Here is a 288,358-nt window from a genome sequence, read left to right as displayed (position 1 = left end):
AAATCTTCTTTTCAGGGACACTTAAAGTATTTATAAAGCATTTTGATTCAATTGGTACAACACAATTTCCTCAACATAAATGTGCAATATATTAATCTATACTATATAACACCCTCCATTACCACTCAAAAAGCAGCTCTCCGCATCATCTAATCTTCATCTAATAATGTGTCTGCAATCAGATTTTTATTTCAGGGGTTTACTGAAGGGTGATATGTGGTGATTATTGACTTTCTCTTTGCCACCTCGAGCAGCACAGCCTGTTATTCGTCTCCCAGAGTCCATGGCAGCCTTCAACAAAGTTCAGACATGCGTATAAGCATGAACACAAACACATCTACATGTGACAGAGGCTCAGCAAAACAATTAAACAAGTCTCTAGGCAGCCGATGGGTCTTTGAAAGACAGGTGTGGCGAGGAGAGAATGAGATTAATTCGTATTAGATGGTTTCAAACTAAGCTCCAAATCAAGAGAAGCCTTATCCGACACTGAGAAAGCAAAAGAGCCAGTAATTATTTTTAAATAATTGCAAATTACAGTTTTTAGTTCCATTTAAACGTTCACCTTTCTACTCTTTTGGGCAATTGCATTCAATGGAATGGATGGCTCTCTGTGTTATTACAGATCCAATGCTTTCTACTGCCAATGGCGTCAAAGCAAATTAAATCACAATCATATTTTTCCCCTTAGAAGAAGGTATTCACTTTCAATAACCCATTAAAAAGGATTTGTGCATTCCTAAAATTGATTACTGCAGATCTGCAGTCTACCTTCTGGCTGCCCTCATACTCACTAATAACCGTTCACATCAAACTCAGCAGCCAAACTCTCAGGTGAACCAGTGAACACGTTTCTCACAATCTCAGTTTAAGTCTCTTTTTCTTTTTTTTTGGCTCACAGTAAAGGCACTAGCTAAACCGCTGACATAAAAAGCATTGTATGGCCTTGCTCCATAGTGACTCACTAGTTTACTTAATCCCTAAAAAAACCCTAATTTTACATAAGCTAATGAACAACACATCAGTTCCACCCAATTAATGCCAAGATGCTCATAGAAAGAAATGTCTAAGCAAAATCACAGATACAATCATATGGGAGCCTAAAGGTTACAGAGGAGGCTGTAAAATTGAGCAGCAGTGTTCGCTCAGGAGAAACATTTCTCTGTGTAAATAAAGGTTAATAAGGGAGGCCGTCTTCATAGATTGTTATGGAATACAAGTAAATCCTCTTTGAGACCATGGCTTGTGGTTTTTACTTTCTGCCACGTTCACATTACAAATCAATATGTTTTGACACAAGTGAAAAAATATAAGATCTGCCTCCATGCATTACTGTGATCCTCATCCTTTAGCTGACCAGAGGAATACAATTCTCACTTTATGCATTATTCTGGATGACACTGAGTTATTAGTTTAAAAGTTTAACTTTAGAATCGGCAAATACATTTCTAAGCATTCACATAAACTTTGTTAAAGATGAAAATAATCATGCTAATTTGTCTTTTTGACATGTAATACATGCATCAATATGCTCCCTATCGCACTGATATGTATAAGGAATATTGTATTCCTAATATAATCCATCAACAGAGGTTTGTGTCTCCATCTCCATGTCCCTGTGCTCTTTTCACTGGAGTAAATCTCATCCACATTGACATGACTTTGTGGATGTACTTGATAGGTAATGTAAGGTAACGCTGGCATCACGAGTGTCGTCACTTTGGCATTTAAGAGGTGATAAATTAGTCTACGCTGCACTTGATCCAAGACAGTACATAACTGTCTACGGACCTATTTAATCAGTAGATGAGACAGTGTCATGCTCCCTCTCAGGTCTTCTGTAATTATAAAATATTATCAGGTAAATATATACATTTGAACCAGGATACATCTAAACATATTCAATTATTCTGGTAATATACATTTATGAAATATCATATAAATATAAAGTTTGTTCACACAACGCATTATAGACAATTAACACTTTGCATGTATTAATTCCTAAATTCTTGTATCCTTGAGGTTAATCTGGTATAATTATCATTATGGACTGATATATGATGATGCTCAAGGAATGCTGATATGGATATGTTTCATTGGGGAAATATTTTCCGTATAAGATATTATAGAAATACAGATTGCACAAATGACCAAAAATATTTTCCAATATTTTGTTTGTTATGCTTATAGCCAATACTTTGCATCAGTGATAGTTTCTGTTTGTTTTTGGGTGCGCTACCACAAAATAGTGCGCTTGTGTCATTTCAAAAGCCATTTCCTTTTCCTCTGGGGTTAGAGCTTTCTTATTTTCCTCATTACTTCCCAAGGAAATGTGGGGGGACATTTGCATACTGGTGAAATTGAAAAACAACATTGAGGAACTAATACGCCGGCTCACTCAGAGAGGGGCTTTGATCGTTCTCTAAATGAGGGTGGGATTGCAGGCCCCTTCATTGTGAGTAATTGTGTTCTGAGCGAAAAAGGTGTGATCTGCTCATTGTTTCACTTTATAATGAAATTAAATTGTTGCAGTTAGCAGTATTTCTCTTTGTGTTCCTCTTCAGCTTTCCATCTGTATCTTATAATCTAGTCCTGTCATTTGTCTCCATAGAAATCACCGCGTCATATGTGCATTATTCCAGGCAAAATAATGTTGAATAGCTTGCTCAACATCTCCACTAAAGTAGCTTTCAGTCAAATTTCATACTTCTAGCACACGATTAGGCTTTTCATTCAGCTTGGTGGCTTTCTGTGTTGTATTCACTGGCTCATAAATACAGCTAATGTTTGATATCAACCGCACTTTGGTTTATTAAATCTTAATGTCAAAGTTTGCTCAATAGAATAGAATAGAATAAACTTTTTTGTCCGGCCGAGGCAGGAACATTATCTTTTGCCTCACCCAGGAGGATATAAACACAAACCCATGTAGCCTACACCAGATAAAAACATTGCACTAACAAACAAAGATCTCTCAATTGTACATGTACACAGGGTAAAAATATCACATAAAACATCACATACGAGAGAAGAAAAATCTCCAACTTGTACAACAGACATTGCATTCAAACCTAACCACTGAAACGTATCATTTTTAAGTTGGGAAATTAACCAATAAAGCCACAGATGAGGTCCTTGAATCACTTTACATCATACCTTAACACTATGTAAGCAGCTCATTCCTTGTGTTGTATGTTTAATATAAAATATTCTGAAAAAACAAAAACAAAGTAATGTCTCACTGAATTTCACAGTGACAAATAATTCCTCTAATTCTTTCCCATACCTGTATGCATACGTTGCTGTTGTATTTTGTATCTTATCTCAATCTTGCTGATCAAGTGAAAAATAACAGAGTTGCCTTTAGGCTACTACGGTGTGTCCCTTGGATTTATTGTTCAGGCTTTGATTCAGAGTGTGTCACCCACCCAAAACCTATACTCATATACCTCACCCACCTGCTGAAATTATTAATTCATATACACCATAGTAGCTACATATATGTTAATGTAATTTATATGGTTACACTGTACGACAATGGAACACAAATTTTACTCTGACAATATTTTAATATTCCCCAAACAGAGGCAGATATAAAATATCTACTTCCTGAAATAATCATTTCTACATGCTCTGCTGCTCCACCTCCAGTAGATTGTATCTGGCTGTTCTGTCTTCATCTGCCCTACTGAACTAACTCTTGACGCTTTGGAAATAGAAAACCAAGGGCCCATAATAATTCCTATAGGGAAAGGGCCAAAACAGCATTAATACATTCAAAGAATTGAAATATTGTTTTATGGTTTGATACATGACTAATGTATTACACCTTTGTATTTATTTATTATTTGTATGGGAGTGCCCACTCCCATTTACCTACATGGTGTGGGCAGAATATTTAAAAGACAGATTGGAATAGGTTTTTATTGTTTCTTAAACCCCCTTATATCCAAAATTATAGTTCAAAAATGTAAATATAAAAAATACTGGGGATAGGAAAAAGGTCTTCAGTTGTTATACTGTTTAGGTGACAGATACAGTATACATTTTTGGCAATTAGCAGTGTTTCGCAGCAGGGAAACCTTTGCGTTTTGCGTCTTTGACTTCTGCTGTACCACCTACATTGCAACACTACAAAGTCGGTTGAAAATTTGGCAAGTTTTCCCTTTAATAAACCAGGGCACAGGCACATTTCTCTTCACTAAGTGGGTGTCACTGTCAGCCAATCATGAATTTCAGTCATTAATAATTAAATATCAATATGTAAATGAATACTAACAGATTCCAGTGACAGACTGAGCATTCCACTGACATGTTTAACCTTAAAAGTAATACTTTTTTTGCTGCCTTCAAAAAACCACAATATACCCGATATAAAGTGACTCAAATAATTTAAGTTGATGGCAGTGGGTCTGTCAGCAGTGGAATCTTGTTTTGTCTTTGTCCGTATGATCGCTGTCATTTTAGTCAGGAGGAACACTAGCTTGTTTGTATTTTATATAGCTTTGTTAGAGTCCTAACTCAAGAAAGAAGAGAATTCAAACATGTATCTTTCTGAGCAGCATTTTCATTTGACTGGGATATTCTGCTTTTAGTAAAACCCACATGCTTGTTAGTTACAATAAAAGGTACCTTGCCAAGAACAAAACTCCATGAACCATGTTACAGCCAGCAGGCATCTGTGCTAGTGCAAATTATTTACTCGGAGAAGAATGGTCAAGGATACAAGTTTAAGGAAAAAAAAACATATCCAGCAGGAGCATGGTGCTCTGAATCTGAAAATTATATTTTAATAATTGGCCACAAGAGTATTCTACAGTTTGAAAACATGTGACATGGGTTTTACAAATAGCCCACATGTACATATAACCTTATTTAAATCAAGCAGAAATACTAAGAATGCTTAAAAAAAATATGTTGTTAAAGTATTGGGGGTAAATTGAAATTAAAATTAAGAGTCAACAGCCATGCCTCTGTGGTGCTTTGAGTCAACTGCTAACATGCTCACAATAACAACGCAAGTAAGCAGGTTTGATGTTTACCATCTTCACACTCTTACGTAGTTTATAAAATTTTAATTTTATAAAAAAGCTTGCATGCTAATTTTATAGCATGCAAGCATTGTTTAATTAACACCAAACACAAAGTTCACCTGATGCTGATGGTAATGTCATCAATTTTGCAGGTATTCAGTCATAAATAAAAATCATGGACAAATTGAACTTTGACCTTATGGTGGCGCTAGATGAAAAGTCAGAGGATCACCAAAGTCAGTAGGATACATCGTCTAGGAACCATAAATGCCGCTATGAAATGTGTGGCAATTCATTGACCTTGAGGTATTTCACAGGATAGGTAAAAACATTGCCCTGCTGGTTGCACTCAAAGTCGTTTTGGGAAAACCACTGTTTTGCAGAATACTAAATGAAAAAGGCTTACACTTACACATGTTACGCATATTTAAAATACAAAATAAAATTATCAAAATAACAAATAATAATAATAATTGCCCTTACATACAACTCTTTAGCTTGAGGTAAAAGTAACATTGGCTGGATTTAAGTGTTTTGTCAAGTTTTTGATCAGGGTCATGAACTAACCATAGCCTGACTGGCTATGGTTAATGTCAGGCAACTCATACCACTTGGTAAATGTAGGGAAAATAGCATGGTGTTACATTTTTTAAAAGTCAGCACTGACTTCCACAAAGAAACATAATGTGAACCTGCATGGGCCTGTGTCAAAGTCAAGTGGATTGCACACCCATCCCACACCCCCCACCCTGACCTTGACACTATTATTTTCTGCTGTGTGATGTGTCACACTACTTTCAGCCCTGGCACTGTCCAGTGAATCTAAAGCGGTATTGGATTTAGTTACATATCAGTGTGGCTCTTATTAGAAGGACTCACTTGCTGTTCTGATAAAAACTAGCTTCGAAATAAACACAATAGACAGTAGCTACATTATTAATGTTTGTATATAAACATATGGTTGGTAGGTGATTGTTTCTGAATGCTGTGACAGCTGAAATACTGAGTTACTTTCAGAGTTTTCTACTAAAATAGTCGACTGTGATGAAAATGAAGTTACTAACAGGTAGTGGGCCATTACTGTATATATGCAGTGCAAGCAGTGTGTTGAGTGTGTTGTGATTCATGTTTGTTTGAACCTGATTGATATTTGTGTGCAATGGGGAGTCCCGTAAACACACCCTGCTCCATTCACACACTGAATAAATCACCAAAAGTCACATAAAATACTGCTGTTGCATCGACTGTCTGCAAAATTATGTCAAATTGAAGTTTTTGACACTTGGTTTTGAGGATTACAATTCAAGAGACAACAACGTTTGCGTTTTTCTCTGACTGTGACCAGTGCAGAGGCTTGTACTACAAAGCAGGATTTGTGGTTTGCGAGGCAACTTCAGCGTTAACCCTACTGGGTTTTCAGTCCTAAAACGATGCCTCACTTCTTCCCTGATTAGATCACCGTGGTAACTTATGCTGAACATCTAACCTGCTGCAGAGCAGGTTTTGTTCCAGATAATTAACTTCTGTAAAATAAATGCCTGCTGACCAATCACAGCTCGATGCGCGGATCGTAAAATAATACGTAGAAGTTATATGCTAAATAAAGTAACACAGTCTAAACTGCCAAATGAAAAAAATATTTTGACTGTGTGAATGTGTAAATTAACAGACTTATAATATCACTGCTCCATATAGGGCGCGTATCTATAATTACATGAGTGTATTCCAGTGAATGAATGTGTTGCTCTATTCTTATGGCACATGTGATAATATTTTAGTCTTATTGTTCAGCCGCAAACCCGGTGGAGCGAAACGGACTTGGGAGCAAATAACAAATAAATATCAGAATGTAATTCAAATGGGTAAATAGGTTTACGTTCATATCTCAGAAACACCAACAGCATACATTAAAGTACCCGGAGCAAAGTAACGCAAGGCAATGCATTCAGCCTATGCTTCTGTAAGCACACTTATATCAAATCATATCATATATATTCACTTTGTGCCAGTTTCTTGAGCCGTGTGTTGCGATGCGACACATCAGAGTCGTGTGCTTACAGTCACACAGACTGTAGTGTAGGCCTATGCTGTGGATTTTTATTTGCTCCTAAATGCGTTTTACACAGCCGGGGTTGCAGCTGAAAGAATAAGACTCAATTATTATCATGCAAGTCATAAGAATACATCTAACCAAGTAATTATACCGAGATCTACTCATCCCCTAGATGGGAAGTGATCTAATAATTCACACTTTTCTACCTGTACTTTCTGCATTTGGCAGTTTAAACGTTGAGCCTAGATTATTTGATGAACTTCTTCATATATGTCTAATATTATAGTCCCCGTTTGTGATTGGTCATACGATGCAAACCCCGCCCCTTTTATATGAACGCGCTAATAGCCATACTCAGAAACCTTGAATTGATTTGATAACCTCTGTCGTAGGAATGCTAAGCGGGATTGCGTTTGTTAGGGTTAGTTAGGCCCAATAACACAAAGATATCCTGGGTATGTTGAACTTGTTTCATAGTACAGGCCTCTGGTGTAAATGTGTACTACAACAGACACACTTGTCCACCCATCGCCCCCATCCTATCCCCTTACGTTATTTTCGCCGTTTACAGATTTGGACTGGGAGCAAACAGTTACTTTAGGTTTCATCACTTTTTATTCAGAATTCATGGGTTTCACAGCGATCAAAATAACCACATCAGCATTCAAGCATTTTTTCAGTGATTTCAAGTATGCAGACAAACATTACTTTATGCTTTGTCAAGCATTTGGAGTTTTCTGCAAAAACAGGATTGGAGATTCCAGTGAATGAATTGCTAAAGCTCTCACACTTCTCGCTCTCTCATATTTGAAGTGCAGGTCATTTGTCATTTAAGCAGTGAAATCGTCTGTCTCGTCTCTGTCATTTTCCCTCTTATTTATTCTTTGTCGACCTATTCTTTCTGCTCATTTCATCACATTTACTCACTTCCTCTTATGTGTGTCTTTGCATTGTTTTTGATCTTTTAGACCATAACATGACATTGTGAGAGATGCGTAGATTAAACATTATTTAGAAATGTGCTTCCATATCATAGAGTAAAGGAGAAATGGCCTAAAATAACAGCACTGCAGCAAAACTACAACCGAAAGTACTGCAGAAATTACTACATATAAAATTCATGATGTATTCTTAAGTTGCTTTAGTTTAAAAATGGCCTGCTTTGCCTGTAATCTTGTAAGCAATGACTTTCTTTTCAAAGCAGTGAATTTGAAGTCCAAAACAAACTTTAAATAATGGATTACTGGAGCTTCCTCCTTCTTAACCCACATGGTGTAATAACCTGTCAAGATTTTCCCCAATTTGTTTATTTACCCTCTTAGTGACACACTCTCTTGGAGCATTCCAGCATTTGTTTGGGTCTCAAAGCGAGTGCAAATAATCTCTCAGAGGAAAATTAAGCAGACAACAACCAGTGATGCTGCTCTGCCGAGGGCCAAGCTAGTGGGCATGTGCTTGGTCTGACTAATACTTGTATTGCATTGCTTAGACAGCTTCTTTCTTTGCGTATTTGTAGATATCAACGCACAAAGGCTTTGAAGTATCGGTCTCCTACTAATCTCCTCTAGGTCTGCAAAAGGCTATTATAATAACATGGTTTAAGTACATAGACTGTCTTCTTGGGTGGTGGCAATATGTGTAATCTTCTGGATTCATTTGTCGATCATGATACAATTTAAACAGAGGATGCGCTCACTGCGTGCACTGCGCATCGGAAACCAAGACAACATAGTGGGAATAAGTTACATTATTGTACACTGTCACATACTCGACAAATTGTTTTTGTTTGGACATGGAAAAACAGATTTACTGTATGAGATCAACACAAATAATTAGTACAATGAACATTTAGAGATTGAGAGTTTTGTTTTACTTTCAATGTTCACATTGGAATGTTTAAATCTATTTTTGCTCAATGGCCTTTGTTAATGTTAAGTGGACACTGCTGCTGGTAAGTGACATTAGTAGTGCTGTAAATTACAGTATGTCAGTATGACTGACGTTGGTTAGAGAGATTGTCCCAAAAATAGCAGCTCATAGGCGCAATCTCAGTGGCAGTCCATGTATGTCCACAATAGCAGTGTGTCCTTGACAAAAAACATTGAAAACCTACGCACTACCGCAAAAACATTTTTAGGCGAGCATTTGCAAAAGGTAGAGAATATATGGAACAGTGCCACAGTTCAGAATAACTAGTGTTTATTATATGTTAGTTAACAGTTAGTTTATAATGAATTAACATAACATTCATTGTTCATGTTACCAGTCGATCTCCATGCAGCCTCAGTCATGAGTACTGGGTAGTGATCAAAATTTTGAGATCAGGGATGCAACGGCTGAAATAAATTTTCTCAGCAGTATTTGGGCTGCTCAGATTACAGTTTGACCCGCTTGTACCTACAGGTTGAAAAGACCCAGTTGAGGTGTTTCAGGCATCTGCTCAAGATTCGTACTGAACACCTCCCTGTAAAGTATTCCAGGCACATCCAACTGGGATAGTCGATGCATACCCAGAGCACGTTGGAGGATTTACATATCCCACCTGACCTGGGAACACCTCGGGATCCCCCACAAGGAGCTGGAGGTTGTGGCTTGTCAAAGGATGTCTGGGCCACTTTGTTTAGCCTCTTGCACCAGGACCCAGAGGAGTGGCAGACAGTGGATAGAAAGTGTTTTTTTAGTCTATTTAAAAACAAATTGTAAATAATTGTTGCAAGCACCTGAACCAAAAGTCTACAGTTTATTGTTCACATTCTACACATGAGACACTGATCTGAACAGGAGACACTGGTGAACACAAATAACTTTGAAGACAGTAAGCCTATCGACATAGTCTCCTAAAGTCTGCACACAACAGTCCATACAAAATGTACTTGCACATTGTGGCTATAAAAGCAACACATCAACTTCACACTACAGGTAGGAGCCGGAAATGAGCATCATCCAGTGGCAGAAAGCAAGTCTCTGAAAAGTCACAAAGGAACTGCTCCAGGGGCCCATTGTGATATATTTTTCTAGTGTGTATGATGCAATAAAAGCAAAATGCTTCCTCAGCAAATCTGCTATATATAGTTTTCCTTCACTGCCCAGAATGTGCCTTTCTATGTTCTCTTTCTGTGTATTGAGTGTGTGCTGTTTGGACATCTACATCAGATACATAGTATTTAACAGTGTAATGTGAAGTGTGAAGTACTGTAGGCAAATGTAAAATCCTCTTACTGCATTGTGAGCTTCTTCCTCCGTATCCTGTTTTTTGGTAGGTGAGGAATACTGTTTACATTTTTTCCACAAAGAAGTGTTACATACACTGGAAATTACTTTATTTTTACTTTATATATTCTTATATATAACATATCACATATGAGGATAGAGGAAAAAGTCCAATTCAAGTATAGTAAGTACGAGTAAACATGAAAAAACACCATTGAGATTGTTAAAGGTCTAAATAAAAGATGTGGAAGTAAAGAACAGGAAACAATGAATTCCCAGGCCTTTCTGTGGCATCCAGTGACTCTTCCTACCTCTATAATCCAATGTGTATGTCGAGCAAAAGATGCCGATCGTAGTTTTTAGACAACAGTTTTAAAGGAATAAAGCACAATATCAGTAGCATATATATTGAATGTTCAACTATTTGTCCAACCCATATTTAAAGTAATAGTTACAAAGTTCACCTCTGTGATTCATCTCACTGACATTGTTTTAAATTCTAGGTCAGATAGTTTTCAACAACTCTTTGCTTACCCCACAAAGCCCTAAAAGGCTGAATTATTCAGAAGAAATAAGTTACATAAAAAACTAAGAATACAAACTGTGCTAACTTTCATATAAGTAAACATTTTAACTTTGGCAGCCGGACTGAAAACCCAATGGTTTTATGTCTAATGTTTAATGTCAGACTTGTTGCATCTCTCTGGTCTCTGTTATGACTGGGTATGTGTCCATATAATAAATGGAGGCTAGATAAATCAAGGTTATCCAATAAATACCTATACTCAAACCATAATCACTATCTGTACAGTAGCCAGAATGTAGAAAACAATTTTAGACAATTGGTTTAACAGTGGGGACATTATTTGTTCATAGCACATCTGTGATTTAATTACTTGAGGCATTCTGTGCCTTTTGTTTGCACTGTTAGTCACTGTTAGTGTGTTGTTGCAAGGTTTCAGTCAATTTAGGCTCACTTCTCTAATCATTTGTTCCTTGCATTTGGATGAGGCTATTGAGTCGATAGGAACACTGCCCAGAAGTGTTGTTTTGTATTTGCTTGAGCGTTGCCAAGACTGGCTTGGCTGTAACCAAACTGTGAATGGTTCTGTGCGTGTTTCCAGAATACAGCACAGTTCTTTCTCTTTTATTTTCACATGTTCAGCAAAAAATGACAGAAGTCAACAGTAGAGTATATTAATATCATAGAAGACGAGCAGCAAATTTCCAGTTGTGCCATTGACATGGACATAGTATGTTTGTATTATATTCCAATTGTGCCACTAATTGTTGTACATTGTTAGAGTAAATTAATGCATTTTAATTTGATTTGGGAGTAGTACACAACAGTGATAGAGACTGAAACCTTATGGATAAAAAAGTGCATTGCAACAGGTTTACTTGGCGTATCTGAGGAATATTGTACATATTGTACATATTGTACATTTGTCTTAACAAGACATTGACCTCTTTTGAGTCTGATTGTATTGTACAGCATTTGTCGTTATATATTACATTTTTTTCTCCTTTTGTCTGGCCCATGCCATTTGAGATTGTATTGTCTACGCATGAAATAAGCTATTCTACATGTATAGTAATGTAATCTATATGTAGTATATTTTCATGTCACTTTCTTTCTTTTTAAAACCCATTTAGAATTATTAGTCCTTTAAAAATTAGGTTTGTTTGTAAGAGTAATTTCCCAACTTAATTCATAAGCTCTTTGATAAACCAAAAGACTCAACATGATGTTCCTTTCCATGTTCCATAGTCCACAGTTAAATAGATGCTAGTGTTTTGTAATAATTTCAATCATGCAAAAAAATCTAATTATAGCCATATTCAAATTATGGTGGAAAAACATCTTTTGCGCGACCCTCCTCCATTAGTGTTAACTTGGTGTGTTGCGCGAGTCTTTGGCAGATGAATGCGCGGCACAGAGCGGTGTGCAAACGTTGATGAGCTTAGCCCCACAGGCAATGGCTGAAGGCTACTTACTGCCTGTGCTGCAATTAAAGATAGAGGAGATATTAGATAAATAGCATTTCTGAATGAAACTGTTTAATAACAAATCATCTTATTGAGTAAACTGAACATGTCTACTGGGTGAAATATCAGCCCTCAGATTCAGCTACCAGGTTTGTTACAAAATTAATTTATTCATTCAATCACATTGCAAGTTTTTGAACGTGTACTCAGAACATGAAGAACATTGTATACAACCTAACCTTAAGTATTATGTTTGCTTCTCAAACTTCCCCAATCCTATACAACAATGCACAAGAAAGCATAACAGCGAGACCATGCTGCAGACACGTCAGTCACTAAAACAGGTATATGCCTTCATTTCCAATCTGGAAGGTGAGGGTTGTGGTTCATATAATATTTCACAATGACAAAAATGAACAGGCAAAAGCCTGTTTCTTTTGTAAAATATGTCGTTGTTTATTGTCCTTTGGGTGCTTTGATTGCCTTCTACAGTCTGCATGCCAGGTGGGTAGGAGAGTTTAAGTTGCCCGTACAGTAGGTACGATTGGTGCCCTGTATACTTTTGCTGTTTAATAACTAAGGTTATTAGTTATTCTCTTTAAAGTACTGGGGATCCAGAATGGATGTTTCCCCGCTGTTCAACCAATGCCTGCCCCTTGCAAGTCTGACTGGCAACGGCTTATTTTTGTCTTAAAAAAATGGATGAATTTGGCTCCTCATATGGAGGCTGTTATCTGTACTGGCCCAAATGAATGCATATGTAATGAAATGTAGTAATGGATTGGTGTGCTGTAAACATATTTATAACTTTGACACTGAAGACTTTTAATAATAACAAAGAACTTTAATAATGAATATTTACCTATTTTGTAGGTAAGGTATGAGTTCTTGTTAAAACGACACTAAATGAAGGTATGAAAGTATTAAGTAGTGAATGGAGATCGTCCAACATATTTTTTCTTTATAGCTGAATGGTAGCTAACTTTATTCCTTGTACAAGCATGGAGATGTACTGTATATTTGGGAATATTGATATACAGTACAGAAAAAAGCATGCCCCTACAATGAAGATCTCTCTCTCTCTCTCTCTCTCTCTCTCTTTCTCTCTCCCTCTCCTTGTCTCTCTCTCCCTCTCTCTCTCTCTCTCTCTCTCTCCCTCTTTCTCTCCTTTCCTTTGTTTGTATAAGAGGGCTGTTCTGAGCCAATTAACCTGATTCATGGACAGGTGTACCAACTGGCAATGTCAGGAGAAAACCAATTCCTCTCTGCCTCCAGCTGGTGCTCATAGCACACCCACCCATCCAAAAGTATTGTGGCTTGTGAACTACTCCCTGGAGGGTTTTGCAATATGGTTTCCATCAACACACTGAAGTGCCCTTCAACAAGAAACTGAACCCTAACTGCTCAAAGTGTGCTGTGCTGGTGATCCTGACCTATAGGATATGATTTATGTCTGGCTACTATTTATGTTTTTGCATCAGAGAAGGATGAAGATCATAGAATTATTTAGAATTATGGTTTGCACATTTAGCATTATTAATGTAGCTTACAGATAACAACAGATGCTATAGCCTACATACTTCTTATCACACCGAGAATGAAAATGATTTCATTCATATGTAACAGAGGAAGTGTAAACACCTTTGAAAACATTAAATGATTTAACGCCATGTGAGATGAACTGCAATCAAATGCTTGAACAACCCATTACAAGATGATTGTGGTGTAAAATCCAACATTTAACCCCCCATGAACATTACAACGCTTCTAAGTTGTTTTTAAAATGGTATAAAAGGAAATCTTTCCGCAGTGTTAACAAGACTTAATACTGCTGCAAACCATGTGGTCTGTATTTGTTTAGGTGTGTTTAGAACACATAGCATTACAGATTAGTACATTACACATTATATTTAATAATGTATGAGTGTGCGCCTACTCATTTAATCTTAGTTTGCATGATTGAATGTTACTCAAGACAATTGTTTGTACAGTTTGCACACACACACACACACACACACACACACACACACACACACACACACACACACACACACACACACACACATACACACAGTGCACAATAGATTCATATTTTTCTGTAATTTTGGGATGACACATATTTCAATGTAACAATCAGTCTCCGTTCATACAATAATCAGTTTCTATTATATCTGAATGGCCACTTGAACTAAACGTATGCATCTATTTTTATCTATCTATAGTCTATATCTATATTTAGATTTTTAAATATGTGAACAATCTCACTCTCTCTGTACTTTGTTCAAATGTCACAAAACAAATAACAATAGAATAGCCACTAGATCAGGGGTATTCAACTAAAATTCAAAGAGGTCCAGTTAAAGAAAATGTCCTCTAGCAAAGGTCCGGAACATCATAATGTCTAACTTGTGTTATGAATTAATGTGATATATATGGAAGTAGCCTAGTAGCTGTATCAATGTCTGCATGTCATCAACAACTGACTGTCAAATCTAATAAAGAAAGTACAATTCAAAAACATTTTGACAATATTTATTCTCACTTAACATTGAACTATACAGATATATAATACTGCAGATATGTATCTGTATATGGGTCAGGATCCTGCTGGATTGATTATATTGGGCTCTGAGGCTGCTTATTTTCTGTGACCTCAGTTCAGACTTGAGTGGGTATGTTTGGTCAAAAACTTTGTGCTTTGTCTTATAGTGGCATTTCACATTGCCACTGTTTTCACTGTCTACTTTTCTCTTCTTAGAGAGCGCCATGTGTAGTTATTTTTATCTCCCTGTCTGCCGCTCACTCGTCTCTCAGTCTGTGTTTCTCTCCCTGTCTACCGCTCACTCGTCTCTTCGTCTCTGTTTCTCTCCCTGTCTGCAGCTCACTCGTCTCTCCGTCTGTGTTTCTCTCCATGTCTACCGCTCACTCGTCTCTTCGTCTGTTTCTCTCCCTGTCTGCAGCTCACTCGTTTCTCTGGCTTCTCTCCCTGTATCGCTAACTCATCTAATCGCTTTCCGTCTGTCACTCGCCTCTCATCTCATCTGTCTGTGTTCAGAGTCGCAATGTTTGTCGCCTGGAATGTACAGATTTGATTGGCTGAGTAGGATCACGTGAGATGTCTTAACTCGCATGCAATTGGTCTGTAAGTTTCCTGAACCTCTAAAAGTGGCACAGTGCGAAACTACCTTTGGTTAGTCAACCTTTTCAGTAAAAGGAATACAATTTAGGAATGCCCTAACAATGGAAATAAAAACAAAAAAAGAATCTGAAAACATTTAATGAAAAGGTGAAACACTGCCTGTAACCAAACCTGTGATCATTAATCTCTGGTCATGCACCTGTGCATGCACACATGGACACGTACACACAGTGAGAGAAACAGATACTCAAAGATAAACGTACATACTCATAAAGACTACATGTATGTAGGCACAATGACCATAAAAAGATGTACACACACATATACTGCTGATAATTAGGAGGCATACACACATGCACTACATGTCAAATGATTGTAATGTGATGAACATATTGTAATTTTTATGGTCATGTCAAATGTAGAGAATGTCACTATTTATTATTTGTCCATATTAACTATTGTTCGATTGGGAATGATGACATGTTCGGACCTTTTTAAGCAGAAAAGTCTAACCAGGGAAGTTGTTTAGCCTTGGCTAGAAATCCTATATGCAACAAATCAGTATCATGTTATTGTAAGCTGCAACAATGTTTTTCTTTTTGCATTGCCCACTGAAAATAAACAAATAAATGAACATTAATATCTAATTAATTATTATAATATTTTCTTTCTTATAGACAAGTATAAGTAATTATAACTGAGGAGCACTTTAAACAGATTGTCTATTATTGAATTCACAAAGAAACACATTTTACATATTTTCAACTAAACACTAAAAACAACTTAGAACTGGGAACTGGGAACGTCTGGAGGAAGCCCCTGTCCTGGAGATCTTCAACTCGCATAGCTTTTCAGCCCCTGTCCTGGAGATCTTCACCTCCGGCGGAGTTTTTCAGACATCTCTGTGGAGGTTGGGGGCATTGAACATTGAGTGGGCGATGTTCAAAACCTCTACTGCTGAAGCTGCTGTGATGAGGGGCGGTAACCCTCGAACACCGTGGTGGACCCCGGTGGTCAGGGAAGCCGTCCGACTGAAGAAGGAGTCCTTCTGAGCTATCTTATCCGGGAGGACTCCGGAAACAGTTGCAGGGTACCGAAGGAGTAGAAGGGCAGCAGCCTCTGTCGTAGCAGAGGCAAAGCAGCGGGTGTGGGAGAAGTTCGGAGAAGCTATGGAGAAGGACTTTCGGTCGGCACCAAGGTGCTTCTGGAAAACCATCCTGCACCTCAGGAGGGTGAAGCGAGGAACCATCCAAGCTGTATACAGCAAGGGTAGGACCCTGCTATCTTCGACTGAGAAGGTTATCGGGCGGTGGAAGGAGCACTTTGAGGAACTCCTGTATCAATTTCCCTGATGGAAGTCACTGAGGTAGTCAAACAACTCCACAGTGGCAAAGCCGCAGGGGTTGATGAGATCCGTCCAGAAATGCTGAAGGCTTTGGGTGTTGAGGGGCTATCTTGGTTGACACACCTCGTCAACATTGCGTGGAAGTCTGGGACAGTTCCTTCTGGGTGGTGGTTCCCTTATTCAAAAAGGGGGACCAGAGAGTGTGTGCCAACTACACTTCTCAGCCTCCCTGGTAAAGTCTACTTCAAGGTACTGGAAATGAGGGTTCGGCCGATAGTCGAACCTCTGATTGAAGAGGAACAATGCGGATTCTGTCCTGGTCGTGGAACAACGGACCAACTCTACCCCCAGTACAATTTTTCTTTTGATGCCCAGCTCCCATGTCTGTCCTCCTCAAGCCTTTGGTCACGTGTTCAGGTCTCTTTCTTACCTCCATGCCCCAAAAAAAGCTTAACAAACACACCCGAGTTTAGTTTTTGTTCCTTCTTACACATACTGTTTATTGTGCTTCTACAATCTACATGTGTTTTGTGGATCTGGAGAAGGCGTATGACCGGGTCCCCCGGGTGATACTGTGGGAGGTGCTGGGGGAGTATGGGGTGAGGGGGTCACTTCTGAGGGTCATCCAATCCCTGTACGCCCAAAGCGAGAGTTGTGTCCGGATACTCGGCAGTAAGTCGGACTCGTTCCCAGTGAATGTTAGCCTCCGCCAGGGCTGCGCTTTATCACCAATCCTGTTTGTGATTTTCATAGACAGGATATCGAGGCATAGTCGTGGAGGAGAGGGGTTGCAGTTCGGTGGCCTGATGATCTCCTCACTGCTCTCTAGTCTTTGCCTCATTACGAGTGGCAAAAAAACGCCTGTTTGCTATCCTGGCTCCAAAATGGTGGAACGACCTCCCCATTGATGTCAGGACAGCAGACAGTCTTCATACCATCCGTCGCAGACTGAAAACTCACCTGTTTCGACTGCATCTTGGCGAATGAAGAAAACAAAATGACTGTTCTTTGTATGTTGCACTTATATTGGTTTGGCTTATTTATAGCTAATAGTTGAATTTGTATTCTATTATTTCTGTATGTTGCACTTGTGTTGCACTTCAAACTGGCTTATTTGAAGACAGTGTTCAATTATACAATTGTACCTATTTGAAGCTATTGTACTTACAAGATTCTTGCTGTTCGGAGTTGTATCTCCATGATTGTTTGCACTTTTTGTACGTCGTTTTGAACAAAAGCATCAGCTAAATGAACTGTACTGTACTGTACTTGTGGTCCTTATGGCATCATCGGTCTATGACCTTCAACAGTCACTGGATCGGTTCGCAGCCGAGTGTGAAGCGGTTGGGATGAGGATCAGCACCTCAAAATCTGAGGCCATGGCTCTCAGCAGGAAACCGGTGGATTGCCTTTTCCGGGTAGGGAATGAGCCCTTACCCCAAGTGAAGGAGTTCAAGTACCTCGGGTACAAGCGGCCAAAATGGGTTTTCTCAGACGGGTGGCTGGCGTCTCCCTTAAAAATTGGATGAGAAGTTCAGCCATCCATGAGAGACTCTGCGACTTTGCGTTGAAAGGAGTGAGTTGAGGTGGTTCGGGCATCTAGTAAGGATGCCACCTGAGCGCCTCCCTAGGGAGGTGTTCCAGGCACTTCCAGCTGGGAGAAGACCCTGGGGAAGACCCAGGACTCGGTGGAGAGATTATGTCTCCTCACTGGCCTGGGAACGCCTCGGGATCCCCCAGTTGGAGCTGGCGGATGTGGCCCGGAGAAGGAAAGTTTGGGGTTCCTTGGAGTTACTGGAGCTGCTGCCACCGCGACCCGACCCCGGATAAGTGGTAAACGATGGATGGATGGACTAAAAACAATCATCATAGTGTGACTAGCCAACGCTAGAGATAAATCCAGCATATAGACGACCGGATTAGAAACAAACTGCAACCATAAAACCTGGTATATAGTTGGACAATGTTTCTATATAAGTGTTATGTTGTTTCAGGAAGATTTTATATAATTACCAACCTTGAAAAAGTGAACTCCATGTAGGCTCTTGAGGCCTTTTTGGCAGGACAAATAGACTGGAGAGGGGGAGAGAGAGGGGACGACATGCAGCAAAATCAAGTAAAAAAATTGGTCGGGTCAAAACTTCTAGAAACATCTATTATGATTAAACAATCACTAGGTTCCCTTTTTTTATCAGATCCAATCGGTGAAACTTCAAATGTTGCAAAACACAACAGATACGTGCCATGTCATTATACAGTATATCTCAAAAGTGAGTACACCCTTTAGATTTTTGCAAATATTCTGTTATATCCTTTCAGGGGATAACATTATCCTACTGAAACTTTGATATAACTTAAAGTAGTCAGTGTGCTGCTTGAATAACAGTATAGATTTATTGTCCTTTGAAAATTACTCAGTACACAGCTGTTAATGTCTAAACAGCTGGCAACAAAAGTGAGTACACCCCATAGTGAACATGTCCTAATTGTACCCAATGATGTTGTTTTCCCGCCCTGGTGTCATGTGACTCGTTAGTGTTACAAGGATTCAGGTGTAAATGATAAGCAGGGCTGTTAAATTTGGTGTTTTGGGCACAATTCTCTCTGAATGCTGGACAACATGGCACCTCATGGCAAGGAACTCTCTGAGCGGCTGAAAAAAAGGATTATTGCGCTTCACAAAGATGGCCTTGGCTATAAGAAGATTGCCAACACCATGAAAATGAGTTGCAGCACAGTGGCTAAGATCATACAGCGGTTTTCCAGGACAGGTTCCACTCGGAACAGGCCTCGCCAGGGTCGACCAAAGAAGTTGAGTCCACGTGCTCAGCGTCATATCCAGAGGTTGGTTTCCAAAAATAGACGTGCGAGTGCTTCCAGCATTGCTGCAGAGGTTGCAGAAGTGGGATGTCAGCCTGTCAGTGCCCAGACCATACGCCGCACACTGCATCAAATCGGTTTGTATGGCCGTCGCCCCAGACAGAAGCCCCTTCTGAAACCGATGCATAAGAAAGCCCGCAAACAGTTTGCTGAAGACAATGAATCCAAGAACATGAGTTACTGGAACCATGTCCTGTGGTCTGATGAGACCAAAATAAACCTGTTTGGGTCAGATGGTGTCCGGCGTGTGTGGCGGCACCCTGGTGAGGAGTACCAAGACAAATGTGTTTTGCCTACAGTCAAGCATGGTGGTGGCAGCATCATGGTCTGGGGCTGCATGAGTGCTGCCGGCACTGGGGAGCTGCATTTCATTGAGGGACACATGAATTCCAATATATACTGTGACATCCTGCAGCAGAGCATGATCCCCTCTCTTCGGAAACTGGGCCGTAGGGCAGTTTTCCAACATGATAATGACCCTAAACACACCTCCAAGATGACAACGGCCTTGCTGAAGAAGCTGAAGGTTAAGGTGATGGACTGGCCAAGTATGTCTCCAGACCTAAACCCAATTGAGCACATGTGGGGCATCCTCAAGAGGAAGGTGGAGGAGTGCAAGGTGTCCAACATCCGTGCGCTCCGTGATGTCGTCGTGGAGGAGTGGAAGAAGATTCCAGAATCAACCTGTGCAGCTCTGGTGAATTCCATGCCCAGGAGGGTTAAAGCAGTGCTAGATAACAATGGTGGTCACACAAAATATTGACACTTTGGGCACAATTTAGACATGTTCACTATGGGGTGTACTCACTTTTGTTGCCAGCTGTTTAGACATTAACAGCTGTGTACTGAGTAATTTTCAAAGGACAATAAATCTATACTGTTATTCAAGCAGCACACTGACTACTTTAAGTTATATCAAAGTTTCAGTAGGATAATGTTATCCCCTGAAAGGATATAACAGAATATTTGCAAAAATCTAAAGGGTGTACTCACTTTTGAGATATACTGTATGTATTGTATTAGCAAACATTTCATTGTGAACCAGCCAACAACTTTGGGCTAAATTTGTTACATAAAATGAGACATGGCAAGGACATTCTATAATGGGAAAGTTATCCACCAAATTTCATTGCTGGAGGATGATTTTTTTAAAGTCTAGATTGTTTTTAAGTTTGGACAAGGAGTGGAAGTTTTCTAACAAAAAATAAGGTCTGATCAATGACCCTCCTCCATCGCATCACTCTCTATAAAGTCTTGTTATGTGTGGCAATGTTATTGAGGTTAATGTCTATAGAACCAGGGGAATGCTTGCTTTGATGGATGAGGAGAACAGGCATTTAAACCATGAATGCTAAGACCGACAAGACAATCCTTTATTGAAAGAAGAGCATGCAATAGCTCCAAATAGGATGGCAGAGAATTAATGTGTATGTTTCCTTTCAATGTGTTATCTAGCGTGATGGTCAAGATAGTATGTTTCGCTCTTCCTCATCCGTCTTCTTTTTTTGACTGTGCAGAGTAATCCATTTCCCTCAATTTCAGGTCTTGAGGCTTGTCACTGAGGGCCATGGAATCAATATTTGCCAAGTTAAAACCACAGGATTATCCATCTGTCAGAGCTCCCAACAGAAGCTCTCAACTGTGACATAAATCTTGGACTGTCCTCCACCATTTGAGAAGGTCACACCTCCAAACAGCCTTTGTTATATTGTACACCTAAAGGACGGATTAAGTAGTCGATGCTGTCACTCCTACACAAACACTGTACAATGCCACGCACAATAAGCCTTGAAAGTACTATTATACATTTACCATATATGATTTAATATGACATTTCATGCAGTCAAATTAACTACTTTCTGTTGTGGGCTGGTTTAATGCAGTCAAAACATTTATTTTCATAACTGTAATAATGCATTATGCTACTTATTTTGAGTACATTGAAGGGGTATGCACATTTTTGCTAATTAGCCCAAACATATCACAGTTTGAAATTCTCTGAACACAAGAAATGTTGTTTTGTTATTTCTATGTTTGTTCTCAAATAGTGTCAACAGTGACTTTACTGTATGTAAATACTAAGAGCATTAAATAAATGAAATGTATTAAAAAAAGGCTTAATAGTGTCTGACAACATTAGGCTTATCTAATATGTCTGATTTAGTCATGCTTGGTTAATTAATATTTTGCAGATACAAATATTGTTCTGCATTGTTAGTCACTATTAGTGTAGTAGCTGTCAGTACAACATGGATCGCACATGAATACTAAGTTATACACAAATAAATTTGTGAGCAGAATTACACAGAGCAATATCTCTAAAATTAGGCCCATCTCACAGGGCAGTGTCCTTGCTCAGCAGCGAAGGTCACCTGTAAGCTGTGCATTAATCTCCCAAAGTGCAGTTATGGCTCCACTTTGCCCTTGGTGAGTAGCATGGCACATTTGGGTCCCCGTCTTATGTTGCACTGTCAACATGCATCGCTTGCTTTTCCACATTGGTTTAATACATATAATTTACTTTAAGTAATTAAATAAATATGCCCCACAGATTGTCATCTTTAGTGGCACAAAACATGCATGACAGAATCATATACTATATTTCTCATTTTTGTTGTTTTGTTGGCTGTCGGTGAATGTCTGGCTGTCGGTGAGCATCTGTTGGCCTTGTTTTTGCGGTGTGTCCCACAGTGTCTGCACTTTTCAGCCCTTTCGGACAGGAGACCGCCGGTAAAATAAGTCACAAGTGAATCAGTGCACGAGAAGAAAGATGGACGTGAGGAATACAAACGACTAAAGTGAAGAGGGCACACACGGAGTCTCTTTCCATTTTTCATCTTCATTTCATCTGATCATTTATAAACACAGATATTTTCACACCGACATGGCCACCTGGAATGAAGCTAAGTGTTAAGCGAGAGTGGTGTGAAAATGGTTGGCAAACCCTGCTTTGTTTTAATATGTGTATCTTAACAACGGCTTGTATATTTACAGTCATAGGTCTTCCAGTTTCCCTTTTCTAATGACAAATACAGACTACCGTCGCCAACTATTTTGGAGAGTTATTTTCCTTCACGCAGACGCAGAACGTAAGTGCTAGTTTGCCATTGGCCGTAGTCTTTGCAGTGTGTTCAAATGCAACTTTTTGGCCAAGACGCAGGCAACGGTCGGCTCCGTCGCTACTTGTTCTTTGATGACTGTTTGGTGTGTCTGGGCATTAAGATGTACAGTATATCTCAAAAGTGAGTACACCCTTTAGATTTTTGCAAATATTCTGTTATATCCTTTCAGGGGATAACATTATCCTACTGAAACTTTGATATAACTTAAAGTAGTCAGTGTGCTGCTTGAATAACAGTATAGATTTATTGTCCTTTGAAAATTACTCAGTACACAGCTGTTAATGTCTAAACAGCTGGCAACAAAAGTGAGTACACCCCATAGTGAACATGTCTAAATTGTGCCCAAAGTGTCAATATTTTGTGTGACCACCATTGTTATCTAGCACTGCTTTAACCCTCCTGGGCATGGAATTCACCAGAGCTGCACAGGTTGCTTCTGGAATCTTCTTCCACTCCTCCACGACGACATCACGGAGCGCACGGATGTTGGACACCTTGCACTCCTCCACCTTCCTCTTGAGGATGCCCCACATGTGCTCAATTGGGTTTAGGTCTGGAGACATACTTGGCCAGTCCATCACCTTAACCTTCAGCTTCTTCAGCAAGGCCGTTGTCATCTTGGAGGTGTGTTTAGGGTCATTATCATGTTGGAAAACTGCCCTACGGCCCAGTTTCCGAAGAGAGGGGATCATGCTCTGCTGCAGGATGTCACAGTATATATTGGAATTCATGTGTCCCTCAATGAAATGCAGCTCCCCAGTGCCGGCAGCACTCATGCAGCCCCAGACCATGATGCTGCCACCACCATGCTTGACTGTAGGCAAAACACATTTGTCTTGGTACTCCTCACCAGGGTGCCGCCACACACGCCGGACACCATCTGACCCAAACAGGTTTATTTTGGTCTCATCAGACCACAGGACATGGTTCCAGTAACTCATGTTCTTGGATTCATTGTCTTCAGCAAACTGTTTGCGGGCTTTCTTATGCATCGGTTTCAGAAGGGGCTTCTGTCTGGGGCGACGGCCATACAAACCGATTTGATGCAGTGTGCTGCGTATGGTCTGGGCACTGACAGGCTGACATCCCACTTCTGCAACCTCTGCAGCAATGCTGGAAGCACTCGCACGTCTATTTTTGGAAACCAACCTCTGGATATGACGCTGAGCACGTGGACTCAACTTCTTTGGTCGACCCTGGCGAGGCCTGTTCCGAGTGGAACCTGTCCTGGAAAACCGCTGTATGATCTTAGCCACTGTGCTGCAACTCATTTTCATGGTGTTGGCAATCTTCTTATAGCCAAGGCCATCTTTGTGAAGCGCAATAATCCTTTTTTTCAGCCGCTCAGAGAGTTCCTTGCCATGAGGTGCCATGTTGTCCAGCATTCAGAGAGAATTGTGCCCAAAACACCAAATTTAACAGCCCTGCTTATCATTTACACCTGAATCCTTGTAACACTAACGAGTCACATGACACCAGGGCGGGAAAACAACATCATTGGGTACAATTAGGACATGTTCACTATGGGGTGTACTCACTTTTGTTGCCAGCTGTTTAGACATTAACAGCTGTGTACTGAGTAATTTTCAAAGGACAATAAATCTATACTGTTATTCAAGCAGCACACTGACTACTTTAAGTTATATCAAAGTTTCAGTAGGATAATGTTATCCCCTGAAAGGATATAACAGAATATTTGCAAAAATCTAAAGGGTGTACTCACTTTTGAGATATACTGTAGATTGACACAGGATCAACAAGCAGATCAACAAGGCACCCCTTAATCTCTTTAATACTCCCCTGGAAGAAAAACACATTGTAAGGTTAAATGCATCAAACTGGTGCACTATGAGAACAAAATTAGGAAGCTAGATCTAAGAAGAACATTGTGCTCTTGTAAACCATTTATGGTTAATAATTATGTGCTCTTTAAACAATTTGAACATAAATACATTGGTTGTAAATATATACAAATCTAATCCACTGCCCCGATATAACCCACCTCACACATACACACAGTCAGATACATACACACTCCTCACTGCACATCCTCTGTATATTTTATGTACATTGTGTTCTGTATTTATTATAGTGTATTTATTTCTATATTTCAAGTTCCCATGTAGTTCAGAGTGGAAGGAAAATAAAGAATTTCATCGTACAGGGGAACTCGTTTTTAAGTTTTTAACTGAGCATATGACAATTAACACTTTGACTAAAAAAATCACACCATCAAAGCATGTTAAACGAGGATTAAAGGCAGGTTTTCAGGACATCGGCGAAGACCCCTGAAGCAATGATTGTCCGTCGCAGTTGCACTGGGAGGGATGGAGCTTCCGGCACAACCGTGAATCCACTTCACCCCAGGCTGCCAAGCCTTAAAAGCCGACCTAGTTTCAGTCCACCCATTGAAAAGTGTGAAATATTTTCAGATAATTTTGAAACTGTGGCTATACAAATTAGACTATGGTGGCCTGCCACAGTCTAGGTAATAATTAGGAAACACTGATGTGTCACATGTGATACAGGTTTACAACAATGTACTTCAAAGCAGTTTCCTAAAAAACTTATTTGAAAGCAAAAATGAGAAAGTGAACAATTATAAGTAGATAACAATTCCATCCATCCATCCATCGTCTACCGCTTATCCGGGATCGGGTCGCGGGGGCAGCAGCTCCAGTAAGGAACCCCAATCTTCCCTTCTCCGGGCCACATCCTCCAGCTCCGACTGGGGGATCCTGAGGCGTTCCCAGGCCAGAGAGGAGATATAATCTCTCCACCGAGTCCTGGGTCTTCCCCGGGGTCTCCTCCCAGCTGGACGTGCCTGGAACACCTCCCTAGGGAGGCGCCCAGGTGGCATCCTTACTAGATGCCCGAACCACCTCAACTGGCTCCTTTCAACGTAAAGGAGCAGCGGCTCTACTCCGAGTCTCTCACGGATGGCTGAGCTTCTCACCCTATCTCTAAGGGAGACGCCAGCCACCCGTCTGAGAAAACCCATTTCGGCCGCTTGTACCCGTGATCTCGTTCTTTCGGTCATGACCCAGCCTTCATGACCATAGGTGAGGGTAGGAACGAAGATCGACCGGTAGATTGAGAGCTTTGCCTTCTGGCTCAGCTCTCTTTTCGTCACAACGGTGCGGTAAAGTGACTGTAATACCGCCCCCGCTGCTCCGATTCTCCGGCCAATCTCTCGCTCCATTGTCCCCTCACTCGCAAACAAGACCCCGAGGTACTTGAACTCCTTCACTTGGGGTAATGGCTCATTCCCTACCCGGAGTAGGCAATCCACCGGTTTCCTGCTGAGAGCCATGGCCTCAGATTTGGAGGTGCTGATCCTCATCCCAACCGCTTCACACTCGGCTGCGAACCGATCCAGTGACTGTTGAAGTTCACAGACCGATGATGCCATAAGGACCACATCATCTGCAAAGAGCAGCGATGAGATCCTCAGGTCACCGAACTGCAACCCCTCTCCTCCACGACTACGCCTCGATATCCTATCCATGAAAATCACGAACAGGATTGGTGATAAAGCGCAGCCCTGGCGGAGGCCAACATTCACTGGAAACGAGTCCGACTTACTGCCGAGTATCCGGACACAACTCTCGCTTTGGGCGTACAGGGATTGGCTGGCCCTCAAAAGTGACCCCCTCACCCCATACTCCCGCAGCACCTCCCACAGTATCACCCGGGGGACCCGGTCATATGCCTTCTCCAGATCCACAAAACACATGTAGACCGGATGGGCGTACTCCCAGGCTCCCTCCAGGATCCTTGCGAGAGTGAAGAGTTGGTCCGTTGTTCCACGACCAGGACGGAATCCGCATTGTTCCTCTTCAATCAGAGGTTCGACTACCGGCCGAACCCTCCTTTCCAGTACCTTGGAGTAGACTTTACCAGGGAGGCTGAGAAGTGTGATACCCCTGTAGTTGGCACACACTCTCTGGTCCCCCTTTTTAAATAGGGGAACCACCACCCCGGTCTGCCAACCCCTAGGCACTGTCCCAGACTTCCACGCAATGTTGACGAGGCGTGTCAACCAAGACAGCCCCTCAACACCCAAAGCCTTCAGCATTTCTGGACGGATCTCATCAACCCCTGCGGCTTTGCCACTGTGGAGTTGTTTGACTACCTCAGTGACTTCCATCAGGGAAATTGACGATGATCCCCCATCAGCTTCCAGCTCTGCCTCAACCATAGAGGGCGTGTTAGTCGGATTCAGGAGTTCCTCAAAGTGCTCCTTCCACCGGCCGATAACCTTCTCAGTTGAAGTCAGCAGGGTCCCACCCTTGCTGTACACAGCTTGGATGGTTCCTCGCTTCCCCCTCCTGAGGTGCCGGATGGTTTTCCAGAAGCACCTTGGTGCCGACTGAAAGTCCTTCTCCATAGCTTCTCCGAACTTCTCCCACACCCGCTGCTTTGCCTCTGACACGGCAGAAGCTGCCGCCCATCTAGTCCTTCGATACCATAAAACTGTTTCCGGAGTCCTCCCGGATAACATAACCCGGAAGGACTCCTTCTTCAGTCGGACGGCTTCCCTGACCACCGGGGTCCACCACGGTGTTCGAGGGTTACCGCCCCTTGAGGCACCTAAGACCTTGAGACCACAGCTCATCACCGCAGCTTCAGCAATAGAGGTTTTGAACATCGCCCACTCAGGTTCAATGCCCCCAACCTCCACAGGGATGGCTGAAAAGCTCCGCCGGAGGTGTGAGTTAAAGATCCCCAGGACAGGGGCTTCCTCCAGACGTTCCCAGTTCACCCGAACTACCCGTTTGGGTTTACCAGGTCTGTCCAGAGTCTTCCCCCACCCCTTGATCCAACTCACCACCAGATGGTGATCAGTCGACAGCTCCGCCCCTCTCTTCACCCGAGTGTCCAAAACATGCGGCCTCAGGTCAGATGATACGATTACGAAATCGATCATTGACCTTTGGCCTAGGGTGCTCTGGTACCACGTGCACTTATGAGCATCCTTATGTTCGAACATGGTGTTTGTTATGGCCATTCCATGGCTAGCACAGAAGTCCAATAACAAACGACCGTTCGGGTTTAGATCAGGGAGGCCCTTCCTCCCAATCACGCCTCTCCAGGTGTCTCCATCGTTTCCCACGTGTGCGTTGAAGTCTCCCAGCAAGACTATTGAGTCACCTACTGGAGCCCCCTGCAGGGCTCCATTCAGGGTCTCCAAGAAGGCCGAATACTCAGAACTGCGGTTTGGGGCATAGGCACAAACAACAGTCAGAGTTTTCCCCCCCATAACCCGAAGGCGTAGGGAGGCGACCCTCTCGTCCACCGGGATAAACTCCAACATAGCGGTGCTCAGCCGGGGGCTAGTGAGTATCCCCACCCCGGCCCGACGCCTCACACCTTGGGCAACTCCTGAGAAGAATAGAGTCCAACCCCTATCCAGGAGTACGGTTCCAGAGCCAAGACTGTGCGTGGAGGTAAGCCCCACCAGATCCAACTGGTAGCGCTCCACCTCCCGCACTAATTCCAGCTCCTTCCCCCACAGAGAGGTGACGTTCCATGTCCCCAGAGCCAGCCTCTGCTGCCCGGGACTGGTCCGTCGAGGTCCCTGACCATCACTGCCACCCATGTGACAGCGCACCCGACCCCAGCGGTTTTTCCCATGAGTGGTGGGCCCACAGGATGGATGGATCGGAGGCACCACATAGCTTCTTCGGGCTGTGCCCGACCGGGCTCCGTGGCAAACCCGGCCACCAGGCGCTCGCTGTCGGGCCCTCCCTCTGGGCCTGGCTCCAGACGGGGGCCCCGGGCTTCCTCCGGGCAGGGTCTCTCCTTTCCTTTTCCTTTCTTTCATGAAGTTGTTTTTGAACCATTCTTAGTCTGGCCCCTCACCTGAGACCAATTTGCCTTGGGAGACCCTACCAGGAGCACTAGGCTCCAGACAACACAGCTCTCAGGTTCATAGGGACACACAAACCTCTCCACCACGATAAGGTGATGGTTCCCAGAGAGGAGGAATTAATCATTGTATATCTTTGTGCTTCAACTTTGACCCACCATACTTTTTCCACCCAATTACCCAGTCCCTGTGTACTACAGTCTTCCACCGTTAGCCTGTGGAGTTATGAATGCAATGTGTCTTTTCCACACATGGAGTCACCAGCTGCTTATTTGTGCTGCTTATTTTTACCTGTCACAGAGCACCTTCACGAGGAGGAGTAGGACACACAGATGTTAACAAAGCATCCACTAGAACAAATAAATAAATGGGGAAAATAGATGGGGGTTTTAATATATGGGGTTTAACATGCTATAACACTGGTATGGTCCTTTACAACTTCATTTTGTAGGAACCACTGATGTAACATTTGCTTTACTGTGCTACTCACACACACTCAAAGGATGTCACTGACAAAGCTGATTGATAAACGACCGTTTTGTCCAACCACTGACTTCCCGTACTGGATTTGAACTTAAATTGAATTTCAAGCTCCAATGAAATGTCAGTGTTAACACACTAGAAACCCTCTCAGGGAAAATGTTGCTGTCAATGCAGAAAGACATTTTGGCTTTTCCCCCTTCTTTCTTTGGCCATTACCCAAACATCCTCATTCATCATTCATTCAAATACACTTGGACGGCGGCGGCGTTTCCCCCAACTGGTACATTCTAAAAGGATAATATTCACCTTATAAAGAGATTGCTTATACTCACATCATGTGATGTTTTCTTTCACAGATGTCCGTGTTCTGTGGGTAGATTAAATTGGGAACTTTATGATATATGTAATAAAATGATGCATAACACTTGTTATGTCATGGGCATGGGTACTTTAGGAGTAGTTGTAGATCATCCATATTTCTTATAACGTGTGTGTGTGTGTCTGTCTAACATTTTACAAATGCAATTTTCACCTTTGAACAATATTACCAGTTCTGTGTTATTTAAATAAAAAATATTTAATATGGCTGGAAGATGGGAGGATTAACATCAAGTTGTGACATTAAGCGCATCAAAGATTTTGCAGAGCATATCATTTTACAAGTTTACACTAAAGCCCCTTTGGCCCCCCATGTCTATGCCCTCTCATATAGAATATGAATAATGTTAAGCGTTATCAACATTGCACAGTCCAAACATATATACTAATTCCAGACAAGTCTCTTATCTGATGGTAAGGCCATTTCCTTTTTATTATTGCAGCTAAAATAGCTTCTCTACCATTCCAGAGAGCTAAATTGCACGGACAGTTTTAATGTTCTAAATGAGTAACAAGGATTCTCGGAGATGAGTGCAGTTATTCTTAGAGGTTAGATGTTAGACTCCTGAAAGGAGCTAAAGTAATTGATAAATGGTTGTATAGCCTAGAGATGTATTTGGGGTTACTGGGTTGCAATATGCCTCACAAAATGTATTTCAATATTTGGGCAACCTTGGGATTGATGCTGCATGACCATGCATCAGGAGATAGACTGATCCACATATGTATGCATCGCTTTGTCCACCTATTGGATTTAAAAAATAAGTGATCAACACTTCACAATGTCTGTGAAAGCACATTTTTACTGGAAGAATGTATAGTCATCATTTCCAACAAGAGGCCAAGGCAGGCTATTTGAGAGCATTCTTCTCAGTGTCAGATACAACTGAGACTGCCCTCCTCGCTGTCACTGAGGAACTCCACACTGCTAGAGCAGCCTCCCTCTCATCTGTTGTCATCCTTCTGGACCTTTCTGCTGCGTTTGACACAGTGAACCACCAGATCCTCCTCCACACCCTCCAAGAACTGGAAGACTCAGGCTCTGCTCTCTCCCTGCTCGCATCCTACCTAAAGGATCGCACCTACAGGGTAACTTGGAGAGGGGCTCTATCGGACCCCTGTTAACTCACCACCGGGGTACCTCAGGGCTCTGTCCTGGGGCCTCTCCTCTTTTCACTGTACACCAACTCAATTGGCTGTGTCATTCACTCTCATGGTTTCTCCTACCACAGCTACGCAGATGACACTCAACTGATTCTGTCTTTTCCCAGATCTAAAACCTAGGTGGAGGCACGGATCTCGGCTTGTCCGGCTGATATCTCTCGGTGGATGGCGGCACATCACTTGAAACTCAACCTTGACAAGACTGAGCTCCTTTTCCTTCCAGGTAAGAGCTCTCCCATCCAAGACCTTACCATTAACATCGGCTCTGTTGTTTCCCCGACTCTGACTGCAAGGAATCTGGGTGTGACGCTGGACAACCATCTGTCCTACAGTCCCAACATCGCTGCAACAACCCGCTCCTGCAGATGCACTCTGTACAACATCAGGAGGATACGGATGACTCAGAAGGCGACGCAGGTTCTTGTTCAGGCTCTTGTCATCTCACGCCTTGACTACTGCAACTCCCTCCTCGCTGGACTGCCTGCATGTGCCATTTGACCTCTACAGCTCGTCCAGAATGCAGCAGCCCGACTGGTCTTCAATCTACCCAAGTTCTCCCACACTAGACCGTTTCTCCGCTCCCTTCACTGGCTACCAGTGGCGGCCCGAATCTGCTTCAAGACTCTGGTGCTGGCCTACCGTGCTGTAAATGGATCAGCCCCTTCCTACATCCAGGCCATGGTCGAACCATACACCCCAGCGCGTTCACTTTGCTCTGTGTCGACCAATCTATTGTACTTACAAGATTCTTGCTGTTCGGAGTTGTATCTCCATGATTGTTTGCACTTTTTGTACGTCGCTTTGGACAAAAGCATCAGCTAAATGAATTATAATATGTAACAATACAAGAAATATTCTTTATTGTTAAGTGTTAAGTGCACACTGTAAACAAGATCTCTGAACATTTCAATTCATATCAAAAGGGTCTGAATGCACTGCAGTGTTGCAGTTCTCAAAAGTAAAAGAAATGCTATCACAACCTGATAACCGTTGTAATGATTTCAAAAGAAACACATTTTATTTTGAAAAGGCTGAAGAGAAAGACAGTTTTGTCACTTCAATTTGACATTTTTTAAATATTTTATGCCCTAGGTTGCATTCATCACTTCTCATTTGATGTTAGCTCTCTACTGCCTTCTAATAAAGTAAAAAATGGCCAAAGAAATACTTGAAAATAGTACATAATAGAAGGCTTTGGCTATGAACATTATTATGCTCGGTCCAGGAAGCCTGAACACGAGATGACTGAGTGAGAGGAATGAAAGATTGACTGACTAAAACCACTTCATCAAAACTGCAGTTAGACTAATTGTCAATCCACTGCCTGGAGTGAGGAGCATCTGTAAGGCAAAATAATATAACCTAAACTTTCCATAGAACCATCTTTGACTTTAATGCATGCATGCTCTGCAGTAGTACATACTCTTTCCAGGAAAATGCCCCTCCTACTATAAATCCACAACAGCTTTTCCTGGATTGTTGCTTTACCACACCCACTCATGGCTTCTGTGCATTACCAGTGGAAATATACAGTCAATTATTTTGAAATAGAGACACTACTATACTTAATTCAGTCTAGACAAACTCACTCTATGTATCTAATGTTTGACAAATCGCAACTTCTTTTCAACCGTGTGGGCGGTGGCATGTTCTTGAGGATTCTCATGCAAACTCAGATGCACTGTGCTGAGAATAAGTTCAGTACTGCAACAAAAATAGGCCATACACAAAAAGGTGAGGGTTAAAAACAAAGGCTTAGTTAAGATAGGATTGCCAACCAACTTTACTTTATTTCCTATAAATCTATGTTCATATGTTTTATTCAATGTATAAATACTATCAGCAAACCTGGACAACTCCGAGGGCACACTAGTGCCTTAAAAGATCATTGCTTTATATGGCCAGGAATGCTGAGATGAACACATCATACAGCTTTCACCTCAAAGGTAAAATCGATCTGAAGAGCACCTACAGGGTGGAAAGGGGAGAGGGAGGGTATTAGGGTAAGTGTCCCTCATGGCCCTTGACATTTTTCTGTGATGATGACCAGGCACACTGTGTTACCTCCATGCTGCTTCAGGAGAGGTCAAGATTTATGCCACAGCTGTGAACCTGAGGTTATGCTATCTCCTTCCCTCAACCTGCCAACTTCACAAGTTTCAATTTTCAGAAGGAAATAGAAATGGGGAGGACAGAAATGAGGTCCACGTAATGCATTTTTCAGTTTGAGAACTGTAGTTGATGCAGGTTTTTGAAGAGCTTACGTAAAATTTTAATTTGACATCAACGCATACTGTAGAGCGGACTGCTGCTGTACTGCTGTGTGGATTGAGTATGTAAGCATTTTGTTTCATCTTGTTGAAAGCAGTGCACAGCGGTTTACTGCTACAGCTTAATGACCATTTAAGTGAAGTGTCAGTTCAACCAAAATCCAAATTCAAGAAAATATATTTATTTTCTTTAAATAAATCTAATTTATGATTGAGTATCTATTATATTTTCCTGGATTGCTGTATATCAATCATTGTCTGTCATCACAGCAGTGCAGTGAATCTAAGTGTCATTTGATGTGTGGCACTCAAAGCACCAAATCTTTACCTTTGAACAACTCAACAGTTATGTCTCTTTTCACAAGCCACAAAATCAGTATGATGATCTACATAATCTCCTGGGAACAGTTTAATAGGGAGCTACGGGGGGTCGGCATACAACAACTCTAGGCTACATACATATAATGTAATCTGATGCAAAAGTCAAGCACTGACAAACTGTAAATTTCAGTGTTTTACGGGCCTGTGTCAGAAAGGTAGTGCGGCGGTGTGGGAGTGTCATTCAATAAATGACCCATTTACACCAAGCAATTGCATGTCGATTAAGGTCTTTGTATTCCCTCATCGCAGGGTACAGCTCTGTATCGCCGGCTACGTTATTGGCAACTGCAGCGTGATATCGGGCTGCCTTTCTGCAAAAGTTTAGACTGTTTCAACCTTTTTAGCCACAGGCTGATATGGTTTGTTCGGCATAGCCTACCCTGCAGTCCCTATCGGCGCAGCCCAAACGCACTATGTACATTTAAATTAATGGGAGGACCGGTGTTTTGGCCACAACTGATTTGGTGAGAATGCAGCCTTACCCTGTCATAAATACATCAAATAAGCAAAGATCATTTTCTTAACATATATCCTGAAATATCCCTTTTAGGCTTCCTGCCAGTGGGGGGCTGTGGAGACCGGCTCAGCACTTAATGAATATTCAGTGAGACATCTTGAGTGTCAGCTCAGCAGGTGGGGAGAGGGTAAAGTGGTGTATGTTAACCTGCTTTGCTGTAGCTTGCAAAGGAAGTCATAGATTTTAATTAAAACACTTTTTCTGTTTCACTATACACAGCATTACACACCGCAATATAGTGAAAGTCTATTGACTATAAGCACACGTGGGTCTTGATAATCTCAAATACATCATTACCCATTTATTAGCTGATTGCAGTGGGATGTTGATATAAACACTACTGTACAGTTACCTAATTATATTTTACCCACATTTATTTTCCTTTCCTTTCCTTTTACTCCAAGTTCCTTAAGGCAAACATTAGCTCATCTGGCTCATGGCGTTAAGTTTGTACCTTGTAGGGGACAGCTACTTAAGAAAACGCTGCCGGAGCCATTGTCTTTGTTGTTTTGTTTGTGAAAAACAGACACAAACACTGAGATAACGCAGCCAGTGCATTCCATGCACAAGTTTTGCTTGCCTAAAAGTTTTTAAAAGTACCTTTTTCTTACTCTTTATTTGACGTTATAACAATGCCTCTCTGAAAAAAAGTAACCTTTACTGAAATTGAAAATGAATACTAAAATTATAAAATGTGTTCATTATTTTTAGTGGTATTAGTGTATTGTTTGTTTTATTGTCTATGATGCATGTTTTAAATTGTTAAACAATGCTAACTACCAATTCACCCAAATCACAAAACAACAAAGAGAAAATTATGCCGGAGTAACAGGGTTACTAGTTTATTGACTTATTGGCTTATTGACCCCTAACTAAGTAAATAAATCTGTATGCACATAATGCTACTTCTCTATATTGATTTGTATGACAAATGTGGTAGATGCTCATACAAAGTGTAAAGAAAATCAAAACAATTGCACAATGCACCTAATCCAATGGAATACAATAGCCCTGCATTAATTGTTACCTCGTTAAAATGTCCTTAACTAGTTTAGTTAGGTTAATAACAGGACTGTTGGTATTTGATTCCATTACTGTGTACAGTGTTTCTAATGCTTCTTTAGGAGACCAAAACATATATTTTTTTAAATATGCTTTTTTACCTCATTTTGGACATTAGATGAGAGAGGAAGTCACTGTTGTTGGAGAGACTGTTACTACACTGTTACTAGTCTCTATTCTAGGCCTTTGTTATCACAGTGATACTGAAAAATGTGTTGTATATTTACTGTTGCCATTAATGGGTGCATTAAGAGACAAAATATGGATCTAATATACTGCAGTTATCTGGCAGTAAGTCCACTCTCCATGCTGACCAGTAACAGTGATGTCCAGTAACAGTCATGACCTTTCATTTTGTTTGATTTATGTTTTTGATAGCGCTGCCCTCTTTCTCCATGCCCTGGCCTGAGCCTGTTTTTACATAAAAATATAAAGTAATGCTAAAGAAACCATAAGATGAAGGCTTACAGTCTTCATTTTATGCTAAGCAGTGTCTTCAAAGCTTGCCTTCTGCAAAACATCCACATGTGAATATTAAACAGTAACATCTAAAGGTTATATTAATGCAGTCGCCTCTATCAAAACACATGGTGCAGGTGCATGCTCACCGGATCTGCCCTGTCTCATATCTGCAGAGACACATTTCAGTCAAACTCCCTCCATGTATTTTGGGATATAATGAGGAGAGTGTGATCATTTGTTTCTTGTTTCAAACTTGAAAAACAAAGTCATCTATTAGTAAACCTCACATTGGACATTAAGCACATGTTGTCTATTTTGCATCCATCTTACAACCAAGATTGATGGAGATTTCACTCACACCTGTTCTCAGTTTTTGGCTGAAAATAGGAATACTAGAGCCAAGCAGCATAAGACTATTTCTGAACACAAAACCTGATTTCAGGGATATGCAAACCTTTGCACCCTATTTTTCTTTTTCACTGCACTCAACTAGTTCACTGTGTTTGTCCTGTATTGATTTGGCAGAGGAAACTGGCTGCTTATACATCCTGTACTTCTGAATTTGAAAGTTGTAAAAACCACTCGACTCACAATTAAGAATATATAATGTTGACCATTAAAAAACTTTCTGGTAACTATTTTCCACCGCCTCTTGCTCTTGCCTATTACATTTGAGAATATCTCTACTGAATTAAACCGCAATACAATAAAATAAGTATTTATTTCCATCATATTCATGCTATGACAAATTTCTGTAATGTGGTGTGTGATGGTATAAATATGCAATGAAATATAAAGAAACTTAGATGTAGTATACTATATTATAGTGTTGATGGCTGCTGTGTTTACACAGTCTTTACAAACCCCTCCCTCTAGTTGATATTTTCCTATCCATACGGGACTTTATGTACATCAAAAATTAATGCTGTACCAACAGAAAATGGCCGCTCCAAAAAGGGATGACCTACTTCCCACATTTAGCCCCAAAGGAACTGTCTTTGGAAAAACATGAGAGAGGGATGTTTAGCCAACAGGGCTTCTCTTTTAAGCCTCAGCTGAAAATGGTTTTTAATCACAAACTGGTTCTGTCTTCTCTTTTTCCCCTTACAGGCCAGTGAGAGGACATGACATTTGATAGCTGAAGTTTTGTGTCAGTTAAAACACAACCAGGGGGAAGATTTTGAAAGCAGAATCTCCAAAAAAATTATTTCCAAAAATATTCATATAAATAGATTTTAATCCCAGATGTCACATCCCAGACATGGTGAGATGGGGTGAAAAATATTGCAACATGTTAAGACATATCTTCAATAACTAACTACTGACACAAAAAAAACATGTTATCTCCAGTTGAAAATTGAGACATATCGTTTGGATAATCTCTTACTTTGCGAATATAAACACCGATTATTTAGAAATGGCACACACTATGCCTTACACTAACAAGGTTTTTTAGTCAACATTTAGCTGTAAAAGCTTTCCAAGCCTCACAAAAAGAAAGACAAAGATGAAACCATTATTTAAATCAAAGCCCCAGACAAGCTGTTTTTATCTTAATGTTGCAGTCAGAGATGTCACTTAAGGGAGTGGGAGTCCCTGACTCTGACACAGCACACTGTGCAGTATTACCTTAGGTGTAGTGAGTCAACTCTGACATATACATATAAACATAAAAAGTGATTTGCTACCGTGCTGTGTGTAAACTGGAGATATGGAGGAACAAAATACAGAATATATAGTCCTGATCTATGAAAGAGTCATTTTAAAAGGACCTTATCTTAAATAAGATAATAATAATAATCTTAATGAGCAAAATGGCACTTGTTTATTCAATAGTGTGTCCATGAAAACACTGAAGCAGGGAGTTATTATTTTATTTTCATGCTGACTGAATCCACTGAATCCTTATGTAAACATTACATTTAGAGTGATGAACTGTTTCAACAGTCAAAATATTTCAAAGATAATTTATGACTCTCCAACGTTTTAGGAATAAATATAGCACACTTGTTCTGCACACAGCAGACTTGTAAGGATAATAGTTCGGAAATAAAAAAGGTGATCAATCATTCATAAATATACTGCAAAGCTATATGTGCATTTGGGGAAGTTTTCAAGTGGATGCCATACTTAACTTCACAATTTAACCCCTTCCAGAACAAAAAGCTCAGCCTTAGCCTCTCTAGCTCCCCTCATCTGCTCTTTCTTTATAAGCTGCCATGTGAACAAGGCTGAAATTAAGACTAAATTTCTGCAGGCTATGTTTCAGCCCTATACTCCAGCCTGTGTTCTTGTACGTTTGGGCACTCATCACTTCATTCCCTGAGGCAACATGGTCATCAGAACCATATCATCCCCTTATAACCCTGCCTAAATTACATTTGTTTCTCTCAGATCCTGCTTTTATGTTGGCTGTCACATAGATGCAATGCACTCAAATGGTATTTGCCACCTTTGACCAACACCTCCACTTGTGTTGTTGTTGTTCTTTTAAAAATGACTTTGCCCATGATTTTATCCGCCAAAGTCTAGAGAAGTTATTACTGTTAAACAGAATACAAATGCAGTGAATTTGGTGTGAAAATATCAAGTTTGACAAACACAACTTAGCTCAGGCTTAGGGAATCCTCTGGACTGCAATGTTTTCAGATATTCCATTGTCGATCTTCCCATGACATACTTAAGTAGTTTGTGGGCTTGTAAGTATCACATTAATATACAATAACTTGGTAGTAATGAAGCTCGTAGGAAAAATTATTCCTGTGGAAAACCCCATTGGCTAAAAACTGGGCTACAGCTTGAGAATTGGTACGTGGTCTCATATGTTAGTGATCCCCATGTGAGAAAAGAAGCTCGGATGCCAACTGAACACTTAGGTGCATATGTGCGAGCCGGCACAGGTGTTAACCCACATAAACAGGAGAAATAAACGAGATAATCACCATGCAGCCATAAAAAATGTTTTACATAAAGCTACAAATGACATCAAAATAATTAATTTGTTTCTGTTGTGAACGTTCATCCTGTTTTGTATCTGATTCAGACATTGTCTTTGATTATTCCATTTCAGGGTCCTGCAGCCTATCCAGTATGACTTAGGTGGAAGCCATTGAAAACCCTGAACAGGTCGCCCATCACAGAGCTAACAGATAAACAATCATTCTCACTTCAATCAACAGGCAACAGTGTGAGCACCGATTCACTGGCAGGAAATTCATTACTGATTCATGCCAACACATAGGAACTACACATGTAGAGCACAGCTTCAGCCTAACAGTGAAATTGTGTGCCACCAATACACATTTTCATTTGTAAAAGTAAAAAAAATAACATGAAACTGAACAGAATGATTTGATACCAAATGAGTAGTCACAAGGTGAGTAATGACATGAAGAAATATGTTTTACATAGATATATATATATATATATAATGCATGAATACTTGTGTGCACTTACATGCATACATGCATAATTCTAACTGAAAAACACTAATTCACTTCAGTGTGTATGATGTGTTTATTTCTATGTGGGTGAAGGTGCAGAGACTACTACCAAATTGAAAGCAAAGGCTGCTAGAGGGAAATATTAAGGCAACTGTGATGAATGAGCTGACTGCAGTTTACAACATGTAAACATGCACTGCCAACTTGCCATATCTCCAATCCATTAGCTTTCCTCCGACTCTGCGTAAAAGCTGTTTGTTTGTTTTGTTCCCCTTTCCCCCATTTTGTGCCCCTGCTTGCCTGCAACCCTCCAAGAATCACTACCTTTTCCGTTTTCCAATTTCAGCCGCTTCCTCTGGAGCGAGGTTTGATGAATGTCGCTCACATTAGGGTGACCTCGGAGATAACCCCTCCTTTCTTTCCCAAGAAAATTCATCAGGCAGAGTCGGCCAGCCCCAGGGATGTGTGATTCAGCACTCAAGGTGAGTGTTTGTCACAGAGGCCTCAGATGGCCAGATATTGGTGAGGAGTGAGAAGGACAGAGATGTGCTGTTTCTGGAGCTCTTATATCCTTACAGACTGAGTCAAGACATACATGCCTTGTGTAAAAACATCACCATTCAGAACTTAGAAACTAGGTTTAAAGTTGCACTTATCAATACTTTATATTAACAATGGAAAAACATGACTACATGTATTGTAAAAGATGTCGCTTCTCGAAAACAACCTAAAAACAATAATCACCACATTTGGATGTGTTCATAGCTTTTGTACATCAGGAACTACAACGCAATATACCTATCCTACATGTATGTGAATCTGGGTATATTTTAAGAACCTAAAGATATAGGGTTATTGACAGCACTACCTTTGCTAGTCAATAGTTGGGATGTTGCTTGAGGAGCAGTACAGGGTGTGGTTTCACACATACACACACATGTCTTATTTCTTTCTAGAATTTCAGGGTCAGAGCCAATCAGAGGCAGAGTAGGGGTTGGGTCTTCGCAGAATGCGACCGGGAAAAAAAGATTACTCTACGCACACACAGACAGACCTGCTAAATGTTTGTCTTTCAATCCAGCGAACCATGAATTCTAAGCACAATAGGATATGAAATGTAATTTGTTTGTCACTGATAACAAAACAACTCCACATTTGATACATAGCACAGTTTCTGCTCCAGCCATGAAACCTCACATCTCACCTCTAATACCAAGTGGGCTACTTGGAACAGCGAAACGACAGGTGTGAGCAGTGACTGCACTAACACCTGTGTGACACACCAGCAACAGGATCTGCAACCACATCATCACCTCAGTGGGTCAATCCCTGCCACAATCCACTGAATCCATTCTTGAACCCAGAAAGCAATCCAAGAACTCAGCCGTGATGCCTTTTTGGTGAACCCAAAGTCCAAGTGATATGAAAACTAGTAGTTTTTTTATTTCAGTAACAGATTGACATTCATTGATGACGTGGTCGGAATTTGAATATTGTAATTTTATATAGTTAAGATAATGGTTTAATATCCAAATAAAATAATTATTTAAAGCAGGTGTTTAACAAGCCGCCGACTCTGTGGAAACAAAGAAAGTTGAGAAGTGGGTTTGATCTAAGAAAACAATATAAGTGTCACATCTTCTGTCCTTTGTCTGTTTATGTTGGGTCATTTATGGTACTCCACATTTCCCTCTCGTGGGCCAACAAGCTGTGGAGAATGCACCATGCCTTCACAAATATGCATTTACTCTGGTTTGTATAATGTTCTCTACTAGTTTGATTGAAGCAACTGAATATCGCTGGACACCAAGGTACTGATGTAGGACCAGTTGTATCTTTTTCTTTTGGATTGATGACCAAAAGCCTACACACAACAAAAACTAAAGCTATATACTTCACTATACTGCACTATGGCTGTGTCACATGTTAGAAGAAAAAAAACATTCATCGAGTACAACATTTCTGATGTGTATAATCCAATTGATTGTTCTTGAAGAAAGAGATGTATTTCTAACAGTGACTGACTTTGTGTGTTACGTCAGGTGTTAATTGAAGATGCTTCCCATGAACTGTATGATGCCAATTAACTAGAGAGCAGTTGGCTATGTCCACAAAGTTTTTATTGTATTGAATGGCTTTTTTAAATTGAATATTGAATATATTCATTGGTTGAGAACAAATTAATCTATCTGCTAATGTGCCGTGGGAGTGCAAGCAGCATTTAAAGGGCACAACAAACTGGAAACTGTGATAGTCCAGCTGAAGCGGCATGAAATTATCCAGATACGAGATAGTAATGTAATGTTATGTAACAAAAAGCTTGTCTTTTGTTGGTTTGAAAAGGTACAAATGTGTGGGAGGTTCAAGGTTGCCTTCCTTCCAGAGGTGTATTTATGCAGTTCCTGTATCCATTGTTTGAAGAACTCATCTTCATGTTTCATTTTCTACATACCCTTTCACATTCACACCTGCTATTTTTAAGCAGATTTCATGCAAAAACCAACCCTCAGTAATTGTGTGAACTGTAGTAAAATTTTACTGAATACATAATCAACCCCACTTCTTATTTTTCCACGCATCCTTTGTACAAACGTCCTTTAAATGTATGTATCAAAGAGAAAGTGCATATCCTGGTGGCATTAGGGTTTTAGAAAGTGCTCCTTTCAAATAAATCGTATGGAACATCCAAAATTAATAATTTATTATTAATATACTATTATTAATAATTAAACAAGCGTGTTCCGAGCAACCCCCCACCTTGCTCGGACCACTCCCGTCTTTCACTCAATATTTACTTTGATCTTAATTACACACCTGTAGAGTTTTGTTGCTGTGTCTTGCAAGGTTTGGATACTATTGCGTTGAAAAAAATCTGTCCCCAGATACAAACATAAGCACCTGGCAAATTAAATCAAAACAATTTCTGTGGTAGTTCTAGGTAGGTTTCTCCAGGAGCACATTTTCCCATGATGATACACACACAGACTCACAAGCTGAAAACATTACCGCGGCTGGTAATTTTAATGGACTAATGATGCCGCTTTGTTAAATGTTGAGGGATCACCAAAAGTTATTAGAGTTCATCTTTAGGGGAACATGAATGTGTATAGCAAATTGTATGGCAGTCCATTCAAGTTCACTCAAATCCACAAATATTAACCTAAAGGTGGCAATTAAAAAAAAGAGGCATGCAGATTCATCATCTTGGCACCATGTATAACATTTCATGGACATCCATTCTTTAATTGTTGATGGTGGTCAGGTATTAAATACCTCATGTCAGTGGTCTAAGGTGCATCATGTGACGGTCACTCTCTCCCTTGCCCCTCTGATCTGAAATACATTGGAAATGTTAAGATGCTTGAGGTATTTACTGAACATGCTTGCTCTTGACCTCGTGCCACTGTGTAATTGGCTAAAATGGAAACCCCAAATCAAAATTTAATGGATTTACGTAAAAGTCATTACACTGCACTTACCCAATTCTAATTTTAACACCATTTAATTACGTTGAAATAGTTTGCTCTCAGTTTTGTGTTTGCCACAAGTAAGGCTTCTACTCTTAGTCTAATGCTGGTTTACCTTAGTCTTAGTCTTAGTTTTAAAGAAATTAAAATACAATGTCCCTTCTGCCCACACACAGACATACGGTATATGCAAAGCTTGTTGTGTGTATCACGCAAGACTCACTGAAAAGGAACAAGCCACCTCACTGCACTCTCAGCTGCTTATATCTGGCAGCAGGTTGAGCTTTTCCTAAGTGTGTGGCCAATAGTTACAACAAGTCTTTTGTCCCTGCAACTAATGAGTTGTTCAATATTTCTTTATTTCTGAGTCGCCTACATTGGCAGAGGATAGTGCAGTAGAGTAAAGTGTGAAGACACTCATTCAAATAAGAAATAGGGACAACATTTGTTCATGTGAGTTCAAGTAACTCATTGTCAATTAATGTAAATCCAAAATCACATATACAGTCGGCCTAGATTTTTCTCCATTCTGTACCATAATAACTTAAAGATAAGGGTGAAGATAGACCTCTGTGCCACGATGACTTTGGACAATGTGCTTGTGCTGTTATCCACTATAATTGTACGATGGAGGAAAAAATAATTCTATCAGCCCAATATTTAATGAAAGTATGCATTTGGATGTATTTCAGTTTTCATAATCTCTCAGGGAAAAAAGTGTGACTTGACCTTTTAGTTTAGGGTTGGATTTGAATGTTATTCCAGTGCGCTGTGTGCTGGACACATTCACCAACCTTTTGTTGTGTCTTATGCAATATAAAACCAATATATATAAAGTCCTGATGAAGGACAATGTTTGACCGAATAATTCACAAATACGGCAGAGAAAAGTGTGTGGGAGCATTTCACGTAACTGCAAACATTTTAAAATCTTACTGGCCGCCTTCTGCAATAATGTAGACAATGTGGTTTTTAAACAAAGAATTACATTTATTTGTAATGAATCGTGATCCCTGGAAATCAAAAGACTCCCACATCTAACAGTAACATTAACAGGACTTCACCATTAGTAAGAGTATCATACTCTAACTTTCAGAATTATAAGTATATGTACAGTATTCGAGATCATTTAAATCAGTTCTAAAAAAAACTTTGCACACTTGCACAGTTGTTTAGCCTTTCAGAATGTATTAATCTATAATATTAATTTGCATCAAGATTAATTTGGGCCAGGGCAACATGCCATTAACAGTTCTGTATTATGGTTTTATGTTTTACTGGGATGTTATTGTTTCATGAAATAGCTGCATAAAAATAATCAAATTTAATGTTTGGTAACAATTGAACATGTTTATTTGCCTATTGTGAGGCAAAATGCAGTAGTTACTAGTTCCAAAGGTAATGTAAGGGTTTGTGCTCTCATTCAATCTCCCACTCAGATTTTAACTTTATGAACTATGAATGTTGTTTTCAAAATGTATTTCTAATCATACAGATTTGATCCTGTGCTCCAGGAGTAAATCAACCAATGTTATGCATGCGATGATATTCTTGAATACAAATAATCTCACCCACTCATCATCAGTCAAGAGACATTGGGTCAGTCCAATTAAACATGAATATGAATAGTACAAGAGGTGAATGGAAACTTCATTCTAGAAAAACAGTCTAAATATTCACATTCAGGGTAGTCTAATAATAATAATAATAATGATAATAATAATAAGAAGAAGAAGAAATGGACTGAAATATGTGCAGATATGAGTTATGCAGCCTCATAGAAGGCTGTTGGTTATTGAGAATGTATTAAGCATCCATCTCTTAATGTTTACATTTTGCTGTTTTAGACGTGATCTCATTTTGTCTGTAAGGATTTGCGTCTCCTTCCCTTTATTTTTTATTTTTTGCTCTTTCTCCACAATCTCTGAAGTTCTCGTTAAAATATGTTGTTTTTCAACCCAGGCCTTGGCAGAGAGAGCACCACTCTGCTCTGCATCATGTTATTCTTCTCCTCCTCGTCATCAATCATTTCCATATATCCTTCCAGTTATACAGTGGCAGCCTGTTACACATATGAGACATTTTGGGAATCCAGTAGAATGTTAAACATATGGTACCCCTTCCTTGCCTATTTGGATTGTCATCCTGCATACACTTTATGTATTTATTAATTTATCTATTGAACTAGTTTGTTTATTTAACTGAACACTTTGTGCTATCACCTTCTCACAGTTCAAAATGGTATCATAGATATGTGAATGGGCGTATTTATAACATTCGAATGCACAAAGGAAAGCATTACAGTTGGCTGGACAGTACTATCTAGTAAGTGCTATGCTTGGACATTTTATATTAACACAGTGAAAAGGTACACAGTGTCTTAAATATTTAGGTTAAACTAAATGTGTTGTAACAGTAATAAGTTCAACTCAAACAAGCAACAATGTCAATCTTCTAATATCTTGTAATATTTCTGAATGGTCAGTCGAGGTAGAATTCCTAATGATTATAAATAGAATAAGAAGAAGAAAAAGAAGCATGCCAATGATTAAAAACAATAAAAAAATTAAAAATAAAACAGGAAATACGATATACTGGAAACAATAGTCACTGAGAGTATTTAACTGATTTCCTGCAACGGCTTAATAATTGCATGATTTAACACTTTTAAATAAAAGATAACCCCACAGACCTAGAGAGATCACCAAACAGTTTTTTTCACAAAGATTTGAAAGTTTACCCACATAAACCATCATCTGGCTGCTGTTCAAGTGCTGCGATCACACATTTTGGGATATTTGCACTTACTTAATGTCTGTGCTCTTACTTGCTCCTGGATTATCCCATGTCAAGGGAGGTTTAAAAAAGGGTGCATCAATTTCACTAAGCTGTAGAAACAGTATTGTGTGCGTCTGACTTCCTGTCAGCAGTGTTTTTTGTCAGTGCAGTGAAGTCAGGAAAAGCTTGTTTCGTGTGTCATTCACCCAAGCCATGCCATGCTGTACTCTGAATGTGTGAAGTTAGCCCTGTTAGAGACTGTTACTGCAAACGATGCTGAGAGAAAAGTCTTGGTCGCATATAGCTGCTATGCAGCCACTTTAACGTGCACAGCATTATTAAGAGTTATTGAAAAAACACAATAAATACACAATAAAAAGGAAGGTAAGTTAGTTGATAATTCAGCGAAGCAAGATGCATAAACAGCTCCTCTGCCATACCACTAATGAGGCTATGTTGCATTCATGCAGACAGGTGGTCTCCTCATTAACACTTGTATTTCTGATGGAAAAAGCAAGTGCCAGAAAGGCATTTATTTAAAGAAGAAGAAGAATAATCACTCTGTAAGCAAACCAATGCTGTTAATAGTTACAAACAGTAAAGTTCTACTAAACTGCACAATACATAAAGACCATAATAATAATAATAATAATAATAATAATAATAATAATAATAATAATAATAATAATAATAATAATAATAATAAGCTTTATTTGTATAGCACCTTTCATACAAGAATTGCAGCCCAAAGTGCTTCACAGCAAAAACATAGTACAAGATTAGACAGAGCATTTACAGTACAATAATCACAGTGTTGATGTAAATGAGTCTGAAGTATCATTAAAAATAGAATACAAATAGCAGAATTAAAATAGTATAAAATAGCAGAATTAAAATAGTATAAAATAGCAGAATTAATATAGTATAAAATAACATTTGAAATCACGTCTAGTTTCCCTATCTGTGCCATACTTAACGAACCTCCTGCCGGGAAACCACATTCATCACACCATTCTTGTAAATTCATTAAACTATCAGAGCCATATTTTGAAAGCATGAGATCAACAATGGGCTATGGGCTTTTCACATGTTTCATGATTGATCATCCAACCACATCCGCGGATGTTACAGATGTTTGAATGCCCCTTAAGGCCAATTAGTGCCAACAAATATTGCACCTTAGGGATAAGATCATCCAATCACATCCATTTACAAAATCCAATATAGTTACTGTATAAGTATATGTATTGTGTATGGTGGACAGACCATTACATCATGGCTGATCCATAGTTTTTTCCTTGAGTTCATTACGAGAAAAAACAACATGGCTGACATGGCATCAAGCTAATATTATTGATAAATACTAGCAAACAGTTTAACACTAGCAAAAGTTGATGTGTATGGTTTCGTCTGTGTGTCGATGTGTCGATGTGTGCCAACATTTGTGGGTGGGCGGGCACACGCAGATAAGTCACATTTTCATCCGTCGATTTGGGTACATGCTAGTTTGAATACATACAGTATATTGTTTCCATCTGTGTAGTACTCCTGGAAAAATGCTCATTAGGTCTCCATCTGCTGGATCCAGTAAATGCTACAACCCAAGCTGCTGCAACGCCAATTGAGCAGTAAAATTATGGAGTCTTTTTGGGAATTCATTATCAACAGATTTCCTCTAAATCAACCCCTTATTTTATTTTCTGTTTATTCAATCACCTAATTTTCATCACTATTTTCCAACAGAATGCACATACAGAATGCAAAAATACACATAAAAGGATATACACAAATTCTACGAAACGCAGCTTCAATGGGATGTCAGTTTGTTTTTTGTGAATGTTGTGTCCTTTAATAGGACATTGAGCAGCAGTACACTTATCTGTATAGTTTTTAATTCACCCAGAGTGTTGTGAAACAGAGAAGAAGACACATTAGAGGAAACACAAAAGAGGGCTTCTCTCACAGGTAGCCACTACACTCTCATTTTGTGTTACAGATTGCCATCCACAGGATACGGTGAAGCTTGAAAAGGTACATCATTCAGTACCGTACCACCATACAGTGCTTAAAATAAAACTGGTGATTCAAGATAGTGGAACATAAATACATCAGGGGGCATATGGCATAGGCACCCGACGCTCTCATAACTGGGAATGAGCCTGGACATCCCTCACAATGATACACACAGTTTCTCATTACAAGGCTTTAGTAAAAGACCAGATGGGAGGGTGAAAGTGTAATCCATGGTTAATACTAAACAAAGGCAGGCTGTCTGGGGGAGATTTTCGCATCTGGGTGGAGGCGTAGATGCTAATGTAATGCTAATTTAAACAAGGCTTCATTACATTATTTTTAGTTGTTAAGTTTGGTATATGAAGGGCAAAGAGACAAAAACTGTAAATATATATAGAAAAGTATATGAGTTGTTCTTGTATCCATTGCAATCAAGATGCATTGAATTGAGTTATTTTAAGCCCAACATTTGCTTTTGTTTCCTGCCCTCCACAGCTAACAGCAGCATGTGCTTACTCAAATAAATTGCTATTAGGGCACATTTTACATACCTACCCAAAAAATAAATCTAATAAACTGCAAAAAAACAATAAACTGTTCTGTGTTTAAGCAAGCTGCAACACATCAAATACAAAAATAAATATAACTGCATCAAAATGAGTAGAGTCCCTTTTACAGAAAAATAGAGTAATAACTTTTGTTTTAGGCCATTGCCAGAATGTTTTTGTGTTCAAGGAGTCAAGGATTATTTATCGTCATTCCGCAATGCAGGCTTGCACAACAAAATGCAGTTGTAGTCCATTTATGCTACACAAAAAAAAAAAAGAGAAAAGAAAAATTATAAAGGGCATACAGGGCATTCCTTTATTGGATTGTATTTGAATTTGCATCTGGATGAATGTAAGCTGCAGCAAGAGAAACACTAGTAAATTATCTTTGCAGATAATTTGGCCAGCATCTAAACATGAAAAAGTCAACCTCAGGGAAATTTTGTCCATCAACTTTGACATTTGAGCATCAAGCTTCATTGATGTAAACACAAGTCTGCCTCAATTTGTCCCACTGGAGTCCAGCGCTCTGTCCATGTGCAACAGCTTGATCCGGGATGTCACAATGGAGCCAGGTCTTTTTAGAGATGTGGGCTCAACAGTCTCTAATCTCAAGTTGCTGGGTGAGCAAGAAGTATTATTTCCTCCATCTTATTTCCCAGCGACCGGACTTGCCGTACTTAACGACCCTACTGCACAAATCACATTCATCACACCATTCTTGTAAATGTTTTAAACTATCAGAGCCATATTTTGAAAGCATGAGATCAACAATGGGCCCCTGTGGCCTTTCAACTGGTTTACTCCCTTAGGTAGTGGAAAAGCTTTATGTCCTAGGCTGTGTTAGTATAGCTCCATCCCAGCTCTGTGGCGTTTGGTCCGGCAGGTCTGGCTGGGTGGTTGGAAGATGCTGTTGGTCGTGATCGTCTCCATGTCCGCTGCACCTAATCCAATCACCACACAATGTTGATGAGTGTATCTCTGTCATAGGTCATATGTGCTCCAGTAATCAAGGCGGAAAGGCAACAAATTAAAACAAAAATGCAACAAAGTCCGTTGGAGTTACCGTTATAATACAAATGTTATTGTATTATATGTTATAGACGGTGTGAAATAGTCAGAAAAAATAGGAAAACATAATACATGGTAAGCGATTGGGAAGATTTTGAATTTAGTTGAATATGTAAAACAATACATTATATCCATCCATGTTCTCTGTGTCCGTGGCGATAGAGATGGCTACAGGTTGAACAAGGAAACTCAGATGTGCCTCCCCAACATCATCATCTAGTTTATCCAAGGTGGTCCTTGATCACATGAGATATGTAATCTTTTGAGCTTCCAGATCTTTGTCTGCCCCAGGGTTTCCTTCATTTTGGACTTCCCTAGATATCTAGGAGGCATCTGTAGATGCCTAAACCACCTCAGCTGGCTTCTCATGATGTGGAGAATCAAGTTCTACTCCAAGCTCCTTCTGGATGCCTGATCTCCTCACCCTTTTTTTCTTGTAAATCAACAGTCTGTTGTTGGCACCGCACACATCCGCCTGTTGATCTTGTATTCCATCTTAACCTCACTCTTGAATTATTCATTATACTTGAACTTCTCCTCTTGAGAACTGACTTCCATCTCAAAGGAATTTGATGAGTGTCTCACCCATCAAATTCCGGCCGAGTGGCATGACTAAAAGGTAAACCATTTACAACCATTTGTGTGATAAACCAATTCCAGTTTCTAGTTATGGTTAGATAGGTCCAAATACATTTCAAGTGTGTTTAGTGTCTTAGTGGGCAAATGCTGGCTTTCAAATTGACTTTCTCAAATAGGATAATGCCACATCCTGTTCTTGGGATTAATACTACTGAGGACCACAGCATGAATTGCCACTGACCTACCAAGTGACCTAAAAGAAACACAGGTATTAGATCTCTGTATCCTATGGTTTATTTGACAACAAAGGTTTTTAAAGGTGTTGTGACACAAAACAACCAACTGTGAATGTTGAGTGTACATAAAAATATTGGAGATGAAAAGCACAAAGTAATTTGTTTTTAGTTTATTTTAGTTGTTGATGATGTAAATGTAGATTAAGCTCAAAACATTTTTAGATTCTTCCATTTATAGTGAGAAATTAAAATATAATATATCTTACATTTGTCATTGGGTAGACTTCCGCTTCTTATTTTTCTGTCTTCGATGTATTTTGTGAAGAATAGCTCCTGCACAGCATGTTAGTACGCTAGGACTAGGGGGGACAAACATTATCTGCTGTACTAAACACATGCTCAGAGGACATGGTTTCTTAATTCACTCCCAGCTGTGTATCAGTAGAGCAGAGGAGCAGAACTGCTGGGATAAAAAAAGTGAAATAATTGGCCCTAGGAATGCTAAATTAGTGATCAAAATAATTAGTCTATTCCCTTTGAGAGTAAAATGAATGTCTCTCTGTGTATTGCAGCCCACTGTCTGACAGGCAATAACTAGTGCACTGACTGAGAAACACAAATAAACGGCTAGTCAAGTTCATTTAAGTTAAATGTGTTTTAAATATGACTGTAAGGATATTGTTAAAACAGCTGAGCAATTCTGATAAGGATACAAATAAATTTTATTTTGGAGTCCTTATATACCTTCAGGTTTCCTCACATGAAGATTGCCATATAATCTTTGCACCTTTTAAAGGTATACAGCATACTTGGTCAATGCATTATTTTACATGGCAGGTTAGGGACTTTACATGATTGATGTTAACCTTCTCTTTCTTGCTAAAAGTCCTTGAGAAAGCAGTCACAAAACAGTTGTGTGATTTTTTATATAGCAATAGTTTGTTTGAGGTTTTTCAGTCTGGATTTAGAATAAGTTATAGCACAGAGACGGCACTGGTGAAAGTTACCAATGATCTTCTATTGGCATCAGACAAAAGACTTGATCAGGACATTCTACTACCGAGACTGGAACATTTCATTGGCATAAAAGGAACCGCACTAAGCTCGTTTAAGTCTTATTTATCTGAGCGATCTCAGTTTGTACGTATTAATGATAAATCCTCCATGCCAGCCAAAGTCAGTAAATGATTTTGTACTTATTCAATTCACCTTATATATGCTTCCTTTGGGCAAAATAATAAGGAACCAATCTAGCCAGATGAAACCAATCAATTAGCTAAACTTCAAGCATGACTTAAGGACATAAAAACATGGATGTCCAGCAACTTCTTGATGTTAAACACAGGCAAAGTCAGTTTGTCTCAAACAATCCGTTAAGACTCTTCAGTTGATCCAAAATGCTGCGGCACGTGTATTGACAAGAACTAAGAAGCTCCTGTGTTAGCTGCTCTGCACTGGCTTCCGGTAAAATATAGAATTTCATTTAAAATCCTTCTCCTGACCTACAAAGCAATTAATGGTCAGGCTCCAGCTTATCTTAAAGATCTCACAGTACCTTATGCACCAACTACAGCATAGGTCTTCAACAGGGGGTCCACGGACCACATTAGGTACTGCAGGGGGGTCGCAAAATGGTTAAAGCAAAAAATAAATAAAAATGTTTTATTACTATTTGTTTTTTGTTGCTTTGCTCATTCACATTCCCTCTTCCGCTGTACTTTGCGAAGGGTGGCGACACACACCTACACTGAGAGACAGAGTGGAGGAAAGGAGAGGGGTAAACAATCCCCCCGTCGCACGGACCTCTTCAGGCCTCTTGTGTAGAATATATACAGTAGGGGGTCCCTGCACCACGATACACCAGTTTGGGGGTCCTTGCCCCGAAAAACGTTGAAGACCCCTGAACTACAGCATTGCACTCCCAGACTGCAGGGTTACTTGTGGTTCATAAAGTCTCTAAGAGTACAATGGGAGCCAGAGCCTTCAGCTATCAAGCTCCTCTCCTGTGGAACCAGCTCCCAGTTGTGTTCGGGAGGCAGACACTCCACATTTAAGAGCAGGCTAAAGACGTTCCTCTTTTGATAAAGTTAAGTTAAGTTAAGATAAGTTAGTGCTGTCTCAGGTGTTCCTTGGACCAGTCCTAGTTATACTGCTATAGGCTTAGACTGCCGGGGGACACCTCTCTCCTCTCTTCTCCTCCTTTCCCCATCTCTCTCTCCTCTTCACCCTCTCTATCTGTATGCATTCATGTCCCTTACACATGTTACTAACTCAGCATACGGGGCATCATCCTCAGAGTTTCTGTGTCTCTCATCTGGGAGGTTGCCACTATGAATGGTTACGTCTGGATCATAAATTGTGGCTGTGCCTATTGCCCTGGTCCTGAGAAGCTTTTTTGACATCATCCTGGATTCTATTTTTAAATACGATCATATCATCATTTCTGTCACATAGATTTTATTTTTACTTTGTTTTTTATTCTGTACACACGTCATCTATTGTGCGTCTGTCCATCCTGGGAGAGGGATCCCTGCTCAGTTGCTCTTCCTGAAGTTTCTTCCATATTTCCCCCTTTAATTGAGGGGTTTCTTTTAGGAAGTTTTTCCTTGTGCGGTGTGAGGGTCTAAGGATGAAGGTGTCGTATCCTGTCTGCAAAGCCCACTGAGACAAATGTGTAATTTGTGATATTGGGCTATATAAATATATTTGATTTGATTTAATTTAGAGTAGGATGAGCTGTAGTCCAATAAAATATTTTAATTAAAACTGTCCAAATTCTAATTGTGTACATGGTCACACTTTTCTGTGGTCAGTATGTGACCTTCCAGTGAAACAGGCTGGATGCACCCCTGTCCATTCCCTTATTTTATCCTCAACATTTTCTAAACATTCACTGCAGCCTCCAACATGGCCATTTAGAGAATATGTGCTCAACTTTAAAGGTTCAATGTGTAATTCTGAGCCACCTTCTGCAAAGAAATAGGGGGAAGTATTTCACTTATACTACTGGGTCCATACAGTCTAAATTCATAAATCATCAAAACCATCAGTTATTAAAAATATATATATATATTTTTTAAATAAAATAATAAAAAATAAATAAATAATAATAATAATAATATAAATATATATATATATATATTTTTAGAGTTTTAGAGTATTCTACTGTATTTTTTATATTATGTATTGTATTCTACAGCGATATATCACTCTCTTCTAGTATTGTTAACTCCTGTGTAAGCCTGTCTGTCTGTCTGTCTTTCCTTTCAGTCAGTCAGTCAGTTCATTAGACCAGACTGGAGCTGTAACTCTGTTGCTGCTGAGAGTCGGTCTAAATAACACTACTATCTTGTAATCTTCTCGTGGGGCTTAGATATCTGTGTGTTTACTGTGGCACTGGGGGCTGTACAGTCCGTGTAACGTTAGATTTTGATAGTTTGTATGTTGGCTTGGGTCCGGGCGGCAGAGACCAGTGAACAAATCGTGTTATTGTTTCCTCTTCTGCGCCGACATAGTACTGCTTCCCGGGAGGAGAGCGTGCAGCTGCTCTGGCAGCTTGGAGACTGCCCGCGAATATTCCAGTACCGGGAGTAACAGCGGGCTGATGGAGTGCTGGGTCTAACCTGTGTAATGGCAGCAACAGAAAGTTTGACAATCCAGCGGGGAGTCGGCAGAATCAGTCCCATTTGCTGACTGCTAACAGTCCGTTATCTGTCCGTCTCCCGTCTCTCTCACACACTCTACTGCCAGCAAAGTTGCCTCCCATGAACGCTGAGTAAGAGGCGAGGTCACGAGTCATTTTCTCATTTATGCCACTTTGGATTTAATCAAAACAAACTATCAAAACATTCAGGGATCATGGATGTAATGTTGAGAAGCCCTGAGTGCCTGAGTCAGACAGATCTACTTCTTGGTCCTCTGGTCTGAGGGCAGACTGGCGCTAAAGTGACTCACTGTTGCCTCTAGAGGAACAAGTGGTATTACAAGACTGGACGGAACGCAGCTAGTCAGTTAGACTTTTAATTTCAGTAGATATCTACTGACATAACGTCAACTTTGTTACCTCTTCACATTATATTGATGATGTTAGTTAATTCTCTTAATATGTTAATTTTAAATTCAGGCATATCTTACACGTTGAACCTTTAACAATGAGATTGGAGTGCAACATGCTGAGTTTTGCATACATGGACAGTGAACCTATAAAGTAAAATTGGCATCTTGAAGACCTCAGAGGCTAGAGCAATAGAACCCCAACAATTCATATCTACTATAAATTGAATGTCAAGCCAGCAACAATTATTTTTGCACATGTCCGCAACAAGCACGTTAGCAAACATGAAAATGAACAAAGAACCTACTCATGTAGCTTACTGAAATAATAATAATAAGCTTTTTAACAATACTTTCTATTCATTTCATTTTGAAATTTTAATTCTTAAGTGGCTATTGCCCTTTATAGCATGTAGAAAAAAGTAGTTTAATACTATCCTTTAAAACTTCCATTGTTGAGCTTTTAATAAGGAATACTGCACTGCTGGTAAATGACTAATGGTGAACCCACATTGTCTTGAAAGATACGCATGGGAGTTAACCTTTCTACTGCATGTTTACCTGCTGTTGGATTATTGCAAATCCCAGCATGGATTTCCACTGCTTCTACCTTTGTGTGAGTGGTGCTGCATACTGAGAAGCTAATAGAGCCTTCTTATCCAACTCTAGGAAATGTGCACTTTGGTTGGCCTTCCTGTACCGTTATGAAACCATGAAACAGTTTTCCTTTTGGAAACTTGTTATAAAAAATTGAATAGAAATAGTAAGACAAACTAATGCTTTTTATTATGTTGGGAGTAACTCTTTAGCACACTAGTGCAAAACAAAGCTGAGTATATGACCCTGTTGACGCAAAGGATTTCAATGCTATGGCGATCAAAAAAACAATCTTGTTTAGGCTCCTAAAGCATCTTAATTAAAGAAAAGCATTATAATTAAAAACACTTGTAAAAATATTGTATATTTACACTACTTTATAATATACAATAATACTACTCTAATAACTCATAGTAGGCTAGCATACTCTACGCAATTACATGCATGAGGAAGCTTCACCCTTTTAATTGTTTCCGTTAAAATATTTTTCGCCACTACTTAAAGCTACAGTTACTTAGCTAACACAGCTGTCGCTTCTTCTACAGTTTCAATCTTTCAAGTAACGATAAAGCTGTCCTGTTTGATGTGTTATTCTGTCTTTCACCATCACAATGGGTTAGTTTGGTAAGTCTATAGCTGTATTGCTACTTCAGTGCCCATTCTTTTGCAATGTATAAGCTGATCATTGTTATTTGTCTTGCGTATTCTTGCATCATCGATCTTAAAAACACCTCCCACAGTCTGTTTTGTTCTTCCCTTTAAAATGTAGCTTAAAGACTGACCTCAAATGCTCCTGGTGAATTAAAGTGGCATTTGATGTGACATGGTTGATAATCATAACTGCACTGTAAAATAAACAGCCTCACATGTTATTATAGTAAAATAAGAAGAGGAGAGACTTCAGAGGGGAAAACATTTCCTTCTACTGAGAATCTTCAGTAAAATTCATGACTGGCCACAAATTGTCCCCGTGATGTGCTTCTTTGCTGAATTACATCTGCCAATCTGTCGCCATCCTTCTCTTCCACGTCGCGTCCTCTCACATGGGTGCCATTGCCTAGTCAGCAGTGATGCAGAGCATAGCCATCATAGTGATGACTGCACAGCACTTTGATGGAAAGAAGTGAAGGCCTTAACTGGACTTTTATGTCATTGTCATCCTGTACTTTCATTGTATCCTTATTTGTCAGCATGCCCTTGAATCAAGTAGACAAGATGTTTTTTTGTTTTGTTTTTTCCTCTACTTTCTAAAATATTATGCCGATCTAATCCGCCCCTGTTTCTTGATTTTTTTATTTTAAGGTTCCATATTTCCTCATTGTTTTGGTATGGTAGTGTGTATATGTATATATTTTTCTCCTTTGACAGATGATGTCCAATTGCAACAGATACTTGTATGATAATTGTTGGCACGGTGTCAAAACCTGCATGAATGGATGCCATTTCTATTCTATAAATGCATATAACGACTATCACTGCCGTTTTTGAGAGTGGTTCTCGATTTGTGCTTAAGGGCTGCAGGTCATACAAGCTAAATTTAAATTTAGCGAGCAGAAAAAAAATATTTTCCATAAATTATTATTCTATATTTATGTAAAATCTATCCAATTGCATGATCAAATGGATGAGGATACTTTTACAGTTTTCAGCAATGTTTCATTGATATGTTTAGTATAATGAAAAATAGAAATATGTGTGTGAGATATTGTTGAAAATATAAATCTGATTTTAGTTGGTCTTACGATTCCACAACTAGACTTCAACAAAACTGGTTCACATGCTCGTGTCCAAATTCTGGGACAACAAAAATGTATTTAATTTTTTTTTTTTTATAAATGACTCATATTGTTTTCCCAGCAAGCAAACAATAGATAATTGTTCAACTAAAAATATGTACGTTGATTTGATCAGTTAAGTAATAACTGTTGCGTTGTAAACAGTTATAAGGTACTGCAACTGAACTGTAGAAACTAAGTGTACTGGTGGTTATTTAGGTAAGGCCAATAACTGTGTTCAGAGTAAAGATTTACTCATATTACAAGTAGCAACAATTACAACAGGTTTTTTTGTTGAAGTAAATCTTTTCTTAGTGGCCCTGAAGGGATCCATTCTCAGATTTCAATGTAACTGCACTTTAATGGCGCAATTCACAGTGTTGGATGTAGCTCTAAAATGATTAACATTGAATTCATCTTTCACAGGGAATATTTATTGTTTTGTTTTATTGAGCTGAGCAAAAGTTAAATTAAGAACAGTACTTCATTAATTCTCGCTCTAAGCCTCACCTCCTGGGTCTATCCATTAAAATGTATTCTTGCTTCTTCTATAATCCAATCATATTGAAATAAAGGAGACAACTCGTTTAATTCATCCAATCAATAAATCATTCATCTCTATCAAAAGATTCTGCATATGAATGCAAGCTGTAGGTAACGGGTCAAGATTTTGGCATCGGAAGCCTTCTGGTTTTAGTTTGTAGTCCGTGTAGTATTGACCAATCATGTGCGTGCGGGCTTTGATTGAATGCAGGCAAACAGTGCGTTTGGCTGGAAAAAGAGGCCAAACGCATTGGCCGATATGCAATCTTGTAACCCAACGCACACATATATACAGTATATATATATATATATATATATATATACAGTATATATATATATATATATATACACACAAGAGTTTCAATCAGGTTACTTTTTACTGTGTCATTTTATGAAATAGTTTCAATATAATCTTTAAAAAATAAAAAATAAATATATTTAATAATTCTTAGAATTTTTTTGCACCTAAATTGTTTTTATTATTAACAATGCTTTATGTTCATACACTTTTACCCTCAGCTTTACAGTAACTTATTGTTACAGACTGTATAAAGACAGGATTAGAAGATTATGAATAGGTCACTTTCAGAAAGGAATTGAAAGACAGTAAATGATTACGTTTCTTTCCATTGCACTGTAATCCAAAGTTGAAAGAGTTCTATCTTGTGAATCTACTCAGTCTTAATTGTATTTTGGAAATTTCAGTTGACCCCTCTTTGACCTTTGGGTTTGCAATTATTTTTGTGCACATATCCACCATGTGCACACCTGGTAATGTACATGAGATGACCTTGGAACCGCAGGGAGAATGACTTTCAATAAGGCTCTCTAATGACACTGCTCTCTGTACAACCTTAAAATTGTAATCATCGTTAATGTATTCTTGAAGGGTAAATTATTTCATTGCTGATCATTAAAACAATATACTGAAGCAAATGCGTCTTTCCTGCATGTAATTTTAACTTTTGCATCACATTTCCGACCTGACACGGTAGTCTTTAATGTACACTATCTTTCACTGCTTAAATCAAAGTCACTTGGGGAAATATTAATATCAAAGTGCTTGTAGATTGCGGTCATAGGACATAGAGAGCTGTAGTGGAGAACCAAGAATAAGGGTCTTCTCTCCAATAAATGCTTCTAGATCAATATGTTCCATGTCACCTTATAAATAGCGTTCACATTTTGCTACTCAAACTTGCACATCTCATCCTCAAGTTGACAGCAGCTAATCTCGAAGCGTTGTTTTTCAGAGTGATCCACTGCTTATTTGAGGCGGGTGTGTATTGAATCTATCAACCTTTAAAAGTTAACAAGTTGTCTGGGGAAATGTCATTTGTACCAGTTCAATAGGAAATGTCAGACTCTGATAAAATGGTGAAGCCTTATACGTACTTGAGGATCTGCACAGAAGTGAGAGTGAACTGATAGGCTTTCTTCCTTTGTGACATAGATGTTAAGAACTGCTCTTCTTGTTTGCCAGGCTTTCAGTAATGAAAACGGAGAGGGGAAAACACAATTTGGGGAGAAAAAGCATAAGAAATAATCTCATGTAGCTCCTAATATTTCATCTTAATGTTAATATAAAGCTTTCCTGTTCTTGACTAGACTGACTGACTCTTTATCCCAAACAATCTTGCTGTTTTGACACTGCCTACAGTGAAACTATCGCTGCTAATGAGAAAGGCGTTGTTGCTCTAAGTATTTTCTTTCTGATTGGTTTTGTCACTCAATGATTCACGGCCCCAGATCCTATTTGTCGTCTTTTGTCGTTTTCTGTGAACAACTTAAACAGGCACACATACAAGAACACACACACAAACAATTGTTTAGTATGCAGGAGCAACATGCAAAACGGAGCAAGAGGTGTTGCTCCACAGTTAAAAAATGCTGGTTTCACCATATACGGTATATTTTGAGATTAGGCCTACTCCATATCCTTACAGTTGTTTCTACACACAATATGATGAGTTCACTTGCACCTTATAACATTGTAACTGTACATTTTGCATTGTTCAATGTGTGAGCTGGGAATGCAGTGTTAAGATCAACAGTGCAATAACACGCCATGTCAACTGAGGGGCTCTGAAGTATCCCATGAGGTGTTTATTTGTCAGAGCTGACTCTGATGTTCATTATTTAGTGTGTGTGTGTGTGTGTGTGTGTGTGTGTGTGTGTGTGTGTGTGTGTTTGCTTGTGCGTGCGTTAAGTAAGATATGACAAATAAGAGATGTCCTATCCCTCACAGCACAGAATTATGTTATTTACTTGTGAATGCTTAGAATATATTTTAACAAAGATGATGCAAGTTACCTACAATACAGAAGGCCATTGTTTGCTCTCCTGTTTCAAGAACTATAACATAGAGAGAAGCCATTATGATAATGAGCACTTGTTGTAGTAGAGTTACGAAAACAAGTGAAACGCTATTATGAAATATCTGTGGCCATGGGATTTTGTACTTTATTTCTGTTTTAAATTGGGCAACAGCTTTGCAATTAATATGAATATATTATATGTGCAAATTATGTAAATAATTGGAAAAATCATTGTTGAGATCTGCTTCACTTCCAGTTTGTGTCTTTACCATCAATATAGGTATTTAGTTAATTACATGAGTGTTAACGACAAAACTGCATAATGTCAAAAACAGTGACATTTAAAAGCCCATTGTATTGTGACAAGTATTGCAAACCATGCAGGCATGCACGCACTCTTCATTTTTAGTTTGTCTGACATGGCATATTGAACATCAGCATGGTAAAACCATAAAGCTCATATTTGTAGAGAAAATTAGTTGTTGAAAAAAAAATGGGGAATTACCTTCCAGGCTTATCTCTCACTCAGAAACACACATAATCCCAAACACACACACACACACACACACACACACACACACACACACACACACACACACACACACACACACACACACACACACACGCACACACACACACACCCCAAGATACCAACTTTCCTCCTATTTCTTCCCCTCGTCTTCTCCCTTGACCTTGATCCATGAGCTCTGTAGGTCACCTAGCCCACAGGTCACCATGACAGAATCCCAGATGAGCAGATTTGTTACCATTCTGCGGTCGGATCACTGTTGTCCAATGGGATCTGGTTTGGAAGTTGATATGCAACTGGGAGTATTCAGGATCTCTGGCTCCATGCCATGTCCCTGAGTTTCCTTTTCTCTTCACACACATAAGACTTTTGTTTTCCTCTTTTCTTGCACATAGTGTTTCTTATTTCACTTTATTGCCCACCAAAGAGCCAGTGTTTGTTTTATTCTTCACAGTATGCAATATATAAGTAAGTAAACAAAACCAAAATATTAAATCAACACTAAAGCTCAATTTCTGCTCTCCACTCTCCACAGACAGCTAAAATGTATGCACAAAATGTCAGAACTTTTTTGAAGCTGCTATTCAACATTACAGATAAGCTCTTCAACTTTAGAGAATATTTGAAAATGAACGCTTTTAATGTGAGTTATAAAGGCAGAATCCTTTAGCCTATAATACGTCCATAAATCAAAAACGACTAACACAAATGAAGAACGTCAGTCTCAGTATCCTCTGCAGGAGAGACATGTTCATTTACATAAGTTCATAAGAGGCTTATTTTGTGGGCTCTGAAAACTTTATTCAGTACATTAATTATGTCCCTGTTGTTCACTTTTTATTGAGATATGCCTATCTTGATCACTTTTACCTAATTTGTGTCGTAGTTTTGTATAACGGCAGTGTCGTGATCATTTATTCTGAAGGGTAAATATTTTGAAGCAATGACAAACCGCTAATATAAATCACTGTTGGTTCGCCATCTGCCTGTGACATCTGATATCTGCCTCTCACAGTCGGTCGCAAAAACTATAAGATTTCACTCTGCACATGTCACTGCAAGACACAGCTTTAAAAATATCATGAGCCTTATTGGCATTTAGCTGTGATGTGAAAGCAGTACATTGCCAAACCTGAGATCCTTTGTTCTAATGCCACTAAGTCCTTTAAGCAAAGCCATTTTTCCAAGCGCAATGGCAGGCATGGTTCATAAAAAAATAAAAATAAAATTGGTGACTGTCACAAAGAAAGTAGAAGATGGTTGGTGAAACTGTAATTCGGACATAAAAATTACATATTTAGGATTGTGTCATGTTGGCTTATTGTTTAAGGCGCCACTGCAGAACCTGCAGTATCTCCTGCATGAAGAATTGTCTGCTCTACTGAGTCTCATTAATCACTTGCAGCTTAACTTAATTGTGTAACCGTATTTGGTCACTGAGATGAATGTTTAAATGACAATGTTCTTGTCTTTTAAATTTTTTATGAGAGCATTATATCTCGTGTTTAACTGCAAAGTACCATTTGATTGAATTTATCATAAAGAACTATATTTGAATCAGAGGAAGACAGCGCTTGGAAAATAAATTATCCTTAATTGACGAATTACATTGCCTCAATTAGTCTCCTCCTGAATTTGTCTTTGTAATGTGTAGCTTTCTACATATAAATGGTCTTGCCTCTGCTATTTTCAGACCTATTTCAGCCCTGTCTTGGAATATGAACATTTTAATATTCATGTGATAATAGGGGGCATTACAACTCAAATTAATCATAACAGGTCAAAATCATGCAGACCAAAGCAGATCAGACACTGTACTGTCTGAGAACTTACGTTTTTCAGGTGCATTTACTTACCAAGATATTATTTCTATTCGACATTCTTCTCTGGTTTGTGCTATAAATCAATATAAAAATGCATAAGATGCTCATGTTTAAATTATTTATGTTCAGACTACTTCTTTATATTGTATGCCAAGTATGTAATGTGTGTTGCAAATTTGATCCACAACCAATGTTATTTTGCCCCAGTTTAAATATTTGACTTATTGGGCAACATCAAAACTTTTTTGGCATATTTCAGAAATCTACTGTAGACTGACATGACCCTACCACTTAATATAAATATAAAACCACTTAATTTCTATCAAACAGTACCATATGTATTTAATTTAAACACAAATCCTCAATGAGAGATTTGTGTCTGATGATGAGATTTAACAGCAACAGTGTCTTCGGAAACACCGATAAAAAACAAAAAACAGAACATAAGCACATACTTCTTTCTGCTTTCTTCTTTAAAACTTAAAGTCTCCACTAGTATTTTATGGCTTTTATCTGGAGTGAAACTGCTCCCTTTGACTGAAGCCTAGACTAGTGCAGTCCTAATTAATAGATCAAACAGATAATGTCTGATCCCTCCACATCAGTCATAACTCCAAGTTCAGGTATTTTACAGGAGTTGTCGGTCTATGCAGGGTTTCTAGAATAAGCTATAAAAAGGTAATACTTTATCTTGTTCTTTTTATTCCAATATCGTTTGAATTTAGTTTGAAATACAAAGGTTTAAGCAAGTCAAGACGTATTATAGCTGAACTACTGAAATGACAAATGTTTGCGTGCATGTGAGAAATCTAAGGATTTAAAAAATATATTTTATATCACAATTGCACAACCACCACTCAGTGCTAAGGCCTGAGAGAGCTGTCAATCATGACGCTTCTCTGAGCCATAATAATGTCTTAATGGAATAGTAATTTTCAAAAGTGTCACCCTGATATATATTAGGGGAAATAAAATCGGCTTTTGAGATTTTCACAGAAAGAATATATTGACTTTCAATTCCAAGAGAGAAGTCCCCACTGACTTCCATACAGTCTTTTTTTGCAGACAGCATCTAGCTCCTTAATTTTAAAAACTGTTTCAAATGCATAACATATCACATGCAACGGTATTCATTAAATGTGCCGTATGTACTGTACATGTCTGAAAGAATGCCTCTACAGAGACTATCATGAACACCTGTAATGCATTTCTAGCCATGTAATACAGCATTTGTAATGCTTGTAATGATCTTTGTCAAAGAGATGTCATTTAAGTCAATGGTAAGTTTTGTTTGTGGCGACTTTAAAGGTGCAATGTGCAACGCCTGGCAACTGCTATCTTATAATCTTAACATGTGGCGTCGGCCTATAGTTATAGTTAGTTTGGTATAGCTTGCTTAGCTTGGTTTTAGCTAAAACAAAGTAGCAAAAAAACTCATCAAAAACATATATGGACGCAATTTGGAATGTTTTTCAGTACGGTTTTGGGTTATCATTACTTGAACTAAAGATGCATTTAGCTAAATAGCCATGGTTAGATGTTACTTAACAGTCTAAAAGAAAGGTTGAGAGTTCAGCATCAAACCTCATGTCTTCACTTGTCAAGAGCTGTCTCCAGCGGTGAAAAGCCACTTCTATACGGCTCTTCTTTTCTTTGCCGCCAAACATGTTTTTTCTGCCGGAATAGGGCGGTTGTGATAGTGATAAACGTGTCACTTGCGAAGAGCTTCCGCTATCCTTGTGTTTGCTGTACATTCAACTTGATTGACCAGCCATCAAGGCCATCAGGGAAACCTTCTTTGTCATCTCATGTCTAGCTGAGGGCAGACTGGACGCTTAAGTAACTCACTATTACCTCTTGAGGTACAAGTGGTATTACAAGACAGGATGGGCCGGGGCCAGCTGCTTATTTGAGTAGATATGCTCTGCAACACAATACATAGAAGTCTTTGTCATGACGTTAACACAGTTACTTAAATGTTAGTTGATTTTTTTGAATGTTTAAAAAAAAAATATATGTTTAAATTCCGGCCATTTCGTACAAATTGCACCTTTAATTATCTGAGGTGACAGATTTGATGACCTTTCTTCAGAAAAGTGACATTACTTTTTATCGCCAGTAACTGCTATTTTCCTGATCTTGCAGTAGTATTCCAGCTCACACAACATATGCTCATTATGCAAGTCAGAAATTGAGGTACAGTGTTTCTGAAATATGAACATTTCTGGTAAAACCATGGAAAACATTTTGAAACACATATGATTGTTATGAGGTAATTAATATGTAAACGAAGACTCAAGTTTAGCAGTTTGGATCTTTTTAAGGGTGATTTATCTTGTTTTCCCTAAAGTTGCCAGTTTTCACTGATATATCTTTATTACATCGCAATATGTTTTAGAGTGAATAATATTTGTCTCTAACTATAATTAGAGGCAGCGATTATACAGTTTACATACATTGATGTAATCTATATATTTTAAACTTACTGTAACATCATCCCAATGTACAGTATGTATATCAGCTTAGTTTAGCGTATAGCAGGGGCAAAACGGCTAGCCTGACTCTCGCCAAAATTCCAACCTTTGACTATCAGCATCTCCAAAGCTTAATAATTAACATGTTGTTTGTTTAATCTGTAAATAAATGTATGTACGACAGTTTGTCATTTTACCAGGAGCTACGTGATGACCTTACAATGATGACAATACTCCAGGCTCTAGTTTCATATTTAGTATAGGCTACAGTGGTATCGATCTTCTCATCTAATTTTTGGCAAGAAAACAAAATAGTTCCTCTCTTCCAAGCATTCGGGAAATATTTGTATTGGATAAGAAAACACAAAACAATTTGAATCACCTAAACTTACCATAAGCAAAAACCAAAATCCAAAACAAAACTGATGGATTGAAAAAGAAGATCCACAAATTATTTTTTTCTGCAGGCATAACGTATTAGGACAGGGGTGCCCACACTTTGTTGGCTTGTGAGCTACTTTCAAAATGACCAGGTCGAACTGTCTGAGGTTCGTGCGACGGGGTGCGGCGGGGTGGGAGCGAAACAGAGGGGAGGAGGGAATGTGAACGCGCAAGGCAAGAAAAAAACAAAAAACTTGAATTTCACAGGGTTCCGTTGGGGGAATATATATATATATATTTTAACAGTGCGCGATCTACCGCACTACCGTAGGGTAGTTCGAAAAGGTCGACCTTTTGGGCACCCCTGTATTAGACTATATGATGTTAAAACATTTAAGAATTAGAAATTAATTTATCTTAGAAACAGAATTGGTAGGTACTTAATTCACTAAAAGGAGAGCTGCTTTACACAGCATGCTCCTACCCAGCATACATACAGTATGTGGAATGTACAAATACAAATGTATGAATGTAAATGAAGAGTTTCCATGTTCAGTTTCAGGGCCAATGTGAACAGTGAATGTCCACCAAATGCCATGTTGCATGTTGCAATAGAATCAAATGAAATATTTCATTATACCATGCTGAAAGTTTATTATGATACTGAGACAGAATTTCCAGAGCCATACATCTAATTGTTGGCATATGTTTAATAATAACATACAAATCTTTGAATATACTTCTTCCAGCCTTTTAGCAGACAGCAGCTTGTTCTAATTAAATGTACACATTATACAAGTGTTAATAACTGCACAATTGGGGTGTGAACAATCACAAAATAACTGATGGGGCTTCTGTGTTGATGTTGGAATGTGAGATGTAATGCATTTTATTTTCAGAATAGACTATCAAGACTGAGGCTTGCTAAACAATATACGTACATTTTCATAATACACTATTCATAAAACCCACATGCATGCCTTCAGATAGAGAGCAGGGTCTTACACGGTTTGATTCACAAACATATTATACCTAAAAAGGGGTCATTTGTAGAAATGTCTGATGTCATGCACAGGAAAAAGGTAATTCAGAGGGCACAGAGAAAATAGCAGAAAATGTGTGAAATGGTTCATTTAGTTATATTTTTGGTTGATACAAACACATTCCTGAACTAAAATGCCACAACTTCTCAAAAAGAATTAGATCCTTTTCAAGTGGAAGTATTAAATACAGATTATTGTGAAGGAGTTAGAGGTAAAGGCCAAGTCAAAGTGATAATCATTCCTCAACAACTCATGGCCATCAGGTCACAGTGACGTCTCTGCACTGTTTGAACTGCATTATTTTCTACAGAACTCAGTTTGTTGCTCAGTGAGTTGGTGTTTAATTTCAACTGAATTATTACAGGATTCCCCTGTGTGGTGAGAAATTTCTACCTCCCTCTGGCTGAGGAAACACCTTTTATCTTTCAAGTTACACAAGTTTGTATTTCAGACATACTTTCATCCTTACTTCAAGCACCAAAATGCATAGAATAAGAAAGGCATTCTCGTCAAATCAACCACACAATATACTGTAAATGTATTCAGGCCATTAAAATGTTCTTGGCTGCGCATAGGCTATTAATGATACATTACATTTGCTTCTGTGGAAATGCAGAGTAAATAAGTACTTATGTATAGTACAACCATGTTAGTAGTTCAAGAGGCCAATCTCTAATATCAAAGGACCCCCTATGGGATCTTGACCCCAAGGGTAGGAAAGTTTGAGCTTTGGGTTTAGAGGAGAAATAAAATGGCATAGCAGATTTCCAAAGGCAAATTTAGCAGTTCTCGTAAATATGAGTGCACCCTCTGTCCTCTGAATGTGAAAGAGGGAGTGCAGCGCAGCTGAGATTCGAAGATGGTACGATTGCCCACAGCAAGTAACTGCATCAACTCTCCCTTCAAAACTTGAAAGGCCTGCTGGTCCTCTCTCATGTCTCCTGTCATCACCGTAGTACTCAATGGCAGGGGGTCCCCTCTACATCCATGTCATTAGCTCAGCCCTCAGCATGATGCTTCTCCACTCTACTTTCCTTTCTGTCTAACCGGCAGTACACGATAGGGGGGGTTGAAAGATAGTCGCTACTTCTATATTTGTATTTTTGTTTAACTTTGAAAGGTCATGAACGCTATCGAAGCCATTGGTTTCCACTAGATGTATAAATATCTAGTAGAGTTGAGACTTGCCAGACAAACTGATGATAATTCAATACAGTGTTTTATTGTGATCAAATTTGTATTAGCATCACGTGACAAAGCTGCACACACATACAATGCAACAATATCAAAAATAAAAACAAACAGGATGTTCACTAGGATGGGTTACATATAGCCAAACATTTATAAATGTGTACTTAACTCTAGTACTGACACAGTGTGTGCTCTGTTAGACTGATTGACCTGTCGTGCATATATTATGTTGGTATTAGCATAACATTCAGATAAGAGTGCAAGCAGCCTGGTTTTGAAAGAAAGTAGCTCACTCTAACTTTACCACTAATCTCTTTGTTCTAAATGGATGATAAGTTACAGTTGATAAAAATGATTTCCGAACATTAATGACCTATACTAAAATTACACTTTTAATTAAACTTGCACTCTAAATAGAGTGCACTCTTCATTCAGCATAAGTGTAATGACTAAAATATTTAACAAATGTTGATTAATTGGACATTAAAGTAGTAAGGGACAGTAGATAAAAATGTAATTTAAAAGAAGCTTTGGTTGAGCTGGATGTAAAAAAAAAAAAAAGTCATACAAATCAGGATAAACACAATAATCTTTGAGCTACAGAGCTGCTCACTGTGCGATTTTCATTTGAGGGTGCTGTATTTCAATAATACTATGTATTATTAACCAACTGATGTCACTATTAGAGTACATCCAAAATGCCATGGATTCTGATAATCACGATAAATAGCTGTAATAGTGGCAAACATTTAGATATTCCCTAATGCCAACTTTGAATTTTTGCCAATCACAATCCTCTTTTAAGGAAAGTGATATTAACATCTTGCTGCATACATGTCTGCCTTTCTTCAGATCTCAACACTGTTCTTACTCCTGTCAATGATTTTCCAAGACAATCATTGAGAAAGTCAAAGAGGTAAGAACAGTTATATAATGTGGCATTGCACAAGGATTTGTCTCAGCTGACTGAGGACAAGACTTGCTGTTCCTTCTTTCAACATTAGCATAATCTCCTGAGATCCATCTGACCCAATGCAGTGCCCTCTCATCTACAGAAGAGTTCTGAGAAATGACTGTGTGCTTTGACGGTTCAGATTATTGAGCATGTCAATTGATATTTTTCTCGCTCTAATGTATGGTAGATGGTGCTTCAAATAAATGTGTTTCATATCTCACTATAATGGAGGCATTCACACCAAGCCCATTGATCTCTCCTCCAACTCCCCCCTCTCCCCCTCTCTCTGATTGTGAAACAGAAATGTCAAAATTTAGAGAATATTTGACCTCATTTACATATGGTGTACCTTGATGCTAGACACAGACTGTCTTCCCAGCATTTACATTTCTTAAGTGTACTGGGTGGCACCAGACCTCTGCAAGCTGCTTTGTCTTTCCAACCATATGGCATTTTGACAGTATTTTCCTCACTAATTAGTCTTTAACACATATGCCAAGTCCAAATGACTGTAATGTCAGGGCTGCACTGAGGATCCTTGTTGCATCAGAAATGAGATGCCATATATTAACAAAAGACAACACTTATATTGGCTAATTTGTATTTACATTTGCATCCATATACTATAGGCAGTAACTCTAATTGAATCCCAGGAATCAGTGAAAGCTGTTTGTGATGGATGTAACCCAGCAGCTTCAAAGATCTGTGCTGCAAGTGCCAAAGATCTTTTGAGAAAGATGGTTGGCAGACCACATAGCTCAGTCTCTCTGCAGAGATACACAGTGCATACACACAATGCACTTAAACTACAGGTCGTTCAATCTAAACAACAGAATATGTTGTTTCTGATTTGATGCTCTTGGGACGGCTGGGCTCAGGTGGTAGATCAGACCATCTAGTATTGGTGGTTTGATCGTCCTGTCCACATGTTGAAAAACCCTTATGGTGATAATTGGGTGTCCCAATGGGTAGGCCAGCGCCTTGCATAGCAGAATGTTTAATGGTTGAATGAGAGGAAGTATTGTGAATCGCTTTTTCTGTTAAGATAAAAAAAAGTGCTGTCCATTTACCATTTGCACAGGAAGGCACTGTTTGGTGATGCCTTCCAAATGCCCTTTAAATGAATCATATAACCATTTGCTTATCTGCCACCAGAACATAACCTTGCTATTGCTGTAACGATAGCAGTCGTGACATTTTACTACATTTGTGCGATGCAACGTTGAAACTGCAGGTGAACTGATCTCTTGGATAATGCATGATCTCTGTATTGCTTTTCGGTTTGCGGGTGCAAGAATAGCATTACAATAGACACACTGACATGAGAGGACTTTAAAAGAGGAACAAAAGACGGTTGGACTCTATCCTTGACCAGGGTGCTAATGTGAGTTCAAATCCAGAGAACCTACCGACAAATTCATCTTTTTCCTCAAAAGATATTCACAGAACGGTGCAGATTGCTTTTCATTTTAAGTTCCATTCTCTCTGCACCACATTGTGCAGCTTTGTCTTATTGTTCTCAGTGTTGCACTTCCCAGTACTTGAAAATGGTTTGAGCACTCACATACTCAGCAACAAATTGCTGAAATGAAGATCTCTTTCCTGTCAAAAGCAGTCTTTTACACCAAATCCTTTAGAATAAAATTAACATAATGGTCATGTTAGGGAAGAGCACAAGCTTACCAGACTCATGTCACAGTCACAAACTATGCTGTGTTAACTGATTGGTTTGCTAAGGGTGTCTTGGTGAAGTTTTCTCATCCTAAGATAAGTGGGGAGATGCTGCATGCTGACTGACCTGTGTGAAGCAGCTTTCAGTTCAGATATCTCACTCTTGGCACATCCAAAAGATAGAAGCTAATTGTTAACCCCAAGCAAATATCTCACTGAATCCAAGCTTATCAGTTTGGTCTTTTATAGCAAATAAGTAAATATAGCCTTGTTATATAAACATAGGGGTTTTACCTAAAGTAGGCCTACTTAAGAATAAAACATATTATAAAATGAAAAATAATTAGATTAAATCTTCTTGACAATTGTTCTATTTTTAACAACATAACATATATACAGTAGTCTATTTAGCATACAAATGTTTAGTATGATTATACCAAGTTAACAATTAATTTTAATAGATTGTTCCATTTCTATTTAGTTTTTTCAATCGTACAGACAAATGATTCAATGCACATGAAGCTTTAAAACAAGAACATCTCATCACTGTGCAGTGCTGATACTCAGCAAAACTATCAGGTGAAAAAGATTATATTACTCAACACATGAACCTGATCTTATCTAAACCCTAACTGTAACTCCAAAATGCATCCATACACTCAGATCCAGGTAATAATACCTTTAGTGTTTACATTTTAGTGACACATTCCAGTTACTGTAAGATATACTGTAAAGTATACAGACCCAATACTGTAATATGTTTGTTTAATAAAGCTACATATGAAATAACAACATTCTTAATGAAAAATGGCCCTGTTTGTTATGTGTCTTAGAGAAAACTATGCGTATGTGTGAGTATGTGTGCATGTGAGTTTAAGAGAAATAAATGCTGTGTGGACAGTCTTCTTAATTCTCGTGCACTATCTTTCTATACGGTTTTGCTTAGTACTTTACAAAGCTAAACACTCAATTAAAATTGTAATCCATACATAAAGAACCTGTGAAGCATTTAATGTATGTGGTTACTAATATAACATTCAGTGGCTGTGATTAGATGCTGCTACTGCAGTTTTACAATTATAGTATGTTTTAAGTTAATTAGCGTTTTAAGACGGGTTAATTATTTGAACCCCGGCTATTTTTACCTGTTATTCACTCCATTCATTTTTATAAGCAAAAATAAAAGAAGAATTTTATCACTCTCTTTCAGTGAGCCATCCAACACCAGTGTCCAGGACTTCAACTGTCTCAGTATTGGTATATCACAGTCTATCTTACTCACATAAAGTATCTTGTATTATAAATAAATAGCTAAAATCCATCTTGGTTTAGCAGTGGAAGTCTCGACTGCGTTAACAGTGATAGAGAAATGTTTCATCCAACTGAAAACAATTATTTTAATGAGCATTTATGGTGTATAAATATTTTACAAAGAGGTTATGGTTTATTTGGAAGTAGCCTCAGGAATAGATTGAAACAAACAGATTTGTTAAATGATTTGGAAGTAAAAATAGGCCTATGTGAAGAGAGCCGGTGTGATGTGGCCTTCCTTTTGCTATAAAGCATCATCACTATTAGCCACTAAGCAGATAAATTAGAGAAGGCAGCCGGTGTACACATGTCCGTGCAACATATTACTCTGGAAGAACCAACCTGCATTTAATGACCAGGCAAGATTAATCTTTGTTTGGGACAACAGCACAGTCTCATCTGTGGTTTACTTTACAATTTGCCTTGATGTCAGGAAGCTGTGAGTACATTAAGAAAGGAGAGGAAGAACCTACATTAAATGCTGATAATATAGCAAAGTGACCTCATACAACCGTTTGTATGATATTTTACAAAAAGTTATTCCTCATTTTTCATGCGTTATCCTAAGAATATTCAGCAACTTCTCAAATTAAACTTCCGTCTTCGCAGGAAAAAGCTTAGTGAAGGCAACAAATCTCCTTGCGTAGGTTTTGGAAATGATTGTGCTTTAGGTTAAAAATAACTTCAGAAGTGGCAAAGTTACTTGACAAATAAGCAAGTAGCATTACTTAATACGAAAGTTATGTAATGAATAAAATAACTGTGGTTTCACACAGGACCCTGAACAACGATCTCCTGGGATCTACGCGGACTACGTCACTCTTTATACTTTCAGGTTCACAATTACGTTGAATACATACAAATTGATTCCCTGGGATGTACTGTACTGTATACAAATTCCAGTACATTACCCTTCATAGGTATAGCTACAAACAGTGTATGAGAACAGACTGCATATAGCAGAGACCTATTCAGAAATGCAAACATATTGCCTGTTTCCTTTGTGTTGATCAAGCTCTCTTTTACCTAGCACAGAAGAGGAGGTAAGAAAGTACACAATTCTACCAATGGACCACCCAGCTGCTGTTGTTTTTGACCATAACACATGCACACAGTGATGCCTGGAGGGGACTTACAGGCTTAAAGAACAGCGAACAGTCAAAAGTAAAAGAAACACAAACACAGATGCCATCAGTTTGGCTTTACACATGCACTATCTGTAACAACACTCATAGTTTCCAGACTGCAGTGCGAGTAAAGAGGTGGAAAGGTTAGAAAGGAAGTGTGAGACAGAGATGGCAACCATACCAAGAAGACCAGGACAGTCCAAGGAGGACATTGTGTATTGACCATATAAGTGAAGTGAAAAGACAACTTTATGTTACTTAGGTCCACTAACTGAAATACATTCTAAAAAAAACAAATCACAGCTACAGTACATTGTTATTTTAAAAAAAACAATATTGGTTACATGCCAGTAAAGTATATAATAAAAATGATTTTTCATGTAGAGGCTTGTCAGACAAGTTTAGAGATTCTAATTGCTCCATTAAATGTCTCCCTTAGACCTTGGATCAATGTGAACATCCTTGAATAAAGCACAGGGAAAGCATCTATACATAAGACTAATATTTAATTATATGTTGTGTTAAAAGTGCCAAAGTCTTGAAATATGTATATTCTGGAGCCAAATTGTGTGGCTTTTCTTATAAGAGAGTTTAGATGCTGGTATGTATTGTAGCAAAAAAAAAGTTAATTCATAAACCTTATATGGATTTAAAAAAAAAAAGCTAAATGTATAAGCCATTTAAAATCACAACAAATCACAAAAAGAAATGACATGGAAGAAATGAGTACAACAGCATGACCCACAGCTGATGAAAAGTATGTAATATTATCAATAATGCCAACTAAATGATATGCCAGCATTAAGATAGACAAAATTGTGTATGTGAGCTCCCAGGTTCATGAGTCAAGTCAGCCCATCATAACTAAAAAGGGTTTTTAAACATTGATATTATTTTCAATCCAGGAATAAGTCATCATCTCCACAATGAACTCTGATTAGGCTAGAGGAATGAGATGATCAGACACATTGTAATCAAGCCAAGAATTTTGCCAGATCATTTACTAATGTCAAAGTTAAACCATGAAGTTGAACTATAAACTGTGGTTGAAGTTTTCACAGTTACAGTGTTTCAACACGGGGGCACAATACTGTACATATGGATGAGCCCTTAGATACACTTGAGTGTAACCTTTAGGATACGGCCATCCTGAATCTGTAATTTGTCCCCTAACACTTCTGGCAAGGTTGCAACCATGTGGTCAGGTGTGCAGGGGCTCGACCGGTCGATGTTGAGCTTCCTTGCACACCAAGGAGTCTGGCACTCAGGTCAGTGGTAATGACCGCAGCCAGATGGTACCTATCCACTGGGGACGAAGGACACAGACATGCTGGTCACAGTTTAACTTTGGAGGTTGCATATTCTAGCATTATTTAATGCTTGATTACATGCATCATTTATCACAATTATGTCTTGATAAAAGTTTGATGCAAAACACAACAGAGGCATGCTGAATATTCAAACTTTGCCCTCTCCTGTCTAATCAAGCCCAAAGAGCGGAGCGAGGGAGCGGGAACAGAAAGACAGAAAGTGAGAATTTTACAGCAGCGAATAACACTTTGATAAAATGATAACATTTTGTTTTTCAAAGTAGAGCAGGATACAAGTGCACAATGAAAATGAAACAAGTCATAAGGTTAAGACCAAAGATTTAAAAAATAGGAATATCTTAATGAAGCTTAGTGATGATGTATCTCCTACAAATAGATTATTATTGTTTATTTTAGTAATGCTCTGGTACTGAAGGAAAACATTGTTCTTCACTAAGAATAAGATACTACCAAATAGTATTGTGGCCCAATTGCATTATGTTAAGCAACATTTGTATTTTCCTCCAAATCTTATGACTGAATTTAGAGTGAAATATGTTATCAGGGATGTGTTTTTATTATTGTTTGTGGCCTTTTGCCTTTATCGGATAGTTTTGACACAGTGACAAGAAATATGAGGACAGAGACGGAGGGAGGAGATGACATGTGACAAAGGTCTCCAAACAGGAAACATTGGGATTTTAATGATATGCATTAGACGCCGTTGGTTGACCAGGAATCCCAGCAATAGGTTTCAGACTGACAGTGAATTAAAGATCTTGACACAAAAGTGACAACTTAGGAGAAGTAATACATAAAAGGCTGACACTAAGGGTCAGGTTTACTAAGCCTTATGCGCCTCATTTCGGCGTGAGATATGCATGTTATTTATCAAACAGACACACCAGCCTGGGAGATCACTTTGTCTGCTCTGTGTAGTGCTCCGTGTCTATCATCAGTAAAGTGCTCTTCAGATTTATGTGGAAAGTGATCTTGCATGTTAAAGAGCAGGTACAAATTAGCAGCGTTGTATTAAAAGCTGGTTGAAATGGTCTGAAGAGAAAATGTATCTGAATTTCAAACAAAAAGGTTTGCACAACAAAAGAGGTGTGCTGGGAAGCCTTGATGAACTCCAAACACCAGATACAGCTTCTGATGAAGAAAAAGAGTGATGTAGCAAAATCATTGGACAAAACATCAGACTATTTAAAATATCAAACAAAGAAAGGGCATTTACTGAACTGCTAATGCATCATGTTGATTGCATTCTCTAAACAAAACATTTACACCTGTGCACTAGGCAGAAATTATCTTGTATTTATGCCAACTACATTCTACGCAGTAACTGTTCTGTTATAAGCCTCTGCTAGATTGGTTGCTTTCTCTACCTCGAGGCATCATCGTTTTAGTAGTTCATATTTAAATATGGCTACGCCACCTCATGTTTATTCTATCAGGAAATAGTTTCATGACCAAAAATATTGTTAAATAAATGTCTGTTCCTGTTCTACTTTTAATAGTTTAACTTGCATTACATCCTTCCAAAACTGTATATGTGTGCTGGTACTTCATTAATCACAATATTTCGTTTTTTTATTCCAAGCTTGTTTATGGCTCCAAGTTGCAAAAATCCTGGCGCTGAAATTCATTTTTTAAGCTCTCCTTTGCAAAGTGTGATTAGTAAGCAGTGGCAGTCACTGACAGTTACATTAGCCTAGCATTAGCCTAGGAAGTTAATTTGTTTGCAGATTCTAACACAAACTGCATGAAACATGCAGTGCAAGCTGCATGGCACCTTTCATGTGCTGTAAGGCAATTATGGCCCAGAGTTTCTGAGAGTGAAGCCTACTTAATGACAGCTGTGCTTTAGCCTATACTACACCTTGACCTCCCACCCCTTTAACTGAACTAAAAACAATAAATTGCCTCAAGGTGAGCACCCATCCTGAAAGGTAAATAAAAATCATGATGATACACTTTAAAAAGAGGCAAACTGAACTCTCTTTGTCCTTGCTTCTCTCTTAATATATAGTGCAGGATATAAGATAATAAAACCAATGGATGTCAAACTGTAAGAATACCAGACTCGGCTTTGCAAGCACCAGGGGACTGATCTGTTTGAGGATGCATCCACATTTTTGATTGGATTATGTAAAATAAAAATTGAATTCTAAATCCATTTGACTGAGACTCTGTGAAGGCTGTCCAGGGACGGAGACATCATTATGAATATTAATTGTTAATAATTATCCTTCTCCTCAGGGTAACTCGTATTTCAGGACAGTGGAAGTTGATTTAGAGAGAAAAAAAAGAGAATGAGGGAGATGGAGAGAAAGCAAGAGAGTGCAGAAAATAAGCAAGAGGGGAGAAGTGCATCAGTATCTTTTCTGACACCCACCGCAACTTGTCATAAAACCTCTCTGTTGTATACATTGCTTAGTGACTTGAAGCATTAACATGGAATCCAGATTAACGTCAGACCATCTGCTTTTGAATATTTGTATTCACTCAGAGGATTTCATTTAATACCAACACAGTAAAGAGAAGTGTCATGAATTTTTTGGAACATTTTGTAATAACGGCTGTCTACATTACATATCCAAGTTCATTTCTACGTCTTCACAACATTCATTTCATTTTTCGCGCAGTTGATGATTGAATCAACCTTTGTCACTGTGAGACTATTGTCTGAATGTGTGTGCACGTGTGTGGTGCAGCTTTTTAGAATGATTCAGACTTTACACAAATGTACTAAAATGTTATATAAGTTTTAAATGAATGAGTTAACATGAATACAGTGAAGTAAAATAATATATAGCATATAGTTTGGTTTGCCTCACTTTGAATTTCCACACAATCACTTTCAATAAAGTGTCAGGATGTTGCAATAGAGAGGAAACTTCAACAATCAACCTAATTTCCTGTCAGACATCACAGTAAAAGGCTCAATAATGCCAAGCACATGGGCTTAACAAGAGCACAGTCTTCTACGAAGTCAAATGATCTCCCTTGACTGTTTCCAGGAAATTGTTTCCTGCATCGTCTTCAATCAGTAGTGTGCAGAGCAGATGAACATTATGGAGGAGTGAACTGACAGGCATTTATCTACACTGAATAGCATCTCTCTGAGATCTCACCGCAGACTACGAAACACACTTTAGAAGTCAATCTGAACAGCACTTCAGCCTTATTGGTAGGACTTTCTGGGAATATGCTGAAGACTTCATGATTTCCTCACTCAGTTGACAACTTTTGGAAATTCTACTCTAAGAATTTATTTTGCAAAGTAAAAAAAACTATTTTCTGCCATGAATCTATTTATATTGATTACTGCATTTCCTGCATACTGACAAAAAACATAAACACACTGATATTTAAATACATAAAACACATTTACCCTTGTTAATCAAAATGCAATCTCGAAACCCATCTGCTATGGGTCTGATGAGGACAAGCCTCTGGGGGCAAGGGGCTATATTTCGGGGGTTTGGATGTAGCCAGCGGATATCAGGTGCAAGACTTCCTTTTCCTTGCGCTGCTCATTGTTTATAGTTCGATTAACAACTTGAGACGCAAGATTGGAGTGTAGCGAAAAGTCTCTGCATGTTTTCGAATGCAGACATAATAACCTTCAACCTACAAGACCCACTCTTTCTTCAATCCCCAGGAAGACTTCTTGGATTTACAACCTCCTGCAAACAACAACGATCAAGATTAAGAAGAACCCTTTTCTCCTACGTGGCCAGTAAACCAGACCACTGACCCGAACCACCTTTGATCCTTCAAGATATTCTAAGAGCAAGCAAGATAAAAAACATAAAACAATCCACACCCTAGTGTTTGCTCTAAATACCACTTGGATAAACATTCCCCCCAGCATAGGCCATCATAACTCACCTCTAATAGCCAGTCACCCTCAGAGATTTGTTGGCTTCAACTTTAACAATCCCACAGTGGACTCTGATCTCTATTAGAACATAGTTTGGATTTGTCTATGGACAATTAATATGTGTGTGTGTGTGTGCGTGTGTATTCTCTTATCTGAGAAACCATGCTTGCTTTTCTTTGCTCTTTGGTATTCTAAAGATGTGATTTGGAACAATAGAAGATGAAGCCTCAAAATCTACTCATGAGTTTAGAATGAAATGTAGCAGAGACTAAACCAGCATCTCTCTTGCGAAAGGAACTTTTCAAATCTGGACCGGCCGATTTACTCAACATAACAAGACTTCAGCTTCTCACCCAGCGCACTAGCCATAGCCTTGTGTGCCAGTTTCTCTTTCCCTTTTGTGCCTTGTTTGTAAAATGTTTTAATTGTAGTGTTTAGTACTGTTGCTGTAGTATTAGTACTGAAGGTTTATGCAACTGTTTTCATGTGCTTGCATCTCAGTCCCTTAACCTTAAAAGACCTATGCCCTTGTAAAATCATAATTAAGATTAATAACAATCACAAGTGTAACTGACCTTCCTTGTGTTGCCTACAAGGAAGGCTATTTTCCTGTTCGTACACAGGACTGCAGTACATAGGGATTTGGACATTCAGACAAGGCGAACAATTAGCAAAATGAAATAAATTGTTAAACCAAAAAAGCTTTCAAGGTAGTACCTTGAAAGGACAACAATAAAAGAACATTTGTTTTTGTGTTGTTGCTTTTACTGATCAGTATAAAAAAACACACAACTGGTATGCAGCATAGCTACAGTATAGTTTTATAACAGTTGTCTTTTAATTTCAAAAACAAAATTCTGCATTTTGTACTGATGAAGGAAAAGTAAAATAAATACTATTATCTATTCACAGTAGTTTTAATAGACACGAAGGTGTAGCTACACCTCATTTCCAGGTATTGCTTCTGCTCATTATAGCTACATGTACATAATGAATATTCAGTAGATTTGTATTGTTCTACCTCAAATCACGGAAGTAACCAAAGGCAAGTTTTTAGTCCTTATATTTTGTACAAACAGATCAGGACACTTGATTGGCTGCGCAGGTAAATGCAAATGTTGTGGTAAAGCTCAGTGAAAGCCTATAGAGCCTGTTACAGGTCAGAGCAAAATTCAACCACGGTGTGTCTAATCAAAATACAACACATAATCAGAGACACTTATAAATACATAACATAACATAGATAACATAAAGCTTGAACGCAGACTAATGAATAATCAAAGAAAATAACAAATATGCAATGCTTTATTTAACTGGTTGTAGGCTGGAGTCTGGTTGGGTGCAGAAAGTGTTTTTCTTCTACACCAGGTTTGTGTTCCACCTACTACCAACAGTCAATGTTGGCTTCTTTAAAACACGATGGTAATCTTTCCCTGCATGGTTATGCCTTCCACAAGGTTTACAAAACAGCAAGATGAGCCTGCAGCAAATTTTAGGTGAGGACAAATTGAGGTTTAAGTGCTGCATTCATTTAGAGAACAGGTTATCCTAAATGTATTTAATTTGAAAAGAGCACACAAGCATAATCTAGTTAGAGACTGGATTTCTCACAGTAACTGCAATCACAATTAAAATAAAGCTGCATCATGACTCTGAATATGTCACATGTTTAATTGGCCTTAATTGGCTTTCACAAGGACTCCACAAGAAAATAATGTGGAAAAACAAATATGAAGAAAATAACCTCTTTTGCCACCAGTGTGCCATTTTGCTGAAACAGTTTCAAGTCAGAGCTTCATCAAAGAGTGTTGTACTTCATTCTCTGAATCTATGTCAAATGAGTGGGGCACACAAAAAACGCAGGACCTTGAGAGAATTACAGACTACAATAATTAGAACATGTTTTATCACTTGGAGGATCTTCCACCACCCATGCATCTCACCTCCACAGCGCTTTAGTTCTGACCTTGAACTAAAAACAGTCTTTACAAGAAAAAGTTCCCAAGAAACTTGTTTTGAATCAATACATTGAAACTTTAACCTCTTTACCTAATTATCTTCTTTTTTCTGTATCTACTTAAGCAGGATATCTAGGCTATCTGAGTGTTACATAGTTTTGTTAAATGTTTTTAATTACCAATGTCATTGTTATTTATGAATTAATGATATATGAGATTATACATGCAAATGGGTTTTATGTAAGATGTTTTGCTGTGTGAACGCAGAGAGATACAGGAATACCTTATATAATAGCTTTGAAAACTTCACTTTTTTCACTTCTTGTAAGGACAAGCTGGGCTACTCAGAAATGTCATTATCTGTCATGTAACTGGTCGTAGAACATTTTCCGGACACATTTCTTGCACATGACATAGAAAGAGTTGCACCGGCGTGTTTCCCTGTATGTTGAAATCCTTTTAAACTGTCACCTGCAGGAAATGCATTTGGACCATTTGCTTAATCATTTATTAAAAGCCATTTATTATTTTATAGATATATGTCAGAAGTGACCCTAAATAGGTTGGGTCACAAAAATAAATCATCCAACGATAGTGATAAACTTCAAGCATATCTTGCTTCATGATGTACAATATTTTGTGACATTGTCGTGTATTTCTTAGTGGCTTCCTGTAGTTTTATTTTAGGTATATTCTTGTTGTTGTTGATTGTTTGTTAAACATTGATGGTTTGGAATACTTATTAACTCTCAACTGATTACCAAATACCCTATTAGCACACATCCTGAATGAATGTATAAGGGGTCACGCCAGGTATTCATTTTCAATTGAAACTCTAAATAAGACCGGTCATGGTCGAAACGATTTTTTTATTCTCATGAACAAGCCATTTAACTAATAAAAGCTTTGTATGAAAACTCCACATACTCCTGCTCCTCCACAAATGAGATTTGACACAATGTAACTCATTACTGATATATCTCAAAATTCACATTGTCTTGGAAATGCAGGCAAAAAGTGTGTTCTGACGGGGTATTACCCTCGGGTAGTGAGGCTAATAGCAGTGTCTGAACCCACTACTCGTTAATATTCTCAGGAGTAGTGTAAACAGCAACTTAAATGGGATTTTAAAATGCTAATTGCAATGATCTATCTAGCAATGAGCTGATACGTTTGCCTGATGCCTGACCAGTCTAAATAAAAAATAACTTGTGGTAGAAGGATATAAAAGCCTGAATCTAATTATTTCATTTTCTATGCTTCAAGTAGCCACCCGATAGTATAATAAATCAATAGCAATTCCATGAATACTAATTGTGGTTGCAGGGATAGTTGGTGTAGCCGATAGGTGGGAATTTGATCAGGTCTGAAGAACCAGCCAGCCGAGGCCTGTGCTTCTCCTGCCATGCCCCATAGAGGCTGACTGCTACCCCTTTGAAGTTGAGGTGCAAAATCAATTGAACACGTCTGGGAGTAAATGAACTTGTTTGGAGCTTAATTTCCAAAGGCTAAAGGCTTTCTACCAAGTTATTTATGAGAACAGGTGGGACATTCTCTTTCCTACTTTTAGGGATATGTATTTCATGGCTGGGCATTGGATGAATCCCTTGGCCTCTCAAGAATAATGCAATCTTAAATCTGTGTGTCTGTTAGTTTTTTCCTAAGGCAACAAGTTCTGCACTTTGACAAGGAATCAAACTCAAAATAGAAATATTATTCTAAGTCAGGCTTCTTTAGCAGCTAAGAAATCTCTTGTTGCCACTTCACTCTTTCATTATTGTGCTTCTAACGATGGAGACTTTATTAGACCTAATTGAGGTTAACTGACTACTTAATGCATTTTACCTATACAATCATCACAGGTGTTCTTTGTCATTTATGCTGCTATCTTCAAATACATTTCTATTTTTAGTACTTAAAATAGTTTTAAAGTTACCCATCAATTAGGAAAACAGCTTTGTACTTTCTCAAATTATTTAAAAATGAAAGTACATACTTGTGTCTTCAAGCGATTTTAAAATCGCTTTGAATGGTTTTAGTTTTCAACAAGCAATCATCTCTACAGTATGCTTGTTGTAGCCTTGATGTGGTTTTTGATCAAAGCAAGATGGCTACCAGACTGCTGCCCTTGGGGCACTTCCAGCGATTAAATAAAATTAAAATTAAAATATTAAGTAACTCTAACCTTTTACATTATTTTAGAGGCAGAAGAAGATGCATAGTTCTCTCTCTCTCTCTCATAAATCACATTCTTAGGGTAACATTAACATGAAATAAAAAAAACATGCATCTTATTTATGCAAGCATTTCTTTACATTAACATGCCGAGAAAAACCTTTATTAGACATTAATTACTTCCATGCCTCTGGACTCCCTTCTGTAATATTAGAACATAGACACTCTTCTTACACAACCTCAAAAGAAGTGATAATGGACTACTGTTCTTCGACTAGAAAAAAGCAAATGAAACAGCTGCATGAGAAAAGAGAAATAAAAAAGTAACTTGATTAGGGGAAAAGGAATCAGTAAGACGGAAGAAAGTCTAAGCTCTTTAACTGGCGCTCCTTTGCATATAAATGAGAGATTAGGCAGAAACTATATCTTACTGCCCGTTAGAATACATATGCCTAATTACAATATATTCATAAAGTGAGAGTGTAATTTCCACAAAGGAGATTACAAACGAAGCACAAGGTCAGGAAAAGCCCTTTCTGTTCTCCGCATACCATTAGGATGATGGTGCTGATGCTGCACGGACTCATGCTCATTGGTTCTCCTCAGAGATTATGTTTTTTCAGACTAAGTATAAAGATAGGATAAAAGGAAGAAGAGTAAGTATTAATGAGTTATACCTTAATAATATTAACGAAAACATGCAAGGAAGGGACAGCTCGTTTGGACTTTGTAAACCCTTTCCTGTTTGAGCAGTGACTGATGGCTAACCTTGATTTATCTGAATTATAATGATCTCATAGCTTAGCAAAATCAACAGTTCTGGTAGTTCCAAATCTCCCACTCTTTTCTAAGACTTATTACTATAATTGAAAACCAAGACATTACCAACTTTCAATTTCAACCTATTCTTTTTGCAGTGGTATGCATTTGTGCATATGATATGCCGGTGGTTGCAGATGTTTAGATCTCTGGTGTATGTACTCTTCCATGGATGATCAGGCTCCAAATGAAGTCCCTGCATGCTCCACCTTCCTCTTGTGTGTGTATGAAAGCCTGAAGGCAGGAGATTTACAGTCTGAAGCAGTGGCTTTAAAGTGTGTGTTGTGACCCACCGATGAGTTTTAGGAGACCTCGAACAGGTCACTAAGCGGCTACCAATAAAATCACTGTCAACTAAGACCATCTGTCAGTAAAATAGTTTCCCTGCAATCCCCCCTCTCACCCCCTTAATTTATGGGTTGTTTCTAAAGGAGGATTCCTCATAATTCTTCAGGCGCTATAATCTACACTAAAATAAATTTTCACTGTCAAAATATGTGTGAAAGCTGCTTCACTGCTTTACCACAGTAGTAGTAGTCGTAACATTTGAAATTAATAGAAAAAAGTGTAAGGAGCCTTGTACGGATATGCACAGTATTTGTTAACCTTGGTTCACAAGACTATAGAGCATTAATAAATAAATGCCCCACACACGTCTGGCAGTTCATAGACACAAATCAATATCTTGATATGCATAAGTCAGAGAGATGTAGAGATGAGAAGTCTATTTTTAGTCAATTTTTTTATGTATTTATTTAACCATAAACTCTGAGTAAATACCTTCATTTGCATATCTCTGCATGTGTGTGTTTTAGTGTGGGAGAGATAGTGAGAGACAGAAATGTAGGCCATATAAGCTTTACATACAAACTGGGAACTTCTCTACACATCCCGATTGTGTGAAGACAAATATTTGATCTATCGTATATACTTTCTAAGTTGTGATTAGAGGTTCTAAACATTGTTAACATCAAATCAAGTCTTTTTTTTATGCCCTAAAAGCTTATTTTAGTGGAATAAATTCAAAATCAGAAAACATCTGAGATACATTTTACTAAGTGAGGTATTTATGTTACATTTCCTGGTCTGGCAATGAGACATGAATCAATATGTTGTAAAAATCACATTACTTCATATCATCTGAAAAGGAAGACACATTTGCTCATTCATTTAGCTTGTTGAGACATTAATGGATATTTTCTTTACCATTATATTTACCATACATTATATTTAGCTACAGTATAACAGTAAGTGCCAGTATAACAGTAAGTGCCAGTCAAACTGTATTAAACCTACACTATTATAGACATGAATGCAATGACATGTTCACATTCAGACCGACTCATTACAATGAGTGAACATTTTACAGTAATCAATCCCATTCAATGCTGTGGCTTCGCCATGTATTGCATCTTAATTTATCAATCTTCTCCAAATCAAATGTCACCGAGGAAGTCACTGGAAATTCCTTGTCAAATTATTAGCATGTGAAGGACTAAAAGCTCTTTATTTCTGGTAATGCTCAACCACAGTCCTTTCATTAAATTTTTAATGGAAATCGCTTATCTCAGCCCTGTCTTTCAGGTGTTCAAAAGACCTTGCGTTAGTAAAATAATCCCCAAAGCCAGCACAATTACAGCTAATTCCATTTTAATTCAGTCAAAAGGTGACGAGACAGGGCACATTTCAAATGTCGGTAGGTGGTAAAAAAACGAAATTTTAGTTTCAATTATTGCGGCTAAGTCTGAAGGAGAAATCTTGATTACAGCTCTATAGTTTATAAATAACTATCTGTGTACCATCAGAATATATTAATGAAATATCAAATGTATCTAAACTCTTTTAATGCACACATTTAGGTAACAGGGGATTATGTTTCTCTGGAGTTGCACCTGATATTTTTATATGTGAGTGATTGATTGACTGATTGAATTCAACAACAAAAACAACGTCCAGGTCACTTTCTGTATGTGTATAAAACACTATAACAATATGATTAATATCATTTCAAGTTTAACAATGTATGTTAGATGAGCAAGCTTTCTCATACCACAAACAATACATGCACAATCATGTAACTTTATGTATAGCTTACAGTATGACTGTCTTTATTCACTCAATCTTTATTCATTCACTTTTAAAGCTATTCTAATTACTTATCCACCTCTCTTTTATGACCATGGGCCACATTTAAAAGATATCATTTAAAGTTATGTTGAAGCTGCTGTATAAAAACAAAAATGATATGAACATAAAAAATTGTGAGTACAACCCAATTTGTAACAATATGCAACATTACGCACTTAAAGCTTTTCACTGCAAGCTTGATGCCACATATGGATACAAGAGTACTTTTATTAATTCAATTATTGACAATGTTCAAGGATCTGTCACAGTAGCTTTATGCATTTGACGGTATCTCACTAGATCACAGACACTAGTAAATCGTTTCTCTGTGGTTCTTCTCTTTAACACCCACACACCATTTAGTGAGAATAATAATAATAATAATAATAATAATAATAATAATAATAATAATAATAATAATAATAATAATAATAATAATAATAATAATATAATAATAATAAGCTTTATTTGTATAACACCTTTCATACAAGAATTGCAGCCCAAAGTGCTTCACAGCAAAAACATAACAATTAGTACAAGATTAGACAGAATAAGAGCATTTACAGTACAATAATCACAGTGTAGATGTGAATGAGTCTGAAGAATGACACAAATAGAATGTTACTCAACACATGTGATATTTTCTATGATTTTTAGAAACAAAATGTTTTAATATGTATGGAAAGAATTACAAAATGTTGAAAGGTGGCTCATGTGCAAAAATAAAAGCAAACTATACTACACACACAGTACTTTGTTTGAAGTGGTCAGTGGCCATCTACTCTAAGTACAGTTTGTCAATTTGTGCTTTCAGTCACAATATATATATAATAATAATATATATACTGTATATATGAGATATGCCCAATATGCATGCTCCAATCTTTAAAAAAAAAAGTTGTATCAACATTGATGATGTAAATATTGTTATTGAATAATTGTTAAGAGCAGCAGATTCATTTTAGTAAAGAAAATGTTGAGTGTATCTTTAATGGGCAAACTTTAACTTTAGCATAGAAAAGATTATTTTGAAATTAAAATGCCTAAACAGGGCCACATGTTCACATGTATAGACTGTGTATTGCATCAATTTATTCTCTTTTTTTTATCAACTATTGTCTTTCTTGGTACTGAAAGCTTCAAGTGAAATCACACTGCATGCAAATATCTTAATAAAAGTGGTCCGTCATGCATTACATGCAAAAAAAGACCTATTATCCCTGAGCTGATGCCCATACCTTTATAATAGAACTTTCACAAGATGCAATGTCCCAGAACACTGATCAAACCAACAGAAACACATTGTTCTTCGCTGCTTCAAAGTACTGAGAGGAGAGTCTTGGGTCATTACAAGTTACCACAGAGAAGGCAATCACAGGTGAGAAACAAACTGGTCAACAACCTCTTCCAACAGACTGCATTTAAAGACAGCTGGTGTTGACAAGAATCCTTTTGAGATTGCCTTGGTGGACAGGCATGAGTCCGCCTTGGTTTCTCCTTGCTTGTGTACAGATTTACTACCCACTACAGAGGTTAATCAACAATCCCTCTCTGCTCTCTCGCTTTCATCTCTCCAGATGAGACCAGAGCTCTGTTCAGAGCTCTGGTCTCATCTGGAGGGAATATTGGCAGAGTGTTTGTTCTTTGATTGGCTTTGGGGGAGCGATCCATACAGATGTGTCTGTTGTGTTCATGTGGATCAGATTTCTGGAAGTGCGAAGACAGACTGAAGCCATCAGATCTTTCTCTAGATGGCCTTTGGGTCCAGGGAATGGCTCTCCCAAATACCAAGGCTTGACTCTTGATGAAACAGCCGAGACTTTCTATCAACTGTTTTTCGTAAACTGTCATGTTTTAATATTTTTCTTTCTCTTGATGTAGCAACAGAAGTAGCAATCTTAAGAGTAAATGGTTGCTGGAATTAAGAATAAATTGCTTACTGTGTTGTAAACTGTTAGCCAAATAAATATATAAATGTATTAGTTTGCATTGGAACATTGCACACAGTGATATTCATTTATGTAAATAAAAACAAATTGAAAAGTGTTTTTAATTTAAATGTACTGATGTATGTAAGAACAGTATAGTAGTAAAAACACCATCCTAGTCATACTAGTGTACCATGTGCCAGTTTACTACTAATACAAATGGTAAAATGCAAAACCACGGCCAGCAAGGGCATTGAAATATAGTAAAAGAATAATCTCAAAGAACAGAACAACAAATATCTGACACGATCAAAGGTCAGAAAAACTATGTTGATATCAAGGGGTGCTTTCTGAAATTCAAAAACAGTTATAGTGAACTGAAAGCAGAGTTCACCTTTAGCCTTAGTCTGGTCTGTGTTATGATCAAAATAATTAGCTTTGTGGTGTTTGTGACTCCAGGCTTTAATGGGCACAATAATCGGGATCATGACAAGTGCAATTTAAAGGGTTAAATAACTTCAAATGTGATGAATGATTTCACCCAGAGGTAGTTTAAAGAGGCCAATGACAAAGGTTGGAAGATACATTTGATGTTAATAAATGAGCAGCAGTCTGGATGAACAGGAAATTAGCCAAAGAAACTTGGCTGAGGCCTTTAAACAAAGATTTACAGTAGTCCAGGCGTGACGATACAACAGCATGAATACTTTACTCTGTGTCTTGAATGACAGGCCAGGTTTATTTTGATTATGTTTCTCAAAGAACAATAAAAAAACATGATTAAACAACCATTTATTCAGTGTTTTCAGAGGGACTCTTCTTGACTGTAGTTTGAATTTAATTTAACTGGGGGGAAAAATCATGCCAAATCATTCCAAGCCACAAGCTCATTGTTGACCAAATGAATAACAGGTACAAGTGGTTTGATGTTGAGATCAATTTTATAAATAGTGAAATAAAATATGAATTGTTGAAAACCAGCAAGGTACCCCCATGCTCTGCTCTCTTGGGATGATCATTTTCCATCTCTGTTGAAGAAGTCCTCTAAGCCAACCACGCCAATGGCATGTCACCACCTCCAGCCTGGAAGGGATTTGCTTTAAAAACTGTTGAAATCAGTTAATCTAATTATCAGAATTCATATCCCACACACAAATTGTAATCCAATATTCAGTATTTGCCGTTTGACACATACACAAGAGGTCAAACTCAAGGACACCATTCACACAGAGAGAGAAGACGGCAGCTACTTAGAGAGGATGAAGTAATGGGTTGTTACTGTATGATAATCCAATACCGTATATGTATGTTTTTGGAATGTGGGAGGAAACTAGAGAAAACTCAGCGGACGTGGGGAGAACATGCAAACTTGGTTTGGTGAGAGGCGAACTCAAGAATCAGAAGAGTTTTATAACATTTAAGAGAGTATGTATATATTGGTTAGAAAACAGTTCAACCACCAGCTTCACATTGATTAAAATGTGGCAGCACTGAGTGGTAAATAACGGTACACAGATATCTAGAGAAGAACAAATGCTCCAAAACAACATATACTTAACGTTCAAGTGACAAAGCCGTCTAGCAGCTGTAGGCTGTCCTTTATCCGTTAGGAATAAGTAGTATGATGCTGTTACAGAGCCATACCATCAACAAAGACGGTCAGGGAGCTAGGATATGGGTAAACAATACTTTTGACTTTGACATGGGAGACATACTGCATGTCTGCCTTCCTTTATCCTACTGGCTGTACTTGGTTTTGTTTTTTTTATCCTTAACCAAATAGTTGTTTTAACCTAAACAAGCGTTTCCTTTACTCAACAGTCATTTTTCTACCTTAACCAAACCAAACCTTTGCCGTAGCAGTTTCTGATCAGAAAACGTTTTTGTTTTGTAACAGTCACTCTTTTGGAAGGCACAGACAAATAAGGTCGTCCTATCACGAGGCAGAAAATGCTCTTGCAGTATGTATCATTGAACAATTACAAACAACACGTGTGGCAGTTTTGGGGGGGAATTTCGTGATTTGCAAACCAAGTCATGGAAGTTTGAATATTTTTAAATTGAAGGTACAAGCTGAATACTAATGTCAACATGCTTACATGCTCACAATGATAACATGCTATAATGTTTACCAGGGTCACCATGTCACGTGTCATTTATTACATTTACTACACATAAAGAAATGAAAGCCTCGCAGAGCCACAAGCATGGCTGTGGACTCTCAGTCTTGTTTTCTGATTCAAACTGTATTTTTTTGAAGATTCTTCATAAGAAGCTCTCAGTATTCACTCAACTGTTTTGGCCTACAGTATTTCACAGTGACCTCTGGGAATGTAATAACTCAAATGATTCAAATTCGTGGTATAAGGTCATAGTAAGAAGAGCTGGCCAAGGTACAATTTCTCCTGACAGACTCTTAATCCGTCATAGTTATTGCTGTGGGTATTGCATGACAGTTCATGTTCTCTCATCATCTTCTCCGCTGACCTTCATGTTTCATTTGGTAGGCCTCCTCTTCCTCAGGGCGTGTAATATTAATATATTGTTCTGCTGTTTATTTAAATGGAGACCATTAAGTTCAGAGTTTTGGACGAAGATAGGCCTCAGCTTTGTCTCTGACAGTGTCTGGGAGGCTTACTTTGTATGCACTCAGATAGCTGTAAAAGGTTGTGCTGTCAGCTCTGTACGAGACAATGTACCCATATCTAAAGAACATTACTGGAACTCTCATTTTCCATTTTTTTTTCTGGTGTTAAAGGCCAGAACAAACCATTACTCTTTTTTTTCTGATTTTGTAAGACAGCTGAAAAAGCTCATTTGGTTCATCCAGAACAGGCTTTTGAAAAACTGAATAAGTCTGTTATATTTCCTGTGGTTAAAATGTGTTAATATGTAACTCTGTCTTTTTCCTGTGCTGTCCATATGTTTTAACCACCTGGCTCTAGATAATATAATAATAATAATAATAATAATAATAATAATAATAATAATAATAATAATAATAATAATAATAATAATAATAATAATAATAATAATAATAAGCTTTATTTGTATAGCACCTTTCATACAAGAATTGCAGCCCAAAGTGCTTCACAGCAAAAACATAACAATTAGTACAAGATTAGACAGAATAAGAGCATTTACAGTACAATAATCACAGTGTTGATGTAAATGTACGTTTACAGCGTCAATCTCTTTATTGACCTTTTAACGTATAAAACACAGACGTCTCCGTGAGTCCAGATTCTTTTGGCAATCTTGGTTAAAGCCCGCTTCATAAACAAACCCCTGTTTGTTAAGTTTTATGAAACCTATCAGTTAAAGCCAGTTTTTCTCCAATATATTCTTTAATCTTTCACTTTTCATAGATGTAGGATGATCTTTTGTAAAATACATTTCAAGACAGTTTGGTGTATGTGGCTGTTATGAAACGAGACAAATTCTCAAGGTTTGACTTAACAAGGGCCTGGATAATTCAGCTCTTCTTATAAAATAAAAAAGCTTTTCCTGCCTATATTTTGCACATTAATCTATATTGTAATCTCTGTCTTGGATCCTTTGAAAACAGTCTGAATTTCAATTCCCAGCTTTGGTTATATAGCTTTAGGTTGCACAACTCTTACCTTCTTTTGAGTGCGATTAACAGAGAAACTTTTCAAAACTCCACTGTAACTGGTTTTAGATTTTGGCTTCCTATCGAACTCCTCTTCAGTGAACCAAACAGGAATCCCTCCTGGCTGAAGATATTTGGGCTCACAGGGCCACAGGGTCTGTAAGATTGGTTGAGATCCAGAATTCTCCCACATTCATTAGATGAAATGAGACTAACTGAAGTCTTGGAGCAGACAACATTAATTTGTGGTCTTATTATCTTCAAATATGGCCTTCAAAATATGTAGATGGTGCTGCTTCTGTCAACTGTATCTTTGTGGAGAGTTGGCTCTTCTTCTGTCTGAAGTGCAGGCCTTCTCTGTGACTGATTCCCCGCTGAACATTCACTCTGTTCCACTTTGTGCATGGAGGCTTCCCTGAGAAAAATATTCTCAAAGCCATATAAAAAGGAAATGCGATTGGGAACCTTTTTTCTTGGTTGTGGCGTGACACTAATTTACTTCCCCTCACACTTCCAAGGCAATTAGCTTTGAAGCTTCACAGAAACTATTCTTGCCCAAGTCGATAGCTAGCATGGCAAATAAGAATTTAAGCAGGTCCATTGGGCGACAGCTGATAAATATATCAAATGAGGTTACAGCGAGAAAGAGAAACCTAAAAGAAATAAAGAAAATATAATTACTTCAACAGTTATGCCGGGTGCCTGGCCCTTCATTACTGGCCAGTGGTAGCATGCAAATGTATTGCTGATTCCCATCAATTCTCTGAGTTGATGAGCAGAACGCTGCAGTTTTTATCTTTGGAAATATGATGTTGAACTCTTGGCAGATGAAACCATGTGATGATTGTTAACTTATTATAATGACTGACACTTGGCTGTGTGACATACATATGTATTAGTGCCAGTGGGAGTGGGCTTATAGTAGCAGACATGTTGGTTTACTAGCAGAGAGGATAAAATACAGTAATTAAAAAATGTTCCTAATCAGCTGCTTACTATGAGTAATGTGATTCTACGTTACCAATTATTTTCTGACAAAGTTAGAACAGAGATTTCTGTTTCATTTAAATCATTTTCTGAGGAGTGTTCACTTAAAAGGGTTGGGGCTCCATTGGAGAAAAAAAGATGGTTAAGTACTTCTGTGCACCAATCAGGATTTAGGATCCATGGCAAAAACATATTTGATATACAACCTCTTCCAACAGACTGTTTTTTACGACAGCTGGTGTTGACAAGAATCCTTTTGAGATTGCTTTGGTGGACAGGTTGGGTCCTACCGGCTCTTAGTTTTCTCCTTTCTATGTATCCAGATTTATCACTGACTACAGAGGTTAATCAAAAATCTCCCTCTGCTCTCTCTTTCTACCTTACAGTATTTTTGATTATCATAACCTGATGACATTTAATGGGTGGTTTGGTCTGTCAATCAAATCTGATCAAACCACCCACATGCACACAGTCCTGATGAAGGAGTTTAGTATCATTTTTATTAAAGCAAAACTTTAATAAACAAAAACCTAAAGATGTTTGTTCTTTACCTGTTTCTGAGCTGTGTCCAAAATTACTCCCCATTTACTATATAGTGACCTATATTTACTGTCTGCCAAAATGTATCCATTATATAGTGTAATTAAAAATCCTCACAATCCCCACCCCGACTTTCTGCAAACAATCACGCAACACATTACATTTTATAGATATGGAAATCAACAGTCATGGGCCTCTACACCTGTCCCTGATGACGCAAGATTACAATGATTTACCATACTTTTTTATCATAAAAAAAAGTGTCTGAAATTTCAATTTATTACCCTGTAGGAAGTGATTTTGGACACGGTTAGGGGATTTATGTTGGTGTGACTACTTTTTGAAGTGAAGCTCCTCTACTGTTACCTACAATATTATATTGAGGATACCCTGGGTGTGCAGCCTCTCTCTCTGTCAGCATGCTTGCTGTGCCTTCACCGGGTGTCCTTACTTAAACTGTCTGATTAAAATCACCAGTAAAATGAGAGCTTTCGTTGGAGGGCTCAACACTCTTCCATGGCAACCCCCTTCCAGAAATGTTACCTTCCCAGAGTGGCCTCCTTCAGGATTTGCAGTGGAGGGCTTTTATACCACAGTGACCTCGGAAATAATAAGGAAGCCTTGTACTTTTTGTTAGGACACAATATGTAAACTAAAGTAATAGCCAGAGGAACTATTTTTCAAGAGGACTGTGTAATGTTTGGCTAATTTAAAAAGGCCTAGTTCTTATTTTGTCCATGTGAAATGGTGAAAGATATGGTCTAATTACATTACAGGCAATTTAGAAGACACTCTTATCCAGAGCCACTTACATTGAACTAAGTACAGGGACAGTCTCCCTGGAGCAACTCAGGGTCCCGGCCTTCTAGTGTATTGTTTGAAAGGCGTACCACTAGTCCACTAGTCCAACACCATCACTAGGCAACTAATTCAATGACAATGTGGCTGTGAATGTGGTTATTCAAGAAATAACATGGTTCTAAACATAAAATCTCTATTAGTGTACTGTCCTCCAGAAAGAAATGACTAGCTTATTTTATGAACATCGGTTAATGTTCGCAAAGATGTACAAAAAACAGACACAGAACTCTTGAGGTGATCATTCTGCACACAAATTAAGCATACACGTAATTAAAACATTTATTGCAGTAGCTGTATACCTGTAGAGTAGTAACAAGGATTAACTGTTTCAGTATCTGTGATGTCAAACACCCTCACAACTGACGAACATACTGCGATAAGCAAATCACTCCATCCCACTTAACTTCTTTATATTGTGACATAAATATGAGAGTGCTTTACAAACTGAATGTCTCCTTAATGCACAAATCAACTCTATTCCAACAAAATAAATTGACACAAAAATGATCAAGTTCATTTTTAAAAGCTATATCTTTTAGCATGCTTTTCCATTGTGTAATTTGCCTTCCATGCTGTTGAATAAAACACACTTTTTCAGACGGTGGAATGACAGATGATCTTTCATGGTTGACCCATTATCTGCACATGCCTTTGTGTTTTTCTTAAGTGGCAACAACTTGATTTTGTACTATAATATCTGTGTGATTATGTCTCTAAATTTGGCAAACATTCAATGCATAAGGCATTTGATTATCAGACAGGATAGTCTTTGTAGCCAACATGTTCTCGTCATTTAAATAAGCACAATTCAGTGTTTGAAGAAACATCATGAAGGCACAGTGATTGAAGTGTTATCTTAATCTGTGTTTTCTTATGTATGGAAACAATATTCTGTGTGCAAATAATATATATACATATGTCAATAAATTGCAGGTACTACTGAGAGATTGCACCCAGTTAAATCACAATTTGAATAAAATCTATACAGTAATAAGATCAACGTTAGATAAAACATTTAGCCATTTACAAATATATTGCTATTTAATTGTACTGAACACTTTCAAAATCAGTTTATAGAGGAGAGCTTTCAGAGCTTTCATTTTTATAATGCACATATTGAGCACTGACATCCTTCATACAAAATGTTTTTTTTAAAAAAAGGTTTGCCTGTGGTTTTGCAGTACTTGAAGAAAATTATTATGAAATATGGGCACATTGAGTATATTACGGGATGCCATTTTGCTTCAAAATCAACAATAGGATTTTTTAAAGAATTGGGTAAATGTTTTCTTGTTGTACATTATGCCACATTATAGATCTTTGTCCAGTTGAAATCCCAAATCCTTATGACAAGCCATTATGATGACAACAGCCAATAACTGTCCTATTCACTGTGGTTATTACGGGTATATGATAGTGGTTAATAAGTCTTATTTACAAACACACAGACAATGACAGAATAAACAAGTGTCCACTAACAGTGTTATTAGAACAACACTTTCTGAAATGTAATTCCATTTTCTTTGATTGTGTTGATTAATATAGTCCTGAACAACTCAATAACAACCACACCACAAATATTTGTATATACTGGTCAGCCATGGTAGTTTTTTTTTTCTAGTCATTTGTTTTCATTTTCTCCATTATACGTATGTCCTTCCCCTACTTGTCCAAATCACACATGAATCGGACAGAAAATGTTACCTTGAAGAAATCCATGGATGTTCATAAAAAAAAGAGGTTTCCACTAGAGCCATAGTGAAGTTGAATTGTAGAGAACACAGCATAAGCACTATAGTTTTGTGGCCTACATAGTACATGTGGCTATCACACTGCAGAAGCATCAATTTAAGTGGGAAGAGATGAAACTAGAAAGAAAACAATAAAACAGGAGAGGAGCTCAGGTGGACGCCTTACAGCACAGAAACAAAGTCCGTCTTATAGCTGCTGGTCCTTTGGGCTGTCCGGGCAGGAGGCTGGCTGGCAGGACTTCAGAGTCACCAGTGGAATATCAGCCATGCCACTGCTGGTGAAGTGTCCCTCTCCGCTCCCAAACTGCTTCCTGTCACCAAAAAGCTCTGACCGCCCACTCTCATTTTTCCAGGTTCTGGTCAGAGTATGTCCATTGAGAAGTTTTTCCTTGGGACCCCACTCCCTCTGAGACCCAAAGCTAGACACAGGTGATTTTGGCTGCTGGTATGTTCCCAACGTCGGGGGCATCCAGCAGTTGTCTGAATGTCCCAGGACTAGGCATTCCTGTGTGCACATCTCTGTAGCTTCCACTAAACCACGAGGTCCCAGGGGGCCATCTAAAGGAAAACAAAAAACAAACATAAAACATGAAAAAATACATTGAGATCAGCCATAATAACTGCATTATTTCATGTAAGTTACAGTCCTGCACATAATTACATGGAATAGGACCGTAACTGATCGTCGCTCTCAGATGTTTGTCGCACAATAAAAATGGATTTAATTGTTCTTACAGAATTTTATAAAATAGCAAGAAATATAAATGTCATGTACCTGTTGAGTACATTTGAGCTATCACTTCTGAGTTGCAAGTTTAGAGAAAGATTACAGACAAAGCCAAAAAAGTTGTAAAAACTTCCTCTGAAACTTTTTACAATGACTGTCGATGCAGTAAGAATGACCAACTGCCAACCCATGTGTTTCCCCTAATCTACAATAAACAACATTGTCTTAGAAATTATGTTTGATACTAAACATAGTATTTTGAACAATAATAATCCATTTGTTTTTCATACAATTACTGACCTTGCAGTACAATATCTACCAATATCTATTATTAAGGTTATGTTTTGGCACTGAAAGTACTCTGTTAAGGTTAGGGGAAGATTGTGGTCTTGCTTAAAACATTTGCATCTGACTGAAGCAGGATGAGTATACTTTATGTTTAGCAATGTATTAGACACACCTGTACACCTGTTTGTTACTGCAAATATCTAGTCAGCCAATAATGTGACAGCATCTTAATGCATAAAAACATGCATCCTGACCATGCTGCTCAGCTATTGTTCAGAGCAAAAATCACATTGGGGAAGAAATGGGATTAAGTGACTTTGACTGTGGAATGATTGTTGGGGCCAGACGGGTGTTTTCAGTATCTAAGAAAGGGCTGAGCTCCTGGGATATTCATGCGCAACAGTCTCTAGAGTTTACAGAGCACAGTGTGAAAAACAACATCCTGTGAGCGGCAGTTCTGTGGCCGAAAGGCCTCGTTAATGAGCGAGTTCAGAGGAGAATAGCCAGACTGGTTCAAGCTGACAGGAAGGCAACAGTAACTTAAATAACCACACTTTACCACAGTGCTATGCTGAAAAGCATCTCTGAATGTACAACATGTCGAACCTTGAAATAGATGGGCTACAGCAGCAGAAGACCACAGCGGGAACCGACGCTACAATTGGCACAGGCTCTCGAAAACAGGATGGTAAGATTTTTAAACGCATGGTCTTATGAATCTTGATTTCTGCTGCGACATGGAGATGGTTGGGTCAGAATTTAGCTGAAACTACATGGATCTAGGGATTTATCCTGCCTTGTGTCAAAGGTTCAGGCTGCTGGTGGTGGAAATATTTTCTTGGCACACATTAGGCCCCTTAATACTTGAGCATCAAAACGCACCATGTCACAAAGCACATGTTAGCCCTAACCCATCAACATAACAATGAGTTTAGTGAACTCCAATGGCCTCCACGGTCACCAGATCACTGTTCAATAAAGAACCTTTGGGATGCGGTGCAATGGGAGACTGTAACATAAATGTCCAGCCAACAAATCTTATGTTGTAGTCAACATGGACCCGTACCTTTGAGTAATATTTCCAGCACAAATAATTTAGACTGTTCTGAATGCAATGTATAAGAAAGGTTTACCTTATAAAGTGGCCAGTAAATGTATAGCCAAAATCATAATATTTCCCTACCCGTAAGCAAAGTGGTATTGATGCCTAAACATAACCAAACGCAGGAATCACAAACCCCAGTATCTGGTGTCAAAGTCCTTAAAACGCACAACATTCACTCCGACCATTTCCCTGACTTCTCTTTGGTACAAACACAAAGCAAGGAAATCCTGTCAGTAAACATAATTAAAGCAGCAATTATGTTCCCTTTAAAAGGTATTGGTCACAAATTAGTAGTATATAAATATAATTTTTAGGAGACAGGGTTGAAATGAGAGAACCCCCATATGGAACTGTACACGATTGTCTTTAGATTTGGCAATGTTTTAAACCCCTTTAGAGATTTCATTTAAAGAGCCAAGTAAAACATCTGAACTGGCATCAGCTGGTCTCCTCTGCTCATTGAGACTCTCCAGCTCACACATGAGGTACTTGTCATGTGAGTTCAGAGAGCTGGATTTCGTGGACCAACCAGCAGTCTGAAAAATGAGTGAGCCGAGCTTTCGGGAGCTGAAGAACGTGGGGGTAAAGATCTTGAGAAGGATGAAAGGATGAATGAGTTCTTTTTAAGCACTATCATTTGAATCCACAGAGACGTTTAAAGTGCATACATACTGCACTGTAAATAGACTGATGAGATACAGCCTGAGAGATGGTGGTACACGGCAGTGATGTTTGCTGATATTCAATTAGTAATTAGGCATCCCAAGCAAGCTAACTTTCTTCATATATTTTTCTCTTCTATCATTTAATCTCAAACTTTTAAATTACCAAAGAGATAGTTTGACACAACTTCCTGCATATAGTTGCTGCAAGGGTAAAAAAAAAAGACATACACAATGAAAGCCCTTTCAATATCAAAGAGTTACAGACACTGTTTGGAAATCTATGACTTTGATTTTGACCAATTGGAAAGCCGTTCCAGCGTCTGCAGGCCACAACGGCACACACTCACTATTTCTTGAGAATAAATGATAGATGTTCCTTTCTTCAGAAGACCCCCTTCTCCAAAACCAAAGAAAGAAAAAAAAATGTAAAAGGTCAATTTGCATCACAACAAATGATCAGATTCCTCTCAAATTCATTGCTACCACCTTGGCTACTCGTCTGATGAACATGCGTCACTGTTTAGAAATACAAATCAAGCAAGCCAATGTTTCAGGTGGTATTTGCTTGAATCTCATCTGATAGAAAAACATGCATAATGCATGAAATATAACGCAGCTCTGCTATTTGAAGAAATATTCTCCTTTGAGTTTGTTTTATTCTCCTTTTTTAAAGAATCAACCAATTCCGGCTGCGTTTGTAAATCAAACTTCAAAGGCTGATGATTTCATCTCATCTGTTTTTGTCCTAAAAGAGAAAATGATAAGTATTTGTCCTAATTTGTCCCTTTGCTTCACAAAAAAAAGCTAATTGGTTGGTGGGTAAGTTCTGTAATGTTTCAGAGAGCTTTTTTCTATCTCCTGCGTGGACCTGTTTTTCCCCTTGTTAGTTTAAAATTACCCACTTACCATTTGTGAGTATCTTTTATGAAGAAATCTTATGCTGGTTTGTATTGAGCTTTATGTTAATCGTAATACCTTAGGATTTCATTACATTCAATGCATTTATAAATTATTTTGCATTATGAAAAATATGCAAATTTATTTAAATAATATAAAAAATATAAAAATATATGTTTGCTGTTGCCTTGTCTGTTTACCTAATGTTTTTAAATGTATATAATTTTTACTCTGTAGCAATTTGAGTTTTGTTTACTCAAATGAAAAGTGCGCTTATAAATACAATTTATTATTATTATTATTATTATTATTATTATTATTATTATTATTATTAATATTATTATTATTATTATTATTATTATTATTATTATTATTATTAATATTATTATTATGTGATATGATATAAAACCAGTCCAATAAATGGCTACTTAAGGTCCATTTATTTATATGTTTAACAATGAAAACACTCACTGTAATGTGAATACCTGTAGGTGCCGATCCCACTGAGAATAAACAACCAATTGTAAAGCTTGTACTGCTTTAACCCTAACCTTAATTGTTTTGGTTTTACAATCTTTATGGTTGACTCCCTAAAGTTAAACCTGCTTCCTCGTGGTCAAAAAATTGGTCAATGAAGATTTGAAGCTCAGCTGAAAACCTTCAAAGTTGCTTTGTTGCTATATATATATTTTTGCACACATGATAACATTGTATATACTACATCAAGTATTTTATAATGAATACAACATTATTTGTCAACTTTTAAGATTTTTGTTGTAAAACATCTATAAACATTAGCTGGACCAGATATTGGTAACTTTGGTAATGGTAAATAATTGATTTGTCTATAAATAGATGGCTATTAAAAAGTTGCAACTGATGATTATAATACCTGGTTAAATAGTTAATAGTTTGTAAAGCATCTATAAACATTATTTGGATGGGAAGTTAATACATTGTCAATGGTTAATAGTTGGTAACTATCGACGTATCGAGTGTTCATCAAACTATTTCTTAAATATTTACAAATTATTTGCTAATCATCAAGAAATTCTTAATATGTTATATAAGAATTTCATAATGTGTGCAACGATTAATAGTTGACTAATTAATAGTAACATACAATATATAATGTATAAACTAATTATTTCATATTAAACACACTTATGATAAAATAACAAAAATGATATCATTATTAATAATTAGGAAACATTATTCATTATCATTTTAATATTTGTCATCAGTAAATTAACTATTAACTTAAGTTTAATTAACGATCAATTTACCATTTATTAATGACAGTTATTATAAAGTGTTGACTTTTGGAAACTGAAACCGGCCTCAAAGCTTTTTGAAGAGTTGAGTCAATACTAAGCTAGGCTTAAAAAGTTCATATTGATTGCTAAGCTTCTGTATTGGTTTTTATTACAGTGTAGAATTGTTTCTTTATGTATTATTATTGTGGCCATCCCTATATAAAATATGCAGACCGCACAGTTTATGCAACTAAATATGTGTTACAGTAGCAATCAAAGGTTTTTTCATGAGGAGAGGAAATCTTAACTGTTCCGATGCTTCTTCATGTCTTCTGAACCAAATGCAAATACCATTTTGAGTGTGGGGGGGAAAAAGGGGTATTATACCTATTGGCTCATTTGCCGTTTTTATACGACAGGGTCTCTGTGGGTCATTCATGTGTAAGACAATATAAACTGATGCAATTCTACTTTAATAAGAAGAACATGTCCTCATATTCCACTAAGCCGTGCTGCCTGAACAATGAGTTCTGGCTTTAACAGCACACTCGAATACATGATGTGAAGAAAGCTGGGGACCCGACGTGAAAGTCAGTCACTCTTCTGCACAAACGTGGAGTCCATCACAATAACAGGCACTCATAATTGGCATGTGAGGAGCCTAACCAAGACACACATTATCATAGTTGCAAGAAGAACCATAGAGAGCCATAATACATGGTACCCGGGAGACAGTAAGATGAATTCCTCAAATGAGATCGCAGACGAGTGAGTAGACATCTGGGGAGCTGTTAAAGAAGAGAGATGGAAGAAAGGAAATGGACTGTGCACATGTAGATGGTGTGCAGTGTTGAGCAGAGGAACGATTAACAGACCTTCCATTTATGTGAATTGTTGCTGTTCTTGCATTGTTTGGAAAATTACTATAATGAAGTCATGATAATGGTGATGCCACTGATGTAATTTTCTTCCAACTCTTAAATTATGGGGTGTGTGAAAAAATTAATATAAATGAAAGAAAGAAAAAGAAAACCCTGACCCATTTGTGAATCACAGTATATCTGTATGTGGCATTCGTCTGTGAATTGGATACAGCACAATGAGGTGACTGAAATGTCCATATTTCATTTTTTTGTAACAAAAGCAGAGCCAGTCATTAATCAAGGGCACATTTTGCTTTGCCATTCCCCTGGTGTAATAAACATGACCATTTGCATGCAGATTGGTACAATCAGTGGCCCAAGTGGGCAGCAGAGGATAATTTGAATCAGCAATTTTCTATTCTAATTTGTGCATACCTGCTGTTTGAGACAATGCAGAGACAAACCCTGATTGAAACGCCACTTGAGGCATAGCGCTGATAGGTTTAGAAAAAAACCCATATAATACAATAAAGCTGTATTATGTATATAATATATTGTACACCATGATTCCCAACCATGGATACACGTACCTCAGGGGGTACTTTCGCATTTGCCAAGGGAAACTGGAATGATAGAGGCGGATAGATACTTAAACATATAGATTCACATATTTGTGTTGAAGAAAAATAAACAGCAAACTGTTTATTATAAATTGGTGTGAGGTCAATATTAAGCATATTTAGTGACACAATAACCAACAAACTACTAGATAAAGTAAACCGACAACACAAATGTTGCTGCCAACCCCAGTCAGTTGATTGTGAGTAAAACCACTTGGCATGAGGGCAAGTCAAAATAGATATCTACATATCATGGACAAACGGTTGAAACATCCATCTTCTGCCACCCAAAGTGGTAGTAGTTCAAATGCAAACTCAACCAAACGTACGACCTGCAAATGATCAGTTACCCAAACTAAATACATTTAGGGGTATTCGAAATAAAACATTGTGCTTATAAATAATCCTGGTCAATGTATTGATCTTGAAATGTCTCAGGTATTCAGGTATATCTGCAGGATGAGGATACATCATTTCCTTTACCATCCAAGAAAAAAAGCAGACAATTATGTTGTTCCCTTCATAATAAAGTACTTTTGTATATCACTCTCCAGGACTCCACACTTGCTTTTTCAAAACTACGACTCAGCCGTCCAAATATTTAAAACTAAACTAAAATACCAGAGAACACTCAATCAATCTCTCTTTTCTGACTCCCTGTTGATGCATATGTAGATGGAGCCCTACCCTTAATAGTGTGCAGGAATATGTTGGTGCATTTAATTGAAAGGACACTACCTACTCCTTTCAGCCCACCTCCCTCTGGAACCAACATTCTGACATTCTAAAAGAGTCCAGATTCAATATTCGTTTATCAAGCACAGTCTCTAAACCTTCCTAAACTCCCACCTTATTAGCCATTGTCTTCTCATTGTTTACTTTTTTGCAGTTTGTCATTGACTTAATTCTCTTGTGGCCTGACCTACCATTGCTCAGCCTTTTCATATTCATGTAATCAATACACACATACTCACAGATCCAAATCTTTATTTTCATCTTTTTCCCCTTGCATAGCTCTTTGTGATAATCTTCACTGTAAATAGACCTCTATGATTTCATCTGACTTAAGTTGACATACATTGACCATCGAGGCTTATTAACATCTAGCTTCTTCTGATTACATTGTGCCCGAGAATAAGCTTGATTCCCTCATTGCATTCAACCTCCCACTCTGTAATCAGAGTGACATCTCGTGTCATGTTTCACCATTGTGAATAGGTTGAAGATTGAGCAAATTGTCAGTGGCACAGAATGTGGTACTTTTATTACATACTATAGTCATTCGCTGCTTCATGCACAGTAGCATAGCTGTACATGCAAATAGCATAATCAAGAATCTGTCACCACTGAAAACCATGCCCAGAGGGTGTCAAGTGACATCCTGCTACTCATGCTGAAACCTTGAAGAGCTGTGGACAGATGATAAGCACCAGCACACCATGACACTACAACTGCAGATAAGAGGCCGCTGGGTATGTAACTCCATTGTACTGCAGCTCGACAAACAAGCTTCTGAAATAGATCCCGTCCAGCTCAGTGAAATATAAATGTTTTAACTCTTTCATGACTTTTGCACGTTGCTTATAATTGTATATGCTAATACATAATAAAAAGGAAAAAGAAAGATTTGAAGGCAAACAGACTTGATTTTGAGACGTCAGTAGCGCTGCTGTACCTTAGCTTTTATGAGCATTTTAAATTGTAAGTATAAGATATAAACACCAAAGCGGCACCTGAAGAGGCACCTGAGTTAGCGGCATGCTGCTGCAAGATGCACAGAGAAACCTGTTTTAAATAAGCAGCAACAAAAGTATTGCATTGAACTTAGTTTTCCACCTCTATAATGACTTAAGAGACTCTATTTATGCGTTTTGTCATTATGTCGCTCATCCATTTCTAATATATCTGTCTAATGTACGTGTTGCATGGTGGTCTTAGATATACCTCAAAAATGCAATTTTTGTAGTTATATGCAAATCCATACAGAGACAATAGTTCTGGAATAATGATGTTTGAATACATTTGTTCCCCACATTTTCTCAAACTGCTATGATACGGCCAGCTTTTGATAAAAAAAAAATTGTTTTGAGGGGGTCTCTGTACTGACCTGAAAAAAAATCGACATTCCTCAGTTAAACAGCATCAGCATGCATATTCAGCTCATTTTACAAAGTCACAGCTTTTGTTCATAAAACATTATGTAACATCAACTTCTCTTCATTCACACAAAATGTCTTCCACATTGCTTAGTGCTACTTTTTCTGTGCATAGCTCGTTGCTCATGGTTACTATGCTCAAGAAGTCAAGTTTCTCCTTGCACACACACCACACACACACACACAAGCAAATAGCCGGTGGCTGATGTTTGGTGCAGAGCCCCTGAGTGCTTTAAATAACATTGAGGCACAGGTGTTGAGGAATGCAAGGGATTCAGAGCTTACTTTTGCTTACAGCTCTGTGCAAATGTTGCAGATGTCCACAAAGACAGATAACTTAGAGACAACGAAACCATTAGATTGCCTCCTGATACAGAGTCATTAGGATGTGCTGGGGGCTGGTCTGTTTAATTCTGCAGAAGCTGTTGAATAAATGTGAGCCATGAGCAATTACTGTTTAACGATGGACTCTTTGACCAAACAGTACTCACATGCCTCTCTTTCAGTCCTCCTACTCAGCATCAACAGATCACAGAGGTTACAGAGCAGGAGAAAATCATTCTCATTTTTGGCCAGAGGTTGTTTGCAACTATAAGGGAGTATTCTTGTTTTTGTCTGCCGGCTATTACTAATGAGATAACGTTTGGCTAATTAATTGGATGCACACTATCAGTGCTGATGTGCCATTCCCACACCGACAACCTACAGCCTTGAGAATGGCAAGAGGGAACGGGTGGAGAGGGAGTGAGAATGATTGAGTGTGGGGGATTTAGTGTCCATAGGCCTTGTTTATTTATCCATGCTGTTAAGCATGCCCAGATGTTGTTATTTGGGGATGAATGAGGCTTTGTTTTGGTCCAGCATGGAGGCTCAAAGTGCCATACTGCTGTCTCCAGCTGCTGCTCAAAAACCCACAAGATACATCTGGCAGATTCACTGTCTATACTTTAAATCTGCTGTAAGTTTTCTCTGTGACCTTTTCCTCATACATACGTACAGACATATAACACCAATAAAACACTGTTTAGATGCAGGCATATGATGATATGCAGTATTAGAAGCATAGCCAGTATTTATAAAGATATCCCTCACCAAGAGCAAATCTATTGTTAATGTACGAGTGGTATGGTTATTGGTGTCCAACAAGCATAGAATTACAGTTCCATACAGACAATTTGAAAACGGGTCCTGTGATCTACAGTAAAGGCTATCTGGGGTTGGATAGATATGATAGTGAGCAGAGCAGAACAGAGCAACACGCTGGATGCATTCTCGAGAGAATACTAGTCTGGCTGATGGATCCTTTCTAGCGCTACCTTTGAGGCCAGGCAGCAGCTTCTCATGAGAGGAGATGAAGGGCAGGAGGCAGTCGAAATAGAAAAAGAAGACAAAGCTTGAGAATGGAAGTGAAGATTGGTCACATAGATAGAAAAGAAGAGCGAGCAAGATGGAAGAGAGGAACAGCAAAGTGAAGGTGAAGAACAGTAAGAAAAACAAGAACACAAAGCCTGTCAAAAAACGACATTTACATAATTTCCATGATGCCTAATAAATATTATTGGTTTAGACCTCAATTAAAACTATTCTCAGATCAATTTGTAATTCAAATATTCAACCCAAGGTAATCTGTACTGGATCCACACATTCCTGATAAAAGTAGCCTACTGTTTACAGCATAGTGCTCGTGTGCTGAGAATGAAGCTCAAGAAATGTGATTAGCATTGTCTACTCTTTTCATTCGTCACTTGATTTCTTTTTAACAAATGTGAACCGGACTATGCACATACCATACCATACGTGTACTGTACATCTACAGTAACGGCCAATGGTAGGTACATAGGTAGGTACGTATATGAAAAGTCCCTAATAAGTTGCCAAAATGTACATATTACAATAATGAATCATTATTCAGTACTTTGTGCTGTCGCAGGTTCAAATTTCAAATTGCCTTTCTCACCATGTATTTTTGAGTTTTGTTTATTTCTCTAACATTCGCCTCGCACTAATGGGTTGCAGGGATGGCATCATTATGTATGATTTGAGAAGCTTTCGAGGTTTTGAGAAAGTGGTAATTGTACAGTAATGTGGTGTGTTGCCTAAATACCCTACAGCGCTTTGAAATTGCATGTGCTCTGACAGCCCAGACTACCAATTGACAATCAGTCTTTTGATCAAAATATATCAGACAATTTGGTGAATAGTTTTCACATAAGACACAATCAATTTTTTCCTTTTACCTCTATTAGTCTTGAGTCTAATTTGGAGATAGAATAGTTCGGCAAAATGTCATAGTAAGGAGTGATTCTGAAGTGTTTAGTATCCTATTTTTTCAGGTGGGTAGAAGCTATAAAAACCTAAGAAGTAATCAAAGACACATTTGTACTGCTTTCCTTCCCTTTACCCCCAAAGCTCTCTTCACATAGTGTTTCCCTCAAAACACCACTGCACCACTCCAGGGTTTAATTTCACATCCACTATAAGCGGAATATTCTATCAAAGTTGTTGAATTTTAGCTAAGTAACATTAAACATTAAACAGTTGTTTATGAGTCAATATATTTAGCTCTTGCCTTATTTAAAAGCTAAACTATTTCCTCTATAGGGACTATAGATGTTGTTGTGTTGTTGTTTTCCATTTTGTAGCTCCAAGATATATAAGTAAATGAAAACAAGGCTTCTCCAGTAAATTCAAACCTGGCTTCTTGGGAAGAAGCTTATGGTTGTCCTGAATCAGATATTGAGGACAGGCCACAGAATCTGCAGAGCCTCAGACAGGCTGCAGAGTAACAGCACAGAGGAGCTCCAAAAGACTGTGACCTTTCCTGCTCATCTTCTACTGTACACCGCAAATTTCATTTGCAGTTCTGGGTCATGCCACTGCCAGAAGTTCTTAGGCGACTCTTGCCTTTTACACTGCAGCATTGAGGAAGAGTGTACGAGACGGGCAAATTTTGTCATTTGGAGCAAGTAGAACCATCAGCTTAACAGCCTGAAAGTGAAGCTTGTACGAGCGGTACCAATCACGTTTTCTTTGGGCCCCAATCCAGATCAAAGTCCTTTACTGTTATATTACGTATTTGCCCAGATGGAACCAATATGTAATTTTGATAGATTCATATTTATTTCTACATTATACATGTGCATAGTACACATTTAGAGACCAAAATTAATATTGCAAGAATGCCGAATAACTATGCATTTATAATATAATTATCATCAGATGCCATCATTTAGCATCCTTTGAGGAGCTCCAAACGTATTTCATATTATTATATCATATTATAGTGATTTGTAAAATATCTCTGGAGAAATGAGTGTCATTCTATAGCAAAAGGTTGGAAAGGATTTGGAGACACTCGGACATTAACAAAGTAAATACTAAAGGGCAAATGCAATTTCAAAACAAAGGTTGCTGAAATGGAGCATTGACACACGCACACATACCACTCACGATATTTTGACAACATGAGTACGTAGAGCAGGGGTGGGGAACCTTTTTCCTATCAAGGGCCATTTCAATTTTTACAACATCCTTCGAGGGCCGTACTAATTATTGAACTCATAAATTGAACTCATATCCTCATAACCATTTAAGACACAGCCCATTAATTTCACTTTTCTTTTATGCTGTGCAAAAAAGCAATTTTTTTATCCATGTATCTATCTGTTTTATCAGAAACCAGCAATCCTTTATTAGTCCCACAACGGGGAAATTTATCTTGTCACGCATATGAAGTAAAAAGGCAGTACACAATAATTCAATAGAATAAAAATAATATAAGTACCAAGAGGTTGATAGAAAATAAAGTGAATATTGCACATGGCAGTGATAATTGCACAGCAGTGGTGGAATAGTCTGTTCTTGGTGTGATGGTCTACCTCTCTATCTTTCCATTTTTCTATGTTCCGCTCTGGAGAGAGCTGCTTGTTGGTCCATGCTCCACCGAAGAGCGTTAACTTTCTCCAAACGCACTCGTCCTTTCAGCTCGTGCAGTTCGGCATGTTTCGTACAGTAATGACGCTTGAGATTATTTTTCATCACCGCAAACGCGTCCGCACAAACTAGGCACACTGGCCTTTACTTCCACAAATAAATAATCGTTTGTCCATTTCTCCTGGAAAGTGCGACATTCCGCATCCACCTTTCTCTGTTTTACACTCGCCATGCTGCGTTCACTGATGTCAATGACCGTCTAGTTTAAAATTTAAGTTTTTTGACATGACATGACTACGTGATGACACGTTCCACTCGTGTTGTGTTCAAGGACCCTGACCTTGGCCAGGAAAAACAGTCAGTTCGCCCGTTTAAAATATTGCCGAAATATTTTTTCAAGTGTATTTTTTTGCATGCATCTATGAATTTCCTCAAGGGCCGGATCAAATTGTCTTGCGGGCCGTATATGGCCCGGAGGCCGGAGGTTGACGTAGAGCAAACAAAGAAAGGATCCACATTGGATCTGGCTTTACTTAGCCCATACCAATCCATCTGAAATCCTTGAATCAATCCCAATCTCAGGTTTCGGTTACCGACATACCTACTTATGATGGATTTTAGAGGCACAAGCAATTTAAAGTGTCAGTAAGCAAAATGAAAATGTGGCGAAGCTGCAGTTGTAAACGTGCCTGAATTTTCATATTAAGAACAAACTGTATTGCACTGATAACATGGAGGAATGGTATAAAAAATGGATAGATAAGAATTTTCTCATGGGGCTCTGGTGCAACAGACCAGATATTCTCAATCAATTTTAGGAGATCGGAACACTGTTCTTTGCGGTGGTCTGCTAGAATAAAAGGTGCAGAAAATAAGGTCGATTAACAAACCGGTGAAAGAATGCTGTCTGGCCTGGAGGCATCAGCAAAGGGGATGATGAGGATTAAATTAAACCCTATTGGAGAAAACACCTTCCACCCCCTGTGATGAGATGAAACTACAGTACAGAACATCTTCGCACTTTGTCTGAGCATCCAAATGTGTGCCCTCAGCTATTAGACTGTACACTGCTCTGTGAACAAGCAACTCAAATCCAAACCAACTACGAGGGAAGTGAGGCAGGACGTCTGAAATGTACTGCAGAAAGTAAGCAAGTCACCACAGACTGCTGGCTACATTTGTATGCACCAGAATCCAAAGCATTTTAACATTCAGACATGTTTCTGCACATTCCTGCATATTCTCGGCATTAGAGTCGGTCCATATTGCAATTATATTGTAGCTATAATACCTTATTTACATTTGGATAAAACAGCGGTATTGTGAAAATAATGCATACTGCTATTTTTCTATATATTGTAACTCTGTCCTTGAGCATTAATACAGACGACCGCTAAGAATACAAATCACCTCGGTCTATACATTTCATATGTTGTATCGTTACCATTCATATAGTACATAGCATAGCTTTTAATGCCATAAACTGTACATGTCCGTTTGCAGACTTAGCATACAACTAAACTTTGTTTTTTTTATGTAACAAAATACAAAATAAATTTAGTTTTAATTTAGTTTTGACAGCGCTGCCATTTCTGATACAAGTAACATATCTGACATTCAGACCTTCAGTTAGATAGTAAACTGTGCTGCCATGATCATGTTTCTACCACCCATCCCTCCATTGTTACAGTCCATCTATTTAACCATCAATGAATGACACAAATGAGTCATTCCATAATTAAGGCAATATATAAGTCATATAACAGCTAAAGTGTGGATACGCAGGCAGTTTGTTTGTTCATGGTGCATTGAATGGTTAGGAAAGGTAGATACAAAATATTCTTCTACATTGCATATGTGTCTGTAACGATAACATCAAGTAGAGTCATTAATGAACATTTGTGAGATCTATGTGTGAAAGGCCAAATCCATTAAGGGGAGATTGCTTATCTGCTTCATTTTGAGAGAAGCATATCTCTAATACTTCAACTCTATTCTACTGATTACTTGAGTTGGGTCAATAGCACAGTCACAGACACAACTTTATTAATCGAAACAAAATGTCAAAGATATTATAATCAAATGATTTAATTGAGTAAATAAAGATACCTGAACAAAGATATAAACATTTTCTTTATGTTGGGAACTCACGTCTTTTGTGTTTCTACATGGCAAAACAGAGATCGCAACATAGGTTGTTGTTTTTTTAAAACACATTTTGAATTGCTGTTATGCACAGCTCAGTGCAAGTGCTCAGTCCCCATGACAACAGGAGCCATGTAAAAATGATTTCTTCTCCCTCTCTAATCTTCCACTGCATTAGACCCATGCACCGACCTTGTAATCTAATTTCTGTTCTAAGTCAGTGAGTATGCCTGCTCATCTCAACAGTGGATCGAATACATTTCTGGTCAAAGACCTTTAGTAACACTGATGATAACGACGAGACGGATAGTGTAGGCGATAATTCATTCAGTTTTTATACTTGCCCCTTATATATTTTTCTGTTTATAATAACAGCATCATTTATATAATGAATATTATTTTTTGCTAACACTCCATTAGACAAGTGAAGAGCTGGACAAGTGGACATTTTAATCTGCAGTTGGATTTAATTCATCCTCTTGGTACTGTGAATATCTACGCCAAGTTTCATGTTAAGACCTGGCCAAAGTGCTTAACAAACAGGCCATGCCACTAATGTGATGAAAAAAAACGAAATAAGTAAAGTCTACAAGCTCTTTCCCAGAACACACACATATTCCCAGACGACAGTCACTTACAGCTGACATTTGAGATATGAGGAATAGATTTCAATTTTATTACAAGTGTATAATCTTTTAATCATTGTATGCTTGCTGTGGCTGTGATAATGATCATGTTGACCTCATAATACAGTAACGCTGCACCATGACCACTATTCACTTTGCCCTATATAAACAAGACACCATATCCAACCATCTAGATTCAAGAAAGTAATGACTGTAAGCATCAATGTCGCTCAGTGGTTAAGTCCAATTGCTTCGCGGTGTGCCATATTACAACGTGCCTTCATGTTTTTATTTGTGATTAGATTCTTTGAGGTATGCAGCGAGTATTGATTTTAATCTGAAAAGAATGACAAGATAAGGAATTGTCAGTGGGGATTTTCTATTGAAGTGCATGATGAGAACGTATTACTTTTCATTACTTTAAGCAGAATATTTATCTCAATGTGAGATGTGTTTACTGGAAACCACAACATATCAGTATAATATACATGTATCTAAATGAAAGATCTAACATACAATTATTTCTGTCAGCAGAAAACTAACCAATATTAAGAATGGCATGCATTGAAACAATATCTTTTGGAAACTACAGTAAATTTATTTGTATAGTAGCAGTCCAATTTGAAGCTGATTTGAGTTTTATAGTTGCATTATAAACTTTAGAGACAGCCGGAAATTAAGAATTTCTCTTTTAAATGTCAACCTAACACTCATATTTGCTAAATATACTGTTTCATAATGTCACATTTAGATGCAGGGCATTCAGTGTATTGTATTAAGTGATGGTAAAATTAATGTGTATGCCACACCTGATTTAGCATAGTGATTAAATTACTCGGTTAAAGCCATGCAAAACTATTATAAAGCCATTTAATAAAGATGATTTGTTTAATAAAACACATATATTGTAAAATGTATGTGCTATGTATTTTTAACATATTTTCAAAATTATAAAAATTAGTAAAAGTATAATACATTTTGTCAATGTTTTATACTTTTTATTCCTAAAATATCTGTCCAATAGTTACGGTCAATGCAGCCTAACTATTTGGTTATGGTTTGGATTGGGTTTATGGCAGTTAAAAGACAGCATGGTTAAAGAAAGACAACTAATACCACAAAAGTAAAAGGGCATGGTCATAGTATAATACTAAATATTACAATATATATATATACATATCATTTGTAAGAGACCTGGCTGACCCTTGTGGTTTACCAAGATGCATGTAGTTGGGTCTATTATAGATTATGGTATATTTCTATTGCACAGATATTGTACCAAAATAACACTAATGCACTCTCATACTATAAAAAGATATAAATGGTGCATTGTAAATTAATCTGATGAAGCCTACTTTAAATAATCAATAATAACTACTCAAACTTATTTCTATTCCAGTTAAAAACAGATGTTATTTCAAAAGACATACACCGTTTTGTACTATTAATTTCCTCCAATCAAAGTTAGCCCTCTCATTACCTCTCATAGGATGGAATTAGCAGCTTATGCAAATATATTATACGATTTTAAGAGTATTTTATTATTTGGGGAATTACTTCTGTGTTGACGTGGCTTCTTGTAATTTCAAATAAATATACCCTGTTGTATACACGGCCTTGTTCTTGGTATCACTTGACACAGCTTAACAAAGACTCGTGCAGAGTCTGAATGAGCATCAAGGATGGATAAATGGCCTGTAGCAGAATGCAACAACAGTGTAACAGATATCATGCTCGGTATTCATACAATTATTTGGAGTACTAGCTAGGCCTGTGCTCTTCCAATAAAGCCCACACATGCAGTCATACGCATAGTGAATTAACATGAACAGGAAAGGAACGCAGCAGGTACGGTACTGCTTACTTGAACAAGTACAGCAAAAGGGTAAAAGAAAAAAAACAGTGAAAGGTGAAAGAGAAACAGAGTGGAAAAACTGAGAGACCGATAAGCTCTACAGTGATGTGGTGACAGAGAGACGTATAATTCTCTGTGTTGATCATTACCTTGAGCCTGAAGGAATTTGATAATAAAACAGAACCGTGTTAATCCCCCGAGAGCTCTGTAATTGCAATGTTGAGGTACGTCTCCTCTCTGTTAATAATTGTAATTTCAGAGCATGCTCTGCTCACATATACATTTATTCATAATTACCTGAGGGAAAGGATAGTGCCGTACTGTCTATTAAAACTGCACTGAATTAAATGGATATAAGGTATGCTTGAAAAATTAAGGTCAGTAACTATTGATTTGGTACAAAAATATTGCTTTTTTTCTTCTTCCTGTGTTTCAAGGACATGGATGTGATGTCTGATTTATCCATATAATCCTATGCCATACTCTTCACATAATGTTCAGTGAATGTGTAAATTCTCTCTGATTTAATTGGACTTGGAAACCAGCACGCATGTTTTTTTGTCTCTCGCAGCTGAACATGAGCTCATAGCACAGCCTTATTATATGAAGTAGTTTGCAACCATGTCTACCTGTTAAATAAGCAAAAGTGTCAAAATTTCCACGTGCAAGTGCAGTGATGGAAAAAGTTAGCGCCTCGTCTTCAACACTGAGAACCTTCTGCCTCAGTTGTGCTAAGGTGTTGACAGAAAATGGGAATTATACATATAAGGCCACTGGATCACATGAATTGGTCAGGACTGTGTACTCAGTATAATACAGAGTATTTCAAGATTTGCAAGGTATAAAATTCAAATCCCTGTTAAATTGATGCCAGTTTTAATGTACAATTCTAGTCTAAAAATCCTTCTCTAATGCATCATTCACTCACACAGCACGGATATGAGGAAATGTTAAACCTCCACTGATTTGATTGATATATATTTAATGACCGAAATCAGTGAGGGATAATGTATTTTACAGATTTACCACATCACTTAAAAATGTGTCAGTCACATATTCTACTTAAATTGCATGTGTTGGCTTTGAAAAAACTGCAAAACATAAACTTAAAGGAAATAAAAACCTGATAATGATAACCATATGCATAAATCTGCTTTGTGAGACGGTGGGTGCACAGGGAGGAAGTGGAGGTCAGGGCCTGGCAGAGACCCCTGTTGGGTGCAGGTGGCAAATAACTTCTGTCAGCCAAGTAATTAAGTGTCCATCATATCATTGCAGGAGGCCTGTGCAACCCAGAAGCCTCTTCCAATCTCCATCTGTGAGGAGGACTGGAGCTACAATATGGCCCCACATATGACCAGTGTCTATATCCCAACACATTACGTGTTGGTAAAAACACATGGAAAATATGATATAATCTGCACAGATGTAAAATGGAAATGTGTGCTTTTATGTAACATGTTTAAAGCATTTAGCATTTTCAAGTAAATGATTGAAATAATAGAATACAAATAAATAAATCATAATAAAAATCAAAGCTGTAACTTTTGTTTTGAATTGCTGTCTATAGGCTTCTAACTGTAAATAGTTTGTAATTATACAGTAGTGAGCGTGACCTTTACATCTGCTTCTGTTTCGGATACAATCAGAGGAGTGAATCGAAAGCAATCATTAAGTGTGATAATTATAAACACGGATTTAATTGATACGTTTTCTGACCTTTGATGGGGTTCCTGAAGGCAAAATGTCGAAAGGAAAAGAAAAACATGTGAATGTGATCTATTACAATTCAAACATCTGGCTTTAGCTCAAACTAGATGTAGGCTGCAAAATGTGCTCTCTAATTCATGGAAAGCAAATGTCATACTTGACTTAAACCACGTTTATTATGATTGCTTTGTAACAGGCGAAACAGTGACAAACTCTTGTGACATCCAGCTGTAATGTAGTGCAAGTTTGTTTTGACTGGGAAGGCTTTGATATGTGTGGTTACTCCATCTTAATGTCGGAACATACGTGAAACTAATGTGTTGTTTTTGAAGATGGCAGCAATTAATCTCTCAAATGACCTGGCTAGATTAAATGAGAAGAAAGAGTGGATGCTAGGAAAATAAATGCCAGCATTAGGGAAGAAATTACAAGATGACCTTACTGAACAATGATTTATGGATTCCCTCGTCAAGCAATTACAGCAGGTGATACCTTTGAAATTTCAAACCATGGAAATTAAATTTGCTCCTTTGCAAACTGTGCACTTGTCAAGGACATTTAAACTGTTACGTACATTGGAAGGCTCCTCTGCAGTCATCCCTCTTCCCTTGGCAAATCACTCAGCTTTCAGAGTGATAGAGCACATACGGTGATGGACAAAATAATGAAAACCTCTAACAATACATGAATATCAAATACCTAAAAAGCAGCAGAGCACAAGGATGTTGATTTCACAGGTGCTGGAAAAGATGTAATCCGTTAAATAATTACAAGTGGTTAATATACCAACCTTCAAATAATTTAGTTTCATTTCATGGCACTTTGAGTTTCATGTTCCTACCAAATTATTCATTTTTGTTTGTTACACTTCAGCCAAAGACAATCCTGTCACTGATACCAACTGAAGGTTTAATGCACTGTTTCTATTTTTAAGGCTTTGATGTTAAACTGTGCTGAATGACTGTACTTTTTTGTACTAGTTTTTCATGGTCTTATTTACATCTCGTATTTGTGTACCTGCTTTTGTAAATGACAACAATCTAAGCCTTTTTGTTTTCATTTCTGTCATTTCTGTGATTAAGATACTTGCACAATAATAGTAGAATTCATTGTGCTTTCAATGTATGCTCCCTTTTCCATTTCACTTGTTGTGATAAAGAAGAAAGATCATAACAACCATGATATTTTGAATCCTGTTGGAGGAAACAAATCAATCAAACTAATCTCAAGGATTACGTTCCCTCGTTGGTTCTCTGAGGGAGTGATGATAAGAGAATATTTTTATTATGGTGCCTTGCGTAAATGCTAAGCATCGATGTGCTCGTAAATCCTTACATCTGTGCCTACCACCATGACACTCCCCTGCCACTCCAGTTGTAATGGCTCTTTCTAGCATGTAGCTGCAGAACATGGAACATGGGGATGAAAGCATAGTTGCACACATCTCAGGTGCATTTGGAGCACATGTCTCAGCCCCTCCATATGTCTCCACAACAAGGCAGATGAACATAGGATTTCATTAGTAATAAAGACACTAATATTGAGCTGAGATGGGTTAAAATGATCAGCATACTGGCATGATGAAAAAGGATTTCATTTTTTTGGAACACATATATTTGCAATGTTGGTCCTTTGCCTAATATGATCAAAGACAGCTGGCATATAAAACAGCAGATATACAACATTGCATTTTAGTGCAGAAATGTTGTTTAAAAAAGTTAATTTAAAAGTTAATTTTGATTTAAAAAAAGAAAAGAAAAACTTTAGCAATACATTGATGGGTTGAAATGTGTTTCTAATAATTGATTTACTTCCCTACATTTTTCTCTGCACTATTCCTTCCATTCATCTTATTTATTTTATTAGTAATATTTTTGATTTAGAGGAAAAACAGATTGTATAATGTGCAGTTTATAAAATATATATACAAAAAAACACATGTTGGCAAAACACTGTTACTTTGGCATAATAAATAACAGCATGAAACTCTTCAGCAATTGAAGTAGCATGGAATAGCTAGTAAATTGTAAATGCCACTCTGTCAAAACCCATTCCTCCTGCAGTCTTCTCAGTCATTGGACATTTGATGAGTAGCTTTGTCTGTTCCCCTCTCAATGTCAAAAAATCAGCAGGCACTCTGACTCTCTGATGGGGTCAAAGACCTCTGCCGCTGTGAGAGGGTGACCATGTTGAGTCGAGGACACGCTCTGTCATCACACGTAGACATACACACACATTTCCTGAAGACACAAGTGAAACAGTAAGAGCCTGTGTCTAGCGCATTCAAAAATAAAATACATTTAATGAAATATACATAAGATAGTAATATTAAGCTAGCAGCCAAATATATGATGTCATTGCAGTGTTTATCTGCAGTTTTTATTTTTATCCTATATGTGAATAATGTGACACTTTAAGAAATGCGAATCGCGGTTCACAGACAAAGGAGTGGATATGAAAGGAAAGACGCGTATAGGGCACGAGCAGAAACGGTGCCAGCGGCCTCATCATTTCATTTCCTTTAGCCCGTCTATAAATGGCATGCATTTTAATCCTTTTAATTATGGATCCTCGCTACAATTACCTCAAATTAAATTACTTTGCAAACCTCTGAAGGATACATAGCTAACTGAGAAGAAGAGGATCATTCTGCCAGGGATTTAACCTCAGTTTCTCTGTGACACATTGAGCTATCACCCCCACCTCCTAAATCTAACTCCATACGGAACAGAAATATTGAGAATGCCTAAAAGCCCATACTGTACCCATTCTAGAACCCAATCAGCCCTCAAACTCCTCCAAATCCCCTCTTTCCCAGTCCTACTCTATTCATGGGGCTATAGAGATTACAGAGAAGAACCCTGCCTGGCAGGCATGCCACACTTAAATAATCTCTGGGTGAAATCCCAGTGTTAATGTGAGGTTTCTGGATCATGGCACTGTAGTGTGTTGCGGCGCTCTGTGGCAGGCTGGTCGCAGATGACGGGCATGCACCAGAAGGCACAGGATGTACAGAGAGAGGGGTAGAAGATTAGGATGAATGCAAGGACAGTAAGAAGAGTGATGAGAAGAGAAAAGGGGGCAATGGAGAATAGGAAGAAAGTGAAGAAAGAGAATACAACAATATGGCATGCAGCAATGGAGCAGATGAAAAGAGGAGGCACAGGAGACATAGAGGGAATAGAGAGGATGAGAGAGATACCACAGTGGAGGCGGGATAGTCCCCTGAGTGGGCCACAAGAAGCTTGCCAAGGTCTAAATGACATTACTCTGCATGTTATATACTTCATGGCCTTGGGTGGGTGTCCCGTGTGCCAAGAGATGCATAAAATCTTGACTGCTATTCTTACCCTTCACTACTGCTGACCCATAAACACACTCATCTCACACTTGAAGCATGGCATCAAACCAAGTATGCTCAACATGGAAAATGAATTAATTACTTGATGTTTCAATTGCAACGCAATAATTGCTTTAGTCCACAGGATAACCAAGAAAGTGAGAAGATAACATATGCCAGTGAAAACGACAGCATAATTACAGGATTAGTGTAGGTCTTAAAGACTTCATCTTTTACAGATACACATGGAAGGCGAAGGGAGGGAGGGAGGGAGGAGTGGGGGGAGAAAGGGAAGAGAGAGAGAGAGGGGTATCTTTCTGAAGGAATAAGATACTCTTATTTAACAACAGCACACTGGCAAATAATTGAAGGTGCAGTAGTGCTCTTTTAGTGGTCCTGGATCCTGCACATTAATATAATAATCAAAGGAATAACACACAAAAGCCCTTAAGCTATGCGGTCTGCCTCTACTAACCGCTTTCCATCCTTCGTGGTGCCCTTGTCATTACTTCATCACCTGGCCTTGATTCTTCCCTCTTCTGCCTCTCGAGTGGAATGAACTTCCCACTCAAGTCAGAACTCAGCAAGAGCAAAAACTTCTCTGTTCAAAAGATACTTTCCACCCTCCGTTTGCCCCCTGAATGACACATGACTAAATGATATTCACCTCCTCAACCTGCCTACAGATGCTTTCAAAACCTTAAATCAATAATAAAAAAAGTCATTTTCTTCAAACACATAAGTGGCAAATGAATATTTCGATTCAAGTATTGTCAGGAAAAAATGGCGCTGACCAATGAACTGCTTGATGGTGCTTGAGATGCTTTTGATTCAGATGTAAAGACTTGTTCCACTACTCGAACAGCTTTCTGAATTTAATGTAGATTTAAAAAAATGTTCTGACAGAAAATATGTTTTATATGTCAAATGATTTAGTGGTGAAGTATTAAAATCCAGTCTTAAATGCTTTTAACTATTGTGGACGAAGGGTCAAATGTAGAACAGCTTGAGTCAGGATTAAAAGTGTCACAGGAAAAATGTCCTGACCAGTTAAAAGCAGGAGTAATTAAGAGTAAATACTTTAACATGAGGTTGTGTCAAGGCTTTTGACACGTCTAATTGCCTTTATTTAAAGACTTGACCTCTCTGTCCCAAGAAAATTCATTAGAGCGGGAAGCGGCCTGAATATCCAACAATGAATGTCAAGAGTTTGTAAAGAACACAAGGTTTTGTGTATTTGCAAGAGGTGGAGGGGTTGGCGTGCACTGCTGTGTGTGAGGAGGCAGTGGGGTGAGGGGAACAATCTGTACCAGTTAATTAGCACACACAAGGGGGCATCCGGAGAGCCCTGTCTAAATCCTTCCCTTCATCTCATGCCACCACAACAAGGCCCGCTAGATTAACCTGCTTGTATCATCATTTCAGCCATTGCATTCATCAATACACAACCGTGCTGGACATATTCTATTAAAGCAGGATTAGTAGTTTCTAACAACATCAGGGAAGCTTGATATCCTATATTACTATAATTCTAGTGACATTACAAGATATACATTGACACAGTCAAGTAGCCTCAGTATTTAAAAGCACAGAGCTTTGTTGGTGGTTTGTTGGAAAGCAGATTTTGTTTTAGAATAAAGTACTCGACTAAAAATGTTTAAAGAAATATCAAACTCTTCAATTCAGTGACGGAAATGTTAAATAGTATTAAGAGCAGACATTGTATCAAGCCTATCTTGCATCTATGTATGTCATGTGAGGGGGTCTTAAAAAAGAGATCAAACTTTTTCGAATTTCCGCACTGCTTAATAAATTCATTTGACCAATAATTTTTTTTCTGTTTTATCTTGAGGGTATTATAACCTTAAAATGTCCTCATGACTCATGAACTCACAGCAGAAGATGGTCTCATGGTTTACTGTTGTGAGCTTGGATGCATTATTCTAAATTACATTAACAAACATTGATTTGACTAATTACACACGATATAAGATCTATGCATGAGCTGAATTCATTGCTTTGTTTTACTTCATCTTTTTCCTTCATTCTATTTTGACCCAAGGCTCTGTCTACTGTTCCTCATATAAAGGGCTATGCATGCAAACACTGCGGCCATTTCAGCCCTTTAATACAGCTCCAAGACATTAACATGGTTTGTTGCCACCGTTCATATTTCAACTGCTTTTTCAATTTAAAAAAATACCATTGTTGTGAACAAACCTAATGCTTAAAAAACATTTCCTTTCTGAATGAGGACAATTCTGGGGATAAAACTGAAAGAGTGATTAGGTACATAAGGACATTTCAAAGCTTATTCCTATTTTAACCACATGTGTAGTACTCCAAGTAAAAGTTTGTTTCAGGACAAAACTTTGCTTTTATTTTAGGTTATAAGAATATGAGTTGATGAGAATGGGTTAGTGGATTGAAATACAGATTTAATCAGTAAGAGCAACCAAAAGTGATTAGTGCTCGACTCAATGTAATGTAACTCATATTTTCTGAAATCTATTGTACATATATTATAGAAAGCACTGCTTTAAATAAGACTCATAGCTCTTACTGTCTTTGACTGATGTTTAACTTTCCAGTACATGCTGACAAAATTCCGTTGGATCCCATGACATGTCCAAACTGTGAGATACATTTAATTAACTTCTCCATAATTTTGGCAGCATGACAAATCATCCTAATGTGATAATTATCATAATTCCTTCCAATTAAAATGGGCCATTTTACCATATTAGCTGTGGGGGAGAAATTGCATCTTAGCTGTTTGCACGTCTCAATATAATGTGATTGCATTAACTGCACTAAAATGAAGCAGGAGTCGGCTACTTCTTTTCTTGAGCTGGAGAGGGCCCAAACTACTTTTGTGTTGCCTCACATTAAGTGTTGTGTTCCCTCGCAATACTCATTGCATCCCCCCATGATCAAAAAGAATAGTGTGTTGGTGCAGCACAGTTATACAGTAATACACTGCCAGTTTAGGGAAACACTCTGCAGATAATACAGATGATGTTACTTTACATTATGTATTTATAGCTCATTACTCCTTTCAAAAGACAGAGCTCCGACAGTATACAGCTACTGGCCGTCAGAACAGCTGCTGCTCTGCCTGGCTGTGGCTGTGGCTGCGGATGTCTAAGATGTTATTTTGTATGGCTACGGTAGCTGTACTGTGAATATTCTTTACCAATCCTGTTAACATCAGCAAAGAAAGCATTGTTAAGCCCCACAGGATTTCAACCTGTGGTTCTTCTATCATACATAACAGATGTGTTACCAACACACCAGATGAGCACAGGAATACAGTAGCAATACAACGCGTAATATATAATGTGTCAAAGCCTTACTCATAACAACCAAAGCACAACCATGGCTACAGCAGCATCACAGCAACGGCCAAAGCTATGCAATGCCATGGCTATAGTCTTAATCAGCCTCTGAAGCAGTCGGCTCCGCTAGTTAGTTAGATATCTAGCTGCAATGGTACAGACTTGCACCTGAGCCATGCATAGCTCACACACTGTTCTCACAACCAGCGGCGGTCTGCTACATAATACATAATACAACATAGTAATACAACTCAGCCTTTCAATATGGATCAGAGGGAATGCAAAACCTATTGCAATGTAACGCAAAAAAATAAAAGAAGAACAGGGAAAAAAATTCCCACCATGACCTTTCGGGGTTCCGTATTAAGAAGGAACGTTTGTGGGATGAGAATTAACTTGACTTGTCCTATCATCCGTTTTCTCTAGCTTTTGGGCTGAACTTGCATGAAATAATACTTCTTAGATAATGCCATTTATGGTTTTCTCTACTGCATTTAATGCTCCAACCCTGGAGGTAACCACATCTTGGAATTAGTCATACATCATACACTAAACACATGATCAAAAGTCACATCCTTTCATGATATCTCTTGCTCTCTTCCCTACCTCCTTTGCTCAAAGTAATTCTCTTTAAAAGCATACATCATGCTGGGAAACGACTCCACTTTTTTCAATAAATGATAAAGACCATCTTATTACCTTCCCATTAAGAACATAACATTTTGTTAAATGGACTCCTATTTAAAACACTCCTTCGAGCTCTGAGCCAGATTCAATGAATCTCAGCTGCACTTTAATCAACTCTGGCTTTGCTGTTTCCACATAGCCTTTTTTTTAATGATTAAGAAGAATAAAAATTCATCGTATTTGATTATTCCGGGTCCTAATTCAAAGGAGAGCAAAAGTCCCCAAAGGGTAATCTTACATATATCTACATCCATAGTATGAAATATCAATATAATTTCCATTCTAGGGCAAGTGGAAGTGACACAGGTATCAGATTTAAAATAGATCTCTCTTTTCCTCATTCTCTCTCTCCCTCACACATTACTAGCCGGGGTGCAGAGAAGCAATCATATGCATTAAGTAACACAGCACACTGAGTGATGTGGAAAGAATTCACTTCACGTACACACACATAGGGGTGGGCCTTTGAAGAGTGTGAATAATTGAAAAGCCACTGTAAGATGCTGCATAAGTTTAACACCATCTAGATCCCATTTGTGTGGACTAATAAACCGATTTTTGAACTTTTTATATCCAAGACAAAAACACAAATTCCCTTAGTGTACAAAATGTGATTGGGGTCAAATTCTCAGTGGAAACGTTGACACTAGAGGTTATTTGGAGCTACATGTCTACTACGCTGAGCCTTTCAGTCCTGATCATGAAGACTGTGAATAACAGAGCTTTTGGCAGAAAAGGTTATGAATGTTGAAGACGTTGTGCAAATGGAAAAAGTGCTACAGTACAAACAGCTGCATCAGCTGTTCTTTCCCAGACAGCTCTTGTACCCAAGGGAAAGGTCACAGTGGCCCATTTTTTTAGGGCCTCAGCTCCAAGTGAGTCATATCAGGGCCCATCATCACTGATCATGTGACACCCCAGGCAATAACTGGCAGTTGTCAACATTAGTGAGTGCCTGTCATTTACTCTGTCAATTTCAAGCCTGTCCTATCTGTCCTCTTAGCCTGGATCAACTAAATATATTTATGTGATAGCTGGGGCTCGAATGCTCAAACGACTTCAATTAAAACACTGTGACCTCAGTACAGTAAAAAAGCAGTCTCATTAATTAATTCAAGGTGATACTGAATATATCTGAAGTGCTAATTAAATGCTTTCTACCTTAAATACTACTCGTATAATTCATAGACTCATTCTCAAACGGATTTGCAGATAAAATGTGAAGATGATATCTTTTTTGTTCCAATCATTTAGCACAATGCTCTTTTTTTTTTTTTTTAAAGAATGAAATGTGTCATAAAAACTAGTTTTACGATTCCAATATGTTATCTGCTTTGCACCATACTGTATTACTTCTTCCACTTTATAGTTTCTGTTGCTTTTTCTAAAGTGTGGCAATCTTAAGCAAACATCTGCTACATTTACGCACCAAGAGTTGGGATGCTATCCAAGGCACATATGGCCCCCCTGATAGGGCGGGTTTGCTCTTTGTCTCTTCTGTAAACCCATATGCTGCTGTAGTTGTTACATCATGTCTGTCTGTACACTTAGACTTAATTTCCTCTCCGACCAGCCATTTTGTTCGAGCAAAGATTCAGCATTCTAGATAATAAAGATAGGAATGTTCCAAAGAATGGTTATGTCACAAGTGGGCCAAATAGCAGGACAGCTGCACTGAAATTAACAAGATATTGAGGTATTTATTAAAGACAGCTCTTACAGTTTTATAACTAACTCTATATTTAATGATGCTGTTCACTATCAGGAGAAAATACTGTGTTAACTCAATGTATTATTCATTTGATGGAAGAAATACATAAAACAAATTTAAATGAAACGTTATTACTTCTGTACATATTTGTGCATATGTGATGGAATTTGAAATACAATACTTTGCTGTGCTTGAGTACAACAAGCTCCAAAACTGTACAAGATCAACATCAGATGCAAGCACAGATTTTATATTTTTGAAGACAGAGAGGAACATATGAATAGAATCATTCTTTAAATTACTTTTTTATCTCGAATTACCAAGCTCATTTTGAAGAGTCCAAATATGAGCCACGTATTATTTAGCATGCTCTACATACACCATCCACTGCAGCAAATAATGGCAGGCATCAAACGGGAGAGATCATGTGCTTCCATTCATTATATGATATTTGCATACTCTGTGACACTGCATTACTTCCAAATTAGTTTCAAAATTAAAATATGCAAATTAGTAACCACATCATGTCTGACGCCATCACAACTAGCAATGGTCATTAGTGCTATCGACGCTCTCAGCTTGGTGGCTTCTGTGATGCGTTTCAATTTCATATTAGTTCTGCTCATTTTAGAGTAAAGTAGAAACATTTAGCTCGAAAACCCAAAAGTGTAACTCTGATGTAATAGTGTTAGCTTAGATCTACCATTCAGGTCTGTTATAAAGAGCTTGAAGCATACTCATTTGGTAAAACTTACATGCAAACCAACCATCCCAATATCTTTCTGTTTATCATTTTTTTCATCTCAGTGCACATCTCACTATTAATTTCAACTTCATCTTTTTTTGTATAATACAGCTTAAACTGCATATTTAGCCTTTACCAGGTCCAAATTAAAATTGCAAAGCAATTTAAATATGTGGGACAGATGATTAGCTAAAAAAAAAAAAGGTAGTGTCCTATATTGTACAATGTATAATAAATAGAGAGAACAGTATAGTGTCAGTGTGGATCTGTTGTGGCAAGACAGCCTTTCCTTACAATCACCATAAAAAAATACAAAAATTCAAATTCAATTGTCATCCAACAGCACCCCTTTAAAGACATGAAATAGAGAAATAACCCGTTTTTGTTCTTCTCTTGCATTGCTCGCAGACATATCATTAACTGAAACTGGTGGATGTTGTGTGCTCTGTGTGTTTTGACAGCTGCAGGACCCCAGAGCAAAGAAACAAAGGATTGAAAATGGATCAGGATTTATATAGCCAATGCGATCCATGAAAAATAAATCTAATACTAATTGGAGGTCAATATTTGTGTCCAATATGCTTACACATATGTAGCTGTCATCATAGTGTGAGGAGGAAAGAAACCTAAACTGTGAAATGTGTCCCAGTTGTATCATCTCCATATATGTGTATACTTTCAATGGTAATGCTAAAAAAAAAGAATCCTTGTGCTGGATGAGACAAAGCATGACCCTGTATTTGGTTAAGGTTGTACAAAAGCCTGCATGCTGTTTTAACTGCTGTGCCTCATTAGCAACACCACTCAAATTCAGGCTTTATTAAAAATGGCATGTGGACACCCTTAGCATGCAATTGTAGAGTGACGATGATGATGATGATGATGATGATCAGGTTGGCCTCGATGCCCTGAGCCTGGTCTCAGTGTTTCCCCCAAGTGCTCCCATTCTGTATATTTTCAATTTTGTTATTAATATTTCATTTTTAATGTTGTGTTGCATTAATTGTTTTCATAATAGAAGCCCTGTGAAGCCCTTTGAGCCCAGCATGTTTGTGTAGCCCTCAGCTGTGATTAAGGACTATCCAAATAAACCCTTTACTTTGTATGGGTGGGTGGGTGTACGCCAGTGAGTGAGTGACATGGGAAGTTGTTCCGAGTAAACACCGAGTGCTTGGCTGTTGCTCAGTGGCTTTACTGTTGCCTACTCTCTCTACATCCTGCATTTGCTTTATTTGTGCATTATTAGGTTTTGAAGTAAGAATTTCCTCAGAAGTGAGCTAATATTTTAAAGAGTTTTATGTTTTTTATTTCATATGTGTGATGATGATAAGAGCTGTATCATGTTTTACAGATTGTCTAATTAAAGGTCATATCTATATTGTATATAAAATCTATTGTGAGAACAAAGATAGGCAGGCTTCCCCTCAGATGTTCTCTTTGCAGGAGGCTGGAGGACGGAGTTGGGTCATGAGAACATTGTTTTTGCTTCACTACTAAAGCTGTGGTCAAACCAAAATTAGCTCCCAATTCATTTCAGTGAGGAATACTTCCTGTATTCACCTCCAGGTCATATATTGATCGAAACCAAATTCAGTTTGATTGAACTTTGACCTGCGACATCCAGAGGCTGTCGAATGTGCTGCTAATTTAGGAGAAGTATAGATCGACTCGTGCCAGTCCAATTCCGATTGCACCATTAAGTCAGTTGCAGTCAGTCGCTCTCCCTCTTATTTTCTTTGGTTACATAAGTTTTCTTTTAAGATTCCCAGAGCACATCCTCCAACTCACTCATGCATCACAGACACCTCTGATGTTGCACGGAGTCATCCCAATACGTTTTTGATTTGTTTGTGGTTCCTTTTGTGTAGTCTGGCCTTTTTATCCTTCCTTGAGTTGTGTTGTTACACTATGCACAGTTGTTGTTCTTGAGACTATATAAATAGTACATTACAATGTAAAATATTTTACTAAAATTAGCAGATAAATTATGATGTGTTATAAATACAGCGCTGTTTTGCATAGATGCTTTGTGGTAGTGTTTTAAAGTCAGTCGTCTAGTCTGTACAATGATTGAATGAAGAAGGAGAGAGAGATATTGACCGATTGTTTTTTTTAACAACTATGAGAGTCCAGGCCCTGCAATTGAATGACGGTCTCTCTAATGATCATGCCTTTTCTAATATCATATAATATGCTTCTCAATAAACATAATGAAAAGTGATTTTATATCATGATGGAAGAAAATACGAAATTTGTAAATACCTTTGCAACACCATTTCAAGGTGATTTCACAAAGAGGCTTTAGATGAGCCAAGCAGCTTAAGGTGTCATCTCTCTTTATAGTTGAAAAAAATAAAAACACAACTGTATACGATATGGCAATTAATACAACTCATGGGGTCATGCCCTTAACTGGAGCAGTATAACCTCGGTATAATCCTCTTCAGCACAAACTAGCTTGTAGCTAGTGTGCTGCAGTACATGGGAGATACAGTACATCTCATACACTGTATTGTGGATAATAATTTGCAATTGTCTGTATGTACATTTACACATTTGCACAAACTGGTGTAGGCTCCGATCTATATCTGTTGTAAACAGATGGATACCCTGAAGGAAAAAAAACATAATAGGATGGACTTGAATTGTGACCCCCACAGCAAGTATTTTAAGAAAAGTTTCCATAGCCATAAAGCATGTTTTCCTAGACTTATTCTATTACTGTGACGTGTGTACAACAGGTTACTTTTATGAGCTTAAATAATTTTCATTTATTTAGCGTGTGGACTTTTACTGTTTATTCACTTGAGAGAAATCGGAAGCACGAGCCCCCTCATTCGTAGAACCATAACATTTGGATCTAATCACTTTGAGCTTTGTCAGCGAGAGAATAAACAGTGCATACAAATATCATTATACAGCTAAGCACACATTCCGTGCAGCCACTATTTAGATCTCAAGTGAGGCTCCATGCCTGCGCTATGTTATCCACTTACTGCTACTTTTCCTGACATACTTCGATTTTGAAAATCCATACAAATAAGTGCAAGAAAAGAAAACAACATTATAGCAAAAAGATCTGACATCCTGCTAACATTACACTTCAAACAGAAGAAAGAAAATACACTTACACAGCTGAAAATGCAGCTATGGATAAATATATTTCTGTGTGTCAGGAGTATGCAACATACCAACCAGCAACACTGTCACTTCATCTTTTTTGGATTTGTTCCCTCCCTCCTAGCAGGTTAACTGTCCCCAGAAAATGAGCCTCAGCTCTGCTTCAGAGTCTACAGAGTAGGGACACCAGACAGACAGACAGGCCTTGAATTCAGGCAGAGCCGATAGGCCTGGCAAGTGTGTCCTGTTTGGCATTTAAAACACCTCCGCTCACTCCTATGTCGTGGGAGAAGTGACGGACCTGACAGGCTCAGTCTCTTGGGATCCACTGGGCCTCTTTCCAATCTCCCTGGGTCAGTGCGGGGGTGAGACGCCAGTGTGGAGCTCCTGGCTAGAAACACTAATTATCATTGCTGCCTTGTATTTAGTAGTACTGTGTTCAGCACTAGGTAGCGTGGACCTCCTGGTCACGCTGTCAGATACCTCACAGGACTGGCTCTAATTGTGCAGATTGTAAAGCTATGGGTGTTTAGGTTCAGACGGCCAAAGGCAAACTCTCTGCATGACTGACTTATGGAAATGAACGGGTAAACAAACAAGTGTTTAGTGCCCCTCCCCCGATTTACTGCTGCTGTTGATATTGTTCGTACGGGTTGTCATTAATGCTCCCCTTTTTAATTTGTGTGGAATTTTTTGATTGGTGAATCAGGGAGCGGTCGTGTCACAGATCGTGCACACACTAACACAGCACTGTAGCTCTCTCAGTAACACACAAAGTAATGCCTCTGCCCAAACTCATGATAATTTAATAAATGCCTGAAGGCAGAGTTTGAGGCAGTGGACAAATATAAATATTAATTAACACACTAGGGACCCAAGTAGTGTGTGAAAACTTCTCAGCCTATTGGCTGCTGCCATATTAAAGGAAACTGGTCAGATTTATAATGTGGTTTAGAATATGCATTAGAACTTCAAACATTAACTTCTAAAGTTAACATCTCACTGATATTGAGGGTTTAAGTTGGAAATGAATGTAACTTGCTGCGAGTGCACCAAACTAAAAGATCTGATGGTTCCCTTTGAGAAAGCAATACGTTTTCTGACATACCACATACCGTATGAGTCATTGGCAACTTCATAGAAAAGTACTTCCCAGACTAATTTAATTCTATTAAAGCTGAATAGGGTTACTTGTCAAAGTCTCAGATCTCTAAATAAAGCACTAGATCGATGCAAACTGAATAATGTGGCCATTCGGAGGGTATCAATTGAAATGTTAAGGACATTATGGTAACTAATCACCAGATCTACCATTCTTTCCTCAACCAGAAAATCAAAGTTCTTCTTACTAAAGGCTCTCAGTGATGGGATACTGGCCATCAATAATGTGCCTCTGTGACAGGTTTGAGGACCCTTTGCCGCTCTGCACACCCACACTATCTGACTTCATAGTAAAACCGAGAGAGTGGGCAGTGAGTGACAGGTAGTGGAGAAAGAGGTGGGCTGAATCTTGACATTGCCCATTTCCTTCTACCTCGACAACAATGTATATTAGCCAACAAAACAAATGTCACTTTCTCAGTGTTGTTGCTAACAAAAGTTTCAGAGTTAATATCACTGCATGCTGCTTAGTAAGCAGTATTACATTTAATAGGCTCTGTAAATATTGAAACAGCCATTTAATGATGTGTAGATCAAGACAGAAAAACTGGGATTTTTTTCACACGTTAACTGGACATGGCACACTAATGATTAACTTTATATTTCAAAGCACATAGCAAGTTTTTCTGTCTTTCTCTCTTGCTTACACACACACATACTCATGCATACACATTAGTGTAACACACACTCCATACGCAGCAACAACTTACTGTAAGCCCCAACTTAACAACTCAGGGGGATCAAAGTTTCGATCCCTTATTACAACAGGATATAGCGTTGTCAGTGGCGATAGGCTTAGACATACATTACATTCCTCCAGTGATTGAGCCAGCACTGAACAGGTGTACCAGCGTACATGTTCAGCTTAATTCTTCCACGTGAGAATTAGAAAGTCAGACACACATAAGAAGTTCTCTGATCTCTGGTAAGGAGGGGGCTAAAAGTGCCAGGTAGAGGGAAGACAGATGGGTATGAGTTTTCCAGCCAGCTGTCTATACCGACTTGCTCTGTACCTCACATTTTTGGCAAAGAGGGAGAAGAAGGTTCATGTTTTTTAAAGAATGTCTTATACGCTGAAAGTTATGGCTACAGGTTGGCACGGAGCACTCGTGGTATAAATTGTGTGGTCAGCTCCTCAACCCAAGCAAATCCACTGTGTAGTGACTGAATGATGGAGCTGTGATTACAAATAGTTCTCATCATAGTCAAAATATTATGGAGGGAGATACATTTCAGGGAGGGAAGCTAAGGCCACCGTTGTGTGAGCAAGTAAGCATCGAGAGTAAACGATACAATGGCTTCAAATCAGAAGAAAAAAATTAAATAAATGTTGATTCATAATTGTGCCAATCTCACTTTATGAGCTTGACCTGAACAGTAAAGAATGGAATATAATCATTTGATCCATCAATATTTTTAAATGAAATATTATTAATTTATTTCCAAACAAATAAACCATACAAAGAGAAAGCGATTAGACGTGGTAAATGTCCATAATCCAGGGAAGCCATGATTAAATAAAAAACTACATAGACAATATACTGTATATGCATTTGTGTGACAAATTAGGTTCAATATAATTTAAAATTAGCTGTATTGAAACTTTTATGTTTTGAATGTTTCTGTGTTGCGTCTGATAAAGTAATAAATAGGAAGATATCTGTTCAAGCTGACATTATTTATTAAGGAAGAGTTTTTGGAATCTAGTTCTCTGTTGTTTGAAAGGAAATATAAACAGTCCATTACTGAGTTTTTAATTCCATGTACTGCATGGAAAATGGATAAGGAAATATGCAAAATTATAATTTACTTATGAGCAGTCCATATTTGAGACACATATAGTATCCAGAAAATGTGACTACAAAATACAAATTTTACTTAGAATTCAGCTAAAAACAAATCTTACTAACAAATCTTACTTCAAACTTTACCTTAAGATGTTGTACATAATGTGATCCTTATACATGAGCTAACATAGTACAATATTTTGTATTACCACTGTTTAGTTTCCAAGTGAAATGCTGATTTCTTTTTAAAATAAAAAGTTTGACTTCAGCCCCTGAAGGATTGCCCTCTGTAAATCATAGTGTAACTCTATTAAACACTTTATCTGGGTAATACTGTCTACCATGCAAAATTGCAACTTGTAATGGCGGATAGATTAAATGGAAGCACTCTCACCTAGTGGCAAATTCCACACCAGTAAGCAACAAATGACTTGCCAAGCTTTGGGTGACATTTCTAGGGATTAGCTCATGATGTCAGGGTTGAGGCAGGACCCAGTAGGAGGGACAGTGGCTGAGCATCATAACACCCTCCACCCTCCCAGACGCACAGACACATATAATATATTGTATTTATTTTTACAGCATTTATAGTATACTACTTGCTTCATACTGAGGAAAATAAACAGGGAATGCTAATAAAAACAAACAAAAACAAAACATACATTTAATCAATTAATCCAATAAAGCTAAACAGAAAAGCACTGCACTGGTTTTAAGAGAGAGCAACCTTTTACCTCATTGAACCTGGTATATAGTCAGCGTGGCTGTAAAGCCCCTGCCAGATGCACAAAAATGAACAGATGGTGATGTCAAAACCTTGCTTTTTCAGATGAGCATGCAACCTAAAATGACTTCGAGAGGTTGTCTGTATGCTGACTTCATTTTAAGCCTTGTATGTGGGTGTGTGTGTGTGTCTATATATCCCTGACTGGTTCTCTGTTTTGTAAGGGAATTGAATGCAGATAAGACTTTGCATTTCTTTGTTTTAGCTTTCTATTTTAATTTCTTTCTTCTCCAGTCAAGATCTGACTCGCTCTTGATTGGAATCTAACTCATCTTCTTTTTGATTTTGATATCTTGCCTCAAGTTCAGCAGAATGAAGTGAGAGAGAGAGAGAGAGAGAGAGAGCGCGAACAAATGCAGATGCAAAGTTACACGTTACTGCACAAAATGTGAAGAAAAAGAAAGCCAACTGCTGCTGATGGAGATGTGGTCGGAGAGGCGATGCATAGATAGCACTGGGAGGTTATATGAAGCAGGGAGGAGGGCAGGTCAGGGAGAAAGAGTGGGAAGAGGTGGCAATAGAAAATGAAGAATGCAGTGGATGTACAGATGGATTGGAGAAGAAGACCTATAGGGAGGATGTTGCTGCTTGTCTACAGAATGCTTCAGCTTGGAGCGTTGGCTTGATGGCCGTGACACCAGCTGAGTCAGACTACTGTCAATCAACTTTCATTCCGCTGGAGCTGAGTGACGATGGATGACATTTAAACGTTGACATGTAAATGTGGCTTGTGAACTGCAAATTCCTTCTCCACACCTATAATGTGTAAGCGCTCATCTGTGTCTAAGACAAAGAAACCTTGATCCTCACAGATATTTAGCTCAGTGACGTTTATAACCAAAGTATTGTTATTCTCCTTCATGCAAGTTTAAAAGTCAAGAGCGTTTGCAATATGTACCTCCACCCAGTTGCACAACATAATTTTGCAATCCTTCAAGTGCAATGCATTTAAAGTGTTATATAAAGATCAATAAAGCTACTTAAAGCATAGTTGAGCTGAGTTTTCTCTTAAAGGTTTCATGAAATGAAAAATGCCTTTTTTCTTTGTTTTTACCTTGAGTGTATTGTTCCTCCAAATACCAACATAAATTATGTCTACATGAAACATTGTTCCATATTTTTCAAAAAAACAATCTATCCTTTCCCTTTTCATTGAAATGTCATTTTTTACACTCCGCAGTCAAGTGCATCGATAGAAATTTCACACAAAAAATGTAATCATATTTTGCTGCATTGAAGCCAACCACACTCATCATAAAAAAAACCCTGCAGGTGTTTCTATGACGTTACTGTATTTTAAAGCTCTATATTCACACCAAGATTTGCCTTCAGTGTACGTACAGACAAGCAATTAATACATATTCTTTAACAGGCCATTATATATTGAAATCGCCGGACCTTCTCTCACGCCACTAACAACTACCATCAAACCTGTTGGAAACTCTACCCTTATATTTCCACTGTATTACTGTCCTCGCAGAGAAGCTACAGTAATAGTGTTTGCCACCGTTTCTCTTCTCAAACTTGCTTTATTTTGTCTATGACCCTTTCCCCTTCTATCCCTTGCAGGATCAGTTTGCATTCTACTCTCGGAGTGATTACTTCTCACCCTGTCAGCTCACCTTGACTTCACCCGTCATCCCTCCATCTATTTTCAATGTGCTATTTTCTTTCTCGCCTCTTATTAGTTGTGCCCATCTGAAGTCTCTGATGAGTACCTGTCTTTCTGTCTCCCTCTCTGTCACACACACACACACACACACACACACACACACACATACACACACACACACACACACACACACACACACACACACACACACATACACACACACACACACACACACACACACACACACACACACACACACACACAGACACATCCTTATTATTACCTTAATTTTATTATCCTCAATATTGTCATGAAATCAAAGCTTATTTTTGATGGTGTTCATTGTAGATGTTGTTTTTGCAATAGTCTGTTTCTGCGAGTTTCAATGTATTTGCATTCAGTAATTATGTGTCTATAGTAGTTTTAATTGGTAGTAGCAGAGTCCGCTGCTGATTTCAGATCACACACCTGAGCATTAGGGATTCACAGGAAAATAATGCATTCATATATTGCAGTTTCACTGTTACTGTTCCATCTCTTTACAACCTTTCAGTTACTGCTAACGCAAATGTAATATTTTCTACATTCGTGCTTCACATTAAAAGCGGCAATTAGAGAAGGAGTTGCTCTTATTGTGAAGCAGCCAAAGGAAACACAATGTACTTGTCACTGCGGATAGTGCCATCACAAAGTGTGTGTTATCAAAAATGCGTCAACAATAATAAGGTATTTTTTTCATAATTTTTGCAGTAGTGGAACAAGAAGGAGTAGACAATTTTACTTTATTTTTCTTCTCTTTTCTGTGGCTTTTTGGCTTTGAAAAAAGTTATTTGTTTAACAAAAAAATACTCGAAGCAGTACCGTCCGTTAACAACTGTAAACATGTTGTCCTCTATGATGGTTTAAGTCGCTGTCAGCCTGTCACTAACTAATATGTCACCTTTGTTGACCCTTAATTGTTGATCCCCCTTCAGCTATTCAGTGTCATGTTAAATACTTGAATGCAGCAGTGAGATGCATCATTCGACCAAGCTGTGTCAAAATCAAATCAACAGTCTCAAGTTATTGGGCAAGACACATGGATGAGCAAACACATAATGTTGTGTTTTTTCTTGTGTTAGCAAGTCTTTAGCTCTTAGTGTGGAGAGGCAAGAGTGTATTTGTTGAGTCATCATATATAGTTTGTCACTGTGATTTTTAGTGCCATGAGCATGTTTACAGGAACTGGTTTGTAAATTACATTTATACACTGTTACAGGCTTCAAATGCAACTATAGAAATGGTCAACCTCTGGGAATCGGGAAGACAATGCGGAAGCGCCTTAAACTTGCCATTTCTCCAATATCCAACAGGGAGCGACTACACTGGTTGCAAAAAGAAGTCCGGTTGTATGCAAGTCTTTAAAAAAAAATGACTCAGCTTCTCACTTGATTTATTACATCAGTAAACTGTTTCCTGATGAGTTGATGGTCTCAATCGTTTCAATTCTTCTTTAAAACAGCATTATGTTCATTTGTAAATTATGGTCTCATTAATAGTAAAATAGACGATAAAGCAGTGTATGCTTTAGGGCGGGGCTACCTCGGTGTTGTCTGGTCCTGAGGTTTTTCTATGTTTTCATCTTACAACTTTAACCCTTTCACATTGCGGCGGGCCCGCACACCCTAAGAGGTTAATTGTAACATTTTGGTCATCTAGAAATGTCTTATGCAGTCTTCAGTTATACTTTGCTCCACTCTCTTGTGTAACATCTGGTAGAAAAAAAACAAGAAGGGGATGGCCAAAGCGTACAATTCCTATCTACGGTCTGCACAGGTGTCTATGAAGTATGATGTGGACCAATTAAAGAATGTTCATAAAAACATCCACATATATAATATAATACAGATTACCGAACTAGAATAGGTCTGTCTATAAATATAATTATTCTATCTACATGTTGACAAACGCACTGATTTGATTCACATGTTAACACCCTGTAGTCTCATGTGCAACCACGAAACACACTTTTTTATTTAACTGAGACCTTCCAAACATCTGCTGGAGTTCTCAGAGTCACACTCTGAGTTCTAAATTGGTAAATTTCTGCAATTAACCAGAAGGCATCAGCTTGGATCCTGGTGGATTTTTCCATGAGCTAAACGCCATATGCTTCACTCGGAAATTCACTGTACACACACACACACACATTTACACAAATCTCCCCTTACACTCATGCACACATGTGCATTAAGATTCCATCCCATTTTGAGACGACGCCTGAAAGGATTCATCACGGTGACAACGCCACTTCAACATATTTTTCAGTTCGTCAGAAGTCTCTTTCTTTGCACTTGTTCCTCGCTTCTCCCTAGGTTTCCTCTGGTGTATTGCTCTGAGTCCTGCTCAAAGCACACAGCAGGGGATTAGTCCCTATCACAGCGCTCACTACCCCCAGATCAGTTCACCAGGGTTAAGGTGCAGCTTTCTCTGAAGATACCGTTTTCATTGTGAAAATTCTCACAGTGACATGTGAAAGGAGACCAGTGAGAGTGGAACTTTAATGCTATGATAACCCATTTAGGTTGCTGGCTCAGTATAAATACTCCCGCTCTTGCACACTCTTTGTCTCCCTCTCTCTTTCTGTCCCTTTGAATTTCAAAGCCAGCAGGTTTGTATTGCTGCTTGACATTGCAACAGACAATGATGATGTTTGTCATTTGCCAAAACACCCTGGGAGACGGAGTATTAAACTAATAGCTAATGAGTGGGGTGAAGAAACAGAGATAAATGAAAGATGAATGAAGAAAATCTACATGTGCAAAATATATATATTATACATCTTTAACAAGGGATAGTTCAACATTTTGATAAAAATGCTAATGTCTATGCGTTAGATACAGAGCACGAGTCAAGACAAAGTTAGCCTAGCTTGGCGTAGAGTGGAGGTAGGGAGAGACAGCTTGCCTCGCTCAAAAACACATGTACTGACACCCCTAAAGCGACCTAATTAACACTGTGTGTGTTGTGTTTGTTCAAAGCGTACTCAAACAGAACTGTAAAACAATATGTGGTTCTAGTGGGAGTTACGGTTTGTGCTGTAACCGTAGCTATAATTTATGTATAGGACAGTGAAGTAAAATGTACTTTGTTGGGTTTATTTTGCGTGTTTCTCTTACTGCTTCTCAACATGATGATATCTGTAGGGACTTATGCATTTAACTCTAATTATACTATCCATGTCCGGCACCATGTTGCCCAGCTACACGTCCGAATTTGGGTCAGGTGAGCGAATGACAAAATTAGCTGTGAGACTTCACATGGATGTCCGTCTGAAGGTTCGAACTTAATGTCTCTAATTTCTAACTTTTTAAGTAAAATGGTATTATGCGTTAGGAATAAACATTTGGCAAGGACTTTTTCCCTCACGATTGAAAAATAGATCACAGCTGTACCGTCCCTTTTCCTCTTGCTTGAGATGCTTGTCACACCCGTCAGCAACATTGTCTCCTGTAAAAAGTGTCTTTCCCATCCTGGTTAGAAATATAATTTTTTTGGCAGTGGGCACTAAAAGAGAATAAAATGCGTCAGATTATGTGCCTGCTTCTCTGACAATTGATGTTGTTTCCCATGGCAACAGATTTGCCAGATGTAGATACGTGACGTTGGTTAAACATCGGATTTTTGACTGATAGCAGAAGTGACTGATCATTGTTCACAGATTAGACGGGATTAAGGATGCCAATTTTGTTTGGCATCATATTTTGAGGTGTATATGGTTTAATGGAAAATATCCACTCTTGTTTCAGTCCCTGGTTCAGAAGCATATAAAGGACATAACATTGGAAATGTGTTTCCGGTGTTGTGCCGTCACTAAGCAGAGAAGAGTCTTGAATATTGTTTATTGGGTCTATCTGTGGTAAAATATTAAACGTCACCTGCACCTTATTACGAAGCTAAATATGTTTTAAATGTAACAGCGTCATCTCTGTTATAAATGAAAGGGATAATATACATGAATCTTTTCATCTATTTCTCTGTAAAACAACACATGAACTAATTTCTCAAAATGTTGTAATATTTCTTTAAAACTCAAAATCATATCCATTGCCTGAATGTATGAATGTATCATCAAAAGATTTTCAACATTTTCATCATACCCTGACTATTGTAGCTCCCTCTACACTTGTCTTACCCATCATACAATATTTAAACTAAAGTTAATGTAGCCAATACTTCTGACACGGGCTAAGACAAGTTACCATGTTGCCCCAAACTAAAAACATCACTTCACTGGCTTCCAGGGTAATTTATAAAGCTTTGAATTCTATATGAATGTTAAACAGTTTTTTTAAAGAATTAATAAAGAAATTAAGGGTAGGCCATGTTTCTCCATCAAGGAAGAATATAGATATATATATACTGCATTTGCATTTTCACTTTCTATTATCACTTCTTCACGGCAGTATAATAGCAAACCATCACATGGTATTTAACTAAGAATCATTTCCCACCCTTCTTCATTTGGAATGTCATGTTTTAGCATCTTTTTCATCTACCTCATCGGTACAGAAACAATATATACTATAATTCAACAATTAAAAACAGAGAAAAGGAGGGTACAATAGGACAAATAATTCATATCAAGCATTCAAAGTTTTCATATGGTAATTCAACATTCCCCAACTTACAAATGTAAACACAATGTATGATTATATGACACGCGATATCAGTCCTTGGATTAGAGATAAGGTTATCTCCATATTGTAGGTATAAATAGATGTGAGCTGAATGATTTAAAGAAGAAAAAAAGAAATTTATAAGCTGCAATTGCTAACATTGATGATGACATGCCCTTTGCAGATCTGCAAGCATTTTCCAAGAGGGAATTTACCAGAAAAAGCTCTGCAGGTATATAACACTGCACACCGTTTAACTAAAAAGCCTCGATATAACAGACTGGACTGATCATTTATACGAAAGTTCTCATATGAATATTTTGCAACTTTTCTGTGTCCACATTTCATTACAATAATAATAAAATGCTATGAATTGGGTTTTTACTACGTATGATTTCATGTTTCCTCCCATAGACAATACAGTTGAGTGAATTGTAAGCTTAAAAATGTGTCATTCTGTAAATGTTTTTATTTGTTGTACTTGCTGCTACTGTATATTATTTTTCAATGCCACCCTGTGATAGCCTATGAGCATGCCTCTTGCTCAATACGTGCTGAGATTCTTAGATAAACTCATATTAGACCCCCCTGCTGATCCTTAATAGGGATCAGCGGATATAGTAAGTGGATGAAATAGATATATTATCTCATTAACTGACTATTACCTACTCCCGACCCCCTTAATTGCCAACATCGTGGTATAGGAGTGGGTTTTGGTTAAAAATAGAAAAAGTTAAAGCCTTCATGCTTCTTGTTTGACTTGCCTAAAAATAAATATAAAAACATTGATAATAATTTAGTTGACAGGAGCGAATATTGTTGGTAAAAATAAAATACGCTTATAGGTAATGTTCTGCTGATAACTACAGTATGATTTATGTTTCCTATGTTTCATTGTTATAATGATAGAAACAACAGGTTTGATAATGAGCTATTATTAATACCTACAATATGCTGCCATTTAAACATATTCATACATTTGATATTGAATAATTAGATGATGCCTAGGAGGTCTCTAAAATTCCTAAAATAGAGCTGTTAGCATTAGCAAAAAAAAATATTTGGATAAGATTGAGTTAATTTGTAAGTCTATTGTTTTTCTCAACTATCCCATAGCACAAAGTGAGTGGGCTGTAATGGTAACTTACTGTAATTAGCCAATTAACTTAAAGTATAAATGATTATCATTCCCAACAGTGTAATCCAACAGTCCTCAGATTTCCCCCCTCCCTATTGTGACTTATTATCAGCATAGAAGATGCTCTTCATCGGCCCACCCGTCTGCTCACCCTGGCTGTTGGCACCGACTGCCACGATAATGACTGAGGCTACTCTGAGACGATGTTTACTAGCTGACAGCAGCACCCTGCTCTCTCTGTATGCTCCAGCAAGCATTTCCATTTAGCTCACTTCTGAAGCTCCTGCCTAATTTCTCTTTGGAGACAGAAATCCTTTAAACCCCATTCTATCCTGGGGCAACATATTTACTGAGGGCTGGCTTTCCAATACCTGAGAGAGATTAACACTGCTCCCTGATTTATGAATCCATGCCACCCACCCACAGGCTTGGTCAGGGGCCCGAGCTACTCTACCCTGCAACTTCCTCTTCACACAATGGGATTTAGGTATCAGAAGAAACACACAAACACACACTTCCTCACATGCAGCAGAAGCGGATTTAAGGGGAGTTTAAACTGTGAATATGCATGGATCATCCTTTGGAATTTCGCTTAAGAAAACAGTACACAAATTTGACAAGGGTAAAGCAGCCTCATACTACTGTTGGCAAGTGAAAATGACTCAAAACTAAACTTTAGGATACAAGATATCTACCTGGACATAAACAAACGTAACAAGAAACTCCATACTGATTTATCCTTTTGATATACAGTTGAAACAGGTAGGTCTGTCAGTGCTGCATGGAGATCTGTGACGTCCATCTACTGTTTTTGGCATCGCACCATCTCACTGGCATCACTGGCTGTCTGTGACTAAGGTGGTCGGATGGCTGCCAGACTGAGTGACAGCCTGGTATTTGTTTATCCTGAATAGTCAATTGCTGGGCATCTGTAGTACAGAAAAAACAAGCTGCTGGCACAGAGTTCAGTGTTTCAGCGGACGTGTCTGTTACTCTTTTTCAGCTGAGAGAATGCTTTTAAATTGTCCTGATTTTGGCAATAAAGCATTCATAAAAGACATCATGTCAAGTATTTCTGTGGATAAATACACAACAATAAAATCAGACAGTTATAGTGCTGACAACATCCTTGTGTAACATATGTTTTATGGTTGCAATCAAAACACATGCATGGTAGCCTAAGGATAGTTAAAGATGTGTCTGTGTGGAGGGTCTTAGCAGCAGCACAACCTGTGGCATCGCACTGAACACATGGTGAAGATGTTCGTGTGCTTTTCTCGTGACCTTTTTTTGTTTTTTTCATTACTTTTTTATGACAGTAGATTAAACATATTGTGTTAATGAGACTGCTATTGTCTTACAGTGGCCTATTATGTTGCCGGGATAGTTCTACTTAAATAGAAGTGCATGTGAAATGTACATGCTTAATTGACTGCCCGCCCCCTAATTAGCTGCTTAACAATGGCAGTTTTCACCGCTTTCTGTTGGTGTCTGCTTCCACATTCTTCCCTCATCATCTGCTATCAGTGTAACTCAAACAAGCTATTTGTCAGTTTTCAGAGAGATTTAGACTGTCACACACATTTAGAGTATACTGGATTGTTGTTGAAAATGTATTAGCCATGTGGTAACTGTCGAGCCTGATTTGAATCTCGCTACATATGCCATGTGTCGCTCCGTGTCTGTTAAAACGATTTGTACTAAAGTAAATATTGAATTCAAAGATACAGATACAGATGTCAGTACAAGGCAGAGTTCATTCAGTATTGCTAATGTGTTGATGTGTAAACACTAGCAACAGTAAAGGGATGTACATTATCTCCTGTATGCTTCTTACTACCAACAAGAGGTGGAGGAGCGTTTGTGCCTTGTTTGCTATAGGCATCTAGATTCAACTTTGTTGCAGAAGGATCACATCACGACCACAACCTCATATCCGGATTACTGCAACACTCTCTTGGCTGTGACACTAAGGGGCTTTCTTCTACCCCTGCAGCTCATCCAGAGTGCTGAGGTCTGCTTACTGCCCAACCAAAGTCAAATGTGTCCCATGTCACATTCCAAGAACTGGTCATATGCTGTACAAAGAAGGGTACTGAATTCAGAACTCGAGAGATTGTGGTCAAGAGTGATTGTACAATTCTTCGGCACATGATCCAAGCCCACTTTCTGCACCACCCTGTGCTCTGGACTTTTTATTCTCTCTTCTCTATGGCTTTATTCTCTCTTCTCTATGGCAAAAAGGTCATATCACCAAGCAATTTCAACTCTCCCTCCTTGTTGCCCATTTGTCCGACCGCAGTGGAAACACAACGCCTATTATTTGTATAAACTTCTTAATACAACAATGCAGATCACTGTGCCTTAAAAAGTAACATTAAATGTTATGTTTATATTCAGTGTAACTCATCAAAATGAATGTTGTGTATCCTTGAGGTCTAAGAAACTTGTTGAGTGCATTTCCTTCCTCATAAAACCTTTGCAAAGTTTGTTTAATCTATCCATTCAATATCCATGTATACTAGCTTGGAGTCTTCAGATTCCCTGCCTTTGTTGGTGCTTCACAGCATATATTGGCATTTTATCAACACCTGTAGATTAGTAGAAAAGTGTGAAATCCACCCACTCATAAAAAAAATAGCTCAATAGCACAACTGGTCAAAAACTCCACACGAAACCTTCATGTAAAGAATATGCATACATCTTCCGCCGCTGACAGAAGGAGGTGAAATGGGTACAGAAAAAGCCAAACACAGAAATGGTTATTTCTGTCATAACTCCAAGTTTCTATACTAAGCCCTATAAAAAATGAAGATAAGTCTTATTAGGATAAGACAAGATACGCAGACATATGAATTACAAGACTACAACACAATTTAAATAAGAAATCGAACTACAGCTCACAATACAACTCACATTAAACAAAAAAGAACAGCCATCTTTCCAGCATTGTCCAGGGAATATTCAGTTTTCAGTTTTTCATTTGCTTTAATGGAACCTCACGTAAACACATCTCTCCTGCTCTCCGGCCATTCATTGGAGAGCTGTCAATGAATAAAATATACATGTGGTAGTGGGGGGATACAGCCAAACATTTAAGCCTTTTCATTCTTAAATTTGATATTGCTTGTAGTCAATCAATCTCCACGCTGTGAGTGCTATAGACGCTCTTATGAGCTAGCTGCCTTCCCGTGCCCATTCATGGTTTGTGTACATTACGAAACAATTTTCCCACTGCCATGATTGCAATGGAGGCTCTGCAACTTACTGTATATTTTATGCTAAAGATATAAAATGATGTACCTTGCTGAGAACAAGTTCATGTGCCGTAAGTGTACATTTGCCATAACCTGTTCAGTGACAACTTGAGTCAGTATGGTGGTGCTAATGAATACTAAAAGTACCTCTTGAATTGGAGATCAGGGCATGTCTTGTCACAGTCTGGAGAAAACTACTCGGTACATTTTCTTCACTAAACTAATGGTTTAACTGCTAAGCAAAGTTGTATAGTATACAGTAAATTGCGAGGTGAATCAGTTCCTGTTTTGTGTGGCACACTAATCCAGCATTTCCCCTGACAACAAGCCTGGTGGCACAAAGGTAAATGCAGTGAAGAAGCTGCCAATCTTCTCTGCCACAGAGAGACAATTGGCACGCCAGGGAAATATAGCACCAGACATTTGGCATTAACAATCATAAAAACATGGCATTGTGACAATCTTGCTTGCCTGCAAGCATATTTTCACAATATTGTGTTGAAATAAATAGCTAACACTCTGACAAAATATGGATAGAAAATCATGAAAGCATTATTATCTCGTCCTAATGGCCTGCTATGTGTAAGTGATTAACTCCAGTGTTATTGTGATATTTCACAGTATTTCAAAATTTGGTGAATAATGTGTTGGCCGAGTCAAATTTAGGAGTAATTTGTTTTTTTGATAGGAATATTTGGCAGAGTTGGGCTTTGATAGGATGCTTTGATGTTTCAAACAAAGCAGTGCAGCATGGCATGGAGAAGAATACCTCAACAAGGGGGAGTTATCCATCATCTCCTGTGCATCAATGATTAATGGCTAAAGTGGTTCCATTTTCATGGTAGAGAACATAACAATCTTGCATTTGAGCATTTTGTCCCTCTCCTCCAAGCCCCTTTACTGCTACCCTTTCCCAGTCACATTGTACTATTTCAACAAGCACCTTGTCCACTCACCCTTTCTCCCACACTTCCTGCCCTGTTCCTGTCAGTTGGTCATGTTCCTAAGCATAAATAGTGCAACCAACCATTTTGGTGAACCATGTTCCTGTTAAAATAACTCATCTTCAAACAGATATACAGTTCAACTAGTGCTTGACTACCTGCCCAGACCCCTGCAGCAGAGAAAGAGATGGAAATACTCAAGAAGAGCCTTGACATAACAAGATAATCATTCTGAAACAAAGGTGAAAGCTCCAGCAGTTTGGTCCAATGGAATATTTAACAAATTGCTAAGAAGTCTCAGATCCATCATGACCTCTGCCCTGAAATGTTTTTATCTGCAGTATTACAATGTTACACACTTCCTACTTTAGCTACCGAGTGTAAACACGTGCCATTTAAGAATGCAACCAATGCTGTTAGTTTTATCGAGAGGACACGCATCATATGGGCGACCAGATGAGGCTGAAATGCGCAATATATTTTTAAGACATTCGAAAAATAAAACAACCAGAGCTGTTGTTTTGTTTGGAGAGGAACAATCCTTCTGACATGTCAAGATGATAAACAATGTACCAAGAACACCAGCACATGGCAAAATGAAGAATGGTACATTTAATTTGCCAACTCATGGAATAAATGAAGAAAGACATCAGCAATGTTTCCAATTCATGAATGAATATCCAAAAATCCAAAAACACAGGTGCCAATAAATTATATTAAATGGTGATGCAGTATATTTTTATTTTATTTTGTTAAAATAAATGTGATTCCTTGGGGAACACAGCAAAAAGGGGGCTGCAGGTGCATTTACAGTAAATGATACATGCACAAGAAAAAGATAGATACATACCAACAGAAACGAAACCACATGAATAATAATGTCCCTCCTGTATGTCTAAACTAAATGAGGTATAGAAGGGCAGTGCATTGACTCACCTCTGATTCACCTGAAATGTGATTTAATTATGAATGAGTAGGAGGATTATTTGACCCAGTAGATAAAACAACTAGTATTATTTGCTTGCTGGAACACTGACACTGGTTTCCCAGCTTCCTACAGTTTATCATGAAAGACATTTATTAGTCCGCTTTATGTGCTTTTAATGGAGTGTGAATATGTTGGTTAACCTAACCACATCACTTTACCACTTACATTACCCAATTATATTATTTATATTATATTATATTACATTGTAGCTTTTCATGATCTTTGGGGACTTTGACATTTTATCTGACTTAAAAATGTGTTCTGCACTTACATTTGACATGAATATTTAAGTTTGACAATTGTAGAGAAAGAAATCTAAAATATTATGGGTCTTTTAATTTGACGCTACACACTACAGTGCAACATATTTGCAAAATAGGATCCGGCTGGTTGTTTTCTGTAGTTACAGATATTTCTTTAAATTAGGAAAGTGCTAAATGCATTATTATGTCGCAAATTGAAAAAGCAATTAATTAAATTACTTGTAAAAAAAAAAGTAGGAATGTAACCTTGTAAAATGCTTTGTTAATTGTAGCGTGGATCAATATGATAGTAAAGAACTAAGCAAACCAAAGAAGTGAATCCAGAACTTAATGATACTTGAATATGTAATGTGTTTTCTGTGGCAGTCTACTTCTAATGCTTTTGAGAAGCGCTTGCTTTTTTCTCTGGAGAAGATGGGTGAATGGATTAAATTAATTGCATCATTTTTACATGACAAAAGAGTCTCACTTGACTCAACAGAGTTTTGGTCATGCTTTTTGTTGTTGTTGCTTTAACCCTTTACCGTTGGCATTCTTTGTTCTATGTTTCTCTGTCAGTTAAACCCTTCCTTGTTACCCCTGTCTCTTTTAATCATGTAAAATCTGTCATCTTCCACATTAACATGCATAGTAATAATAATAATAATAATAATAATAATAATAATAATAATAATAATAATAATAATAATCTCCAGTTTAGGCCCAGTGACTAGTACAATCCAAGTAGGCTGTTTATGACATTACTGTAACTGTTAGAACTGACTAGAAACAGCTACATTAGGTTGATTTGGGTTGTTTTTTTTGGCTACCTTGATTCTATAAAACTTTCTACAAAAAAGTGCTTCAGAGTGAGCCAGTTCAGCTACAGGACAACTAGCTCTGCCAATCAAGATATTGCCAGACACTTCAATCACAACTTATTTCTTCCAGATCCCTCCTGTCCTCTTTTCCCACCTGCACAGAGACCATTTCCTGGGATTACAGCCACAAACAGCACACAACTCAGAATGTTTTCTTCTTGTAAACATCATGTCAGCTGTTCATTTAGAGATGAAAATTCTTAATTTCAAGTTCAATATATTACATAGTCTTATTGCTTGATTATCCGTGTTTCTTGTCCTAAATCACATCGCTAATTCATATCAGTGTCAAAACAACAGCATTTGTATAGCTTATGAAATACAAATCCTGACATTTCCTATGTTTTGAAAATCATTTTTGAGGGTCTAAAAACTGTTAAAAGAGATGATGATAAAAAGGCTGTTCTTTCAATGCACCACACTGCTCAATAGCCAATTTATTTAATGGTACATTAGTCAAACTTTCAGTGTGATTAGCATAGAAAAGCAGGTTGAAATAAACAACCATCTTAAAGAAATATGTTATTCACCAAAGGATTCACATAAAGTTTTAAGAACTGATAACACAACATTAGTCGTTGTACTCTAAAGTTAAAAAGTAAGAAGCTGACTTTCTTTGACTAAATGACCCGTCATATACACAATAATATTTTCATACTTTCACATTCAGTATCAAGAAGCTGAGCCTATATATATGTTGCCATGAAGATAATGACATTTTTTTGTTAGGAAGGATTGCATATTTCCAAGACTATTGTCTATGATCTGAAAATAAAGTGCTTGGGAAAAGGGATGTGAAAATGGTCACACACCACTTTCCTGAAATAATTCAAAATAATCTCAAATGTCCTGGGGAAAGCAAACAATCAGGATGCAATCGTTGAGATTTGAAATACACGGCACCCTCATGGCTTTGGGTTTATAACTTACTTTTACAATCAGTAGTGAAAGTCACTGTCCAATGTCTTCAGCACCTCCTGCATGGAAGCATACTTCTCTCTTAAAACAGAATTATATTAATGATTCATTCGTTTTAGCCATTGTGCAGATAGACAAAACTGCTGCCACCAACACTTTGTGTAAAACATCTGGTCATAGTGAGCCAGTTCTGATCTTGAGCAGATCCCTGGCTGATGATCCATCATGTATACAGGGATGTGTTGTCTTTCAAATGCACAGATTAGACATTTTTATGATTTGTTATATTATTTTTATCTAGTTTTTCCAGTACTTCCAAATGTGTAATTTCTTGTTGGTTGGCTTATGTGTTAATTTACATAAGCACATTTTTGAGGGTAAACAGGGGAATAAGATTTGGCTCACTTAGAAATGTAAAAATGCATCCAAAAAAGATTGTTTTAGGAAAATACTCAGAACTGAACATAACTGAGCCCAATTGGCATCGCACAGTAACCTCTTCACTCGTTGTGTTGGCTCTCCCCACTTGTCTCTGAGGACAATTCAGAAATGATTTCAAGATTCTGTTGTTGTTGTATATAAGACTGATTTATTATTTTTTGTTTTGATCCCATTTGACCCGGAGAACTCTCAGGTCATGAGGCATGGGACTCTTGGTTGCTCGAGATTAGAAGCTTGAGGGTTGTTGAAGAATACAAGAAGAAAAACCTTTGTCATTACACTTTGACTTCTGTACACTCAAACGACACTTTCAAATTTCATCTCACATCTCATTTCTATTCGCTCACGACTCTCCGCACGCGTGCGTGCAAGCATTATCATATGCGTGATTGTTCAAGTGATCTTTTTATCTTACTGCCCTATGTTTCTTGTCTGCAATGTTTTTAAATCATTCATATAGCACTTAAGTCAATAAAGGTTGTTTTAAATGTTTTATAAATAAACATGACTTCCCTGTTTATCCTGGGCACTGTCATGTATTACTTCAGCTTCTTTGTAGTCTAGGGACTGTCCTCCAAGCACAACCAATCTGACAGACCTCAACAGCCCAGTAATTAATTGTAATATTATTTTTTTTAGAAATGTATCTGGTGAGAGAATTATGTTTCATCCAAAAATATGCATTCATTTGGTGAATATGTGACTAGGTTGTTTAATTCAGTTATTTCTGTAGAAACTGTCAGGAATAACTTCATGCTATAATTGCAGAGGGACAGGCGGCGGCCCTAGAAGATATTTACTATGACTGTTACTTTCCTGCTTACCGTTTATTTGATTTGTCTTTTAATAATGCGACTAAATAAAGATAAAAGCTTCAATTTCAAACTCCATATTTTAGCGTATGTACTCAGCAAGGCACAAGCTGAAATAAGAGTAAGCTATGATAAAGCAGGAATATTAGAGAGGCTCCTAGGATCTGTTACCTGAAAGCTAAATTAATCTTTTCCATAGCTTGCAAAAAGCAAGATCATTTTCATGGTTTTTCCAAAAAGCTTGCCGTTTGCCGCAGTGGGAGGAAAGGCGCGGTAGAGGGTGTGGCAATGCCAATTTAGCAGCAAACTGCGCTCTCACTGGCAGGAATGATCTCAACCGGTCCACCGCCCGCTTACTCAGAGCAGGTCGAGAGCTCAGCACAGTGCAGCTCAGTGCACGTGTCACTGATCACACAACATTAGATATGTATGATAGAATCACAGAAACCCTTTATATATTTATTTTTGCTCATTTTCCACTTTCATTCTACGTTTGTCAAGCAGCTGGCATGTTATCGCACGGAAAATAGTTTTATTCCAATTATTGCATTAATGCCAGCCAGATAGAAAAAAGGTCTTTGAGTGATTCCTCCTGTAATCCACGACAGTTAGTAGCCTATACTGAAGGACTTTTCTTTACAGTAGTGACTGTCTTTTCAGCATTTGCGGCCTCTAATTGGAGTGATGATGCGTGCTGTCAAGCTACAATAATGCATGACAGACCCACTAGTTAAATTTTGTGAAACGTGTGCTCATGTGCACATTGAATGTGTAGATTTTGGCTAAGTCATTTACACGCTAACTTTATTATTAGTGCAGGCAGACTGACAAATGTTATTCTCGGGGAGGGATATTAAGTGCATCATTTTAGTTTGTGAAGGGGAAGAGGATGTACAACATGTAATGTCAGGATTAGGATTTTTGCCTATACTTTATTAATTTCATCTGGCCGTGATTCCACTTTTCCTAATCTTCTGTTTTCTAAATTTATGCTTTGTATTTCACTTTCTTTTTTTTTATAACTAACAGGGTTTATGGAGAATTTCATACTATTGAAAGTAAGTAATCATTTCAAGTAAATTAATTCATCCTTCTCTTTAGCTCCATGGACAGTGAACATTAAGAAGCTCTTAACAGTCCTGCACTGTGCTCCCGTTTTGGGAATTGTGTGTAAAAAATTAAGAGCTTTGGTAAAAACGCTCTTAGAAAACACTCTTAACCTTTGTAATCAATCAGTATTGTAAAACAGAGTCCTGTAAAGTCTTACACTTCGCAGCAACCACACTTTCTCACATACTACTCATATATTACTGTCAAGTTTATTTCTCTCTTCACAAAAAGTATCATTATGTTGACTGAAACTGCTGTGTCCCAGATTACAATCCATCTGTTATTGTTATTTTCTCCACTCTCATGTTCAACAGATCTTTCCTTGTTTTGTTTTGTTTACATACTTCTAATTTTTCATTGTGGAAAAGCTTTAGGGATATCTTCCAAGTCACAAAGAAATATAAACCATCTCTATTATAAAAAACAAAAAAAACACTGTTAGACATCAAACTTTCACAACTCCCACACTTTGTATGTTTCCTTAGTTCAAATGAAAGCCACAACCTACGCATAAGTCTAACCACTCTCCTGTATTACATAAAGGATAATTAGTAAGTCAACTTTTTTTCAACATAAAACAGATAAGGAGAGATCCAAAGGCAATTTTTTTTTACTCCCAAACACTTTATGAGTTTAAAGTGTGATGCAGTTTATGTTATGGAATCACAGGGGGTTGTTAAGCTAGTAAGTGATTTAGTTTATAATTTAATCAGGAGCTGTATAGTGTGCAGATACTGTCCAGAAAACTACTGATGAGTTGCCACAAATTTGACTTAATTATTAATGTCATTAGTATTATAACTAAGCACACATTGATAACAGTTAATCATTTACATCTCCAAACATAGTAGATATTGTTTGTATAAAAAATCTGACAAGTTAATTATTTCTAATGGATTAGAAATCCTGTTTAGATGTCCCTAAATGCCAACTGTGAAGGTAAGGGTATCATAACTTAGACATCAACTGCCTCAATTTAAGGAAGACTACATATTGATCACTCTCATCGGAAGGCAACTTTAATCCGTCTCCCATGTGAATTCCACTGCTGACTGCAACCAAAGAAGACAAATAAGCACTCTTACAATTAAATGTTTTTCAAAACCCTGTATAAAAATGAGAACTGCAGCCTTATAATAATTTAATAAATCATTCCAATTTTGATTTATTTAAGGGTCTATTGAACAGTCCTAATATGTCAGGAAAAACAAATCAATAGTTATATTATTGTCAAACCTTGAACGAAGCGTTGTGGTACGACCACCCACTGTCAAGGTCCTCATCTAAAATGTTTGTCTTTTCAACAGTGTTAGAAATAGATATTTTACACCTCAACTTCGAACATAATAGTGTCAAATATCATCCAGATACTGTTTGCCTTTGTAAACAGACTGTCTCATATTGTACAGTTAGGGGTTTTCAAGTCTGACAAAGAATTACTCAGAACTAGTTAACACTGAGTTCAGATATTTAAGAGCCCCACCAGCAGGTGACACATCCTTCATACACAAGACATAAAATCATTATCCTGCCAAGCAGCAGGTCAATGATCAAAGACCCCTGTTGTCATTGTTAATAGTTTGCTGACAGGTAAACAATACCAACACAACAGAGTGCCATTGCTTAAGCACAAAAATGATGCCTTGTGTTGGAAAAAGTTAATGTAAGTCCTGTTAAATGCACGAGGGCTTGTGTAGGAGGACATTTATTTAAATTAACTTTAAATTATGCATTTTACAGTTTAAAGGGTCCACATTTGCTTTTGCTCTAGTCTTATATCTCTCTCTGTATGCCATACACCTGTGTATAAGTATCCATTGGTGTATTTTCAATAATAGAGATTAGTCAGAGATACCATTTAGACCATGCTAATAATACGTGTCCCCTTGTTACATCATGTTCAAGAGGCACTAATTGTTTGAACTATTGTTCGACACTAACCTTTGGCAAGGTTTCTACATCTACATATTGTGTTGATGTTATGATATATGTGATTAGAATGTATCCATAGTACATTACAGTATCTAAATTTACTGTAAGTGATTCAAAATGATGTTCATATATATTTAATTTCCACCGGCCGATTCCAATGGAGGTTTATTCCATCTGAAGTGTAACACGGCCTCGATTATGTTTTTTTACAACATAATGACAGCATGATTAATGTTTATTTTGTATGTATATTCTAAATGTCCACTATCAATTTCAAAGATTAATATTAAAGGCAACTGCAAAACATTTATTGGCAATTAATTCATTAGTTTTCTCAAAAATGTATTCTTCTGACAAATAAAGAATGAAATGGGTTTCATAGTTAGTTTGTGGTTTGTTAAAAGTCTTCCATCGATTTAGCCTTGAACAACATTGTCAGACTCACAATGGATAAATAATTTTAAAAAAGCAGCAAAAGCGATGCACCACAACTAAATATTTCGTCTTTTTTATTCCAAGCATTCTTCATTCTTGTCAAAACCTGACGCATACATTACCCATAATGCAACTCGACTGCCGATAATTCGCTCCGAGTTTTGAGGGTGTTATGCTAGAAGCATCTAATGTAGTCTTGAGCCGCTAGCCTCACACCGAGATGAGCAGCTACAGTTCACTTCTAACTCCACACTTCCAGATTTCATTTCATTTTCAAACTTGTAGTCAGCCCAAACCAACAATGACTCAAGTCACTTTAGAAAATGCATCAGATTTCACGCAGCTACTTCTGGAGCCAAAAAAGGCTTTAACAACTTTCTTTTCGTATATGCAGCAGTATTCCTGAACACGTTCCACTTGCCGGGCAACTTTAATGTCAGGAAACTAAACTACTAGTTGGCGTTGACTGGTATCGGTTTCCAGTGTCAAAGACACGGCCATCCATTATAAACTTGTTCCCATGACTTTTTACTGGGAAATAAGAATGTTCCACTACTTCCCACATTAGAAAAAAATAAAACACTGCGAGTGACTGGATTTCAGGTAGCATAACATGCAGATGTGGCATTTTTTTCCCATGCTTGTAAACTTCCTTTGAACCAAATATATGATGGATTTTTAATACAGCCATGCTTGTCAGTTAGCTGTACTACAACCGCACGTGGTTGGGCCATGTGCAGGTCCATTCATTTGTGAAGACTGTGAGTCAGTAGGCCTACACAGACTACATCTGCCAACTGTGAGTACATCTGCTAAGTTAGAGTCTGTATGAAATCATACGCACGCACAGTTTACTCACAGCACTTGTATTTATGTGGTGCTGGCTGCTCCACCCACAGCAGGCAAGCTGGCATCGACCTTGGGGCGATGCGCTTGATCTTCGCACACGCTTCACCTCTTAATGATAAAATGAGAAAACTGGGTCGGAGATGTACATTCCCACCAGAAATAGTGGGAAGTTAACATCTTCAGCTGAGCACCAAGACTTCCAACTGGGAAATCATCTCTAAATAAATCAAATGAGTTTCACAAATAGGTGAGGAGCCTATGGGATGCCCAGGTTTGCTCCTGGGAGGAATGAACAAGTCTGGATGATTAACTGAGAAATGAATGACCTGCTCTTGGATCCACTAGAAACCTACTTGGGCAATCAAATGACTCTGAATTAAATGGTATCTGGTACGTTGAGTTCTTTATAAAGACTGATGTTGTTTTTCATGACTATTTATCATCTCTACTCAAGGAGTTTTAGTCATTCCCTTAAGACAACTCTGAATTAATTTGCTTTAACCCGCACGTAAAGACAAAGCATGTTCAGATTTTGCTGCCTTCCAGACAATCAGCAGAAAATTGGAAAAAAAAAACGTAATCAAAAGAAAAGACACTATCACACAATGTCCAGAGTGAACATTTTGCAGCTGTTAAAAAATGTCTGCAATTGGTGCTTTGAAGTTTGTAAAAGAGAAAAAGAGAGACCGAGAGAGAAATCAAAAGAAACCGACCCTGCATGCGTATTAAAAATAAATGGTTGTCTGCCATGAGATACAGTATATTACAACTCACCAGAGTTGGGATCGGAGTTGCCGTCAGCTTCGGTCCTCTTATCAGGGGAGGCCTGCTCGTAGAAGTCGTCCTGCGCCTGCACCAGAGGGAGAGGTTGTGTGAGGAGGGAGCCACTGCCTACAGGCTCGTGGTCCCCCAGACCGCTGTCACTGCAGCTCTCCTGGGAGCCATCCGGCAGGTGAAACGTGACGCGCCGCTGCGACTAGAACCAAGAGCACAAAACAGAGCCTCTGATGTTAGTGCTCTGCTCTGCCCCCTCAAATTTTTTATCCTTCTCACACTATTATTTTACAGTGAGCTGAGCAAGCTCATGCATGCTGCTTGACACACTGATCAATGCTACAGTGTGAAATAAGCAGCCTAAAGAGATTGTTTGAACGATGTAAAATGTATTAAACATTTACAAGTAGGGAAGGCATTGATGAATAGAAGGGTTCATTTTCAGTTCCAGAAGACTGAGAATGATTGTAGAATAAAAAAGTCTATTTTGACTTGGGCCGCGTTATTGATGGGAAGGGGAGTTAACACAAGGTAAATACAGTCACGTTTCACTGCACAATGACAACCAATAACAGCATGCAAATTAAAGATCACATACTGTTACAACAATTCAGCAAGGTGAAAAGTGCAACATTCGTGAGCCTTTCATAAATGCATAGTGTAATTAATGTCAGGCATAATTAATCAAGGCCATGAAATTTCTGCATATTGATAGCAGCATATTATCATGTTTGTGAGGACTGCTGCAGAGACATTTACAGTCTTATTATTTAGTTTGTTTGCATGTTGGCAAAGTCAAAGTGGCCTGCAGAGGTAACAGAAGTCGCCCCCCCAGGGTGCCCTTCTTTCCACATTCCGCACTCTCACTGACGAGAGGAATTTCTTAAAGTGTTCCTGGGACAAGTCGTATAGCCCTTCTGTTGGAGCTACGCAAGCAAACACACACACACACACGCACGCACAGACACACATACACGCACACACCATCCTTTAAGCCATCCTGATTGAATTTCCAATTGTTAATTCCGAGTGTCTTTTCCCCCCCGCTCTAATGACATTTTCCTCAGGCTTTTTTATAAGTCCAGACACAAGCCTCAAGCTAACCTTTCGTGAGCACAGAGAGGTCCCTGCCACATCCTTGGTGATGACAGACAGAGACGGGTTTTACAGTAATTATTGGCAAAAGCAAAGGTCACCCAATCTGCAGTCTAATGCAAATGACCTCATTATATATCTTAGAACTGCTCCAAAAATGCAACATTCAATTAACCAAAAAGAGGAAAGAAAGAAAAAAGAAAAAAAAATGGAGTGGTGAGGTGGTTAGGGAGAAGGGGGTTGGCCTAGAAGACTTTGGGGGATTCAGATTTAGATGCATGGTGTTTAATTTTCGTGAGGAACGGTTGAATAGATGATGCAGATACACGAACGGACGCATGGACGGACGGACGGACGGACGGACGGATGGACGATGTGGACGGAGAGACAGACAGACAGACAGACAGACAGACAGAGCTCTTAATCTGCAACTCCAGATAAACAAAAACCTGTCAGCTATAACTACTTTGGAGGAAGATGTCAATGTGTACATGCCCAGCGGTGTTGCAACAACACACTCAGCTGACAAAAGAATGAATGAATTGACAAGAAAGAACGTTTTATTAAATTCAAAGCCGACAGCTATGCTATTTGTATTGCCGTCATTCATGAAAGAAGTTATGGTGAATTCAATCGTGTAGATTTCTATGCCCTTTTAAAAAAAATGATTTGTTGTATTAAAGAAAAACAAATGCAGTATATATTCCCAAAAATCGAAATCAGGATTTGAACAATGCTTCATATTTGCAGTCTTGACGGACAACTGAAAGTGAAGAATCAAGTACAATTAAATGTAAAGGTCTTGTAAAACAATAGCAATCTGGATAAATGTCACCAGTAGTAATTATAAAGAGGCATATGATGCATTTCGAATGAAGATGACATGATGGGGTTCGCTCCTTTGTTTGTTTGTGTGACAGCTAAAGTATAGTGATTCGGCAACGCACGCTATCATTTTTATATAAGGGGAGGCATGTTATGTGTGTGTAGGTTAAAAAAAATGTATAGAGAAAATGAACCCAGGGAAACAAGTGAGGCAAGCCTTACATATTTGACATGTTTGGTGTATCTGCAGTTAATTAACAGTGGCTTCATATGTTTTTCTTCCTGCTGACGCCAAACAAGTTGGCCTTAGGCACGGTAGCCGTTTATTTGTTGGCTGCCCTGAAAGTGTCAAGCTTGCAGTACTGATACTGGCAGCCTTTCTACCACCTCGTTCCAGAGTTAAGGAAGCAACTGTATATTTTTACATGCAAGTAGTATTTAGTAAATGTGTTAAAACTGTAGATGATCCACATGATAAACGTGGTGTTAATTCATTATATTGAGTAATGTGATCTATAATTCACTGCAGCTTTTGTAAAGGTTTTCTAAAAAGGTTCATGATCAGTATATGACAGTGTCAGTACATGCCCTTCAGTATAATATTAAGACATTCATGAGAATACTCTGATTAATACATGAAGTGAGTGAATACAAAAGGTAATGCAGTAGACAGTGTGACAGTGGGGAAATGTCTGCTTTCGCTTTAAGCCGAGGATAAAGAACAGCAATCTTAATTCTCAATTAATCATAGTATACGACGTGACAAATGTGATATTACAAAATGTTCTTCTTGTATACATGACAAGTACGGGCGCTAATTGAAGCAATAATAACTTTGTTTATGTAATTTCCTTTGATTTTGACTTTTACTAGAGAGGGAACAAAACTGGCTTATTATTGATTGGGTTAAGGGTTTCAGTCTGTGCCGTCAAACACTGCTGTTTGGTGGGACACTTGTGGGACTCTAAATGAAGTCTTGCTCAGTGCCCTGTCAGATTTTATTCTGAGGTCTGTTTGTGCGAGGCAGAAGAGGTTTATTGTAAGAATATGATGTATGCAGACAAGCGCAAATGATGGAATTATTTAGCCTTCTTTGATTAAAATACCTAGATTGTTTCAAGCAAAATAATTCATAATTACATAATGTCTTAACTTCAATAATAAATAAAAAGGTCCAGTTTTAAATCACATGCGTTGTCCTCACCACTGTGTGTTCTGTGTGTGTCGTCTCATGCACATCTGTTTATTTGTGGGTTTAGGCATGTTTGAATTTCTCTGTTGCTGACAGTCACTTGTAGAAACATTAGCATAAGACCGGCTTAAACTATCCCTGCTGCCAGTTTACAAGATATTATGGCTTATCGCGGCTGCTAACCCTTATTATCCGCTTGTTTTTATAATTTGCTTGACCAAACACACTCACTTTAACAAACACAAAGCAAATAGCAGCACTTTGCTGCTGGAAGGTTTAAATTCCAACAAGCCTGCAAGTTATACAGAAAAGCGTTCGCCCTTGGATCCAGAAAAGTTACAATATTGAGCAAACGTAAGCAAATAAAATCTGACAGGATAGAATAAAGGCCAAATATTGTTTTTTTTGGCTTCCAACAGATTAACGTAGCTCCATACACAGTATTTTCTGCTCGAGTGAATTAGTATAACATTGGTGGAAAAGTAAAAAGTAGCAGTATTATAAATTAATTCAACTTTCATTATCATTTTCATTGCATTTCCATTTTTAAGGACTAACCAATACCTGTTTTTTTTAAGCAGAGTCTGCACTCATAGAATAATAATTTAACCAGACTGCAGAAGTAGCTGATACATAAAGCGTTTAGTCACACATAACACGATATTTAAAGTGCCTGTTGCGACGATATCACTGAGGTGTTTCAGCAAACCTCTGTTTAAAATCCCAATCAGTAGGTGAAATAAATAGAATCACTGCACAGTACAGACTCAATCCCATACAACACAAAACTGATACAACTTTGGTTTTATGTGACAGAAAACAAATAGGGATAGAAGCATGAGCGCTCTCTCTGCTTCCCTGCCTTTCTCCTCCTGAGTGTGACCATATGGAGCACAGTGTGAAAGTAAAAAACAACTTCTGTGTTGTATTGTTTCCCACATGAACTCAATATAACACTACATTTCTATCAGGCAGACATTTAATGAGAAGAAGCGCACACTGAGCAGACGCACACAAACACATGCACACACTCGCACAAAATAATGCAACCCCCTCACCCCCACAAATAATCTTATCTAACAGCAGTCTGACACCTGCGGTGAGAGAACACTTCCCACAAGTCCGTTCTCACAATCAGACCACTGAGGAGATCAGTCAACCAGGAGGAAAAAAAAACTCACAAAAAGATATCTTTCTCTTTCTCTCTCTGCCCTCCTCTCTCTCACACTTTCTCTTTCCCTTAGAGACCAAAGGTGCTGTGCCATCTGCTGGCCACCTTGGAAAATACATTTTTTCATCAATAAAAGGCCACAAACGTGATTGTTTCACTAGTCGTGATGATTGATTTTTTTCTTACCCTGTCATTCCCTCTCTGTCTCACACCTTTTCACTGCTATTGCAGTACTACAATACTTGCTGACATGACAACCGTCTTGTGTGATACTGTTAACCCTTAAATAGAATAATCTATGTCCTTTGCTTGATCTTTCATCATGTTTTTTGAGAAAGTACATTTCGGTGTCATACTCTATTCCCCGCAGTGTTCATCCACAACCCCGACAAGCTGTAACATTCCATAAAACATCAAATCAAGTGAAACATTAGCAGATGATAGACACTGCCTCCTGCCAACATAACATTTGGATTTCCTTTGGGATGAAATGCATCACAATCTCAGTCAGGCAGGGCTCTATTTTGATGACATAAACAGTCAAAAACAAGCTTTTCAAACTTCTTAAAAAAGATGAAAGATGCAGAGATAAAAAGAGTTCCCAAACTTGTTTCTGTAAGCAAAACTCAAATAAAAAGTGACAAATAAATCACAATCTCCCCCGTCTTTGATTCTGACTCTACTATTGACGTAGTCTGCTCCTGCTGCCTCTCCAGAGTCTAAGTCTGCTGCCTTCTGCTTTTCATCATTAAATCATAGCTCGGCAGTTCTGAGAAACATCTGCATTCTGCCACATCCACAATGGAGCTCGATCAGTCACTCCCTCGCTCTTTGGTTCGGAAGAAATATACACACACAAAGACAAACACAGAGATACATAAATCTAAGTCCTATCTGACCCATTTCCCAAATTGCAAGCTTTGAAGAGTGGACATGTAGCATGTGTGTGTGTGTGTGTGTGTGTGTGTGTGTGTGTGTGTGTGTGTGTGTGTGTGTGTGTGTGTGTGTGTGTGTGTGTGTTATGTCTAACAGCAGTGTGCTTTGTGTTAGTCATTTACAGAACACTTGCTTAGCATGTGATTATCAACACAGTCCATCATTGTGACTCTTTCTGGGCTAAAAGATCTTGCACAGATTATGGATGCAGTGTACAGCATGCATGCAATGGTTTATCCTTCAACCATTTATTGTCTAACCCACATAGGAGACATTAATTCTCATAAAAAAAGCATAAAACGGTGCATAGTCTCACAGCATGTTCATCACCAGACTCACCTATCATCTTTCACAGATGACAGGATGTGACACGTGCTGACAAATTCCCATTTTCACAATTTGTTTTTTTTTTCATCTGTCTACACCTCCCTAATTGAATCCATCTCATCCTACTTCCACACTTGAGCATGAGCACCAGTCTCCACTGCTTTTTGCTTGCCTATGTGCATAAAACATTAAATGTCATTGATCAATTGTAATGGCGAACGTGATAACAGATACACAGCCGCATTAGAAATCATTTGCAGTTGCGTTTCTGACCACCTGGTGAATCTAAGTCCAATACTCACTCTACTTTTAGCTCCATTTTCAGGTCTCCATCTACTCCCGAGAGAAATATTCAGCTCTTTAGCCTCTAAATGCTTCACTTTCACTACCAACGAGTCGTCAAATCTGTCTGTCTGCCATTTGATGTTGAAAACGTGGCATACAGTGGGTTTATCATCACCGAAAACAGCTGCCTGCAGCGGCTAAAAGGGTGAAGATGAAAAGAGCAGTGAGACTGAACAGGATATTGTGGGCAGCAAAACCAAAACAATGAGCGGAGAAATGCAAAAAGTTATCTGCAGAGCTGAGGGTAACTGCAGAGTCGGCTGATCGTTCTCTGTGGGTTCAACAATTCAAATGAGTCAATTGTCATAGTCAATGTTTTGTAAATATATATGGATTAGTGCAGCTTTCAGTCCTGGTTGATTTGTCCCCATCTGTGGCTACTGGTGGTAACAGCAGGTACATAGTACAGGTCAACAACAGTTCTATTTAGGGGGCAACAAATTGCCTTGAGCAGCTACGCTGTAAAAATAAACTGCAACAGAGAAAGAGGAACTTGTGTATATGCTAACAGCACAACCAAACAAACTGTGTATGTCTCACATGACTCATCTGGTCACGTTGTTTTAACAAAGAAGAATAGAGAAGACAGTCAACAACATCATCCGCCATGACAAACTTGTGATTACACTGTTGAATACTTTCCTGTGGCTATTGCTGAAAAATACCAGCCATTCATTTTACAGATTATAACTTGATAGTTATGCAACAGTATTGTTAAACATTATGTACTGGAAACCAGATTGCTGAAATCCAAGATACATTTTAAGAGCTTATGATTCCAGCAAAATTAGATGCTGGTATGAGGTTAAATGCTGCATTCAAAAAGTCTGCACCTAGTGGCTTTGAACTATTGTAGCAAAAGCAAGTGCAATAAATGCAGTCTCTACTTATAGGCTACAAAGCTTTAGGAACAAACCTTCTAGGATTATCTCTGTTGACTTCAGAATAGCTCTCTAAGTATCTGAAGTTACGCTTAAACTGCAGCTAACAGGCTCGGTGATGGTTGAGCTAACCTAGTCTGACACCACGGGCTGCCTACAGCTGGAAACATGGCATGAATATATTGGCTTAGATATGCATGTCTAACTTGTATATACAGCAGTTACACATACAGATGGGACAATCTAGTGGTAGGCATATAGGGTTTAAGTTTTTACATTTTAGTCTAGAAAAACAGGAGCACAAATCACTAAACTAAACAGAATACAGACTTTGTCGGAGAGATGCAATTGCATTTATGATTGATGTCTTCTAACACCACCTGGGGCTACATCTGGACATCTTGGGCTCATATTTTTCTTTTTTTCTCTCCACCCTGCAGTGACCTCTTACCTTCTCTGATGGATCCCACCACCACTCTCTCTCACTCTGTCTGTCTCTCTCTCTGCATCCCGCCTTCCCTCTTCATCCTAACTTTGGCGTGCAGTTAAATAACCTGACTTGGCTGAGTGAGAACTCTGAGACACGAGTAGTTCAACCGGCTCCCCTCTGTGCCTTAAGCAGAGCTGAAGAAACCTGTGCAACTGCCACAGAGCATTAGCTACAAAGTTAACCGCTACTGACTCACTCATCGGTTCTACCCTGCACCGACATCCACAGCCATAAAATGAGACACAGGAATTATTCTCTATGTGTGTCTCCTGCATCAGGATGAAGGATTTGACACTCAGAGACAGTTAACTACAGAGCAGAGCAGGCTAGGCCCTGAGCACTGAATGGGGAAGTTTGATGTGTTTATGAGTTACAGTCCATGTGATCTTGGTGCTGCACTCAGCTGTAGACAGCGTACACTGAAGTCACTGTTCCTGTGGCACTATGGAGGGTGTTGGCTTTTTTATTTACTCACCACAATTACTTGTGAGACATACCTGTGTGCTGGTTAAAAAGAATTACAAACATTAAAATGTAATCAAGAGAAAATAAAAAAACATTCATGTTGCATTAAAAGCTACACATTTATTTGCACTCATGCAAATCCAAAGCATAATCACAGTGTACGCTATGATTCATAATAACCTACAACCCTATTAGCTGTCATTAAAACCTATTTGTGATTCCATTACACCAAACAGGTACAGAAGCACACATTTGTTTAGTTGGATCCCTGTTTATCCTGTGGAAATAATGGTTATTTACACAACCATGATTATTCAGCTTTGAGAGATCAAATGTAAATCGATGCAGCAGGGAAGTCTGGTTGACTTTGACAACTGGTAATCTAAATGTCTTGATTATTTTTATAGCATTCACTCAAACATACAAGGATTGTGAGAATGATTTTGTTAGTTTTTCCGGAACAGCAAACAAACTATTTTGTTAATCTTATTAAAGATAACACATAAACGATAGCTCATTATATTATAACCTTTGAACGGACTCAATTCATGCATGTCCAGTCTATCTACTGGATATAAAGCCCATTAAACATATAACTGTTATGTGTAATTTGAACCAGATATGACACCTACTTCATGTAAATTGAGGGCTAAGTAACTTACATGTCTGTAAATAATTAGCACTCAAATAAATACATACCTACATGATACATACATTCCTGGACTGATTGTGACTGTATTGTCACATGACAAAGCACAAACAATGTGAGCGGTGAACTAACTCCACTAAAATCCAACCAATCAATTTTCTTAGCTTTAGACTTTAAAAAAAGTTGTTTCTTCTTATTATTTCTCTGCGCTTATCCCTGGATTTGATGTATCCGTCTGTTAATGGAAATAAGGTATTATGAGGGTTTTAATCTAATAAATGTAGGTTTTAAATATGCAACTAATCCATACGTTAAATTTGCAAGCATCGACATTATCATAATCTGTTGTTAAAAGCTGAATCCAACTGTGTGGAAAATTAGCGATGTGCTATAAAGTGGTAAAACCTAATGACATGGGCAACAACTGATTAGTCTGATACTGCAGTTTAAAGGTAATCTGTATGCATAGTAGCTGCTGTTTAAAGACAATTAAACAGTAAAAGACAATGTACAGCAATATCTCTCACTACTCTAACCAACGTTTTCAAGTTATGGCCTGAAATTAATTGAAAATGCTTTGTTGAATTGTAGACCACACTAAAAAGCACGTTCCACTATCACACAATCTAATTGTCAGCTAAATAGTAAGAAGAGAAGGACATTTTTCAATCTCTACTTGTTCTACATCACTTGAAATAGCAACCTGTAGCCTCTCCCAAAAGCAGCAGATGCTCATGCGGATTGATGATGAGAAAAGAAGTGATAACAGAAGTTATGTTGGATGTTAAAGCACCATGACAAGGTATTGCAAGTGTCACCAAATATCACTATTGATAACCTGCTCTTACAGTATGTGCTAGCCGTCAAGGTGTTACATCGGTTGTATGGCACTGGACATATTTTTGTACATACTGTCCATGTACTCCCATAAATGCATCCAGAGTTATGGTAGACTAACAGTCAACTACACCCCAATGCAACCCCTTGCAATTATAGTATACGGTAAAAAAACGTTAAAAATAATCAGTATGCCTCTGGTTCTGCATACACTGTGTTCATGACCTGTATTTAACAACATGAAGGTGCAACATTGTGCACCGAGGAGTGAAATATTGTATTCTAAGCACACCTACAAAACATGTTGTTCATGTCATGAAAGTAAGTGCACTTTGTATGTGGTCAATGTATGCAAGGACATAATATTTCAAAGAATGTGATATGAGTGGGTGTGATAACTGGGCACAATTAGTGAGTATGTTACCATTTTTCATTGAATGACTGTACGCACAATAAAATATTATGGGATTTTTATTTTGGCTATAGGAAAAGGCTGCCAAAAGAGTTCATGGCTGTCCATGACATACGCTGTTAAGCTTCATATACAAAAACATACTGTACTAATGGATACTGTACTGTACAATGCGTGGATTGCACACGTTTTCTACTTCAAATGCAGGTAGGCAATAATCTTCCACAAAAACATGCACATATTACAATAGACAGATAAATAGATAGATACATATCTGCATATGTATTTAATGTTTACATATGATAAGTCATTTTCTCATCACACTGTCTCCTGATGCTTAAAAGTATTGCGCGACAATCAAAGTTACTTCATGCTGATTGTCATTACAGCACACATTGGGTTTGTAAAACATCCAGTTTACACACCTGCTGTTTTACCAGTTCAACCATCAATAATTTAAAAACTAACTTTGTCTGAAAGGACAGTCACAATGAGGGGGAGCTCAAGACTTAATAATTGATTTTATGGTCAATGATCTTACCAACAATTATTTCGGATTCAACTAATCATCTGCAAAATAAGAATCACCCAGAGCTTTTTCCATTTGTTTTGTTGCCAAGCAGCCAGCAATTTCCCTCCAACAGTTTCTAGTGAAAGCAAGGCGCCAGCGTAATGCATAGTGGGGGATAGGGTGTCGCAGTGCATAATTTGTTTTTGTTTGTATGTGATCGCCTGCCTGTTTGCATTTTGGGAGACTGTGACTGAGACAATCTCTCTCGCTCTCTCTCTCTCTCTCTCTCTCTCTCTCTCTCTCTCTCTCTCTCTCTCTCTCTCTCTCTCTCTCTCTCTCTCTCTCTGTTTTGTTTTCACTGATGGAAACCGATTGCATCAAAATGTAGACCAAATAAGCATTATATGTTTATGTACAGTAGCAAGGGGGACACTTTTCAGCATTGTTGAGTTTCTAAACATGATTTTTATTTTTGACGTTTATTGTAAACATGCACCAAGATGGAGACTTGATTTGCACATGATCAACAGAGGGAGAGAAAAAAACATCAGAACACAAGAGACACGGAGATCAAAAAGGTACTGAATATTAATGAACCAGAAAACATGATCCATACATTATCTGCTTTGTGAGGTTGATGGTTCCCATCTTATCCTTTCTTTAGGTTTTAGGGACCAATATAATACAACAATGGCGCGGAAAGAACTGAACTTACTGTATATCTGTAGAAGTGAAGACTGTATTTTAAACTGTATATCTGAGGCAGCGTCATAAAGGAGTTCATAATAAAGAATTCATTTTAAATCATTTTCTCAAAAGAATGAGAAAATAATTGTATTAAGTAAAATGGCACAGGGAGATATATTCCATGGAGATATGTCCACACTTACATTTCCGGTAAAAAGATATCCACTGTGAACATCATCACATTGATAAAAGCCCATGAACAGCTGTTGCAATCTGTGAAATCAGCTGATCGATTTTTAACATTTTGTAATCATAAACTGTCAAAACGTAATATCTCGAGCGTTCAGCGCTGTCCAGGCACTTCCTGACTGTAGGGCGGGCGCTTAGCGTTAGATTGACACTTCATTTGAGCCAATCGGAGCGTCCATGGGTTTTCTACAACCTTCATGAGCCAATGTGTGTCAACTTGACACTTTCTTTTGTTGACAGACTGAGCCAGCAGCAGCCCAGCCTCCCGGTGACGCCCGCATCGTAATGCCAATGAACGGCTGGTTAGTTTGATACGTCATGTCCTATGTTTAGTATTTATTTTCAAAATTATATTTATTATATTCAAGTTCAGAAGAAAATACAAAAATAACATAAAAATATTAGAATTATTTTTGTTTAACTTCACTTACTCTGTGTGATTACTACTAACAGGGAATATGGGTACATAATAGTTATTTATGAGCAATAAAAATAATATTTATTAATAAATATTATATCTCCAAATTGCATAGCATGTGAACGCCTGGTGTTACTCTAAAGATATGTCTAATAAGTTAAGTTTTTATCCCTTTTATATGACATTTGGTGGTGAGCTTGATAACACTTGTTTCTATTGTGTTTTTCAGCTCGGGACTACCAGTTATTCAGGCGGAGTGTATTTTCTTCAAATTCAGTATATTCAGACCAGTATTACTCAGTGCCAGAAGCACTTGGAGTAATTATTCACTATTTTGAAATAACAATAAGAGAGTTATCTTTTGAATGAGACCAAAATCATGCAGCTGGTGCAAATGGTTGAAGAGCAGCTTTCAATTTACTTTGGGTATGTCGTTTGTAGATATTTTCGGGTAAATTCGCCCACACTTTAAGTTAATTATCCCTTAGATACCAAACCCACACTAGCACTTTGGCTTAGCATTGCATATTCAACAAATGTCTGCTTTCCTAAATTCTGAGTGGAAACATGAACAAAGCTGAAGTATATTCACTGCAGGGAAGCAGTATGACCTGTTTTTAGTATGTAATTAAAACAGTGACATACATGCTGGTGTAAAGACCTTCTTTTTGCCTTTGTAAAATGCATGAGAAATAATATGATGCATAAATTGTACGAATTAAGCAGTGTCTCATTGGCTCTGGGTAAATGCAGTAGTAGAAGCAAATCAGCTTCAATTTATGAGTGTAGTATAGTTTTATCACCACTTAACTTATAGATGTATAAAAACATAGAATGTCCAAGTATGGAGGCCTATTGATGGCATAAAAAAGATTGAAAGTGTCCATCATCTCCTATGATCATAATTCATGATGTTGTTTGTATTGTGCAGCTGTTTTTAAAATAACTCTCAAAGCCCATGAGCATCACCTGACCCACAGTTACAATGTTGCTGCACACACAGGGTCTGTTCCTGGGAAATTGGCTCATCCATGTCCGGCTCAGAAACAAAGCTAGCAAAAGCTAGGCTGGTCCAGTGATTCATCAGTTTTCTCATTTTACTGCAGGATTTTCAAATAATCCTAGTTCAGATGACACCAGAGGTTACAGTCACCTCTGTCCATGTTCAAAGCTCCTTAAAACGAGAGATACATCCAACATTGACACCCTATTATCTATACACATCCTTGGTGCTCCATCTCTTCAGCTGGACAAGCCTGTTGGTTTGACATCACTGGTTAAATCACTAAACTGTTATGTTGCTTCCTGGTTTTACAGTTGGCTTTAAATATACAACATTTTCCATGTTGCAGGCATTCTCCTATAGAAAACCACTGCGTCTATTGTTAGTTCAACTGAAGCCTCCCCACCATTTCCAGCTGAACTGCACATGAGGGTCCCCTTAAATAATGAACAGTTGCAGCAATGTTGAATTCTTCCTATTTTCCCGTAAAATATGGACAACTTTTGGAAAGCTTCAACAAAACAGATCTGTAACTTTAGCATCTCAATAATAGCACTAAATGAATGTCAGTCTTCGAACTACACTGCCCTCAACACTTGTGTTACTCAGTATCGCTCATGACTGAGTGAAATGGATAAAGCATGCGCTGCATCCTATCAGCATCAAACTCACTTTGATCTTCCTGCCCATGTTCCCTCTTTCCATTAGTTTTCTTCTTTGGTCACTTTTCTCTTTTTATATGCACTTCTTTTGTGACCCGCTCAGCCACAGCTTCTGTAGTCTAAGTACTTAGACCAACAGCCTGAGGCAGGATGCCCTGATTTCCCACAGCGGGAGAAAGGCTTACTTGTGACGGCCTTGCCTTTTAAACCTGTGGTCAGGTTGTGCAGATAGATTGATGTACTCAACTGATGATCTTCTCTAGCCACCATCCCCATTGTCATACTAATCTCTATAGCCTTTTTGTAGTTGTAGGTTATCTTCAGTCAGAAATCCCCTTTGATTGATTTCATTGAAATCTTTTAAATTGAGTTAAGGGAGGAGGCTGGCTTGATCGTGGCTTTGATGGCTGAAGTCATATCTGATAGTTACAGTAAGGTGAGACAAGCCAGCAGGGACAAACGCAGATTACAGTAATATGCGGTGTCAGTGAAGCTTTGTGAAGGAGAATGACAGATCATCGGTGTGCGGCCTTGCTCCATCTCTGTAGCCGTCAACTCATCAGCCTACGGCCCGTTTTTGCCCAGTGGTCAACATGTCAGCTAAACAGTCAACGATTGCTTATCTCTCTCCCTGGAAGGTTATAAATAAAAGATAATAAGTAAATAATTTAATACATGCCAAAACAGCCCCCCATTAGAAGAGAATGGCCTACAGTGCTATCTTTTTCTATCAACTTAATTGACCATTTCCATGTTCTATATTCAAATTTGAATACAATTATGTATTATTTCTGCAAAGAATTATAATTTAAAAACTACAGCAAAGACACTTTTAATCTTCTTAATGATGTTTTTCAAATATAGTTGGAGAGAAAGAGGCATGCTTGTCTAAAGAATCATTTAACGTTAGTGTATAATATCATGGTTCAGTTAGATTTAAAATGATTACGCAAATGTATGTCGTCTCTGTAAGGACAGGGTTGAATAAAAGAGTGTCCACTCAGTGCTGCTACATACTTGATTGTCACTTGAATGTAAATACCCCATTGTTAGAAAAGGTTGCGCTAATTGTAGAAGTCAAAATGAAGATCTCTGGAAAACTTTAAAATGAATCAAGTTTCGAGGAATTTGAATAATCTGAATAGCACATCATACTGCATTTCTATCTAAAAGAGTGTCACATTATATTAGACCCTGTATTGTGTTCACGTTCAAATATACTGGTATAGTATCCAAACTGTGGACTTTCCCAGGGCCAAAATCTTAAAATAGCATGGTTTCTCCCAATGCAACTGAAATAGCTGACCAAGTCAATTCATACTCCACAATTTTGGAAGGTGTAATGGAACAGGAATAATATCCCATCTAAGAAAGGCAGCTCCGAGCACTTATCCCAGTTAAAGTCAGAAATGAGATTGCCAGCATGGCAGAAAAAAAAGACATTTTTAGTGTTACAGTTTGAACAAATCTCAAATATTCATACATTTAGCTGTAGTACAAAATAAAGGGACCCATTAAAAAAAAGTCGCTTAACGCTTAGCAATCCCACAATTAGAATAAGTCAGAGGCAGCATTCCTGGTTGAGGCTGCAGGCTAGTCATGCACCCTCATAATATGAAGGTGTCATTCCTTCTTAGTAATATTTTCAGTTTGGCAGAAAGATATACACTCAAAATAATGTTTGCTGTTAAAAAATATCCTAGAGCAATAACTTATTACGCATCTAGTGATAAAATCCCTAGAGAGAGAAAAACAAGGATGTCTGCCAGTTATATAAGCTGTAACACAAGCTCAGCTGTTTTTGTAAAGATGGGTACCTCCATTCCACATCAATATAAAAGAAAACTAAATGGCACAGACTCAGAACAACTGTTATATAAGTGTTTGTAAATCTGCATGTGCACACTTGGGACCCTCTTACAACCTGCCAAATACTATTCCAACTGGGACACAGCACTGCCGTCATATAAAAAAAGCGATGTACGTATATAGTTTTTTCCTCTCACCATCCCTTGTTACCAATTTATGACAGAGCAGCAACGGAAAAAATACAATATTGGTGTGAGGAAAATGGGGATGACAGACAGGACTAAGAGGGAGAAAAAATAACATAAGATGAAAGTCACAATATTAGTTTAAAGAGACAGCTGCAATATTCAAACAATCACTCACAAGAGCTGACTCCAGTGGCTCACTGGCACGGTGTAAACAAACTTAATGTCTGCAGCCTGTATCACCATGAATCTCATAACCCGTCTTGGCCCTGAAGCCTTTTCTCAGCCTCCCCCACAAGTCCAGTGGCTTATCACATAAACGATTATCGACTGCTTTGTAAGCCATCAATACCATCAGGGCAGTTTTACATATGGTAATCCCACCAACTTCATCATAGTAAGCCAGTAGAGGCAGGAAGCGGCGAGGCTGAGGAGCTACACCAGCTTCTACAATGAGAATAAAAGAGTCTGGAGTGGCATTTTCTGCAGAACCGCGGAGTCCTTAAATTTGAATGTGGGTTACTGGGGATTATCGCAAATGTTAATTATTTGACAGAGAATATTCTGTGAAAGGGTATGAACTGGACTTATCGTGGACTCCTGGATATTTCTGTTAAGCCACTTTGAAGGTAAAAGAAAGGGCAAAGCATTCTAGTATCAACAGTGAATTCTTACAAAACAAAAGCTCACGTAACATGGCTGTGTGATGGTGCAATGTATTGGTATATAAAATGGTGCCTCAGGTCTTGCAGCTGAGCCAAAACAACTTAATGGATTAATTGGGAACCAACAGAGATAATTAGGCCTTTGGGGTTGTGTGATCCCACCCCTCGTCGACTGTTGCCTCAGAACTGTGATGTAGTGCGTTCCTGCTGTGTAATCGAGATAATTAGCAAGAATGTTGTGTCACTGTCCAAAGATTAGCAAAAGGAAAAGGCCAAACAAGGCTCATTAAAATGTGGTTCCAACCTTGGTAGGATTTATTTACTGACAGAGATTGTGTCTTGTTTTCTTTACCTTATTTGTGTCCTTAGAGAATCCAGGGATACACAAATTAAATATTTTGCTTTTATCTTGTGACAAGCATTGTTCTCTTCAATTATACCACAAACAGACAGCGCAGTTAAAGGAATTGGTGGAGCCTTTAACTTGGCAGCCATTAACTAGTGTCCACACAAACACACTGCAGTGCAACAAAATGACTATGGATAGCTAGCTGTTAGCTGAGACTAACTGAGCCAGTGTTTCAGTTGTTTACTGTGCTTTTATTATTTGATGCCAAGGTGTCCTTCTGTGAGGCTGACAGGCACTGAGTAGTAGGCCAAATTGATTGGTATGCTCTTGCCCACCAAAAGGACCTGAACTCAATTTGCTTGTGATGGCTTCAATTTCCTGGCTGGACAAAATCCCCCCACTCCTCTCCCTTGCTCCCGCTCTCTCAGCATCCCTTCCTCGCTCAAGAGCTGTCATTTAATTTCATTACTCAACAGGGGAGGTTCATGCCCTGTCACATTTGTCTGTCTTTCGTCCCTCGCTCGATTCATGTGAACCTTACCAAGAGCTACAGGACAGAAAAGCTTGTGTTTTAAGACACCGGTTGTTTTTGCATTTGCTTGAGAAGAAACATTTGCAGTTTTCTTTGCCTGGCGACATCCAAAACCAAATCTTAGTTAGCAACATGTTCTTTTAAAGAGAGATAGTTGGTAGCTTGATCCTCTTTTACCAGGAATAGATGAGAGTCGCAAGTGGGTCAATTTTGAAGATAAGATAAAAATATTTTAGTGTCAAAAGATGAAAACAAAGACATAATCTACAAACTACGTCCACAAACACAAGCCGCCTTTGCCTTCATTTGGGTGTGGTGTGTAGAATAACTACGAGTCTGTAGTGGACAGATATGTTACATTTATCCCCTTGTCATTACTCCTGCCAGTATCCAGCTTGCTATTCAAGGGAAGGTCATCAAAGGTTGGACTAATTTAGGGCTTGCTTCACAAAGCTTATTTTCATCCACAACATTTCTCAGGAGCAAAGACCCAATTTGCTTCTCCCACCATACTGTAGCAACATCTTGTAAACTAATTCCAGATGCGCATAATGTACACACGGTCAACAGCTGATTAGAAAGAAAACAGGATCTAATGCTGGAGTCAAGCGTAGAGGTCTTTGAAGTGATTACCTTACATGTTTTGGCGTTGCTTTTGTTGCCGTAAGATAAACATGTGCCACTCAGCATATGCCAGCTTATGTCAAGATGAAAGATTTTACAAGCCATTATCAGAAACCCACAGATTGTACTCTGGGTATTAGCTGGCCTCAGAAATGTGCTACGACTGCAAAGATCTTGCTCTGATTTCAGACACTGTGGATGGGGGGGTCAACCTCTCAGCACTTTTAGATGATCTAGATGACAGGCAGGAGATTAAGAGCTGGCAAACTGTGAGGTCCTAAAGATAGATAATCGCATACTGTTCAATGTAACGAGAAAAAATCCTAAAATTTGACTTTATTAATCTACACTAATATGTATTTCCTTTCACCCTTTAATACAAGCAATTTAAAATGTGTATAATCTTAAAAATCACACACACAAACACACACGGTATTCTGATAATAATCAAAAAAGATAATAGTAATGTACAAAAGGCTTCTACCACAACCGCTCTATCATTTCTTCTGTGCTTTTACTCCTCTTTGTCTCAGAGGATATGCTCTCTTCTGGGTGTATTTACCAGCGGTCTTACAAGCTTTTACCTCCAGGAAACAAGCGGCTGATCTGGCTCATATTTTACAATGATTCATCTCGCTTAGTATCAACCACGAGGCATAAATGCGATACAACCAAATTAAGGCCGCTCAGCCAGACAAACAAGCTGGGGAATTTCAAACCTATGCCTGCTTTTTATTTTTTGTCTCTGTGAGCCACGGCAATGTACTGCTATATTAAGACAGATTTCTTAAAGCTGTTTTTTTTATGTTGTAGCTGTTGTTTCTCCTTCTTTTTTCATTTTCATTGTATTTCAAAGGCAGCACAGTTAAAGAAAATACTTCACACAGATACATTGACTGCATACTTGCTGTAGACTCCATCATAGTAGCTCTTAAACCTAAGTGTAGCTCTAGTCTTTTTGTATAATCAAATCCGTAATCAATTTAATAATTAAAAATATCAAAGCAAATATTGCGTAAAACATCAATAAAAGGACTGCCTCTAAAACATCAACACTTATCATTGTATTCCTCATTTGAACACAATGACTGATCCATATATTGGACTGAAGTTATATTCATAAGCAGCCTTACATCCTTTGAGCTGTTTGATCAGTTAAAGTAAAGATGACTTCTGCAGAGAATGTGTTTAGTCTGCACAGACATTGTATGCCCTGCCATGGCTCGTGGTGTCTGTTCTGGCTCTCTTCAAGTGAATCAAAAAGCCCCAGAGGGACAAAGCCAGAAGCTTATCCATTGTGTATGGGGGAGCAACGGAGAAAGCACCCTGTGAGTGCAGTGAAGGGGGAGAGCAAGCTGGACACTGACGGGTCTACTAAGCTCCAGGGAAATTACACAGATACATGCTAAGAAATTGCACTGAAATATAGAAGAATCTTCTGCTCTTTGCTTCTCCATATCAATCTGTTCCGCATGGTGAAATAATAATGTCCATTATCTTATCGATCCCATCATCAGCCAGAGAGGAAGATACTCCAGGATTGTTTTGTACGTGAAGTGAGATTATGTAGGGGATAAGGGAGGTCCCCGTGTTCACTAATAATGCCTATTATTTTTTTTATGAAACAATTTAGTAAATCCACATTTTACAGTCTGACTCTAATTGTGTTGCAGTTTAAGTAAAAGGGTGTATAGTAGTAGCATGTAGGACAAATACATATATACGTTCTGAATTAAAATCTGCTGCATTTATCACATCAACATAAAAACTTGATTGATCTAATGTGTTGATAGATAGAATGTGTGTCTAATATGTTGTCAAAAAATTAACAGTACATGTACCTCATAAATGAAAAATAATTGGTTGCAGTAAAGTTTTCTAATTATTGTATTATTTGGAAATGATTAAAGTGGAATTGGAAAAGAAAATGGTTCTGCATGAACATATCTCTTCAATAAAGGATTATCAAATACATAATACAACTCTAGTTTTATCATTGGATAAATATATAAATATCTATGGTGATTTGTTTATTAGGAGTATTTAGGAGTATTATTTCATTGTTCTCTGCTACTGTAGCTAGTGCCTTTAATACTGTATTTGAACACATCACACTATGTTATAGTAAATATAAAATGTAAAAAATATAGCTTGTCTCCACCCATCACTTTCCTTCCCTGCTGCCGAAACCCTCATCCATGCCTTCATCTCATCCAGACTCGACTACTGCAACAGCCTCCTCTACGCGGCACACCATCCAAACTCATCAAAAAACTCCAACTCATCCAAAACTCTGCCGACCGTCTCCTCACCCACACCCTCTCCCGTGACCACATCACCCGCGTCCTGCAGAACCTCCACTGGCTCCCAGTCCCCCAACGCATCCATTTTAAAATCCTCCTCATCACCTACAAAGCCCTCCAGGCCCAATCACCACACTCCCTCTCACACCCTCCGTTCCTCCGATGCCAACCTCCTGTCCCTGCCACAAAGGACCAAGGTCCGGACCTGGGGTGACAGAGCCTTCTCCATCACCGCCCCCTCCCTCTGGAACTCACTCTCCAAACATATCCGTGACTGTACCGATCTCACCATGTTCAAATCCCAAATCAAATCAAATCACCTCTTCAGATCTCCTTTAAATGTGTAATTACTTCTATGTATTTTAAATGTTGATGTCCTGTTTTTCTTAATGTCATTTCTAATGTTATATGTACCTGTAAAGTGTCTTTGAGTACCTAAGCACTCTATAAATAACATTTATTATTATTATTATTATTATGTTTTAGTAAATGGACTGTATTTATAGAGCGCTTTTCCAATCTTTGCGACCACTCATGTCATCCATTCACACACATCCATACAGAGGCTACCATACAAGGTGCCATTCACCCATTCACACACACTCACACACAATTTGGAGTTCAGTATTTTTCAGTATTTTACCCAAGGACACTTCGACATGTTGACCCTCTAACTGGTGGACGGCCACTCCACCTCCTGAGCCTCAGCCGCCTGCATTATGTATGTCCACTGTTTATATCATGACCACAATTTCACTTTACATATTATACTGTATTTTTGGTTGTAGGCTTCACTGGATTATGAAATGTTGTAGCACTCAGTTAGTATCACTAAATATGTCATAAATCAAAAGAAAGTTTTAAAACATAGCGGCATATATTCACATATCTTATTTTAGATTGTTTCTAAACTGTGACTTGGGATCACAGGAGTGGAAACAATTGCTATGATATAAACATTAAGGCAACATGACAATACATAACAGCCATGCATCAGTATTCAGAAATGAATCTCAAATTTTGCTTTCAATTAGTAGTGCTAACCAATATATCGGCTGATATTAACGTGTTGCAGACACAGTATATCAGTATTGGTAGTTTATATTAGCCGATAAGTAACAAGGAATTGTATTACAGAAATGCCAAACTATGTTTGAGGAGAAACATTTTAGACGCATTGTGACCATTATATAGTTTGTTCACAAAAGAGCACTGACTGTTGATTTTTCCACAAAACAATGTAGGGAATCCAATGGATGGTTACTTTTCAGACTTTTACTTGTAACAGAATATTTCTAGACTGTATAATGCTACTTTTACGTAAGAAGAATTCCTGAATACTTCTTCCACTACTGGTGAGGATTCAGTAAAAGAGTTACAAGAACAGTCATCAAGCATGCCAGCTAACTAGCTAACATTTCTGAATCATTTATCCTAAGTAGTATTCATAGCTGATACAAAGCCAACAATGATGTTCAGATCTCTTCAGCACAAAAGCTATTCCGACGGATACTTTGGGAACCAGGTGCTTTTAAACACTGTAAGAAAACAAGCTAAAAAGGAGAGAAATCCATGTTCAGATGAGTTCCGATGACTTTCTCCGGAGACAGAATAGGATAGTGTGAAGCTCTGTCTCTCTACAGCACCATGCCAGTTTCCTGCTCCTGTCTCTATTTGAAGGGTAGTGATGTGTATAATACTTCTCACCCTGTCAGGTTCAGTGGTAGATAGAAACGACTGAGGTAAAGGAAAATAAAAAGTAAAAGTGCTTGGTAGCAGAATGGGGTTACTTCACCTCAGAAAGATGGTCTGACCTGAGAACCAATCGGCAAAAAGATTTAGTATGTGGAGGTCAGAGAGTAAAAGGAAAGAGCCCTACGAAAAGACAGGTTACACTGTCCCAGACTGACTGGTTTTGATCTTTAAATGAGTCAAGTTAAATACATATATATCTCTATCCATCCATCCATCTATAATACTGATTAATCTGTATGTCTATCTATCTGTATGTCTACCTACCTACCTACCTACCTACATACATACTTACCTATGCATAGATATATATTGCATGCTGTATATTGATTTTCTGTCGTGGAGCTGTTGTAACGCAGGCAGTCGAATTGCATTCTAAAACAAGATAGATTGTAGTGTGCACACAGCTGTGCCAAGCAGATACATCAATTAAAGTGACCTGATCTGACAAGTAGCCACGTCCTCAAACAGGCTTAATATGAGAATGCGCATCCAGAAAGCCTATGTCTTTTTTTTTTCTTCGAGAAACTCAGATTAAAGACAGGTGGTTCAAGAGGACACGCCTACCTTTAATTTCACTTGGCAAATAGATGATAAAATCTCTTCTTTGTCTTAAACAAATGGAGATTTTTTTAATCATAATTTGCATCAAAAGGCAGTCAGATTCATGACCTGCAAGTCATTCTACTATGGTTTAAAAACAGAATCAAATGAGAAATTGTCCCATTGAGGATTTCCTGCCAATCAGAGTCTCATATCTGAGGACAGTTACACCTTCTCGAACTAAATAATAACTTGACTCTATCTATCTATCTATCTATCTATCTATCTATCTATCTATCTATCTATCTATCTATCTATCTATCTATCTATCTATCTATCTATCTATCTATCTATCTATCTATCTATCTATCTATCTATCTATCGCTGGCATGGGTACCTATCAGCCTTGAATCTAGTAAAACCTTCTTTCTTGTCGTGCCAATTCATTCCTCTTTGTCAGCTGAGCATCATCAGTGTCACTGCCACACCGCAGGCCATGGAGGAATTGTCATCTTCCTCAAAGGTTGTTTCACTGCAAAGCAGTGTAGATCTGGAATAAAAGACTAAGAGAGCTCTGCTTCCACTCAAACTAAATCTTTGCAAAATATCGCTTTTAATATGAAGAGTTAAAAAACTATTAAGATCAGAACATGGCATCCTACAGATATACCTTATATCTAACACGAGGGCTGTATATGGAGAAAACGACAGTACAGTCAGTGTACTCCTTACTGAGTCTTGATCAGAGTAACAACTACTGTTACCCACTTATCAACAGCTCTCACATTCTGGTTCATTTATTGTGAAATGTCAGCCACATGCAGCAGTTATCCACCTTATCCACCACAGTGTATTGCACAAAAAAAGGCTTCACTGCCTTTTGTTTACGTGAAAAAGGGATGCTGGCATCTTAAAAACAATGGAATACTGTAGATGTCATTACAGTGCAATGACACATTGTGAGATTACATACTGTATATGTGATATTGTTCTTTTCACTGTTATTTGTATCTGTACATTGTGTACATGCAGCATGCCCAGTGGGTAAACATTGCATGTCCTATGAAATAGAAATATATGAATTACTAAGATGAGTCCACACTTCCATAAGTTTGAGAAAAATTCCACTTATTAACAGAGATCTTGCATTGATTTTCTTCATGTAAAGGCAACGACTGACAAGGCAATTCAGATATGAAAACCCCGAATCAGAGATTCAGGAGTGACCTTCAACCAAATCTTTTTTGGAGCAGAGGACAAAATAATTCCTTTGCGGTGTAGAGGACAGCTCAGAGGATTTTTATGCTTCACTCATCAGTGGCTTTCAACGTAAGGGTCACTTTCTAAGTATCAATCATCGTTCCAGCCTCCAAAAAGTCTTACTAATCATAAGATCTAGTGCAAACACATCAAAGAGAGATTTAAAAAAAAAAGCTGTCTTTAAGGCATGGCTTTTTCAAACCTTATTACCACCGAAGATACAAATGGATTTACATTGCACCTTAACATGACTTAACATCACTGAGTACAAGTGCTCACAATCCGACGTAAAATTGAAACGGCTAATTAATGCGCATCCAGAGAGGTCTCGGTCTTTAATCATCTCAAGTATGCGCTCTCTTTTATCAAACCACAGAGGGAGTAAAATCGTGAGACTCCTAAAATGCTATTTGTCTCAAGTATATCAAAAACATATTTAATTTTTAATCATTTGTCTTGGGAAATAATGTTGTACTTAACAGTACAGCTGTGAACAGTGATCTCTCAAACATTAGTTAGATGGGCTCTGTTTCCGTACTCAATATCCAATGTTGTAATCACTTAGAGAATTAAGCAAACAAAGACTTTCTAAGGAGAGAAAAGGAAAAAAAACGGGGGGGAGGGGGACACACAGAGGGGGGGGGGGGGGGGGGGGGGGTAAGCGAAGGTTGGCGACAGACAGAGAAGAAATTCAGATTCCACATGTGTTTTCATAGCATGTACTGAGACAGGTAAGCCAAATAAGTCTGAGTCAAATCCTTTGTTTTCCAAGGTGTGGAGTGCTTGGTTATCATGATAACTCTTCACTGCAGCTGTCAGATGATGAAGTTCAGCATGCAGAGAAAGAGAGAGACACACTCACTCTATCAGTCTATCAATATCTCCTTGTCTCTCTGTCTCTTTATATCTCTGTCTCTCTCAATTCAGATCAGTTTGAATCTGCTTCATTGGCATGACAGGGAAAGGATCCACTGTATACTGCCAAGGAGCATACAAAGGAACAAGACAAATAATGGGACAAGACATTCGTAAATGATGGATACAGAATAAATAATTAAACGAAAACTGTCAATATCAATCATATCAATGCATAGCAGTATCTAAATCGATTCGATTAATATAATTCAAGTCAGTGTATAACAACAGTACAATGGTAGGGATGAGGATTCTTGTCTTCTGTCATTTATATACACCTTAAGCTTTAGTAACACTTCAAAAAGGTGAAATGTTGAGATGTTAGCCATCATGACACACTGACACCTCTGAGTTACATGTGTTATTGTTTTATTCACAAGGCAGCAAGATGTAAGCGTGTCTTTTCTCAGTGGCAAAATGAGCAAAATGTCTTTCTGCGCCTTCACCTTGCAATGGCAAGCCCATCTCTCTTTGTCTCTCCCACTCTATCTGTCTCCATTGCTCACACTCAACAAGCCTTGTGGCCTTTTACAACAAATTAGCATCCTTGTTAGTAGTGTTTGATGTGAACAGGAACTTGACAGATTATTTTTCTTCAGAGTATGAGGTTTGTAATGTTTATAAAGGCCGGGCTCCATTAGACTGGCATGCGATAAAGGTTCTTGTTGTTTCTTTTGCATGAAAACTTTAGCAAAACACCCGATGCGTTCCAACATGCAACCCAATCTCCTACAAAATACGTTGATATACTGTTATTTTGTTTTAGCTTCCAAGTATGCAACATTCAACATTTATTTACCAATGTAGGAAGAGTGATGCACACATGCTGTTAGTTTTATACTACTTAAAGTGACTATAATGGATAAATACAAAAATATGGAATGACAATGTGAAAGAATTGTGTTAACGTGAATCAGAATCAGAAATGCTTTATTAGTCCCACAACGGGGACATTTACCTTGTTATAGCAAAAGAACATATGAAGTAAAGTGGCGAGTACACAGTAGTTAAATAGAATAAAATAGAATAAAATAGAATAAAATAGAATAAAATAGAATAAAATAAGTACAAAGTGGTTGATAAAAAAGTGAATATTGCACATGGCAGTGATAATTGCAGTGGTGGAATAGTCTGTCTCAGTGTGGTAGTCTACCAAAATAACACTCTTACTGATGAACCTACAGAGAATTATCAACTGCGGCTAGAACCATGCCAAATTACAAACTCAAACTTTATTTTGATCTCAACTACACACTTTTCGTGTGTACAAGTTTCGTGCCTGCATCTTGCACGGTTGCGATGCTAACGCAGTGACAACATCTGTACACATCCAGACAGGCAGACGGACAGAGAGACAGACAGACAGACAGACAGACAGACATACAGGCAGACAGACAGACAGACAGACAGACAGACATACAGGCAGACAGACAGAGAGAGACAGACAGACAGACAGAGAGACAGACAGACAGACAGACAGACAGACAGACAGACACACAGGCAGACAGACAGACAGACAGACATACAGGCAGACAGACAGAGAGACAGACAGACAGACATACAGGCAGACAGACAGAGAGACAGACAGACAGACAGAGAGAGAGACAGACAGACAGACAGACAGACATACAGGCAGACAGACAGAGAGACAGACAGACAGACAGCCATACAGGCAGACAGACAGACATAGAGACAGACAGACAGACAGATAAACAAAGAGACAGACAGAGAGACAGACAGACAGACAGACAGACAGACAGAGAGACAGAAATATAAATACCTGGAAAAATTCACAAAACGGCTTCAGCTGCAGTTCCTGTTACAGTAAGTGTATCCAGAACCACGTCTTGCCATGATGACACACACACAGACTCGCAAGGTGAAAACAATACCAGCGTCACTGCTGGTAAACACAGTGGGTATTGGACGTCTATTCATTAGGTGTGCACAAGGTCATTGCAGGTTTAAATACTGAATTAAGGTCCGGGGAAAATCTGTAGTTTAGTTCAATATTGACTAAGGCAACACATCTGGTGTCATGCTTCAACAGAGCGCTGTTTTTTTCAATTTTAACCAAGAACATTGTATTTCCCCAAGTGCTGATAATTGCATCGAAATAACTATAAAAGTGTTTATAATTATAACTGTAGGGAAAACAAATGAAAAAAGTTTAAAGTGAACATTTCGCAGATAGTCTGAAAATGTTGCAGTGGCTGTGAACAGTCTGCAGATATGGTCAATATGCACACTGCCTAATATATACATATATAATAAAAACAAGTGGAATCATCTACAAAAGTAATTGTTTTTCCTCAAGTAAAGCTGCCGTGATAGAAGCATCCAGTCAAATCTTGCTTTTTCTTAGTATTCTCCATAAGTAAAAAAGAAATCACATAGCCTTGATGTTTTTCTACAGACGACTTCTCTCATGTCTCGTAACTCCGTTGTTAATTACATTTTTCACTTTTTTTTAGATGCTATGTTTTTTTGTGAAAACATACCTGCAAAAAATACTTTTTCTTCTTCTTACAGTTGCTCTGTTTCCCGCGCTCATGTTTTCTTTGGCTCTTTAATCAACAACCAAAACTCTCAATATCACCAGAGATTAAATGTCATGCTCCCTACTAGCAAATTCAAAAACTCATTTTACTACATCAGAGCTGAAAGGGAATGCAAATAAATAATGTGCATGTGTGCTGTGGCTTCTTAGGTAAAAAGAAAAAAAAATCCTCTACACGTTTTAGCAAAGGAGCAAAGAAGCTGTCCCTCGTCGAAACTATCAAAGCTATTTTACAGGATTTATTTGAGCATACTTGTCACCTCTCAGAAAAGACTGAATCTGTTTGTTAGAGAAAGCTTTCTATGGATGCACACTATCATTACCAACGCAATGAGTGGCACAACAAAAACAATTCCATTCATCTGAGAGCTATGAGAGGGCAAATGGTCTCAATGACACTCACACACTGGGCATTTAGCTGGCTGTTAACCTCAGACACATCTCATGAGGTTTTCTCTCTCTCTTTCTTTCTCTCTCTCTCTCTCTCTCTCTCTCTCTCTCTCTCTCTCTCTCTCTCTCTCTCTCTCTCTCTCTCTCTCTCTCTCTCTCTCTCTCTCTCTCTCTCTTTCTGAAACATTGGTTTCAGGTCAAGTTACTGCCTTTGCTTTGACCTCCCAAGGTAGGCTATCCACCAACATTTAGGGCTATCTATCTCTGTGTTTGTGTCTCCATCTTCATTCGTCTGTCTCTCTCTCTCTCTATGTCTCTATCCTCGCCTTCTCTCTGTCCACACACACACACACACACACACACACACACACACACACACACACACACACGTACACACACACACGTACACACACACAAACTCCCAAGCACTTACCCTCATGATCCGGTAATGCGAGTCTAGCACTTGTACTCCAATTATTCTCCTGTACTTGTTCTTGAAAGGGTTCTTGCCTCTCTCTTAGCTAAAGAATGTCATGCCCCTTGTGATTTCTGCTGGGACTCTCAGAGGCCTCCCAGTGTTCCTCTCTTCAAACTCATCCATTTTCAAATGCACATTTCAATGCTATTTGACCTGAAATTGATTCAACACAAATGGTTTAGGATGGAGTAGATATTCCAGTCTGACTGAATCCTAACCGGTTATAGAGTCACTATTGAAGATTCAGAATACTTAGTAATTAGAGGGTCAACTAACACTTTAGGATCCAGTATTTTGACTCTTGATGTATTAGTAATTATTATGAGTCAGTGTTTTGTGTTATCAACAATGGGAGCTGGACATTTTAAATATTGGGAGAAGTAAAGCAATAATGAAAGGAGAATGTGTTTTATGAATGAGAGGTTTGATGTTTTTTAGACACAGCCTTTCAGTTTATCATTCTGCTAAGACAACAGCACCTACACTATAAACACAAAAAGCCCAGTTTCACAGCTGTAGTTCTCTGTCAGTGGTCAGCCTCCACTTGATTTTACGGTACTGTTTTCCCAGGAGGAATGACACTTTAATGCCATCTATAATAAGCAGATTTTCTTCAACCTAAAATAGAGTTAATCCTGATACGAGGTCACCTCTCTGTATCTTTAATGTCTGACTGAATACCGTTTGTGTTGATGTTAGCAGCATTAGCACTGCAGTTGTTTTGTTATGTAACTCCTTTTAGAAAGCTTGCAGAAAAGTGCCACGTTCTGATATCATGAATAAACTAAAGCTTTCAGCTGCATGCAGCCGTACATTAGGCTGCCAGGGAAACTGAGAGCATCGGTACTAAGTTACAGCACTGTAGAGATATCTGTGCAGAGATAATCTGCCCCATCTCTGTTGCACATTTGAGGAATAATCTTCATCTTTCATGGTAGAGTGTCATCAAGAGCTTAAAAACCAGTAGCATAATGGTGGAGACAGGCAGTGCCATCAAGGCATCGCGGAATGAAAGCCACACATAGTATAAGCTCTCAGGGCCGTGCAGCATTAATAGCATCTCTACAGTCACAGGGTGACCATATGCTTGTACATTTGGTGAAGACACATGCACGCACACACGCACTCTCGCACACACACATTGCGCCAGCAACTGTTAACAGCCAAGTCACAGCTCCGACTTGTCTCCCTTCCGTCTGTTGGTCAGTTCGGATGCATTTTCAACATAATCCATGAATCCAGATAGATTTGAAATATTATTATAAATGCAATTTTACTTTTTCTATGCATTTTTACCTCCACATATATAAAAACCTACTCAACCAGATGTATACTTTTAACGGCATAGTGCCGCAACAAGTGCAGAGATGCAATGGTTCAATACTCGGGGCTCTATCATCTACTGCAGTTGTTTCTCTCTCTGTCTTCATCTCTGCCGCCTGTCTTTCTCTGTCTTTCTTTTGTGCACTCAAAAGTAGTGGTCAGCATTAGTGAGCAGACCTCTATTGTACTGGAGAAGCAAGAAGATCCAGAGGATGTAAAAAGGAAATATGTCCGGATATAACAGAGATGTGGGCTTTTCACTGGTCACTTAAGATAAAGAATAATCCCATTACTCAGGGAAGACAACACACTGTACCACGAGAAAGCATGGAATGGCAGAGATAGTCCCTCAAGTGAAATTTAAAAAGCCATTTTCTCTTTTGCTGTGCAACATCTGCCAGCGATGACTGATAAGATTTACCAATTTGCTCTACTGACAGACGAGGAAAAATTAAATATCTGGCAGATTCAGTTTGTTTCTTTCATGCTCGTGACATAAATGAAAAGGTCATGTACTTTTAAATTTGAACTTAGTTGTGTTTTTAGTTATGTTTTACATTTGTTTTGTAAAAAGGACCAGCTCGCATATCTAATGTATTTAAATTAAAGTTATTTTGTCAGACCTAACATGCATACAGTACTGGCCATCTAGAACCTTTGCAATGGTTCCATCAGGGCTGCAGCTGTGATATAGAGGGCTGTGTGTTCAAGCCTGGGATGAGGCTTTCTCCGACAGAAAGCTCCTGCCTGGTGGGAATAACACCTGTAACACTGATGTTTCTTTTTGTGCTAGTGAAATTTTTTTGTTTTTTTTGTATGAGGAGGAAGTAAGATGGAGGAAGAAAGACAGAGTACGTTAGTCGGAGACACAAACAGACAGAGAGATCGGAGTTTAACACAGGGCTTAATTTCCATGCCCTTCTTATTCTCCAGGGAGAACACAATCACTGCAAACTCAAACCCACATTTCCTCAGATGCTCCGCTCGGGGTTTTAAAGACAAACTCCAAATACATCCTACCTTCTTGCCAGCACCACAAGGGGGAAACATTGTCCATCAACTCCACACACTATAGAGAAGCATTTATTTTTCCCTCTCTTTCTTACTTTGTAATTTGTGTGATTTTATGTTTGTCTTTCAAGCCGTCCCTTCTGTGTCTCTGAGTAACATAATCAATATGTTCTATCCCTGTCAATCTAAAACTTAAAACTCACTTACATCAAAGACCCACATCCATCATACATCTCAAGGTCACGGATGGACCGAGGATGAAGGGCTGAGATAAATGTGCGTGAGTGTTTTCCTGTAAGTGTGTGCCTGGAGAGAGAGAGACAGGGACTGAAGATTGTAAGTGTGTGCCTGTGTGTTCGAGAGACATAGAAACAGCGACAAAGACAAAGGCAGAGACAGTGGTGGGGGGCGACTAATGGAGGAGAAGCATAGAGCTCAGCACCACCCTAAGAGCCTCTGTAAGCCAGACTGAGTCGTGGTCTGAAATTAGCTGATTTTTCACTGTGAGCACTGCACATTATCTGGGTGTGGAATGGGCAGAGGAGTAGAGCGGAGGAGCACGGAGAGAGGAGGTGGGGGTCGGCGTTTAACTTAACAAGATTAATATGTTTGCCTCATCTCTCTGGGTTTTATTTCCTTCTCCTTGCAGGGCCCTTGTCAAATCTCTTTGGACAGGCTCTCACACATGATGCTGGAAGGAGACCTGAAGGACACTCTGCAGAGTGTCAAGAAAAAGGAAAGAGGCTCCATTTTGCAACTTTGTGATTAACATGGGTGTAAATGTACGTCAAAGCATGACGGACCTTCTCTGGTGGATTTCCATTGACTCTCTGCATTTGCCACTTGGTTTAGAAACCATAATTTCTGTAACATAAATGAACCTTTTATGTGAAATGGACAGCCAGCTGCATAACCCATGCATTTTGAGGTATCAGTTTAACATCTGTGCGTTTGTGTGTGTGTGTGTGTGTGTCTGTGGGTACCTGCACAGATGTTTGGTGGTTAGCCAGATTAGTGAGCAATAATGAAATCAAATCTCAGGTCCAAAAGAAAAACGAACTGTGCACATTTAGACTATATATCTATAATGATTACATTGAGAATAACTGTGTATGCAGACAGAGTATTTCTCTGAGGAGATTAAAGAATACGTATGATGAGATTAAGGAGAGGGATGAAGCGATTAAGACTGACTACTTTAAAATGATTATGAAAGGCTTAGAAGGGTAGGTCGCACACAGCATATTAGAGAGACACCAAGAGAGGCAGGACACAGAGCAATCTGGAGTTTTTGATCCATGGAAACAACAAAGAAGAACTAGCTGTGCTTGTTATAGTCTTATGTCAATAGCATTTTCAACAGTGTTGCTTGATATTACTGGGGAGAAAGGAAGAACAGAAGACGAAAAAACAAAAAGAAGAAAAAACAAGACGTATGCACTCCCACATGACCTAGGAGAAACAATGACAATCAAATGGCCTGCAGCAGACTTCCCCCTCCCTCTCTCTCTCCCTCACTGTCTCTCTCTCCTTTTCTGTGTACTTTGATGTACAAAATAGCCCCAATCCATAAACAGCACCATTACTTTCACTGCCTACCTACAGTGCTCTCTCTCTTTCTTCTCTTTCATTTCCCATCACCCCATCCTCTCTCTCTCAAACACACACACACAGACAAACACACACTTTCCATTCTTTCCAAAGCTACTTCAAGGTATACTTTGCCAGAGGCTTTTTTGTGGCCATGGGTAATATGGAAGGGAGTAGAACATTGTGGGTCGCCTATAGCGTCGATGCTCACGATCAGATACTAGAGGTTGAAATATAACATATGACTGACATATAGCATTTCACACTCACCTCTCTTTATTGTTATATCATTCTGTCAAACCTTTTACTCGTCAGTAGAAAGCAGTAGAGATATCAAGTTCTGACCAAACTGCCAAACATGGCCAAACAATGCTACATTCCCCTTCCCCTCACTCTGTGAATTAGATTGGTTACCCATCGGGACAATGTCCAGTATTCAGCTTATTCTGTTACGTTTCTTGTGCATCCTTTTTCCAGTCACTCTTTTCCGATAATGGATGGGTAGTTGACCTTTGCGACTGTAACAGCTAAAGATGACGCATGTTTACATTCAGTAAAAGAGCAGAAAATAGGGTGACATAGTTGTAGCAGTGATTTACCACAAGTTTCCTACAAACAGTTATGTTGGTTTCCAAACATTACAGTAATTTCCCCCTAACATTAACCATAGCATGTTCTGTTACCCTAACAGGTAATGCTTATCTTTAACCCTCCATATAGTATGTGTTTATTAATGTATTGGTCAAAATATGTCTTCATTGGAGAAGTTATAATTGTTTAAAAATAATGTATATTGTCCTTATTTTTGATTCTAACTACATTAAAGTGTTATAAACCATGTATTAAATGTGAACGTACTCCTGATAATGGGTGGGAAAATACTACTAAAAATAGTATATAGATTTTGAGTTTTAAAGGACTTGTTTGTTCCCTAAATAACAGTGGTGTCTCTCTACACTCAGGACAAAAACTGCTTTTGCATCATTTTAGAAGAAGCTGAAATGTACATATGAATACTTGATGACAACTCAAAGGTTGCATGTTTGAAGGGGAGGGGAAGGAAGGGACAGTGGCAACTTCGGAACACCAACATCTTAGAAACTGTTGACCAGCCTGCACCTCCAAAGACATTAACAATACAATTAAAAAAATAGGCACTGGAAAATGGGACTTGTCTGCCACAATGTCTTCAAACATATTGAGATACTAAATTAAGACTCCTGAGTATCTTATATAATATGCAACAAAAAAATACACAATCCTGAATTTTGGAAGAAAATTGTATTATTTGGAGCGTTGGTAGAAACATACAGTGAGAGAGTCCACTGTTTATAGCTATGTGAGAGTAAAGATATGCTTTCAGAAGTCTAAAATGTGTCTCGCTGTACCACCTTTCTAGGGAGAATCTTCCCTAGCAACCAGCTATTATTCCCACAGCACACAAAGGGGCTTTAAACGGAGGTAGGTAGGCAGCCATCTGACATTTCATTAAAGGCGATTGTCAATAAATGGAGCTGTTGTGTTGAGTGGCATGTTAGTGAGATCTGTTTTATATCTGCTGGTAGCTGTTACTTAAGCTCACTGTAGCGGAACATATTTTTAGACTTGTTAAATGAAAGCTTTCTCAGCATTTTGGCAATCATGGTAAAGGATATTGCAGAGGATATTGGGTATTATGCATATTTTATAGCGCAAGAGCCATCATTTCCTAACAGCAAGATTATTAATACATTCCATTATTTGGTCAGAATTTCCCAATCATATTGAATTATCAAACCTAAGCAAAACCCAGGGCAGATAAATCAATGTATTCCTAAACACAACATGACCGACATTTTAACTATAATGTCGATTCTAATTCTCTATAATACAATGATAACTGTAAATTGACATGTATTTACTATCAGTTGATCTTTAAAGTGGTTAGTGGATGTTTACACTATGGCCTCAGAGAATTATTGAAGCTTTTCAGCTAATGGACATCCAGTGTGCATTTAGAAGACAACATGCCAGTTTAATCACCCTCCCATTGCAATTATCCTTCATGTCATGCATGCAAAACGCATACAGCATACAGTACAGCTTTTGTCCTACGCTAACCACGGCAACATGCTGACAGTGAATCTTCCACTTATTGTATAAGGGTCCTTTTTTCATGCTGACATTGGGGAAATTTGAAAGAAGTAATGACCTAGAGCAGATCTAATAGAATACTAATGACAATAGAGCAAAGAAAAATACAAGTCAATTCCTGAACAATTTGAGGTAAAATGAATCAAAACGTCTTCATAAACTAACTGAACCTGTTGCGCGTCAGCATCAGGCACATCCCAACATCCCAACATATAAAAGCAGCACACAAAACACAGCTTGAAAAATCCAACCATTATACAACCGTTTTTACTTTAGCGTCTTGATTGTCACTGGCCTATAACAGAACAACATGAGTCACCTGCACGTTTCATTTAGCTGAATGGCCTTCATGTCACATATCTAAGGACATTGGTGCTGGCTTGGCAAAATGAAATGGATGAGTAATGGGATGCCGCCCACATCCGGACACTCTGGGAAGGTGAGGGGCTGCTGCCAAGCCCCAGTCCCCGTTGACCTCTCCTTCCTGTGCACTCAGCAAATTTGCAGATGACACCCCATGGGCCACTCTCCCCGGCAGTGACATATGTCAGCCATTTTTGTTCTTTTGTAATTCTGTTATGTGACTGCGCGCTATGAATATGAGACATGAATGCAAAAAATGGCCTCTTGGAATCCGTACAGGAAATCAACATCTTCAACAGTTTGCCAGCTATTCCATTTCACCAACGAGTAGATGAACAGACAGAAAACGTAAACAAACAAAACAAGCATGTCACCTCACAGTACCCACCTGCCAACTTATGTTCCTTTGCTTTTTTTCTCTATTTCTTCCTTTTTTTGATGAGCAGCATTTGGATCTCTCTGTGGGGCAGGCAGACACAAAAAGGACCTCCTAGCACACTGCTGATTCAAAGTTTTAGCCGAGCAAATCTTAGGCAGGGAGCTGAGAGCAAAGAGCTGGCCATTTTGCAGTTTGCTCTCATCTGCCAATTTCTTCCTGGGGCTTTCAGAGTCAATCAAAGAGCTACCAGAATGCTCACACCAGTCTTTTAATTATTCATGGTAATTCTATGCCACTACACACTCTCTCTGCAGCCCCTGTCGCCTCCCCCAAGCGAGGTGTGCTCTGATGTGTTTATGTGTACTGAATATATAAAGAAAAAATCCTCCATCCATTACAAAACAGACTCTGCTCTGCCCTGTGCTACGCTGGCAGCTTTTTCAGGGTCGTCTGGCTTCCACTTCTGTGGGAAGCTGAGCTGATAAATGTTTGGTCCCATGAAACCCAATTTTTTTGCCCTTTTAATCTTTCCACTGGACATGTTGCACACTTGCATCCGGCTTTTTCTAAGCTTGAGCATTTGCAATATTTTTTTTCGGAATATCTAGCATGCCATTACCATCTCATAAATCTTTTAACTCAAGTCGCCTGACCTCTTCATACCATATATGTTTCTGTGCCCATTTATAAGGCTTCAAATCCTGATAACAGTCTATAGGCCAGCCTGGTGTAAAAAAAAATATCATCATGTTTTCAGAGGGATTTAACTTTTTGATAAGCACTAGCCTCGCTGAAATTGCATTAATTTCCTCCTATGAGCTAATTAGCTAAAGATTGGGAAACCCTGCCATTCTTGGCTGCCTATCAACCTGCCAGCAACCATTGGCATCACAAGGTACATGTCAAGTCCAGCCTTTTGTGTCTGAGACAAGCCTATTACCAGGAAGTGTGAGCAGAAGGTTTTAAGTGGGTAAAAGGCAGCAGTTTCTTTGTGGCAATAATCAAAATTACAATACAATTGCACTCTCACTTCTACTACAGCTTAACATAGAATGACTACAAAAGAGGAAAGATAAAATGGGGAAAATTTGTACATGAGACTTTGAAAATAAGTTGCTGACTGCAAGATGCCGCAGCTTGAGTACGTAGTACAGGATATGCTCTTGATGTCCCTTCACAACATTCATTTCAGGAGTCTCAAAGAAGGTGCTGCTGCAGTTTGAGCCTTTGAGGGAAAGGTGATCTCTCCAGTGCAGAGAAGCTGTTACATTGTGTTGGATGGCGGTTGGAGAAAAATGGCACACCTCTTCTCACCAACTTCACAAGTCTTCACAAGCCTTGTCAAAGATAAAAAAAAAGGGGGGAAATGTTTCATGTCTCCTGTCTTTTCCTGCCAAAAGCAAAAGAACGCTGGTATAGATACAGTGACATACCAAGGGAGGATGTGGCAGGGATGAAAGCACGTCATTTTGTAAGAGATGATCATGAGACTGCCCCTGTTTTTTTCTTTTTCTTCCCTTTTTTTGAAACAGACTTTGTCAGAATTTGAAGGATATATTGTTTCTGCTTTGCCCTACCACTCGATACAAGAATGGGACTTTGAAATGGGGTGTTTACAAGCCAGTCAAATGTGTCCTTTTGATATATGTGACAAAGAGCTGAAGAACAAGACCAAAAGGTCTGCAATCAGCTCCAACCGACAGTGTTTATTGTCGTTTTAGTTTAAAGATTAATCACTAACTGATTCTTTCAGAAGTTCAGACTACTCATCTTGATAAAGCTGCAACAGCCAGCAACTATATATTGATATAGTAATGCTTCTATAAACTCGATCTACGAGCATATTTTATGCATATTTTAGGCTTTGAAATAATGCTTGATTGTGAGAGCTCTTGTTGTCATGTTGGGAGATTTGTGAGACACTAACAGATAACAGAATGTGGAATCTATTCTCTGAAGAGGACACATTTGCCATAACAGCTCTCATTCACTGCAGTGCCCTCTCCATCTTCAGAGCATGGCAATGCTCTTTTAAACTCGTCGCAATCTACAATGGTACACATGTGAACAGTTTGTCCCTCTTTGTTTTGGCCACATTTCTTTGTAATAATTCTGTGTTGTAACGCATTTGTTTTTGTCACCGAAAAACACAAAATGCTCAAACGATGCAACTCCAACTGGTACATCAGGAGAAAAACTGTGAAGGAAAAGGTTTCACAACAAAACTATATTGTGAAAAGACTTACAATTAATGGGCTACTCTTTAAAGCTGGACGTCAATAGTTGACAAGGTATTTTTCTTCATTTCTAGAACTGAGAGTTGTGTTTTATGGGTGTAGGGATGGAAGAAAGGAAAACATTGTTCAACCTCACAGCACTTCTTAGTAGAATAATAGATAATAAAAAAAAAACTGATTGAAAGAAACATTGTAATAATCATATTGATCATCAGCATTGAAAGTAAAATGATGAGTTATGGATGTATTTTATAATTGACATTGTGCAAAACATTTGATTTTCACTTAAATCAACAAATATAAAATTTGAACAGAATACGATTTATTACTTATCATTTAGTTTACTCTAATTTTGAATCAATCAAGCAACACATTGTTTAGTGAAGGATAAAGCAAACAATATTTATCATATGCTTTATATGTCCCATAAAAACATAAATGCTTGTATGTAAACATCCCATTTACTAAGTAATCCTGGTCCGCCTACAGGGAAGGAATCCCAATTCAATGTCCTCTAAATAATGGCGGAAGACACATTTGGCCTCAAGCAAAATGTTTATCACTGGCAACATCAAGAGAGCAGGATCCCATAATACCACTCTGCATTCACAGCATGTTTCCTCCATCCCCGCTGCGGTGGTGATAAATGGCTAACACTGGAGCAGTGCTCACCTCTGAGAACCCTGGCCTTACCCTTGTGAGTGTCCTGTAAAGCATTCTGTCTAATTATAAACAGCAATGCTGGTTCACACTGGTGCCACAAACCACACAGCTGATGAGATCATGTCTTTTTTCACACAGTTGTGTCTTGTGTTAAATGATTGCACTCATTCATTGCTATCAACACGAGTGATATGGCAGCGTGAAAAATCATCATCATACCATTAATATCCTGTGTGTGTGTGTGTGTGTGTGTGTGTGTGTGTGTGTGTGTGTGTGTGTGTGTGTGTAGGGGTAGTTTGGGGTGGGGTTTTACTGGTTTGGCTTCCAGGAAGCACATGGGACTAAAGCCATCGGGAGAGCTGGTGAGAAATGTGGGAACATGGTGACCATGACCACAGCTTAGTGGGTGAGTCTGCAGGAGGAGATCAGTGATGCATAACACAATGTAGAAGCATGTAGCTGCATCTCATACACTAACTGGCAGCCAAGACCATCATTCTTAACACTACTTCCATTGCAAGTCTCTTCTTTCTGTCCTTCTCCTTTCCTCTCTGACTGCTGAATCTTGATTGAGTGGTTAGCAACCATAAGGACAGAAAGTGTTAATGTTCTTCCTAAAATATGCCCCAAACTAATCACAATGGTCACGCATACTTGTTGTATCAACTTTGAAATGCTTTAACATGGGCCATGATACTGACAAATGCTTCCACTGAAGTACCAGTTCCGAAAATGCTCAATTTGTCTTGCATTTAGTGAGAACCGTGTAGGCGGAGCAGAGAATAAACACTGAGAAGCATCAAGTAATCCCTGAATGGATATTTTATATTGAAAATAACAACAAAGTGTGTCTGGTGTGTTTGGGGGTCATACTCAGCCTTCAGAGGATAACAACAGAGGAAGCACAGGCAGCAAGGGAAATAAAGTGAATTCTGTGATGTCTGTAGGATCCCTGATTTCCGCTGCTCAATGAAAAAAAAAAATACCGCTGGGCTGCCAAGTATTGGCTTCAAATTTTTGACTCACTGTGATGTAGCTGTCATCCTTTCAAAGGAAGTGGATAGCAGAGGGGAATGGGTGCATGTACCATGTCTTTCACTGAGCTTTTCTGAAGTCCAGGGGAAGATGCAGGACTTCTATTTCAATCTGCATGGAAAGAATGCTGAGCTGGGAGTTAATTCAACATGTCATTCGTGAAGCTTTTCTTTTGAGTGGTTTGACTTGTGATAGTAGATATTCAGTTGAAGATAGCACCTTTGAATAAGACAAACAGAAATCTTATATAATGTAAAAAAAATAGTGACGCACATCGAGATATCAAAACATTTATTTTGCAGTTTTCATGGCAGTCACACAAGCCTAAACAAATCTGATGTGTTGCTGCCGGCCTCTTTGATTGCCTTGCACCGGGGCCAGATTGAAATTCGTCATCTTCATTGAGATGAAAGGTCACTATAAATAAATGCTATGGGCAAGGTCAAGGTTGCTTTCAATTCCTAATCAGTTCACACATTTCACTGTATGCTTCCTTACACCAAAGTAAGTCACCTTCTCCAGCAAATTGCCAATAGCCAATCGTTTGAGCCCACAGCTTTCCGAATACTCAAATGAACAACATGGAATTGAAATAACTGCTTGCATGTGTTACTTAAGAAAGAGTAGAGTTGGGTTTATTCCTGGACACAAAAACACGTTTAGTACTTTCAGCTTTGGTACAGTACGTAGGGCCACTGCAAACCTTTCAGGTCAGATTGTTTCTGGATGTTGTAGATTCACTCATCTTTATCAAAGAGTCTTCAAGAATCCAGAGTGAGCAGCAATCACACCATCAGTAACTGAACCGTGTGCTGACAACCTGTCCGCCTGAAAGGCTTTTTATTGCCACAGTTTGCCTCCGGGCAGAACATCACCCTTTTTCCGCACGCTGTGCGAGGGTAGGGTACTTCCGGGCCTCCAAACTGCTACATTATCTATTTAGTATTGAAAACATCATGGACAAAAGACACTACAAAGAAGTAAAATACTTCCCAAAGCTCTATTCACTCCACTGTAACTGTCTATGTTGCACATTGATGTGCCTTTGGCAAATAAATCACAGTGCTTAGCTCAGAAATGCTTTTATTTTCTGTTTGTGAGGAAGTGTATGAATTGGCCGAGAAAGCTTTTAGTCATTTTTAGCTTCAGTTTTAAAGAATCGGCATTTATACAAAAGTAGTTTTTATTTAAATATTATTATTATTATTATTATTATTATTATTATTATTATTGTCAGCTGTTATTTTTATTTAGTTCTGTTCATCTTTCTTCTTTGCTTTATTCACTAACTGGGGAGTCTCCTTGTGGAATGTATTGTTGTAAACTCCAGCAAATTAAAGAATTCCTTGGAGTATATGTTTTTCATCGCCTATTATTATCTCAGTGAATTAGAAAATAGAGCGATGAACCATTTTAATGACTTTGAATCCAGGTTTTCTTTGTGTCTGACATGATTGGAGCCATAGCCCACTTCACATAATTTACACAGACTCAGAGGGTTTAACGCTCATGAAGATGTGCTATTAAACATTGAGAGTATATTTCATTTTTATATTGTGTCCATAGCTTGGGATGTTTGTAATGTCGCATAAAACATTTTTATATTATACATTTGTTTTCCCAATTTTATTCCAGAACTGCCAGATTTGTCTCTCTCTGCTTTGCCTCATCCTGTTTAACACCTGACCGGCACAATAAATTATAAAAAACATGATTAATATTGTAGCGATTTTTCATTTGCATCTTGTAAAGACCGAATATGGAAGCCAAGTCTACAATATTGGACATCTTGAACTTAAAACAAAAGGATCTGCCTGTGTCTCCCAGAAAATGATCGAACTCGCCGCATTCCCTCTTCTTCCCCTCCATCTCCCACACTAATGTGTGTCTTGTATGAAATGCAATAACAGATTTTGAACTCAGACACCATAAAAGGTACATCAGAAGGTTATGTAGAAGTCATTACAATTGAATGTATTTCTTTTAATACACATGAAGCCTTCTCATATTTAATGTACTTACAGTGCCAACCTGAAAACTTGATTTGTGAAAATCAATAGGATGTTTTTATGTTACTATGCTCTCTCTCTCTCTCTCTTTCTCTCTCTCTCTCTCTCTCTCTCTCTCTCTCTCTCTCTCTCTCTCTCTCTCTCTCTCTCTCTCACATACACACATACACACTTTTCTACTATCTCTCGTTCTGTCTTTCTTGCCTACACGTCTCAGCTCAGATGGACCCAAATCTGAGAAATGAAGCCGTGGTCATTCAAAACAAAATGAGAAACTTCTGACTCTTTTTTACACTACAGTCTCATCGTTATCTATAGATCAGTGATCTCCTCTATACGACTGAAAGCCTTTGAACTGCTCTCCATACAACTACATTTTTCACTCGCTTCCTTTCTCAAGTCCTTGGTTATTTATTTCTTTATTTCTCCGGCGGTGAGCAGGATTAGTCAGGAGTGGCAGCCCCACTATCAGCCCAAGATGTGCTCTTCCATCCTGCTGCTTTGCTCTGATAAAGGAACTGCTCGACGAGTGACTCAGGTGCACACAGAGCCTTGTAGAAAACAACATTTCTCACACTGAAGCATAGGCCTGCATGTCAATGACTGCCATCGGGCAATGGGAGAATCTCAGTCATGGTACATGCAACATTCTACCTGGCATACATGAAGGTAGAAAAGCTTTGATCAAGGACCAGGATACAACATGTGCTCGACAGAACTGATAGTTCCGCAATTGTCAATTTGTTGCATTAGACACAAAATCTACGAGTCATGTTAACATGCACTGCATATTACGTTATGAACAGAACACGTGTTATAAATTGTTGAAAATGTGATCCAAATGAACTGTATAGGTAGAATAATTGGAAAAGTAGCTATAAATAAATTGTTATAATTATGTGCTCATGTTTTTGCCCTTCGTTGACTTCTAAGACCATCTCCCATACACTTCAGTTGCTCTGGAGAAGGCTGACATGGAGCTTTGCTAGCTTTATCGCTGTGTGTTACAGTATGTGGCCATACAAACACCAGCGTTTCAACTGACTGAATACAAGGTGACAGAAGAGACTGCTGACCTGAATTTGGCTGCTGATGAATACATATTGTGACATGGAAAAAAATAACTCCACTTCTCGCACAAGTTTTCTCCAGGTCTATATCAATCAATTTGTATTGTTGCGGTTCTCTTTCCTACTCCTCTGAACAGACATTTGTCTTCTTTTTGGCTAGTCATCTTTGTGACAGTGATATAAAAATGTACCACTATTGTACATTTTCTAACCACTTCTAACCAGTTTACACATTTGATGGGAAGACATGTGCTCGACAGAACTGATAGTTCCGCAATACACATGAGATTTAGCTAATAAATACTACATGTTATTATTTGATACTGTCATTTATGGGCACACTGCTGTCCAAACCAGTAATGGCTCCACCATCAGACAGGCATTTTTCTGTAAATGTGTAAGAAGCTTGGCCAATGTAATGTAATGTATTCTTACTTTACTTTCAGGGAAGCAGTCTTACAGAGTCTAATTTCAGTTTAGGCATCGAGTACACAGTCCTGGGCCTCTGAAGTGCTCTGAATTACAAATGATTCAAAATGACTTTTGATCCCCCGTGACTTCCGGAGGGGTGGAAGCACCAACTTACAAGAACAGCCAAAAACTGATGCATGCATGCATCTTTAACAGAAAATAGGTGAAAGATGAGTCAGAGTATGCTAGATTATACACTCTTCGCCTTCCGCATACTTTCCCTTCCACAGGGCTTTTGTTCTGTGCCTGTTTGAATCTGCTCAAGATGCACCGAGGACCCCTCTCCGCTCCCCATCCTCCCATCCTCCCCCCCACTCTCCCCCGTTCCCTTTGAATCCCTCGGCTTCTCTCTAACTGCTTAACTCCAAAAATGCATCCACATACTGTAAGTACACAAAAGACTCCTCATGCCCTGAGAGGTGCAGCCAAATTGACAACACTTGTATGTCCATGGGCACAGATGCAGAGTTATAAATATTTTAGTATGAGTCGCATACACACACACATACACACATTCGTATTACTCTAGTCATAATTCTAGTCGTAACCCTTAAACCACATCAGTTTAATGCAAACATGTTACTTTTTTCGAGACCAGCTTTTCACCCATACTGACATTATGTTGAACACCAAGTACATCCACAAACTCTCACGCCAGTTCTCTGAATCTGTAAAGAGTGTAAAACACTTTTATACAGTACCGCATATCGGCATACTGCAGCCTCATACATATAATAGCCATTTAGCAGAATTGGTTGGATATACAGTATGCTGTCTACTGTCCATCATTTCATAATGATAATTCATAATTCAACATAAAATAATTAATCCACATGGGAACATTTTTTTTTATGAAATCAGCGCCGTAAACACTTTTGAGGATTTATTTGATCATCAGAACTAAAAATACTACAAGTTGCCCACACACAACGTCAATTTTTTCAGATGAATGAAAAGCTTTTAAAGAACTGTCAACATTTCATGCAAGGACTGGATGTGTCTCTTAGTCAGTGCCCTAAAATGTCACATGCAGTATGTCTGGGGTGAATCATTTTTTAAATAATGAAAAAAGGAAAAGGTGGAAGAGATGTCCAACTGAGAAGATTCAAAACTAAACATGTGAAATGAGGAAAATATGAAATGACACAAGGATGGTAAACAGTCCATCTGTGTTTTCCCAAAGGATGTCTGCCATACTTCAAAATGCACTTAAAGAGGAAGTAAGGCAATTCAATATCAATCTAAGAGCATTTTAATGGCATTGCAGTTTTGCTTTTTTTGACTGGAAAAAGGATAAAAGAGATGCTATATAGAGTTGAAAATGACAAAACTAATGGATTATTCATACATTTCGATTGTTAATTATTTCATAGAAAGCACATGGTGTCACATGATGACATATTTCAATGATTTAACTGAAACAGTAGATCTTTTTTATATTTGAGAAATGACTATTATGATATTTTAATAATGTATTATCACAATAGTGATTTTGCCGTTATTCAAAAACCAATAAAACCTTTATGTCTGTTGGCATTTCAGAGTGTTGTGCAGAACTGGAGAAAACACAAAGAATATCTAAAGGATGAGCAGTTCATTTAAAACATTTCAAATGTTCCCATCCATTTGTCGTTTGACATTTGAATATGGACTAAACTGTGATTTCATACTAATCATAGACAATTACCTGCTTGGAATCCACCCACTTGATCTGACATTAGTGAGTAAACAAGCCAACTCTCCCTGTGTCCCTTTGTCTTTAGTTCTGTTTCCATCCACATTGATCAACATGCTGTCGGACATTTTTAGATGCTAATTTTGTTTCAGTACTGTGTCCAGGATTTTGTAATTGGATGGCACCATGGAATTTAAGGGTGGGCAATTAGGCCATAGAGTAAACATGTGTGATTATTATTTTAGCAGCACTTTCTATTACACCCTTGTTTATAATGCATTGTAGACATACCTATAATGCATAATAATCTGTGTATAGCACTGTATAACTATAGTTACTCACAATGCTTTATAACAGTAATCATAACACATTAAGCATTTTATAATGACATATGAGGTCAAGTATATTATTTCATAATTGCAGGTCACTCACATATTTTAGCAAGGATCATAATGATTATAATTCCTTTTTTTCCCACTTTAGTGAAAGCAGACAACGGCCACTTATAGTGACTTATACCCAGCTTGTAATGTACTATATCTGCCTCTACCTCTACTTCACTTTAAGCACCTAATGAAGACGTGGCATATTTACATTGTAATACATTATAACCGTGATTATAATGATAGCACAGTGAATTATTATGATATTTGACCTTATAAGTTATTATAAAATGCTTCATAATGAGTTATGATTATTGGTATAAAGCATGTTTGATATTTATACGTGCTTATAACTATAATTATATTATTATTAGTGCTATAAGCAGATTATAACACATTATAAGTATGTTTAATAAGCATTGTAGACATAGATGCTAAATGATATACATTGAACACATCCTAATTAAACGTATGCAGTTGTAGTTCAAGAGTTTTGTGTTAAGAACATGAGAAGCTTCCTTCATGTTCAGTTAAACTGTACACTGAGGATTTCACTCTCAGGCTGGGATTCATAGTAGCAGAGCTGAAAGGAGGTAGACAATACATTGAACCCCTAATCAGTGAAATATATATATTATTATTTGTTAGATATTAAGTTAGCAACCCTATGTACAATGATACTTTGTCTTCTCAATTATGTTGTGATGTCTGCCTAGATCACTGGGAGCATTTTTTGTATGAGACTTTATTATCCCTGGATATAATCAACATATTTTTTCAGACGGACCCCTTAAGATATGTGCCACTTTGCCTTATTTGAACATGAAATAGAAACTAGATTCAAGATGATGCACTCAAAGGAACTTATGTGACAAAAAGTTAAATCTGACTTGATACAAAGAAAAAAGAAGTTCCGAAGCCAAAAATGGCCTGCTGTGACAGAACATTGTGCTGAAGCGTGTCACATGTCAAACTGTGAGAGCGATCTTGATGTGGTGTGTTTTCATTCTATCAAATTCATTTACTGCATTAATATAATGGAAAATGCTTCAGCACTTGATGTACAACAATGCGCCTGTATGTGACAAGGAATCAGCAGTGGGGGGTTTATCAGAGAGGGAACCAATCATTACTTATCGAGAGACACTTAAAGTAATTAATGACTTGTGCAAACTGTAGGAAGTGGAAAACATTAATGAATAATTTTCGATACATAATCAAGTAATTAGGAAATTAACTCAAGAGTAAATCCAGGAACCACGATAATGAATACTGGTGATTATCAATTTGAAGCCATCTCCCTTATGCCCCCGAGGGACCTGTACTAGTTTAAGAGGGAGAGAAAGGGGGAGAACGGATTTCTGTTCTGACACCATGGTAATGTGCCTGTGCCACTCAAAGATCCAGAGTGACACACAGCTGTAGAGAGACTGAATTTATTCTACATTCCACAGTTATCGCTCCGAAGCACTCATGTCTGTTCCAGTTCAGTCCATTATTTCAAGTGAAATCATCTTTATGTCTACTAATCTGTAGCCTTGTATGCCAGGCTTTCTTCACTTCTAATGACAAACATGTTGAAAACTGTGCTAATTATTTATACCGGGTCCTCATTCTGTCAGCGATTCAACGATAGTTTCAAGTGTCACATGAAGATGTCTGGTTTTTATGACATGCCAGGAACGGGTTGAACCTGCCTAAACCACCAATTTATGTCTTTTCTAGTGTGACTTAATGGATCCTTTCTGACATCAAAAGCAGTATGTATCATTACTGCATTTGTGACTTTATACTTTAAACAGGTGCCATAATACAAATGAGTGTTTCATCTTCAATGATGTGCAGCCTAGACTAGAGTCTGAGACTTAAACAATCTGGAAACTGCTGTTTTTTACACAAAAAAGCTACGGCAGGATTAAACCTCCGAGAAAAACTTGTTTTCTCAGACTTGGAAAGTCCTTCTACAGCGTATACTGTATATATCTTCTCTACCAAGATAACTAGAGGAGGGGAAAAAAGAGTTCCGAAGCATGTGGCACAGGATTGGCCTGTATCTGTAGTTCCCTCAAGATGGAGTAGATGTAAATCTTACCTACATCAGCATATTAATTAAGAGTCTGATCTCATGGTAATTGAGGAAGTTTCCTTTGAAAGCCTGGACTTCCTGGTAAGTGAAGTTAGATAGATTGATTGCAATGTTAAGCTTTGTGATTTAATGCCCTAAACTAGAAATAAAACGTTCCTTTATTCAATCAATAAAATAAAATTCTATCCCAATATTTCAGCAATGCTACTGACAAGTCAACCATTACACTGTCCACTGCTTTTCATATGCATGAGTAAAACTGTAAACATATATTTGATAGATAGAAGGGCACCAGAGAACGGTATTCACATTCTGTCTTTTATTAGCAATTAATGATTTATTTTCTTAAATTAAATCACAAATAAAATAAAAACTCCTATGAGTTATTTCTAAAATGCCCTTATGGGTCACTTAAAAAGTAAACAACAAATGATCTGTTTTGCTGCTTAGGTATAATGCAAAAACATTATTTACGATGGCTACAGGCAGCTATTAATGGAGGATCATAGGTGATAGAATAAAAAATGCGCACAAGCAGCTTTTGCCTCAAGAGTGTCATAATTTAGAAGATTGTGTAAACATAAACTTGCCCACTAAAAATTGTTTCCTTAACCTTAAATCAGACAGGTACGTTTAGGATTATTGGCTTGTATTTGATAAGAGCAATAAACTCACACTGAAGATATCCAAAAAAAGAGCCTTAAAGTACTTCCAGCATGTTATTTTAAGCCCTAATCTCAAACCCAAAGGGGGAAAAAGGGAAATGAGTCTAAGAATGAGCTGAAGAAGACTGTCCACTATGACATGTGTTACAGAGCCTATTATTATCATCTGAAAGTGACATACAGTAGGTTTGTAATTAGTGTTTCTGTTGGTCTATATCCTACTGTTACTCTGGCCTACTTACACCTTTGAGAAATAACAAATGTGTTGGTGGACAGAAAACAGACACAGTGTTTAACACGTCGCCGCTTGTACACACTGGCCTTTGGTCAGCAACACAGACTGGACAAAGACACAGAAACAAGCGCTTTTTGCTCTCTGTCTGGCACATCGAATACAATAACAAAAAACAAAACAGCTTGATATCCAGAAAACTAAATAATATGCTACATCTGAAACTTCTCATGTATTTGGTTATAGTACATGTTTATTTTATAACCCGGTGTACAGTTGCTTTGGTTCTCTGTAACTCCACTGCTCTCACTACTCAACACTGCGGTCACAAATCATAATTCGTTCTGTCTATAATCATTGAGCTGACCTCAGAGTGATTGAACTTGTTCATATATCGATGGCCATAATGATGTTTGTGCCATCCTATGTCCAGCCGTATATACTCTGTAATCAATTCCTTCATTTGGCTGTTTTTGTTTTCCTCTGTTTTACATCTGTATGGATTTTCTATTTAATTTGGGTCAGCATTGTGAAGGAAGACAGGGTATTGATTTCTGTCTAAGGGGGCTTACGGGAACCAGGATAAGCTTGTCTTCTTGAGGCTTCACAGTGAGTTGTGACAACGCACAGAATTTGCCTTTAAATCTTTAAAGTGCAAATCTGCTGCCAAACCAGGCTAACCTCAAAACCACCTGCTGCCTCCTACCTTAGCTCAGGTGGGCAGTCACGTACACACTTATCTATAGAGAGGATGGCAATGCAAACTATCTAATTGTTAAGCAAAAGTATGATATGTAGGTCTGACTGAGCATGGAAGCCGTAGGAGGATCTTTTCTAGTAACACTGGGGAGCAGCATCCGAGACACACACACAGGTCAGGATGCCGACAAGCTGAAGTTGTTTGTTGTTTCAAAAGTGGTGATAATTGTCCACTGCCTCACATCTCGAAAATGGCCTCCGCGGTCAACCTAGCTCTTCAAATCCTAACTCAGGAATACATACTGTATTCATTTGGACGAGAGAAGAACAAGTGGGACGGAACACAAGTGGAAGTCAAAGGTATGAGAAAAGCAGAGAACTTGAGCGTATTATGCAAAGCAGCGAAACTTTTTAACGAGTGCTTCAAGTGGAGATGCAAAATAGTGGTGTGGTAGTCGTGATCATGGACATGTGAATTTGCCTCAGCCACACAATGATGTAAAGACACATATATACACACACCTAACTAATCCTAATACGCTGAGCATTTTGTTTTTGGGTATATCCTGCAGTCCGGTGATAACGGAAATTAAATTGTAATTTGGACTATTATTAGAAGTTGTTATACACAGTTGTTAAGTGCACACTATAATGGTAATTCTAGTGTCATACAAATTCATGACATTGAAATGACAATGGCAGTATAATAGAAAAGCATTTTGGCAATATGTGAACAGCATGACATTTGTATCTACTATATGGAGATCTTTGTGTTTAGTTATCAAGAACATAGAGTGGTGCTTTCGGTAGTCCCACTTGAAAATTACTTAAAAAGAGTGAACGGGTTAGATTACAGAGCAAATACTGTATCTATAATGAATTTCATTTTTGCAGAGCCAACACACAGGTAGTAGTAATGCAAGATGCACATCAACACGGTGGGAAGTATCAGTATTTGTAAAAAAAAAAAAGAATGCAAAGGAGGCAAACAGAAACATCACATGGAAAATGATAGATAAAAGCATTACCATAAGTGGTTTGCTGGTGTTAGAAAACACAAAATGCATATCTGATGATATTCTTTTTTGGGGTCAACTCTCCCCGCATGGCTGAATGGGAGCAAGAGTTTATGAAAGAAAGCCAAGAGGTCATTTAGATGGTTGTAGAGAGGATAAAAAACGAAAACAAATTGTGAAACAAGCTTTGCATACACACCCACGCTGCCTAATCCAGGAGCTGTGCAGAAGCAACAAAACATACTGGGAAAATCTCTTTGAGAATGGAGGCGTTTTCATTTTTTAGAGGCTATAACTGACCAAGGGATTATTAAAATTGGGAACTGCCTGGGCGTTTCTGATTCCATTTCCATTGATGAAACCACTACCATCCAAACACAAATGCACAAACGCCCACACATTACATGCAAATAAAAAGACAAACAAGGATACTAGAAAATCACAGACAGATTGTGTATTAGGATAATACCTAGAGGGCCTTTCTTTTCCTATTTTGTGTTCCACTTGTGACTCGCATACACCGCACCATACATTACAGTTTGGCTACAAGCTATCATAATAGCCGTATTATTTGTATTCAGTCTAAGCAATAAACCATGACATCTTTTGTAGACATATTTTTCTTCTGGAAGAGTGACTGCCAGGATTTATTTTCCTGAAGATATTGTGAAGCAAATATTCCTCTGTCCAGTGATAAACACTACTGACACATCGCTCTGTGAGCTTGGTGATCAAAAATTATTTGTTTGTGAGCATTCCAAGAATTACAGCCCAGAAACAAGCCAACACACTCTTACTTTGCCAAAAAAAAAGGCAATGAGTGTCAGCGTGGCTCCTTTTGTCCCAGTATTTCACTTTGGCTGATATCCTTTATCTGAGGTTTCTCCCTCAACTATCAATGTGCCCTTTTCATTTGTCACTTTCTGTCTTATATTTTGCTTTATTTGAAGAGTAATTTACTACAAGTAGCAAAAAATAATCTTCATAACCCTCAATGTGTCACAGTCAGGCCCTTTGTCATGCTCTAAGACTGATGTTGTGCTACAAGTCCAGGGACAGGTGCCATTAATTTTTCAAGCAAGGTCAAACTCTGTCTCTGTAGTTTGCACGTCCTGTATTAGCAACAGCTTTGATACAAATGGCAGCATTTTGCGAGACAGCTGTGCAAGAGCAGTTGTTTTTTTAAACTGAGTTTGTGTTGTTTTGTCTTTTCTGCACCAATAACCTTCTGCAATCATTCATCATAGAGCTGTTTTTAACTTCCTGCCCTTTTTTGCCTTTATATATTGCTCTCTGTTTGTGTCTCTTACCCAACACTTTGTGCTATTGATCCAGACTGTGGCACCCCTCTCTTAGTGTCAGCGCTGAACACGGGATCATCAGCCTCTCAGGTTTCTCTCGTGTGTTTACAAACACACCTCTGCTGCTACTGGACAAACACACACACTCACACACACAAACACACACACACGCACAATGTACACATGCGCACATGAAAACACATAATGTTCTTCTCTGGCTTAGACCCACAAGAGGTTTAACTTTTATTGGCTTCGATGCCTTTTCTTTTCTACAAGGTCAAGCCTCATCAAATGTAACCTCAACACCAGCATCAGATTAAAGGTCACGACTTCACCCTTCACATATTTCTTGACCTCTGAGATTACCATGTCATAATACATCAGGATTAATGCCTCTCCTTACCTCTGGACATTCTTATCTTATACCACACTGGCCCTATTTCATTTATAGGATCCCCACTCCCTGTTCTGCTCTGGAGTGTCCTGTATTCCTCGAATCACCTTGCACTTGGCGGCCAGCTCAATCTCAATATCATGTTATCGGACTCAGGGGCCAAGGATATAAATACCACGCACCATAACTCTCTCCTGTTCAATAACCATTATATGCTCTACTTTATACATTAGAAGCACCTGATGGGGCAGTAAATTCACAGCTGCAGCTCGACCATCTCCGAGAGCATCCAGAGGAAAAATGGATGCTGAAATCAAGGAAAGAGTGGAATGGAAAGTGGAAATGGAGAAAAAAAAAGGAATCAAATGGGAGAGGCGGGTGGAGGGAAAGTACTTAAAGAGAGTAAAGAATTACAGAGGAAAGCATGAGCTGCAGAAGGTCACCTAGTGATCAGCAGCAGCATACAAGATATTGAGGAAAAATGAGGGGGGAAAATGGGGGAACAGCTAGAATGAACAGTTCTTTATTTGCTTGGCTTTCTCACTGTTACAATTATCTATTGTATTTCTGTAATAAGCTTTATACATCCAATGAATCATGCATTCCATTTCCTAAAGCCACTCTTAGTCCTGCCTAGCCCTGTATGAGATCTATCTGCTCACACAAAAGATTCATGTTCCTCATGCTGAGACTATTTCAACACCACCGCCAGCATCTGTTCACTTTCCAAGGACAGCAATCAAACGAAACGTATTTCCATCCAACTCAGATACACAGATAAAATACAGCCTACACTGAACAGACCATGGAAATGGCAATAAATGTCCACCCTCAAAACTCAAAACACACTGCATAAAAGTACACACACATACACACACGCGCCATTGTTTACCACATAAGCATGACTGGATGCAGCATAGAGTTAACGCTTCAATGCACTTTTTCATTTGGAAAGCTAGGGTGGTTACCCACTGAGCAAGAGCTGATTAAGAAAACAGTCCCATTTAATTCCTTTCTCCTCAACGGCCAGCAAGAGAAATGTAATTAAAGCCACTAAATCTCCCATGGGCCCTGCTACCTGCTACACGACCAACATGACACGTTGTGTAATTCGCTCGACCTACAAAGGCGACGGCAGTTATTTGCCGTGGTTGCAGGGTGAGAGCTGGCCTTTAAATGAGATAGGCAAAGAGAGAGAGAGAGAGAGAGAGAGAGAGAGAGAGAGAGAGAGAGAGAGAGAGAGAGAGAGAGAGAGAGAGAGGGTGAGGGGGTGAGGGGGTGAGTGTGAGTGAGGGAAAGATAGAAACCTGTGATTCAGTCGCTGACCTCTGTTGAGGCCCAAGGACACAAGACAGTCTTCACACAGATAGACGCATATTGAACATAGCACAGCCACAAACACTCAAACATGATACATTGCACAGTCAAGCCTGCTGGCTTTATAGCTAAGTGTATGACTTGTAAGCCAAAACCACAATTTGTATATTGCTAGTGCACAACATTGATCATATCAATTCAAACAAGCATATCAGGATTCTAAGGGAAAACAGAGACAAATGGGATCAAACAACACAATCTAGCAGTTGATTATCTGCAGTCTATTTCCCATCACTGTTAATGCAATCACCAGTGTCATTGAAACAATGACAACTGTGAAGCAGATGTTTATGGCCATCTTGAGACTGATTACATAACACTTTTCATTATAGTAAACAACCAACACAGAAGTTTTACAATATGCCCAATAACTTCCTACATTATAATTAGATCGGAAGAGCATTGTATAGGACATTGTGTGTCAGCATTTTCTCGCCCTATCCATTTGTGTGTCTCAAAGGGCATATTAATTGTCTTATTGACTTTATGGAGACTACGGGAGTGTATGTGCATATATTATGTGCATATGTGTGTGACCTCATGTCTGATATTCCCAGCCCAATTACTAATTACATTCATGCAACTATTTTTGGATGAGCAATTATGATTGGTATTGTGGTCAGAAATATTTATATAAAGCAAAATTGCCAACAGCAATAACTTTAACCGGCAACGTTTTAATGCCAATGCAGCAAGTAGTGTAATATCAATTTAATTTTGCCAAAAAAAAGTGAGGTTGTGATGGTGTGCTGGGATAGTGGCTGGCCGACGTATTTAACACTGGAGTACTGGTTTCATAACCCATTTCATTAAAACAATCAGCACTGAAATATCTATTTCTAAAAATGAACGCAATCTTTTTCCCAATTTTAACAAAGTGGTTTCAGCAGCCCAGCCGTAACCATACTTTAATTGCAATGCAAGGTCATTGTAGGAAAATGCTAATTTTTCAGCAACATTACAATTCTTCCATAACAGAATCACTGAAATAGTATGTAGCAGTAATAGTTGACTACTACTAGTTTAAACCAAATTCACTGGAGATAAGTCACTGACAGCCAACAGGTGCAGGAAACTCTGCAGGAAATACTGACATATTACAAAATGACCCCACACTCAAAATAAAAAGCATGAAAACATAATAATTGCTTACCTATTTGCGGCAACTACGTTGTTTTGTATGTCATTTTGTTTTCTATTTTCAATTGTTAATGAATGATTTGAAGACTTTAATAATTAATGTCCTTCAGGCATATAAACACACAAATGCTTTTAATGGTGATGTTGTTTTACAGAGCTGAACAACAGGAGACATCATGTAGTATGCAAAAACTAAATAAAGGAAAAGCAATGCAGAATAAAACCTCAAATAATGCCATAAGGATGTCAACAGCAAAACAGGAGATACTTTCTGGCAGCTGGTACCACGAACACTTGCCCAAAACCCAATTTCTTATCCAAAGTTGTGTCACAGTATGTCTAAGAGGTATCTGCTGTGCTCCATGGGAGTCTGTATTCTCGGAAAACAAGAAAACCGACATACTCACTAGCAAGCCAAAGAAGTCATGCGTTATTTCCGTGTTTTCTTTCTACATATAAAATGAACAAGACCTCGCTGAACTCTCATGCAGTTTAAATCTACAGTCCATTTTTGGAAGGGGAACATTTCTGAGAGGCTCCAGATAAATGTTGCCAGGCCGGCCAAGACTGTTCACAATGTGAAGCTGAGATAATAAAAGAATGATAGGGACATCTCTGCACTCAACATAACTCCCTTCCATAAAAAACAATAAACACATTTTGTCTAGACCTATTGCTGGAGTTAAAGGAAAATGTATTCCGCATGCTTTGAAAAAGTATGATGTGATTTGCTGACTTTTGCTTGGACAAAACTCAGCTGTGGTGACTGTGACCTTTGCCCTGTTACTTACAACGCATTCATCATGTCTGTTGATGACATACAAAATGAAGTAATTCACTTAGCACTATCACATAACAAAACAGTTATAAAGGCAATGTATTTGTGCTCCCTCAGCCATTTAGAAAAACAGCAGCACACGGACCTGCTGACAATCTCTTGCTGCACAGTAGCAAATTTGTGAAGGCAGCATGAAATATCTGTGGCATGCACTGCTTTGTTTGCTGGTTTCATTAATTCTTCAGTAGGGTATATCTCAAAAGTGCCAACAAATACAGTGGAGAAACATGTGCTCTGGCACCAATCCATGCTTCTAATTGGGAACCTTGGGCTTCACGAGTGCAGGATGCACCTTCGTTCTGAAAGTCTCCTCCATTATTCATAGAAATGCGAGAATTATAGTACAAGAACTAGCAGCCCTTCTGACTAAGCTGGTAGAAAAGGATGAGGGCTGCACACAGATGAAATGCTTATTAATCAATTTTACTTCAATAGCATTAAAGTTACATTTTAATAAATCCACCTGCATTCTAAAACAATCAGCATACTTGAGAAGCAATGAAAGCAAATGACATGTTGTCATCCTCACATTTTCAAACAGGGTAATTAAAAACTATGATAAGGGAACAAAACATATTGCTCAGACCTTCACATGGAGTGAAAAGTGACCAAAATCTTTTTATCTCTTTAGCAGAATATGCCACCAAGTTTTACATTTTTTTATTAAAACCTCCAATAATCTGACTCTCTTGAACTGTGAAACAAATATGTAACAAACCTGGTTGTGTTATTAGACATTATAGAGGGACAGATCTCCCTCGATAGAACATTTTTTTCCTCAGATGTAAATGACAAGCATATATTCACACGTTAAGACACTTCAATCATACGTATGGTGCCATCCATGTGACATTTACTGTACTTAAGACATGTCATTCATGGAACTTATACACTTTAACATTACACTGTGATACAATTGAAGCTATATGTGTGCCATATGCTCTGCATTCTCCCACTCGCAGCTATTTTGAAGGTTGACCTACAGATCAGCACACATGGAAAGACACAGATTTTCTATAAATGTTACAGGAAAACACACAAGCCGATTGGTGTTAAGCTTGTATAGCCACAAGCAGTGTTTCTCCCTTTGATACTGTTAAAAAAAAAACTTTAAGACCCTTTCCCATGACTGAACATCACACAGACTTGCAAGTGATCACATGAAACCGCACATCAGAAGAGAGGAACATCTACAGTATATATTCTCAAATGGCCAGTGTTCAAACAACAATATACTGTATCAATGCTTCTTAACTAACTGATACTTCCTTTTCACTTAAATGCATCTTTAAAATCCATGCAAACGGCTGTTTGATGGCAAAATACAGAAATACAAACTCTGAAAACGTTAAAGTCTCCCGACATCCTCAAGCAATACGAGGGCAATTCTAAGTGACTTTTTTCACTACATACCTGCTCCTCTCTTGTTGGGAAATACAAAATCTGAGAATACTTTATTGCATTTGATCCTCCATTCATCTCTCATGTGGTGGGCCTAACCAGCTCCCAGAGGTAGATACGAGTCAAGAAGAAAAGAGAAAACTGTGACCATCCTTCAATAGTTATTAGAGATGCAGCCATCAGACTGAATGAGGTAAGTACAGCACAAGGCAGCGAGAGGAAGGGAGAGGAACAAAGGAGAGAGACAGAAGGAAATCAAGGTTGAGGGTAGAAAGGGAACATAAGAAAGATGAAGACAATAAACAGAATGGAAAAAAGGCGATGGGATGTGATGCGATACAGAAAGGAAGAAGGGGTAAGAGATGTTGAAAGACAAGCACAATAGTAAGTGCTGGAGTTTGGATTGTGATGTGCAGGTGTGTCTCAGGGTGTCAAATACAGACGCTGGGGCAGTGGCTGTCGGCGTATTGATATTGTATTTATTTATTTATAACCTTTATTTAACCAGGATAGGTCTCATTGAGATTAAAAATCTCTTTTTCAAGAGTGTCCTGGCCAAGATAGGCAGCAGCATAGATACAGACAAAAAACAATAAAAAAAAGTCACAATCACAACATTAATTAAAACATTTACTTCAATGTATGTATGTATGAGACGCAGCAGGCTTTCAACTAACTACAAAGTAAACCCATCTGTGTCATTATTAGACGCTCAGAGCAATGGAAGTAGTATTAAGAGCAAGAAAGTCTTAAGGGAGGGAGAGGTGGTGGATAGGTCCAACAAATAGCAGACTTCAATCTAGGGGAGCAGTTTCCAGTGTCCCTTGTGAAACCAAAGGTTGAGTTTACTGATGACGTTATGTCAGGTGACGCTACGTCACTGAGTCACATGGTGTTACATTTGTAGCTTGACAAACTTATTTGTTTTAACGTAAACCATGATCTTTTTTCTAACCTTAACGAAATAGTTTTCTTGCCTTAACCTAACCAGAACTGTTTTACAACGTTACAACTTCAATCCAAGCACTCAAATTGTGTTTACAGATACTACGCACAAGGATGCCTAGTAGCACAATATGACAAGAGGGGATGAGACACACAGACACATTGGTCTGTGGGAATGAATTATTCAACTTTTAATTTACATTTATTTATAGAGCACATTTAAAAACAACAGAAGTTGAACTAAGTGTAGTAAAGTGGTTAATCATTGGAATAAGAGAGTAAACTGTTTGGATTCTGAAGTTAGCTGCAATTTAAATTTGGATGAGATCATTCTGAATAAATGATGCATAGAAGCATTGTCCCTGAAATATGAAACATATATACAAACATACATGAATATGTTTAGTTTCCCACAGAGTATGGAGAAAAAACACAAGCACTGTGCATAGTTTCTTAGATATATGATATATCACATATCAATTTATTTAAATATACAAATCCAACGGGTCTCTGAGCTCAACCTCCATACTAAAGAAAACATCCTACAGCAGCAGTAAAATATACAGAGCCATCACTGACACTCATTGGACCTGCATACAGTACTATGGTGGAACAGCACGTCACTGACAGTATAAAACATAAGTCACAATACATAATCATCAGGATAATATGTTAAAGATATATATATATATTCAAGATAAAATCCTTTGTAAAGATTCTTCCGGAGACATGATTATCAAATCATATCGAATTCTTACATGAACACGATCATAACAACACACTGACGTGTACAGAAAACAGTGCCCAAGCAAACACAACTTTATCCTTTTCATCCATCCATCCATCGTCTACCGCTTATCCGGGATCGGGTCGCGGGGGCAGCAGCTTTATCCTTTTCAAATCTTTTTAAATGACAAAACTACACGATTTCAAAACACATCCATATACACCATCGCCAAGTAACCTGATTATTCCAAATGTCGTATTCATACGATGATTCATAACTTAATCAGGGCAGTTTTCAGTTATACGTATTCATGGAGTCAAGCTATCAATAACTTATCATTTTCAGCTTATGAATTTGAGGCACCATGAAAAACAGAATCATTTTACAATTGGTATGAAAAGAAGTCCTTCAGATATGAATCATAGTCTCGGACATCAACAACCCACCAATTACTATCATGAGTTAGACCAAGAGCAAGGGAATAGGTTGGATTTCAGAGGTGTGGAGGACATGTGTGAGATCCAGCGGGCATCTGCTCTGAAAAGTAGGTTTATTAAGGCCCCCTCCTCTTTTTCAACTTTGGAACAAAACAACATTTTATAAAAAAAATAATTCCTTAGAGGAACAACCATAGGTTGCATGAGCACATGTTTTAAAGTAGGACATGTTGCTATTTCTGATGGCATCCACGTGTTTTGCAATGTGAGATTGTAGAGAAGCAATGTTGACTAACCTTTCACATTCAGAGAGATCTTGTTGATAAATGCCACAACACTGCATTATTAATTGCTTCTTCTCTGATGCATATCTTTTTGCATCAACCCATAATAATTACCTTTTTTTACCTAATCTAGTCATTTGCTACAGTTCACTTACTCTACAATGATAGCGATGTGTTGGTGTTGGTTACCATTGTTCCCTACTGCTGCATTTTCCTCAGACAAGTTTAACAAGTGACTACATGTGCAGCTTTGTACTTCAGATAGGAAATACTGCAGGACCATGCATGTTCTCTCTATTTGGATGTCAGGTCTAAATCAGAATTCCCATGATCCATCTATTACAGTTAGGGTATATTTTGTATAACTGGGAAGCACAAAGACAAACAGCACAGTTAAAAATGTGTGAAAAGAAAACCTTAAGGAGTTTAAAGGTATTATTATGTAGTAATCCCTCAAGACAAAGAATACCAGATTGATTTATTGCCAACATGATACATAGAGTGATTTAGATTATTTATATTTATTTTATTTATTTATATATTTAATAGTGACAGCAAAAAAATGCATTTGTGTTTAAGCTTCACAAATTGATTTCTCACCCCCTGGGTGGTATGTAATGAGAGTTACTAGGCATGGAAGAAAAGCAATCTTTCAGTACTTAAAAAAGTGATGCGAGTTAAGTACTCTTATTTGCTTTGCATTTTTACTTTTTTTCCCAACACCTGAATCCATTTTCTTCGAGGTTCAAAGGATGAATGTGTCAATATGAGTTGGGACAGTTCGATTGTGGCCTTTCACAGAAATTAGGGCCTCGTTGACAGAATTCTTAATAACCCTTATACCCCTAACACACAACATTATAATCAATATACTCATGAAGTACCCTTTTAATAATTTGAGCCTCTTGTATTAAAACCTTGACTAAAATCAGAATTGTGCACTTCTTTTAGTTGGTGTTCAATAGACTGAAAGCAAAGGTTTGTCACAAGTGCTTTCCTTTGCAATCTCTCGTCCCCATCCGTCCCCATACCCAAAGTATAACATCTTAACAAAATATTCTGCCTTTCTTGAAAAGAATTGGTACCTTGAGGTAATAAGTACTCTGAACTTCAAGCCTCTAAAGAGTTGGCAAATGACACTAAAGCCTTATTAGTAGTGACGGGGGCTGGTAGACCTAAAATCATTGTCAAAACAATCATGTTTGCAGTAGAAGAATATAATGATATGAAACATATCTAATGAACCAAATAGTATATAGTGCTGAACAAAAAGCACAAATACACAATGGACAAGTTGCGAGTGTACTGCAGGGGGCGAACACATATTCTAAACAAATCCATACATTTTCAAACAGCAGAAAAACACCAGGGCACAACGAGGTCATATTAAACTAAGCCACCATGCCACCATTAACTCAAGACTGCACATATGCAACAATAATCGATATCTATGAGCTAGGAGTGAATACTGGATTGTATTTTTCTAGTTTTTGCGATCATCATTGTTTTATGCAGGCAACTACTTAACACCCCCTGTAAACCTTGTGTTACTGACTCCTGAGGCTCTGTTACAGCTATTTTACAAACAACTTAAGCACTATGTGCATTTACCGGCTGGAACTGATGAATGTGAGAAGCGAAGAAACCCCATTCGGTCACCCTAATGGGAGGTGAGACAAATTTGGCTATTTCAATGAGCATTCTGATTCTCGCTGCATACAACACGATGTGCTATTGTTGCCGATGGTAGGAGAAATAGGAGGCTGGGGGCTCATCACTGGGGGGAACTCACTTAGGTCTTCAGCCTCGTCTTTGGAGTAGCAAGGACTGTGCCGGAGGGTCTGAAGCCGTACACTGGGTCTCTAAGAATGTTATATGGTAGAATGTATAGGTGATGACTGTAATCTTTAAAAGCCATATGTGCAGAACAGACGCGATCTCACTGAGCATGTTCAAGCATTTGATCCCTCTAGAGATGTAACACTAACTAATAATAGATGGGGGTAAAACATTATGGCAGAATTAACATAAATACTCATTAAGTTTTCATTGTTAATAACCAGTGTAGTTCTGTATTTATTACCAAGATACACTGTGTGTCACCTTTTAATAAAATGTTTAAAATGTGGTCTCCTTTTTTACTCGTGCACTGTTGTCTTTTAAGGCACTTTACTGCCACCAAACTAATGCCAAAAAGAAATGTGTATCACATCACATCTTTTGTTCATATGTCTATCCTTGTACATGCATTGCGTTAAACATGTGATGCAATTTAGGGGCCCGTTCGTTCACCCACTCATGGAAAAATAGCTTGACAGTACTACTTTTGGTCAAAAGACTTCACTCATGTCCTTAAAATCTAAACTATTCAATATGTTTATATCAACTATTGATATTATTACTAATAAAGAAATATCACCCAACTCTGCAGATCCGCCCCAAAATTGGCTCTCCTTGCTTTTTGTGTTAGTCATTGTCAGGACAATAATCAGTTCACTGCTGACATCATTTGAGTTATGTGTTTATGAAGATAGAGATAAGAGGCAAACAGACCTACTTTACCCCCACTCTTTTGTCTTATTGTTTGTGTTGGAAAATCACAAGCTGTCGTGATGTTAATTTGAAGAGAGTAGATTATGTTGAAGCAAAAAGCCTTTTTGTGTATGGCCTGTATGTTTAATCCAGACTGTGCCCCATTTAACTGAAATAATTGAAACACTGACAATTATTAATGCCCACAGTCCCACAGAAAGACAGACGCAATCAAATGTATCTCTTAACTACACATATCCAAGCAACAATATGCCAGGAAGAATAAAATACAGCTCAAGTGCTCCTTAAATTAAACTAATATTGGAATGTCACTGCTGCAGGTAGTAAGACATTAAAAGATACAGACAGTGATGTCATTTGAGTTAGATTAATGGGAGTTCAATGATTGTTTAAACATCGTATTACGGAAAAATGTCAATTATTCTGGATGGTATTAGTAAATGGGTGTCATTAAAGTACAGCACTAACTTTGGTCAATTGTCCTGTATATCATTCTACATCTGCATTCAAAATATAAAATTGATCACTGGGGGCTAAGCGGACATTTTCACTTTTGTGAAAAATTTGATTCTAAATTGGCATCTCACAATATTCATTTAATTTAGTTTTTACCAGTTTTACACTTAATTGAGCATCACACATCACAAAATAAATGTTTAGACAAAGGCCACTTTAGCAAAATATGATGTTAACCCAGGGCAAAAATTTTCTTTATTGTTCCACTTTATTAAAATGTCAGATCATCTTCTTTCTTTTTCTTTTAAACCAAATGTAACATGGAAATACTAAATTGGGATTAATTGTTAGATTATTTGTTAAAACCAAGTACTCAGTAAATATGTTCCTACCTCAGGTGGTTATACCAGAGTTCCTACGAGCACCGCACTCAAATTCAATGTTGTGAGAAGAAGAACAGAATAACTTCCACATCCAGCTGTTTCATAGTGTAGATGGGTAGAACTATAGAGAGAGTACGAGTATGAATGGGAAAATGTCCGTTGCTTTTTTTTTTAACTATGCTTTTGTTCCACAGAGACTTCCTAGAGACTATGAAAAGACGTTCTGCCTGTGTCTGCCAGAATATCACTGAACGAAAGCCTTGATAAAATGTCTGAGAGTACCTCCAAAGAGTTCCTGAGTCTTTTCAGTAAGAAGCCACTGTCATTGGTACCTACTGTAAATACTCATACATCTACCATCGTAGCCCCACTGCCACACTAGCTGTCATACCGAGAGATGCAATGATTGCTTGTGTTGCACTACCTCATCTCTGTATGTGCACCTGATTGGAAAAGAGAAAAAAAAGATAACATTTGGACATAAGCTTTGGGGGCGGGGGTGAAGGAGAAGTAGCAATACCCTGTGCGTCACCTGACTGGTGCTCAGAATGTGCATGAGAGAGATGAATAGGTAAAAGTTCATTTGTTCATGATATTTACTGAGCAGAAAAATATTTTTAGAATGTTTACATCCTTTATCGTGCACAAAGGAATTTTGTCTATAGGGAGAATGAAGCTGAGTGCTTTTGGAAGAGCCCATAGTGCACTTGTCAGAATTGGTTAATTAAACATGGGTAAACTAAACGGGGCAGAATGGTTCAAGTTGATTAAAATCACGTTCATCATGTTCAGTCAATAACCTCGTTAGACACCCCACCGTCCCAAGCCAAATATGTATTGATTGTTTCTATTATTCTATTCAGTCTTCCCTTCCATTCACACATTTCAAATATCACAAAACATAGTGCAAACCATGGCGCACAGAATAAATGTACAGTGTGTTCTGCAACAGAAAGCCAGGAAAAGTTAATACAAGATTATTCCAGATGTACCTAATTAAGTGTGGTTATCAGTAGCGACAGTGTGTGTGTGGCTGGTATTGTTTTCAAATTGTGAGTCTGTGTGTCAGTGTGTGTGTCATCATGGCAAAATGTGCTCCTGGAGTCACATGCTGTAGCAGGAACTACCACAGAAGCGTTTTTGAGTACTTTGCCAGGTGTTTATGTCCGTTGGCAAATGTTTTTCACCACAATTGTGTCATAACCGTACAAGACGCAGTCACAAAACTTCACGGGTGTGTAGTTGAGACCAATATAAAGTTAGGAGATGGGTGTGGTCCGAGCAAATGTCGGAGAAAGTAGGGAAGGGAAGTAGGGAAGGGACCATTGGCCACACCCCTGGCCCAATTTAACATTGCGGCTGGTGTGATCCCATCGCAAGTTGTTCTCTATGCTGAATACATCCAAGTAAAATATATAATTATTTTGCAACTATATTCATCTTTCTCATCATCTCATACCAACCGGGCCCCAGAACTCATGTGTATGTGTAGATACAGTGTTTAGCATCGAGATAAGCACATTATTTGATTAATATAAGAAGTCGACATAATTGCCCACAATCCTCCGCCACAACTCTCCATTGAACTCGCTGTAGTTTGATCACCCATCGTTATACTGTACAAACACATATATAAGAACATTAAAAGCAAATGTGTTTTCCATTTTGTGCGGCTTAAAAAGGTTACGAGGTATTAATAACACAGTATTCTGTTTTAATAAAGAATGTGACTTTTAATTGAAGACATTATGACAGTCATTCAACATCAAGGACTTGTGCATTGCTTAATATTAAGGCTGTATGAAGACGCAAAAAATAATATTTATTTTAACATTTCTTCAACACAGCAAGTTTTGCATCATCCTGTTTGTGCAAATGAATTCATTTAATGAAGTCATTTAATTCATTTTTATATGTATTTATTTTTAATGTTTGGTCATTGGTGAATCCTTTAATCTTGCAACGTAAAGAAATGAATAGCATGCAAAAACAATAAGAGTAACTTTCTGTTCAACACAGTGTGCTAAATGTGGATGGACTAGCCTAGGGATCTCGTTCTCATGAACCCATGTCCCTTCTACACAAAACTAAATAAAGCAGTTCAATAATAAGAGAAACAAGAAGTACTGTATACTAAATCCTGCCTAGATTCTCTTCTGAACTAAAGAAGGTGTTAATTACAACCACCCTGCCAAACTGTACAACATAGAGAAAAGGCATTAATTAGTACACTATTTATTTCTTAACCAGGATGTCTTCTTGAGCCTTTCAGAATTCTCTCTTGCGTGCCTCTACGCCTCATGAAAATGATGGACAATAAGTGAAAGGTTTGTCAATTGGTGTAAATTGAGCCACTTTCATAAATGAAGTGGGAAGCACAGGGTAAGAGATATTACCTGAGCTGTCAAATGGCTTTCCTACCCAAAGGTAAGAGGTCCACATTAGTAGAGTATGTTTACTTTGTTCATGGTGTAGCATGTTTTGAAGGATGGACAATCTATATGAAGCTGGATTGACTTCAGATAGAAGAACAGCTTCAGACGAATTCATTAGAATTTGCATCTTGGGAATGCAGTTTGTTACAAACTGCATTCAACACAAGAGCACTCATCTAATCAATAGAGGACAATCTCTGTGAAGTTGAATGGCACGAGCTTGCCTTAGATGAGAGATTGAATGAGCAGCAACAACAGTTGTACACTTTACGACATGCCTTAGGTAAACTGTATAATCCCAATATGTCTACCTACAGTCTACTGTATATATGAGTTCAAAGTGAATTTTCAAACAATGAAAATCCTGAGATATTCCACTTTCCAACATAGTAGTAACAACAAAAGTATTTGCATTCAATTCCTCTCATAGTGATTCCAACAGTGCAATGAATACGTAGTGTTTGCTGTGTCTTTTCCTCTCAGGCTGCCAAGAGTGGATGATAAAATGAAATGGCTTGGTAATTGCATTTCAGTGTTTTGAATAACATTGAGTGGACAATCTTTACAAAATTTTGAAGTTGGTCTTACAATTGGTTGTTCCTACCAAATCCACTCAAATCGGATTATAGTCGGATTGCTGTCTTTCAAATCTACCCCATCAATTCATCAAGCATAATGTATCATCCCCCATCCAATTATATTTGCTATAATACATTAATTCTACTACTACCAAACTATGTTAAACTGGCATTTTGCAGTAAAATAATGAGAAGTAACCAATAGGATGTATTTGGTTGCATTCAAAAAGACAGTTTAGAAATATCTAAATATAACAATTGAAACCCTTTTTCATTACTTCTTTTCAAATCCATCTGAAGCAAAGCTATGAATTACTACCAGAGACAAGGATTCCAAGCCCTAATAGCTGCCATATCTATGATCAAAACACTTATTTTAGTGAACTTTTCAGACACGAGTGGTGCAGAACAGCGGCAGGTGTCAAAATGATATTGCATAGAACCTTAATCAAAGGTAGAAAGCTGGGATTGTCTGCTGGAGCCTGCAGAACGGTAACACAATCACATCTATCAGTCATTGACGACACACACTCATACTCACAAATGTCTGCCAAAAGGCACAGACATACACATACACATACACATACAATATGTGCACACACACACTCACACAATATGCTCATACTCCCCCGAACATTAATTTATGGGAACAACTGGAGAAATAAAAATCAGTATATTGTTAGTATACTGTAAATACTATTAGTGAAGGCTTGTACTGTACTAAAGCTCAAGCCAGCTGTCATTGATCTTGTCCGACTACGTCTAGCTTGAGGTGTGAAAATGTGCACTTGGTGAGACAACAAAACATGAATATCATGTTGTTCTTTTCTAATGAATTACTGCACAACTGTAAAGTTTAAATTGATGTTGAAAAAAGAAATGGAGAGGATCTTCAAAGGAATTTGAAAAGTAAGATTGCTCTAATGTAGCAAGAAAATACTGATTGTTATTTTTCTGCTGTTGAAAGCCAAAACAAAGAATTCTCCCTTAATGTCCCACTTCCTCGTGTGTCTGTATCTTGTTGTGTTTGTAGATAAGTTAGCTTTATAACTGCAATTAAAACATCATCAACATCAAATGTAATGTGAGCGATTACCCGTGTTGTTTGCAGTCTAATGAGCGCTGCACATGTAGTCTTTGACTAATCCGAGATGTTCAGTTCTATGTCCCGACCAAAAGCAGGTATAAAGGTTCCCGAGAGCGTAAAGCGGTCCCTGAGTTCCTGGATAAGTCGCTACTGTGGAAAGGGCCATTAGAGAACTCATGCAGGGAAGTCATCTTTTTCTGTAATAAATTGGGTTATTGTTAGCTGTTGAATCAGAGCTCCATTAATATAGTTTGCTCCTGGTATCATCGCTATCTGCCAGTAAGTATTAGAATCCAGCTATTATTGCATTTACTCTGCCTTGCAAGTGGCATTTCTACTTCTTGCAGTTCCATGCATGTGTTACAGATTAAGCAGATAATCTAATCAGAATACAATCTGCAAGGATTTATCTGTTTTGACGGCTCAAGGTTAGAACTGCCATAATATAAGACTATTCAAGGGTGGTAAAATGAAAATTACATTTTAGAAGTTCAACCCCCTCCCCTGAGATTGGTACTTGAACCAAACACACTCAAAGAGATTACTTCAAAGACAGTATTCCTGCAGGAAAAACAGCATTAACATATTGGAAACAATAACCCCTCTACTGTTTGAGTAAATCAGAACAATGCACAACCATACAAAAGACACTGTTTTCATAGAAATTATTCAGGGGAATTAAGGTGTTGCCATATGGGAAAGTCTCTCTCCCCTCAAGCATGTGGGGCTACTTTTCACACAGTTTGTCAAAATAGTTGATTCAGTATACTAGAATTGTCTTTGTTTTGATATTGATAGTTGTCGGTGGGGGGCTTCTGCACGCTGCAAATTCCTTTTTATTTTGAAACTTTAAAATTGCAGTGGATTCTCTTTAACATTCTTTCTACTCCGGATGGCATGGCTTAGTGGACAGTTTCAAAACAAAACATTTATTTGTTCTTGAAATAGGCCATTGAGGCTGAAAGGCTGCCTACTAGGATTACCAAGTAAAAGGTATTCAGTCAATTTCAATACTAAACTAGGTCATGACAACATACACTAGGATTAGGAAAATCCATATGAAATGATTATGTTATGAGATTGTCATCTGTATTGAAAAAACATCTTTATTGTAAGGTATTTATACTTCCAATTTACTGTACAATCAAAAAAAAAGAAAACAAACTGGAGGTAAAAGACAATTGGATTGGTTGAAAGGCTTTGGAGATGACAATAAAACAACATTTCTCAGCGCTTCAGGCGTCCTTGTTATCTTGTGACCTGAAATCTTTGGTTTATTTATGTAAAAGATTAAAGAAATCAATTTTATGTAGTCTTGTGAGGATTCAATCTCAACAGTGCTGTAGTAACATTGTAGTTTTTCTTCATTACTAGAAATAGAGGAAAACAGGATTTGAATGCACCAACTGCCAAGCTTTTTACTCATTAACTTTATTGTTGTATTTTAAAAAATAAATACATTAATAATTTTGTGAACGATAACTCTTTCCACCCGCACAAGTACATAGCCTCGAGGACAAAAAAATGGGCATGAATCAAAATCCCTGATGTATAATCCTTCAAATAGAAAATCCACTTCAAAGTCTTATTTCATCCATCCAAGACTCATATGCTCACGCCTGCACCACTACAGTCAGGCCCCTCAGGTACAAGTTTTAGGGTCAATGTGCTGATAAAACCAGCTAATGATGCCTTCAAAGACCACTAGGTCTATGGAGGCTGACCACAGGAGATTCAACTTTTTATTTCTATATTTATAAATATATATGAGCCCATTTATTTATTAATTTAACTTCCTGCACCTTAGCTTAATTCTTACCCCTTTTCATTTAATATTCATCACAGAACTCTGCTCATATTGTGAGTTGATTTTGTTTGGCAGGTCTCAGGGGCCTCTGATCAGCAAGAGATCGCTGATAGTTATGAACTTATTTTATGTGGATGCATGTATTAATGTGAATGTGTATATGTATATGGGAAAGTGCCTGGATTGAATACATGCGATTAGGTGTTGAAATGGCATTCTGCACAAAAAAACATAAAAGCACAAAATGACTCTAATTCCTTGTTATATCCTCAAATAGATTCCTGTCCCTCAGGTAAACCATTGATCAAGATCGCCACTGCTCTGTGGCTCTATTTGTTAAGAGCCGGCTCTATTAAATATGCTGCCTGTTCCTGAGCTATAAAATAACAATAACCCGAGCAAGTCGAGGGAATTCCTGACAGTTTCTATCAATGCATACCATATTCTCTGCCTCGGATGTCTTTCAGGGGAATATTTAGTAAATGAAATGAACTTGCAGCTTGTATCAAACTTATTTCTTTTGACTATTGGGAGGTAAAGGTGTTATGACTTTCAACCAATGCCCTTTGCTTAAAAGATAAAAAGCCCAACAATGCACTGACAGTTGGAGTAAAAAGTCTTCCAAGAAAGTAGAAAAAACAGGCTTTCATAAAATTCTAAATGATGTGAAATCCCACCGAATCAAATCTACTTATTCATTTTAAATACACTTGGAAGCAGGACATTTATAGAAGATTCAAAAGGACCACGTTTGTGCTACACTATTATTATAGCACCTAGTTTATCATTGTCCTTGTACAGACCCATTAAATGTTTGACTGCATTTCTATGTGTTTCAGGATGCAGCACAGCTGACATTGGCTTAAAGATGCACTTAGCAGAGAGTAACTGTAACTACAACAGGGCCTTATGTGAAATTAGTGAACAGAATGCTGCATCTATAGGCTCATAATACTAACCGCTTCTTCCTTTATTATAACAGACAACAAGAGAAGAGTACAATTATGTGGTTGACAAATAATGAACCATTATTTCTATGGTCCACTATTCAAATGAATAAAATATATACTCAGCAGATTGGTGCATACATGTGGTCAAGAACAAGTCTCCTATTCCAGTCTGATTGTGCTGCTTAACAGCCGATAGCTTCGATACAAGGCTACATTTCATTACCAATTATTTTACTCATCTGGTGCCTTTCACTGTTTTATCTCAAGCTGAGGAATGCACCACAATAACGGGGTTATGCAATAACTTGTACACCTCTTGCAGATAGGGTTTTATAACTCACAGCTTTATGGATGTGTTTACTATAAAATGCTGTACTAAGCTAATATGTTGGCATGCAATACTTTGTCAACGTGTAGCAACACTATTCGTGTAACACAATCTAAACATTTAAACAACCCTTTTACACTTTTACAACTCTTCCATAGTTATGGGATATAGGCCTACTAACTATATGAAGATGAGGACTAACTAGTAAAGAACCCTATGATACTATTATACAAGTGTGAACTAAGCAGAAATGCGCAAAGAAAGTGCAAAAAAGTGCAACAATTGGTGTTCCAGTGTCAGATAAAGATTGTGATATCACACAAATGTTCCTGGTTCAGTTCTACATGTCAAACATCTGAAAGATCCTCCAACGCACTCTGGACAAATTCCAACATGTGGACTGCACTGCTGGCTTCATGTGGGTATGTTGTACATATCGAAAATGTTGTAAGTACCCAGACTTGAACTGCATGGGTTCTCAGAACTGGGCACCACATCAAAAGCTGCCGCAGCAACCGATTTTTTATTACAGGGAAGTTTTTGATGATGACACCTGGTCACATGTACCTCATTAATAAAGATAAAAGGACTTGCCACTACCAAAATAAAAATGGCCTACAAAGTTATAAAAAAAAATAATAATAATAATTAGCTACAATCAGAATGTTTAGTTTTGTTTGTGGTGTTTTTCATTCCTAAATGTTCTTATCACTGTCAAGATATCATTGTAACTGTATTGTTACTATTATTGCTATTATTATTATAACTATATATACATTTTTTGACTATCTACTATATTTTAACTTTATTCATATCTCTTTACTTTAGTCTTTTAATGGTGATATTTTATATATTTTACCATAACGCGTTTTAGCTTAATTTGTGGGTTTTGTGTTGTTTGCTTCTTGATGGGCCTGCTTGGTTGGCGTTGATGAAAAAATCAAGTGAAGAAATGGTTTTATCATCATTTAAAGTAAGGAAAGGAGAAGGGGAAGAAAGGGTGGATATTTGACAGAGATATTGAGTAGTTAAATATTGAAGTCCTCTGACTTAAGAGATATTTGACAGAGGTATTTCATACGAGTCACAGCAGAGAAGACGAGTAGTCAGATATTGCCTTAGACTGAAAAGGTTTTATCTGGATTTTACCATAAATAAAATCTGGGACTCACAGTGACGATTGTGTTTTAACTTACTTTGTACAACGGGGACAAAGGGAAGTAAAGTATCGACCAGAGAAGTCTAAAAGTTTAACACAACTCTAACAATTGGGGAAACCATAACGCATTATCTGCTATTATTATACAATTGTATTTCTGCTATATTATATTATTTTAATTCTGCTATTTTATCTGCTATTTTAATTCGGCTATTTTTATAATGGTACTTCAGACTCATTTACATCTACACTGTGATTATTGTACTGTAAATGCTTTTATTCTGTCCTTGTACTAATTGTTATGTTTTTTGCTGTGAAGCACTTTGTGCTGCAATTCTTGTATGAAAGGTGCTATACAAATAAAAATTATTATTATTATTCTAAATTGACTAGTCTATATCAACTTAAACAACTCTTGCACATGGCTCCAGCCTTCATCAAATGATAAAGTGATGAGACTTTTCAGATACATTGAGGAATTACATGCTTCTTTAAGGGGTTTAGAAAATGTTCCAACCTCTCAGTCTCATGGAGCCCTTTCAAACTCAAGTGGATCGTCTCAAAAGTAGATTGTGACAAAGATGAAAAAACAAGTCTAGTCTTGAGTTCCTGAAGAGTTGACATTTTCGAAGAATATGTGTTTTTCACTAAGCAGTGATATGTGCACATTGACGGTGTGTCTCTCTGAAACCAATTTGCATTATAAACTAAAAAGATAAATAAATAGAAATGTTGTCAGTGTCACAACATATTGGGTAACAGTAAGCAACTCGAACACCAAAGAAGAACAAGAACTGTTGCAGAAGGGAGAAAGGGATGTTCCTCCCATTCACAGTTGATGCCTTTTTAAGCTTACTCTGTTTGTTTTTGATGATGATTTCTCATGATAAATTGCACGTACTGTCCCAAGGTGCACAGCATGAGGCTTCTGCAGAGTGACAGGGAGTTTAAAGCTGCTAATGTTGCTGATAATGGAAAATCATTTGAGGGGATGACTGTTTGGCTCCTGAGAAGATCTATCTATCTATCTCTCTATCTCTCTATCTCTCTATCTCTCTCTCTATCTATCTATCTATCTATCTATCTATCTATCTATCTATCTATCTATATATATATATATGTATATCTATGTATATTTATTTATCTATGGACCCACCTGCATATCTGTCAATCTTATCAATAGTTTTCTTTTTGATAAGACTTTGAAACTGGAAAAAACTGATCGCTAAGGGCTCTCTTCAAAAGTGCAGTTCAAAAATACCCCAACAATGACAATAATAGCAGCTTAACACTCATATGCTAATATTGCTGTAAACTAGCGATGCAGTGATCCTAACCATAGGATAATGACAATTACTTTTGCGGTTAGCTAACATTATCAAAAATGTACTTCGTGAAGCTTGTAATGGTAGGAAATGTTCTGCACTTTTTGTTGTAAGGTCATTTTGGTAGGTTTTACATTTTGGGAAAGAACGAGCACAGGTATCTGTTCGGTACTCAGTATTGGCTAATACCCAAACTCAGACCGGTATTAGGGGGGCTAACCCAGCTGCGGGAGATCAGAAAGTGCTTAGTCCACATCTTTACAGAGACCTGGCTCCATTGTGGCATACCAGATCACGCTGTTGCACTTGACGGGCGGACCGAAGGACAGAGCGTGGGGCTTTGGTGGGACGAGAGGAGGCAGACTGTGTTTACATCAATGATGCTTGGTGCTCAAAGGTCTAAGTTGACGGACAATGTTTCCCTTATGTCGATGTTTTAATGTTAAGGATGTCAGTAATTGTATCGACCCAGACAATTCACCATTGTGTTTGTTGCTGCTGTTTACATTTCTCCTGATGCAAATCTTTTAAATAAATGCTCTACTGTTTTCTTTTACTGTTTTTGTTGTCCTATTTTTCCTGTTTATTATAAATGGACTAAGCTACAGCTGCTTTCCGTTGTGCAATTCTGTGTTGCATAATAACAACAAAGGGTCCTTGAATACTTGAAAATATGACACTAAGGCCTTCACATCTTACTAAGTTCTAAATGTATATAGTGCTGTATGTATTATGTTTGATTTTTGTATTGAATTTATCCACTGGGCATTTTTAGTGACAACAGATATATGTTCTCTCCGCAGTTAGATATTAAAAAAAAACAATGAGTAAAGGTGAAAAATGAGGTTGAACACACATTTCCCAAAAGAGTACACTGCGATTCTACATTTCTTGTTTCCACAGCTCCAATTAACAGTTTCTGTACCAATTAGTAAAATCAAGCCTTTCCTGACACAAAACCCATGGGGTTATATGTGTCAGGAACCAGTGCTCGAGGTGAAGTTTGCAAAATAAACGAGGATCTCAGTTGGGAATAATTGGGGCGATGAGGTTAAATGTCTTTGTTGTATGTGTTTTTATTCCCTTTTGACTGCTATTTTACACAACCTATTCTAAATACCCAGTGGCAAAACGACATCATTTCCAAATCATTTTCCGTCGATGTTTTCTTCTTGCAGCTCTCCAATGCACATGCATAGTTTGAAATGTATTCCTGATTCTTTCCTATAAAAGAAGAAACACTAGTATGTGGAGCAGTTTACCTCTCTCATGCTTTGTCTTCCACACTCTCTCCCAGATTCATCTCCTCTTAAGCATCCTCTTAGGATAATGAGGTGTATAGCTCGAGATATGGCAGGAGTATCAATCTGAAATGCACAGACAACCTACAGGCCTTGCCCAAAGCCAACATGTTTATTAGAATGCCAGGGATAACAAATGACTTAACATGCTTCCCTCTTTAATAACCCTGTACACCTACAAGATAACAATAACAAAGATGCCACACTGAGTGCTTCTTAATTCAATTAAAAAAGCATGGACGATGAGCATGCCGTGTAAAAGGAGGTCCTTGAGGCAGTGATAAAACTTCATAGCTGAATATTTCTGTAAGAGATGCCAGATGGACATTTTATGTGAATATTGTGTTTAAAGGGGAAGCTGATTCAGAACCAGCAAAGTTCTGTAAGTTCGTATTTTTCTTGCACAAGACTATTGTAAATAATGCAATAGCACACGTTTTGTCCTTGTGCATAAGAGTTCATGTACAAAATGTGTAGCAAATGTGTATCTAAGAGTTATTAGTGGCTTCATCCTTGCTCGCCGTGGTATGAAGTTTATTGCATACTTTATTTCAAGAGAGTTATTGTCATTCATACGAAATGTTTCTTTGCTGTAAATGGCTTGCGTTCTTGGGTGTATTTAACCTATTATATTTCTTAAAGGATGTTGAAACACTGTACATCCTTGATTATTATTCAGTGTCCTCGGAACCTCAAACACATGTATAATGGTGTAAATGATCATGTTCTTATTCATAAATGAACTATGTGGTATGAACAGGTCCATTCAATCCCATGGCTTTATTAGTACAAGGTGCACACAGATGTATTGGAAATCAGTGAAAGCCAGGACTATGGAATATAAATATTCCTCTGCCACCCTAATTGATTACTCAACTAATACAAGGACAAGATCATATAGCTTAAATAGAAGACTACATTCTTGCTTTGTCAGTCAGCTGCTTTGAGTCCATCCGTCCGACCTGACCTACTCCCTGCCTACGGTCTAAGTTTGTCTAGCTGTTTTACTTTGCAAACGTAAGAAGCTTTTTGAACCAGTTTCAACAATTAAACCAAAGCTCCTATTTGCCGAGTCATATTTGGAGATACTGACCACAAACATGACTTGAAATGATTCGTGCCTTTTATAAATCACTCGATTTTTAAACAAAATCCATCCTCCTCCAATTGTTGTCTGCACTATCGAGAGAGTGCACACTGCAAAGCAAATGAGGAGCGCTTTCTGGCAAAGAGCTGTGAAAAGCGGGTGACAAGGAGCACAGCTTCCTCTTTTCAATTATAAGAAAGTGTTGGTGATGTAAATACAGGAAATAATGGATTAAATAGAGTAATTTAGCATTGAGCCGCATTGTGAGCTAGAAAGCTATGCCTTACGCTGCACAAGTTGTAAAGGGAAAACGGAATGGTTTGGGTTCTGCATCTTCATCAACTTTGTTCATGTGTCCACTGTGTCGACGCTGTACTGGCTGAAAAATAACCGTGTCTCACCACTGTGTTTTCAAAACTTCACGAAGGGAAACCAAGAGCGATAATGCAAACAAGGTAGCATATTTGCTATTTCTCATTATCTCTATACACAGCCCAATGTAAAATCATTAAAATGTATAAAAGCAAAGATATACTGAAACACAACAGCTGTTTCTCAAAGCTTATTTTAAGATGCATGAACTAATGACACTTGCCAGTTGCAAATAGGCTACATATTCCTAAATGAATTGGCAGAGACACAGAGGGTAAAGCACGTCTGCAACTGTTGTGCGGTAAAGGTCACTGATAATTAGGACACTAATTAATATGTGACCCTGCTGTCTGGCTGGCCGGCTGTCTACCTGCACCATGTTAATCATTTTAATGTATACAAAGTATTCTCTCTCCCTCTCTCTCTTTGTCATACACATGTCACACCCATATGGGTAGAGTATGGAGGACAGAGAGAGATACAATGCAGCCGCTAGGCTCTGCAATAGGAGGTTTTCATAGACATTTTTGTTACATATAGAGAGACAAAGACATGTTATTTGTGGATTCCTTTCCACACATATGCACGTCTGTGTCGGCCTTACTCTCTCTCCGTGTTATATTCAGAGAAGCATATCCCTATCCAAGAACCTGGCCCTCTCACTAATGTTCCTCCTTGTCAGAGACAAAGGGGTTTTAAGACTGGAGGATTTGGCAGGCTCTACCACTTGCAGGCAATATTTCAACCCATCCATCTAGCTAGGATAATAAAGTGTCCTTGCCTTTCAACGCCTGGAGGAGTGACCAGTTATCACAAGCCACCAGCTCCGTTGTTAATAAAACAGGGGATGGGAGGATCGAGTTGAAGAGGAGGATAAAAACAAAGAAGGATGGAGGGAAGGGTAGGGGAGAAATGTTATTTTGACCGACACATTGCCACGGTGATGTTGATCACGGTCAGCGGACAGTCACCAAGCTGGCAGGTGTTCTCTTTTAACATCTTAGCTCTGGTTTGTGTGAAGATAAATTTAGCCCCATCATTTCTCTCTTCAGAGCATGGAGAGGGGAGGAGAAGTGAGGAGAAAGGAGATGAGAAGAATTGGAGTGGAGAGGTGGGGCACGCAGTGTTAGGCTGATCTAGCTAATGGCTAAACTGACCTTCAGAGAAAGTCGAACAGTAAGAAGAGTAAGTAGTGTGTCATACAAAGCTACTGCGGCTAAATCCAGGTCGTTGCCATTACTCTTGACTTCACTCTTGCCTTATGATTTCGGGCAGGTTGCTAGGTTTCCACTCTGTGCAGAAAATATATGGGTGATTCTTCAACTACGGACCATTTTGGTCTGGAACCTTTTAGAAAAAATGAAATGTATTTAGAGAGTTTTTATAGGATTTAGATCATTTATTTACGTAAGTAAAGATATATGCAATTGTAGTACCATTGATTTAAAATATACCATATGAATGTTTATTAATTATCTGTCTTATTGGCCCCTAGTGCTATATTTCACAAAGCGGTACAAAGCCTCAAACAGCCCAAACACAGATATATAATAAAGCAGTAGTATATAAAAACTTTCCAATTTACGTGGCTGATGATGAAGCACATTGCATGCATCCATGGATCGACCACTGTGCATCAGTCTGTCTCCAGTAACTACCACAATACATAAATCTGTCAGAAGCAAGAGTGTGTATGAGTCCACCCTCATGGATCGCATTGATTGCTCAGTGTGTGTTGGACAACTTGAATCATCCATGTAATATAAGAAGCAACGTAGATGATGAAGGGTAGGATAAGAGTAGTATTACAAGAAAAGTGTGCATGTGGTTTTTTGTGTGTGATTTGCAGTACAGGAAAAAAAGGAAAAGACAAAGAAAATACTACCTCCTATTGAGACAGCTTGCATTATTTAGCAATTGCTGAATGTAAACAATTGTAGCTTTCCCTAGGCAGAATCTCTTGGCATAATTACAATTATTTTAGTAAGCTTGTGCCTTACCATAATAGGAAAAGACTATCGTGTTTCTGAGAAAGCGGAAAGGCTGACTAAAGCATAGTAATGTATAGAGGCAGTATCATTGTGAGTTTTAGAATAGAGCAGAACCGGTTTCATATAAAGTAATATCACCCCCAGCCTTTTCCCTTCTCTCTGGTTTTATCAAATTTTTTCACTCTGCGACAGTCTCAGGAAAACACACATGATGACAACTGCACCTCTCTTAGGATCGCTGTTGAATCTCACCTTAAAGTTTTCCTGTCAACAGAGCCTGTAAAACATGCAGCAATTTCCAAATCTGAACAAAAAAGCTTTGTTGCAGAAAATAACATTCCTGTACAAAGGCTAGCGTGGTCTAGAATTGCAATTTCTTTTACTTGATTCACAGAAGGCTATTCAAAATATTACCATTGGCTTGTTGCATTCTGTGCTGCAAAGCACTATTCAGGGTAAGAGCTGAAGAACAGTTATTGGTGTAAAATAAATACAACTAAATAAACACTTCTAAATCTAAATCTGAAGAAGAATATAAAGAGTTGTAGCTCATGCACTGCTGTGTAGTTTCCAATCTGTATCTTAGGAAGTAGGATTACTGGTTTTTATTATATTTCCAAACCCCCTAACGTCTTCTTTGTCGTCTCAGCTCACACCCAAATATGATGTAGCACTCCATCACAGTCTCTTTCAAAGGACCACATACTGTCAACATTAATAGCTGCAAGTGTCAGTAGCATTTTGCTAATGTGATCTTCCGACTTTGTCAATAAGAATATTTTAGTGTGTAAACCACGTAACTGTGTTCCTCATTGACTCAACTTCAGCCTCCACAGTGACACCTACAAGGATTGTTTTTGACAACATACCTAATGCCTCCTTTACTGTAAGAATACTGGAAGTGATTGTGAAATAATGTGTTACTTTTGAAGGTCACAATTTTCCAAGTAAACTACATACATGCTGTTTCATCTCCTAGCATCGATAAAGTAACTACATATTTTTCCTCTGAACAGTTCGAAATGGTGTCTAATGGCGGTGGCGATTCTTTCCTTCCCCTTCCTTTTTACCACCGACATTCTTTTCAGTGAAATTATCTAAAATTCAATTAATTCAAGTGTTTTATCTTCTCGCTCCGTTATTAGCTCCGATGATACTCCTGCCTTTCTAATCTTAACAACTTGTCAACTTGTCAGCAACTTGTCAAAAACAAGAATATGCACACCTAAATGACTTGTCACTTGTCATGCATGCAGCTTACTTTCTCTTTTTTAACACGAAAAACAGCTTACGCTAAATTAATGTCCTTCTAAATTGTCAGGTAATCTTATTTGATTTTGTGAATTGAAATAAGGGACGTCATGTATCACAGTTTATTTTATTGGCATACAGAAAAACCTCGTGGGCATACAGCCTTGATTGTTTTGGATTCCCTGCACGCCAATATTGTAATACATTTGGAAACTCCAGTGTTCCAGACCCTGGTAATAAATATACATGGCAGTACATATATTGATCTATATGAGTCTGGGGACCACAGAGTGAAAAACTCCCAATAAATCAGTGGGTCACATGCAGTCTACAAGGTGACTTTTCCCAGTTTCTTAATGTATTTATCCTGCCGCAAAACAAATACGCTGGAGGATGAAACAATTAATGAAGGGAAAGTGTATGCGTGGCCAAGGACTGTCAGCCCAGGAGAAATCATTTCAGTCAGCTGTGTCTTTTCACGTTAGCTCTTGCTAGTTAAACACCCCCTCCCTCACCATACAACAACTTCCTGATGCGCTCCGAATGACAGAGGAAAGGTGCTGTGGCCATCTTGCTTTGAGGCGATAATGAGAGTCATCATTCTCTCTTGGGCAGGAATAAAGGGGCCTCCTCTGTGGTGATGGTGTTCGAGCATGTTTGTGTATATGTGTGTGCCCAAATGCATGTGTTTGTCTTTGAGCTTCTTTGGTCCGGGGAGGCCCAATAAGCAAACAGCACAGTGCTTTAACGAAGCCAGAGAGATCTCCCGTTGAATACAGCTTGAAAAAGATGTGTAATTATGTGCATTAAATCAGGCTAAAGTCCAAATATTGACTTTGTAAGCTTTAGGGAGACAAATAACATAGACTGTCCAATATATCATATTACAGGTTCCTTAACCATTCATATATTTGGGGGAAATGTTTCAGGTTCATAAAAGAAAGATGTCTCACAGCAAAGATACAAATCTAATTGTTTAATGGAGCTTAACATTGTGAATCTGATCTAATAAGAATAGCAGGAATTATGTATTTGCACAAGTGACGAGGTGCTGTGTTACCACTGCGTTGTTACTTGTAAGAATAAACTTTAAACACAGGGATATTTCCTGTTTATTTAAATCACCAATGGGGTTTACGTTTGATGAAATTGCACATATTGAGTAACAATGTCTACAAGCAGCTTCTTGGACATTAAAGGGGGTCCTAAGGGATACCTGAGACATGTACATGGATGGTACATAAACTACATCTGTGGCTCTTTAATAAACATCCTGATGTATTGTACAAGTCTAGAGAGAGGGAAAAACACAGAGAAGAAGAGATACTTAGGTCATCAGTTTCTCTACACTGTAGACGAGGTTGGCAGTGGAACATTACGATATGACTGTGCAGTACTTGCTTTCACTTTGTGCCCAGTTTATTGTAAGTTGTAAGTTTAACATAGTTAAACATCGCCTGAGGAGAGGATGTGTGATTGTGTGGAGGGGCCGGAGAATATGGCAGACAGAGGTCGTAAGGCATCTTGTGCTCGCAGCCATGGACTGATTAAACAAGGGATGAAGAATTCAAACATGGCAGTCCATTCATTTCAAAGAAAGTGGCCCACAAAGCATGTACACAGGAAGAAGTTGTGGCTGTCTACATACTAATGCATTCACATTGGAGTCTTTCTCTCAGTCTGTTTGTGCCAGCCCAAGGGAGCTTGGGTAGGAGGGACCTCACTTCCCTGTGTTTACATTGTGTCTATACCTCTGTATTGTTAGCTTTTCCATTTTGCTGATGGTGGACCCAAGGGAGAACAACAGGTGATGAATGATTAATGCAGGGAAATCTGAGACTACAACTAATGAGAATATAACTACAAGACAATGATTTGTAAGGCAATTTGTTATAAAACCGTTCCCACACGATGTTAAATGCACCGATCAATATATGTATGTTTTTTACGTCTTTAAGCTAGAATTAGTATGAGTGGTTCAGAATATTTGCCCTTATTTTTTATGTATATTACAATCCCTCAGCTATAGTTCAGACAACAATAACATAAGGGCAGCAGAGATATAGAACACGCTTACAATGAGGAGACACACACAGTGCTCTATTGACAACAACGTATTAAAATCAATAACTATATGGATTCACTGATCCCTCAGCAAAACTCAGAGAAACCTCAAAGTTCAAGTTTTCAAGTTGAATATTCTAATGCACACAATGCAGAGCTCTTGAAGAATATTTACAGGATGGATAGATATAGATAGAAAAAAAGTAAAGAGAGCCGCTTCTAGAGAAGAATATCCAACTGTGAGTAAGGAATTTACACACAGCAAATTATTCCTTCATCATGAAGGGGCAAAAAGTAAATAAACTTGGCATTGCTGTTCACAATGAAAGCAGAATATGGTGAGACTGCTACAAGAAACTCTCCCCATGTTGATACAGTTGATAACAGAGAGTAAGAAAAACTGACATCATTAAGATTCACCAGTGTGCAAGTAAAGCAACACAAGCAAACCTCCTCCAACCCCCAGATGACTATCAAGCACTGTGTTTTCTAAGCATGGAGGTAATGAGACAAATATGCATTACTCAAGTAAAAATGTCATGAATATTAGCATCACATTAGGCCCTGAATGTAATGATGTTGTAAGTACAATACGTCACTGTAAGTAAGAGGCAAAATATACTTTAACATGCTATAGGGAAGATATGAATAAAGCAGAGTCTGTGTCAGTACAGTGAGTCATACATGCATGCCTAGGCATAGATGGAGTCATGAATGAGAAAATCATACTGAGTCTAACAAATCATAAGCTTAACATGCCTTTGCATGTGGTGGTAAAGTAGAATTACTGTACAACATCATTTGAGCTTATTAAAAGTACTGATGTGTGAATCTATGGTGATCATTTAATGAGAAATGGAACAATCAGTACTCACTAAAGGGGTGCAAGGGGTCCAATATTCAGGGTTCAGCTCGGCTCGCGGACGGAGGTCCAGATATTCAGGGTTCAGTTCAGTTCGGGCACGAGTTAATGTTCCCTTTATGGAAGATTGAAAAAAAAAGTCTGTTAATAGAAGAATCTTCAGTTTTGAGAGCTCACAAACCCAATATACTCCGCAGCAAAGAAAAGTAAACATATTGCCATGTAAAATGCTTTTTTATTTTTTAAGTCATCATTTGTTTTACAGCCCTCAAATTCACTTGACTCTTTACTGTCTTTACAATGAATAAAGATAAACCAGGAGAAAAAAAAAAATCATTATCCATAATGACTATTCACAGCAGAGCAATTAAAACAAGCCAATTCAACATTCCACAACACATTTCCAACAGGAACTCCTGTAAAATGAAGACCAAATGATATTCCAAATGAGGTTAGAATCCACGTTTTCATTCCTGAGGCCCTATGGCCTAAGTGACAGGCCAGTAGACTGAATCTGCTGGGCCCCATGAGGTCTATGATGTATACTGTAATTATCTGCTGATTCTCAACATGGCTGTGTGTAATGAGGCTATGCTGCATGAAGCCCTAGGCATAAATCACTGTCTTTAACTGACTTCCAGATGACCAACAACAACACAGAGCAAAAGCAGAGAGAAACGAGGGAATGGGTTATCTGGGTAGCAGCACTATATAGCATCCAACGTGTGCTTCTTATCAGCAAAGGCCATATTGTTCGCCAAACTTGCTTACTTCAGACAGTTTTCTGTCTCCTAAAAATAGTCAACTCACTTGCACTTTTTCTTAGTTATGTATCTGTTTACAGCTTGGCTCCCAATACATTAACTGCTCATAGCTTTATTTAGCTATGCAACACAGGTGGAGACTTTTTATTGATGCTGTGTTAGGCTCAGCTACGTTGAATGGCAATGTGCCAATCACTCTGTGAGACTGTCTGCTGTCATTGGCATGAAACTGTTTCCATCGTCTGACTCTCACACACAGACATAAACAAATAAACAGCTACCACCCTCACCACAAGACACTGACACATTTTGAATATGAATAACTATATAAAGATTGTTTTGATGTATATACAGGCTCAGTTACTTATAGGAGTATATCGCACCACATACAGAAATGGCTGGATGGTAACATACAGTGCATTTCAAACAGATGCAACAGTAGCATCTCTTGTCTCCACGGGAAAGGTATATAATCAATAACAAGGCAACATGTTCCATCTTTGATTGGAACATTGTCATCAGCGAAGATTAACTAGGAGGAGGAGTTTTTCGCCATCTATTATTGTATCATATATTGTAGTTAAAACACAAATAATACAATAGCTGTTGGTTGTATGAGGGTTTTTATTAGGTTGGAAATCCAAACATCCCCTGAGTGAACAATTTTGGATTTGGAAAACACAGTTGGACACTAACAACATGACACAGTTTGTGGATATATTTTAAGCCTTGTGTCCTATTCATGTTGCTGTTAATCTTGGGGGGAACTCAGTTGTGTTGACTTACTGCGAGTGTTACTTTAACTGTAAGTGTTAAAATGTTAGCGTTCTATACCTAGTATGTGACAACTTTTCTCACAATAGCTTCCCTCACAAATTCTTCCAATTATTGGCAAAAAATGAGGGAAATAGGTGAAAGAGGAGTAGAGCAATACTCATTATGCATCGTCTTAATATATTCCACTTGTCTGTCACTCTAATTAATGGCAGTCCTACTCCATAAACCGCTCAGAATGTGAGATTATTTATTAGTATCCGCCATTTATCAGCAGTGGGATAAGTGACAGAGAGGGGAAGTGAGAGTTGGCAACATTATAATTGATCATTTTTCAGTCCACCATGTCAACGTGATCCTGGTAAATCCTTGGTTGCAGTATGTGATACTGTCAAAGCTGATAACAGAAATAAGGTGCATGAATAAAACAGGTTATTGAGATTGATTGAGTGCTGGCAGTGACATGAGATGTTAATACACTGTCCATTAGCTGAAATGCCAAAAGTAGAACATTTTGGATTGAAATGTTGCCGCGAAAGATAAACAGGTAATTAAAGTCATGGTAGCGCAAACACATTAGGAGTCTACTTTTAATATATTCTGCTTTCTGTTTCATAGCGCGCCCATGTTGCCTCCTCATTTATCCGAAATCACCATTAAAATGGATATTTAGACTTAATTTAAACTGTCAGGCAGGTATTAGCCCAAAACAGATAGAATGTAAATTTCTACCCAAGAAAAACTGCAAAATGTTAACTGTGATTTGGTCTTTTGGGGGTAAAATTGATTTGGTTTCCAATTTAATTAAAGCAATAGAGAGGCTGAAGGGAATGATGATGGTGGGATGACTGATGGAGAGTCCCACAGTGAAAGTACTCCAGAAATATACAGTGATGTTGAGGGGACAGTTGCATTACAAATGGAAAACAAAATAAGAACAAAATTAAACCAGCAACGCAACTGACTTTTGGTCATTGTGTGGCTCGAGGCATGCTGCATATATGCTGCAGTGGAATAAGCGTTGAGAAATACATGTTCAGATGGTGTAGGTGGGACTGGCATCCATCATGACCAGTTGCAACACAACAGTCCGGACAAAAAACACCTCACCCAAAAATAAACTGATTTTCTTCTGTAGGAGATGCCGTTTCATGACAAGTGAATATATATCACTCTATATTTGTGTGGGAGGATATCACACATTTGCTTACTGTGTTGTTCATGTCTCAGAGAAACCATTGCTCAATTTAAGAACAGGTTAAATTATATAAGAATCTAGGGGACAGCAGGGATAGGTGGGGGAAACCACAAGCCATTCCCATCTTCAGAGGGTGCTGACACTTCCACGGTTCTCATTTCACACATGCTGGTACACAATCTTTGCTGGATGACAGTCGCCCGAACACATTTATACATGAATATATACTGAAAGAAATGTCCTATTTTTTATTGATAAGACGTGTTACAAGTATAGGTGAGATTAGCTGGGCAATACAAGTTCAAATCTACCAGAGATCTACCTGGTCTGAGACAGGGTTGGTATGCACTGGTCTGAGACACACTGGGAAGGTAGCCATTCTGTTAAACATGTTATTCATGCCTTTGGACAATTTAGAGTTTGCAGATTAGCTTAACTGCAAGTCATTAAACTGTGGTAGGAAAGTGGAGCACATGAAATGCTCAGTGATTCCAACAGAGACTCCCTTTGCTGTGAAATTACAGTTCTAACCACCGAGCCACCGTCCAAAGTACTGCACCGACAGGTACCTTTGAAATTGAACACAATCAAGTTCGTAGTGATTCAACAAAATACCAAAAGGGCAAGAGTAGGAAAACACTCCACAACCATGTGGCTTTGTCAGCAAAAAGCTCAGCCATGTGCCATCATGAAATTAGAGCCCCTGTGTGTTTTTGCCAAATAGAGTGTAGTTCAGTTACATCTGTGTGTAAAACGTGGACATGTAGCCGTTTGTTGGGGAGGGATGCATTAACATTTTTTGATGAGATCTAGCTGTGATTGTATGGAAGACAAATGCACTCACTGTAAATTGCTTTGGACCAAAACATCTATCATAAGAAGGTACATTTAAATTGTAGTTATAAGTCTTGTAAAACTACAACAGCTTTTAAATTAAAAAAGTTAATCAAAGCTATCACAAACAATTAGTGTTGCTTTGGCTCACTTTAGTAACCCTGAAGAAAACGAACCTTTATGACCAACATGTAAAGGTAAGAATATCAGCATACCGCTGAGAGTCTCCGTGGGCTTGTAAAGCTACTCTCTCTGTTGAACTTGTCTGTATACTGTGGGCTGAGAAGATGAGTTTCATTAGGGGGATAAAACACACTTTAATCAGCTTTACCATTAGTCTACCCCTGCCAAGCCCTCCCAGTCACAGCAGACCTTTAGTTCCGTTTAATTACCTTAGAGATACCACTGTATGCACTCTTCCTTGACATCACAGGACAACATTTGTTTCTGAACAAGTGCTGTGTGTGTGTGTGTGTGTGTGTGTGTGTGTGTGTGTGTGTGTGTGTGTGTGTGTGTGTGTGTGTGTGTGTGTGTGTGTGTGTGTGTGTGTGTGTGTGATGTGATGATATGATGTTTATCTTGTGAGTAGTGGTAAGACTCCAAAGGGAAAAACAATAGTGTGTTATGTTGATGACTCATCTCTCTGATGACTCAGCTTTCTGATCATTATCTATTTTCTTAGCCATTCATTTAGTTGTTCTTCATGTATTAACACAATTTGTATGTTATGATGTAAAATGTTAATTACAAAAAAACATTTTTCATGAAATGGATTAGAGGTTGGCAATTATAAAACTGGAGAACGGGAGCAAACGGAGTAGAATCGTCTGCCGAGATGATATACAACGATGACCATATTCCACTTATAGTATGTTAATGGTTAACACTTTAGTTAACATTAAAGCTCAGTAAAATAAATCAAAGCATCATCTAACTTGTCTCCGGAAATTGCCCAACATGGGTTAATATATTAAGGCGATAACCACCCTGTGCTGGCGCTGCTGTCTCCTTCATAGCAGCCTGCTGACTTACAGTCAGAGCTGTGGTAATACAACATGAGCCCATAAAGTGTTCCTGTGTGGGAAATCTTCCTCTGGACATCAGATGGAGATCAGCTGAGGAGCGGTGTCTCTTAATACACGATCCAGTAACTACTTCATACCAAATAATTAGATTATGCTGGGTTTTTTTTAGAAAAATTGAAAGGAATGTACAACAGGGGAAGCGATTGTGTCGTTTGTATGCAAGGAAAGGCAAAGTACTCAATGCAAAGAAAAAGGAAATGCAGGGGAAAGAAATTGGTGATGATTAGAAAATGAGAGCGCACAAGACGGTCCTACTAACTTATTTATATTAAGCTGTTGAGATGACTGGGTGAGAAAATCTGTGATTATTATTCTTTGATTTGCAAAGCCACGCTGTGGTTGGCCCTTCCTTTGGTGGCGGCATTAAACTTTATGTTTACGGGTCCCAGTGTTAAACCCATTTCCACGCTCCCCATTCCACACACTAAGTATTGACATTTCATTTAAGTTAACGACAGCGAGAAAGGAATTTTATGACAGAAATGTAATGGAAATGCGGCGGGGGTTGCAGTAAAAAATATCACCCAATTACAAGGACATCTTTGCATAGTTGCAGAGTTAAGAGGGGATGCATGATGCACCTCTGCTTTGTTCAGAAAGAACAAAGAGAGAGGAATTAATCTCAGCCCTCCGCCCCTCCACTCCCTCTGCTGCATTAAAACACATACAATGAGAATATTCTCTAATGAAAAGCCTACACTGTGTATGTGTGTGTGCCCACAAAAATATATATTATGTTTGATATGATAATTAATTACACAAGTTTAAAAGTGCCCCTGCTACATGTAAATTAGCACAGACAGAATGTCTAAAGTGTGTTCGGAGACAGGGAAAAAATAAATGTAATACTGCAGATTGTTAACATGGTTATTCAATGAAGGTGCTTTGTGAGCGAATGGAAAACAAATTAGGTTAAAGTCTTGTGACAAGATAAATAAAGCCTTGATCAATTAAGTGGTTGAAAAAGACGGCCGTCCAGCACTCAATAGGGGCAGTCTTGCTGTTATAGTTTCATTCTTGAGCCACAGAGAAGCATTGATTCTCCCTGGCACCCTGTCCTTGTCATTACAGTCGATGCTGAGGCCAGCCCAAACCATTCTCAACAACCGCTAATGGCTTCAAGGAATTCAGTTGGACTTGTGGCAGAATTCTAATAAGCAGATTTTATGAATTTCGAGGGCGGGGACGAGAAGGCTGCAGGTCGTCCAGAGAACACAACGAATTAACAAAACGTTTTCTCTGTCATTACTGCACAGTTGGAACAACTTCTGTTCTAAGATGCTGAAATAAGATTGAGGTTATAGAGATGTCAGGTTTCCTGATGAAACAGGTTGCATTAGCAATAATTGTAACCTGACTGAACAAACATTTCTTCTGTTTTAAAGCTGTTTCCTACCTATTAACAATCATGTGACATTCAAGTTCAGTGAGAAAAGTTTTTGAGTTTGTTCTTCTTTCTCATTGTTCTCCTCCCCCCTTCATCTATTCTGTAATAGCCCCTTTCAACCTCCAAGTGTAGGACTACATCTCACTGGGGGTCTTTTCTGTGCTTCTGGCCTCAGAATATTGTTACCCAGGGAGTCACCAAAGGAGAAGAGAGTTGTTGCAGAGCAGCACTTTTCACTGAGATCAGTTGGGTTTCTAGTGGTCAGTCTGTTTTGTACTTTTCTGACCTTGATTTTATTTTGCAGACAGTAGTTCTTGCTCCCTCCCCTTGAGAGAACAGTATCTCTGGTGTAACTCTCTAAGTGTCGTTTAAACTGTTCCTTGTACGGCTTCTTCTTTGTTTTGTTTTTGGTTATCCATATTTACTCATTTGACTAGTATTTTATTGCACATTCCTTTCCTTTACATTATCTTTCTAAAGTTATCTTCATGAACTGGGTCTCCTTTATCATGGAAAATATTTATAAAATTGACTGAATAGAGTGTCTGCTCTTTACGTTCTGTGGTACAGGAATTGTCAGTGTTAGAAAAACCGATCAAACTTTCTTTCATTTTTTAAAGATTTAGTTTTTTGCCTATTTTTGCCTTTATTAGAACAGCCGCATGATAGACAGAAGAGGGGGAGAGAGAGAGAGAGAGAGAATGACAGGTCGGATTCTAAAAACTAAAAATATTATATTTCATTTATAGCCAAACCTACTATATCCTTCAAAATTAAAATAGTTCAACATAAACAAGAAGAGGAGACAGCTGATCTTATAGAATCCACTGAGAGAGGGATTGATAAAACTTAACACTCTGTTTCGTTGTCAGACAACCAAGTGACAGTTATTTTATACAGCTCCACGACCATCCTTACACAACACAGACATTTTCTGTCTGTCTCCTGTATGTCTCTATCTGTCTGCTTCTGTCTTTGTTTCTCCATCTAGTCAAAAGTTCTTTGTTCTTTCCGGAACTGCTGCTCTGCTTCAAAAGAGCTCAGCGAATTGAAGAAGCAGTTGCAGTAAAAGTGTTGCGTTTAAGTCAACCAAGCATTCCCCCTTGAGGCCGAGCAATGCTTTCACCCATATAGGTTCAATTTACAAAGCATATGCACACCTTCAGACCCACTCTACCCCACCCTATTAAATATAACAGTGGACAATGAAGGGTGGGATAGTTGTATGAATTTAAAGTAGCCTAAATCCATGGTATCCAATATGTTAGTATGGGTTACAAAGCAAATGGCCTGCCATACTGTAAGAGCTATATACAAAGAGCGACATTATTCTCTGACCTCCTGCACTGAGTGCATTACATTGCTTCGCTCCTGATGTGGATTCTAACATTCTTGAAAAATACTGATTCACAATATTGAATACCGTACAGCCTTCAGGTAGGACACAGTGTACATGTAAACTGCATAGCATCTTCTCTCTTTCTTTGCCAACTTTTGGACATTTATAGCAACACTAGCAAGAGTGCAGGGCTCCAAGGATGGCATTGTCGTTTCAAACCACTTCAATCCGGTTGGAAGTAAGGAGCAGCACAGCCTTTACTGTATGTGCAGCTAACAGGCTTTTAAACCCTTAACTTAGTGTGAAGCAGATAAGCTAACGAAACTGATAAAACATAAAAAAGACTCCATTGTTAATTGCATACAACTTCTTGAAAACGTCTTCACATACTGTACATGGAACCAACCAACAGACTGCAATATGCCAGCAAAATGTTCCACAATGTCGAAGATTGTTCTGTCAACAGTCACCAGTTAACAGCTGAAGCCTGACAAAAGCAGCTGAAGTCCTTGTACTTATCAGTGGGGAGCTGTGCTTGTGATTGTCCTTGTGACATAATGTAATGTGAGCATGACTGGAAGTATAAAATGTTCCACATGTCCTTTTTAGTATTTTAGCCATAATAAACCGATGTAGCCAATATTGCGGTCCATGAATTATTGTAAATGTCCATTCATTGTGTTGTTTACTTTCAAAAAAGATGAGACCTCTGAGCCATGAGTGCTCCCACCTGACTTTCTGCCAAAACTTGTCACTCCTGTTAATGTTCTCCTCTGTCTCCCTCTCCAGTAATAACTGTATTAAATCATGAAATGGTAATAATATCACTGTGAAATCATTTGCTACTGGAAGCAGCTGTTTTGTTCTGTTTTCTGTTTTTCTTATCAGAAACTAGCAGTCACAGTTGGGTGCCAAAAGTAAGGCGGGTAACCACATGGCTCAAACAAAAGCCTCACGATAAGACACTGATAGTCGATTAAAATTTCATCAATTGGTTGAAAGGATTCATGGATGTGTGTCTGTCAGTGGGTTGAACGCTGTTTTAGAATGTTGATGTTTAGATGTTCGAGAGTTTTACAGCTGACAGAGTGAGGAAATACCCACATTTCTCAGCACTTTTTAAGAATTGTGGGACTTGTATGTTGGGCGTAGGAGCTTATTTTCTTTGTCAGAGCTGTGACTTTTTCAGTGCAACCTAGAAGTCATGATGGTCACATATGAGGCTATTTTTGGATTGAAAATCACAATCCCTATGGTAGTTATATATGCACTGAACATTGTTACTCGAAGTACATTAAATTCACACTCACTGATCAAAATATCACATGTCTGTAGATTTATACAAAGTAAACATTCTCTTCATGTATACTGAGTGCACAAGCTTAAGCTTAATAAAACATATAAAGTAAAGTATATTAAATGAACAAGAGTTGTCAGGAGTTGTCATTGGCCTAGAGATGTTTCACTTCGTATAATGTCTGCCAGACATATTTTACGTCATCAAGCTGACAAAACCCTTTTCAATCAGTACAACAATTACAACACAAATCCAATCCATGCAGTTTGTTTCTCTCCAAGGGTCAGGTACAACGAACAGAAATGAAACAAATGAAAGAGCCCCACTGCCTTGGTAAAGATTATTGGGTAATCTATAGCTTTATTTCAATGCTTGTTGGTCTTCATAAAAATATATTGTCTGTATTTCTCCACCCGTAAGACGACTGTCTTTACTGGTGAGAAGCAAATATTGGATGGCTAAAGAAAGTTATTCAGATTGGAAACATAACTGTCATTTTATTGTATATGCAATATTTTTTTCTGTTTTGACATCAAGGTGATGTTAGAGGAATATGGGGGTGATGTATTATTTTTGAATTGAAGACTGAACTGATTTACATTTCTCTTAATGGTTTTCCCAAGAGGTTTTGGAAACAGCAAATTTCTAAACAAAGTCAACAACACACATGCAGAAAAATAATCTTTATTAGAATTTGAGATGGACTGTGTGCTTGCTGTTGTGTATTCAAATGAAACACTCAGGGGTTCATTATCCTCGCTGATGTAACCATCTCTCTAAAGACTGCACCTGTATCTGAACATAAGGTATTGTAGTTAAAGTAAATCATGTGAGAGCTATGTCACCTAAAGCTAATGGGTAAACATCTATGAACTTTATTTGTTGTTATTATTTGTTGCACCTTTAATGTAAAATCTACATCGTGGAAGACCCTTAAAATCAATGATTAAGATGGTTTGCATGCAGATACACACTGTAATGACTTGAACATGAAGTCTATGAATGCAAACTGTAGTTTAAGTGTTGATTTTTCCCAAACACAATTGATATTCGTTTCTATCTCAGTGGCTAAATTAGACCTCACATGTGATCCGTGCTGTGTATGAGAATATTCTAAATGTATTTTGGTCCAAAGACTGGTTAAATCTATTTGTATTATCATCAAATGCTTTCCCTTTCACACTTTGTTTTTGTCTCTGAATATAGTGCAATTCAAATAAAATGATACAAAATAAATTCAGAGCTTGCAACAGCAAACAGGTAACAGCTAGCTAGACAGCAGACATATTTGCATGCAAACAATACTTATTAGTCACGCTGGAGTGAAGTTATTTCCCCACTAGCCCAGTTTGCATGCATCATTTGATAGCCATGTTACTTTATTCACTTGGTTGAGATTCAATTAGATCGGACATGCATTGTCTTATCTATGATTTTATGATATCCTTTGCTAAGAAATGTTTAGGTTTATTAATTGCATTGTTCCATGACTTACAATGGTTATCTAACTAAGATTATCAGAGCAAGATGACATACTAATTATAGTCACTGCACAGTGTGGGATGTGGTTTATATCAGATTATGTTGTGCATGAAAACGTCCTGCATGTGAACTGGAGATGTAGAGTTGCATGGTATTTTGTTGATGTATGCTTAAATGTTTATATTTGAGCTATTTAAATCATATTATTGCAGGTGCATGATCCTAACACATTGCCACATAACAGCCCTAAGTATATGTACTTAATTCTGTCTCCAATACTATTTTTTCATTTAGTTGAGAATAGAGTACAGTAGCATAAACAAATGTCATCATAACATAAATGCTGTAGCTGAAATGAAACAATGACTAAGCAGAAGATGAAGTAAGGGGAAACTAGCACAGGCAAAGTCATGTTCCAACCTTTGAAGCTTCTTTAAGATATTGAAGGATTTTATATATCACAGATAAGTATCTTGTTAACCATCCTCCAAGGTTTGAATGTCAAAAAAACCTAATTTACTGTAATTAAAACACTTGCTTGTATCAAAGGAGCATCTGCCAGCTTCATCTGTGGGTTGCAGTGAACCTTTTCCTCATGAATATGTAAATCAACAGTGAACCTGAAAAAAGAAATCAACCCAAGCCGAGGGCCAAAACCAGGCAGTAATAAAATCACAAAGTGATAAGAAATAATATTAGAGTGGATTTAAATGAGTCAACAGTAGTGCCACATAAGGTAATCCACAATTAATATCACAAAGACATTAGATGTTATCTGCTCTGGTCAATCTCTAATATCAGGGAATAAAATGAAGTCAAGTGTGACAGCAGAGCTAATGGTCCAGATAGATTATCTCCCGGCTGATGAAGCTCACAGACAAGCTAAAGTCAGCTACTGTAACTCGATGGTTCCTGTCAGTGTGTAAACCTGCAGGATTTGGTGGATCTACGGGTATACAAGGAGAGATGGAAGTGAGAGAAAATATTTAGGTCAGCAGTGCTGTAGATGACTGCCTTGAGCCCAGTATTAACACTGTTAGGGTAAAAGGTTCAACTTTGCGTTGAAAAGAAAAATGCAAATACGTTTTTGATTAAGTTAGAACCTCAAAAGCCATTTAATATTTCTGAAGTAGGTTTTGGAAGGTGGAATAGTGGTACTAATTGCAAATAGTGGTGCAGCCAATACTTTAGAAACATACTTTGTGTGACATAACTTTATTTATTTTTCATTTTGGTGAAAAGTTCAAATTTAAATACGGTTCACAACATCTTTCAAAAGCTTAATCTCTTTTCAACTCCTCACAGTGAACACCTAGAATTGCTGGTCAGGGAAAATACAGTTGGATGTTTAACAGTGGTTCACTTGATATTGCCGTATTGATTCTGCTTCTCACTTTAAACAAATTTCTTATGCCCTAAAGGTAACAAGAGAAAATAAAAGTGAAAGAAATCACAGATTCAAGTTTTCAAGGCCTTTGGGAAGAATTTAAGTTCAGTTGGACTTTAAAAGGGCTGTTAGATGGAAGGTTGGGTGTGAATTTGCTATCAACCTTTCGGTTGTTCCACAATCTGCTTTTGCAATAAATTGTGAAAGCTGCAGGTCCCTGGCTCTCTTTTTGTTCTGAGCCATAAAGCAGTTTTCTTAGTGCGATCTGGCATTTTATCCATGAAATCCAATCCTGGAGCACAGGGATGTGAAATGCAGCGGAGAAAGCTGTAAAGGCTGCCAATCTTCTAATTGTACTACTATCTCAAAGTTCTTTGTGATATGTCAGTACTGTGAACTGGAACATAAAACACCTCTGAACATTCAAATCTGAATTCAATATTTTAATGTGGAAGGAAAGGAGAGATTCAATGCTGGGGACAAGATATAAAAAATGTTTAAGACCGCTACAGTCTTAAAAATTGTCTGCAACCTAAAAAATGATGGCCTCGTGGTCTAGTGGTACGGCTTCCAAATACAACACCAGATGGTTGTGAGTTCAATGCCAGGACTGCCACCATTGTGCCTCTGAGTAAGGTGCTTAACACCAAGTTGCTCCAGAGAGACTGTCCCTGTAATTAGTTCACTGTAAGTTGCTCTGGATAAGAGCGTCTGCTAAATGACATGTAATGTAATGCAATGTAAAAATGACTTTCCTTAACCTAACATTAGATACAACTGTCCTGTGCATTAAAAACGGGTTTAAAACTGAATTCACACCACAGCAACTGGACCTTTTCCTAAAATAAATGAATTGGCTCTAAACTGGTAAACTTAAAACATCCACCGTAACTCTCCCTCCAGGGGAGAAGAAAGTCTGTCTCTCGTAACAGTTTGTCACAGTGCATGACAGCAGCGTGCTCAAAGAGAGCACAATGATTCATAAAAGAGCCTACATGATAATATTCACTGAGGCTGGCAGGGCACATCTGCCTCGTGGCCACGATACTCTACATAAAAGTAATGACTAAAATGTTGAAGCCACACTCCAATCCATCGATTAAGCACCTTCATTTAAGGTTCCCAGGAGAACTACCAGTAGAGCTCTGGAGCCATTCTTCTATGAATGCGTGCCTGTTTTATTGTTCACATGCAACGTTGTGCACAGTCCTGCCAATGGTGCCACACCATCCTGCTGATCTACAGGTGCCGGTCATTTAAAGCCAAATGAATAGAAATGGAAGTTAACAATGCTGGATTTTAAATACTTTAAAAATCAGCTTTGCAAATTTAATGAGGAAGGAAATGCACACAGAGTCTGAAATATTCTGACTTTTAGTCGAATGGATTAAGTTTTAAAAAACTGGATACTAAATGTCCCATAATACAACTGGATAGCCTTTTTTCATTATACTTTCCTACACTTTCCAAACTTCACATCCTAAGTTTAGAACTCAAGCCTCCTGTTAAAATGGCTTAAACACAATCGGAGATAACCCTGATGTCATCACTATAACATCATCAGGGTTATTTTGTCAGACTTTAGAAAACTTCCTTAGGAGCCACAGAGGACATTATACAACTCTATTCACAGGCTGAGCAATATTCCTCATGACAAGTAACCAATTTCCCTAAACCAGAGTAATCTATGGGCCCAAAAACAACTAATACCACTCCTTCAATGTCTGATAACTATCTTGTGTTATCAAACTGTTCTTAGGTCTTTTTTTACAGCTTAAACATCCAACAATTTCAGTTAGGCCAAGCCTGGAACTCAGACATAGACCAAGTCCTGATTGGATTTACTGCTCGGCTTCTCCCGGAGGTGGGATCTGCCCACAGGCCTCTAATTTAGTCCTTTGCCTGTGTTATCATATTGAAGAATCAAACACAGCAAAGAGAAAGCATTTTCCATGGGGATGTTACTTTAGCAGCAAGAAACAGAAAGCACTTGCTGCCTCAAACTACATTTAATATTTCAAGATAACTTGTCAGGTGTGATTACTGTGTCTATCCTTCAGAGTTACCATTTAAAAATATTTTTGCTTATGTTTTAGCTCTCTCGTTTTTTAGTTTTCAGGTTGTATCAATCCGGCTGAGAATGCCGAATATGTGCAAGAGTCGACCTTCATCATTCTCTACATATCGCACGTACATACTTCTAAACCCTATAATAATGTGCAGATCTGCTGTAGTGATCACTGTCTCCCTCCTCAGAGACACTTAATGCCTAAATCTCTTTCTAACTGGCAGGGAATCACATAATTGGCTGTGGTCCATTCGTTCACCCACGTGTGTGTCCTCTCACTAACAGCAGATCTTAATGAATCGGTTTTACAGTGATTAGAGCTCCTGGCTATAGGGAGGTCATGGAGGGAGTGAGCGACTGACTACTGACAGACGGCCGAGCTTGGATGTCCGTAGTCTACGTGGGTCTGAGCACAGGGTGATGGTCTTATTTAAAACGCTGCACTTTTTTCTCTCCCGTTGATATGTCTCTGTCTGTTTTGTCACTGCACCTTGTTATCTCTTTTAAAGAATGTGTGTTACTACTGTATCTTTATCGCGGTCTGCTCATGTGCACACATACACACAGACCCTACAGGACTGTATATCTCAATTTCTTCCTTGCCATAATGCTATTGGTCGCCACACACAGTATCCATGCTACCTGAAACGTATCTCGAGGGGATTGAACCACAGGTGACTGAAGCAATTTAAAATTACGCTCACTCATGTCTGCCTTCTTTCACAGCTTATCTTGTTCAACAGTTGACAGGAATATTAAAAAACAAAAAAAGCATAGCAAATATCTACTTTTAACTTTTAATTCAACAAAGCATGTCTTATTTTAACCTTTAAAATATGGAATAGTTCACCCCATTGTCCTTAAGATATGATGCTTTGTTGTAGATTAAACCAACAAACAGTATATAGATATTAATCCATTTAACTTCTATCAGCTAGTCTACAACATAAAATGCTGCATATGCAGTAATGCATTTATAATAATAATAATAATATATTAGGTGGCTTGATGCTGGTACGTTTACTTCAGATCTATAATTTGCGGCAAACATTTCTGTACCTGAGATTTTGAAAGCAGGACTTTTAGTTGTAGTTGAATAATTTTAGTAATTTGCTACTTTCCTAGTTTACTAGGAAGTAACATTTCTGAATACTTCTTCCACCACTGCAAGTATAAATGTTGTTGACGTGTCAAAATATAAAATTACATTTTTTTTACATTTGACTTAATGACAACATAAAATGACAACTTGAAGTAAGAGGTAAAACATCTCAATATAACTCTCCATGTTTTCATCATGCGTTATACCAAAAGTCAGTGCACACACTTTAAAATACCATAACATTCAATTGAGAATGATGGCAGTTAGATCTAGCTTCGTTTTGGCTGTTGATTCATAATCTTTTGCAAAATACACGCCTTTGATCTTTGAAAACACTAAACAGGCAACTTAAAATGCTAAAAACAACAATATGCACACATACACATACCTTCACTGGCATCTGTTGGTTGATAAGCACGACTCATAGCCTGAAACCCAGCCTCTGTGGTGATACAAAGCATGGCTCACAGCAAAGCACTGCAGAGCCAATTCCACTGATTTACCATGTCAACTTCTCTAATTCACCATGTTCTCCATGTTGGCCAGACAATCCATGTAGACGGCTTCAAACCAGCCACACTGACAGGAGAGGCAACGGCAGTTGGGGGTCTGCCCAGTGCGTCTCTGGCTATGACACACCTGTCAATCAAATGAAAATACCACAATATGCAAGCCAAAGAGCTGTTGTGCTGGTGCTCCTGCCAAAAGGAGCTTCAGATACAATTTCTTTGTCAGCATTGCAACCTATATCACAAATTACTGAACCTACCAGTTTTACTTTCTAATATTGTCAATCATTTTTATTTCAATAGAAGGACATTTTCCAGGTTACCCAGAAAGCACCGTTAGATATGAAAAATAGATGTTTGTTAGATTCTAATTATTTTAATTTCCAAGTTTTATGTCTAGTCTTTTCGTGCATTACTTATTAAATGAATCCTTTATGGTGTGTATGAAGTAAAGGTAAGAGACAAGAGGACAATTAAAGAGAATCCATTCATGATTTATGTTTTGGAAGAAAAAAATTAATACTTTTGTGTAAAATTGAATATCAGTGGTGGTTTTGTGTCATAGCCTATTTAACGCAGTAAAATACACTGTCTGTCTGTCTGTCTGTCTGTCTGTCTGTCTGTCTGTGCTGTCTGTCTGTCTGTCTGTCTGTCTGTCTGTCTGTCTGTCTGTCTGTCTGTCTGTGTCTGTGTCTGTGTCTGTGTCCGTGTCCGTGTCCGTGTCCGTGGAAATCCTGCTCCCATACATGCTCACTCATGCACAACATTGTTTCCACTTGCTTAATCTCATTTCTTTTTTTCCATCTTTATTTGTTTTTTGACACTAACCCTATTATAATGCCTTTATGCTTCGCCCTTTAAAGCAACTGGTTCAGTGGAGGCCCGAATGTGCCAAAAGCAAACAGTCTAACATGTTTTGCTTACAAGTATATCATTTTCTGGTTTATCAACTCATTACTGTTCTGAAAAGTCCAATCCAATATATACACAGTAAATCTACAAGCATGTGGATGACATATGTAAATAGGAAATGGACTGGAATTTAGATGCCTCATTGTTCAATAATCTATAATCAATTGACCTCCATTAACAGTAACACCAAAAGATTCACAACCTCTCAGATATGGATGATAAAGGACTGAAACCTGTCTATTATTAAAAAGATTATTCTAATTTGCCTGGGACATCCTTTTACATGTGTTGGTATGTACATATACACATAGTGCCATGTAGTCAACCTCTTCAAAGGCATTTGATGACATCATACCAAGTATTTGTGTATAAACAAATGACCTCGCTATCATATGGGAATAGAGTGGAGAACAGAATTAAAAAATATATGTAATCAGCTGTTGCATTTCAAATGTATCCCTGTATGTTATTATTTTCCTTATATCTCAGTCATGTTCCCATAAATCAGTCATTACCTTTACTCATATGCTTTGGCAAAGTCCAGAAGTATGATGTCTGGGTACATATCAGCCCTATCAGTTATGATCACCACCACATACTATGTATATATACTGTATATACTGAATGATTTATTTTCTTTTAAACTGTCAAGCTATCAAAGGCTACTTTCTTTCTGGTATCACAACTGCAATGGAAGATGGTGTAACGAGATGGAAACCACCTCATGTTCTTAAATTACATCAGTGGATGTGTTCATTCTATAGTCAACTTGTTTTTAGAACTGTCAATAACACATGCAAATGATGAACAGGAGAAATGCAAATACAAGTAGCACACTTGTAAAAGTGTCTTTTTTCTCTCAGTGAATCAAGAAAGGTATAATGTGTTATGTTGGATCTATTCATGCATGCATTGCTCAAGAATTGTTGCTACAGTTTGAATGTAACACTATCTTATAGCCATGAATATCAAGTACCCAAAGTGAAATATTTGTTTGATATCTAACTATATTTGTTCTGTAAAGACCACATTTGTTATGTATTGTAAGTCACACATGCATCATGGTTGTCACCCATATATTCAATAGGAACCTTTATTGTCCGTGTCACCTAGAAAGTGTAGGGACAGTAGGGAAAATGGTAATAGTGGACAAGGCTTTATGAATATGGTAAATTGGATGAAAGCAATCTCTATTATTGCTATGATTATTATTCCTTATGTCTTCCACTGTATTTTGTTTGTGATTATTTTTACGTTATTGTGTCTCATTCACAACCAGTCAAATAAAAACAAACTCTCACTATATGTGTATGCATGTTTCTATTTTTTTTATTTGGTGAGCCTTGCCTGTCATGGATAAAAGGCTTTGCTTAATGGACTACACTGAGTTTTTTGGGAGATTAGCTTGTTGGTCAACCTACCGTTACATGATGACAAAACTAAATTTATTCATGTGTCCCTGGCATCGTTTGCTCCAGCGCTCATGCTAGCTCAGCATGCACTAGCGTTGTATAGCTGACTGAAGGGCTGAATGGACTATGACTTTATTTACACCTGCTATAAAAGTGTAATGCGCATCTGTATATGCTGTAAGGACAATGAACAATCTGATCATGCCCTTGCATTAACACATAGTAATTGATGTCGGCATCCGACGGCTTAGTAATTGGATCTTATTTTTTATGAGCGCTTTTCAAAAAAAGGACAGTGCAGGAGAGTTGAAGAGGTGCCAATTTTGTGTATTGTGTTGTCACATACGGTATATGGGCAGGTGTAGAGTCACAGGGGCTGTTGTTACTGCAAAGCCAAGACAAGGACACGTGTTTGCCGTTTTTTCATGTTGGCCTTGATTCGTAATCAAAGAATTTTAAACCCAATTAAAAGCAATCTCCTTTTGTTAAAACAAAACTCAAACACTAAACAGTGCCATAACTATGTGACCATTTCTCAATTGTCCGGGTCAGCTGGTCATCATCCATCATCCATCATCCAGATAGCAGCTCTTATTTCAAGAAGATTTAAACTTTGAGGACAGCTGTGCTTCGTACTCCTTTATTTTCTTCTATCACAATGCACTATAAGTGGATCATGGCTCATATCCATCTTAAAGGTTGACAGTTTACAGAGATAAAAGCTGCTTCTTAAGTCATAGGGATGGCAAGTTTCCTAGTCCTTATGTTTTACTTTTTAACATATATTTAGTAGGGATGTCACGGTACCAGAAACTTAGTAGCTGATACCAATACCAGTTAACCAATTCCACAATTCTCGCTACTGGTAAAAAACTAAAAGAAACCAATAAATCCCATGTACTGTTAAACAGGTCATTGTTCCATCTCTAATATCTGTTTTATATTGCTTATTCATGTTTCTCGCCAAAAACGTTTTACAAGACTACATCTGAACATATCATGATAACGTTGTAATTGATCTTTGCCTAAGATTCGTTTTTTACTGAATAGAGCATGAACGCACCATCGTGCTCCACCTGCTGCTTACAGCAAACAGCTAACGTTTATTAGCTCTTGCCGATTTCAACGCGGATTTGTTGTACAATGTGACATATGGAAAACAAAATAGGGTGCGTCGATAGGAAGTTTACTGCGCCCCAAACACATGTTCTATTCGTCCCCGGGCCGGGACGCCATGGACTCGAGTCCTGACTGTACTATGGGGCACTACAGTACCTACAGTATTGTAGAAAAATGTGTACCGTCATGCTTTCAGAAATTTGGCATCGATTTGGTACCGTAGTTTTGTTTCTTGTGACATCCCTTATACTTATGTTACGTTCATTGTGAAATAGTTTAAATAAGAAGCCATCAATAAATCACATTCTGATGTCATGAATCCCTGAGGCTCATTCCTCAGGGTGAGGGTTTTACATTAAAACTAAATAACATTAAAGATAATGCAAATACGTTACTCTGACAGTGTGCGATAAAATAACCACCAGGACACTTTAGCAGGAAAAGGTCAGAATTGAAATAACTGATCATTGAGCTCCTGAGGCCAGGAGGACACTTGTTAATAAGTGTCAAGGCAGTTACTTTCAACTGGTGTGAAAGTATACTTCTCTCAACAGTTTTGTATCCATGGTGGGAAATAATGAACAAGTTACACAGCTACTGTAATTAGATTTGGGGAGGGGGTGTGTTATTGCATTTAAATCTTTAATAGAGCCTCTCCTCCCCACCCAAAAATGTTTGTAGCCTACTGTCCCTTATCAAAAAACTAAAAGAAACTTCTTAAGTGCTGTTTCAAAGTTTTTCTACTTGAGAAACTCTATTCAACATGTAAAACTAGAGAAGACGGACAGGAGTTTTGCCGGACGGCTGTTAAAAATGTAATGGGTTTTTTGACAGTTAACCGCTCCACCAACGCGGCGGGCCACTGGGGTATGCCAGATGGCCAGTACACCACTGCTAGCTAGCAAACTTAAGGCTGTGTAAGTAAGTGTTCAACTTCTGATCGTTTGCGCAGTGCGCTCTAGGTTTGATATTGTGTTAGGGGAGGGGTTATGTTACGGATGGCTCCAGTGTGCCATCGAGCCATGATTTTAGGCCCACCAAAATAAATGGTGAGAAACAGTCTAACTCCATAATTTAGTACTATATAGTTCACAGTCTTTTTACATGTTTTGAAAAATATGTTTGACATATGTAATGTGTTTAGAAACAAATCTTAGATTTCACTTTAACTAGACTTTAATGAGTAAAAAAAAGTGAGTATTACAATTAAAATAATTCCTATGACAGCTGCTACACAAAATATTAAATAAGATCCAGATTCATTTGTACAGAACAACAAACCAAGCTGTGACTAACTGGTATGATGAACATATGTTCTCACACTTGATCGACATACAAATGCTGAGAACTTAAAAGCATTTAAGTGCTCACTTACATTTCCTGCAACTGTCTCTTTCTCAACCTAAACTTTAATGCTTAGAGATACCGAGTCAAAATCTTGAAGCTCTGCTACATATCTTTAGCATCTGTTGTATTACAAGCCAGATAGGATTTTTATATTTTGTCACCCCTCCCTCTCCCCACTATCCTTTTTTCCCTGTGCACACACTCAATCCTCAGTGTTGACTGGCCAAGATAAGACATCAGCTGCGAGTCATCAGGCACAAAAAGGGCCTGTGGCACGCAGCTTTGCCTCGTCTTGACTCGCCTCACAGCGAGGGACACATCTCTCCATCCCTGTAGCGATCGATGAAATCCTGGTCACCTCTTGTCCCAGCTCACTCTCCTTCTCACTGATCTCTTCCGCTAACACATGTGCCCTTTGCATGTGTGTTCTAACTTGTGACTCACTCATGTCTGTACTTGGTTGTGCATTCACTGAGACCAAATTAATTAACAAAACAAACACGGAGTCACACAAAAAGACACTAACTCATGCACACATACCAAATAAAGTCAATTAAATGTTTGCTTGGGAATCTAATAGATTTGAAAGCCTCCTGGGTTTTCATGTTTACATTATTATAGTGCTTGTGATGTTGCCATATTAACTGAAATCACTCAGGACACATTTGTTTACAAAGCACTCGCATTAGTGTGGATGTTCAATTCTCTTATTCTCACAAATTCTCCGCCAACATTTCCACAGAGATGCTTTGGCAAGACTTCTGTGATGTTGAGAAACACAGCGAGAGTCTAGTTGGTACTCAATACTCAATATACAATAACTAGCAGTAAAAATTATATATTGATAATGTTAATATACATATGGATATACATACTGTATATGAAGTCTAAGCATTAATGATGACATACTTGTCATTAATAGTATAGAGCATAATTTCATCAACATAAAGTCTATGTGAGGCCTATAATTAAGTCATAATTAATCAATAAATAAAAACAATAAATGTAATATAGAAATGTGAAATGGACATCATTAAATGGAAATACATGTGGACAGGGAAATTGAGAATATATAATTAAAGTGCTTGAATTATATAGTTTGTAATGAAATAACAAAACGGAAATTTGAAAAGGGACAACAATCCACAAAATTTAAATAAAATAAATGTTATGTTCATTTTCATTTAATTGTTCCTTTTCCAATTTTAAAGTTGCCATTTGATAATAACTAGTTTAAATATCACATTTTCTTAATTTGCTGTATTTTGCATTTAATTATGGTCCAATCTACGAGTAATAGATACAAAAAAGTAAAAAGAATATTACCAATCTTCTGCTTTAATTATCCATCTTCTTTTTTAATTTGCTTCTAGGTGAGATCCCCCTCCATAAAATCACGGCACACGGACTCGTTGTAAAATCAAAACAACTAGATATCTTTATATGCAGCCTTTAAAATGTGTGTGATGAGTAGCAGGAAAGGTTGCTTTGAAAAGTAAAAGGCTCAGAGGATGAGCGGCTGTGTGAATAATAGGACTTGTCAAACTCTTACAATGCACAAGAAGGATCACAAGCGTACTGAGCTAAAAATAACCCCACAGTGGTAATGAAATTAAAACGACTCTGCCTCTACCCTCTGATTAGAACCAAACAGACTGTTACAAATAGCAATTTAAAACTTCTCACATGAAAAACCATTACAGTTCAAATAGTGTGTGGGGTAGGTGGGGGTGTGAATACCTATCTATGTGTGTATTTGAGACAACCCGGTCCCCTATAAATGATGGTTCTGTACTGCATTTGTGTTTCTTTTGTTTCTCTTCTTCCAATTACATTTTGATGGAAAACATGCAGAACTTTGGCACTTTGGCTAAGGTGCTCTTAAGATCGAGGTTTAAAAGTCATGTGCTTCAAGGAACATTCCGGTTTATTTTAAGCTGCAGTATTTCCAATTAATGTGGCTACTGTGGCTCTACGGGTTGTGCTTACATTGCACTCACCAAGACAAGCGTTTGAGATGATTCAAGTAAAAGTTGGTATGATCCATAGAACAACCATAGACACATTTATGGGCAATACATCAGGTTGAATTAAACCTGAATTATCGTTTAACTAAAACATTATATCACGGTTTAGTTGCTGCAAGTGGATATTGTAAAAACTAATTAAATACAGTATGTTGTAAGTAAAAGGTTTTACTAGTGTATTCTATATTACCATTATTTTTTTCTCTCAAAACAATATATTACTTTGTTAAATTAGTACTATATATTTGTATCATTTGAATAAACAAAGCCAACATTTGGAAGGGAAAACCACCTATACTTTAGCAGGTCTAAGCTTCTGTAGCAGTACACTCTCATTAATGCATATTCTAATTCATTTGGCTTGAAATGACAAATAAAGAAAAATAGATTCTCTATCTTGTTGTTTGCTGTATACTTGTTTTTACTTCAGTGATGATTATGACAAGAGCTCGGGACATAAAACACATTTTTATACCATGCTCCAGTAAATGCCTTGTCATTTAAAATGGTCTTAGATGTTAAATTCCAAACCATGAAATTATTTTCCCACAGTGAGTTCTTTACTGTATCACTATGCTGAGCACAGTCACAGCTTGTAAGTGCTAGCATGCCATATTGCAAACACTGCACACATGTATTGACTTATCAGAGTAGGTCAAAGGTTCTTTATGAATCCACATTTCTTACAACTTCTAATTCAAAACAGTTTTTTCATTCCCAACTCTACTCTGAAAGCACCTATGTTATGGAGCAAACATATAGCCAACACTAAGCCTGTGATAGCACGCAGATCAGTCTGATCCAATAGAGGTGGCTCATGGACAGGCTATGAGTGGATGTTTGAGCTTGAATAAAGGACAATAACAAATTCAGGATGTCAGCCTGACTGCCAGTGCTGTGATTGGACTAACACTCTGTCTGTGCACATCGGCTGCAGCACGTCAAACCCTATCAGGAATGCCACTATATACAGCAAAGCACAGATCAGCACAATACAGCACCACAGCACAAACAACAAAGATCAAGAGCCACGCTATCTCAGTATGACAGTCCTAAAGACTGTCGAAGATGCCCATTTTCTCTCTCGGAAACACGTGCACACACACACAGAGTCAGATCCAACTCATGCATGAGCAGACGTACGCTCATAAACACCCACTCACATACATATATACACATGTATGGATGTATTCGGGTCTTGTTATAATCAAAAGCTCTAAGGGTCTGACTTGCAGATGAACAAAGTCTTTGTTTTCTTTTCCATCAACTCAAAGTGAATGCGTCAGTCATATTTCTGAGGGTGTTCAATAATAAACAACACTGCAAACAACACAATAAGAGGTTACTCCCTGTTGTTAACACAGCCTCGCACACCTGCTCTTGTTCGGAGCAACTGGAAAGTCAGATCATTTCCTTTGTTTTTATCATCTAATGGCACAATTGTGTGCCACAGTGCACAGCTCCCCAGAGCCTAAGTAATGGTGGGGAGATGCCACCCTCTTTCCAAAGCAAGCCATGTTTACTCTTATGCAGAATGACAAGCACATGCAGGGAAACTGACAATGTGCGAGTGTAAATTAGGTCCCCAGTCTGCTCTGCATTAATTATGAATTAAGTATAATTGCAGTGGGATTTTCTGAAGTCAATTCATTTGGACTGACTGTAATATGAATATATTCCTAGCAAACAAGCGCTGTATGTTTTAAAGGGTTTAAAAAGAAGAGCTCAGACAGAGCAGTGTTTCTATCGCAGTCGGTATAAAACACAAAAACAAGGTACACAACGATTTAAAGACAAGTATACAATTTTCTTCAAAGTGTTTTATGAATTACCGCAATTTAGACAGTAGAATGGTGTTTGGTGGAAACTGTGCAGTGTTTTTAGAAACACAGTGCTTTGAAAACGTGATGGTTGAATTTGTATCTCCTGTTCTATGTATCTACTTGGTAATGTGTTTATAAAGCCAAATCTAAATTGTATGCATAGAGTCCATAGAGTCATATGGCTAACTGTGTAGAGCAGCATACAAGCGAACCAAAACGATTCACCGGATTCTATAGATCAGCTGCTGCATGACAACAGAAACAGACATCCCCTAATTTCCTCAGCCGCATTCCTGACCATGGCCCTGGAACAAACCAATGGAGGTTCTTAGGATTTGTGTAACAGGGAAAGACGAAACCTAATTGCAACTTTATGCCAACAACTGTGTAATAAGCACACTTTGGTCAGCACAAACATGGCTGCAACAAAAGGATACGTAACAAAACAAACTACTGTATACAGTAAGTGCAAGTTATTTACAGATATCGAAATGGCACACAAACAAGCACAAGCACAGAAACTCCAAACCTACAAATACAAAGTCAGTTAAAATAGTAGGCTCTGTGTTTTGGTGGTGCTGGTGGAGTCTATGGTTTCTATTTTTGTGGCAGGGCAAATAAAAGAAAAAGCTGCAATAAGTTGGTGCATGTTGCATTCCTGACCTTTAAACGTGCACTGTCTGACTAATTTGTATTGTCGGTGCTTATAGCAGAAGTTGGTATTTTGTTACATCAAAGTGTCTCTAAAACTAACTAAACTAAACTTGTTGTTTTGTACTCTTCCCACCTCTAAAAATGTAACATCACCACTGGCAGTCATGTAAATGGGTGAGGACAAAATGATTAATCACCACACCTTTCCAACTTACGCTCCACAACCCCACCATGTTGCGCGCTGTGCCTATTTAAGCGAAAATAGCCGACCTCATTGACCTTGCGCACATGACCTTGTGGCACTTTGCACTGGTCTTAGTGACTGCACCATTATAATAGAGACCTAGATCTGTGCAGAAAAACAAACAACATTAGACCCAATGAGATGTAAGATGGTGTTGAGATTGGATGTGCAAGCAAGCATATATACTTTAAAGTGACTCAAGCAACCATAAGCGCTGGCATTTTTGTGTATTTAATCAAATGGCAATAGCTATGGTATGATAGCTTTTTTATTGACTTAATGTTTAATTGTAGTTATTTTCTCTAAATGGAAATGAAAGATTAAGGAAATTAAGACTTTTATATTCCAAATTGGCGAATGTTAAAACGGGTTTGTGATCTGAGACTGCAGTGTTTTGAAACATCTATTTCTTAAAATGACTGATGCTCATTAGAGTGTGTGCTCCTTGTACTTGTACTTGTACTTGTACTTGTACTTGTGTTCATAGATCATTGACTAGAATGTCTTTGTGACATTTGTGATTTGGGCATTTTCTACAGACTAGCAATGCATAAATCACTTTCCAAGGTCAGCCTCTTATCATGGGACCTACTTTTTCCAAAAACTGAAACACTGTAAGGTGAGTATACTATACTGGTCAAGCACATTCAAGGAAAAAGTACAAATTACAATAAGTAATCAACTTCAGAATGCACTCCTGTATTATTAGGTGTTAATTCGCTATAGTCAAGGGAAGCAGCGGTGTGGTTACATATGCAGTAAATTATATAGATGTTGCAGGTACATTTCACTACAAATCTCTGACTGAGAAAGATTACAGTGAACAAAGAGCAGTTAGCATGTCAGGACAAATTGACGGACTAAAAGGATCAGCATCGAGTAACCTTTGTACAAGGACGTCAAGAAACAAGCAGTGAATAATAATAAAAGCTGCTTTATAAGATGGATGTTTCTTGCAAAAACTGACATTTAATGTTTTACTTTTAATGCCAAATGTACCAGAAGACGGCAACAATGAAGAATGTGTTGTGGAGAGTATTGTGCAAGGCAAAATTAAACTGCAAGATCTATAAAGGGAGTTTTGAGACTCTCTGCCTGGATGATAGAGGAACATAACTTGCCTGCCGTCAGTCTAAAAGTGAACTTTTTCCTCAATTCCAGGCCATGGCCAATTAATGACTCTGTCATCAGCAGGCCTGAATCCTTTCACAATGTGTCAAAACATTTATATTTGAAAACTATAAATTATTTGAGGTATTATTTTGCAGGGGCTTATTTTGTCGGATTTGCATAGCATTATTTTACAGGATTCTAGCATTCCGATAATGAAAATAATTAAACACTAAGTACTGAGCAATAGTCTGTTCTTAAGTGGGATTTTTGGACAAAAAATTATTCAGTGTTCACACAATAATTTGTCACAGTAATGAGAGTTATTTAGAGTGAGTGTGACTGGGTGGCTATTGAACATTATGTGTATATGTTTAGCCTCCTGTTACGATGAGCATGTTGTGATTGATGACGATGTTCCAACCCTAACTTCGATGGAAAGGTTGGTTCTGACGTGTGTTTGTGAGCCACAGAACAAAACACTTTCAATTTCCCCGAGTAGACCACACTCTATATATGAACACAATATAGCTCGATCTTACGCAACCAAACCAGCACAAAAGATTTTCAGTTTGAGAAAGGTGAAGGTTGTGATACAAAGAACGCAACACCGATGTTAAGCATGCCAACAGCAGGGGAAGAGGGATCATCCCATAATTCCCCCGTCACAGTTAGCTTTGCATTTTAATAACACACAAGTCTATGTTGCAAAGTAATACATGCTTTATCGTTAAAGAAGCAGTTACTCACCCAAATACAAACACATGCAATGAAGTGAACTAGACAAACACACACTCACCTGCACACTCTTGAACAGCCTGACAAAGACCTATAGAGAGTGAAAATGCCCTCCCCACTCACCGAAAAGAGGTCTATTATCATGACAACAGATATGTAGGACTGCCCAGTGAAGAAAAGGCTAGAGCACTATTGAGAGCGAGAGGGACTAATTTTCACTCAGTGGGGTTATAATGAGCCTTTCATCCTCTTATCCTGCCTGGTTACTATTGGAAACCATACAAGCTCTGACATAAGCAGCAAAGCACAGCAGAATTACTGTTGCATTTATAATGAGGTGGTAAATAAGTGTAGTTCTAAGATCCGGATATTTTACCATATGCTTGCCGGGGTGCTAATATGTCTCATCTTTATATGAATACCAGTATGAATAATCACATCTGGACCTTCAAATATGATATTGTTGCAACTGTATATAAAAAACTGAATAATATCTAAAACGAGTTACCTCAAACTCCTGAAGCTTTTCCTGCTGGGCATGTTTCACATGATAAAAGCGAAAGTGTACAACATTCACACACCAGCTACAATAAGAATATCAGGAACAGCATGCAAACCAATTACTTCTTTGTGATATACTGTACATTAGCTTAATATTTGTTCAGTGCCATAACACTGAAACATTTTAAGGTATATATACATATATTACTTCAAAATAAAATAAAATACCGGCTGAGGTTAAAGCACCAAAATAGCAGAATTACTGTTGCATTTATAATGAGGTGGTAAATAAGTGTAGTTCTAAGATCCGGATATTTTACCATATGCTTGCCGGGGTGCTAATATGTCTCATCTTTATATGAATACCAGTATGAATAATCACATCTGGACCTTCAAATATGATATTGTTGCAACTGTATATAAAAAACTGAATAATATCTAAAACGAGTTACCTCAAACTCCTGAAGCTTTTCCTGCTGGGCATGTTTCACATGATAAAAGCGAAAGTGTACAACTTTCACACACCAGCTACAATAAGAATATCAGGAACAGCATGCAAACCAATTACTTCTTTGTGATATACTGTACATTAGCTTAATATTTGTTCAGTGCCATAACACTGAAACATTTTAAGGTATATATACATATATTACTTCAAAATAAAATAAAATACCGGCTGAGGTTAAAGCACCAAAATAGTGGAGTAGACTTATAGAGATAAATTCACATAATTAGAAACAGCAAAAATGTTGATAAGCAGGAGCGCATTGTCGAGTATCGCTGTGGTTTCTTGGTATACAATGAAGAGGTTTCCTGCTGGGTCAAATGCAATTGAAATAGCAGATATAAATCATTTCTTTAATCAGTACAAAGGTATCGGTAAGGGTTACCACACTAAATCTTTCCAAGAAGCAAGAGTACAGTTCATCCTACTGAGGCAAAGCAAAGTAAGCAATTGTGCAATTGTAAGACTGTCTGAAAGGCTTTATTGTTCCAGTATTACACCTCGAGGAGCCGTGAAAGCCTTGAGTTTGTAAAGAAGTCCTGCAGCATTTCTGATAGAGTGAATCACCAAGGCGATGCTGATTATACAAAAGATAGCACCAAATACATTCAGTGACACGTGGACATGAAGTTGCTCGGCTGAGATGGTCTGACTATGGGGAGGTTGGCCAAACAAACAGATTGCACATGAATGACAATGAGGTGGAAAATTGGTGAGAGCGGCAACAGACAACGGCAGAAGACTGAGAAGCAATATTGCATGAGGGCTTTGAAATATGCAGGGAGGTTGTAAAGTAGGTTCTCTGCACACAGACTGCTGCTGCCACCCTGCAAACACACCCAAATATCCTCCATACTCTCCTCCCTCTCTCTCTCTCCCTCTCTCTCTCTCTCTCTCTCTCTCTCTCTCTCTCTCTCTCTCTCTCTCTCTGTCTTTCTATTCGCCAGTCGCGCTCATTCACTCATACATCCACAGAAATAAAGAGAGAAGGCGGACAGAATGACAGAGTGGGCAATAGAGGTTAAAGGATGAATTTCCCAGCATCTTTTGCCTTCGCCTCTGACCATCTGCCTCTCTGGCACAAGCCTTCCTCTCCTGAGGTTAAACTCTAAATTGGCAGTCAGCTAAGCAGCCACTTAGGCAGGAAGGTTCAGGTGGGTAAAATCAAATAGTTATATATTGTGTTATACACTTTGGGTGAGTGCATATTGAAAACAAAAAGAGAAGAAAATGTGGAATACTGCTAAATTGGAACGTTGAAAACATTTCCTTCCAACAAAGGGATGGAGAAAGGGGTGAGGTGAAAGCAAATTGACAGGCAGATGGCAAATGATAAAAAATTGAGAAATAAATTAGAGAACAAAATGAGAAATACATAGGAAGGAATGAAATGCGGGCGTAAAAGACAGAAGATTGAGGAATGCAGAAGGAGAATTGAATGAGTGGAGCAGCAGGGAAGAAATAGAGAAAAAAATGCAGGCATGGAAATTGGAAATCAAGAAAGAGAAAGACGAAGAGAGGGGAAGAATGCAAGGGCAAGGAGAAAGATTTGAAATCAAATATTGCGAAACGACCTATTCTTCGTCATCGGATAGCAAAAAAAAAACATATATGTAGGGAAGAGGTTGTCTCTGAGGTAGCCTGTGGTCTCGTCCCTGCACTCAAGCTGAGAGGGAAAATGAGTACTGACAGAAAGAGAAGAACAGGGGAAGAAAGGAAAATACAAAAACAAATGTCAGGCTGGTATTAAGTCAGAATCTTAAGCCAACCCTCTCATCTCACACCATACAGACAGGCGCTCTCTAGAAAACCTAATAACTAGGATAGGGGGTCCACAATAGCCCATTTTAATTAGATTTCTCAGTGCTGATTTGTCTTATGCTAAATAGTGAGGTAAGGCTAAGACGTGGTGACACTTCTAGGGTGGTGTGTAGTTTCATTAGCAATGTGTGGCAACAACAGGCAGATTTACAACTGGACCGCTACACAGGGATCGGGCACTGGTCCCACATTCTCATAGTTACCCCACATTCAGCCTGGCATCCCAAAATGCCACCCTTTCATTTTCTCTCTCTGTCTCATCACTTGCACAAACACATGCAGCCACACATAGAAAATAAAAAGCATTATGGACACGCACGTGTTTGTCACAGAAACCCAACATTAATGCAAAAACACGAAAGACAGGTGTTAAGAGTCAAAAATATATTGTTGAAATGTATGCTACTGACTGAAAACTGATTGATTTACTGCGTGATGACGCCTGTTTAGTCTTTCTGTGTCTATGTGGGAGCACATATTTGCATGTGCGTGTGTGCTTGTTGGCCTGGCAGCAGCTCCTCAGAAAGTAGGACTGAGAGCCTGTTACAGCAGTCCCAGTGTGTGGCCTCCCTTGGCACACAAACACAAATTAGCTAAGGGACGACGGCTGTGGCAGAAACCTTCTCTGCAGACAAAATCTCTTAATATTCTTTCCAAGTCCATTAAGGCCTCAAGAGATTGGCCGGTATTGATTGTTTGTGCTTGATATTACCGGGGCCTTCAAGAGCAGATCCTCGTCAAAAATTAGAGATGGCATTTGGTAAAGGAATTGAAAATGTGAAAACAAACCTATGCATTGTTATCATCTGCACATTGAAGGATGATGGAGGAAGCCTATATATAATTAGCAAATACTTGTTGCCTTTTCTTTTTAGCTTTAGGGTTTATTGTCAATTTGAATGGTTTTCCAAGTCAGTGACTTCCAATTTCTTTCTTTATGTCTGTCTGTTTTATGGCAAGATAGAGTCCTTCCAGTCAATTATTCAATTAAGGCAGTGACCTCTCTCTCTCTCCACACACACACACACACACACACACACACACACACACACACACACACACACACACACACACACGGAGAAGAAGAAAGGATTCCTTCTTGTGAAGCTCTGATGCAGGCAGCCAGGTGCAGAATAGGAAGCTGTGACATCAAATGATGCTTTAAAATTGTCCTTACCAGCGCTAAAAGATAAAAATATTAATGATATTATAATAGGGCTAATTTAGAAATATATTCTGCTATGATCATTTCATTTTACAAATAGCGATAAATACTGTTAGGCTTCTAAATGTAATAGAGTAAAGAAGTCCTTTGTGACCGTCAGAAACTAATTGGTTACTCAGTCTTGCATTAAATTGGACGATGATTCTTTTACAACCAAGACTACGAGTCCACAACCATGCTAGCAGCTGTGTGAGTGAACTTAGCCAGAGTGATGCTTTGAGCTAAAAGCTAACGTCAGCATGCTAACGTACTCACAATGGCGTGCTAACATGCCGAAGTTAAGCGGGCATAAAGCTTGTTAACCATCTAAGTATAGCGTTATCATACTAACATTTGGTAATTGGCACTATAAACACAAAGTACAGCTGAGGCTGATAAACCAAAATATTAAACAAATGATGAGTTTGACCTGATGGTGGCCCTGACACATCAGGGGATCATCAAAGTGATTAAAATTCATTCCGAAGGAATCATAAAAGTCTGTCATAAATGTCATAGCAATCCATCTAATACTTGTTGAGACATTGTATTTCAAAGCACACATGTCAACCTCATGGTGGCACGAGCAGGAAAGTCGCGGTAACACCAAATTCATGAAATTCATCCTGTATTTGTAAAACATTTCATGGCAATCCATCCAATATCTGTAGAGATATTTAACTACAGTAAAAGCAAAAAATGTCAACCTACTGGTAGCGCCAGTGGAAAAGTCAGGGGATCACCAAAGTCAGCAGGAGTCATCCTCCGGGGAGCTTGAATGTTTGTATAAAAGTCCATAGAAAACTGTCTAATGAAGTGGACTGACAGACATTCCCATCTAAGCACAGTAATATTTTATATTTCCAAAATCAAAACAATTTGCACATGAACAGCAACTTCTTACATGTGATATGTACATCGTGTGATTTGATTATATGTGATATACTGTTTCCCATATGATAAACCAAATATGCTGTATTGGAAATACTTGTATTTTGATGATGATTTGTTGATTGGCCTACAATGAAGTGATCATAATGTGTCAGTATGAGGTCATATTGAGTTTTAGACACAATAGTATGAATGGCAGCCGATAGATATTCTGGTCTTTAGGTTAGAAATCAGGTCAGTTTAAAGTCACATGGGCTTCAGAAATACAGCTATTAGGCAACTGGCACATAGAATAGGTTAACCAGAGAACAAGAGCCTGTCTGATAATAGAAGGGGGCCAAGTTAAGGCTAGAGAAGATACATTAATGATAGAATTGTGTGTGTGTGTGTGTGTGTGTGTGTGTGTGTGTGTGTGTGTGTGTGTGTGTGTGTGTGTGTGTCTGTGTCTGTGTGTGTGTGTGTGTGTGTGTGCTCATGCATAAAACGGCAAGTGACAAACTGACCTTGGCTTGCACTGCAAAAGACATCTGTCTTAACATTTCGTTTGGTTTCACGCTGAGCCGCCAACATTTTATTACGCATTGATGACATTTCATAAAATAAAAAAATTAGTTTTTCCAATGTGGTGAGTTAATTACTGATACAGTTTCAAGAATAGTATTTGCGTCTTCTATATGTGCACTTTTTCAGTGCGATGCCAGCAAGAGAATTGATCTTAATTATAGAAAAGAAAAGTATATTTACATACTGTATATATCTGTATATGCGTGTACAATCTTGAACTATTGAACAGTGATTTGGCTTGTTTTAAGAATATACTGGATATTTTATAGCTCATAGAGTGTTGTCCTACTAAAATATAGCTACCATCATGACAGAATAATAATTGCTATTCAACCCACATGGCCATTACTAATCAATAATGTCCTTCTTTGTCTATAGGACAGACATAGCTCCAAACTGTGTTCCTAATCACAAAGTAAATACAAGATCAAAGAACATGCTCCTCTAAGATATTAATCAGTCCAATCTGCCCAGTGTGTTGCTTTAAATCCCCTCTGTCCTGCTCTGGTTATGAATATCATCCCAGAGGCTAGGCTATTAATAAGTGGACACACACACACTCACACGCACACACATATAAGCACTTCCTACTGTGAAGATATGGACCAGAACAATGCAACCACTGATCTCTATGGGTGAACAGCTAAGAGCAGTGTTGAATAAGTGTTGAGGGAATACAGTCCCATCATCACACACACACACACACACACACACACACACACACACACACACACACACACACACACACACACACACACACACACACACACACACACACACATGTGCACCATTCATGAGGGATTCCATGTGATGTATGGCCTGGGGCAACCACAGTCCTGAGTCTGTGGCGGTGAAGGAACCTCATTGTTCCCCGGACAGAGGCTGGGCTAGTTTCTGGAACACTGACACACCCTATCAAGCATGTAGCGGGGTCACATATCACATGACAGACGGAGCCACAGCTTTTTAAAGATTAGAAGGAAAGAGGGGGAATAGGGGCAAACAAGGGGCTGTCGTGTTACATCCAGTCATGTCTTTGAGTCACTCAATGTACTGTCTGAAATGCTTCCACAGACTTGAGCCATCATGTTAAGTGTTGATGTATAACTGAAAGACTCATTTTAATTCCACAACAGTCTTAATAAATCTTATGACAAGGTCCACTTCAACGAAGGACAAACTGTAATTATGTGTTCTGTATTAGTTTCCTGCAATGTTTCCGAGATGGGATTAAAACAACCTCATTGGGTAGAGATGCAGGGTAGACAAATCAACAGAGTGGATAAAGTTTCCTTTCCTGCGTATCTAAGCTTGCATTAGAGCCTTCTTGTATATTTTTACAGTAACAATTGTAGCTCTGAAAAGAGCATCCTCTATTTTTTGCTTGGAAAATGTTCCCTTCCTTGCTCTGGTACTGGAGCTCTGCTTTCTGAATGTCACAGCTGAAAGCAGCCATAAAGCTCATACATTAAAAAAAAGAAGTTTCCTGGAAAAGCAGTTGTGGCAGGAAATAGAAAATAAATCTGGGTGCATATATCCATTATCAGGGCACGTTATCGTCAGAGGGGAGTCTGTGGAGAGAGAGGAAACCAGACTGGGTCTCTATGTGCGCCGTAAGATAGGGGAAACCAATTTTCACCTCCTCCCTTCCTCATCCCCAACACACTACTTGATTCAGCCCTCGCAAACTCTGCACAACCAGGACTAAATCATTTCATCTAAATAAGCTAGCCAAATGTTTAACACCTCTGCAAATTACTGAGTGACGATAAGATGCCGGTTCACCATTCCGTGCAAACCATTTCTTTTTTAACTTTTTTTTTTGTCCATGGCCCTTACAAAGATGAGCAGGACTGTAGGCTGTAGAGATAGAAAAGTGCAAAAATAAGGAGGTGAGAGTATTTTAAAACCCTGCCATTTCTTATACCCTTGACGATAAAACAACAGACAAGCCATATTTTATGTTTGCGTTAAATATTCCCATGTGCGGCACCTCTTTGACAGCTTATTCTCGAGCAGATTTATCATAACCCTTATCTGCTCAACTCACCAGACAAAGGCAAGGCTCACGGCTTACACTATATCGTGCTGATGCCTGAGGCACAAGACAAAGCATACAATCAATACAAATCTGCCGTCCATACATTGAACAGGAGTGGGTTGACACACATCCTTCCAGCAGCCATACATCACACCTTCTTATCTAATTAGCTCCCCAAAGAGCATTATATGTGTACCAATTTACTCATATCTCCCAATGTACTCTCCACCAGAGAAAATCAAATGCCATCCACGTTAAGTGCTGTTGCTCTTTGTTGTTGTGATGAAGGGAATCTATTAATGATGTGGTACAGATTTAAGAAAGTATATAATTAGTTTTAACACCAATTAATCAATGGTTTTCATCCAGTTCGCCATGGGAAATCATGTATACTTAATTCTATGATCTGCTACAGTTCAATCAGAAAGATCAAACCTCTCCCTATACCCAGGTAGCTAAAGCTCTCATTTAAAACAAGATGAATTGGTTTATCAGCACACAGTCAGTCTCAAGTTTATTGGCAATGGAATAAATGTGGAAAGTGCCAGCGTATGATATCCTATAGGGTTACAAACCGTACGATTCAAGAATCACTTCTGAAAGCAAGCTGATCATGCTCATAAAGACAACAATGATGTTGAATGCCCCTTTTATTTCCATGTAATTCATGTGCTTAAATGGAAATCCTTCAAAATTCCCATAAAATCAAATTTATGCTTTCATTGTTAGTCTAATGTGCTTCCTGTAAGAATCCATGTGGAGCCAACTACCATGTCATAAAAGGAGTCTATCTACATATCATATGTATCTAAAAAAAAGTAGTAGTTCAATTTAAATCCTCTGTCAAAAGACAACATAAAAAGAGAAGCATAAAGATATCTTATATCTAAGATGTTTTATATTCATCCAGGTTAGATCCGCTGAGTACAAATGTTGGTTTCCAGGAATATCCTGCTCCACACTAACACAGGTCCACAGCTACACCTGGAAGCTGCCCAGTGCAACCGAGTCTTATCCGCTGAGCGACCCCACCGGAGCAAGTGGGGGTTAAGTGCCTTGCTCAAGGGCACCCCAGTGGTGGTTTCTCATCCCCAATCTAATTTATCCTGCCTGTCCAAGGATCGACCCAGCAACCCTCCGGTCAAAAGTTCACTTCTGCAAACTTTAGGCCACATTTTATTTCTTTTTGTATGTACTGTTGTATGCGTATGTCAGTCTGTCTTTGGAAACAAAAGGGAAATATAAAAATAACATTTGCCTCAGGCTCCCAGTGGTGTGACCACTGCACCTCCCTTCAATAAAGATTGTATACATATATTACAGTGGATGGACTTTCCCCTCCCTGCAGCATCACTACATAACTCACTGCTGTCCTGAAGGGACTTTCTGGGCTATTGAGGGTGAAAATGAAAATAGTTTCTCTCTTTGTCTAGAGTGAAATACATGTGGGGATTACGTTTGAGAAATACTCTCACCTTTGTTCATCTTTTCCCCAAAAAGGGAGCATATGAGTGACTATATACTGGTTAAGGAAAGATTACACTAGAGAAAGATATCAGTGGGACTAGACCACACTGCCACTAGAGAGAAATATGACAGTGTGTGCATCAGCAGCAGAAATGAAAAGAAAGTGTCTGACTGATCCTGATTTTAATTCAGTGCAATGGCGTCGGGCAGATGACTAATTTAGTGAAGCTCCTGGCCAACGCTCCATGTTCAAAAAAGCATCTGTCAATTTATGAAAAGATATGGGAATGTAGCATATGTAAGCACATTCAAGTCAAAATATATTTTATACAAACTAAAGTCAGCTATTCAGCCTGCTTGAACAGAAATGTCCCTTTAGAGACTCCTTATCTCCTGTTGTTCTGCTTATTCCTGCATTTATCTCTCAGCTGTTTAACACCCTGGCCTCAAAGTAATCAAATAACTTACCATAGCTGTGTGCTTTGTCATGATTTTTCTTTTTTATATTTAAATTCCTGTCTTCTGTTCTGACCCGAAGATATTTACTGTAATTGCCATATTTGCCAATTTTAAATATATATATATATATATATATATATATATATATATATATATATATTAAAAAAAGAAATCCCTTTGCAGTACAAGTTTGCATCATATATTGTAAGTATTGCTTCAAAGATAATGTCAGGACATCATTTTAATAACCATAGGTACACTGTAAATGATATTGCTGCTACCAGTCTCAACTTTAACCTTGAGACTTTAGTACTTAGTGCGCACAGAAAATCTGTATACAAACACATACTCATATTTATATAAATGCTACCCCTACTGTATATACTTAGATCCCTGAGAGTGAAAAGGCTGCAATGCTAATGGTGCAAAGAGAAGAAGAACCTCTCACACGGACTTTCTTATTTGGAGCCTTAATCTTTTCAGCACATTAGAGGTCTCCACAGTTCAATAAAATATATAAATGTGTGCAGTAACAAATTATATTCCAGTGAAAATGAATAGTTGTAGCCTACATATCGCCACCGCCAAAAGAAATAAAACTGTACAGTAATGTAGATAGACTTCCAAGTGAACAGAAGTGGAATGCAACCAGGTACTCAACTATTGTTGTACTATTTTGAGGTACTTGTATTTCAATCTTACGCTTCTTTAGTTTATACTTCACAATATTTCAAAGGCAAATATTTTACATTATTTGACTCCTAGGTACTTCTACAAATTAAGCCAAACCAAAACTGTCATTAACTTATGAAATATGAGGCATTGCTTGAGATTAAACTACCCAACATTATATACAATAGTTCAAATGTGCATCCCTCTTACCCCTACAAAGTAAAATGTTAATGCATCTGTAAAAATAGTCAAATAGTATAAAATGTAATCATATAATGATCTCAGGGTTCACTTCCTCCAGAATGATTATTCCTTTTTTGTTTTATGCTGGACTTGCAATGGAGTATTGTTTTACCCCGAGTTAAGGATCTGAATACTTCCTCAACCACTGCATTCCCGTCATATGTTTGACCACCTGTGTGTCATCAATCAATCAGCTTTATTGGCTTACTATACATACCGATGGGTAATGGCTATGCATAATGAAACAAGGGCTTGCTTTGAGGACATTGCTTGTGGAAGACCAAGGACAGAATTAATCAGGTTTTTGTCCAAACAAGGTTAAAAAAGGCATGTGACATCATCCCTGTTTGGATAATTGTTGGAGTGGATGTTATTCACTGTCATGTGCACTCAATTTCAGGATGACAAACTTGTATCAATGTGAACACAGGGTTATATAAATGAAAAGACTGCATATTGCTGTGCACACAAAGGCTTTCTATGTAACATCTACACAGACGTAAATGCATCTGGTAGCTGGAGCGGTCCAGTTTAAATAATCCGTGTTTTGTCTTGTGGGCTATCTTCTATTTGTCTCCTCATTGGCAACACATATATGTTACATTTTATCGTTGGCATTTTAATCAAAATAAAATTGCTCCATCTATATCTTTGTCTTCCGGCAAATACAGTCTGTGCAACTGCCACAGTAAGTTCAGCAAATTCAATGATAGCATAGTATTTTCAAAGATCCATGTTATCTATAGTTTCACCATCCCACATGGATTCCACAAAATTTGGAAATCTGGCCACATGAGATTGGGAGACACTGACAATAAATTCTGATAAAATGTTCAGAGATTCAATACGAGCATTTCTCTGGAAAGGAAAGGCAATATGATTATACTTTAGGTCAGAAGTTTGGTTTCAAATACCAGTCAGTAAGTGCACACAGCTTTTTGAAAGTGACCGTATATATGAGGTCAAACTTTAAAGCCTATATTTATTTATTTATCCTCTTTTTTTCCCCTCTCGTCCTCACTCAAATGAAGACTAAGCTCTGCCTCTGGCTTTCAAATGGAGTGGACAGATTAAGCTGAGTTAGGCCTACTTTCCATAGATGTGTTTGCGTGGCACTTCCATCCACACCGCTTTCTCTCTCTCTTTCTGCAAAAACCAGTCAAGAGATGATGCATCTTTACTTCTGAAACGGGAAGGTAGCCGGAGATTTAAAAAAGAAACTGTCACTATATAAAGTCAGGTCTTGCAAGAAGAAAATAAGCATATTTGCAAAAAAGAGTGTTTCTTTTCCTTAATATTTGATAGATAACCACAATAAAGATTACATTGTGAGTGTGTTACTTTTTGTTATGACGGAGCTGGAGGTGAGGATGATGGGTAATGACGGTGTGGGTTAGGAAATGCATAATTTAACTGTTGATATTACTGTCTACCCTAGACTGACATTCACATTTTATGTGGCGGGTTTTTGCATGTCTCTTTTGCGCTCCTGATGTAATTAAGAGCTGTTCAGTTACACCTGCCTCTGCTGCTCCAACAATTAGAATTACATCTTAATTGGATTAAGTGTGCAAGACACAACATAAATGTGCAGGAAAGGAATTCTATAGAGCTAAGATACTACTATAAAAGAGAAATATGGGGGTTATTTTTCTTCTTCTTCTTCTTCTTCTTCTTCTTCTTTTTATGTTCTTTGAAGTTATGTTAGACAATTATCTTAGCTCACAGCCACTTCAGAAGAGTATAAACATATACACACTGTATGTTTTAGAAGGATTTTGTGAAAAATTGTCAAAACAAATTGTTATTGGTACAGAAGAATTCAAATCTGACAATAATGTGATAATAATCATGCTCAGGTGTACACTGAAAGAGTTTGGGTTTTCACATGTCCACACTCATTGTGATGACATTATTTCTTAGAACAACTTCAATGTAAGAGATGGAGAACAAAGAGATTTTAGCACTAAACAGACTAACTATAGAAGATACCAACGTGAATGTCTAACTCGGACTTCTTAAGCCTCAAATTAGCTTCCGCTGATCTTCAGCGTGCATTTTTGCATGAAGCAAGGAATTTAGATGTTGGCCCCGCATTGATGCGATGTAGTGATACCTTTACAACCAACAGCAGGAACCGTGAGTGGCAAATTAGACTATAAAAGATCATGTCAGCATGTGAGTTTTGTTTTTAAGACAGACTATCATTTAGTGCTATAGTGCAAAGCATTAAAGCCTGAGCGTCAGATGTTTGAAAGCAGCTGCTAACTTGATCCCATTGACATTAATGTATTTAGGTCAACGGGCTACACTGAACATTCAACGTGCCTTCAAACTGCACACAGAGACATAAAGATGTGCTCTTGTGACTCGTTAAGAGGGAAAATGGTAAAATTCCCCCAAACCAGACTACCGCTTTAGATTAACTTTGAATTAAAATTCCACAGTAAGTGAATTATTACATTGGCTCTGTGTCCATGACATTGTGTGCCTCATTTCAAATATTGGATTTAGTCAAACCAGAAAGTCTGTTTGCTTCTTAAAATACACAACTTGGCATTATAATCAGCAGAGGCGCTTGTTTACGGACAAATGCTGATTAGAACTGCTTCACACGTAGTAGCTTGACTGAAACATATCCCAGTTTATACATAATGTCTCATCACAACTTCACAAGAGGAGAACAAACGGACAAATTAAAAACAAGAAAGAAATGATCTCTTTGAAACATTTATTATGAAATTATAAAGGATAGCACTGTTCAAATAAAGCTTTTTTAACAGAATATGCGGTGCAGTGTACTGAATAACCGGCAGAGTTTATTTCAGATATAATTAATGTATACCCTGCAATGAAAAAAAAAAAGGGAAAGGAGAAAGCAGGGCAAATAAATAAAACAAAAGAAAATTAAACAAGTCCATTATTGTTTAACACAGCACATTAGGCAAGATTACCAGGAGTTCAATTTACATGAAACATCTCATATATACAAGAAAGATTTACATCGATGAGGGTTACAGAGTCTTTGTGAGCTATGGGGCCCAGCGGTAAAGCAGTCAATGGCAGTCACATTTCAAGTCAAGTGTGGCTCTTTGCTTGAGGGGGGTTTTGGCTGGCAATGCCATTATCACAACTATTAGTCTAGACACTGGCACAGGCTAGTGACAGAGCATTGGCCTGTGTGTCACTTGACACAACAACCCAATGACAAGGACACGTCTCCCTCTGGGTTTGTCATGTCAGGACATACAGCACCACTTTGCCCATCTTTTATACACACACCCGTCTCTCTAATGGTAAAGGGAGAGAGGGTGGTAACAGGAAGAAAGTGGGGCTACGTACACAAAGCACCCTCATCTGTCACAAGTGATCAGAACACAAAAGGTGAACACACCCTTGGTGATGTAGCATTGCATGTAACTGCATTGACCCCAATAAAACATGTGTGAAAGGTGTGGGCTGGAGACAGGGAAGATAAGGAGTGGGTGGAGGGGCCAAGTGAGGAGTGGAAAGGAGAGATGGGTTGTTTGGGTGGGGGTGGGGGGCATTCAAACAATGAAGTAGCATCATAACTTCATCTTTTTATATAATTTTCTTTCTTTTTTTTGGACAAGTCAAGAAACATTTTCTTCCACCCTCTACTCTTGTATTTAAGGTAAATTTGAGAGAATTCAGATGAGGTGTTGATACTGTAAGTGTTTTTAGGCTGCTGTTTGTTTTTCACATCATGCCGTGTTAGAAAAAATATGAAGCTAGTATGTCAACTTGATTGATTGCCTTAGAAAAATGGGAAATGTGTTTTGTGGATTAGTGAAAACATGGAGATGAATTAAGTAATGGCAGTCCCACAAAAGCCACAATGACTTTGGTTTTTGCGCATGCAAAACATTAATTTCACAAAGCAAACTCCCTGAAGATTGATCATCAATCAATTTGCTTTGAGAAATTGCAAATATGGATGATGAATTTGAGATAAATGGGTTGCCAGCCAAATGTGATGGACAAACAACAAACCAAGAAAGAAAGAAAAATCACATACGCACACACACGCACACACACACACACATGTAAGACTTTTTGATATATGACAGTGTTTGTCATTATCAAAATTGGATTTTTGACAAGTTTCAAGAATAAAACAGTGTAATGATGAGAAAAAATCTCTCAAAATATGTATGAAAATGTGTAAGACGCAAATGAAAATTAATAAAAATGTTCACAAAAAATCAAATGCAATTCCTGGTAATTTGCCATCATCTGTGTTTTGGCAATACTTTCCCTGGCAGTTATAAACAACAAAGAAAAAAAAGGCTATAAATAAATAAATAAATATATTAAAAGTCAGTAGCACTTCATTTTTCTCAACAGAGGAAAATAAAAACATATAAATGAACTCCACAGTTCAGCCAATGTACCAACAGGGAGCTTTGATTTATTTTGTTGTTTTGTGCAGACAAAACTGGATCCCCCTTGGGGCAATAATCTACTCTGGTAGCACTCTCACCCACTACCTTAGTATAGCCCGCAATCCATTTCATTTCCTTTTACCCACCTAGACATAGAGTACATGACAAGTTTTTTAAAGAAATATAATGTTCTCTGCAGTAAAGAGCCCTGCAAATCCTCCACTGATGATTTAAAGCTTTGATATAAACTTCACTCGCGGACTTATTGGCTTACGATCTCCTGATAGCTACATTTGTTTTAAGGATCTGATACATTATACTCAAAAAGAGAATGCAATATGAGTTATTCTACTTGCATCTACTGGTAGCTTGATTAATGATTAAACTGATGTTGGCAACCGACCCAATTGTAGACAACACAGAATTTGCTCAAGGATTTGGTGAAAGTCTTTATACTTATTTATCCAGTTTTATCCACTGTATTTATTAATAAGCACAGAAATGGTGAGATTTTACAAGTTGGTGTCACTATTTTCACGAGAATTCTGAATCCACTGGAACATCTTCAGTCAAAAGTGTCATGGACATGTACAGCATAAGAGATATAAAAAAGCACAGCATCCCGAAGAAGTGACAGGATAGCTGAGGAGAAGGATGTATGATCACAGTCGGCAACAATCACTGGCCTCTCTCCATCTTCCTCTTTCATACCGCCAAACTCTGTGTCAGCACAACCCAGAAGATATTGCAACAGACTTTTCCCCTCAGGTGCAACATTGTCATAGTTCATTAATCTTCTCAAACTTCTCCTTCTGCCGTCAGCCCCCGTACGTACTACTAATCCCCTTATTAATGTGGCAAATGAACCTGCACAAGAAGGACGACTCCCCCAAGGCTCCATAATTACAATGGTCTGTACAAACTCCTGTTTGCATAGAACGTCCATTCATTAAATGTACTGACAGGGCAGCTTCAGGAATACTCTGCGAAAGAGTCCCTGTTCTTCCTCGCAGGTTTTTTCTGCACTTTAAACTGAATACTACAGCTACTGTAATATCTAATTGCCTGCTAATTTTTTGGTTAACTGAGTCTATTATTGTTGTAGTGTAGTCACAACAAGAAGGAAAATGGTATGCGTGTTGGAAGAACATTTCAAACAAAAGTCTCCAGAATGATTTGGATTAAGTCAAACTAATATGCATATATTGTCAGATGTTCTATATGTGCTGCAACTATAGTGAAGCAGCACAAAGGGGAGCTGCTATACTGTGTCCCCAGAGCTAAAATACAGTTGGTCTGTGCTGCAGAAGAGCACATCAGAGCAGTGTGGGCTAACTGAACCGTATTTACAGACTTCCCTTCAGTGCTTGTTTTTCTGCCATGCAAGAAAAACACTAATAACCCACAGCAATTAAGCCTTTTGCACATGAAGTGTTCAGGCCCCATGGTTACACACAACTGAAAGCATATAAGGCCCATAATTGTGCATCCTAGCATATAATGTATATTACCATAACAAATCGAGGGGAAAGAGGACGCATCTTGTGTATCTGCAAGAATGTACACATGTCTATCTATGCGTGCTAACTCAATAGACAGTTAGCGGCCTTAAATTGACATTTAAGGTTAATGTTGAAGAGTGAGAACTTAAAATATGGATAGTAATCGCTCTGGCACGTTTCATACACCATCTCTGTGACTTCTTTCAAACTCTGTAAAACCATGTTAATGTGTCCATAACATGAGCCTTGGGATCTGGTGCACATGGTTAATGCCTAGCCACTGGGCTCATGTTATGTTAGTGAGCCACATCTATGTCTCCCCGTAAGACTACTAAAAAGGAAGAAAGTAAGACTGATGGCGAAACGGCTATGATTATACTTGGTTTCTTAGATGCTTGTGTTGCCTTGAGAAACTAGGACAGTGTTTTCATGCTTTTTTTTTTCTCTCAGTGTTGTTTACACTAATGTAGGTCCCTGGAGGGTAAATAATAAGTGTGTGTGGGGGGGGGGAAAGGCAAGGATTGCTTCTTTTGCTATCAGCAAAGTTAGGGGTCTCTATAAAGCAGATTCCACTAGGCATTCGTCTGTGATGACACTGTAGTAGACTGCTGCTAGTTCTATTCCCTATGTTCTGTATTCTCTGAGAGGAAGACACCACTCAAACCTGCATGCTTCGCTGTTGTTGTCAACTTCTTTTTCCCCGCCTTCTTGTTCATCAATTTCCTTTCAGTCCCCTGATTTATTTATTGATTGTGGCTGATGTTGCATAGACGTGACTCTTGAGAACCGGAACAAAATGGCGTTTGAAGTTCTAAGAGTGGTCAATTTTAAAAGCTATTCCCCTCAGCTTTAACACATTTTTCTTTCTCTTGAACATCCTCGTTCACGTAATTGCTCATTTTGTGTCAATTTCAGGCAACAATGGGTGATTGATGATGGTTTGTTCCTCATAAGGCGGCAACGTAAATGCTTAACTTCATCATTCCATCATATACCTTTGTATATTGAGACAATTCAGCACCATACTGGACTCATTTTAAATGCAGTTCATCAAACCACATTTTAAAACGGAATAACAACATTGATATTGACATATTTTTTAATCATCTTTGTATGTATAAGAATTCTTTTAATAATGCAGTTCTTATCTTTTTCCAAAGCGCTCCTACTCACCGGGGAATATGATATGATAATCCTATGATATTACCTTTTGGATTTACTGTCTGTTTAAAGATTCACTCAAAAAGGTAATTGGTATTTTTTGGGTTTTATTCTTTCTTTCTTTTTTCTTTTTTAAATTACAGTTAATCTCTTCTCGGTTTTTATTTCAATACACAGGCAGAATTCAAAAAAGAATTGGACACACTGGATGAGCATCTACTTATCAATGCTCATGAAATAGAGATGGCATGAGCATGTCAATACAAATGGTTGCATGTGCAAAACAATCAAAATATGGAGGTATCAATAGCATTGATAGCGTACCCTGCTTTATCCAGGAAGACGCGTCAGTGCAGTCAGTGCAGTCAGTGCAATCATTTTACCACAATCAATAATTGCCATTTAACCACAAATCTGAAGTGAGATCCTTATCAGTGAGAAGTTTTGACTGAGAACCAGCCAGATAATCTTCATTACAAATCTCCAAAGAAAGATATTAGCAAATAGTGGAAAGGTAGAAAATTACCTTCTCCTTCCAATAATAAGAAAGGAGACAAGTAAGTGTTCCTTTGTGTGCAGTCAAATAGTGCATATTAATTTGAGTAATTCAGAGGTATTGCTAAAGAGAAGGATATCTCACTTCCCCTGGACTTTTTAAAAGGTGGTGGGATTGTCTGGATCTGAATAATATAGTTTCATCAATAAATAAATACCATTTGATTATGAATTTGACAGGACATGACATGATTATGTTTCAATTTCCAGTTCTAAAAATAGGTGACAGTATAGAATGAAGATGGTCACATTGAACCACTTTGAGTCATTAAAGAGTAAAAAGAAAAGAGATTTAGACTGAGGCACACCTTGAGGGTCCATTTCAACCCTTGGCTTCTAAGAGGATTACATTTACACTCCACACAAGTACATAGAAAAATATGAATCAAATTTTACACAACACTTCAGAGGAACGCGTGTGAGCAAAAGTGTCTGCAACAGTAAATCATTTATATTATCAATGGCGCTATATAGAACACACTGCCTCTGTTTGTGTGCTTCTTTGAATCATTTGTCAGAATTATTGATTCCAATAAATCTTGTGTGGTATTGTGGGATGACTGAGCGAATCAATGAAGTTGTGCTTACAGTATAGTGTCATATCTCATGTGTCCTCCTCTAGGGTTGAATCCCTCCCCCCCACCGTCACCCATTTCATCGCCTTGTCTCGTCTCTTTCTCTCTCTCTCACACACACACACACACACACACACACACACGCACACACACACGCACACCAAGGGCGGCTGGCAAATGACGCCAAACTGAATGCCTCTTTTCACTGCTACTTTTCACACAGAAACACATTAAATGCAACCCCAGATGCAGTGACCCGAAGGTATGCGTCGATAGGAGTCGCACAGTGTCACCCCTGTAATTCCACTCTCTCTTCCGGATATATCTTATCACTCACATCTTTAACTGCTAATATCAATCTTCCCTGTGCATCATTAGGCAAGAGTATTTCACTAAGAACACCAACATAGGTTTCACTCCTTCCTTTTCCTCCTTTGCATTTACAAGTCCACTGCAGGTTGGCGTATTGCCAGGCTGTGCCATGCAGCTCAACACTGCCACCTAAAGGTTCAGTACCACCACCCGTCAAGCCTGACCCACTGACAACACTCTCACACTGCCTCCCTTTCCCCCTCCGTACGCTCTCTCTTCCCTCCTCTCTGCTGCTCCCTGTATTTGTTCACGTGTGTTCCAAGTGTGTGTGTTGTGTAGTGGTGCTTTATTAGCAGAAAAATTAATAAGGCTTTGATAAAAAGCAGCATGGATTATGTTGAAATGTGAGGCTCATTATTGGCTAATCCTTTTTGAATTGGATGTGTATCAAGTTCCAGACTAGCTTCAGTCAGTTCGCTTGTGTGCTTTGAGAAGAGGCATTTAATTCGAGTTTAGATGATGTAGCAAAGCCTACAGTGACATTCACAATACCACCGCAGCGGACTAATTATTGACTGTTGTTATTGCTGCAGGTGTTGAAAAGGTTACAACATCTTTTGTGATATAACAATACACATCAAAACAAATAAACAAACAAAAATAAAAACATGAATACACTCAGTTTTATGAGGAGAGAGGTGAAAAGTCAGCTATTTTTTTCTAAGAATGTGTGCAGCATTTATCTACGATGAAAACAGTAATCTGAGTAGATAGGCAAGAAAAAAATGTTTCTTTCACAGAGAACATTGAGTCACAATTAATGTTATGTTGGTACATTTTACCAGTGATCTAACCTGGGTGCTGAATACACAAAATAAGGCAAGGCAATCACTCACCCACTTGCATTTGTTTAATATTAATTAAATATATATTAATGACAAAACATCAGTCTATAATTATTCCCCAAAAAGTATGCATGTGATTGTTGAGTCCATAATCAACTCCATTAATTAGCAGTTGTTCAAGTTACTTTTTTCTCTTTTTTTCTTTTTTAAGTTTGAGAAATAGTGGAACTTGCTGAAGCAGTATGTCTCCTGTAATCTTTTCTGCTGGTTCACAGTAAGCGAGTCTCTAATCTAGACTGGCACTTTAGCACTGTGGAACAGGGCAGTTATAGGCAGTACTTATAGACCAGTAAAAGTGCTCTTTTACCTGCTGTCTGGTGTGCATGGGCCCCTTCGTCTTGAACCCTCCTTGGGAGCTGCACTCTGAGGCACTGAAGTGGTCAGAGCTCGTGGAGGACCTCTTGGAAAGGGTGTCACAGCCCCCAACAAATGTGTTATCCAATGGGAGCTCCTGAATCACGTGATGCTTCTTCACTGAGACCGGCGTGTCGGCCTTGAGGTGGAAGGCCGATTGAGGGGAAGCGGACTTGTAGTGCCGGGCCAGGTCTGGGCTGCTGGGTTTGAAGGTTGTGGTAGGCGTGGCATTCCAATCAAAGCGTCCAATCCCTTGCTCCTCCAGCTCGGTGGGCAAACTGATGGTTCCGTTGATTGGCTCGTGGGCAGGATCGTCAGGCTTGTTCCCCTCAATGGTGACAAAGTTGAGCAGGGAGCTTTTTGGGGATTTCCTTTTCTTGCGCTTTTTCTTCTTGTTCTGCTTGTTCTCTGTGTTTGGTGACATCCACTCTGCCCCCTGTTTTTTCCTCTGTGCAGCTTTGAACCTGGAAGCGTGGCGGCAGCGCAGAAGCACAGTGACAAAGATGACAATAATTACCACTAAAGCGCCGGTAACAAAGGCTATCATTATGGTTAAATAGTCACCACTTTGATAAGTTTCACTGCTTTCGCCAATGTTTCGGTCAATTGGGGTCTCCATGGTGCGTCGGATGAGATCATAGATGAGTGTCGAGTTGCCCACAGTGTCATTGACATACAGAAATACCAGCACCAGCGTATGGAGAGATTTAGGATATCCCAGGTCACTGATATTAACCACTAATCTGTGTAAGCCTATATCAGTCACTGCTGGTTTTTCCTCAAGAGTAATATTCCCTGTGACAGGGTCAATCCTGAACAGACCTTTGTTGTTCCCACTCACAATGGTGTATTTGAGTTCTGCGTTCATCCCTGTATCACCGTCTACAGCAAACACCTCTGCTATCACAGATCCTGGGATAGAGGAGAGAGGGACGAGCTTGAAAGATGTGTTGGATGGGGGGTAGATGACGATGGGGGTGTTGTCGTTCACATCGATGACATTGATCGTCACCTTGGCTGCTGAGGAGCAAGGAGGCCTGCCACTGTCCACAGCCCTGACATCAAAAGTGTAGGAGCTCTGTTGCTCCCTATCAAATGACACATTAGATTTTATCACTCCAGAGTAAGGATCCAGGATAAAGTTCTCGTTGTCATTCAGTATCGAAAGAGAAACAGCAGCATTTTCTCCAGCATCTGAATCCGTCACAGTTATCACCCCCACTGTGCTGTATTTAGGAAGATTCTCAGACACAAAGAACTGAAAGTGGTTATGTGTGAACTTTGGGTTGTTATCATTTTCATCCAGCACTGTTACAATTACGGCTGCCTGCGTTTGCAGAGGGGGTGTCCCGTTATCTCTTGCCGTTATAGTGAAGAGAAACCTATCCTGATCCTCCCGGTCAAAAACCCTGGACGCAGTCAGAACCCCGGTTTTGCGGTCGAGATCGAAGAATGATGCATTTGGTCCCAGCTGATAAACTATCTCTGCGTTTTTCCCACTGTCCTCATCTGTGGCAGTGAGTGTAGTGAGGAACAGGTCGCGCTTGTTGTTTTCCATAACAGCCAGCTCAATAACTGGCTGAGTAAAAATAGGCGGGTTATCATTCTCATCCTCCAGCCTAACTCTTACCAAGGCAGTCTGATTCAAGCTCGGTTTCCCAGAGTCAGAAGCTACGATTTTAAAGTTATACTCCTTGGTCCCTTCATAGTCGAGCAGCGCAGATGTCTCTAACAAGTACTGGTTGTCGTACACTGCCTTGAGATGGAAGGGCACATCTTTCTCTATGAAACAAATGACCTTGCCGTTGATGTCAGTGTCTTTGTCTGACACTGTGATGAGAGCTATCTTGGTATTGATGGGATCCTTCTCCGAGAGGAAAACAGTGCCGTTAATGGGACTGATTATGTATCTCAGGTCTATATTAGGTGGATTGTCATTAACATCGGTCACATTTATGGTAACAGTAGCTCTGGCAGGACTAGAGCTGCCATCACTGGCTAAAACAGAGAGCTTATGAATAGCAGTCTCCTCTCTGTCCAGAAGCCGCTGCACTCTAATTAGGCCAGATGTTGTATTTAATGCAAAGAGTCTTTTCGTAGCAGGTGACACCTGAGTCCCAAATACATAACGTATCTCTGCATTAGCCCCTATGTCTGCATCTGTGGCCTGGAGCTGCACAACAGACGTGCCAATAGGGGAGTTTTCTGGTATATGCACTTCTATCTGACCCTCTTTAAACACCGGTCTGTTATCATTCACATCCGTTACTGTGACTTGGAGAATTGCAGTGCTAGATTTCTGTGGACTGCCACCATCCTCCACTTTGATCTTCATCACATATGTATCCTTCTGCTCTCTGTCCAGATTCTGCTGCACAATGAGCTGGGGCCACTTCTCCCCCTCAGGCGTTTCGACTATGTCTAAGCCGAAGGCACTTTGCCCGTTGATGAGCTCGTATTTGTGGACACTGTTGGGGCCAGTGTCTGGGTCAGTGGCAGAAGGAATAGCAAATCGGCTGTTAATGAGCGTGTTTTCGGGGATGGAGATGTTGATCACAGGGGACGGGAACATGGGGGCATTATCATTTGTGTCTTTGACAATTATTTTGATCTTAATCAGCCTGAAATAATCATTAGGAAGGATGACCACTTCAATTTCAAAGGAGCACTCGCTGTCCTCAAACGAGGGACCGGGGCACAACTTCTCTCTGTCGATTCGGTTTGATGTTGTGAATATCTCGCCTGTGCTGCTCAGAACGCGCACCAGTGGGTTATCTCCTGCTTTGGAGACGAGCCGGTACACAAGATTAGCACTTGCTCCAGTGGCAGCATTTGTATGGGAAATGTTTAGGTCCTTTGGTATGTTTCCAATGAGGACGTTTTCTTGCAACTCCTCTCTGATGGGGTAGATTAGCTCTTGGGCTATTGAAGGATCTAGCCATATGCAGGCAAGTAGGGCACCCAACAGGTAATAGTCTTTTAGGTCCATGACAGCGTAAATGTGTTTCCAGCCTTCACAAGTCAAAGGTTTCTTTCTATTCAACGTTGTTACAGGCAGTGACTCCTTGCATGTGATGGCAGGAATCTTCCAGGGACAAACCTACGAATACATGACAGAGTTTCTCTTCAGTGAAAATAACTTTGCCATGCACAGTAATTCAATTTAATTAACAAACAACCCCAACCTCACAGTCAGCTGTTTTCTTCTCTTTTTTTTTTTTTTTTTTTACACAAATCACTATTAAATCTGCCCAAAGGCCTTTATCAACAATTCATAGGGAAAAAATCAAAAGAAACACTGCAGCAACCATTTAGACATCATTCCATGTCTGTTGCTCACTTTCTAAATCCTCCACATGTTAAGGTCACTAAGAATGTTCAGCATCTCAAACCCCCATGGCCACAAACTTCACAACACATTACACACTCCTATTCATGTTACACTTAAATTAAAGAGCTTTAGCTGTGTGTGGGCTCCTAAAACGCATGAATGAAGCCTACAAAATGAGCTCAGACAGATTTTGAATTCTTAGTGGGCAACTGAGACCTATTCTTATCGTACATACCCAAATCCGTTACAGCGCAGGAGAAAAGCCGGAGTGTGTCAGCTCATAGTCTTCTCTTCCAGTGTACCTGCGAGCTTATTCGGACAAAGATATCCTTCTCAGTCAGATCAAGCTTTGGGTCCAGGAAAGAGAAGAAGAAAAAATATTTGCCCCGCAGGAGTAATCAGACTCAAGAAAAGGTTTTGTCTAAAATCAGCTGGTCGCACAAACTGGGATAAATTAGATGCTGCATATGTCGCAGTAACGTTTCCCTCATTTAACTTGAGGAATGGACAGGATCTAATTGTGCGACCTGCGGTGATTGCGGTGATCAGCGTCGCTCTCCAACGGACACAGCCAGGTGATCAGTGTTGTGTGCCGTCTTCCATTAGAACCGGTCCCAAAAACCAACGCTCATCTCCCGTACACGTCCCAAGAAAAACCGGCGTTTTTTTTCTCTCCCGCGGCTACCTGTTAAGGTGAAGGCGCCGACGAGGTGAACGCAAAAGGAGACACTGCTGTCCCGTCATGTTTCAAGTTCATGGAGCTCCAGCAATAATCAGCCGACAAAAACACAAGGTTAAAAAGAGATCATGAAGAAATTTAAGAAACAAAAAAAAAGAGAAATCTCAGAGTCGATCCCACTTGGAAATGCCAACCTAAATATAAATGCTGTTCAGTGTGACACCGATGCGCAGCGTGTATGTGCCGTTTATCCTTGCACTCTCACTCCCGGAGCAGAATATCTTGCACTAACTCTGTGTAAACCCATAGGAGGGGTGGTGAAGTACACCACACCGACGCCCCCCACCCCGCCGACCCTCGTCATTGGACACCGCCCCTTTCTTTCAGTTGCGTCGACAGCCCGAGCAGCAACAGGATTGGTCCGAAGTCACGTCACTTAATGCAGACCGGAGGGTTGTCCGCGGTGAGGTGCTCCGTGAAGATGCTGCAGGCTGCAGAGGCGCTTAACCAAAAACCCCGAGGCTGGAGGGGGATGATGGTGATGACGACGATGAAGAGGATGAAGCTGCGTGTGCTGCTGATGATAATGTAGAGGGGGGGGGGGGGGGGGGAAGAGTGTCTGTACTCTAGCTTTTACACTGTTGATGATTATATAAAAGGCAAATAGCAGTCATTGGCTCTAAAGGGACGCATCAAACGCATAAGCCAACCTGTTAGGCTGTTGTCAGGTAGGAATGCACTAATTGCAGTGGACACAAAAAGCCAAAAGACTGAAAAAAAAATACATATAACTGCAGCGGTTTACCCTGGATATGACTTGCCAAGAACAAACACAGGCATATAGGCTACAATACAAGCCTTGTGAAAGGGTCACTAATTGCACTCTAGACAGAGAAGCCGTTGTCTACGTATGTTTGCACGGGGTGCATATTCACGCTCCGTCCGCCACACTCAGCACCCTGCAGCCACTCATCAGCATTTGTCCGTAAGAAATAACCTTGACAGTTATCCCAGTCATCAAAGCTTTACACTGCATGTGGTGCGAGCACTTTGCGTAAAGGGGGAATTGCATTTCTTTTTAAGTTTACTGCCTCGTGCTAGAGCTGTGACGATCTGAGGAGGCTGTGGTGCGACTTTGGAATTGCCCGTAACCGCAGATGATCTTACTTGACAAGTTTCAGAGCAACAAGAGGAGGTTGAACTGTGTAACGGGAAACGACTAACCCCCAAAATGGCATGTCAGAAGTGCCACAATGCAAATAGAAAACAGCAGATTTAATAGAAGGGAAATCAGAGTCAGCCATACAGCCATCCTTTAATGCATACTGCCATCCAACCATTACTTAATTTCAATGCAGTAGATAACCCTCAATTTTCTTCCACAGCTCTCTGGCTGTACTGCTACTGAGAAAGGCAAGCTGTTGAGCTCAAAGGCTGAGAAGCCTGCCATGGTGAACACTGCCATCTTGAGGTGCTCTTTCACAAATGCCTGAACTGTGCTGTGAGCTTCATAGCTCGAGAAAACCACAAACTGCACATTTCTAAACCAAGTCTTGGTGTACATGCTCTTTGACAACCGTGAGAAGTGAGAACAGAATAAATCACCCAATTAATGACTCAGTAAGAAGCAAAGTGCGAATGAAGAGAAAGCATGAAGTGAGAATGAGCCACGTTGTTGGCAAATGGTGATGGGAGCGATGCAAAGGACATGGGACACATACTGTTGAGGTGAGAACTATGCTGCCAATGTCTCTCGAGAGGCTGGCGTAATGCCTGGTCAGCAGTCCATTAGCACAACCGACCTGATGGCCTGACCTTTCTGCCTCTCTGCCGCCGTCAGTGTCCTTTGCTCAGAGATAGCAGCTAAAGGAGTGATCTGTCACTTGAGTTTAAAGTCTGACACCCTGATGTGGAGGGAAAAGTGACAACATAACTGTCTACAGTGGTGAAACACTTTCTTGCTCTGGTGGTCTGCTGGAGTCATTAGGAACTCATCGCTTGCCTTCACTTTCTCGTGCGTGCGTCCGTGCGCGGGCGTGTGTGTGTGTGTGTGAGTGTTGCTGCAGAACAAGAATTACATTTCGATTTAATAAGAATTTCCAAGGTCTCTGAGGTGTTTGTGTGTTTTAGCACAGGGGTGATTGTGCAGTGATTGGGATTATTGGACAGAGAGTACACTTTGAAAGCCAGAAATCCCCACATCTTGTGAAGTTAAGACACTGGTATTGATCAGTTTATCCACCAAACCTCCACAGATGTATTATGGTCATTTTCTGTCACGGGTCAGTAAAATCTTATTTATGGCACCTTAAAGAAAAGTTGAACTTTATCATTGTTATTGGGTTCTACTGTGATTATGTGTCACTTGACCTTGACTCGGACACCAGAAGGGGTGGAAATCAGCAATTGCAGCAACTGCACAGCTCCTAATTCTATAATTCTCTCTCTCTCTCTCTCTCTCTCTCTCTCTCTCTCTCTCTCTCTCTCTCTCTCTCTCTCTCTCTCTCTCTCTCTCTCTCTCTCTCTCTCTCTCTCTCTCTGGTTTGCTTTCTCCTCATTTAGTCTGTTTTGAACTGGCTGTGGATAATTTTTCGCCAGTCCATTTACTAACAAGTGATGAATAATGTAGTATGCTAAAATATGTTCTAGGTCTTCTTGCGTACCTCCTACAATCTCATATCGAAGAGAGAGCCTAAGGGAAAGGTCCAAACCTAAGGCCTTATGATTCCCCATATACCAGGTGCAGTCAATCACACTATTCACCTTCGTTTGATTCTCACACTGACTTATTGACTTGTTCATGCTGTTGAACTGGCTTCATGAATAATACAAGGAACAAATATGTTTATCTTCCTCGTCCATTAAAGTACAAGGTCAAACAGGTAATTTATGTATTTTTTAACTTGAACATGGTCTGAGGAGCTGGTGCTGTAAGATTTAAACAGTTTGTGTCACAATGTTAGTGCTGTTACGCAGCCGATAAGCAGTAAAGGTGGCTGAATGCAGTTTGTCTAAGTATTAATAAATATTACCAACATCTTACATTTATTTGAAAGTTTATACTTCTATACAAATGCTTTGTTTGGATTATGCAACATTACATCATCTTTCCAGAATATCACAGAGAGAATATTGTTGTTACTTCAACATGGTGCTTTAATAACAAACGGTGAGAAAAACGTTCTCACGATGAGGATGTTCTCACTGAGACTGTTGTTTACAGCTCTAATGACTTGTATGACATATTTTGGTCAGGAGTAAGAAAAAATTCAATTTTGACAAGTTCTTTTACGCATAATTGGGGCTATTCTCTGTGTGAGAAACATTCATAAAAGCAGAGACCATTTTATAGTGTGAGTGCCGTCTCTTTGCCAGGTGCATGCTCAAAATAATGCAAAGTAATAATAATGCCAGAAGAATTTTAATTATCCAAATCCTTTGTAATGTCAATTTTTTTTAATAATATTCTGTATGTACCTCTTAAAATAAACAATGAGCATAATGAATGCTTCTTTGTGATCCTAAAAAAAGAAACTTAGGTGAAAAGTTATCAGCTAACTCACAGAGAAAAACATCAGAGCACCGATTATCACATGGGTTGAATCCTGCTGCTTGTGATACTGTACCACCTGCCAGCTAAGCAAGTGTTAGTACTTAACAGTGAACATTAATACAATCTTTTTTTGAATGTGTTTTACTCGTGACAAAACCTCTCCAACAAGAAACTGTATACTTCAGCTTTATTTCCTGTTAGATGTGATAACAGAGAGACTATTTCCTATAATGTTTTGGCAATGTGCAAATAGAAAGTTACCGTCTTCTATTTCTATGGCTTAGCTCACTCTAGCATTGGTTTCATTTGTTCCTCGTCAATACCACCAAAGAGCCACCGCAACTGCTGATGAAAACTTAGGGCTTTTCCCTTAAAACCTTTTTGCCAGCGCGACTTCTTTCAAGAGTGGTAATGACCCAGCGGATAATTGGCATCACGCATGCTGTGGACCCTGAATACTAATCAGAGCTTCTAATCAGGCATCTCCAACTTAAAAGTTTAGATGCATGAGAGTGAAAATTTGGAAAGGAAATGATTTTCATTTGCTTTGAAAGGAATTTCAGTGAAATCCAAACTTTGAATTCCCTTGAGGAACGGATTTTATATCACTTAACAAGGTAGTAACACGATTCTTTGATATGCTCAGGGACAGAGCTTTACAGCTGTGGGCTCATGAGCTAAAATGTAAATGCTTGCTCGTGGTACAGTAATGTTTTGATTCACCATATGGCAACTGCATAGACATCCCATGGTTGCTGCTGAGCTTTCCTAATTATAGTAAAACCATTGTTAAGGCATTTTTCATGCACCCAGCACATCCTTTACAGCCTGACGGTTGGCATTTGAGAGGTATAATGCCATTCATAGTAATCCTTTGAAAATTGATTGACATGTTGTTTGATTACAGAAGATATCCTGGGTGGATTACAGTTTCAAGGTGCAAGATATCCCTTATAAGAAATGCTTCTTCTGTCTTCATACCTTCCCACTGACAATAATTTGCTCTCTCCCTTTGCATTCTGTCTGTCCTCGTTTTTTTCCTTCTCCCCGACACATTTGAATCACATATCACTTTCCAGCCCGTTCACTGAAAAAGGTCAAACATTCCGTCCCATTTTCTTTTCTTACTTATGTGAAAGCCAGAAGCCTGCCTGTAGTGAAGGAAATGGATCCTAGTCATAGACTTCTGCGAACCAGGGAAAGAAAGTTGAGCAAGATTTGTTTTCTGCTCAGTGCACAGGCTGATCTGACCTTGTGCAAGATGAATGAAGCGATAGGAAGTTATAAGATACTTGACATGCACTCCAACACCAAAACTTTTTCAGAACCTGTCAAACTGAGTTGTATATATTTAACTGGGAATACATGTACTTAAAGGTCATCTATATAGCAGCTCAACACAAACGTTTAAATACATGTGCTGTATATCTCGGGTACTTCTGACTGGTTTAATCGCTATCTCTTTTTACAGCATCTCTCTCCTCTGCCTTTTCTGACCCTGTTCTGAGTTGTTCTATTTGAATAACTGAAAAGCAATTGTATAGCATTTCCTCAGAGGTGTGTCACACGTCTTTTATTTGGCACTGAAACTTCTAAAGCAGGCTCCAGTCAAGTGTGAGATGTATAATGAATCCATACTGTGCTAGATGTCACTGTAAGTCTGTAGTAGCACAATATCTTTGATTAAATGTCTCTAGATGAACCTGTGAATGCAATGAACATTTAACTTTTTTTTTCTAGAAGTAGGCCTAATTATGACTCTGGCAGAGATGACAGCTTGTGACAAGAGGCAGAATGGCAAGAAAATGTCTACGTATATACTGAGACTCTAATGTGCCATCCTAAAGGTCAAACTTCTACATGGCCGTTTTTGTCATGCATTAGCCAAGCAGTTTCACATTTACTTAGAGGACATGTCCAATTAGTCATTTTCACTTGTCGCTGGACTTCTTTACTGATTCTCTGCTGTAGAAAAAATGTAACAAAAATTCAGATATAAGGCAGTTAAGTCCTCCTAGTTTTCCATCATTTTGTGATCATATACTTTTTTTCACAAAAATGGATTAAATCAATGACAAAAGACTGCACTAAAGCATGTGTATACAGTATTTAACAGTTGCTCAATAGCTATGCACATAACCATACTTAATCATAACGCTTTTGAAACATGTACACAATGTATGTAAAAAGTAACATATTGTATTTTTCTATTGAATGCAAAAACCTTTTTTTAGATCCTTGTTGAGGACTAACATTGTTGGAGAAACTGTGTTAATAAAGCTGTTATGGTAGAAATGCTCAGACCACAGGCTACAATAAAGAGCCTAGGCCTCTTGTGCTGTATGGGTAAGACCCACAATAGTGGAATGAACTGAGTCTCTTACCAAAATGCTTTCATCGCATTTAACAAAAAATAGAAAGAAAGAAAACAAAGATCCCCTCTGCTGAATTATACAGTCAAAAATATTAAGTTCACCCTGTAGGTGTGCAATCATTGTTTCAGCTTCACTTGTATGTTAAATACACCCACTTATCAGTTTTAGTCATTGGTGTACAACAGTGACTCACGCCCTCAGAACGAGGTGTCATAGACGTGTTGGGTACGAACGCTGGTGGGAAGACAGAGAAAGAAACAAGTTTAAGAGACACTCTTTCCTTTTTCATTTAAGTGTATGTGGCTGCTCAACAACGTCCCTGACCCCCGAGTCTCCTCGTGTTTCATAATACTGCATTCACGTCATGTGGAATTGATTTGCTACTTTCTAATAATAATACTCTAAGTGACAATAACAACATGGTATTTTGTATTTTTCTAAACGTGCTGATAAATCAGAGATGACGCTGATTAATATGTGTGGCAACTAAACCTTAATTTAATGCTACCATGCTCATTATTTCAACAAAGTAAAATATGTTGTCTATTCCATTCTATTCTTTTACTTATGTAGTACTTGAAATATGATATAGCCTTGACTGAGATGAGAGATTTGATATTTCAGGAATTAATTGTAATGTTATATATGACATACATCATTTAAAAAAAATCTATATGACCAGAAAATAGATCACCTTGTTGGATAATTCAGTTGCTGGAAATCTCTGTGTCTTGCTGTATGCTAATGCATACCAGTAATTTACTTCTTTTGAGGAAATGCCAGGGTGACTCAACACATCATTTTACAGACAACACAAGCTTTTAGCATTCAAATCACTGCCCAGAATGATAAGGTATTATCAGATGACAACATACAATTTATGTTAGGCAAATGAGACGCAGAGGAGAAAATGTCACTCTCCCTATGGCTACGTTTCCAAAAGCACAGATTGAGCTGAGAAAATTGTGTCACGTGTTGTTGTCATTTATTTTGTATGGTGTGATGTCTTACAGTATGCAGGGACTACCAATTATCATGTTTGTATGGCGAATACAGCAAAAGCTATGTGAGCGACCGCTTCAAGGGTACTTAAAGGCTTATTCACGCTTTATTCATGCGTTCACATATACACACTGTTGGTTCTTTGCACTGAGAGTTGTTTGTGAATTAACAATCATCTCTAAGGTCTCACTCAGCCATAAATATTAGTTGGGTGTAAGGGCTCACAATGTACGTGAAAAGCTCATGAGACAACTGGACAACGCACAGCTCATTCACCCGGCAGAGGAGCGTGTTCAGCGGCAGTATCTATCTATCTATCTATTTATCTATCTATCTATCTATCACCCAGACCACAGTGTGGTAGCAACCTTTTATTTTATTGTTGACAGCTGAGCTGACATGCTGTCTCTTTCAGACACATTTCATTGTACCGTTGACCCTGTGTTAACTTACATATGACAAATAAAACTTGAAACTTGAAACATGAAACCTGTCTCTGCTTTATCGCTTTACCATTTAGAGTAAAATACACACTATATTAGTAATAAATACTATAATTTACAAAAATGAGCTGTATTGAAGAAGGCTTTAAACTAGCGATTGAAATCATAAACTCATCAGAAAAATGTTGACTGAGGTGATAAATAGGCATTTTGTCATAGACTTCTATACAACTTGACTTATTTTTGCAAACAGAGGAGTTGTCCCCTGCTGGATATTAGAAATGATGCAAGTTTAAGCATTGGCTTCACTTTTCAGACCCAGCGGTTGCCGCTTGGTGTGGAATCTTGTAGAACTGCATCTAATAATAATAATAATAATAATAATAATAATAATAATAATATCTAATAATCTATCTTTTCATGTACTGCACATTGCACTCATCCTCTGTTGTGTATAAACATTGTCAACAGCTGAGCTAGAAAACCACATTTGGAGGCAAGCGGCAAAATGAATATTATTTTCAGTTCTAGTGAACCCATTAGGTCTGAACATGGCTCTTTTCTGTTTACTGAAGACAAAAAACACTGAATATCCCAAACATCCATCCATCCATTTTCCGCCTCTCATTCATATGTGGGTCCCAGTGGCAACAGGTCAAGCAAGGTACCTTTCACTGAAAAACATTTGCTATTTTAACCATAATAGTTACTTAAATGTAACTATTACCTCCGGCCTTTAAGGGGTTGCAGCTGGTGGAGACGTCTGGAAGAGGAATCACAGGTGCGGTGAGGAAGCGTTTCACTTTCTTGCCTTCCAGGTTTTCATTCTGCAGTCTGGTACAACCAGTGAGACTGCTCAGTGGGGAATCACAGGAATGTGTGACTAATTGTTTCCTAATGAGTTTCCTCTCCCCACTAATTTAGGATCACATTGTTTATTACAATCTATGGTTTAAACATACCAACATCAGCTAAATGTAACCACAAGTGTCGACTTGTGAATTGTGTTCTTCCTATAAAACATGACCTGTTCCTTCACTTGGATGTCAGTCTGCAGCAGTGTTTCTCCAACCTGCAT

The 288,358-nt window shown here is 38.3% G+C and overlaps 1 protein-coding gene across 3 annotated transcripts; it reads right to left on the bottom strand.

Annotated features, from left to right (window-relative positions):
* Nucleotides 1-91,728: 91,728 nt before the first annotated feature.
* Nucleotides 91,729-280,156, bottom strand: pcdh9 (protocadherin 9). Of its 3 annotated transcripts, none has more exons than XM_029457066.1 (5): nucleotides 279,464-280,156; nucleotides 275,851-278,997; nucleotides 229,161-229,262; nucleotides 149,755-149,956; nucleotides 91,729-93,802 (listed from the first exon to the last, which is right to left on the bottom strand). In XM_029457066.1, the coding sequence occupies exons 2-5, from the start codon at nucleotides 278,884-278,886 to the stop codon at nucleotides 93,432-93,434; spliced, it is 3,711 nt and encodes a 1,236-aa protein (XP_029312926.1). In that variant the 5' UTR covers nucleotides 278,887-278,997; nucleotides 279,464-280,156; the 3' UTR covers nucleotides 91,729-93,431. The 3 variants fall into 3 exon arrangements, with proteins under 3 accessions (XP_029312926.1, XP_029312946.1, XP_029312937.1); XM_029457086.1 differs by having other exon boundaries at nucleotides 149,755-149,830; XM_029457077.1 differs by lacking the exon at nucleotides 279,464-280,156 and having other exon boundaries at nucleotides 275,851-279,092.
* Between the last annotated feature and the right edge of the window lie 8,202 nt (nucleotides 280,157-288,358).

The sequence above is a fragment of the Cottoperca gobio genome, chromosome 3, assembly GCF_900634415.1.
Source record: "Cottoperca gobio chromosome 3, fCotGob3.1, whole genome shotgun sequence".
Classification (NCBI taxonomy): domain Eukaryota; kingdom Metazoa; phylum Chordata; class Actinopteri; order Perciformes; family Bovichtidae; genus Cottoperca; species Cottoperca gobio.
This window is presented reverse-complemented; position numbering and strand designations above follow the sequence as displayed.

Bases quoted from the DNA above. Each gene is read 5' to 3' on its own strand.
- pcdh9 (XM_029457066.1), bottom strand. From the start codon at position 278,886: ATGGACCTAAAAGACTATTACCTGTTGGGTGCCCTACTTGCCTGCATA. The intron at 229,263-275,850 runs GTAAAAGAGCAC...TCTTCCATAAAG, and splicing joins CCATGCACACCAGACAGCAG to GGAACATTAACTCGTGCCCG. The intron at 93,803-149,754 runs GTGAGTTGTAAT...GTTTTCCTTTAG, and splicing joins CAACTCCGATCCCAACTCTG to ATGGCCCCCTGGGACCTCGT.